The sequence below is a fragment of the Galleria mellonella genome, unplaced genomic scaffold (assembly GCF_026898425.1).
Source record: "Galleria mellonella isolate WM207_F2 unplaced genomic scaffold, CSIRO_AGI_GalMel_v1 utg139, whole genome shotgun sequence".
Lineage (NCBI taxonomy): Eukaryota > Metazoa > Arthropoda > Insecta > Lepidoptera > Pyralidae > Galleria > Galleria mellonella.
The window spans coordinates 7,328,127-7,581,089 of record NW_026441995.1 but is presented as its reverse complement, the minus strand read 5'-3'; the positions used below and the strand labels follow the sequence as shown (position 1 = coordinate 7,581,089).

General features: G+C 30.7%; 6 protein-coding genes and 1 pseudogene across 9 annotated transcripts; 3 read left to right on the top strand and 4 right to left on the bottom strand.

Moving 5' to 3' along the window:
- Positions 1-120,336: 120,336 nt before the first annotated feature.
- On the bottom strand, positions 120,337-135,045 carry LOC113511349 (aldo-keto reductase AKR2E4-like). Its single transcript, XM_052903519.1, has 7 exons — positions 134,825-135,045; positions 129,050-129,139; positions 127,391-127,573; positions 125,415-125,531; positions 124,372-124,539; positions 121,788-121,985; positions 120,337-120,626 (listed from the first exon to the last, which is right to left on the bottom strand). Exons 1-7 carry the CDS (start codon positions 134,888-134,890, stop codon positions 120,405-120,407), a joined length of 1,044 nt encoding a protein of 347 aa, XP_052759479.1. The 5' UTR covers positions 134,891-135,045; the 3' UTR covers positions 120,337-120,404.
- A 15,417-nt stretch (positions 135,046-150,462) lies between these two features.
- On the top strand, positions 150,463-211,010 carry LOC113512470 (NADH dehydrogenase [ubiquinone] 1 beta subcomplex subunit 10). Of its 2 annotated transcripts, XM_052903607.1 has the most exons (5): positions 150,463-150,472; positions 207,952-208,108; positions 208,183-208,318; positions 209,143-209,279; positions 210,833-211,010. In XM_052903607.1, the coding sequence occupies exons 2-5, from the start codon at positions 208,012-208,014 to the stop codon at positions 210,937-210,939; spliced, it is 477 nt and encodes a 158-aa protein (XP_052759567.1). In that variant the 5' UTR covers positions 150,463-150,472; positions 207,952-208,011; the 3' UTR covers positions 210,940-211,010. The 2 variants fall into 2 exon arrangements, with proteins under 2 accessions (XP_052759567.1, XP_026752172.1); XM_026896371.2 differs by lacking the exon at positions 150,463-150,472 and having other exon boundaries at positions 207,911-208,108.
- On the bottom strand, positions 153,217-155,537 carry LOC128202627 (putative nuclease HARBI1; annotated as a pseudogene).
- On the bottom strand, positions 155,663-202,140 carry LOC113513387 (uncharacterized). The gene is made up of 8 exons (XM_052903606.1): positions 201,782-202,140; positions 193,140-193,243; positions 168,436-168,589; positions 166,365-166,550; positions 164,925-165,148; positions 163,915-164,131; positions 162,931-163,134; positions 155,663-162,021 (listed from the first exon to the last, which is right to left on the bottom strand). The coding sequence occupies exons 1-8, from the start codon at positions 201,953-201,955 to the stop codon at positions 161,884-161,886; spliced, it is 1,401 nt and encodes a 466-aa protein (XP_052759566.1). The 5' UTR covers positions 201,956-202,140; the 3' UTR covers positions 155,663-161,883.
- A 54-nt stretch (positions 211,011-211,064) lies between the features above and the next one.
- LOC113512491 (meiosis regulator and mRNA stability factor 1) lies at positions 211,065-235,207 on the bottom strand. Its single transcript, XM_052903605.1, has 20 exons — positions 234,816-235,207; positions 234,503-234,660; positions 233,982-234,125; positions 233,416-233,576; positions 231,796-231,913; positions 230,241-230,431; positions 225,899-226,061; positions 225,061-225,214; positions 223,604-223,803; positions 222,547-223,130; positions 221,526-221,692; positions 220,764-220,896; positions 219,674-219,779; positions 219,173-219,487; positions 218,715-218,874; positions 217,833-217,978; positions 217,053-217,458; positions 216,435-216,607; positions 215,664-215,760; positions 211,065-214,170 (listed from the first exon to the last, which is right to left on the bottom strand). The coding sequence occupies exons 1-20, from the start codon at positions 234,949-234,951 to the stop codon at positions 214,133-214,135; spliced, it is 3,750 nt and encodes a 1,249-aa protein (XP_052759565.1). The 5' UTR covers positions 234,952-235,207; the 3' UTR covers positions 211,065-214,132.
- A 624-nt stretch (positions 235,208-235,831) lies between these two features.
- LOC113512068 (26S proteasome non-ATPase regulatory subunit 12) lies at positions 235,832-242,469 on the top strand. 3 transcript variants are annotated; one of them, XM_026895851.3, is made up of 9 exons: positions 235,832-235,971; positions 236,100-236,194; positions 236,333-236,449; positions 237,688-237,800; positions 237,934-238,312; positions 238,677-238,900; positions 241,040-241,196; positions 241,594-241,757; positions 242,277-242,469. In XM_026895851.3, exons 2-9 carry the CDS (start codon positions 236,135-236,137, stop codon positions 242,413-242,415), a joined length of 1,353 nt encoding a protein of 450 aa, XP_026751652.1. In that variant the 5' UTR covers positions 235,832-235,971; positions 236,100-236,134; the 3' UTR covers positions 242,416-242,469. The 3 variants fall into 3 exon arrangements, with proteins under 3 accessions (XP_026751652.1, XP_026751644.1, XP_031765215.1); XM_026895843.3 differs by having other exon boundaries at positions 235,859-235,980; XM_031909355.2 differs by lacking the exon at positions 235,832-235,971 and adding an exon at positions 235,980-235,998.
- A 1,669-nt stretch (positions 242,470-244,138) lies between these two features.
- On the top strand, positions 244,139-250,567 carry LOC113511642 (uncharacterized). Its single transcript, XM_026895321.3, has 9 exons — positions 244,139-244,773; positions 245,649-245,771; positions 246,641-246,748; positions 246,982-247,136; positions 247,599-247,760; positions 248,156-248,262; positions 249,038-249,149; positions 249,572-249,702; positions 249,940-250,567. Exons 1-9 carry the CDS (start codon positions 244,606-244,608, stop codon positions 250,125-250,127), a joined length of 1,254 nt encoding a protein of 417 aa, XP_026751122.2. The 5' UTR covers positions 244,139-244,605; the 3' UTR covers positions 250,128-250,567.
- Positions 250,568-252,963: the final 2,396 nt, after the last annotated feature.

The following is a 252,963-nucleotide window of genomic DNA, read 5'->3' as shown; positions in this document are numbered from 1 at the left end:
AATTTTATTATTTTGATTACCTACTTAGTATAATAGACCCTTATATATAATATACTAAATTTTCAAACCACAATCAACTATGTAAGCATGTTGTAGGTAACGACTTTTGAACAGCTTCTTTATGGTATATCGGTTATCATTTGTGTAAGAGATCGCTATTATTTAAAATTTAACTAATAGACATGAGTCTCTTTTCATATGAGAGATATCTAAGCTACCACATTTTTTTAATGGGTGACGATGGAATTTTATTTGTAACTGCGCTAACGATTGGTAGATCACCTGTGAGAGATGATAGATAAAGATGAAAGCAGGTCAATTAACTCATTGTAATGAATTTGAGAATTAGCTACAATAGTTTCTAGGGGGAACCGCATGGAGGTCGACTTGAAAAGTATATTACTAGCAATGGTGATGTTAGACCCCATTACAAATAATCCCTTTCCCCCCTACTATATCCATATTAGTTAAATAACCGGGTGGCCAGATATGATGTTTATTTCGGGTTTTTTCGCTCCTGTATTGTATTGTTTTTTGTACTCTGCTCTCATTAAACGTTTCACTGTTTGGCACGGGTTTCTTCTTACGAGAATGAACTAAGCTACATTTGATCACATTAACCAGGCAACCAGATGAATTCGAATGGTTTTTATTTAGTTTTTTTTTTTCTTGCAATATATATATATATATATATATATATATATATATATATATATATATATATATATATATATATATATATATATATATATATATATATATATATATATATATATATATATATATATTTACTTATATATATTTTTATTTATTTATTTATACCTATCGGTCTTTTCAATTGTAAAGACATTTTATTTATTTATTTTTAACTATAACATTTAAGTCGATTGGTACACATGTATGACTGTAACTACTAATAAACTGTCAGTTTTCCCATATTGGGTTTGCTGGAAGAAATCTCTATTGGAGATAAGCTCGCCATTGTGCACTATTATGTTTGTTTTTACATTTTAATAACCTTTTGTGTACAATAAAGAATATGTAGAATAATATATTATATTATTCTTTGCACCACTGGTCGCTACTAACGATATTTTGAGGATTAAAAGTGATAGAAATAGAGTGATATAGAGATAGTGAAAAGATTGATGAATGTGGAGGAAGCAAAAGAGGCTTGTTTGAATCGAATCATTTGGCGTTCTATTGTTTCTGCCTACTCTAATGGAAGACAGGCGTGACAGATATGTATGTATGTGTGTATGTAGAAGTGATAGCATAGAGTTTAAGTGTGATTTAACGTAGCGCCTTCTATATAAAATGCTGCGGACTAAAATTACGACATATCACTGCCTTCGTCTTATATATTTTTTTAATATTTGATTTGAAATTCATTTTCACATTTTTACTTGTAATTGGTTTCGCAATTAAAAATTTATTTTATTAATATTATAAATGCGAAAGTTTCTAAGAATGGACGGATGTTTTTTACTCTTTTACGCAATAATTACTAAACGGATTTGAATGGAATTTAGTACACGAATAGGTTATATTCTAATTTATCAAATTGGCTATATTATATATTTACTGATAAATATAAGCGGGCAAATCTGCTAGATACAATGAGTACATACAGAATTTTAGCATAGAATAATATGTTTAATTTTTGCTTTTAATTTTAACGTACAAATTATATTTTTATACGACATGGAGTGTGCAAATCCGATATGATGGAATGTAATATATAGAAGTAATCATTGCACATCGGCATGAATAATAGTATTAAATGGAAATTACAGAATGGTACCCATGGTTACCATTCCTGAAGTCTAATATGGCTAATTAAATTTCACCCTGTTATCAATAGTAAGTAATCCCTTTGACTCAATATACATCTATATGACTTATATGTATATTGCTAGCTGCATTTCGTGGCTTCGTTCGCGTGAATCACCTTGATGTATAAAATTTCTAAAGTCGCATATATAGTAAATATAGCTTAATTTGACTGCATTGAATCATATCAAAAATGTTAAATAAATATCAGTATATTTATTTAATTTTCAATTCAGAAAAAGTAATCAGAATTTGGAATTTAAATAGTACCTTGCACAATTCCTTTTGTTCTCTCCAGTACCGGTATAATTCCAATGCATCAACACCATAGCATATGTAAATACTATAAATTAACCACAATGTAAGAGTAGCCATTTCAAATACATGTCATATAGTGCGCAAATTTTTACAAGAAGATTCCTGTTATCATTAACTAATAAAGGCTGTTAGAATTACTTAGTCTAACAAATCTGTAAATCTAAGTTTTAAATACCGAAACAAACATTCCGAGAGTAATAAAGAGAAAAATTTAAATAATAATTTTTATTATCTTTTACATAGTTTAAAAACAGATCTGAGTCTTCATTTAAGTGTACTATTTAATTATTTAACCTGTGTTGGAGTCAACTTTTCTGGGGTTCCTTGGAAATACCTATGAACAAATAATAAATATAAATCAAAATAGTATCCTATAAATGTTATGATTGGATGTTAAGTTGTTGATTGTGAAAGATTAACAAATATCATTTATTTATTTATTTAACACTTTATTGCACCAATATTACAGGAATTGTTATAGAATTTTCAATAAGTATGGTGTAGTACAAAGAATCTTATTGCTAAGCAATTCCTTCCAGATAACCTTCATGCATCAGTATATCCTCACAAACATCTAGTAGGACTTTTTGATAATTTATTGAGATACATTACTTGTTGTTATTAAATATTATTTAAATCAGTAAATTTTATTTCGAAAATTAAAAAAAAAATCATGAGTATCCTGCCAAGAAACAAACTATATAAAAAAAAATATTGCCAGTATCACTCAGGATTCTAACGAGACCCCATAGTTCTGAACCTGTTTAGGTATTTAGAAATCATGGTAGAATATAGAACTCATACTTGTGAACCTTGAAAACATTGTACTCCTTTTTTGGGCAATCGTGTAAATAGAAAAACTCATAATTTCCAACATTTCAATTTGTAATAATCAAATGTGTTGCTGTCATTGTTAAACGTTCCAAATTGCTATTATTAACAGAACAATAAACATTAATAACTTGTATTGCCTATTGGGAGCTATGTCGATAATTATGATGATGAATTCTAACGTCGCTGCAATGCGTAGGCGTATCCTAAATGTAGTTGACACATGATATATCATACTGTGTCAGCCATATTTAGGGTTGTTGCAAAATGCTGGATGTATACGCAGAAATAATTTATTACATTGGATTTTTAATTTGTTATGTTAATATCTTGTGTCTGAAATAATATTCTCTATGTCCATATTATGTAAAATAACAAAAGTAATAAAGGCGCAATGAGGTTTTATATTAACGCTATCAGAATACAAAACCTTATTGACGATTTCAACTGGTAGAAATATATTCTTACCACACCTCATGATAGATCGCGGATATTCATATGCTAACGTGCGTTTATTATCTCAATACTTCATCAGCATTGTAATAATTTAATTTCAATTGTATATGTGACAACCCTATTTGTACGCAGTAAGTAGTGTATTGCCTTCGGTGTGTAACTCTGAATGCGTCTAGACGATATTGTTTTATATGGAAGGGACTCTCAATGAAAATGAAGTTGAGTACTAGGCGTAAGTTAACGAGGAGTTATGTCAGTTAAATTCTTATATTTATCTTTATGTAAACTCTATTAGTATGAAATAGTAAATAACAGTTACGTTTGCAAGATTGATATGAAGTTAAAAGTCTTTGAATTATGAGAAATCTTTTTTATTGCATCATTTGAACTTTTGTGTAGCATCATCTGGATTTTAAAATCTGACATTCAGTTGAATCTTCAGTGTCCAGTTTAATATTCGGCCGAGTAGTTGATCCGATGGATAATTTTACGGAGAGTCTAGTAGCGATGTTAGTATTAGATATGAATGTCTGATAACTTCCAAATTTGAAATCCAACTTTCTAGGTAGTTTTTTAATTCAACTCCTATCATTCTTATTTATCTATTTGATATTTATATGTGAAAATATATTAGTCATGTTTATTTTTTTTTTATACAACTTAGAATGGCAAACAAGTTGATGGCCCACCTGATGGAAAGTGGTAACCGTCGCCTATAGACATGAGCAGTACCATGGACATAACAGAGTATACTGTTTTGCCCATGATATCCCCCATGCGTTGCCATTTTTGAGGACTCAGGTGTTATTCCTCTGTACCCAGTAAATTCACGCCATATCCCACCCTTCAAACCGAAACACAGCCATGCAAACACAACTGCTTCACGGTTGAAACACGAGTGGGACAGAGGTACCCAAGCAATCGACTTTTGTACAAAGTCTCCCTCTAGATTATATGATATTCGTACGATTTTATTAGTGTAGGTTTTATAGAATTATATAATATACTAATATCAAATTAACAGAAATAAACATTTTATTTTATTCATATCGTTGCTACATTATATCGTACTCGAAAGTGTTCTATAATATATAATATAGTGCTACAACGTTTCATAAAGTTATATAATGTAACATTAAAGTAGCTACGAGATTTGCTGCAGTAAATAGTAGCAACAAAGAGAGCTCTCTATAAAAAGTAGTGTGGCAAGCGGTAAGACAGGGAACGCTCCAAATAAAGTGCACGTAATTGTCAAGGTGAGTGTAGTAGGCGGCCGCAATTATTTACCAGGGAGACATAAGGGAATGAAGAGTTCTTGAGTTCGCGCCAAGTGCGCGCCGCGCCACACTTGGGGCCGGGCACCGCGCACCACAATCGTGTTGAGAACTGAAACTACTTATATTCACAAGCCTTTACATTCAGTACTTACCTATACTATTCTTTTGTTTTGTAAAATTCAATGAAAAGAAAATCGAAGTTTATTTTTCTTTTATAATCTCTATGAAACTATAAAGAGGATTGGTTAACAATCGTTGTGTTTGGACTTAGGATAGTCAGGTCTTTTGTATTGCTTTTATTTTTCAAGAGCTCCACTATTAATGATCGTATTGTTTCTCCTTCTCTGAAATACAAGTGTTCAATTTTATTAATATTCTTACGGTATGTCATATTTTGTGTATATACACGGTAATAATTAGGGCTTATCCGTCTGGAGTGTGGTGGAGCAGTGGAGAGAGACTTGTGCTTAACACTGGGACTTTAATGAGTTACTACGTACTTGTACAAGTAAAAAAAGAATATTCAAGTTTTCATGTAATCTCAAACTTTCTCCTAAGTAATCTAAAAGTTGTACAATGTAATATGAAATTCATATTATTATACAAGTCTATTTTCTATGTCATCGTATAAAAGCTAAATTTCTACATTTCTTATACTCGTACAGGGAATGCAGAGATTAGCCTTAATATGTTAAAGAACATATTAACATAATATGTTAATGTACACATGAATATAATGTGAATGTATTACTTTTTTATTATTTTAGTACAAAAAATAATGTTTGAAAAAAGAACATTAATAACAAATATTACAGTATGAAAAAATTAAGAAAAATAATTTAATATTGGTAAAATAACGCTTAAATTTAAATAGAGTTTCAATACTAAATGTTTTGTAATAGTAATTCCTACTAAGTATACCTATATAAGTTTTAGATATTTTAAATTTAGCCTCCTTAGACAATTGCTAAACAAATTTGTCAATGGATACGGTATTGCTTTCACATCCATGAGACTAAGTTTTGTATAGTGTTCTTATACTTGTATGTGTGTTAACGAAAAGATATCTACAATTTCATTAGCCTGTCTGGGTGAACTGATTACGTTTCCCTCATTTTCATCAAAATATGTTATATGGAGCAAAACACAAGTTTGTAACCTGTGTTTTGACAGAAGGAATCCTCCTTATACTGACATAAGAAACGATCTTTAGCTATGTTACCCACTGACTCCCTGGAACGCATTTGAAGCCGTCGCTTGTTCTAATGGGAGGTCGTTCTACACTGCATTTGCCCGTAGAAGGCCGCTACTTAAGAAATTTTCTTCGCCATTGATTGTCAGTTTTTTGAGTTATGTGACTAGCCCATTGTTACTTCAGCTTATTTATCCTTCGGTCTATGTCGGTCGCATTGGTTTTTCTACTATCCGCATTTCGCATTCTATCACGCAAAGAAATTTCGAGTAGCCATATCTCGTTATGCAACTTAGAGTTTTTGCATACGGCCAACCGTATAGGACCATATTTTATTATAATATTTACCCGTACAAACATATTATATTAATGTATGTATATATCATAACATACACAAAACTTGGTTAATACCAATGCTTTACATGTATTAAATAGAGTTCGAACCCACAAGTTTGGGAACGTAATATAATATGTTAAATTACAACACTACTGAATTATCTGCATAATAATTTTGTATTTATGTATTTTTATGTATATTTATGTATTTATATATACATACAATAATGACATATATTAGATAAAATATCTATATATTAGAGTTACGTTACGTTACTACTTCACAACGTAGTTTCTACAAAGGACAAAAAATATTATATATTACGGCTCTTAAAGTTATGTTTTTGTTCCATTATGTAGAAACGATATCTTTTATATTGAAGACAAATCGTTTCAGATTGAAAGGGAAGTACGATTTCTGCCTTGAAATTTTATAAATGGACAAAATAAAACATGTGTTGATTTTTTTATATGTAACTGGGTATGGAAAACAAGCTTATGGCGAACCTGACAAAAAGAATTATTCGTCGCCTATATATATGGACAACGTCATGGGTATGCCAAAAACACTGACACGCTTGGTACCTCTCTTGCGTTGTAAATGTTAAAAATTAAGGTTTTATTCTTCTATACTCTGTAAATTCACTGCCAAATCTTTATTTTTACTGTCACCCTTGAAGCTGAAATAACAATGCAAGTAGGTACAGCTGTTAAGAGGGATACCAATAAAACGATAATAACTACAAAGTCTTTGATACTTTCTATGTTAATCAACATATCTCGGTCTCGCAGACAAAGTCGTATATAAAGATTACTTTATATATTATTAAGAAAAAAAAACTAATCATATTAATAAATAAGAGTTTATATTATTTTAGTTTTTGTCAAACATTAATTGATGCAAAAGGATGGTAAATAATCCGAGTTAATTCTGGCATGACCTGATTCTTTTTTTATACAACTTAGAATGGTAAACAAGCTGACGGCCCACCTGATGGAAAGTGTTAACTGTCGCCTATAGACATGAGCAATACCATGGACATAACAGAGTATACTGTTTCGCCCATGATACCCTCTATGCGTTGCCATTCCGGAGGACTCAGGTGTTATTACTCTGTACCCTGTAAATTCACGCCATATCCCACCCTTCAAACCGAAACACAGCCATGCAAACACAACTGCTTTACGGTTGAAATACGAATGGGACAGAAGTACCCAAGCAAACGACTTTTGTACAAAGTCTCCCTCTGATAAGTCTCCTTCTTCCTTTACTCTTTCGATATCCGATAACCAAACGGTGTGAGAGCCTCCACACTTACGACATATCACCTATACGCACAAAGCGCTTTGCGGTTTCCTTCACCATATGTACGGTCAAGCAATGGAACTCTCTCCCTGTTTGCGTTTTGCCATCCAAAATAAATTTCCACCAATTTAAAGCATTATTTATCTGAATAGGCTATTCATGAGTCCACGAGCCCCATCTTAGATGAAATCATTGTTTTCTATCAGGTGATATCGTGACAAATCGCGGGACTCTTCAATAGTAAAAAAAATCTATTTACGTTTTGAAGATTCGTTTATATACCTTTTAAAATCAAACGCTATTCAAGTTATTAATGTATTGTGTTTTAATAGAACTTAACAAAATGGTAACTACTTTTGGTTGAAATTGTGTTTAAAATACTTTCTAAACAAAACTGGTAATAAATACCTACTAATTAATCGATTTTAGATTTGTTCTAATATATAGACATTTGCAGACTATTTTATAAATCGGATTGATTATTCGTTTGCCTTTATTTTTATTAACTTCTATTATAACAATTTATACTAATATTAGAGGCAAATTTTAAATGGATATTTAAACGTTTATTGCTAAATCATACTTATACAAACATACAAATAGCGAAATGGATTTGAAAACTTTGTATGTATATGAATAGACTACATTCTGGATTAACACATAATATGCTTTATGTTATAATACAACATTTCCAGTTAATACAAAAAAAGTTTTAATAAAGAGTTTAATCATAATTTAATTATATTATAATTAAATAATAATTCTCTAAAATATTACTCATAAATCCAATTATTGTAAATCAAACGGTAAAAGCTATTCGAAAACAAATAAAATTATAATACGAGAAAATTTTACGATAAGTGCCTTGTAGTACTATGACTTTTTACATAAAAAATTGCAAACAGTACTTAGAGAGCTTTCATTACTTCAAGTTCATACTAGTAGCGGAAAATTTTAATTTCGCCTGGGGCGTAAAAGCTGTGCAGCGGAAAGATAATAGCGGTTCTTAAAATAAAGCCTTTGTGTCATTATTCTGTGACATAATGCCACCGTTGGCGGGCTTCGCAAAATGTTTGTTTACCAACCTGTGATCTGAACTGACCCATCCTGTTTTATTAACGTCGAAGGTAAATTCTGTGAGGGAAGAGAAAGTTTACTGTGAAATAAATTGTAATATCATTACAATGTAATTGAGCCAAATTTCTAATTGACATGAAAAAAGGAAAATAAAATGTAATGTTTTTCTTGTTTACAATGAAAAAAAAGTTACATGATATCTTTTATAATAAAGTTATTATTGACAGCGGAACTTGTCAACATTTTCGACAACGAAGAGTTCGAAATTGAAATGAGATAATGTGCCAGGAATTTAAATTCATTCATATTCTTTCTAGGTCTAGTTCAAACTTTGGGTTTAAAGTTCAGGGTAATTAATAGGACACGATATTTTCTTTGTTTTCGATAGATACTGTTTAGTCGTAATGCCGTGTTAATTAAATTTATCTCGCAATCTATTAGATTAGTGTTGTTTCATTTTCGGATTGTATATATTTCAATGTGGAGTTTCAAGTTCTAAATAGGGACTCAGTGGATGCAGGTGGCTCAGGACCATTCTTTATGGTAGTCTATGGGGGGCTTATGTCCAGCAGTGGACGGATAATGGCTGAAATGATAATGTACTTCAATTAACACAAAATAATACTTTAGTAATATTTCGCAACATAAATAACTGTCAGCTTGTTTGCCATTCCACATTTTATAATTAGAAATGAATATTATTTGTCGGTATTACATTAATATGAATAGGTAACTATTCGTTCATCATTCAAACATTGTTTCTTTATACTTCGTCAATATCTCAATTCCCAGCAACCCAAGTTTCACGAGCTTGGATATACCCTATTTTTACATGCTATTTTTATGACTCTCGCATCAAGAAAGTAGGTTATAAACATCGACGTGATATGACTACGTCGCTGGTAGCTTAGAAATAGGAAATAAAACATCCGTATTTCTTGAAATTCTATCAAATATCTAAATAGACAGCTACCACTTTTTGCTGTTCGCTACCAACAAAAACAACATTGTATTAAACAAATCGAAAAATAAAATACCAAATTGCTTTACTGCTTAATTTGTTGCTATGACCTTTGAATGAATTTTTATTATTGGGTTGTTATTATGTTAATGATGACGAATGTATTTTCATTGATAACGTACGTTTATTTATTCTTCAGTTCTCTGTATCGATAAACCATCATCATGTAGATCGTCAGCTTGATTACTTTTCCGAGTATCACAAAAGAAGTGAAAATGATTTTTCTGTTTATTTGTTTGTTACTCTTCGCGCCTTAATGGCTCAACTAATCGTCTTTAAGTTTGGATGTGCTTATGTATTTGGGATAGAGACGGACATAGGCTACTATTTATCCTAATCAATTAATATACCGTTATGTGGACGTAGTCGCCGGTAAACGGTTGCCTACAATACTTATCTTCTTTAAATTAATTACATGAAGTATTACAGTTTAAGTTCACTACCAAAGTACTTTCATGCTTTAAGTAAAAGGTACTTTACTAACATCGTGGAAGTGGTAGATATTTATTATTTCTGAAATAAAAATTAGGATATTCATAGTCTACAGATTCTAAATTGCAATATTATATTTTTATAATTTCCAAAAGAAATCTATTTTAAAACTGAAATTTTACACGGTTTTGTTTTAAGTCAAATAATTGCTTATAACACATTCAAAAATACAATAAAGCGTCATTTATAAAAATTTGTCAGAATATTGGTCGTTATGAGCATTTAAATAAACTCACATAGCTTTACATAATAATACGAGTACATGTATACGCTAAATGCTATATACTCTTTTTAGGCGGTTGTGTAATGCAAGATTGAGATAAAGGGACTAAAACCATATTGTTCTGTTTTCGCGCAGGCTGCGGACAGCGAGCGTGCCACGCACAAAAAGCACTTTTTTATGTATGTAAATTTACCTGTCGGGTTTTTATACGTAAAAATGTTTGCTCCCGTGAAAGCGACGATATTTGCAACGTAAGCGACATAGTTGTGGCTGAGGGCTCATGTCTACTTAGAACGTAGGATTGTAATGGATGTAACGTTACAATGTATTGTGGTCCCGGGTCGAGACAGATGTTTGTTTCGAGTTTTAGCTTATATTATCGATGTCTTTGTTCTTCAACGATGCTTCTGTCTACAGCGTTGGGAATATTAGTTCGAAACTGAAGGTTTTTACCGCAACTATGTTCTGTATGTAGGTACATGTCTACGTTACGCCTTGTTTCGAGAGCAACGAACTTTTTTATACCTAATTTGTTTTTGTGTATACTAGAAACAAATACCTAAAAATAATAAAAAATAAATATAAAAAAGTTTGTCACATAGAATAAGTAAACAGACCTTATATGCCTCACTAGTCTGAAAGGAAATACATGTAGATCAGAAAAATAAGCCGCAACTTTTCAATGTTAGTTTCATTTATTTAACTTTTTTTAAAGTTAGTTTATCTGTTATAATTTAACAATAACGTTACGCCAAGTCCTTTATACTGTATATTCCGTGTAGAAAAACAAGTACTGAAGGCTGAATAGTTTTATTCTATTTTTAAGTTTATATTCTGATTTCTACAGTCGAGTAAACATTTTATTTATTTTTTTATATAACTAAAAATATCAAACAAGCGAAAAGTGGTAACATTTATAGACATCAACAGCATAATAGATTGAATACAAAAGTACCTAATATAAAAATATATTTACAAATAGTATACAAAGTGGATCAACACTGCTCATAGATTTTTGTCAGTGACTCAACGGTTGACCGGTTGAGATCTTTTTAGGACTTGCCCCTATAATTTGATATTATAATTTTCTTCTTTAATCTATGCATATCATTTTTACTTATAAATAAATTAAAATGATACACAGAAAGAAACCTATAAATTATCTATATAATCCTAGTGACAAGTATCAAACGAAGATTTTCTTCGGCATTTTCGAATGAAAGGTAAAGAAGATAAAAATTAAAGGTGGAGATTATTTCGATTCCGTTTCGTATCACTTGCATCTGTTACCTTGCTTCTATAAAATTGCTCATTGCCACGTCTCAGGAATAAAAGTCAATATTCCTGTTATATTTTAGATGTTATGTTTATTTATTTTAAAGTATTGGATGCCATTTCTCGTTAGAGATTCTGAGAAAAGAATAACTTGAGAATTTACATCGATTTTTGCGTCCTGTTATTATACAGCAAGTTAATTGGTACCGTCAGCAATTTAAGGACAATGTCGACGGATTCTACGAATATTTTTAATTTTATTTAAATAACATTTTACTGAATTTTTTTCTCGGCTTCATATTTATTTTAAGCCGTCGTGACATAGTAACGTGACATTTACTTTCTTGACTTCAAAATACTTAATTAAGTTCAGCCGAGGCATATATTTTGTCTATCAACTCTAACAAGTTTTTCTATAATGGATAAGTATGAGTAATCTGTTGTAGGATTTGTAGTGACTACGAAATATGAACAAAGCTAATCAAGTATTACATACATTTATAACAAGGGTAATATCTTCCTTATCGACATATTCAGGGATGTCGTATATTTAAGAAAACTACATATATAGATTTTATATTTATGATTTAGACAAGTATAAAGGTATATTGTACCTAGTCTAAACTCGACTCAGCTCGACAGGGGTTAATAGTTGTTATGCATAACGTACCTACGTCCTGAATATTGTTACAATATAATATTCAGCTGGCCTTGATCCTATTGATAACTAGCTTAAATTTTGATTATAACTTTGTTCAGATTTCCATGAAATAAATTAGGATTTGGCTATAGTATTGATCGTGTATAGCTATCAGTGTGTATGACAAATTATATGAGTACGCGCTGCAAGTTAAATATCGTTTCAAGTTTACTGTAAACTTAAACAAGTACCTACACTATAGCTGCAAATTTGATCGCATATACTCGTATACACCATTGCATTGTAGGTGGTCAATAAGCTTACTGTCAGTCTGATAGCAAGCATTCACTAGTATTTTAAGGCTTGTATTATCCCCGACGTTAAACAAGCACACAGGAAGGAATTTACTGAAAAATATGCAACGTTGAAAAATACGTGCATTTATTGAATTTAGATAACATGAAATATATGACCTCACATTAAGTTGAATGTAAATTAACATTTTCATCTACGTTATTAATTAATCTAAATTGCTAATTGCTTGTAAAATATTCAGTTTTATTAATACACAAAAACACATCAAAGGTTTCAAGAGTAATGAGTTTTTCCCTACAAATTACTGACACAAGTATAATATTTTTGTGCAATAAATCAATAGTGGAATATAATAGTAATATATTAACACTTTTTTAATACTTAAAATAGTTTTTTAAAAAAATATTGTGTAATTATTTCTTACTAAATTGCCAGCAAATTTAACAATAGTATTCAATAATTTAATTAGAGTTATTTAATATTTTAATTTTTTTTTATTATTAAAATATAAATAGGTACTTTTTTTTAAATTGATTGAAAGATGTGAAATGATCCGGAATGTTTGGGATGATCCACTTGGTAGAAAGCGATAACTATCGCCTACATACATGAACTTCATCACGAATATTAACACATACGTTAATAATACCATGATCACGAGTAGGGATCGACCTACATAGTACAAACATTTATATGCATGAGTATATTTGTTTATATTGGTCGGAGTATTTTCGATGAATAATGTGTATGAAAATTTACAAAAATAATATTTAACTATGTTTATCATTTGTCTAGTACACTCTAGTAGTTCAGTTTAGTTTGGGACTAAATGGCGGTATAGTAGTAATTTCAGTGGTAACTATTATTTATTTCTGTCAAATTTAAAGAGATTTATTGTACGTATATTTTAATAATAAAAAAATTTCTGCTAAGAAATGGGAGAAACAATATTACACTGTTAATAAAAAAAGAAGTATAAAATTTTTCTAAATTGTATTTGAAACTGATATGGCGTGGCCTCAATATCTAGTCTGCTCATTGAATAGAATACAAATATATTCTTCCACTTTTTCACCTTTAAATATATCTTCCACTGGGCTTCCACTTTTTTGAGATAGTTATAGTTACGATTTTTGGTGTCTTTTGTATTTGAAAATAAATAAATAAACATTTACGGAGACATATTTTCTACAATCAATTTGATTGCATTTTTGTTATTCAATTGTGAACCAATTTTATTATTTCTTTTTTAACCGAATTTTATAAAAGAATTTTCATATTTATAAATATTATTAGTTGTACATCATAACTTTTCCAGTGTGATTTATAATAAAAATTGCATATAATCTGTGCACCTGTTAAATATAATTTAAATCAGTTTAACCATTAAAATGTGAGCGAGTAACGAACATCCAAATCTTTACAATATTTCGTATTTATAAAATTAGTAGGATGATATTAAACGACATACCTTTAATCATTGAATTATTGTTTGGAATTTCTTTTTACATCTAGTATATTTTCTAATATCGTGCTTCCTATGGTTACGTTAAATGTCTCGTTTCTTAATTTGTTACTTATAATAAACAAACTAATTTATATTATTAATAGCCAATATTTTTAAATACTTTGTATTTATTAAGTCACAGGATTTATTAAGTCGTAATGAAATAGCATAAAGCAATTTCAAACTTTAACTTCATGTAATTACCCATTTCGAACAGTGATTTGTAAGCTTTCCATTGACATCATTTGTAACTGTAGTAATTTGGTAGGTAGGTATTGAAAGGCTCGTCTTTAACAAGATCAATATCTGTCAATATTAATATTATTGCTTTACCAGTAAATGCAAAGTGTGCACGAAATATTGACATAGACAAAGCAATAAATTTTCAATATCTCGAAGTGCTATTTGGTATATAAAGGAAAATTGAGCAACAGTGTCTTAAAATAGATGTTCCGAGTTACCTACTGCATAGTTTTTCCTCAACAGTAGTAAAACTTAAGCTTCTAGTTGATTAACGGAATAAAAATGTACTTACATTGAAACAAAAGTAACAGTCTATTATATATCTTTTAATCTAGATCTTTATTTATGTCTAGCAATACATACTTTCACTTTTGACTACTCGTATGAGCTAGTATCTCGCAGCTAGCGGTTTTCTATAGCTATTATGACAAATTATAAAAAAATACTTTTGCATAAACTGTGAATAAAAATTCTAAGATGTAAATAATATTGACAATTATTATTTTGTGTTATAATATAATATTTGAACTAATGGTTTGTTTTTAATTTCTTTATCGTTATATGGCATTTTCACGTTTTTAAAATGATCTTTTTAAATTTATATATTCGGGTGTTATGGTTCGAGAATACTGAGGGAAAGAGAAAGCCAGATGATATACTTTATATTCAAATTCAAAATCTCTTAATTCATGTAGGTCTATTACAGACTCTTATGATATGTCAAATTTACCGTCAGTTCGGAATGACTTCGAGATAAGAAGAACTGACAAGAAAGTCAGCTCGTATTCTTCTAATATTCAGATATAACACAGATAAATATATATAATATAAGGATAATATATAAATGACTAATTTACAATCATTACAATAATGTATTTACAGCTATGAAATAAAATTATTTGCCAAATTTATTATAAATAAATATATTTTTTCTCATATATATATATATATATTAAACCAGTTCAATAATTCTTAGAAGTATCCAAAATTAAATGTCGAATGTAATAATATTTCTCAGTAATTCGAGGTAATTTCGAAAGTTATTTCTGGCAACACCATTGCGTTTACAAAAATTGATTTTGGTTTTGACAAGCGATGATAGCGTAGCTTTCGTACATATTTGTGCTTATTTATTCAATTGAGTATGATTTTGCGGTTTCACTAATTATTATATTTTAGTATATCCAAGGTAAAAAGATTTTTTTTAGAATTAAAAAAATTAAATTTTGTTTTTATATTGCGAAGGTAGCAAATAAGCATTTAGCCCGTCAGATAGTAAACAGTCACTGTAGTGTACATGTGAGCATTGTTGATCTTGAAAAAACCTTAATATAGTTATAGATAATATGTTAATGTAAAATGGTATGATTTATTTACAAATAACTGAATTCTATTGAACTGATGTCATAGGCACTTTTTAAATTATAATAAATTCTTTAAAGAAGTTTGAAATTATATTGTACGAATATATAGACATAAATATAATAGCTGTATCTAATTGTCCCATATCTTTTATTTAGTTATCAGCGAGTGGGATTGTAATATTTTTCTTTATAAATAAATGCCATTGAAAATATCATAATAATGAAGAACTATAACATTTTACAGGAAATCAGACGAACTCTTAGTAAAACCCTCTTTAAAAGGGTTCTTTTGAGAATGTGGAACCTTGGGGGTTTCTGTATGGTCGAGACCTAAGGTTGGAACGAGGTCAAGCGGCCTGGCTGCACCGAACTCGCTCGATGCCGGCAGAGCAGTCGTTGTTCTCAAAATAACAGGCAGCCGGTGTGCTATATTTGAAGTGTCTCACTACTTGAATAATTTATAAGCCGAGCTCGTCTCGGGTACACTACATTTTCTAGCTGCGATATCGGCGTGCTCCTTGAGATAACAGGTGAGTTACGAGTAGTTAGTAACTTACAAGTACAACAATAAAAAGGAATTACAATAAGTAATTGAGAGGTAGATTTGATGTTAAATTAGTATTTATAACTTAATAATCATTGGTTAAAAATAGTTAAACTCCTACTTATATGTATTATTACTTAAATTACCTTTATTTACTGACACTTACATCAAATATTCGTTAATCGTCATATTAGACTACAAGGTTTTGTGCCATGATACAAATACGAAAATGTTAACAGATCTGACCTAAGTGTACTGAATATATTGATTAAGAAACTATATCGGTTGAGTCATCCATATTTGACCCTTTATTTCTCGACATCTTGGAAATATTAAAATATTTGTAAAATATAACATACATTATGTATTAAACTGTTATATATTTTATGATAACACAATAAATATACTGAGTAATTTTCAAATTCCATAAATTCCAGTGGAAACCCAAATTATAAAAGGAGGAGGATAAAGGAGAATTGACCTATGAAAGTTGATAGGTCAGTCGGTCAGTGAGAACAAGTCTGTTTATACCTAGGCACTTACTAGGTACTTATAAATATTTAATAAAGATGTCGTTCTTGACCCAAAGTCGTGACATAGAATCCTCATTAGTTTTGCAAGTATAGACAGATAGAGAGTTTGTTTATTTGTTTCTCTTATTTATTTAAATATTTTTATGAATTCACTTTTAATGTAGATATGTTTGTTTATTATTTATTTATTCTTGTTACTTTACCAGTACAAAAATTGTCAAAAATTTATCTTACACGTATTATTTAGTATGGAGAAGAATATATAGGATACTTTTGTCTGGGTCAATCAATATACATATCTCTGTCACGTGGTCAAAGTCGCGGGCAAAGACTTAATAATAATACTTGTTACAAGTAGTATAAATTAAGTTTAAACTTGTTTCGTCAATTTGAATTCGATTTTCTATTAAATTTCATTTCCATAATAGATTAGATACATTATTACATTAGATACATTATTAGAATTATCTAACATAACATAAGCGAAAAATAAATTTCTACTAATTAATCTTTACTTCCTTACCAAAATTATAAATATCAAAGTGAGTTTGTTTCTTTTCTTTAACTCGATGCCTAAAGGACTCGATCAATCGTCTCGGTTATGACAAATCTCGATAAATTTGGCATACACGTAGTATTTTTTTTATGTAACCTAAAATAGCAAAAAGTTGAACCGTCGCTCATTTGATGGAAAGTGGTAACCGTCGCCTATAGACATGAGTAGTACTATGGACATAAAAGAGTATACTGTATCGCCCATGATACCTTTCATGTATTGCACTTCCTGAGGACTAAGGTCTTCTTCTTGCTTCTGTAAGTTAAATACTGTATCCCACTCTTCGAACCGAAATACATACAGGAAAGAGAAAGATATAGGATTAGACTTTTTAACTCTGCATATATTCCGGTCATGTGGTCGAAATTATCAGTATTTATTATCGATCACACTCAACAGACTATAATGATGTAGACATATAAACAAAATATACAATATATAATAGAATACTCTTCATCTTAATTAAGTGGCATTGTTTTTATGGTTGAATATTTTTTATTGACACATTAGCCGTTCCATAAAGTTCCTTTTTTTGTTTTTAGATTTCATTCCCATATTGGTACAGAGCAATTACGTAATAGAAAATAATAGAAAAAATGGTTATAATATTATGTTTCAAACTTTTTATTACTAATTATCAATAAAAATATTGATTGATCGCGAACATAAATGTATAGTTATTTTATTTGCATCAGTAAGAAAATTGAAACACTCTCGTTTCATAGCGTACAGCGCACCGAATGGACCTATTCAGTTAGAGACATGATTGATTCGAACCTCGTTCCAAAGAGTAAGTAGGCGAAAATGGTTATTATTCTTATTTTCAGCTGTAAAATTGCCCAGCAGTAGGGCTCCACCCTCCTTCTATTTCTTCCGTTTCCGCGGCATTATTATCCAATTCCTTTAGAAGTCATATAGCTCGTCTGCCTCTTTTACTTGAGCCGGCTGCGATGTCTCCTTACAGTTTGTTGGATCGTCTTGGCGTTTACTATATAACAAATATATATATATATATATATATATATATAAAGAAAAATTATAGCAGTGTGTGAAGGATAAGCAAGTTGAAGTGGCAATGGGTTGGTCACTTAGCTCCAAAAACCGAAAACTGATGGAGAAGAAAAGTTCTTGAGTAGCGACCCCAATGAGAAAACGCAGTGTAGGACGACCCCCCTCTCCTCGTCCCACTAGATGGAGTGACGATCTCAAATGCATGGAGCACAGGGAGTTAGTGGATGCAGATTGCTCAGGACCATTCCTTACGATAGTTTACAAGCCTATATTCAGCAGTTGACATTATCTGGCTGATATTATCATTATCTGGAGATGATAACCAGGGTATTAGTTACAAATGTCATTGTATGGTCTTTGCGTATCTCATGAAAAATAGCTAAAATAAAATAACATAGTAGTATAAAAATATCTTTCTACCTTATTATTGCCCTAAAAAGATATACTTAACTATTATTTGTGACATAGGAGCATACTACGAATTTATTATGTTTATTTAAGTTATAAAATACTATAATGGAAATGTTTATAAGATGTAAGTACTTGATAATTATCTAATTGTATAGAAAATTAACAACGGCCAAAGTTTATATTAAATGTCTCAGTGGGATCCATTCTTGGTGACAACTTTGTTTCTCTAAATTTCTTCTAATTGTGTACGCTATTTATTTTTTTATTATTAAAAACGTTATAATTTTATTTATTTGTATTTTTTTTTCAGTAAAATTGCAAAAATATTTTAACAAAATGAAGAATATAGATAGAATAGACATATACCTGGACTCTAATTAATAAATTAATTTCAGAGTCGGCGAAAAGCGAAATATTTGAGATGGCTCATTTCCAAAGCTTATTTCTCTGGTTGCCTTATAATATCCTAAATGAAAATAATTTCATTTTCTTGATTTGTTTTGCATCGTCGCTTTAATTTATCTTATTTTCACAATTTTTATACAATATTCCATTTAAAAATAACATTAATACTCTTTCATTTGTTTATGTATTTTCTTATTTTTAGATATAATTTGAAAACAAAAACAAATTTTATTAAAATCAAAATAATGAGAAAAATAGCTAATTTTACTGTAGTATGGACATCAATGGAAAAGGACACGTGTCCAGTAGTAGGGCCTTAATAGTTTGTAATTGTTATATTTCAAAAAGTATTTAGTTGTACCATGTAACTGATAATACTACTCTAAAACATAATTACTTATAAGAGGGTAACATGTTTTATATGCGTGCATGATATAGGTACGCATAATAATAATTAGTTGTTTGCGTGACGGATACAATTACAACTTTCTATATAAACGTTGTAGAAAGGCAATCCACTACGGGTTTACAGTAATTGTCGAAATGTGTCGCCTTCACAATGTACAATAGCAGCGAAACCCTTCTCTTGTACGAAACAATGTCTTAAATTAACTGATCGAAAAGCAAAAAGGTTTTAGCATTTTTAAGGTTTCATACTTCAGAAAATGTAGCAATTATAGAGCTCTTTGTTGCCTTGTCTTTTCATTATAGGTAGGTACCTGCTCTTTATTTCGGTATGGTAATTATTTTTAAATTTTATGATTTAGTCTTAGGAATCTCTTTATTAATTTAAGAGTTTCCTCTTGTCGGTGTTCAATCAGCCGTATACAGACCATATATTTCACCTCCTTACACGACATGATACCTAGTGTTTCAGTCTAGTCTAGTTTCAGGGATAGATGAGTAAAAATATGTCAATAGTAGAGAAGTACCTAAACTTATCTAGAGAAATTATCAAAGAAAATGCATTTAACAACGTATGTACAAGCAATTTCAGCGTCATTGACACTTTTTTTTATTGGGGTTTATATCCTTTCTTACTTATCAGTTAATTTATGTACAATAGTATAATTTTATTCAATCTATACTAAGTTATCATTGTTCTTTTTTGGTACTGCTTAGATGTGTGTTTATAGCATTACACCCTGTGTGCACCATTTGTATATCGAATATATTATCTTACAATTGTATAGTTATGTGAAATCTATACTCGTTTATCGTCATTCTCTATTGCTTCTACCACAAATAACATAATGATATTCCTATTGCATTTATTTATTTAATCGTATAGTATATACATACATCAGTCGTTCTGTTAATTATTATAAATGGAACAAAATTTTTATTTTCTGCATCCATAGGATTGAATTTTCTCCAAGATGAACAAGTTCGCTGGAAGGCTCTCGTAATTATATAATGAACAGTCTTGCACAATGTGCCCGATATCCTGTAATGGACCATTACAATCGTATGGCGTTGAGTTAGTCCAACCTATTGGGGGGAAAGAGATTGTTAGTAATGAGATCTAATTGACCTATTGCTATCAATACATCCTATCAGGTTGTCCACGCGGTTCGCCCTGGAAACCGTCGTGGTTAATTCTAATGGAATTCATCACGATGGACTAACTGACTTGCCTTTATATCCTCATCTGTCATCTCTCACTGGTGCTCTGCCAGCGTATCCTGATAGCGCAGGTAGGGTTACCATTCCATTATCACCCATTAAAAAAAGAAGTCCATCCTATTGCATTAATGCGAGTCTACGGCGTAGGCAAGTAGCATCTACAACGTAGCATTTTATGTTATCATCAAAGAAATTATATATAAAAAAATTATTTCTCAAAACTCTTTACTACACTGTAATTGATGATGTTTAATATACTATTTAAATTTATAACAAATATTTACGCGGCTTAGAAAAACACTGCATATATATTCAATTTATCCTTAACGATGTTACTTAAGATGCTGTATTTAGAGTTGTTATGCAAATAATAATTATCAAAAAGGCCCTCATTACGTATTCAAAGAGGCCAGTCGGCTTGAAGTATAGACTCCCACGCTTTATTTACGTAAAAGCAGGATTACGGTCCAACTCGCGACACCCGACTCACTATTTAATTCACTCGCTATTCAAACAGTTTATCTCCCCGAAAGTCTGCGACCGTTAGAGATATGACATGCTTGTAAATGAGTTACATGCACTAGACTAATTTATTGTTATGGCATATATTTATATTGATGAAAACTGTTAACCTGGTAACATATTAGGAGTCTATTTTTCTATGCTATTTATACTAAAATATAAGGAGGAGCAATATGATTTTTTGTATGTTTGTTTGGTAATGGATAAACTCAAAAACTACTCAACCAATTTTAAAAATTATTTTAGTTAAAAGTTATATCAGTAAGTACCACAGACTATATATTATTTTAAAAAAGAGATCCCTATGAAAATTAAAATAATGTAATAAAGCTAATTAATATAAAATACTAAGTTATTTTTCTATCTATCTAATATATAGCGATACTTTCGCTTATTTATTCGTTAACATGTGACGATAACAATTTAATTTCACTATTTATCAATATGCTTGGAAGCTGAATAGCTTTACGTGTATTCTGGATCGCCTGTCTATCCTTTATTATTTTTACATGCCAAAATAACATGTAATCGTTTATATTCGTCTAATAAAAGTTTTATATAGATAAAATTTTCATAACGTATTTTTTATTCAGCTCCGTTTGTAAAAAAGAGAAATAGAGTAATAAAAATAAAATAAGCTTTAGATAGAGGTGTAAATCTGAAATGAAATTCAGCTAGTCTACTCTGGATCTTAAGTAGGTGAATTTAAAATTTAAATATCGCTGAATTCGACTTGCATTACTATTCGAATATATTTCATTCCAAGTGTATATACCAATTGGTATTCCGAGTTGTGTAGAGATAATAATCAAGTTTTCAATTCGTACAGAGTGCTAATTTATTTGCATAGTTAATTATTTACGGTGTGAACTTCTACTTTAGTTGACAACAAACAGCACGTGATGTTTCAAGACTATTAAGGGAGGGTTGGGAGAGGAAGGATATTTATATATATGTTCATATTTGTTACGGCGCCGCGGTGACTGTAGCTCGGAGCCCGTAATACATCTTGCTTTTGAGACACCGCGCTCTCCGCCGTTACGCTATGAATATACATTAGTCATTATACAATTTACACTCATATTTCGTGAGGAACGCGATAACGTACAAGATATTACCTTCACGCGACCCGCTACTACATGCATTATAAAATGTTAAACTTTTACCTATTCATTCATTTAATTGATTTGCAAAGCAGAAAGATAAATAAATTTAGCTTGTCCGATTTGAAAAGTCCCAAGTTTCTTTTATGGCTTTTCCGTTCGCGTCAGAGGCTTTTTTTTCTTTTCCACCTTTTTACTTAAAAGTTATAAAAACTTTTAACTAATTAAATTAATATTCGTAGACCGTTGATTAAGTAGCTCTGGAATGCTTTTAACGTCAATGTTGCTAAAGAAAATTTTGAAAGGCGGACATAATTTGAATATTTTGAGAAAATATTACTTTCAGTTTTGATTATTGCGGATATTTGAATAAGTAACGAGAGTGACGCAGAAATTGTTAAAACAATCACAAAGGACCTCAGGAGATGACAAATTTATTAATTATTTTTGTTGTCTTAAATATTTATAGGGTTAAATTGTATTTAAGTAGTTATGAAAAAAATAATATTATTTCTATGAATGCTTGCCAATTTAATTTTTAATGCCAATGCCAATTTAATGATTAAGTTAGATAAATTTAATTTGCATAGAGTTAACAATATCATAATACTATTTAATGGTGTATACTAAATTGTTAAAACGGAGTTATCTAATTTTGTTACATTTCTTTGTTAGTCTATTTGTGTAGACATATAGACAGAACTCATAAACGTCTTTAAAAACTTTACACAAGTATTTTTGAACAAAAAAAAAATACAAAAAAGATAGAATTTAACACTTAATACTTCTATATGTGAATTTTATTAATTTTTCCATATTTGTCTATTTTTGGTATATATTTAACATTTAATTTATCAATTTTTTTTATTCTATTTACAGTTTATGAGATGAAATTTAAGGTTACATTATATCTAAGTCTAGAATCTAGTGCAATTTTTATGAGAGCATTTCTCATGTGAATTACTGCTACCTATTAGGTAAGTGTCTACCGTGCATGCAAGTTTAAAGTGAAATATTGCCATGCCATAAAAATATTATAATTGAAATAGTAATAGTGAAAAGATAATATATACTCGTAATATGATTATTATATTATTGCAATAAAACTTTTATAAAAGAAGTGAGCGATTTATATACCTGTCCTTTGTTTCAACAATAGCACCTACACATTAATACATTTCTATAGAATTCATAAATTATTAACGTCTATCTAAACAATAGTTATATTAGAAGTTTCCTTGCCAGGTTCACAAAAGGTTTATTATGTATTAAGCCCTTAATAGGCATTAATAGTCCCATTATCACTTTATTCCGCTATTATCACTAGGCACTAAGGAAGTGTCGTGAATAGGTAACTTTTATCTTGCGATCGGCTAAACTGACTCGAACGAAGGCGAATTGGCGACAGACACGAAACAGTGCTAGTTATTGCACATTAGGGGCGGGCGCCGGAGTTGCCAAGCTTTCTCGACATTAACGCCGCCGTTCTAACTTCCTCTGGGTCTCTGCGCCTCAACGGGCCGGGACTCCTGTACTTAAGAGTCTAATTAGCCGTAAATTGCATTCAAAATTGGGCTTTTGGTCGAGAATTGAGTTTTGAATGTCTAATTTTGTAGAATAAAGGCGAATTCTATGGCAATTTATGCGTCAATCTGTATTGTCGTGAAATAGCGAAACATTCGACGGTACAACCGTTTGGCGATATCATTACTCAGCTCGCCGTCCTGCCGTTAGACTGCTCAAAAGCGTTAATCATGATTTTAATTGAGCTATTGAATAACATGAATAAAGTAAATATTAAAATTTATTTCAAATTATGATAAACCGCAAATTCTGTTCGCCGAATATTTTGTTACGTTTCAGATGTAATGAAGCTTTTGAATATGCATTCGAAATAATTATGTAACTTTATATAGACAAAATATATTGGATTATCTTTAGAAATTTAATACTTCATATAAATACGTTTGGTATATAAAATAAATGATTACTTATATATTAAATTTAAGTAGGTTATTATGTATTTTCATCACATATGAGATATTAACTAGCTACTTCCCGTGATTTAAAACACGTAAATTTAATTGGTATAGAAGGTATCTCTACTCTGTATGTCAATCTGGGATATTGTTTGTTTATTAAAATTTCTTCAGGATGTTTAAGCGTGATTGAATAACTTTTGATGGTTCTTTTTAATAAAATATAGCCCATGTTGCTAGCTAATAATGTAGCTTTCTATAAATGATTTTTTTAAATCGATAAATATTTTTATTACTATAACATATCAACATCTTTCTTATTTATATTAGTTTAAATAATGACCGATAAGTGGTCGATTCAGCTGCTAGATTTTGTAATAAATGTTAGGTCTATAATATATAACGTGCATAGATGGCCTTGGAATGGAAAACTGTCCATAATGAAGTTCAATTACTAACAAGTAGTAACTGTAGTTATTTTGGAGTAATAAGTAGGTACCTAATGATAATACATTAAGACAAATCAAACAATAGTAAGTTCAATAACCGAATACAGATAACTATAGGCATATATAAATATATTTATAAATAGAAACAACAGGTCATATTAAACGTTAAATTGGCATAATCTTCCGCACGAGGAAACATAAAGATAACATTTTCTGTCTATTAAAGAAAGAATAGTATTTACCAACCACAAGAGCGTGCAAATAAGATTTAAGTAAACACTGGGACTATATAAATAAAGTCTTGTGCAAACAAGACCTATCGTTATTTATTTGCCTACCAACCTTTGCAGGTACTCGGTATCGGTAAAACAAAATAAACGAGTTATTTTCAGTCAAAGTAAAAATATTACTTCCAAGATTCATTTTTCTATTTAAAACTACATTAGCTTGTACTAAATAATCTCGTAAAAAGAAAATTTATAGCTTAAGTAGTAGGATTTAACCATGCTATTTGATAAACGATCTAATAAAGGTTGAACCATAGAGAGACTTTGCATAAAAGTCGTCTGTTTGGGTAATTCTGTCCTATTGGTATTTCTGTTGCCAAACAGCTGCGCGAAATTACAGGTATAATTATGGGTATGGAAACATAACTTCAGTGGAATGGCAATGCATGAGGAGCACCTGAACAATGTGTAGTGCTGTTCATGTTTATGTGATGGTTACCACCTTCTTTTAAATGATTTCTTATTCAACTAGATTGCTTAAGGAATTATTTTAATTTAAATATTATTATACAGTATTCTACAAATAACTTAATATGCGTTGATATTTACAAATGAAGATAAAATAAATTAAGATATGTAAATGATAATTTTCAATTAATTATATAGACACGGCTTCTTTCAAATATACTCAAGCGTTTATAGATGATTGATTCTGTCAAAATTTTTCATAAAAATCCTTTAATAAATTATTATGAAAGAGACTTCCGTATTGGTTGGAAGAATTCAGTGAAAAGTTGCATTTAACGTTTAAATACAAATTGTCCCTTAAAGATATACGTAATCATATAAGAAATATATGAGATAGTATTCTATCATGTCTTTTTCTATAATAGAGACGTAAACTGGTAGTTTTGTTAAGACATCACCAATTGGAATGATTACACGCGCAAGCGGTGGTTCCTGAATATTAAGGAAGTTATGATCTCCGTAATATCGTGATCATGGTTATTCTATTTATTTATTTAGGTTCACTAACAATTGTTTCCACAAAATAATGTAAATATATATAGGTACAATTATGGAGCTTAGAACTAAGTGTAACAATTTTTTATAGGCAGACACTATTCGAATAACATTTATTATATATCTCCACAAAAGAGGTGGAAAGATGACTTAGTGAAAACAATGGTACACAACTGTACTTTGATTAACAAAAACAGAACAAAATAAACGTTCTTTATTTTGATCTATTCAGAGAAGGTTTATACAAAAAAAAATTGAAAAAGGTTTTTTTTATACAACTTAGAATGGCAAACAAGCTGACAGTCCACCTGATGGAAAGTGGTAAGCGTCGCCTATAAACATGAGCAGTACCATGGACACAACAGGGTATACTGTTTCGCCCATGATACCCCCCATGCGTTGCCATTCCTGAGGACTCAGGTGTTATTCCTCTGTACCCTGTAAATTCACGCCATTCCTTCAAAACGAAACACAACCATGCAAACAACTGCTTCATGGTAGAAACACGAATGGGACAGAGGTACCCAAGCAATCGACTTTTGTACAAAGTCTCTCTCTGGTTTACAATTATGTCTTACTTCATAGTGCTAGAAAATTAGATCATTACAGAAAATTTAAGTTAATTTAAGTATTTGATATTGAAAGCTACCTTGAGCTTTTTTCCATTATATTTATATAAATTGATAAAGATAAATAAATAATCGTACAGTACTTTTGTTATTATGTTCTAAGTGTGTTTCGAACTTGTCAATATAGCAATCAGACTTATAGACATCTGTTTATTTTCTGATTTTCAGATGTTCATAAGTTATAACTTTTATAACTCTATTAATATTAATAGCATTAGTACGGTAGGCGGCACTTGTATAAATTGTGAACAGTTTATGGGATGGTACACGATGCTTATTTTACTTAGATGAGTTTACACAACCGACGCTAACGTGGGAGTCCCAACGGACATTTGTTAGTGCGTTTACTGTAGTATAAAGGATATTGCACAGAAACATTCAAGGTCCGGTAAGACATTCCACGTACATTAAATATGCTAATGACGTTTAAGAAGTTACTAAAAATTGTTTATTTTCGCAACGATTTCTACACCGAAGCGCGGTACAACGTAAACAAAACACAAAGGAAATTGTTTTTCGTCACACAAAAAGAAAGTAAAACGCTTGAAAGTTGAGAGTTAATTTATTTCGAAGTTGTTTCCCAGTAATTTGTTGTGGCTGCGTCCTCAGGGAAGACCGGCGGCGCACACTGTTGTTACGCAAACTTTTTCGTGCTCCGAAATTTGACTCGGCTACTTGTGAAGTCGTGTTAGGTGGTCGCGAGGAGTGTATTTGGCATTCTGTTAAACTACGTGTAAGTATTACCTACCGGGGCGCTCATTAGTGCGCCACTTCGTGAAAAAGCAACGTGGCGATATAAAATAATTTTATTATGTAGATAAGTATTGAGATAGATTGTATGCGTTTATCTTTCAACATGTTTATGAACTTGAAATAACAAACTGTCAAGTTGTCAAAAAAAAGTAGAAACTGTAGTCTATAGATTATGAACAGTATCACAGAAATGACAATAAATGCTATGATGCTATTAATATATTGTCATTTCCGAGGAAGGTGTTGTCTCCATTACCAATAACTTCTATGTTATATCCTACCATCTATATTGAAATACAGCCCTATAATCATAGTTACTAGAAATACGAGTGCGATAGAGGTATTCATGCAGACAACTTTATTATTGGTTAAAACTCTTTTTCTTGTTAGGTTATAATAATTAATGACAATGGTTTCAACCGACTTAAAAAGAAGGATTTGTCTCAGTTTGGTTGAATTTATTTTTAGGTTTGTTACCTCATAACTCCATCAATTATAAATCGACTTAGAAAATACTTTCTTTATCTGAAAGGATAGACTTACAAATTGATTTCGTACAATTTTTATAACAAAATGTCCAGTAATTTAGTTTTTAAATTAAAATAACTGGTTTTTCCACAACTGAAATAAGTTTTTTATGGAAACTATCTTAATTATATAAGGTCAAAATCTATATAAAACATTCGTGTCCACCTCAGTTAAACCAAAAGACAGAGAGGAAAAGCACTGCCTAATACGACCTATGGGATCGAAAATGATGAAATAACTCTGTGAATTAATTCACGAGAGTGCTTCTAGAAATACTTGAGATGGATTAATGTTCGCTTGTTTCCTCGGAAGTTATAATACTAAATATTACTTCTCCGAGCAGAAATTGGCGCTCATGTAGGTATAATTAGTAGCTTATTATGATAAAGGGGATCGCGTGTATCTGACACGATATTTGTAATTTTCCTCTTCAATGTTTCTCATCGTCGTCGAGTAAGAATTTATTTAAGAGAAATTTATATTCCTTATTTACGAGATGAGCAGCTCGCGAGGCCCTTTCGACTCGATTTAATTCATAATTTGATCGTTCTTGTATCCATAACGAGGAAGGAGGTAACTTATTAAATAAATAGTCTCTGAATTTTTAGGTATTCGCGTCTTATAATGAAATGATGGGACCTTATATTTAAGGGAAATCTAGTGATCTAGTTAATTATTTCTCATACAATCCCTGTTCTTCGTACCTAAAAAACTTAGCATGTAATGTTGTTGCATTATATAATATTTTTTTAATGTTTTCATATCGATTTTGATGCTTAATCTATATACAAATAAGTAATTTTATATTTTTTTTACACTTTTATTTCAAAATACAGTACCTGTTAGTAGAATTCATCATTTCAAATATCTTTATAGCATTTTTATAATTATCTATATATAATGACGTAAATATATAGTATAATAATTTACAAATTCAGGGGAGAAATGGGTATACCATTACTAGAGATATACCATGTCAGTTTGATCTAGTGAATTAATCACCATAGGCTAACTGATATGACTTCATCGTTAACTATCATCATTCACTAGTACCCTGACAGCATCATTGGAATAATCCTTCAAAATGTTTATATTTACGGTAATAATAAAAAGAACTTTTCTATTTTTTTTATGATACTTAGAATTACAAATTGGCTGACGGCCTGTCTGACTAAAAGTTGTAACCGTCATCTGTATACATGAACAGCATCATGGATATCACAGAATACATAGTAATGTTTTTGTTATCTAATATGTGTCGCTATTCCTGAGGATTATTGTGTATTTTTTTTTGGTGAAAATGGAATAGTATATACCTACGTATACGCTGGCGGGGCACTAATAAGAGATGATAGGTGAGGATGAAAGTATGTTAGTTAGCCCATCGTGACGAATTTCGTAAGTATTAACCACGATGGTTTCCAGGGGAATCACCTTTTTGAAAAATTTCATGCTATAGTCTAGAAAAAACCTCGGCAGGGACTTATTTCATAGCCTGTGTGTTCGCGATGGAAAACTTCTATGAAACTACACTGTAGGCGACCTTTTGATGACGAGTAGTGCGGTGATAAAAGGCCGCTGTAGACATCATTCAAATACAATCTGTTATGCAAACGGCAGAAAAAAACACAATCTGTTATATAATCTGCAGAACACACAAATAAAATAAAAATAATTGGGTATGCCATGATTAAAGACGATTTTTTTTGTGAAAGATAATCTTATATATATTTATTACAATTGAGTACAAAATATTAAATCTTCTATTTAAGTATGTTATTCTTTTGAGTTCTCTGTGATATTTAATTTGTATTATATGAGTACCTAAATAAAATCAAATTTTATACGCACATTATAAAATTCCCTTCTTAATTCAGGTGAAGATTTTCGGGATCACAGGAAAATAGAAATTTCTTGTACTTTCAGTACAAGAAATTTCTATCTTCCTGTGATCGTAACCTATTATATGACGTCATCAACGCCTTGAAGTCGCCATGTCGATGTAACGTCGGAGCCGGACTAGCCAATAGGGAACCACCCAATTCAGTTAAAACAATCCCGCGATTTATTTGCGCTGCAGGCGTTCGCTTTGATAAATATGACCAATAAAGGAAAACAAAATGTCCACTTGATAAATTATTAGGGTTTCCGTAAATTATCTTCTTCTTTGTTTTTAAATTTTTCCTTTAAAATAGCGTTTATATATGAATTATTATTCATAAAGTGCTTCAGTCACTGAATTTTATAAACTCATTACTGAACCTCTAGGTATGTTGTAAAAATCCCCGAAATGAGTATATTATATAAAATACATCCAATTGCAAAATATTGTAATATTAATGGAAAATATGTAGGAAAATAACTTTTATATTTGATATTATACTGTGTCATTAGATTCCTTTTAACGTGATGCGAGGATAATCAAAAGAAAATTGTATTTTGGTAATTTATTGCTGTTATATTAAACGTTCTATTATCCGGAGGCAAACAAATAAGAACCTGGGATTTTAACTTAACTGATCATATTTTTATAATTTGTGCATTATTTTTACATAGGTATTTCATGTTTACTATAAAACTTAATACTATTTCCTAAAAAGTGAATCCCACTAAATTAAATAATTTATTTGTTATAGCATATTGCCTTCATGTATCATTACCATGCCGGTACTTATTTATATATAATTCGTAAAAAAATATTATAAATGTCAGCTTTTACAAGCTCAAATAATCATCATGAAAATTGGCATACATGTAGCACATACGATAAAAGACAGATTTTATGTTTAAAACTTACGTTCATATCTTGTCTTCACATGCTGTCAGTATCGCAGGCTTGGGGAAGATGTTTCATGGATGTCGGAGATCGTTACACGAACTGAAGAAACACAGCGAGCTATGCGTGCCAGGTTGTGTTAGACGAGTTAGAAGACAACAGTAGCTCTTTACTTCGCTGCTGCTCTTTCTTCACAGTCAACTATAAAGACACTAGACATAGCCACTCAACTTAAATAGCACTCTTGTCTACTCTCGACACTATTTCAATCCCTACCCTTGTTGGCACTGATAGTTTCATAGGGTCTGCGAGTTACAGCTCACAGAGGTCATGAAGATATCGGAGGACGCGAGACGCTACGATATAAAGTACCGTATTCAACCTGAAGAAGACTTCTGAATGAAGTCGAAACAATTATTGGAAACGTTTATCGTTTAGTAAATTCATAAAATTTCTGTTATATATATACTTAGCACATATATTACTTTTTATCACGGTCAAATTATATGTCTCAATTATGTAGACGAATATGTGTTTATGTAAAATAAAATTAAACAATAACTTCAGCAAGAATATTGCACATTTTCATGTGCTTACCCAAGTGAACATGTTTTAATTTAATATTGTAAAATTAGTGTGCGAGGGCACCAAAGGTTTGGGTAAGTTAATATTCGTGAACTTTGTTTTCAGTTATACAAATAGGTAGAATGAACCTACACGAAAATTAAATTAAACATGAGTAGGGACGCATAGATTGCTCTGTATTCAATGTTTTAAAGCAAAATCTGTTGTCATTTAATACATTATGTTGCAAAGGTCGAAATCCGAATTATTTTACTTTTCATGGGTTAGTTAGTTTGGTAATCAATGATGATGATGACTTTCTTAAATATATTATCGAGGATGTTGAATTTGTCTATAAACCTTTAAACTCTGGCGATCTACAGCAACGACTTCTAAATTTTCCAACTAACTCCCTTAAATTTTTGTCTCTAGTTTATATTCAATCCTGCATCATTTTATTAAAAGGATCACATTTTGAGTTTGAAAATCGTAGCTCTCACTTCCAATTTTTTAACAACTAATTGGATTTGAAAGGAATTTGGATCAAGTCAACTTGGGTAATGTTGGCCTTATGCTAGATTAACTCCCATATTGGTTTCATATTAATTTTGTGACGATCGAAGATACCTTTTTTTCTTCACAGAGTTTGCAATATCTATTTTTAATATATATATATATATATAGTATATAAATTCTGAATTTTTTAATATAATCTGTCTACAAAACATCTCGTTATGATTTGCATTTTGTGGGAGTTTAAGTACGTATAAATTTTGCACAATTTATCAAAATCTATTATTATATTTTTGTAACATCATTTTCGTTTCATACTATTATAAATAGTATACTTATATGTAGTATAGCGTAGCTAATATATACTCTACGATCGAGTCGGTTACGTGCATTGTAAAATTTTATTCTTGAATAATGTGGCAGGCTTCCCGCAGTGGAGCGTCTGATCCTTGTCTTCCATCTCGTAAATATTCAAGGTCCTGGCTATGCAGTAACGTGTCTCTATACATCAAAGCCCTGTCGACTCTCATAAACCAAATGTAAGAATCTAGGTGAGGTCGATGTTGGATATTCATTTGCTCAGCGTGGTTACGTTCATCATAACAACCTACTAAAGTTCTTTTGTTAGCCTATGTTCTTTTCGAGTTCAAAATATAGTATATTTTTATTATTTTTCTATTTCGTTATTTTTTCTCATTTTTTCATGGCATAAAGAAGTAATTATAAATATTTTAAGTCTATAATTACGACATATTGTGTCAATGCAAGTATCTACGTGAATCATGTTAAAATTATATTAGAAATTAATAATCGTAGAAAGTTGAACAAAGCTTATTTATATTGTGCATAGGGTTGGGTCGAATATAATTAATCATTGTTAAAGGTAGATAATAAATTATTTTATGCATGAATTTGTTTAATACAAAAATAATAGCCAACTTATCAGTCCATATTATTTTAGGAAAGGACTATCAGATGTGTTGGTCGAGTCTCGGTATTCGCTATATTTGTACAAAGTTTTTATTATCTTTGAATTTAAATGTGAATAAAAGTCCAACCACATACCCTCCGTAAGTGAGCATTTAAATTCCACGCGTGTATGCCAAATCAGTTAACTGATTTTCGTTTCACTGTAAGACAATATATAAATTGTATAATTTGAACGCTAAAAATATTTAAGTTTTAAGTAATGTACTATTTAAACTACATTAATGAATAAATAAAAATACATGAAAACGTTATTTCAGCTCCGTTATTGTCTGTTATAGTGGCATAGTTTGGATAGAAAATAGCTTTGCTAATTCTTCATTGACTAGGACCCACGGACTCGTGATCTTAATTATATCTATATAAATAATGTATTGATAAACACCATCTACACATTAAATCTTATATTTTATAGGAATTTATTTATAATGACTAGAATGAGAAAGAATAGTTGTCGTGGATGAAAAGTGGTAAAAATAAGCTAATAATTAAGTTAAGGAAAGAGTTATAACTAACCAAAATAATTTAAAAGTAGTAATTGCATTACAGCAGCAAAGTTGGCATTACTGATGGAAGTTTATAGGCTGTCTTTTTTTATACATAGGCAGGTTTCTGATATATCTTTTCGTATAATGAATTCGTGTGTCTGTCTGTGAAACAAAAGAAGTAACAAAAGTACTACAAAACGTAATTAAAGGATTAAATTTTCTAGAATACATAATTGTCATGATTAGAAAGTACAGTGGAATTAGTTTGCAAGAAGTAAGTTGACACGAGTGTCTTATTCATTTTTCATTCGATAAACATTGGAGATTTTTCTTGAGCAACTCTTTCATAAACTTTCAAGTTTGTTAGTCTTGAAATAAGTTTGTGTACGTTTTCAAGTTTGGAAAATATTCTACAGCATAGAGATTTTCATAGTTCACGCAGGGGACTAGTGGTAGACTTTAATTTCAACAATCTATATTCATGTCGCTTTGCGTAAATAAAGTCTCGATTTCGATTCTCGATCAGGCCAATTTAGGAAATGAACTTTTCCGAGTTGACTCGGGCCTGGGTATGCTGGGTTGTGCCCTCAGATGTCCGTTACCTAATTCTTTATAACATAGGATAGTCTAACTTGAGATCAGGTAAACGGTAGGTTTGTGTGGCATTTATTAATTGCTTCGAAATATTATAATTACTATTATTAAATTTCATAGTATTTACAAATATATCTAAAAAATTGACACTATAAGATTAAAAAGAGAAAATATAAATTTTACGCACGGAACTGACCAACCACATGTGGCCCGCTCCCCAGGGCGATAACTTTCGGTGGATTCAATCAAATCAGTTAAATGTAGCTGTAAATTGGGCAGTTCCACTTGAGTGATATTGAGTAATGGTCGCCGCTTCGATATTGATGGGCAGTCCGGGGATGCGAGCCGTATCTCTCCACTGACGTGTTAATTTGTCAAAACCCGATGTCATAAAGAAAAAGTTAGGAAATTTACACGTACACTTTTGATGACTCCATTATGATAACGATCTATCGATTACGCGCGTATTGTTTCAAAGAATATTATTATTATTACGTTGACAATTGAAAGTCCCTTGTTACTTGTGTTTTAGTGGAAAATTGTTTTATATCACGCGGTCCCAAGGCGGTCTTAGCTTTTCCTAGTAAAACAAGCAGTTGCGTAAAAGCCAACGTGTGTTCGCCGCTGACGGTCATGGTTCTAGAGTAGTATGGGCGGAAAAATAACGTTTATACAGTAGTAAAATATATTTGGTTTAAGCTCACAACAGTAATACATCCTCGTAAGCAGCCGAAACAAGGATTTGTGTTTTCTTAAGTCGTCTAAAAGCTAAAGATAACAGGTCACGCGCGCACGTCTGTCGTTACCCTTGGCTCTTACATTTTATTACGTCCCATTACCTGAGATTAAGTCAGCATGCATCGCGCAGATTCTGTTTCATGTTGGTAACTCTGACGTTAATGTCACCCGCCACTTATAAACTGCCAGCATAATTTTAAAATACGGTACCCTGTATGTGACCTTGCAAAATCATAAAGCCAGGCGGAATCCATTAACATCTCATTAGGCATACAACATTAACAAATGTAATTCTACGTTTGTATCATGGAGCTTTATTGTAGAGTAAATGTAGGTCGGGAAGGTATCTCAACATGGAAAATATGAAATTAGAATTTAATAATAAACAACGCATCTCTTACTACACGGTAATTAATTAAGGAGTAAAAATATCGCATAATACTGTACCGTGGTAGTAGATATATTTCTCCTTTGTGTACCTAGTACAGATAACATTCATTCTAATTAAAGTTTAACACATCTTTAAAGCTTCCTACAATTGCTGTGAAATCTCTTCTGAAATCGTACCATGCGCTATTTTCCTTCAAATTATGGAAGTGATTCGCTTTTCTTTAACAGAAATGGGGACAGCAAGAACCCAGATTTTTAATACAGTAGGTAGGCAAAGAGCAGAGAATAGATATACCACCCTTGTTTTTTCTCTGATTTAGTCAAAAAATTGTATATTAATAATACTATTATTATTTAAAGTTTATATATTTAATATTCTGAGACTTTGATATTCTGATATGCGATCGATTTTATCTCATGTGTATTATTTTGGGACTTATATAGCTGACTCTTTTAAGACTGAATCCATGGCGTTACGTTGTACAATTACTAAGAATATCGTTAGTTACAAAAACGTTAGGAAGCACAAAAAGATGCAAATTGTTTTTTCAAAAGGTGAGATCGTCGACAATCCATAAAGTTCGTCTTTGAACTGAGTTAACATCCGTTGAGTTGGTCGGAAATGTTTATAATAATAGTGGAATAAGATATAAAGTGTTTTTGGTATCTGTCAGAATTAAATTTACGACTGTTAATTTTTTTTTTATTAGAGCACTAAATCACTAGGCTGCGATAATTACATGTATATTACAACATATATTGAAAATATATTGAAATTGATACAGCACCTAATTTATTTTCTCAGAGTATTTTAATAATACTAAGATATAAAATTTCTTTATTATCGATGTACATATCTAATATCCACACAATAGAATGCAGATAATTTAGTATCACTTTATATATCTACTAATGAGAAAAAAAATGTATTGAATTAAAAAAAAACAACAAAAAATAAACCGACAATATTAGTCTATAAAATACGAATACATGTAACAAAAGCATATTACTAGAAGATTTTAATACGTATGCTATCAATGCAGATAAAGTATTTTAAAACCTGACAGTAGTTTTTATATTGTAAAGTAAAACCAAAAACCTACCTAATAGCGATAAAACTTTATGGTTATGGGATTGAAATACGTATATTTGGAACTTTATGTCTGATTTAAAAATAGTATTCTATCTTAATAGATATGATTCGACTGATAGTATCTTTAGGTACGAGTAGATATCTATTTATACTCAAAGAATAATTTTATTTATTTATTTTATTTTATACTAGCTATTTACTGTGGCTTCGCCTGCGTAGTTGATATCTTTTAAATGCGGATATTTTAGTTATTAACAAATAATATTGAAAACAAGAAACCTTGTTCTAGGAAAAACTTTTAAGTACTATCCTCATATGTCGAAGAGAAGTTTAAAGACTGAATGCAGCATAGACTTCTAAATTTTCAAGTTCATATTTGGATAATCATTACATAATTTATTGGGAGGGTACATGACTCACCATTATCATATCAGCCGTTAACTGTTCACTGCTGAATATAAGCCTCCACCTTGGGGGTTACCTCAGACGATTGGGATTCTGAGGCGGCTTACTCCTAGAAAAGATACAGAAAGCGGTGCTCTTAGATACTGCCCGCATAGTACACCGGTTTCTTTACCTGGAGCCCTGAACCCTGGCCGACTGTGCTTCTACCGGGGGTGAGTGTGCAATATCCTCTCCTTAAAAGGGGAGATGTGAATGTTATTGAAAATATTTTTTTTATAACACTGAGTTGGCAAACAAGCATACGGCCCACCTGATGGTAAGCGGTTACCGTAGCCTATGAATGCCTGCAATACCAGAGGTATTATGTGTGCGTTGCCGACCCTAAAGAAACCCTATTTACAGTAAAAGATGGTAATACAAAATGAGTTAGTTTAATATTTGTAGTACCCAAATGTGTGTTCTCAGAGCTCTAGAGCAGTGAATTCAATGTCGCTTACAGATTTAAGGATTAGGTATATATAGAAATTAAGTACTTGAACTCGCAATATGGGTCCGCCCGGTGATTTCATAATCAACTGCCGACTGTAATATAATTTCCCGGTCTGCGCTAATGAACGTGTATTTTGTTTCATCCGTCTGTATAACGTAAAACGTGCGATGTTAAAATCAACATTTCATTTGGCCTGAGTACACCCGGCCGACTCGCTGGCTCCGGCTTTAAATTTATGTCAATTAATATTTTTCCTTTTCGTTCTTCAGTACAAAAATATGGCTCGCAGCCCGTTATACCTGAACTTAGTAGATATATTTTATGAAAGCCTGATGAATATTTTGGAACATTTAAAATTTTACGACCGTTATTGCTAGGGGTACTTTGTTTGCAGTATCTTATGAACTCCATAATCATTATAATAAATTGTGAGCCAGTTTTCGTTAAAACGATGGGTCTATCTTTTTCTATACTACCCGAAATGGTAACATTCGATGGGAAGAGATAATCGTCTTCTATAGATATGGGCAACACTATTTTTATAATATTTAATTATAAAAATTTAAATATAGGTAGATAATACTAAAAGCAAAACACTCTTTTAGTATTATTTCCTATGTTAAATTTTTTATAATTATTTATAATATCACGAGTGGTACTATAGCATTATTATTGTGTCTTAGTGTTATTTTAATTCAACTAGAAACTGAAAATGCACGCAAAGATCCTAACAGTTGAAATAGGTAAGACTGCGGCATAGTAGGTAAATCAAAACTAATGTGATATTATATATTTTTTTTATTTCAGCCATTAACTGTCTACTGCTGAACATAAGCCTACCTAATAAGGGGAGTTTGGGGGAAAGGAATTGTTAATAATGCGGAATCCCTGTCAGGTCGACCTCCACGCGGTTCCCCCTTGAAACCATCGCGATTAATACTTGTTTCATTCGTCACTATGGGCTAATTGACCTATTTTTATGCTCACCTATCATCCCCCACTGGTGCCCCGCTAATGTATACCAATAGCGCAGGCGGGGTTACCCTTCCATTATCATCCATTAAAAAATAATAATAAGGGGAGTTTTACCAGTAGTTGCCACGCTTGGCAGGTGGGTTGACAATCGCTAGGATTTTAGAGATGTTTTAAGAGGGATGCTACTGTCCTTTTTTCTACTACTAAGTTATAGGAAGGGGTGGCCTATTCTATGCCTGGACTACACAGCGACGGCATTATTTATGATAAACCAAGTTGTAGAAAAATATCATTGCAATTGGTAACAAGAGGCGTATTATAAATATCTTTAGAACATAAAAATCTTTTAACTTATATAAATATATATAACAAAGTATAACGAATTCGAAGGCTCAAATACTTAGCAAAAGGAATAAATTTTATTTTATTCAAAAATAATGTTTGTATTATTTACACTTGGATGGTTCTTTTATTTATGATTTACAAGTCAAAGTAATACTGGTCGCTTTCAATATATATCAGTCTTTTATTTATTTATTTATAGGATTACCAACATAAGATACAGCTAAACATTTTAGTACAATACCCTGGTAGATTAAATCTAACTGTTCTTACATTTATAGGCAACCACAGCATGCTTTGTGTTGTTTGTTTTGAAAATATTAGTCAGAAGTTTATGAATATATATGTATATAAATTTAATTCAAGTAATTTTTTCAACTCCATATATTAAATGGCGTGCAAACTAGCTGAAACTTAACGTAAGCACCTTGTGATTTTAGATTGCGTTTTATCTAATTTATAAAGAGTAAATTTATGGGGGCGTCGAGGAAGGAAAATAGCCTCACGCAACGTGTCTGCAGCGTTTCTATTGGATACGTGATACATCGAAATAGTTCCCGCAACACGTAGCCGCTCGATTTATCTCGGCGACTCTTTGACAAAACCCGCTCCAACCGCCCCGCTTGTTTACACCCAATAAAATAAATAAAACCTATCACCAATTCTTGATATAAGTCGTCAGTGATGGATAGGTTACTTACTATTTGGAAAATGTTTGTTTTGTCAGGTGGCAATTATAGTCTACAATTAATTACATATATTAGTATCTATTATTATAGGATGCAGTTTAGTCCAAACTAAAGAGAGTCTGTACTGTCGTTACAAGACAACTTTCTTTTTAAGTAAATACATGTAAATACTCTGAACTAGTATTACGCATAAAAAAATTTTGTACGAGTATTGTGCGGGAATGCAATTCGGAAACATTAAATAATGACGAGACACTGTTTTTTTTTAATAATAACCCTGCCTGTAGCTATCGGTATACAGCTGCAGAGCACCAGTGAGGGATAACTGGTAAAGATGAAAAGTTAAAGTTAAATATTTCTATAAATATTTATAACTAAAATTGGATACAAAAACATAGAATTATAAGGACAAGTAAGTACTACAATTATTTTAAAGCCCAACTGGTAACTCAAAGGACAAACAGAAAAGCGATATGAGTAGATACCTCTAAAGAAAATATAAAGCCTTTTTTATTTCAAAGCAAAGATAAAAAATATTCTTTGTTTCCTTGGATGAATAATAACGAACAGCTCGTTGGCATAAAAAACTTAAAGAACAGAGTTTCTTCAAGTGTTGTACTGAGGATAGATATAGATGACGAAAGATTTTTAGAAAATACTAAGATATTCAAGAGATGATTATCATTTCAAATTTTTTGTATAACTTGAAACGGCAACAAGCTGACGGTTCATATGATGAAAATAGTAACTATTAGCTACTGATTGAATAGCACTATAGACATCACAGAATATATTTTGAGTGTGATCTGCTTGTGAAAACACACATACACTCATTAATACAATGTGTGTGTGTGTGTTTTTTTTTATTTCTGAGGCGAAAGAAACCCCCATAATTTAATTAAAGAGTACAATTTTATAATTTTATAAATTGTTTTTGTACTGTACCATAATAGGGAAACATAATCTATAGAATCTATAAAAAAGAACTATTCGATATTTGTTAATTATCTTATAAATCTTTCGACTGTACTCTTGGTACTTTACGATATCTTTACCATATCTGAATTAATATTGATGATTCTTTTTGTCAATAAAAAAGGTTTTCTTCCTTTATTTTTTACTTCACAAATTGTCGTCGAATACACATCAACTTTTATGGAAGAATATCTAAAATACATTACGGTTGATTTTTCCATAAAAGTTTCTATGTCATGAAATCGTAAAATGACATCTCCTAGTTACGCAATAAAGAGAATAGGATGGGGGTTGGCATCGCCGCAGGGTTGTAAGGTACCTACTCACTATATGATAAGTTGAAACTACTTATATATTACACGATAACATGTTGTAACTTTCCTCATATTATGTTCTTGTATCATTTACTTTACTCAGAATTGGCTCACTACAGGTGATCTCTATTTATATCGAATATAACCCAATTGATAGTTATTACATAAATCGATGTTAAAGTATTTGCATTATTCCTCTATCTAATTTTAAATTAATCATTTATTATTCTAATAAGTTTGATGTTTTATAGTAGGTAAGTTTGTTGCCGACTCCAATCAAGTAAGTTACCGTGTCTCATTTTACACGAAGGTCGTAACGGGTCAGCGTTGACCTATCTCGAGGTTGGCGTAAGTAAATTACTCCATGTAAACCTGCGCTTAGGGGTTTATTTTTAGAACTAGCTTTTACCCGCTATTTCGTCCGTGTAACCGGGAGTTGTTCCCTGATCGGAATAAAAAGTAGCCTATATTTTTCTCCATCCAATAAAGTATGTGTATTAACATAGTTATTATAGTTCATAGTAATTGGTTAAACCGTTAACCGTTTATTGCACTAAGAGGGAACAATAAACAAACAAACTTTCAAATTTACAATATTAGTAAGGATTACCTGTTTTTGTTTATTTTCTTCGCTTCCATGTATAAAAACCACTGTAAGTCATAATATGTTTTTTTCCTTTAATCGCACAAATTTTAATACATACCTAATTACCAAAGAAACATAAGAAAATCAAAAAGAATTAATAAATATTTGTCAAGAATTGGAGTTGTATTTATATAACAAATACTTAAGGTACAAAAATAGTTTGATTGACAACATTATCTTGCTATATAATAAAATTGTAACCAGACGATATGTCCATGGGAGATATTTAAGAAAAATAATATGAATGAATGTATGAATTAAAAGTATTTATAAATTATCGGCACTTAAAAACAATAATAAAGGTCAAAACAATATTCTTTTTTTAAAAAAATTGTCTATCTGTCTGTTTTTTGTTCTGATATACTACAGAATTTGGTGTACATTTATATCGTGATATGCCATCTAGAAGTCATATACTTAAAGGTTTTTCTATTTCTGAAATCACGCGTACGAAATAGTGGGCAAATAGCTAGTTCTTTATATAGTAGGTAAGTTACAATTAACGACCTCAAGAAAAGTACCGAATAATTTTTCAAGCAAACTATCTACGATAACGTAGGACGCGCATCAATTTATCAGAAAGAATAGCAATTAATGAAGAAAGAACCCAAAAATCAATCAAACTCAACAACGTCCGATAAACTGTATCGTTTAATATAAATAGAGTAGTAATTCTATTTTACCCACTATTTTCCAGTAACCATATATATTTTGATTCTCATAAAATAGTTAGTTCTTTATTTCTATTCAAATTATAGTTTTTTTATGCAACTTAGAATGGTAAATAAGCTGACGACCTACCTGATGGAAAGTGGTAACTATCGCCTATAGACATGAACAGTTCCATGGGCATAACAAAGTATACTGTTTTGCCCACAATACCTCTCATGCATTACCATTCCTGAGGACTAAGGTGTTATACCTTTGAATCCTGTAAATTCATTGCTATATCCCACCTTACATACCGAAATACGGCTATGCAAATACAACTGCTTCACGGTAAAAATACAATTGCGACTGAGGTACACAAGCAGACGACTTTTGTACAGTCACCTTCTGCTGAAAAAAAAAATAGACAAACGAATATATGTACATATGGGCTGACACATGGGTAGAATATACAAATATATAAGAGTAGATCGTGAAAATAGACCGCTGGACAGGCACATAGTGGTAGTGTATAGAATCTTCATAGATGAACGTTATCTCGTGTTTTTTTATGATACCACAGTGTAAGTAATAGTACTAAAAGCATAATATGGACACTCCTTGTCGCCCTTTTCGATTTAACCTCACCCTTTCTCAAATATGCGACAGCGCCGACACTGTAATAGGTGTCTTTAGTCTGTGATTTAGCTGCCGCCGATATTAAAGAAGGATAGAATATATAATATTTACGATGTATGAAGAGAATAACAAGCTAGTCTCAGCTAGTCTTAATTTTTTACCAAAATCCAGAATATTTTTTTTTTTTTTTTAATAGGATTAGTTAGAAAACTAGCAAAATGTACATTAGCCCACTAGATTAAAAATAGTAACTATGTCTTTCAGACATGAAAAGTGTTTGTATTCTTCAGAATATATTGTGACACCCAAATATATAAAAATATTCATACTAGTGAATAGTAATAGTCATATATTAAATGAAAGTGGAATATTAATAAATATTTCACTTTATTCCAGTACTTTAGATCTATATTGGTAACTAAATATGTGTAAAATAAATTAATTTAAATATTGATATATTAATAAATTTGTAGTGTGGTAACTGAAGTTTTGAATTTTGATTAATTAATCTTACAATTAACTCTACACAGCTTTTTGTAGTTACAACTTTGATTCACATTCTATAATAGAATGACAGTATATAATATGAAGTGTGCGCTTTTTCCTGCACTAACTACATTTTTTATACAACTTAGAATGGCAAACAAGCTGACGGTCCACCTTATGGAAAGTGGTAACCGTCGTCTATAGACATTAGCAGTACCATGGACATAACAGAGTATACTGTTTCGCCCATGATACCCCTCATGCGTTGCCATTCCTGAGAACTCAGGTGTTACTCCTCTGTACCCAGTACATTCATGCTATATCCCACCCTTCAAACCGAAACACAGCCATGCAAACACAACTGCTTCACGGTTGAAACATGAATGGGACAGAGGTACCCAAGCAATCGACTTTTGTACAAAGTCTCCCTCTGGTATCTGGTAAGATGACGACAAGTAGATACCGTTAGCCCATCGTGATAAATTCATCTGGAATTAACCATGATGGTTTTCAGGGGGACCGCGTGGATGTCGAACTGAAAGGGTATATAATAATAATAGTAGTAATAGGGCCGTTAGTCCCTAACAATCCTTCCCCCCACCCACCGGACTAAAATGTTATACCTCGTATCTTGTAATTTCACGACTATATACCTTCCTTCAAACTGAAACAGTGTCGTGCAAACTATTTCACAGCAGATACACGAATAGGACAGAGGTACCCAATAAGATGGGTACCTCTGTCCTATAAGATGTACCAATAAGATGAGTATATCTGTATAGGTACCCAATAAGATGGGTATATCTGTATAGGTCTCCCTCTGGTATTTCTCTTTTAAAATGATTAGAGAAACAAAAACATTTCAAATATTCTTAATTTATCTTAAGCATAATTGTAATAAGAGTTATAATAATATTTTCACTTATTATACCTATATTATTACAGTAAATCACGACAGATCGTACAAAATGAACACAAGTAATTAAATTGTATATTATAACTGAAGCCAGAATTTACATTTATATTTAAATACTAATCTACAACAATGTACACAGAATAATTAGTTTTAATAATTACTTTCAAAACTTCATCAGGTTCAATTTTATCTTTATATCGAGGGAAACAATAATATACAAAGTTAAAATGAACGAGAGAACCTTTGTTTGAGAAAACTAGCGCTGCCCTGCGGCATTTACTCCATACCTAACGGTCTTCATATAACAATAGTGGAATAAATAATTATTTTCCTTCCACATAAACCTGAATATCCTATATTATCTCTCCGGGATATTATTTTGTATATTTGTTCAATAATTTATTCTAATATGATGTAAGCAAAGATCACTGAAGTAATGCATATTAATTTATATATTTTAAAAAGTTATTATAGTACGATATAATGGTTTCAACCTCACGGAAAATGTATGAATCTACCCGGTCTGGGTAGCGTACAAGATAACATCTACCAGTGCGTTTTCTCTCCACCAACCGCCCTCATTACATTTTGAATAAATTATCTCTATCTCTCTATTTTTTATCCGTCTATCTCCTTATAATAGGTTTTCATGGAATAGGGAGAGAGAACCCAGTGCGCAAAAGTGCGCATATTTTATATTTTGTGTAATAGGAAGTTTGTATGGAGGAAATATCTACGAAATAGTACTATTAAGAGTAACGTGAGAGCTACCAGTATGTAGACACATAGCGAACTTAATGAACTGAATGAATAACTGAACTTAAAAGAAGAAATGTTGCAATATAAAGTGTGAAGAATGAGTTAATTCAAAAATAATATATACTTAAAAGTTCATAATTTTATTTTTATTCCTTTTCTTGCGTTAAATAAAAAATCGTTCAAGAAATAACGAGTAGAAGATATTCCAAAGCATCAACGAAGCAGTGCTTCCAAAATTGTCTATATATGAGCAACATAAACTTAGTGGGTCAATAGGTAGCGTGCTCGAGCTTGTCAGATATTCACTAGTGGTAAGGACGGTATTCGGTTTCTATATTTGTAGCTACTAGCATCGCATAAAGCCATTTGTTTATTGATTTTAAATGTTTCATCTATAGATATACCTATATTCTTGCTATATTTGTAGTTTTCACAATTACACTTTGTTATAAAATAACATTTTGAAATAAACAAAAATGTACCATAATATATATTTCTAGGTATGCAGAACGAAACAGTGACTCAGATTGCACGTCTATGTTAATATAATAAAATCTAATTTAATCTCTAGGACTATCAGTCGAATTAGATTTTTTTTTTACATTTGATAACTAATTTCTCGAGGAAGATAGGTGTAGGCTATTCAAATTCATATACATATATCTGAAATCATATATAGCTGTAAATGCTGTCTGAATTTTAATTGGTATTGAATTTCATTTGCTAAACATAAACAAAAATAATAGACAAATACGAACGAATTAGATAGAATAATGTATGGGTTCGTAAAACAAGGGTATAAACCAGCATTATACATTTAAAAGCTACAAGATGAGATTTCTCGCCGAGATTATAAAGGGTTGACTACATGAATATATAACAGTAAATGCAAGTGCATTAAGAAGATAAATAACCTTTACGTGCTATAGAGTTAACGTATGTAAAAGACCATACTGAAGCTGGGTAATACAAGTTACATTAAATTAAAAACTTAAGATTCTAAAGTTTTTAGATATAGAAAAAATAATTTTTGTTATTATTATTGCTATCTATTCGTATGTATGCCAGACGATGAAGGTGTTACTAACTTTTTTTTTTGGAAATTATTTTTCTATGTGTAGAGCACACAGAAAAAAACCTTTGTTGGGTATTTGCTGATAGATATTATAAGAATTTTTGTACATCTATTTAATAATTTGTAATTTAATAATATATACATTCATATTATGTTAATTTACGGAATATTTTGTATTTATAACGATATTCTTAGATAAAAAAAACTCATAGATGTTAATATTTAAAGTAATTAAGATGTACGATATAGTTTTTTTTAATAAATACCACACAATTACACCAATCATAAACTGATTTACTTAATTTTCGAATTGTCTTTGTTTGTCAAATACTTTAACACAGTAAATTCATAAATTAATTGATTATTGTGAAATTTAATAAATGTTACGTACCTCCGAAATTGAATCGAATCGAATTGTAATTTGCTGATATATTTAAATATATAATAAAATAAAATAAAAATATAATAGTATTTTTTTATTTATTGATGTAACATGTATTTAGAATAACATCTTAATATCTATTAATACACCTGAATTGGCTTTGATAATTTACGAAACGAGGTTCAAAATAAACAAGGAAAATCGAAGAAAAAATAAACTTTCTCCAGATGTATCTTCACAGCACTGAAAATGTTGGATTTGTAACGTATTCTCAATTATGCATGATACATTAGAATTTCAGTATGGCGCAGTACTTTTTGACTAATACGAACAAACGGAACTTGTTAGCAACTCTCCGAATTGAGTCATCAATCGCTCATTGCCCCTGTTTTGTTATACCTACTCAGTTTGAGTGGCTATCCGAATTTTGGGAGTGAATTGCGTGAGTTTATTATTAATATTTTACTGTCTCATATACTTCTATTTTCTTAGTAGACTGCGCAAATAAAATATTTATCTATTAAGAGTAAAATTTCCTAGCGATAAATTGTCACATAGACCGCCTATAAGTTCTTTTGTTTTGTTATTTTGTTATTATCGTATATATAAATAAATGTAGTTCTATAAAAAAAGAATTAACTAAATAGAATAAATAAGTTACGAAATTACATGGTACGAAGGCATAACACCGTGGGCCTCAAAGGAATGGCTATGCATAAAAAATACCATGGCAGTCACAGTCGCGGTATATTCTGCGATATTCGTGGTGCTTTTCATATTTATAGGCGACGGTTATAATTTTTTATTAAGCCGTTTGTTTGCGGTTTGCAGTCTTATAACAATAGAGAGAACAAATCAAGTAATCTAATATGGACTTCTAAAAAATAACACCAAATTCAGCAAAGTAAATAATTTAACTAAACAATTTATACAAATCTGAATTGAAATTTACATACATTATTGTTTTGACTGCCATCAACATTTACTAAGACTTCGAAAATACCAGGTATATTCCTTTTTTTTATCTCAGAACTTCAATGGCTATTGTAATCCAAATTGTTTGGATCAACAAAGATAAGTTTCACTAAAACATTTTAGTAAGGTCCATATATCGCTAGTTAGCTATAATCCCACAATTAAGCAAAGGCTTAACTTGTAAGCCCTTGTTTGCCGTCCCTGTGTCTTACTGAACTTAGCGCCAAATTTCAGTATCTGTTATTTATTTTACGTTCATAACAGCTTCTTCAGAATTAATAAATTGAATTTTGTAACGCAAAATTTGAAATTTTGATCGGTAAATTGTAAAGAGAATGAATGAAATATCTAATATTAATTTACATTTACTTAAAAAACAACACAAAAACATATTATTGTAATCACTTTTAAAATTAGTAAACGGCAAATTAAAATGTTAAAACATATTCAATTTAAAATAAACATTTTAATAAATATTCATTTTAAATTAAATTTATATGGAAAAAATATTTTGTTCAATAACCAAATGTTTTTTCTGTAAAAATGAGGAGTAATCTCTACATAGTATAAAACAAAATTGTGTCCCGCTTTTTTTTTTGTATTTATTTGAATGCAGTTTTCATCAATGAACATAATGATTCAAGAGAAAGGTTTATACGTATAATTTAATATTGTTTTGTGTTAATTTGTTGAAATATTACAATAATTGTTCAAGATATCGGAAAAGATCAAGTCAACTGAGAGCTTTCATTGAAAACGCTGCCTACTCTGTTTGAAATATAACAAAATAATTGATGGAATTGTTATTCTCTTTTATAAGTCTACAAAAAAGTCCGCACTAGCTTATGTCTATCTTTTAAGGACAGCTTACTATATCTATGTATTAAAATTCATACTCGACGAAGCAAGCTGATACAAAAAATGTATATGCTTTATTACCCGTGCGAAGCCGAGGCGGATTGTTAGTTCAGATATAAATTCTTATTTATTTACTATCATGGTAGTATTTGGAAAAATTCAGTGCTAATCTTAAACACAAAGTATTTCATAATCGCGTCGTAATAATTCAAAAGAAAAAAGTTATTTATATATTAATAAAAAGGCATGAATTTATTTTATCGCTCAACAAATGACAATTTGCGGCATATAAAATTATAAAGTTTATGGTATAATGAAGTATAGAAGAAAATAAGAAGAGCATGCAATAATATTATCCCTAATTATTATTTATGTTGTTCTATATGTTCCATTATATTGTTTATATGTATATAATATATCTGTGTTACTTCAATGTACGCGTAATTAGGTAATAGCTAATTGGCACTGCATAACGGAAGTAGAAACAATTCATATGCTTACTATATTCTGCTTCAATAGAATTTAATGAAAAGGCAACCAAGTATTGTTAAAATTATGTATCATCGAAATAAACTCTAAGTGAAATTAGAAACAAATCGAAACGTTTATATTAATCATATAAACAAATCGATTAAAATAAATAGGTTAATCGAGTTTTTATTTGTACTACAAATGAACATCAGTAAGCTGTCTTGTATTTTATTTATATACTATTTATTTGTTTATTTTTATGATATTTATTTGTTTACGATTATGTGATAGTACATATATTGTTTCCTATTTCAATGCTTCTTATGTTTGAGTATCCTAATATATTCGCTCAAGAAATAAACGTTTTATCAAATTGGCTTTTTAGTTAACAAATTCATCATTTTACGTGCTGATGTGTATTTGTTTGTGTATTTTGCCACTGTGGGCAGTCAAATGTTAGCGGAACGTGACCTTAATATCGAAATGGCTATTGAATAGCGCGCCCCGCCGCGCCTGTCTCATTGTGTTTAATTATGATGTAAATAAGCCTCTATTTGAATAAATAAAAGGACTTTTTGGTATTTGTGTAGGTAATTTATTACCTATTATATTAGTTATAGTGGAAATATAGTCAGCGTATAGTTACCAAGTAAGAAAAAAGAGAGAAAAGAAAAACTAACACCCCATACCATGATAACTAGCCGACGTAGTAATGATAGGCTACATCGTTCTATCATGATTTTGATCTCCTTTGTAACAGAGTGGTAGGTACATTTCTTTACGTAAATGAGGTCCGAGTTCGATTTCCTGTCGGGCCAATTTAGGAATAGTAATCTGATTTTGTTCTCTTATTTTTAAAACAAATATAAAGTAATAAGTCCAAAATGTAGTTTAATTATACATAAAATTTATAATGAATTTAACAATAAATAGTAAATATTATCACATGTTTAATTTTAATTGTTGTTCTTACATTTACTACTGTGTATGTAACTTACTACTTATATATAGTTTCATTACCGTTTACAAAACACACATAATATTTTTAAGATGAAATGTGTGGCACATATTTTTAAACGAACGCAAATTGGACCTAATGTGACCACCCGTCTCGTAGGAGTAATAAATGTCACTCGCATATCCTTTAGTGCATTCGCTTGGCTGCTGAATTAGTCTTACCTAATTTTGTATTTTAAGTTTCTGCATAGGACCTATACAAGGATGCTAAGGACTATTTTAATTGCATGTTTGTAACGTTAATAAATATTAAGTAATTTTATATGTAGTTCTTGAACGAAATGCAGAATGACATTAAAATTTGGTACTAATTATTTTTAACTCCTAAAAGAATTTTATTATTTTTAAGTCGCCTCTTATGATATATTGGGGTTAGAGACAAGTAAACACAATACATACAGTATAAGGGACAAAGAATATTTAAAATAAATCTGTATGTACTCAAAATATACTACACCGCCTGTCCAATGTGGGTAGCTCGTAGCAATTATGGAGTTATTATATGCAGAAATCCATTGTTTAGTAGTGAAATCATAATGAGTTGCTATAATAGCTCATCATGGGAGATTTGTTTGTTAGAATGCGTTAATCTTTGAAACTATCAGCCGAATTCTGTTTTTTTTATACCACTGAGATGGCAAATAAGCATACGACCCACTTGATGGTAAGCGGTTCTATAGCCTATGAACGCCTGCAATACCAGGGTATTACGCGCAGTTTGTCAACCCTGATGAAACCTCTTTACCCCCCTTTGATATATAAGCCATATTTAGCGTAACATTTTATTTAAATACTACATTAAATACAAATACAATACATTCTTATTAAAATTTGGTTTCGGCCTATTCAACAAACACTCTTAGTAGCTCTCTTCCTACGGGTTGATTAACTCATACCTGGCTACGGCCTATTCAACAAACACTTTTAGTAGCTCTCTTCCTACAGGTTGATTTACTCATACCTGGCTACGGCCTATTCAACAAACAATCTTAGTAGCTCTCATTCTACGGGTTGATCTACTCATACTTGACTCCGGCCTACTCAACATTCACAAAGCCTATCTTAATCCTTGAGTATTCTTAATATTAAGTAAATTATACAAAACTAAATAAGCTATGTTTACATATAGCAGCTATCAACATTATATTGGCTTTGCCGATCTTACGGTGTGGAAGGTAAACCCTATCACACTATTCTACATATATATCGGGCTGTCTCCACGGGTTGATCTCTAATGTCACAATATAGAGCCGAAACGGAGCCTCTCCCATAAGTAAGTTTTGGTGTCTGAGTGATCTCGTGATTTCAGCCACGTCTCGGGCTTTCTCCACAGTTTGATCTCTATTGTCACATTTGAGCCGAAGGGAAACCCCCATAAGTAAGCTCGTGACTGAGTGATGCTGGGACTTCAGTTTCGACTACGTGCTGTATCTACGGGTTGATCTCTTAATGTTACCTTATAGGACCGAAAGGGGGTGGGCATCCAAAGTAAACTCTCGTGTCTGAGTGATCCCGGGACTTCAGATTCGATCCTTTACCATTGGCAAAACAACTACTTTTCTACTGGAAGCATTGTGGGGCTGGTGGAGCCATTGTAATGTTGATGTACTAATGTGCTTTTGATTTGGTTTGGAACTGAGAATACTCTGTACTTCCCTACCTACCCAGTGCATTATGCATCTTCAATACCCCTGTCTTTTCAGGAGAAAGACCTATAGATAGTTGGAAAGTCTTCTACTGGTCTGGGCGTGTGGGGGGCTCGATTACTCCCCTATTTATTATTTTTGCAATTATTTTAAAATTTAATATTAAATTAACATAACTATCTAGTTTCATGAAATACGAGTATAATTCATTAAGTATTCTTAATCCTTAAAGATTTATCAATCATCTTCATTATTTAACTCCTGTCATATACCAATTAAAGAACCTCTTGGTTATTACACACACAACAATTCCTATATTACTAGACGATCACACTTTTATTAATTTGGCCGAAACTGTGGACTACAGCTAATATTCGATTTATGTATCTAAAAATCATTTACTATGTACAAGAACTTTGCATAAGCTTACATTATACACCCTTAAATAACTGTATTTAGGTGAAGATTCCTGTCGTCATTCTAATAGCTTATACAAACGGCGAATAGCGTTCATGCACTGCATAGTTTCATGTTAGCTCAAATAGCAAAAGTATCCGTGTGACGCGTTTGATACACCGTAGTCATAGAATATTTTATGCGATGTATTTGTGCTAATATCTTTCATCTTACCCTATCTCCACTTACTATTTTAATAATGTTAAGCTATTGTATGATATAATGTAAATAATTTTTTTATCTAAATAAACTTTTTACTATTGGATTTAATACGTTACTTTTTATAAATCAATCGTTAGATTTAAAATGTTCGGATTTTGCGGAGAAAAGTCCCTATGAAATTCCGCAGTTACTCTTTTCAAATAATTTTATATTTGTTTAAATATAATATCTGTAATCGTTATTTTATAGTGAGAACATGTTTTAGTTAAAAACATATTGATTTTTAAGATAATGCATGACATGTGGCTATAACAATTTTGTACGTTTTAATTAGAGATATTAGAAATTTAGCTGTTACGGTTACCTCGGGACTTTACAGTTTACGATAGGTTGCAAAGCACTAAGTGTGAAGATAAATACATATAGCAGTACGTTTAAATAATATATTTGTCTCTTTTCAGGAGATTCTTTAAGATTGTAATTATCAGGAATATTCTCACCAGGTTTGCTCGATTTTTTCTTTCCACGCACCAAAACATTGTGACCTTTTTTAGATTTTCTGGCTCATGATAGTTCACGTGGCTAAATAAAGGTAATAAAAATACGAAGATTATTCAAATAAAAGATGCACGGAAAAACTTCTTCACATCATGAAAATCTACTTCGCTATGACAATGCTCTACAGACCGTTAGACTTTTTTAACATTATCTCTTTATAATATGATTTTAAGCTTTTATGCTCGTTCGTTTCATGACAGATTTAATAGTTGTCAGTCAGCCACGAGTTCAGATATTTAAATTCAAATTATCTTTATTCAAATAGACTTGTTTACTTTTAAATCGTCATTTTTTAAATCTACTGCAGGATTCGGCAAGTTGGTATCTGTTAAGAAGCGCCTGCAAGAAACTCAACAGTTACTCTTTCAAATCTCTGTTAACATTATGTGTATTTATTTAAATGCAGTACGAGGTTTGTCCGGAAAGTACGTATAAAAGTTTTTTAAAAATTTTATTTTACAATTATTCAGGTAAATCAATTTTATCCCCTTCAAAGTACTCCCCCTGTGACATAATGCACTTGTGCCAACGCCGTTTCCACTGTGAGAAGGCTCCTTGAAAGTCCTCTGGTTGTAGGTTTCTCAGCTGCCCCGTCGTAGCTTTTTTTATCTCATTTATGTCCCCCAAATGCCGCCCCCGAAGTACCAATTTGGTTTTTGGGAACAAGAAGAAGTCACACGGGGCCAAATCCGGCGAATAGGGGGGGTGTTCGGTCACCGTAATGGAATTTTTACTCAAAAACTCACGGACAACAAGAGAGGTGTGGGCAGGGGCATTGTCGTGGTGAAGAATCCAACGCCCCTCTCGCGCCAATTCTGGACGAACTCGTGCCACACGAGCTTTGAGGCGTCTGAGCACATCGACGTAGAATTTTCCATCAACTGTCTGGCCTGGAGGGACGAATTCTTGATGGACAATCCCCCGAACATCGAAAAAAACAATCAACATTGTCTTGACATTTGAGCGGGATTTTCTTGATTTTTTTGTTCGTGGTTCCCCGGATGTCTTCCACTCTTTGCTTTGGGATTTTACTGTTCTGAGATCGGCAAAAATTTCACGGCCATTCTTGCCGAGTTTCGAGAGAAACTTGATTACGACGCGCTGCTCTTCAACGGAAGCGGGCTCCATGCCGACGGGGTTTCGTTAAGAGGTAACTTCACAGATGGCGTGACAAGCCAGTTCGCACCGCACGGCGGTCAGACCAGAACTGAACCATTGTTAGGGACATAAGGAAGGGGTCCTGCGCTTACCTGGCCTCCCCACTCCTCTTTCTCGCATTCCAGAACACTTTTATACGAACTTTCCGGACAGACCTCGTATATTTAAAATTCTATGGTTGTTAAAAGCACCATGCACATTTGTCATTCAAGTAATTGTTTAGTGTAATAGGCTTTGCTTAATAAGTGTTTTTTTTTTTATAAAACTTAAACTTATTAAAAGGCAGATTTAAAATATCCTTCGGGATTTTATTATAATATTTGCATATAATTTTAATTGACCTGGCATACATTGTTTTGCATTCCCTATCATTACCTACTAGGTCCGTAGTTTCTTATTTGGACACAAAATATTTTATATTACAAGTTGCAGTAAAAGTAACACACATTTACAAAATTTGATCAAAGTTAGTTAAGCTCTTTCAGAGATTAGCGTGGACGAATACCCTGATACGAGGTTTTTATATTAAGATTACCAAACTGCGCTGTTGGCAAATAGCTTAAGTTGGCAAACCACGGCAGTAGGCGAAATCAAATTGGTGAATCGTACCGGTTGGCGAATATATTGGCGAACCGTACGTAGACTGTATAGAGAAATGTAGATTTCATAAGAAGGTTTCATATGTTAAATAAAGAGTATTGTACTGCTATTTTTAAATCGCTTGTCGGTAAGTATGTAACGCACATAGTGCGCGCGGTTGCGGCGGCGGCGCCGAGTCAAACACGCGGTTGCGGGGCTAATAGCACATTAGAGCAGCCATCTCGCTGTGCAGGTTTAAATATTAACGCCTCCGGCCCACCACTCTACACAGCCTCCCACTGAAAAAGGCTTTTTATTTGAGGATAACGAGATCGTGCACAGCTTCCACTGTATAATGAGGTTTCTTATTTCCTGGTAATGAGTTTCATATAGTTATTTATTAGAGTATTAAGATGCTATAAAATGGACGACGTTACGGCCAAAGTACGGTTTTATAAGGTGTATTTATGATTACGATGCAACATTAGAAGTATTTATGCTGTCCTCGTCTTGTTGTATATTAATAAAATATTAATAGATTAAAATGAGAATTGATTTAATAAAATTTCCTAATACAAGTTATTTGAGCGTAATTTTAGCATAAATATCGAATATAGCTAGAAACAAATACAACAATAAGCCACGAATAACATAGATGAACATTTTCATGCTGACTCATAATTTAGACACTAGTATAACACTAAAACGAGAAATAGACAATTGCTAGAATCAACTGTCATATCTGAAATTAATTACGAACAATGTTTTCCCAAGTAACTGCTAGCAATTAAGTCATCATTTACTCTACAGCTCTAAAAATTATATGAAAAATAGAATAAGCTTTACTAACGTAACAGCTTTCTTTTGCTTTACAGAAACTGAGTACGAGGCAATGAAATGTTAATGTGACGTGACTGAGGATTAGATTTTTAAAGAGTTTTGCTCAACAAAGTCAGTCAAACATCCAGTCACAGATAATAATATACTAGACTGAGTCAATGAATCAATAATATCAAATCAGCTTTTTTATTTATATCAAATATTTCATAAAATATTGTAGATTGGAAAAATAGAAGTAGTCACAATATAGTATAATGAATATACAAAAATAGCAAGCAAACTATTTCTGAAGTCTATTGTCGATAACATTGTATTGTGTTTGAAGGTACCTACGGTCTTGGCAGAACAAGTTGTTACGAATATAGCAATGTAAATGTTGAATGGTTTTAATTCTGTTTTAAAAGAACGCTATAATTGCATAAAGAAACCCACCTAATAGCTTCGGTCACTTATGTAAAAGCTTTCTTTTATAAATTATCGCTGATTTTGTATATCTTCGCTTCTCTATAGTAGGTATACATTAATCAAAATACAAAAGTATTTATAAATTAACGAAAAAATATGTAATCTAAAATCTTATATTAAATCTTATATCAGCCTTTTTTTCGAGCTTTTCTTGTCCATGACTGCATACATATACTGTCCATAGCAACATAGCACTGAAACTTCCCCAGTAAGGGGGGTAGGGGTCTCGCCAGTAGTTAGCTTAGCCGTAGTTAGGCTTTGGTGATCTTTTAGGAGGGTCGCTTCTGCCTATCTCTCGCACATTAAGTTTCTTTAGTCATCTCTTACGACATCCACAGGAAAGGAACGAGTGACCCATCTTATGCCGAGACCACACGGTTATCTAAAATGTTCGTGTTGAACTTTATCAAAAAGATAGACTTTTTTTATTTTATTAACAATTTTAAATGTCATTATGTCTCTGTAAATATAACATAGTCTGTTTGAAACATGTGTCTATGTCATTAATAAAGATAATGAATTCTGACCTTTCGGCCTTCCATAGGGAATGTTGTTCTGTTCCATGGATAATGTCATCCTGTTACACTCTGTGTAAACATACTTTGTATTAATTCATATAGCATATCATATAAAAATAAAAAAAAAAATGTTAATAAACAAAGAATTCAGGTCAAAGGTGGATTTATAATATAGTAATAAAGCTTAAACCCAGTTTTTACCCGCGACTTCATCTGCGTAATTGAAATATGTTTATTGACTGGGATAAAACTAGCCTATATCCTTTTCTATTCTATTTAGTACGTATATACCAAATTTCCTATTGTTTCGTTAAGCCATTAAAGCACTATGATGTAACAAACAAAGCCAATTTTTACATTCAAAACATTTGTAAGGATTATAACTACACGATATGTATGGAGTAAATTAAAAAAAATATTTAAGAAAAAAATATAGGAGAGATCTTCATAAGATCACTAGATATTACAACATTCAACAATTTTAAAAACTTTAATCTGTTTGCTTGTTTGTTTTTCTGTACGTTACAAATACAAATAAGTTTATTTTGTTTGAAAAGTAGTAAAAAGGACGGTACATAATATTTAAATATTGTTCGCACTTTTCATCAAAATATGGCATACAAAATTTTATTTATTGTGCTATGTTAGATATTATTTCGGTATTAGGAAAAACTACTGCATTAAAATGAGTGTTGTTTTTACAGTTGTATTTCTGAAGATCTAAATTAAAATCTGGTTTATTTTTTATCTTAATACGCCATCTAGATATGGTTACCTATAGAATCCATGTATACGAAGTTGTGGACAAAAGCTTTGATTTTTTTGTCATGGATATACTTGAAAATTTATCAACCGATTTTAAAAACTTTTCACGTATAGATAGCCACATCATTAGCGAGTAACATAGACTATATATTATTTGCAATAATTCTGTATATCTGTTTAAAACCGGGCCGGATCACTAGTATCATATAAAAAGAAAAATTGACAATAAAAAAAGAATTGAGCTCAAAAGCGGATTTATTATGTCTAATAGAATTGCCCTTTCCAGCCAACATTGAAAATACATATTTGAAAGACTTCTGTATTTGGATACGTAATAATTTAGAAATCATTAGTAAATAAGTTGTAATAAAGTATAATGAAATTCTTGAATTTAAATTGGTAGGTATCTTATTAATTTTAAATCATGCCTGATATTCAAAGAGTGTACATAAAATAGATAAATAAGTAGGTTCTCATTTAAACTGAATAATTTTAATTTTTATAATAATCTGTGTCTCTACGCATTCGTTACTAATGGTTTGAAATTGGGGGGAAGGGCTCGTTAGTAATGCAGAATACCAGTCGCATTGCTAGCAATATACTCAGTCAGGTCGATCACCATGTGGTCCCCATTAGAAACCAGACATATTCATCATGATGGGCTAACTAACCTGCCTTTCCATTCTCACCTACCATCTCTCACTGGTACCCCGCTAGCGTATACCGTTAGCGCAGGCAGGGGTACCATTCTACTATCATCCAATAAAGAAATATACTTTGAAACTGAATAAGGTGTCTGTAGTAGCTTATTCAGTTTCAAACCTGCATTACTGTGAAATGAACGGTCTAGATCTCTAACAATATCATTACTACAAATTCATTATCTAGTGAAAGCCTCTATCGAAATGTTTCACGTATTATCGACGTGTATGTAAGCAGTACATTATGTCCCTTGTAATACGTAATTAAACGACAAATAAATTCAAGTTGAGTTATTCCCCTGTGTTAGATGTCCCAGGGCGCTTTCTGAAGAGCACATGTGTGCGAACCTTTGTCATGAATATTTATGATTCTACTCGTATACGTGAATGTCACTCATCAAATTGTTAAAATTTGCCATATTGAAAACCATACTACTTACTAATAAAATTAAATACAATATGAAACAAACACATATTGTCGCATTCCATTCCGTCAATTTGTTTAACATACCACATTTAGTTTAATGCTATAAGCATGTTAAGTTTCATTAACAAAATTAAAATTACCATAAAATAAAGTTCATCAAATATATATATATAGTCCCTATGAAGATGCTGATCTGATATATTTGAATTTCTTTCATCTGTTTTCTGAACTAACTTGTGTTTGTAAATACTCTTTATGATTTAAATGAACTAAATCAAACATGCAAACATTTCTTTATAGGTATAATTAAAATGAAACAATATTACTATTTCAGGTTACGAATTTTACTAGCATTTATAATGTATTTTTATATGAAATATGAAAACATACTTATTTGTTTGTCACTATTTACTGTTATTATTCCCGAAGCATTGCGATCGTTATTAAAAACTTGTTCCCGATTCGTGATTTTAATTTTTCGCTAAACTTTCGCAATATTTCTCTCGTGGGTCGACGCAAAACGAAATTTGCATATTCAGCAGTAAAATTTACGTCACAAACAATGCCCTATTACGGTACAATGGAAATGTCGTTACATTGTTGCTCTGGCGGCGGAACGGTCGCGTCGCGTGGTGACTACGTGGCGGTTGGCGGCGGTGCGAGCAGTGCCATAGCGCCGCGTAACGCATACGTCACTGCAAGCTCAAAGGGCGACCGTCGGTGCTGATTTACTGCGAGGACCTGTGGCTGCTCGTGTTTAAATGAAAATTATACACGGGACCCGCGCTACGGGGGCGCGACCTTTCCCTCGTAAAGTAACTAATTTATGAACTCGTGATACTTCAGCGGAGGTGCCCGCGCTCCACTCTTGAAATTTTAAACAGCGCCGGCTACTGTGCAAGCGTTGAATTTTTGACATCGCGTTACATATCTTGACTTATATCAGAATCAATGCTTTTTTTTCGTTTTGAATTATGAACGTTGACATGTTAATTTTCACTAACCACTTTAACTTTAGTAGATATTAAAAAAAAATAATAATTGTTTTTAATATTATGGTTTACCTTACATCTGCTCAGAAAGTAGTTAGTTACTATGCCCTTGATAAAGGAGAATGCACGTTTTAAGTTTTTTTTTAATGAGATGAAAGTAGAATGTATATCCCGTCTGCGCCATCGATATATGCCGACAGAGTACCAGTAAGTGAGAATAGGTGACAATAAAGTCAGGCCAATTGACTTATCGTGAAAAATAAACTCACCAGGAATTATACGGTAGTTAATTTCCAGTTAAATTACCGATAAAGTCGCGAATAAAAGCTGGTGAAACTATATTTCGTGTTTGTGTGTTGATTGTTGATTTTTTTAATGATTGTTAATGCAATGGTAACCCCGCCTGCGCTATTGATACATATTGGCAGGGCACCAGTTTGGAATGATAGGTGAGGATAACAGCAGGACAGTTGCTCATTGTGACGAATTTAACAATAAATCAATCGCGATGGTTTCTAGAGGGAAGTGCAAGAAGGTTGACCTGATAGGGTGTATTGCTAGCAATGGAATTGCCGCAAATTTTTTATTTCATATTATTTTTGTACCTGCCCGTCAATGAGATAAGCTAAAAATGAACGTTATACATTTAAGAATTACAAATAAGTATAAATTTGTACAATTAGTATAAATTAATATGACATCAATTGGGTCACCGAATAATTAACATTATAACCTATTTGTTATTGTTGTTCATAGCTCAATAAGGTTATTTCGAATTTGTCGGGTTGATATCCAATTAATTAACAAAACACTTTAGTAATTCCAACCGCCTCACCTATTTCGTACTGTGACATTTATTGTGTTCCCACACGTAAACATCTATCTATTTGATATGAGATAATATAGATCAATCGTATTGAATTAGGTACAATTATCAAATACCTACATATCTGTATGTACCTACTTATGTTTGTATGCTTGAGATGTTAAACAATAATTTATGCGTAGGTGTATTATACGATATATAATATGCCTTTACAGTAGGTACCTACATGTTAACCCGTATCCATATTGGGCCTGACCCGGAATTTTGATTAAGCGTAAACTAGATTATGGTAAGGGTAAATTGAGACCGTTTCTTAAACTACTAAACAGTTAATAGTGTTTGCCTCAAACTTGGGAGTTACTTATTTGCTCGGCTGTTCAGCTACATCGGCTATGAGAGTTATAGCTGAAGTTTCACCATACTACCTCTATGTAATCTGAAACCCTTAAGCTATGCAAATCACGATACAAATCTGTTGTATTTTGTGCGTATATTTGGGTTCTAGATATTTATTCAAAACTGTCGCGACGGAATGTGTGTACTTCAGCAATTGTAGATGTTAGAAATATAGAAATGTAATATCGTATAATGAGTTTGCATGAACCCCAATGACAACTAAATTGTATGTTATGGAGCTTACTTAGTTTAATAATACCTTATTACATAGCAACATTCGAAGAATTTAATAAAAGCGTTTATTGCTTGAGCACAAAGCAATTTTATTTTTAGTTCTTTTAATATACACAACACATACCTGGAATAGAATGTAGAGAAACAATTTCACTAATTGCCTGCTCCAAACGTGGATTCAATGATTTTTAGTCTAAAATGTAATAAATATTTTATGGAAAATAGTTTTAACATGTAACCTGCATGATTGACAAACAAAATCAGTTTCATCACATGAAATCAATTATGAATAAAGAATGCACTATATCATTTATTTTTAATAAAATTTAAACTGCTACATAAGATGGAATATGTTTTATAATATTTCTTAACATATTTTCCTTTTAATCTTCTGGCTCTATAGATAAGCCGTTCCCAGTAAAATCATACGCATACTTGCCAAGGAATTATAGTTGCACATCAGATGTTTAATGGATTCCGATTTCTCACTGCACAATCTGCACTGTGTAGATGAGTTTATTCCATCCCTCAGCCTTGTGATTTAAGAACTTTTTAGAATGTCTGGGACTCTTCAATTTTCTCTATTCCTCCTACTATTTTATATATACCTAATAAGGTGATGTGTAATAAATACAGTCAATAGGTATTCATTTATCTATGCATCAAGAGGTAATCACTAATTTAGTTGTTTCTATCCAAACACTATATAATTGAAACCTTTTTGTTCCGCATCTTGGTAGTAAAGGTACAGAAGACTTAAAGCAGTAGATTAAAAGATTTCCGTGATACGTTGTTCGAACAAAATTTTCTCTCAATGCGTATAGTACGATCAAATATCCATCCACCTGTAGAATATAATTTAAGATTATATCCCTTAGAAAAACAGACTTCAAGTAACGAAACCAGTTATTTAGATTTAAAAACTAAACTACTGAACCGATTTTGATAAAATTTCTATCCACCCGATATGTAAGTATATTCTTTCCGATTAAAAAAATCCAAATCGGTTTAGTACTGACGGAGTTTTGAGAATAAACAAACGTAAAAAATACAATCTATTAAAAACCTCATTCTTTTTGAAGTTGCTTGATAAAACAACTAACTATCACCTCAATTTGGGAGAGATTGTCACTGTATTTTTTTTTACTTTGATTGCGACTGTATTTTTGTGTATATATGAAAGAATTATATTTTTTTGTAATGGATAAGATATATTTCCATGTCGACTTAATATTAATTGCGTTATTATTATTTATCTATTCATCAAAAGGAGACAACTAATTCGTTGTCGATATCCAAATACTATACAAATAAAACATTTTTGTTCCGAATCTCAGAAGTAAAGTTACAGTGGACTTAAAGCAGTTGATAAGACAAGTGGAACTAGATAGTTTTTTTTTTGTGGAACAAAAGTTTATTTTGCACGGAATCAAGTACATCGTAGGTGGGCGCTCGCATCAGGATAGAACAAATGAACGTCTAAGTATTCGTTCTCACATAAAATGAAGTCATAAAACTTGACTTACATCAGAGTGTAGGTATTCTCAACGGGTCTGGTCTTGTGTAAATCACCGCGTCCATAAGTCAGTTGAGTGTCCGTAAACTGAATATTTATGGAGCAGTACCGCGATGTAGCCGCCCTAAACGCGCCACCGAGACTTGCGTCAAAACGATTTTAGCATAATTTATGTACTAAAATATACTGCAATTTATGGAAATAAACCACTCAAGTGACACAAGGTGTCGTTAAAACACCCTTCTTTAACAGTAATGTTTAAAACATTTCCGCCATTGACGAAATCCCGACTAAATGTCGCGTATTAAAATTACTTGTGGGTATTCGATTTAAAACTCACTCGCCTGCTCTGATATATGAAAATTGTGAACACATTCTAGAATGTTCGTCTGTAATTCAATAAATAAATATTCGCAAGATACGATTGTAATTTGCGAGTTCATCAGATCGTAATAGTGGTTATCCTCAGCAAAATGCGAATATCTACTGTGGGCGGGCGTTCGGTATTAAATCCTAGCGCACAGAACCCCGCACCGTCGGTCAGTATGCACATATATAGCTACATGTATATATCGTGACTTGCCTGGCAAATGCAAATTATTCACAAAGCGCGCGTATAAATGGCTCGTTCACAACTAACGGACCATGTAGGTATTTGCATGTACTAAAATATAATCTTTTGAATAAAAACAGATATAGATTAACATATATTTGATATATATCAGATATAAAGATAAGTCTCTAAATATGTATTTTTTTGTAATACATATTATCATATTGCAACTCTATAATTTTTTTTTATTTTGATAAAAAAATATAAAGTAATATGTTAAGTAGTCTATTATAGTATTATCCTTAGTAATTGTTGAGAAATATTTATTCAACTCTGAATCAACAACAAAAGCAAAACAACCAATAATTTAATAGGTAAAAAAAAAAACTAAGAAATTAATGCATACCCAGATAAGACTAAGAAGTCATTTTAGAGTGGCATTTAATAGTTTGAAATTTATCATCACTGAATGTGATAAACTTGAATAGATGGAATGCGTAGACATTTCAGCGATTCACCATGAGTTTGAGAATAAACAAATCATGCCATTGGTATATCAAATCCTTAAATATAAGTGCAATAATATAAAAATTATTTCGTGAATTAACGAAACTTTATAAAGTAGAGGTGTATATTTATAGTAGTTGAAATACAAGTAAGAGACTTATTCTAGGAAATTTTTGAAAACAATTTAATTTTTGTTTATAACCAAAGTACCTTTTCATTATATATGAACACTTTACATAATTTACTGAAATTTATAAATTTTGTAGAAATAAACCATTGTAGATATACAATAGATTCGTTGTGTTTATATAAACAATTGAATTAATACCGTAATGCCTATTTCATTCCAGAGACAATACGGCCTGTCAATTAGGCTGAAACAAAATTCCATGCGCGTGGATCACTCATTACCAAGGTGTTGGCAGTATGAAATGAATGTGCAAATTACCGTCCATCACAATACGCTAAATTCACGAAGAATATTTTTATGAAAATTTTAATACTCGCGCATGTATGCGGCCGCACTCATAAATCAAGTACTTCCGAGCGCCCTTTGAATTTCCGCACGCCGATGATATACCGCGTCTGTGACAATGCCAGCCTTCGCTTTTATACACCAATATTCCTTTTGACGAAAAGGACACTAATTGAACAGGGAAAGTGAATTCTATTGAATTTTTTATTTGCTTATTATATTTGAGCCGTAGGTGTAGAAAGTAGAATTCCATTAATTTTATAAATGTGAAAGTTTGAAAATACATTCTGAATGTTTGGAAATTCGAATAGCAATATTAATAATAAATAACTCTAAACACGTTATTTAGTTACAGACAAAGCAGAATATAGTATTTATTATAAAATTATAAAGTTGATAAATATTCTTATTTATATTTTTGTAAACAGGCAATGTACTATATATGTATATGGCAATTTGACGTTATTGAGAAAACCCATAGACAAAATGGACTTGAATGTAAAATTCCAATTTTATTAAATAGTTGAATACGATTGGATAAAATTTAGTAGCACAATAAAATCCTAATTAATATCCTATATATGTAGAATTACCAAAGTGCGTACGAATTCATGAACATTTGTATTTTCTGTATTTATTCAATGTTTAAACCATTAAACTAATATTCGGAGAAACTATTAAATAAGAAATCGTTATTCAACGATTTTTCTAAATGTTATTTAGTTTTAATTTTCATTATATCAGCCATTAACTGTCCACTACTGAACATAGGCCTCCCCCATAAGGAAGCTTTTGCTAGTAGGTAGTTGCTACCCTTAGGGTTGGCAACCGCAGTTAAGATTTGGTGATGTTTTTAGAAGAATTAAAAAGAAGGGGTAGATCGTTGTATGCTGGGACCAAACGACTGATAATTAAATTTATATAACTTTAATAACTCCTTCAATCCTACGCATTGGTTGAAAATCAATAAGTAGGAGCTGTAAATTACATAGTTCCAATAATAAAGTATCTCTCCTTGAACAATGTTGTAATTCCTCTTTAACCCAAAACCAAAAGTTTTCTTTGAATAAACTTTATTGCAATATAATAAAAATTCACGAAGCTATTATAAAACAACAAATATTTCTGGCACAGACGGCAGTATTATTAGGATTATTTCATGAGCTAGAAATATCTAAGCCCACGTACCGTATTGTGCTAAGTCGAGCGTCGTTCGTTTATTCGTTGTACATTTTCCCGCCTTCGCTACAGACGGCGAGTCCAGATATATATTTCCTGGCAGGTCGCGGCCAACGCCAGCACGGCCGATATTTCGTGCTCCCAGGACGACAATAATTTGTTGGTCCATCGCGTCGAGTTGGTGTATTGCCTCGATATATCTCCTTCAGTCGTATACTCTAATCGCGCTCGATATGAACGATCATCGTCATTGCTCTTCTGGGAACGAATGGTTAAATTAAAATTCCTCTTTTACGAAGAACAATATTTGTACTTTTGTTACTGTTCTTGTGTTCTTGTTGTATTTTTTTTTGTTATCTGAGGGAATATGGTATCAATAAATATAGAGTTTTAAGTGACAGATAATCGATTTGATCAAAATTGGAAATGAAAACTGTATTAAAAAATTATCTTACTTTGCCTTAGCAATTATTAACGTCCCACTGATGGGCATGGGTTTCTTTCTATAAGCATATATATTACCACACTGGCCAGGCGAGTTGGTATAGGGTTTTTTTAATGCGTTTTCCTTTCAAAATATAAAACATTAATGTTTTATACTTTTTCTCGTCTGATACGATCCTGAAAATGAAAAGGAGCGGTGATTAAAATATTTAGTAATTGACAAAACATCCCATTATAACTAAATCGTTAAATAATAAGTAACTACAAAATCTGTAAAATAACAAATAAAAATTGTCATTTGTTATTTTTTTGTCGTGAAATTTACATTATTTTCCTTTTACATTACATTCTGTGTTTCATATTTACCAATTTTCATTTAAGTTAATTTTGTATTTATTTCTAATTAAGTTATAGAAATTCATTGGTGTTTAATATAAATGATCTATCGATATTGGTTAGTATTCATAAATTTTAGTTCATAGTTTATAGTCCATACTTGTAATGCAGTGCGGAGTAAATCTTGGTTTGCGTCTCAGCGACCACGTTCTACCAATATTTGAGTACGTTCATGTTCGTAAAGCTATTTGGTTTACGACTATTTCATATATCCGACGACTCAGTTTGTCAGGAATCGACCGTTATAGCTATACAAAATTTAATACTTGTTGTTTGTTGTCTTATGTTTGGGTTGGATTTATTAAGTTTAATGTACGAAGCCAAGAAACCTTCAAACTCCTAAGTATATAAGGTAATTTAGAATATTACCTTAAGTACTTTGCGAGTGTTCCACTTTTACTTATATTATGTCTAAAAGTGAGAGAGGCAAGGTAATATTCGCTTATTTGTTTAATCTATAGATATATTAAATTTGGAAAACAATCAATATCTTTAATGTAAAATAATTAATATTACTGGTTACAATATAATAAATTATACATTTTTTGATACAAATAAATTTATTGCTGATTTTTCTGTGTAGAAAAATATGCCACTAAAATGAAGGCAAATAGCTTGTAAAACGAAAGTGCAAACTTTATTGATGTTTACTTGTAGCACAGTTAATATTATAATAATATAATATAGTATAATATATATGCATAGGTTATCGCTTGTAGAAAGTCCAGCGGCAGCTATCCTAATAAAACAAATAAACATTACCCTCCATTAATTTACTTTTACTTTATTACTGTTACAGGTTAAATATTATTAAATACGCATACTTTGTACAAAAGTCGATTGCTTGGGTACCTCTGTCCCATTCGTATTTCTACCGTGACGCAGTTGTGTTTGCATGGCTGTGTTTCGGTTTGAAGGGTGAGATATGGCGTGAGTTTATAGGGTACAGGAGAATAACACCTGAGTCCTCAGGAATGGCAACGCATGGGGGGTATCATGGGCGAAACAGTATGTGTGTGCACTGTTATGTCCATGGTACTGCTCATGTCTATAGGCGACGGTTACCACTTTCCATCAGATGGACCGTCAGCTTGTTTGCCATTCTAAGTCGTATAAAAAAAAACTAATAAATATTTCCCCTGTTTAAAAATTATTGTGTAATGCTTATTATTGATTGGTCTAAAATATATCACGTTATTTTTATTGATTTCAAATCTAAAAATCAATTAAATAAATCAGAAGCCTAGAAAAATCTATGGTAGTTTTCCAATACTTTCATACAGCAATCAATATGTATACTCGTATAGTGACTTTGCGTAGCGTCCACTACTCTTGTTCCATTACCGTTTTCCCGATAAATAAATTGTTGTCATGTTAGATACACGATAAGCGAACACTTGTTCCGGTTTTTCCGAAACAAAAACAATGAAATTAATAGTGAGAGAGTCCATTATCCAGCATTAAGCACTCAGTAGAGCGAATGGGACATAATGGCTCGTCGCCGCTCGGCATACGCCCTTTTATGTGTCCTAATAAAAACGTCACCACTGCCCAATACATATTGTTCACCCAATAAAAAATAAGGTATGTTATTGTCTCTCTAATTACATTTATAGTGCATTGAAATAGTAGTTTTATACTCATACGCAGGCACAAAATTTGATTACTTTATTGAAGTGACGAGGTTAATGTTATATATGTTATTATAAATGTTTTAGTAAACTACAATTGGCCGATTGATACTGAGTTTGATGGAAAAAATTGTGTCTTAAAATAAATGATGGCCTAAACAATAATCCTACAGGGCCTAAAATAATTCATATAGTTATGACTGAACCGAAATGGAATAGACCGAAGCATACTTCTCTGTTGTCTTTATGGTAAATATAGCACTCAACTGTCCTTGAAAGAACATTTTGCACACTAATGTTAGCAAAACATGTTAGAACTATACAAATCCTACAATGAATTACAAGTATATCTTTACACTTACTATGTAAACATGTTTGCAAATAGGTAAATTTATCTTTATCAACTTGTTCAAATTGCACCATGTACATTTAAGACTAACATAGCAAAGGACAAACGATCCCAATTTAGTATGTAAATTAAAGTAAAATAATGTCTTCTGAAAAGGGGAACGAAGTCCCGTTAGTTATAACGACGACATCAAGTATGTTGTAGGTCAGTAAACGCAGGTGGCTTAGGACTATTGCTTATGGCAATCCACAGGGTACGCCTGTGATGAGTGTAAATGACCGGATAAAATTATGGTAATGAATTCTTATAAATATTATAAATGAGAAAACAAGTTCGTTTCTTTATTAAAAGTTTAGTTAATTTTGTTATGTCCAAATACCATAACAATAGTTAATTAATTGTATTTGGGATTTAGTATTTAGAATGGAAATATACTTTTCTAATGAACGCATATTTAAATCATCATCATCTTACATAATACAGCTTAGAATGGCATACAAACTGACGGCCCACCTGATGGAAAAGGGTAACCGTCGCCTATAGACGTGAGCAGTACCATGGACATAATAGTGATACTGTATTCATACATAATACTGTTTCGCCCATGATACCCCCTATGCGTTGTCATTCCTGAGGACTCAGGTGTTATTCCTCTGTACCCAGTAAATTCACGCCATATCCCACCCTTCAAACCTTCGAAACACAGCCATGCAAACACAACTGACAAGCAATCGAATTTTGTACAAAGTTTCCCTCTGGTACGTGTCACGTGGGTGAAGTTACGGGTAAAAACTAGTATATAATAACATCGAATAACAAACTTCTTTAACTAAATAGTTGGAATTTGGTCTTAACGTAAAACGAAACCGTGCAATGATTAGATCAGGAATGAAATCCAGAAACCGTCGTTTAGAAGAAGGTACTGGCAATGCCGACTGGCAGTTTCCAATTACAGGTGTAGCAAAGTGACAGCGACTCCAATTAGTACACAGAGACGTAAAAATAAGATAAATGGGTGTACTAGATTAGACTTTAGTTGAAAAATATCTTTGCTTCTATAAGATATTTTTAAGTGAACGAATTTTGTGGAAGTATGGTGAGTAATGTGTACCTATTACATAATATGAAATGCATGGGTTATTGTATCCGATTAAAGAGGTTGACATAAAGTGCAAAAAGTCTAATATATACTAATATATATAGGTATCATAATTAATGAGGAGCAGCATTTAAGAAAGTAAACTATAGTATCTATAATAAATTGAAAATATGAAAATTTGTAAAGATATTTGAAATTATAGACGATTGTATGTATATTGCTCACTTACGGGGATTTCAATGATATTTTGTATAGAAGTAAAATAAACTACAATTAACATACATAAGTCACACAAGAAAAGATACAGATACACAGGTAGCGTAAAATAGTTCCATCGACTAATAATATACAATATGTTTAACGAAAATCTTATCCAAACACAATCGCCAGCGAATTTCCGTAACCATTGTTTCTATAATTAAACAAACGGGTTATGTGAAAGTTGAAATAAACAATGCATAATCGATGGTGTTATACCTACTTATTAATCTAAATTATTACAACATGCGGGGAGCGAGCCGCGGCCGTCGGTCCCCTAAGATAATTTTCATAATAAAACATCCCTTTTCTCAGGCACTTTGTTGTAAATCAAGTTTTCCGGCCGTCCTTTCAATTTCCTGACCGCAACACTGCCGATGCCGACCAAACGAGATTTTCATTAGACATTCAAACATTCTACATTCGACCCGAGATAATATTGTGTCTATATTATATATTTAGCCATATGAATTTTTTATTGATTAAAAATTATATTGTCTATTTATATTTACATCTTCTTAAAGTTAAATAAATAGATAATTAATAAAGTCTTTAATATGATAACATATACCGTTTTTGTGATATTAAGTTTCAAGTAGCGTTTGATTATGTATCATTACATTATAATGAAATTCTTTTCTATATTATTAGACAGAGAATCTTATATAACACAATGATTTTCCTATTAGATTAAAGACAATTTAAATTTTTTTGGAAAAGTAACTTGACCAAGAATCAAATTAAATTAGCAGTAAAAACAACATTCACTTAAAATGGTCAAGGGGATGGAGACTTTGTATTGTTTTGTTAAAAATTTTATGACTTTTTGATTTTTCATACAAAATCAAAAACTCCACCACACAGCATAAAAACATAAAAGTTAATTAAATTTACAAAATAAATTTGTCATAGTGACTAAAGCAGACCAGTCCTTATAAGGGGCACCCCTTTCCGAGTATGACGGATGAGCCACGCATGCATTGCGTTCAACCATACTCGTATTTTACAGAGCTCAATAACCCGACCCACCATAATGTCCTTTGTCTGTATATTTTAATGAAAATAACTTACTCAAAACACCTGATCATGTTGCAATTACATTATTAAAATAATATTTTTTAATCAAATTATGATGTAGAAAAGTATTCTTTATGGTCATAAAACATTCACAAATATAAAAATAATGATGATGTATAATAAGTAAATTATATAAAATTGTCACTACTCCAATTATGTAATATATCTTTTATATTTATGGATTTAAAATGTTAACTACCAGCAAGTGTGTAACAATCTATGTAGATAAGCATTTGTTTTTAAACATAATAAGATTTTAAATTTGAAACGAAATACGATGTCCGTTTATGAACGTGAGTCCGTTTGTTATCAAAAGCATTGCAGGCCCGTTGGATCCAGGGGATTCCAATGGTTGGATTAAGAGTTGTTTCATTTATTTTTTAAGATAACGGCACAATTTATGCAAATTTTATAGTGTAATTTCCTTGCAAATACAAATGAATTACATTTTTGTTTCTTTTTCTTATTATGTTTGGATGTAAGACAAGACCGATATACCTACACCAATGAACATACAATCTGCTTAATTCTAAATCACTGTCTCATTTCTTTTCACTCAATTTGTAAAAGCGTCTTCAATTTGTTTCCAGGAATGGCAAGGACTAAAATAATCTTACATAGAGAATTTAGAACTCCGTAGACGCTTTTGTCTTTGAAGTTGTTATCACATTGCGAAGTGAAGGCTTACCTTTTATTACCTTTGAATTTTTAATAGGAAGGGGATCCTAAGCAATTGTAGTAAGTACGCAAGTTAAAGTGGGAACACTTTAAGTTGAGTAAACCACTAGTAGAGTGTTAAAATACAAACCTCCAAATTATGCCCTTTTCGAATCCATACTTTAACGCTTTCGGATTGTTAAGAATAAAATGGAACATTTTTTAAGGGCTAAAGAGGACTTTTTAAATAGAACTTAATCTTACTTCGGTATGCTGATGGAAGTGAAGCTGAATGGAAAATCGTAAGTCAAATACGAACGTTTCATTTTTAATGGAAAATAAATATGAAAAGAAAAGAAAATAAATTTTACTTTTCCTATTAATCTCGATTTAGTCCCTTCTTATTTGGGCTCTGAGTGGGATTTATATAATGCATAAACATATGTACGGATTTTATTCGTGTGCATGTAGTCCTAATGTCACTGCTCGGGAGTGTCTGTGGGAGTTACCACCCACCCTTTAATCACATTCGCACGCTCAAACATATTCACAATCCATACAATATGCGTAGCAACTAGATAATTCACATAATGTTCAATTTAATTTCGTTACTATAAATTCAATCTAGAGACTTGAATAAGTATTGATAAAAGGTTGCCTTACAAAGGTGCTTAATTTGCATTATTTTTGTTTGTTATCATTAGTTATATTAAGATGTTATTTTGAGACGTTAATAAAAAGTATTTATTATTTAAATAATTCTAATAAATAAATTTTCATTACATTGCAAAGTGGCAAATAAATAACTGTAGATGTATTAGATAGTGTCATTTCAGTCCCAAACTAAACATAATTTGTTCTCTATCTACAGGTACACAGTAGACTACTAATAAATATTTTAATACATACATTATTGATATATAGAAATTTCCCAGAATAAAACAAATTCACTACTTCAAATTTATATTGTGCGGACAGCGCATCTGCAATCAACGAAGATAATGCATATTATTATCTGTCAAGATGCAATATATTAAGCAACTACTTGGTATGTTTTTGATTTGTTTTCATTAATATGAGTAGAACATGGTATAGAAAAACATAGCACATGACTAAATAAACGGTAAGACGGAAGAAGTAAATTATAGTATAATATGGACGTATTCATCGTCTAGAACATAATAATCGTGCTTTGTTAATTGTCAGATAAACTAAAATAAAGCTGACCGTCTCCGCGCATAAATAAATAGTGACATACATGTAGGGTTGTCAGAATATACCACTCACTGACGACGTTCTCGCAGAGATTTTGTGCTCAACTTGTATTAAAAGGATTTAACGTATTCCTTTTCCATTTCATCCACATTTCAGTTAAATTAAAAGGGATCTAGGTATGTACATATATACAGTGTACTCAATTCGTTTTTATTATTCTTATACAGGGTGAAATTGAAAACATCAGCGTCATTTTATAGAAAATATTCTACCAGATAATCTGAACATTTTTTGTAAAGGAACATGGATCGAAAAACGACAAAACATTTTGAGTATTCCATACTAATGCGACGCGTGCAGCTGTCAAGTTAATATGGGAGAACAAATTTTTTATCATTTTCGACCCATGTTTATTCGAAAATACGAGGATGTTGGAGGTACGTTCACTAGAACGTCAACAATTGACAAATGTCTCTGACTATCTGAGATTATAGTCCTGAATTTAATATTTTCTATTACGAGGAATAACGACAAATAAAGAATTAAACTTGAGAAAAATTCCCAGAAACTTGTATTTTTACGCCAATTTATTTTTAACCTATGTAATCAGAATCTCGTCAATAGAGTGGAGTTTCGAAGAAAGTTACGCGACTATAAACACATTTTTTTTTCTTAAATAGTCCTTAATTCCTGAGATATAATACTGATTTTTTAATGACTAGTATTAAAAAATCTATATTAATCTTAGAAAATAAAGTAGAAAAGTTCTGTATAAAAAGTCATAAAGCTCATATATCTTAAAATAAATATAATTTAGGTATCCACTATTTCTCAGCACCGCACCCAGCATTTTCTAGTCAATATAGAATTTCTATTAATCGGAAATTAGATTTTGAATATTTAAAACTTAAGATTAGTAACCGTTTTTAATGAAATCTTTACCTAAATAGAAGGATACAGGTCTTATATATTAAGATTATAGTATTTTTATACGATAGAAGCTTAGATTATAATAGAAGCAACAGTTTATTAATTGAAGTCTTTTTATGACATCCCTAGTTACATGCAAGTACTTGTAGTTAATAAATGTATGTATGGGACATGAGTGCACACCTAGCACTGCAAGCAATGCTAGCACATGTAAATTAGTTGTTATTTGCGGACCGGTGCTTCGCGTGCTACGATACAAGGGTTGAATTAAATCGTAAGGCTTTTTATCCCTTATTCAGTGGGAAATACGAGGGGATGTACACTTAAGTATGTCTTTTTCTTGTACGATTCCGTTTGAAATCGTATAAACTGTGATGTTATCAGCAATAATGTATTTCGAAGTATTGGAATTTAATTAGCTAAGAGGCAATAACTTAGGCTAATTCGAGTACAAAATGTATATTTACTGTTTAGAAGTTCTTTTTTTTAACAATAAAGTAATAGTCAAGACGTTTGCCTATTTTTCTCGGCTGAATTTGTTTTCTGAATTATGTGGGAGAATTATAAAAACTCTAGTACCTATGTACTTATATAATTACTTTTTATAAACTGCGAGCTGAACTAAACTGTTACCTATGACTTCGTCCACATGACCGAGAAATGTTTACTGACTGGTATAAAAAGTAGGCTATATCCTCCTCCATCCTATATAGTGCGTGTATACTAAATTTCATAGCAATTGGTTAAGCTGTTAAGGCGCTATAAGGTAGCAAATAAACAGACAAACTTACTTTCACATTTATAATATTAGTAAGGATGATGTGGCAATCCATGTAGTAGATATTTTTGTGAATAAGTTGTTGTGTTCAATTTCTCTGTCAGATTAATTTAGGAAACAAACATGACTAAATTGGATATTTGCAATATCATATTCATCATTATATCAACCTGCCATCATTTTATTTTGCAATATAATATAATAACAGAACTATATATTTTTTTTTATAATAATTAGAATGGCATATACCATAAGCAGAGCAGTTCACCTGCTGATATTAAACCAAATTATTCAGTTGCTTGAATGAATAGTAATGCCTTGCAAGTATCGAGACCAGTGTTACACAAATATTTGTACACAAATAGAATTAGTCCAACAGTTGTTGAAAACAATCTCTTTATCCATAAGATTCTTACTTGTATTAAGCCACTTATTATATTGAAATTGTCTTATTATGTAAAATTTTCCAGAGAATTTTTGGACCATAATTGTAAACGAATGGGTCCCAGAAGGCAGGAGGGGTCATCACAGGTCATGACAGGTTGTCTTTTATGGATATAAATAAAATGATGTATACAACTGTATACGCTAATGGTATACAACGGACACCAGTGGATGATAAAATGATAAGGATGAAATCAGGTCAGTCAACTCAACATGACGTATTCCATATTCCCTAAGAATTTGTTCGATCGGAGTGTTCTCTTAGTATGTAACGAAAAAAAGAATTTGAGTATTTCTATAAGTTGTTTAGTATCCATAGCATACTATGTAATATATCCATATAAATACATATTATTAATTAAAAAAGGTGGTTTCTAAATACGTCGTGTAGATCAATGTGATAGACTACCTACGAGTATGTTGAAAAATATATAATTATGTGGTAGCAATGGAGATGAGAGTAATGTATATATTCTTGGAATTCAATACAAATTTAAATGAAATGTCAGACACTGCATCGGACATTAACTACCCACATTTTGTATCGGACGTTGGAATGATTGTAGAAGATAAGTAATTATAAATATATTATTTTTAGAACATTCAAAAACTATACCCAGACAGACCTAATAAGAATAATACTTTTCTATGTAAATAACTCTAAATGTTAGTATACTAAATATTATATACAACATAAATATACATTGTAGATAATTTAAAATTTTGCGCGAGCTATTTTAAGCTATTCTGTCTGTTTGCATAGAGATAACCGTTTAAAGTAAGTTTAGTAATAGATAAACATCTAGGTTTCAATGTATTATGTATGTAGTATGGCTTCGCTTGAGTAGTTAAGAACGAATAGAAGATTAATTAATTGTCAAAATATATGACAATTTATGTGAACGGTGATTTAATCCATAAAACAAATTCAGCATTTTTTTTTTAATTTTGAATTTTATAAAACTTATCCTACATACAATTTCGCCAAATTATGTAGATATTTTTATAGCAATAAGTAAAAGATAAATTGTTCAGATTGTATTTTCAAAAGTAAAGCAGTCTCCATAGAATATTTTATACTACTTTAAGTTCTAAATATAATAAAACATTTGCTGTTTATTATATATATAGTAGTTTCAGCTCACAGATGCTGAATCAGTTAGTCAACAGCATCAATTTATAAAAATTATACAAAATATATTATACATCTGGCTTGTTTGTCATTCCAAGGTTTGTAAAATATACCATATTTGTAGAAATGGACTGTGGTACAATTATGTAGCTCGTATCGTATTGCATACTTACGTTTCACATCTACAGAGGCCAATTAATCATTGTATGTATGACATAAATACCTATTACCCTCACGTATATTGGAACATAAAGTGTTTCAATGAAGAGGCTATAAAAACTGGCAGAAAACATTGCTATTATTCTTCGTTATTACAGTTCAGGTGTGTTCGTGTGATATATTGGGGAATCGTATCGTTTTTGTGGACGCCGCATAACTTCGACAGATGCTTAGATGATACGCCGCCGCGCTGTGAGATTCTCTGAACTACGAGTAACAAATAGAATTCTCTAGAAACGAGTCACCGACACTGAGAAGTAATTCAGAGTCGGAGCTATAAGATGAGCGCTTGCAACTTTTTAATTAAAATAACCTCACTAATATTCTGAAAGTCTGTTTGTTGTTGTTACTTGGCGTCTCAGTGGCTTAACCTATCGTTATAAATCTTGGAATATTCATATCACAGTATATGTTGTGGAGAAGAGAAAGATAAAATCTCAAGTACAACTTTTTTTATTATTTTAAGAGCAGTCATTTAATTTCAATTAAGTATCAATAACACACAATAACAGCATAAAGTATTCTGAATATAGTAATATTATAAATGATTGAAAATGATAGAGCAAGTTCCAATTTCACCGTGTGATCTTGGCATAGAATGGGCCACCCTTCCTTTACCTTAGATGTCATAAGAGGCGGTTAAAGGAATTTAATGGTCAAGGGATGGAAAGCTGCGTCCATCTTAAAAACTAACCAAAGCTTATCTACGATTGCCAAACCACTTGTCAAGCGTGACAATTACTGGCAAAACTCCTAAAGATGGAAATCTATGTTTAGTAGTAGACAGTATTATGTATTATATGTAGTATACATATATCAATATATGATGAAGATGACGTTGATGATGATGATGATAAAATTCCAATTAATAAATTGAAACAATTCCCTTATATTATATTCTATGAACAAAAACGTAGATAACATTATTTATTTGACACACTTTAAACAGAGAGATTTTAAATTTAACTAAATGTTTTGTACCTACTCGCGTGTATGACACAAATATTGGCAAGATTAAATCTGTTTTTCTAAAAAGTAATCTTAATTAATGTATAGAGGGTAATTAAAATAAGACTGTTTAAAACAGTGTTCCAGTAGTTAAAATGAAGTTTTCCCAAAAAGTATAACATATGTCAAAAATTTTTAAACTTTCTACAGTTGTAAATTAAATACAAGACCCTGTCCTGTTTGTATAGGAATCTCGAACTTTGTTGATTTTTAACCTTTGTTTAAAAAAAAGAAATGTTCAGTATCGCTGGTAAATGATTTCTATTCCATACTGTAGATACATTACAATTCTACACTCGTTACTTCAACACCAAAATTGCTTATAGGCCTTGATATTATTTATTCTGTGGTCCTTCACGTAGAAGTGCGTGCGTCGATTCGAGCGTTTCTTTAATTTATTTTACTGCTAGTTTCGTGCAGCATCAAAATGGACCTAAAACGACCTACACTTTTTTATATCAACTACAAAAGATTTTTTTTATAATATCCACTATATGTAAGTAGATATTTATTTTCCTGTTTAGCTACGACTGACATAAATATGGAAAACAAGATACTTATTTTAAGTAATCTGATTTGGCATTGGACAAAATATATAAATAGAAAAGTAATATTATTTTTATAAACTTCAAATAATGAATTATCACAAAAACACACGTTATTATTACGTTGTACTTTGATCAAGGATTGAATCGTGACCTTATTTATATAAAAGAAAAATATGCCAACGAATGTAGGTCGAATGAAAAATTATTATAACAACTGTAAAGTTATTATTTTCAATACCAATATATTTTAGAAAACATAACAAATAACTAGATTCTTGTACATTTACACAAGGCATAATGCAAGTACTTATTTTTAATTATGTCCCCATTTCTGACTCCATTCAGCTCTGAAGGAATCGTACATTTATCATGTGTAATATAATTACATCGCGTCCATTATACTGAATGCGTGTTTCATATGGGATATGATGTCCTTTTCCTTTTAAGTAGAAAAAATGTTACGGCTCGCAACACCGACACGGCGTGAGACATAGGTTTTTACGAGTTGCTCCTTATTGCCTTTCGAGTTACAAGAGAGACGTTTTTCACCTCGGGCCGCTGTTGATATATAAAGTTTGTTGTGGTCTCACGCACATTACGTGCACCCGGCGTTGGCCAATACAAGCAATTTATTGTATTGTTATAGATCCGTGGACCCGTCTTCCGGAACTTATTGAGCTGAAAATTGTTACCATTCAGGAGGAAAGTAATAATGCTTACGGGTAATCGTGTACGATTCATCAAAATTGATACGATATCATAAAATTATTGTACATCTTTAGACGGACTCAGGTGATATTATATTATATAGGATCGTTTATTTGAATTAATTTATTAATCTAAGTGATTCAAAGTCTAGGAATCAGTTAGTAAAACATTTTCAGAGTTAGTTGTTGTGTTTGTTTTTAACACTATTATATAGTAACATATAATATTATAATATAAAATATAGATCTGTTATTAGGACTCTAAAATATATATGTAATAATAATCATCTTATATCTTGTATCTCTTATATTAGAAATAGGTAGTTCTTAATTGCACTGATTTTTTCATGTGAAACATACAATGCGATATCTTCACCTGTTATGAATCGATGCTGATTAGTCATTTTGTGTGTTATTCTCATATATGTACGTCTCATCGTTGATTGGTTAAAATTAGGTTATATTTTTGCGTATTATTTCATAATTTACATTTTATTCGATAGCTTTCTATCTGTAATAGATCCTTAAGATATATATATATATATATATATATATATATATATATATATATATATATATATATATATATATATATATATATATATATATATATATATATATATATATATATAAGACAGTAATTGTATTGTATTAAGATTGATAAATAAAGTTATACTTATTATTGTAACAATTACATAAATGTAATTTTTTTAAAGTTAACCAATAACTATTCATTCATGAGTACGTTTATATGTTTTGCTTTAATTTTGCTATGAAATGTGAATATTTATTTAGTTCATTTCACATGCATCATCCGTCGAATCACTTTTTATGTTACTTTAATATCAATATTATGACAAGTGTTTAATTAAATATATAATATTAATTGAAAAGAACTCTATAGTAATAATAATTTTTCTACTACTTCAAATTTTTTATCGCAATTAGTATAGGTAGCTATTGACGACCGGCCAATGCAAACTCTTTAGATTTTATTACATATTTTTTTTAATATTTTAAATATATTCACTTTTAGAATGTTCTTATTTGTATTTTTTGACAATGTATGTTGCTTGTTTGGTCGCTGTTAATACATTTTTCTCTGCTAAAATCCATGTCCACATCATTTACCATCTCATCACAATCCACCGCGCCGTAATTGCTGTAGTTATTATATACTTAGTAAATGTTTATCATAGTAAGTAATATCGAAAATTTGTGAGGTAAATGGTATAAAGTTCCTTTGTGGTAGATAAATAAATAACAACCAAAAACTATATAACAATCCCTGCCTAGAACAAATTTTTATGAGAATGATATAAATGAATTACATGAATCTTTATAACAATAAAATAGATAGACCAAACAAACAAAAAAATATTTATTTTTATTAACAAATTTATTGTTTTTGTTCTATTAATAAAAAATATAGGAATTATATATCGCTATGTATATTGCAATATAATTTAAAAGCTATAAATACTCAATAGCATTTATTATATATTAAATTGAATTTTATATTATGTAGTATATTATAAAACAAAAAATGTATATAAGATTAATATTTCGCCATTTTAACAGACGTCAAGTCATAACAAATAAACACATTTTCACATTAGTAGTAAGGTTACAGTTCGGATTGTATAGAATTATTAGATAATAGTTGTACATAACAGATGGGGTGTGCAACAGATCCTTCCGACGGGCGGAAGAGCGTGATGTATGTCCCGAAATCCGATTAATTATATACCTGTTAGCGGGACAATAGCGTTTAAACACATTCTCATGTAGTCTTGATACAGCAGAATTTGCTAAGGGAAAATTATCGGTGATGACTAGGGAAAACTAAATTGCAATAGTAAGTAATTATATTAAATGTTTGTTCAAATAACACCAATTTATTAACAGGTGGGTTATCTGTTAATAAATTAGTGATTTTAATGTAGTTTTTTAATTCGTTCTAAATTTAATTTATTATTCCAATTTCGATTCTTGGATTTTAAATTCAAATGAAAGTCGTTTGGGTTAGTCCCGTCAAGTATCTAATCTGTTAAAAGCTTCTTAACTGTTGTTATTTGAGGTAACATTTTTAAGTATAAACATTTTAAATCTAAGGTATATACAAAATAATGAGTGGGTGTACATAATTTTTATTCTTGCATAGCCTAATGTACTTACTTTTTGATACTCGACGCTCACGTCTAGATACATGTGTATATGTTTTAAAGTTAGAGCTTGAAACCCAAACTCGACAAAGTGCAACACGGCCGTGATTACCGCATTGACGGTGGGTGCATACTGCGGTAATCACGCTCTGTCCGGAGTATGTTGCGGTTTCACGTCATTGCCACAGACTAGACAATAGCCGCTGAAACTGTAACACCTTAAACGAACCGTTAATAAATAATTATATTATCTGTAGAAACCAACCGCCACAATTCCTAACAATTGCTCTGGTGTACCTTCATTTATAAAAAGAAGTGGCCTCCATTTACGTGTGTGGGGGATATCTTAGACAATTCTATTTAGTTAAATATTTTTCAATTGATAACGTTTACTATCGTTGTTTCTGTATGTATTAATAAATCGTTTTATTTTTAAAGCGAATCTTATGTTCTTTAAAATTGAACATATTAATCCAAAATTTTTTATTATACTCCAAAATAAGTATTTTGTAATACCAAACTTATAAAACCATATTGATAGTGGTATAGGTGAAATAATATCCTTTTTTTCTATGATTAAGTTATATTAAGGAAAACAATTACAGCTCTTCGAAGCAAGAAGAGCTTAGGTTTCTTCATAAATCCAATACATGTACAAACTAGTTACGCACTTGTTACACTATAGCCAATATACATATTATAATAACTGCTTACGCTTATGAAAAATCGTGTATTCACACACGTAAAAAAGATTTGTTACTTTTGTGTGTATTTTCCTTTTTATGATTTTTTTTCTTCCTTTTTATGCATGCTTATCTGTATTTGTTGCTATTTATATACTGTAAGTGACACAAATAAATTTGCTATCTACGTTTTGTTAAAATAAAAGAAATCCAGATAAACAAGTATGGAAGATTATATTAATTAGAACAGATTTGTTTTTCTATATGAAAATCTCTCTTTATGAATAATCATCTATGTCAATATCAAATAATAATCGATAATCTGCTTATGAAATTCTACAGCCTTTAATAATACAAATAATATATATAACGTAATTATTTATTTCAACTAATAGGTACATAAATCTTCAACTAAACACAAATTTGGGCTAATGATAATAAATGAATGAAAACAAGAGACCTAATATTATAACTATCGTATTAATTAATAAGCATTAAAATTTATATGACGTCTTAAAGTGGTAATAATAATTACTAAGATAAAAGACACCGACAGACATTAAAATTAATGGTTTAAATTACTAACTGTTACCCGCAGCTTTACTTTGCTTTAGATATGTTTATTTGTTTACAAAATTTCATGCATATTCATTAGCCATTTAAGTGTAACTGAAAAACAATTACAAAATTCATATTTTAATTTTGTAAGTTTTAGAGAATATAAAAGTGATAACGTCTGATGAAAATCACTAGCGAAGTTTTTTTGTGAAGTAAAACAAAAGCGACAGACAAGCGTAAAACTTCAAATAGTAAACAGTTACTGAAGTCTATGGATGCCTGCAATACCAGAGTTATTACGTGCTTATTGCCGACTCTAAAAACCTTTATGCATACGGTTTTTTTTTAAGAACTTCATATTATTACGTGTCAGTTTTATTTTAATATAAGACATTCATCTGTAAATTGTTATACTTTCAGAGTGAAATTAAATAGATCGAGATAATACTGTCATTCTACATTCTTACCGGTAAAAGCGATGACATTCATATAACTCTCTGGAGAAACATAAGGCTGTCTCACAGAATTTAATCTGCAAGAAAACAAAATAGAAGCAGGCGAATCGGACCAGCTGACGCGAGATATTTTAAATAAACTTGCTTTACAGGTAAAGATTAATGAGGAAAGAAAAGTAAAAACAACATTTTTGCATAACGCGAAATCTCATTCGTCAATTGATGCTGCCCGACTGGGGAAAACTCGGCTTAATATAACCACAGATAATATACTTAGCTTATATAGGTGAAGCATCGAGATACAGAAAGTGGTCAACATTTAGTCAACTAAGTTTATATTTAATTTTGACATATTTTTTTAATTAAAAGATGTCTACACAATACTATCCACTAACATCAAACGAAGGGAAAGTTTGTTTATCAGAAATGTCATCTTCATATATTAAGTAAAAATAACAAATATAACTGGTCATATAGCACAACTCTATTTATTTTATCTAGAACTAAACCAAATAGAGCCTATTTTATTGGTACTCGATATCTCATAATATTATATTTTTTTAAATATATAAAAATACTGTAAATAGAAAACACCCAAATATACTGATACACTAATAATTGTTAGTATTGTACAGGAATCAAAACACGACCACGAAAAATAGAGGCAGTATGTATTTTTTGTTGATAATGTATTATGAAGGTAGTTAAATATAAGCAAAGATACTATAACATCAAATACAATTAGTACCTAGAAAGGTACCAGTACTAGGACCAAGAAAGCTAAAATTGTACAGTTCAATACAACTGAATCTACCAAGTGGAAATGGCAAACAGATTCCTTAATAAGATGTAGACAATAAAGAGTTCGTGGAAATTTTACAATAAACAATAACGCATCTCGTAGTGTACCATTAAATTATTTAAAATATTGTACCCCTTTTTAACATTCTACAAGCGTTTTATGCGTAACGAAAGTATCTCTCTCTACAATTTTATTTTTACTAACACAAAAGTTTATATAAAATTTTAACTGATAGTTACTTATATATACGTGTACTACAAACATATTTAAGACATCATAGAATAAGGTATTCTTGATAATAGATACATAGTAGATAAAAAATATTTCAGTAAATACTTTTTGATTTAAATATCTTAGTTCTAGAAGAAAGTGCTTTGATAATAAAAGCAACTATTTTTAAACTATTGAAGTAAAATTTTTATTTAATAACTGATAAGAACATTAAAAAGTAATCTATTAAAAATTGTACAACTGGACTAGATCAGAAGTCGCAAGGTTATTTAAAAATTAAACATAAAAGGTAAAGTAGGTTTTTAAATATTAGGAGAATATATAAAGATGATTGCTATTCGTGGACTTTTTGTTTTATATAAATATTATTATTCAACTTTAGACTGCAAGAAAATTTCAATAAATAAATGGTCATATCACACAATGCTGTATAGTCTCAAGCAATGTTTATAATCTTGTACTTTGTGTCTCAGAAATGACAGTATGAATATTAGATTAGTAATATACAAGACATTGAATATATATCGATAAATTAATGTTATATACCTATACTAATCTCCACTAGTCCCTATCACTAGCAATAATCTTCCCTCTCTCCCAGATTAAGGTGTTAAGCTTGTTTTGTCAAAGGTGGCACAGAATGTCTTACTCTTCAAACACATTGCATGGATTTGTTACTTCCCGGACTGTAATAGATAATATGGAACATCTAGTAGAATCTTGCAAGACTCTAGAACCGATTCATTTGTTTTTCTAAAAAAAATATATTTAAAAGATATATATATATAAATTAATATTTTGTTTCTATCAGTCTATTTCAGTAATATTACCATACTTATATTTTACTCCAAGAGCTTAATAATACGGCATGAAATAATCAAATAACCGGTACGTCTGAGATTATCAGGTTTAACGGAATGTAACTATTAATCATTCACTGAAGGTAGTTTAGCTAATTACCGGCGACGGGTGGTTAAAAGCGGCTGTGTTTATAACTAGCGGGTGGATGGGAGATGGATGGCCGGGCATCGATCAATGTTACATTAACCACGTAAATATTTGTTATTATTGTATCACAAACCGCGACATAGCTAAATGTGCAACGAAGCGTTTATAACACAGATCGCCGCGGCACCACAGTATTCTATGCAAAGACTCGGCGGTATACAATAAAATGTTTGTATTATTCAAACATGAAAAAATCTGTTCAATATTACCTACCCCGAACAATTTATATTTCTTTTTTTACGTCTTTTTAGCGTTATTATAAAAATTCATAACAATGCAGATTTGTTTGTTCAAAACAAAACATATCTACACTAATTTGAGGTATGATGTCGGCATGAACATGCCATATTGGTTTTAAAAACGTTTGTTGAATTTTTACTCGGCTACCCTTCTGAAACTCTTGTTAATCAGCATATTCCATTCATGTCATATTATAATATGTTGAATAAAATGCAAATAACGAGTATCTATACTTATAACAGCGCGCCTAATGGCTCAACAAATAACCATTGTCGGAGCACAGAAACAGGCTTTGCTGATTACAAATTGTGCTTACAGTTGAATACAAATTGAAAGCGTATTTATTCCTAAGTTAATTTGACGTAGAATTACTCTTAAGTAGACAGTTTCCAACCAACGTTCTAAGCTTGCCCTTATTAAAATACTAAAAATAAAATTGGGGTATTAGAGAGATGAAAAGATTAGGCAGACCGAGGACGTTCCTTTTGGGGTCACTTTGAATTAGCATCTGTAAGACCTAGGATCAGAACATACTCGTATTATATGAGTAAATTGGCATAAATAAGTACTGTTCTGTTTAATCTTAATACTATAAAAATTGAAGACTTTTAATACCATACCATTTCAGCTGTTCATTATTCACTGCTGAACATAAGCCTATGGCATAGGTTTGCTAGTAGTAGCTACATTTAGCAAGCGTGTTGGCAACCGCAGTAAGGTTTTGGAAATGTTTTAAGAAGGGCGCTACTGCCTATTTCTCGATCATTAATTTCCCTTAGTCGCTTCTTAAGGAAAAGAAGGAGTGTCCTATTCTATGCCAGGACCACACTGCTAAACTTTTAATAATATTATTGCAAAATACTGAAAATTGTAAAACTGAGGCATGATAAAAACTGTTTATGCGAGAGGAGAATAGCTTTGTAAAAACTTACATACAAATGAAGTGAAAATATGGTTTTTCATGTATTTTGTACGTAAATACGTAAGGACATAATTTATGCATATTGTGAATTTATTTTTATTATTAAAAAATTATGAACCTCAATTTTTTTCTCTATCACACCGAGGCAGGTTCCATATATATTATATTAACTCTTTCATTACATCAGTCATATTCTTTCAATATATTTACATCGACAAAATACCTATTTCTGTCTACAAAGCAAGATTCGTTTCTTTAGTATACATGAAATAAATAAATCAGGCATCTGTCTATACATTCGCATATAACATCCATTTTTTGTTCGATATAATAGTGTTATAAGACTTTTTACACTTTGATCTTTGAGGTAGGAAAGTAACGTATTCTCAGGAGAGATTTTTGATCATCGAAGTACATAGACCCTTTTCATGTAGAATGCAGGTAGTGGCAACAGTCAACAAAATTTAGACGTGACCCACATAGTTATTCGTGTGTTCCTGTTAATATTTTGATATTTGTTAGCTATGCTGTGGGTACTAAATCTGTAATCTACATACCTGAAACATGCCAACATTACCTACACTACAAACCACTGAGTGTAAAAACTTGAAATGCTAACAAAGGATTCAAGTTATGTAAACATCAACAAAGAAAGGGTTTAAAATTGGAATTTTTCACTGGAAAGGCAGATAAAAGGTTAAGGTTTATTTTCAATACTAAATTATTTCAGCTGGTACAAATAGCTAGTATTTTTAGGTTGTATCTACTACCTAAGCAATTCATACAAATTGTCACTAGTTTATCAAAGTATTTGACGGTGTACAGTATTTTTTAAACTGTAGATTATTTCTTTGTAATAAAGGAATATTCGATACTAAGAGACGTCTTTATACTATAAATAACGCAAACTCATATTTACTAAGAGCTTTATGCCTTTATTTTTACGTGAAATTGAAATTATATTTGCACGGCCCGGTCCTCATTTTTTTCAAGACTTCAAAAAGATGATCCTCAATTTAACTGTAGGTATGTACGAGTGTAATACGGGTAAATTTCATTTTTTTATATTATACGATAGCTTTTCCAAATTAGAACCGATTATAATGATTCTTTAAAGGGTTTACACCCATGTTAAATCCCATCTCGTATTAAATTTCTTTTGACAAAATTCTGAAAACGACCTCTTTTTAATGCATTTATGAATACTTTTATAACCCATTTACAAACCCCTGTTGAGTTCGGGTCTCTCCTTAAAAAGACATGATCAACTATAACTATATTATTTTTAATGAATGATAATGAAATGGTACCCCGCCTACGCTAATGGTATATGCTAACAGGGTACCAGAGAAGGATGATGGGTGAGAAAAAAAGGCGGGTCACGTAGCCCTAGTGATGAATTTATCTGGAATTCAGCACCATGGTTTCCAGAAAGGACCACGTGGAGGTCGACCTGATAGAGTATATTGCTAGCAATAGGACTGTTAGATCTCATTACTAATATTTTTTTCCCTCCCACTATTACTATATTAGCTAGGCAATTTGGTATAGAGTTTTATTTCCACTAGTTTAGACACCGGTCATTTGCCACTTATCTAGAATGGTTTAGGTGTAAATAAAAGTGCTCACACTTGTATCCTCAGTCCGTGTGGCAGTTAAAAAAATAATGTAATAAGTATAGTACAAATATCATTTGTTATATTATTCCTATAATAACCTCTCAATGCAACACGCTTCACTTCACTTGAGGAATTCGATAAATCATCCGGGCTTCATTGGAAGCATTTGTTGGTAGAAATAATTGAATTAACTTACACCTTTTCTCTTAGCCTAATAAATATTACAGATTATTTGCTCTATCCTTGGCACAATTTCTTCACTTATTATAAATGGCTTATGTATACTATGTCTATATTGGATTTTAGATGGCACTTAAAGAAATGTTTTAATCGCCATCCGAAATACATTTATATCAGAATTAAAAATATAAAAAAATATATAATATTAGAATATATTAGAACATCCCGTAGTCATGGGTACGCATAACTACGCTTAAACATAGAATTCAAGGATATTTGTTCATTACAGATTTGATATACTCGAGTAATTTTCACTGGAATTAAAAAAAAAGGAAATTTTTAATTTATCTGATTTTTTTTCGCACATGTCATAAATTCTCAACATTTGATTTAATTAATTTTATCATTGTTTCTTGCAGAACAAAATCTTAAATTGTTATGTGAATTGTTCGGGATGTAATTATGCGAAACTCTCCTACAAACGAGTTTGAAGGAAATATGATTACTGATCACTGAGGGCGAAAAAGCTTTACGACAAATTGTCAGTCTACCTATTTCGAACTCGACTTTCCTGTTCGTTCTTTAGAATATAATTACAACTCGATGAGATCTCTAGAGAGAAATCGACTGAAGCCTTCAATGTAACATTGATTTCACTGAGCCACGGCGAAAATAATAGTGTTAATGCAGTGAAGTCAGAATAGTACCAACGGAGACTACCAGTCTGCGATATTCAATATTCATGAACCAACTTTAAGGTACAGGCTCTGAAACGAGCGGTTGACGAGCGATCTCACTATACATAACACTGCATTCGGCACGGAAAGTGCAATGTTCATTTTTAAACACTGGGACAGAAAACATTGTACAGTTTTAAACTCGGCGTCGAATTTTGCAATCGAAACGTTTTAATTGTATTAAAATGTTTCTCTCTACTTGTTAAGCTATCTATTTTTATATTATATTAAATGGGTCAGCGGTTCGCAATAATAAAGTTAACGACTCGACGCTATGAATATTTATTATTTTAGAGTCATCAACGTCCGCTTCATTCAGAGCCACACCCTGACCGCTTACCGACCATAAGACCGGGCGTTGAAAACGACTATTATTATAATGTAAACTGTGTGTTTTGCATAACTACTATACAGCTACTAATTCGCAGTGTGACTGTTGCAGGAATTTAGAAGTTGAAATTTAATACAGACTTTATTTTATAATAAAAGATTTGGCATCCTTTTTTACTGTCTATATTACTATGTGTATGATACATAGTAATTTATTATTCTAAATATCAAAGGTTAACTATATATTTTTTTATTTAATTATCAGAAAAATATATAGAATTCAAATGTCTTTCATAGTCTTTTTATAAGTTATCACAGAATAAATCAAAACGTTCCTGTTCTTATATATCAATAATCTCGGATTAAAGTTTTAATACAATAATTTAACTGCCGTACAAAATACAGCCACGTAAGTACAACTATTTGACTTACTCGTGCCCGTCTATGTAAATTGCGTATTGATTGTTTTTTCAACCAATTTCTGAGAGTAAAACAAAACGATCATTATTTTGACAACTATTTAAATAACTATTTTCCACGCAAATAACATTATTAGGACAGTTTCATTTGCTTTCTAAAGCTATATAAGTTCCCAACGAATACCTAATAATTTCAAAATGTGTACCACTTGCAGAGAATCCAATTTGTGCGATCACATTTCCCTAATTTGATATCCAGCTACGCCTACCGTATTCATTTGCCTACGTTAAGGCCTGCCTTGAGTTACTTATATCGGTATAAGAAACCTAATATGTACTTTCCGTTAGCATTATATTGCTCTATAGTAATATTTCACTTACACATTCAGTGTTAAGGAAATAGTTTGCATAACATGTACATTTGTTATTCAAAAACCGACTTATGAATACACACATATATTCTGAATATCGTTTCAGTACGGTAATAAAAGAATTCAGCTGAATTGATAACTTTTGAAAGTCGCTTAAAATGCTTTTAAAACAAGCGAACCTCAGTGAAAGGGTTGTTCCGCATTATAATTACTGCCGCCGTCAATTATCTGAAACAACCACGCGATTTAACAATGAACCACGTGGGAAACTATATAACTGAATCTGAGCACTATAGTTCAGTTAAATAGGTTTGCATGTGATTAATTTAATTGGTGTCTAGTAAATTTATTGACTTCATATACTGTTCTATGTCCATATTACTTTTATAGAATTTATATTATACTTTCTTCTATTGTACTATATGCGTAGATTGAGTCATGGTTATTCAAAATTACGAAGAATCAAAAATTTTACTTCGATTTAATTTGATTTTAACAAGTTCCAAACCGCGAATGGCTTTCAGCTAGTTCATTAATTAGGCAGTTCATTATTGCAGCAATTTTATATGTATCATCATCATCATCATCATCATCCTCATTATATCAGCCTTTAACTGTCCACTGCTGAACATAAGCCTCCAATTTAGGGAGTTTTGCCAAAAGTTGCCACACTTTGCAGGCGAAATGTTAACCTCAGTTAGGCCTTAAAGATGTTTTAAGAAGGACGCTGCCATCCCATCCATCCCTTCCCTTTCCTTAATCGCCTCTTACTATACCCACGGGAAAGGAAGGGGTTGCTTATTCTATGCCCGTAACACACGATAAAGCTTTATATGTATATCAAGGGAAAAACTGACCAAGAAGAAAGTTTTTTTTTATACGACTTAGAATGGCAAACAAGCTAATGACCCACCTGATGGAAAGTGATAACTGTCGCCTATAGACATGAGCAATACCTTGGATATAACAGAGTATACTGTTTCGCCCATGTTACCCCCCATGCGTTGCCATTCCTGAGGACTCGAGTGTTATTCCTCTGTACCCTGTAAATTCACGCCATATCCCACCCTTCCAACCAAAACACAGACATGCAAATACAACTGCTTTACGGTTGAAAAAAAAGTGACTAATAAATTGCATTTTTTTTTGGACCCGATTTTGCTGTTGGCCGCAGATGGCCTTTACAGCTCCACCGAGCGCGTGTGCAGTCACAAAATTACTTTTTATATCCTTCTATTGGTATAAAGACAACTGTAAGGTCTAAAATGTTTCTGATTTATCAAACATAACAAAAGCGGTTTTAATATAATTTATGTGTTGTAGAATATAATAGTTACATTATCTTATCTAAGCGGTTCTCTGTGTATTTAAATCACTCCCCACGGTATTATCTGCGTATGTAATACAAATTGTGGTCTTTTATATCATAAATAACCGTAAGTACGTGTATATCAAATAAACCTGTTTTTAAATAAATTATACATTATTGTACGAGAATAAACATCTTAATTTTTTTTTACTTTATTTAGATGAATTTAATATTTTTCAAGCTTTCTTTTCAGATTGTACGTAATTATACTCGTATATGTTTCTTTGTTATAAGTTGTAACTATTAGTAACCCGTAATTATCAATGCTTAAATATTTCCTTTATTCTTTCCGTAATATTATTTATTTCCCGTATTAGGATCTAAACTTTTACATGCTACTAACATTATAATAAAATATTTGTAAAGTTGTAATGATGTTGAAAACCTTATTGAATAACAACCATGCAAATGACGATTGTTATTCAATTACGCTTGAATATTTAAAGAAATTTTAATAAAACTTGGTGCATAGGTTATAAATCTCATCATTTTCGCCGTTAACTGTCCACTGCTGTACATAAGCCCTCCCCATAAGGGAAGCTTTGCCAGTAGTTGCCACGCTTAACAGGCAGGTTGGCAACCGCAATAGGGTTTTATAGATGTTTTAAGAGACGCTGCTCTCTGTACCATTAAAATCCTTTAGTCGCCTCTTACGAAACCCACAGGAAAACAAGGGTTGATCTATTCTATACTGGGATCACACGGACCCAAATACACATTTACATTTATATTATAATATTAGTAAGCATAACTATGATTAACAATAAAACAATAAAAACTATATTTGCTTTCATTCCCATTTACGCAAAAGTGTCTGCTACATGTACGCAAAAATACTGCCAAATATTTTATTTTATATTTGTAAGATTTTTACGACAAAACTGTATCTATCATATATATCCAGCTGTCAATATTCTATTAACAACAAACTCCAAAGCCAAGTAGCGTATACTAGGATTTGAAACAAGGAATTGATAGTTCACTAGATATCCCTTTAATCAAGGACCATAGTTACAGGAGAGTTAGTCGCTGATTTATTGTTTGTTACCAAAGTTATCTGGATTAAAGAGATGTTTCGTTCAATATATTCCGAATAAACTTCTGAGCTATCTATCATTTTTAATTAGGTATTTAAGAGATCAATAATGATAAAGAATGTTATTTTTAAAAAGTAACACATAATTTTACTATCGTTTGCAAACTTATAAATATATATGTGAAGCGAATTCGTATTGTTATCTCTTATCACCTAAAACAACCAAGATAATATTCAGTATTATGTAATTCATCATAAAATGATGATGCTTATATAATAATCATATCTATCTATGTATCAAATTCGTTTAGCAGCTAATTGTGATTCAGCATTAAAATCAATTATATTTAGTTAATTTCAAAAGTATAGTCTATTTAGTTTTTTTTTAATTTTCTTCTCTACTAAGAATAAAATGTAATTTGATAACTTTCAGTGATAATATATATTCAATGACATTTTATTATCAAACTTCGAATGATAATTATCGATACTAACAAACGAATTTGTCGATACTTAAATACGTTTCGCTAACTTATTCATAAGATAGAATTAAATGTACATCATCTTTTTTTCTCTTGCGTGTGTTAATGAGAACAAGGCCAGTCTACGCTAAACTAATTAGTTGACTAAATATTTAGTTTTAACATTAAATATAACGACATACTGAGAAGAAAATTACATCCTAAAAACGGAACGGAGGAAACGCAAAGAAGACTTTTGTAGTTAGTTATCATTACAAAAAAGATCTTCATTTAAACATTTATATGTATCAGATAGTACTCGTATAATGATTCTATTAGTCTCTATTTCAATAATATTTTTAATATAATACCTATGCATACTTTAATTCTAATGATAACTTAATTCTCTTAAGTATACTTGAATGTTTACTGGTTTAGTAATTTGGTTTGAACGTTTAGAGTGTTGATAGATCATAAAAACATAGGGATAACTTTTATGCTATAGAAAAATTTACTAGTCAATTCAGTAAAAGTATCGAAGAAAACTCAGTAAGTAACAAATACATATAATATGAATGAGAAACATTATGCAGTCCACAATACAATATGCTAATGCCTGTACCACTAAAGCATTGAATCGGAAATGCGTTCCAGTTCAACAATACATTAAAGTTGAAAGCATACGATGTTTGTATCTTGCTCCCTTATTCGATTAGGAAATCGAATATAAGTTACGGTAACAATGTTGGGGTTCGGCTGCCTCTCTCGAGAGTTCGGTGCACGTTCGCCGAAATGTCGTTGCTTGCACATTCGCATTGCAATCTCGTCTTCTTGTCACAGGATTCGATTGTAATATACTATACCTATATATGCTAATGGTTATGCCGTGAACATTAGCATACTAATTATACATAATATAACGTAACATGTAGGTACTCGTACAGCCTGTTCTGTAAATGTATGTATGCGTTTGCTACAAACGCAAACAATATTTAACGTAAATATTCATGTATATTTAGGTATTTATTAAATCATTGTCAATGTATACTTATTAACGAAACGTTTAATTACAACCATTTGCAGTAGGTAGTCATTAATATAAAATTATATAAATACGTAGCAATAAATGGAGATTGAAATAATAAAAGGAAGTGTAACGGATAGCTTGTTAAATTCTGTTTAATTGCGACGTAATCGGAATACAATATTTTCGCGCGTGTGTATCGAACTGGACAATGGTATTACGGCTTTTATAATTAAAAACGCCTGTTAAATCGCCGAAAAGAAGATTAACTATATCCAGCTTTCGAGCGAGACCCTGCGACTGTTCAATATTCATGACGGGAAAACGAGGCAGTCGTTAAGCACTACCAAATTTGCTACCACGAATTCTCGATTATTATGAGCGATATCATAGACAAAATAGTATATATAGATGAACAGTTTGCAGTTTGAACAAAACCATAAACAAAGGGAACTATGAGACGCCAGTCCTGAACTTTTCTAAAATTAGAATTTTCATTTAGTAGTTTAATGACACGTTATACTTAGTGAAACATGTAATAAGTTTCACCAAGTATAAGGTATGCATCACCGAGTACTAAATCATTTATAATTTACTTTAAATTATAAAGAGGAATGAATACGAAAATAAATATACAGTTAGTATTAGTTTAGTTAGAGTAAAACTTACGTTTTTATTCTTACCGTAGCATTTAATTATACATATATTACATTTTATATATTACACATGATTTTTCTTGTTTCATTCCTTTTTTGTTTTAGTTATTTGTTTGACTTCTTTTAAGCATTTATAAATTTCTCTGGTACATAAACGCATACTATGCGTACATTTCAAAACCGTATTTTATTTCTTTTTTAATCTAGAGGCCCACGACAAACAAAAAGACATCGTTAGCACAACAATAAAGTTTCACGGAACCCTTAACTGACGAAAAAAAAAACATAAATAAATCAAATTTCTCTCCATTTCCGGCAATGTGTTATCTACGCATTTATATATCCATCTCTCTTTGCTAGCAATGGCTGAATATTTTATGATGTAAGAACAAAGAGCTCTATGTGCGTACACGTATACATATCATATTGTATTTCGCGGGAAACTGATTAATCCCATTCTTATTGAAGCTGAGATTTGTTTTGTTATTGGGTTATTGTTTGAAACAGTAGAACAAACAGTGACGTAAAATATTTTAAGTATCTATTTTTTAACACACATGACATTTTTGAGTACCAATTAATATACTACTCGGTGCTTAAAATAGAGTTTTAAAAAATTATTCCTGATATCTATGACAAGAAAGCTCTTATCATAGATATCAGGAATAATTTTTAAGTAGTAACAATGGTAACATATCAAAAAATACTTTTGAAAAAAAAATATAAACAGTAACATATATACAACAGTACAACAACATTCAGTGTACCGATATTTGGTATTGGTAGGTATCTAGTATTAAAGAAGGTGTTAAGTACAATTGATTTATTATGATGGAGTAATCAGATCTATTTGTAGATTATTATATTGATTGATTGTACAACAATACAATAATTTTCAGCAATTAAATGCTTTTGTCATTTTGTTAACGTGACCCCAATAGGTACGAGTACATTAATTTCGACCCGTACTAGTAATTCGGAATAGTAAGTGACACATATGGTTAAAAAGTAAAAATGCAAATAAAACATTTTATTTTAAAATTTTATTACAGCATTAAAGTTTTTTTTTTTTTATTCAGAATACTAAAATATGCGTTTTTTAATTGGGAGATTTTTTTATGCGTGCTGTCAGTACTACTACTGTAAAATTTATTTAATATTCATAACACACTTCTTTTTTAATTTTTTAACACGGTGATAATCAAGTTTTTATTTTAATTATTACTATATCTTCAATTAAAATTCATGGTAAAACTACTTTTAACAATGGAAATTATCCTATATTTTTTTTTAGGTATTGTTTTATTACACTAGATATTCAAGTATAGAACAATTGCTGTTAATTGCTCTAATATCTATAATGTTATACATAATAGGTATTAATTACACATATTAGTAGTATAATTGATAAGCCTGATAATATGTAGGGCGTAAAAATAATGGAGTAGGTATTCTATAAGTAAATAAATATCAGAAATTCCTTATGGCCTAAAACTTTATTAGTTACTAAATTATTTAGATATCTGACTAATATTAAGATCGTTAATGCCAAAGCTTATCGAAGTGTGGCAATTTTCAAAAACATTTGAACAATTTACAATATGGCAATTTTATTATTTAGAAAGTGCTCTGATAGCAAATTCGATTGTATTTTTATGTATATGTTACACTATATCTTCAGCGAATTATATATCAATTTAAACTATTATTTTACAATTAAACAAAATTGTTTTTGTTTTAAATAACCAGAAAGGAAAGTATTATGTTCATATATACACACACAGTGACACTCATGGATCACGTTTTGTGTGTTCTACTCATATCCAAGGTATGATATAACAAAGGAAGATAATGTAGCGTAATTTTCTAGATGAAGTTATCAAATATTCGCTGAAGCATTAAGCAGTTGTCTTCACAAAAACAAAAATGGATGTATAAAAGTTTGGGCTGAATTTCGATTTTGGATTCCTCAGAATTCTGTCAAGCGTTCACTAATTGAACCTGTCACCACTTTCATAAAATGTATGAATTGAGGGTTTGAATCGAACTGAACATAGAATGGAATTCAATATTTTCACATCATAATAATTAATAATTCTAAAAATAAATTTTACTAAACAATTCGATTTTCCAGTATCTTAAATTTAAAAACTGATCAAATCCAATTTTACTGATCACTTCTATTTTCCAAATTTATTTCTTTAAATTTAGTAACCGTTAATGTCCTATCGAATCGAAGTCCAGTAGTAGCGGTTTAGAGACCGCATGCAGCCACAATAACAGTTCTTACGTACTTAGCGCCTCTCCGTAACTGCGATTGCCTGATAATGGCCGTCGACACCCGTTACCATCGCCACAGGTGATTTAACTCTAGCTAATGTTGATTCAACTTGAAAATTAATTCTAGGCTACTGTAATCCTTCCCATTTAGTCCTATATGGAATAATAACAGGAGCTTTTTATCTACTGCCGACTACGTTTGGAGTTGCATAGTTAATTTTGGAAGTTGTATTTAGAATATATTTTTTTGATAAATAGCTCATAGCTATTTATCAAAAAAATATATTCTTTGGATGTGTTTGTTGTATTCTATAGAAGTAAAACTAGTTATTCACAGGTGTATATCTGTCAAAGATAGAAAAAGAAAAAGTGTGCCAACTCTGTAAAATAAAATATATTGTTGAAGGATCCCGCGATTGATCACGAACTCACTTGATGAAATGTGATGATGTGGTTTAAGCTGGAGCTCACGGGCTCACAGATAGTATCCACATTGTTATGTTATATTAGAAAGCATCGTAGCCTAGTAGTACATAAAATTTATAAACCTCAAAGGTTGTACGTATGATAAATAATAAATCCAAAGTGTCTCCACAACTCCCGGTATGCTTTGGCCAGTGCTATTCTCTATTAAGCTTCTGTTTCCCAAGACACCCTGATACAATTTGTCAATCAGAATTAAATTGCTTGACGTTACCCTGGAGACATGTTACGTCATCTATCGGCGACAAATTAAAATTATTGTACGAATTTCACCATCTTTACCTAAATGAGGTTATCTGTGAGAAAATTGCCTACAGAGTGCTTAATTCACAAAATACAAACTTTACAATCGCATCGAATTATAATTACTCGATTGCCTGTGAGTCAAAGTTTGGCTAATGTTTTAAATGTTCCAATCATGAGCGTTCACGTTTTAACCTTCGTCAAATTATCAAATCTTCGTGGCCGAGATCGAGTAAGTATATTTGAACTTCTAATAAATATTCAGATCAGATGTGATAAAGATCAGTCCAGCCGAAGTTTGTCCGTCATGTCGGATATAAGTACTTTGAATTTAACGTCCAAATAGGAAGAAATTTTTTCAAGTGCCGCGGATATCACAGGTGAGGATTTTTTAATGGCTGGTAATGGAACAGTAACTCCAGTTGCCCTGTTTGTATACGTTGGTGGAGCATATTGAGGATCGATAGGTGAGAATAAAAGCAGGCCAGTTCGCTCAATGTAACTTATTTACCTTCTTAGTAAATGAGTTAACCACGATGGTTACCAGGGAGGATCGTGTGGAGATCGACCTGAAACTCTATATTATTAACAATAAGAATTAATATTTTCAATATTAACAATTTTTATCTTCCAATGGTGGGGCTATAATTTATTTTCAATCTCTTAGTTGGTGCGATAATATGTTACAGAGAGTTTCATTGCATTCACCACTTTTAGTGAAAGGTTAGCGAAAATTGACAATAAATATCTGAAATAAATATTTCATTAATTGTATTACTATTTAAATTTATCATACATATTTATAATAGCGGGTATGAAATTTCGTTTGCGGATAGTAGGTACTCGGTGCGGTTCGGCGGACTGCGCGGATGCCCACAGCTCTTCGTGTAATTAATGTTTGCTCCAATTATAATGGGACGAGAACATATAAAATTTTTCTCATTTTTTCACTAACTTTGCTCGTAAAACTGTTGGGTGTAGTTAATCATGCCCGAAGATTTCTCAGGAGGCCGTGCTAGGCTAAGCCTACTCGCAGAACGATGTTTGTCAATGCTTAATTCACATTTTTGGGGCTTTTTCGACAACGCTGTTTTAATTTAAGTTATAATTATTATTAATAAAAAAGTAATTGTAGATAAATGGTTTCAGACAAAAAAATATTTTCTAACGATGAAAAGCTGTGATTGCGTATTGCTTGGCACATTATGGCAACGCATAATCTATAATAGAAGATTATTTCTTAACGTCACTTTTTTGAATTCCGAAATGCCGAATTGTATAGAAAACTTGCACATTGTTATTTATTGGTTTTTTTTTTCTGGGATAAAATATAAGCTGATGGTTCAGCAAGTGCTGTCAGACAGTCACCTATTGATATGAACTATATACCTCATGGGTTGTCTCTTGTAAATTCAAAGTTTTATCTTAGAAATTACATTTTATGAAATAGTCTTTCTAGACCGAAACAACATACATATTTTTACTACATCGATGCCAAAAATAAGAAATCCTGAGATAGGTACAGACAAAAACGAGTCACAGAACTTTCCTACTAGTAAAGATAAATGGCTACACCTTTGTAAATGTTACAGCTTTACTGTTATACGGATAATCTATTTGAAACAACGAAACTAACGCTGCCAAGAAGGTTTGTAGTTTCGTCATTCATTATTCTTGTGGGCTTTTTACTTTAAGTTCACGAGACACTGTCGAGTTTCGTAAAGTGGAAAGTTACGTTTTGTATAGTCCAGAATATAGTTTCATGCGAGGCGCGGCTCGCCAGTTCTCAACTAAAATTAGTGAACATAACCATTAAGCTTTCAAAACCGATATATTTTCAATTACTTAGCTGATGCGCTGCTATGCTCTTTACTAAAACATGTTGTAACATTTTGGCCTAGCTAAAATTTGCAGACTGGCTATTTTACTGAGTCTCAATTTATTGTCTTGTTTTTTCTTAATCTCTTCAAGATATAAAATTAGCAAATTAATACATTCAAAACTAAACAACCTTGTTTTTTCTTAATCTCTCCAAGATATAAAGTTAGCAAATTAATAGATTCAAAACCAAACGAGACACCGAAAGGTATTCGTAACATAGTATTGATTTTTTTCAAGCCTCAACTAAAATAGTGTGTACCAAAAATAAAACTACACGGAACATACGACTGAGAGATACTTGACATAATTAATTAATATGGCATTCGCGTTTTCCAGCGCTTTCACGAAATGTACAGATTTATTCAATTGAATAAATATTCTCTTAGAGACAGGGCTTACTGAACTTTTTAAGATATTGTAGAAGTACATAAATATAGTCACCAGACAATTTGTTTGCCAATGTTTTAATAAAAAAGAAATTGCTATTTTCCACCACGGACATCATAGAATACACTGTAACACCCATGGTACCCTTCACCTGTTACTATAGTCCTCAGTATGGTGTTATATTTGCTTACTTTGTAATTTCACTGTCATGCCCACCCTTCAGATCGGAACACAGCCTTTTAGCATATATTAGCCATTAACGAACCACTGTTGAACATAGCCCCCCTCAAAAAGAGAGTTTTACCAGTAGTTGCCACGCTTGGCAGGCGAGTTCGCAACCGCAGTTGGCTTTGGTAATGATTTAAGAGGGATGCTGCTGCCCATCCCTCACTCATTAAGTTTCCTTAGTCGCCTCTTACGACACATACAGGAAAGGAAGGGGTGGCCCATTCTATGCTGGGACCACACGGCAAGTACAGCTATTTCATTGCAAAAACAAGTACGACAGAGGTACCCATGTAGATTACTTTTGTAGAATGACTTCGGCTGATGGTATCATGAAATGAACCAATCTAATTTTTTGCACGAAAAGAAATTGTTTTTAATTTTTTAATATGTAGCTTAACATAATGTACTGTAATTTTCATGGTATCCGAACCTTCGTACCCTGTAATTTTACTAACATATTCTAGTCTTCATACCGAAATAGGTATTCAAACACAGAAACATAGCGACAAGTATACATGTTACGTAGTATCTTTGCCAATTCTGAACCGATTTTAATAATTATTTTTCAATCGGTAGGTTTTATTTCAGCTTTAGTTCTGTGTTATTTTTTATTATAATTGAAGGCGCTCTTTATCGTGAACTACCTTATTACAAACATGACAATTTAAAAAGTTTTTAAAAAATGTTTTGAAATAAATCTCTACAATTTGTCGGAACTAAGCATAGAACGGCACGATTTTATTGTTAGAGTGCTATATCGTGTCATATTACGATAAATTATAAAAACACCTAAATGCACGGTATGCGTTATTTAATAACGCCACAGTCCCACAAAACATATCCAGAAAATTAATGTGTCATTTGAGGAGGCAGAAAAGAACGAGAGATTAGTAAGTTAACAAACGGGGTCCGCTAAACGAGCTTCATGAGTATTTTCGTTCTGAGAAGCAATTAGCGGTGTACATATACTGTGCCGCCACAGTAATTACAGTTGTGGCGGCTCCGCGACGGCCCACAACCAACAATTACCTTCCTCTACCTCCCTTTGACAGGAAAGAAACGAACTAGCGAAATGACCAAACTTATTTAGTCTCTTGTTTTGTACATCATATGTACGTATGTATATGTGTATATTTACTGCAATTATATTACTATTATTTCATAATATGACCTGCTTAATGATATGTGGTTGCCGCAGCCTATGGATTCCTTTAATATTCGTGATGCCGACTCTTACGAATCCTTTTTTATGTCCAGAACATTGACATAATTCACTCCGTGTGTTACTCGATCATTATTTATGTTAACTTCAGACTTTTTTTTATTTATGTAACTGTTTGTGGTGAAAGGGACTCCATTTTCCGCACTTAGCCTCTCATTTGGGCCATTGTGCGTAACTGTTTGTGGTATAATAGAGCATTTATTTAAAAAATACTACCAATACTTTGAGCTTGATAAGTATTTAGTACGAAACCCATTCTTGATTTAAAAAAAAAGACCAATTATTTTTTCTGCTATGTATATCACAAAAAAAATATTATTACACTAATTAAAGGGAGATTAGTGGTAAATAAATCACTAACATTTTTAATGATATTCAAATTGCTAGTACATTTTTATTAAATTATACACAATAGAAACTTTAAAAAAAGAAGCTTTCTTTCTTTAAAATATTAGTGCAAGTTTGATTGATTACTTTTTGGCTCCTGATCAAAAATTGCCATGAAATTTAAGTATTTGGCAAAGATTATATAAAATATTTTTTTTATACAACTTAGAATGGCAAACAAGCTGACGGCCCACCTGATGGAAAGTGGTAACAGTCGCCTATAGACATGAGCAATACCATGGACATAACAGAATATACTGTTTCGCCCATGATGTGCGTTGCCCCCCATGCGTTGCCATTCCTAAGGACTCAGGTGTTAATCCTCCGTACCCAGTAAATTTACGCCATATCCCACCCTTCAAACCGAAACACAGCCATGCAAATAATTGTTACTCCGGTTAATCATTTGGCGAATATAGTAAGCTGGTAGGTAAATAATACTATGAAGTAAGTGAATAGTGTAATTACTCCTTTTTGCAGATACAATAATGCTACGCTTTAGTACCTTTACTAATTAGAACAAGATTTACCGAGATAACATGAACAATATTATGAGATATATAATGGTAATTCAGAGTGTGAAATAAAGATGGGTAGACAATGTAGGCTCTACAACACAGTCTTTACTTTCCTTGTATAATGAATAGGAATGTAAGTTCTTGTTTTTTTGGTATAGATTTTATTGATTTTATGATTTTTTTTATGAAGATAAATCAGAATTCGCCAATGATAAACAATGATGGGAAATTAGGTTAGTTGGCCTATCATGTTGAATTTACTAGAAATTAAGCATGACGGTTTTAAAGGAGATCGCATGGACTATCTCCTTTACCAACAATTTCTTTCCCCTTACCAGGTAGCGATAGGTGTAACTAGAGTGCGCCTCTCACCATCAGCCTCTAAGAAAATAGCTAAACTGTATTCATCCTACTTTTTTTGCCAATTGTTTGAAAATAAATATCGGTTCGCTTAAATAAAATAATCTTAAATAAATGGATATAAAAATTGTAATTAGACAATGTCTATACATAGAAAATATTTATTATTAAAAAAAATGTGACGGCTTTTAACAGGTATCAGTAGGAGCCAAAACAATGGTTTTTAGAATTTTTGTCTCTCTATAAGTCTGTATGTTTATTTAGGCATCACGCATAAACTACTGCACCAAATTTCTGAAAGTCTAACTTAAAAACTGGTGTATGCTTTATCTCGATACGTCATCCAAAACTTTTTTTTAGTTTTCTGACTGATATAAAAATCTATACCAAGGGGATATTAAAAAAATAATTATGCAAAGAGTCTTAATATTAGTATAGTAGTATAGAGGTGAACATTCATTTTTAAAATGTTTATTGATCGTTTGTACTATGTAAATCTAAAAATATAAATCTAAAAAAATATAAGAATATTATTTTGTACACATACAATATTTTAGGAGTATGTTTTAATATTAATACTCGAACATACACAAAGTAACTGAAAAGAATGCATGTTGTAAAACTTTTAAACTTATGATCACCTCTATAAATTTTGCTTTATACGTATATAAGTTAAATACCTATTTAAAACTACAAAAACAAACTTTATACGAGTAATAATAGTATTACGATTTTTCTATGTATATAAGTATAAAGAATATCTTAATATATTCACATCTCCAAGTTGGAACAAAAAATTATATTCTAAGATGTAAAACTTTGCTTATTAGATTTTGCTTCAAAGAATGAACAGGGAACTGCTTATGTGGAGATACAATATTTTAATGGTTTAATTAAGTTAAAAGTTTATGTTACTACATTGTACTTAATGTAAATTCTTTAGATATATATAAAAAAAGTATACATATTTAGTAAATATTTGTTTCCAATGATTCAGGAGGAGAAGTAAGAAGTTTTTAAGTAGAATTATAAAGTATTGATAAACAAAGTAACGGGTCACTAGATGAAAAGTAGTACCTACGTAGATACCATGGACAATATAGTATATTAATAGCATAACATATTATTATTATAAGGATGTGACTAAGATATCATCCATAGTCAAATAACTCTTATTCTAAAGATATCACAGGTATCTTATTTATTGAAAATACAAGCTTATAATAAAAAAATAAGTAAAAGAAATGCTTTATGAAAACTAGTAGCCATTATTTATATTAGTAGATTATGCAATTACTTTAGCAACAAAGTAAATATCATTATTATAATAATATTAGTAAATGCCACAATAAAAAATAACTTATGTCCTTCTCCATTCACATTTTAATGTGTATATGTATGTAAATTGATAAGTCGGGATTATACAAATAATATAGTCCACTTATTAAATGGTAAAATATTGATACACATTTCATTACAATCTAAAGCAATATTACACAAAGGAAAAATTTAGATTTTTTGTGTGTTTATTTGTAATGGATAAATTCAAAAACAAATTACTGACTTTTACCTTCAGTTAGCTACTATTAATAGCTATTATTAATAAATCGGCTAAATTTTATTTTAAAAAAAAAATTTGTTTCACGAAAAAATACGACTTAAATTCTAGTAAAAAGAGTTATATTGATTTAAAAATAAATTACTATACCGATTCTGATAAAATTTCTATAGGACATTTCTATAAGAATGTTCTTTCAAACAAAGAAATATTTTTTCAAATTAATTTATAAATGACAAAGTTATGAGGTACAAAACATAAACGTAAACATAAAAAAAAATATGACCCAATTGAGAACCTAACTGAAGTCGGTTAAAAACGAAATAGATACTCCCGCTAGTACTTTATATAACTTGAAAAGCTAAAGAGATCACATTTTGTTTCTACTCTATGTTTACGACTAAAACATATGTATAATGTCGTATATATTTGAGAAAGTAATATACCCCATCCCATAGACATAAACAACACATGCGACGTGCATGACACTCACGAATTACCGCCCTTGAGGACTAAGTTATTATATCTACTGTGACCGATTTTATACTCGCATTGTGACCCTTCTAACTGAAACACAACATACATTTTGCTGCTCAGATACTGAATTTTCACGTACACGTACGTAGTTCATAATTAAATTTAACAAACAGTTTAATTACTTTAGTTTTGAGGCACGCCATTACGACAAATAACTTTGATTAAAATTATACTACCTAATATGTAGATTACTGAACCTAATAATAGAACATGTATTTAATATTGTACCTACGTATTTTCATAGTAATAGGGCAGTTATATGAACCACATTTATATAATATGCAATCACTTATGATGACTCTACAGTAACTGTAAGGGAATCTGATATGATATCCTTATTAATTATGGATTTCCAAGAATGCTATATATGACTGTGTGCCGCATACATAATTCATGATATAATCCCTTGTAAAGGGAAAAGTTGATGTGTAAGGTAATAATCAACATGTGTAATCGTTTCGCAACATGTGTAACATAGCAAATATATAAAATTATTCTTTATATATATTTTTTTACGACGAGGAAAAAACTTATAATTCTTACTAGTAATTTTTTTTATGTACCGTACATTTATTACACAAATTTATAAAGATATCATCACTTTTCTGTTGCTTAAAAACTTCATTAGGACTTTTCCTAATCTTGTGATATTAATAAAAAAATATCTTGTTTTACATATAGATTAACTTTTATATTATATTAACTATTTATAATTATTCAAATTACTTTGCTTACATAAATTATCAATTAAATTCTTAACTCTGAGCTTCTAAATTTTTTAAACTTTACATGAAATGTGGCTATTAGTGTATTTACAAATATTGTGACGAAAAACAAATTAAAAAAAAACCGTTCGGTACTAAATGACTGTTGTTACATTAGAAACTCAGTTAATCTAATTTTGATATCTATAAAAGATTTATTATTTATATACGCCAGTATAAATAAATTGTATAATTTATTTATACTGGCGGTATTAATTAAATATACTCGTACAACCTGGCAATTGATCCCAATATTGTACTCATTTGGAATGAGTTTCTCGAATATACCAAACGATTTATACCACTCGCCTACTATACAAATTAAATACTTTGATATAAACGATAATGAGATGATTTGTTAATTTGAATTTACATTTATATATATTTTTTTTTATACCACTGAGGTGGCAAACAAGCATACGGCCCACCTGATGGTAAGTGGATACCGTAGCAACTATTCCAGAATATACTAATTATAACTTTACATTACGTAGTCCAGACATCTGTTGACACAAGAATGTTTCCTTTAGGCTGCGGTTGACGGTATCAATAAAGCTTCGTATATATCTGCAGACACTGGGTTTGTCAGAGACGAAGCACGTCAAGTACGGGCAGATATGTCTATTTACGTTTATAGATAGCAAACGTAACGTATACAGAACTGACCGGCAGTCACCAGCAAGCAGAACAGATTCTGTAGAACGTATGTGTGTGGAAAAAAATTGAATTAATATATTATTACGCAATGTGTTCAATAAAGGATAAATTAATATAAATTTATCAATCAAAAATCAATACATATAATAAAATCGTAACTGGTCGCTATCTATACAAGGAAGATATATAAAAAGAACTATCATAGGTGGTTTTATGAACGCAATAGAACCCAAAACAATGATTTTTAGAATTTTTGTCTGTTTGTATATTTGTGCACGCTTATCTCAGTAATGGATTAATCGATTTGAACGCGGTTTACACGATATTGCCTTCAAATATGAATAGTTTTCAATAATACGTCTTTTAATCGAGCTTTCGTGCTAGTCCCATAGTTCCCATACTGGTTTTTATTTTTAAGCAACTTTACCAAATTAAACTTACCTTACATTCAATTTTTGTGCATATATTACGCGATTACGTAGCCAATTTTATATGTATACTAAAGCTAAAAACTGTTTCATGCGAAACACAATCTAAGTCGACGCTTGATTATGGAACTAATTGCATATAATTGACTCTCTGCGTAAATTTTTAGATTGTCGCTCTTTTTACTGTGGAGGCTGAATCACGACTTTTGTCTATACGAGGTCACCATTCGAAAACATTTATACCTACTGGTAGTAAATTTTTCCAGCTACATATATGTTGGACTAATCGTCACTTCAGATTATTACTTATTGCTTGCAAAGCTAACGCCAAAACGAAAATTGTACGTATATACATACGATTTGTTTTATAAATTCTTAATGTAAATAATATCGTCCACATAATATTGTATTACGATATGTCAACAGTAATGTCACTGAAATCAAAGAAAAGATATAAATGCTACGAATAATAAAAATATCTGCATATACACAGAAAGGCGCAGGCAATAATTCTTTTTAATGCTATTAACGTGTTTCCCGTACCTATCGACAGGTGTTCCGTAATCATATACTTATTTATCATTTTGTATTATAGAAAAATATATATAAAGACATACTATAAATATCGTTTCCGTTATATTTATGTTTACAAATATGGATATTCGCGATTTCAGAGTTTAGGTTTTCTTCATAGCCTGCTTACATCTGAGACAAATAAAGATATTGCTAACTCCAGATAACTATCTCTAGATTCATTAGTTTGTAATTTTAACATTTATCAATTATTTCAAAAGTATATTTTGCTTTGATTAAAATAAAAAAAAAATCGTGTAACTACGATTACATTATAATTCACAACATAAAATTTTTTGCTCCTTAAAATAAAACAACAACTTTAATAGTCACAATATTAATAGCAGGTCTAAGTAAATAAAAAAGTAAAGCCTATCAATTTTAATGGTGTCAAAATACAGAAATAAAATACAGAATAATTGAGACTCTCTTCTTCTGTCTGAAAATAATCCAAAGATACTTTATTCACCTAATGGTTGTATTCTCATGATATTTGACTATATTGTAATATAAGATACAATAGTTCGGTTAAAGGAACCGCGTCCGAAGCTGCGGGGTGCCGTCATATCGTGTGTCCGCATTTTGACAGCAGTGGAAACCAACTGACAGTTCTGGTCATAGAAATTTTGATAGATATTGTAAGATGTCTCGGATGAGTTACACAAACTGCAAATACACTAACATCTATGTATTTATGTGATACTAATGGTTTTATAATTGTAATAGATTTGCTTAACTTAGAAACTATATCTAGTCTATATAATACTAAGTTATAAGTTCTGCTAAGTGATGATAATTTATATACACTTAATTTAAGGTCTAAAAACACAATAAATTTTAACATAATGCAATAGCGTTATAGTATTTATCAAAGAGACTGTACAAAGTTGTGTGCATCTGGTACATCTGTCCCACTCATATTTCTGCCGTGAAACGGCTGCGCTTTCATGGCTGTGTTTTAGTTTGAAGGGTGGGATATGGCAATGGTAAAATTACAGGGTTCGGAGGTGTAACATCTTAGTCCTCAGGAATAATAATGCGTTTGGGGTACCATGGGTTTTTTTGTAACATCCATGGTGTTACTATAGGTAATGGTTGTCACCTTTCACCAGGTCGGCAGTTTGTTATTCGAAGTATTACAAAAATAAATTAATAAATAATATATAAGGAATATTTTTCCAAATTATGTATGTACACTGTAGGTCAAGGGGCGTGACGGCTAAACATAAATATTTTTTATTATTTCAATTGAATATATAATATCCATGATACATAAGCTACTGTTAGTATGGTAAGTTTGGTAATTTTGGGGTCTATAGAACAACTTTATTTCATTCGTAATTTATTTCATTTTATAAGACTTCGTCCGCATGATCGGAATTTATTTGTATTAATTATATGCCTTTATACATTGATTTTAATATAGATATTAGGTAATACCAAAAGCATATACATGTAAACTTATCCCTTAAAGGGATTTCTTCCAGTCAACCTTGAGAACCAGAAAGGAAAAAGTATCTATAGGGTTTGTATATAAATCATAACATATATGGTGCAAAATAATATGATAAATAATAAATTATATTATTAGTAACAATTTATATATATATATATATATATATATATATATATATATATATATGTAAACATAGATTAACTATTACACATATAAGTCTGTCAATGGTATTATAAAATCTTTTTTTTTAAGCTTTAAAGGTATGAACTATTCTGGTATAATTTGAGTGGGAATTCCAAATTCTAGCAGTTTGTACTGTAAAGGATTTGGTGTAGAAGTAGGAGTTTTAGATAGAAAATTCCAATATATGATGTGTTAGACAAAACACACGAGGATCGGGGATTGTGAAGGAAAATCTCTCTTTTGAACATAATCCGGGGCGGAGAGGCAAACAAAATTTTGTAAAACAAGAATAGGATATGCATATTATGTCGGTACCTTATTAGGAATCAGTTGAGTACCTTGCAATAGTTAGAGACGATCGCAAACCAAAATATATCTAATACATTGATTTTGCAATCACTCTAATTTGTCAAACAATTCTTTTAAAGGGTCCAGATAAGCAATATCGCAGTTGTCTAAAAAGGGAAAGAGCGGATTTTGTTGATTGAATATTTTTACTGATCAGGACTAAAATTAGCCTGTGTCCTCCTTCATCCCATATAGTAACACGAATAACAAATATTAACTTCCTTATTATTAAAAAGCTATAATCTTTCATAAGCCTATTTTAGCTATTGAAGTAAATATAATTTTACTTTTACACAATTTTTTTTAAATGACAAAACACTTTAATAGCTAAAATATGTTTATAGGACGTATTTGTTTTTATTAATAAGGAAGTAATAGTATAAAATTTATTATAGCGTTGACAACTTAAATTAGTTTAGTCATTAATGCTAAAAAGTAACAAATAAACAAACTCATTTTTATCTCTATAATAGTAGTAAGGATAACATACTACGTAATATAATTTAGAAACAGCATAAAAGCCCCAATAAATATTAATATGAAATTTGGAAACCAACTCTACTATTAGCTTTGTGGTCAATGATCCTTCACATTAAAATCAACCGCCCTATTATTTAAGGGTCCCTTGGAAATATAACATCGATTTAATGATAATAATTCTTCTCTTACGCCTTCTGAACAAAATTATGTAGGCTATTGACTGTGAAATACTGTGAAAACACCGTTATGAATAAGTATACGAGATAAACTATATATGTACATAAATATATCAAGGCTTCATAAAAAGCCAATACGAAAGGCTTGATCATAATATATGTATGATGAAATTACTTATTTATATTTTACCCAACTTTTTTTCTATGTAAACTTGTGATTTCTTATATAAATTATGCAATTTATAGAAGGGTCTCTTAATGTGACAGTATTTTTATATTCGTTATAACTTTGTAACAATATTCGTCACTTCTATCCGTATCGTTTTTGATATATTTTTTTGCCACCAATAAGATTTACTTCCATTATAAGAACAAAGAATTATTGAATATTTACCATAGATTATTTTATCACTCGATTAATACAAAAATACAGTGATTTCATAATTTTTTTTCTTCTTGCAGAGCAAAATCTTAATTGTCGAAAATCCTTTCTTATTCCTAATCTTTTATAATACAAAGAATCGACTATGCAAATTTGCTTTTTATATTCAACAATTTCGACTCTATAATCATTTAGGTCTTCTTTGTAGTATACGAATAGACATTATAATAAAATAAAAAGAAAATAATGATATTGAAATGTTATATCCTTTTATTTGATATCATATTGTTGCTGTATACATATAGTACAAAAAATCTATTTACGTAATAATAATAATAGCATTGTAAATAATTTTTTTTTCTTAGTATGTAATTTAGGTATTTTGAAACTACCTAGGTACTTCTAAATTGCGATGACTTAACAAGAAATCAACCAGTCGACTAAAATGAAAACAAATATTGACTGCAGGTCTGGAACCGGAGTAGCTCAAGCGTATAGAATGCATGCACCTTTCTGTACTCAACAATGCAGAATTCTAACGGAACGTAGCCGTGTCCCAGCGAGAAAATGGTCGTCAATAAAACGGTAGGTACTGCCAGTGGCAATGCTTGTTCCTACTTGTAACTGTTTACATGCATTTTAAACACGAACAGAGTTTAACTCGTGTCTATTCCAAAGTGAACTCAAAATCTTAAGTAGAAGAGTATGTTCTTCGATGCATGCTCCTGTTTATGAATATACATCCAGGTTTATCAGCTGCGCAAACTGCAATGCTCGATTGCTCATTCGTTTTCCATTTTGTAGTTTTCATTTCATACTCTATCAATGAGTTTGCAATCACTTATCTATATATTTAAAATAGCACCAACATAGATTTTTACATTTCAGGAAAATGTAACGCTATTATTGTGAAAAGGTTTTTCAATACGAATATTGGAACAACAGATTTAATTGAAGCATTTTTGTTTACTAGATAAAAGTAAAATCAAATATTGTAAAAATGTATATACATTCCATACCTATATAAAAGAATTTAAGAATAACTAAATGAAAATATTATATTAAAGTTCAATTTATTTTGTATTGTTACTTGTACTTGTTGTTTCCAAATTGGATCGATTCCCATTGTCACATCTTTCAGATCAATGAAGCATATATAATTTACAAACGTAAGATTTCAAACCATATACGAGTATACCGGTACATTACTGATGCTAATTTATTTTGGTACTTATCTTGAATAGTTTAGAGTTGATTTGCGTATAATTTCGTTGTTGGAGACATTGATTTGTCAAGTTATGAAATAGTACTAGCCCCTAGAGTAACAGGGGAAGTAACATTTCCATTTCACTTGAAACGCTCAAAAGCTGAAAATCGTTGCAGCTAAAACCGATTGACTATGCCTCGTCTGTGAAAATGTATACGCCTCACCACGTCCAAACAGGATTTCTATTCGTATGAAATAAGATTTCGCTCAACAAAGCTGTTTTCACTCATATTGATTTTATTCTTTGGTTACCCTTTATGTCATTGGAAGTTCTTAAGTAGCGCTTCTGGTTTGTATTCATCAATTTCACTCATTATAAGTTATCTAATATCTTTTTGGATTGACTTGGTTTTGAATGTTGAGTTATATTGCCAGATATTTATTTTCTCGTTTCTCATAATATAACAGGGTATTCTAACTTAAAATATCTGATATGATTTTAACTTGCCTTTATATATTCGAATTAGAACTCAAAAAAAAAATATATATCTAAATAATGCATCGAAATAAAATACTTTATAAACTTTCAAATACTTATGTAGGTCATAAACTTTCGAGAATTCTAATGACCTAAATGATCCATCCAAGATACTACTACTATTCCAACTACAACACATTAATTAAAAAAATAAATTGCGTCTAATGTCTCAAACAATTTAGTCACTATTCAATCATAACAAAAGCATTCTTATGATTGAATTAAATCTAAAGCGGTTAAAAATTGGCGACGATATTGTGTAAACTTAACTTAAAAAATATAAGAGAATTGTGAACTTCCTTCTTTATGAAGTTACTTAGAAATAACAATATAGAGGTAAATGGCGATCAAGTATCGCTGTAATATTAATATTTTGGTTGCATTTTTGATGTAGTCTTGAAACATGTAAGAATACCTACATATTTCTATATATTTCGAAAAAACAAAATTATATTATTCTGATAATATATGTCAAAGGCTTCTAACTTCTAATTGAAATGAGTTAGGTACTTAATATTATCACATACGAGTAAATATGTAAATTCTTAACCCAAAGTCGACAATCGTATTTAAGGTTATTAAAAACTTTGAAGGGGATGCCTTTATTGTGTTCCTAGCTCATGTTAAAATAATAATATGATAATTCTTCCTTTGCCAGTAGAATGCAAATTAAATATTTAATTTCAAATTTTAATTATAAAGTTTTAATTAAGAAAGAAGGTTGGCTTAACAAATTGTACCTATTACATCGGAATATAACGGCATTGGAAACTATTATGTGCCAACCGTAATTGGACTGAAATAGTCCAATTACAGTTTTTATGAAAAATGTGCAATTATATACTTTTAGCGAAAGACAGAATTAGTTTTTAAATCAACATACACCGACAAAAAATGTAGTAAGGACAATACTTTTTTAATTTAAAGATTTTCATTTATCGAGGTTGTTTATTTGTGCATTCTTCTCCATTAGTTGCTATGTATTACTATACTTCCATACAGTATATAGTTTCTCAGCTTAAATTCTGCACCATAGTTCAGAAATAGACATGTCGTGCTCAGATCGTTGATTAGAAGCCCTTCCAGAAGTCTTTTGATCGACTTTCTACCATTATTGATACAACCGCCTTTTAAAAGTATTGTGTCCCGTATCAGAGGTAACTTTTAAATACTAATACAAAAATTAATGTTATCAGATTAAAATATAGGCATCTATGAAAAAAACTATTTATTCCATATGTATTATAATATTTTTTATTTATTTCTGATTTATTATGTGTTATGGAATATCTATAATTGGAAAAAGAAAATTGTTAGTAACAAAGACTAGCAGCTTCCTTGTTAGCAAAGAATGCTAAATAGTTCAACCTGCTCATAGTTCCCCCTGAAACGGTTAATTCCTGGTAAATTCGTCACGATCGGCCTACTGACCTTACTTTATCCTCACATGCCATCCTTCAGTTGTATCCCGTCATCCCAGCGTAAACCAATAACAAAGGGTGGTATTGCCATTCTATTTTTTCGTACACTTAAAATATATCTAATATTTGATACCGCCGTATTTTGTACCTACCATTATTTTGTGATTTTTAAGATTGGTTATTATATATTTTTCGTCTTACAACGACCGGCATATAATTTTAGTATATTATAGATATATAACCCTAAACCTTTCTGCAATTTATTATAATTAATGTAATACTTTATAACTAACTCTAACTCCGTATTATATTGGATTACAATGTCGTCCAACCATTTAAATATGATTTAATTATAATTATACGAACAGCAGTTATTATTATCTTCATTGACAATAAGTAAGATGAAGCGCCTTAAAGGCTTGGCCCTTTGGAATCGTAGCATAAAACTCAAATCTTGGAGATATTTTCTAAATACGGGAAATCGAAAAAAATACTAAAGTGAAATCCTTTTTATATGTAAATGTTGGAAATTAATGGGAAACTTAAAGTTTCAATACGTTTACATTTCTATTAAGTCGGTTGTCTCTGTATGTGTTCTACTGGCAAACATTTGTTGAACGTGATCCAACTTAAAAGGATGGATTTATGTTACTCTAGTAAATTTGGGGCCTAGTGAACCGGTTCGATTTACGAGTATGTGTCTTTTAGGATAAAGAAGATGAATGTTGTAATACTCTAACTTCGTAAATTGATAAAGTAGTCAATGTAAGTATTTTGGGTTACTCATGCATTCGTTGAATAAATAACAATATAAAATAAAAAGTGTCGGACCGATCCCTCGGTATTGGTTGCAGTCTGGTACGAAATTAGACTTTTGCTTCGAAAATGGAATGTAATCTAAAATATTTGTAGGTATGTACTAAATTTAATACAAATAAACTAACAGAAACTTTAAAATAATACAGAAAAAGTTTCGGTTTAGACTGTGAAACCAAGTTTCGGTCGAATACTAGAAATAAAGATAGTTTAAAATTTGGAGTGCATAAATAACTCTACGTCAACAGTGGTTTCACTATTGCATAATGAAATGAAAATAAGAACTAACTTAGGTACTAGATAATATTCTAGAATCTGTATATAGATAGATACTTTTTATTGTTTGTTCCATAAGATTACAATTGTAAACTTATTATAAATACAAACAATTACAAGAAAATACTACACTGAGAAAACAATGGGCGGCCTTATCACTAAGAGCGATCTCTTCCAAACAACCGTTGGATGGAGAAGAATAATTATATAAAGTATATAATATATTTATTAATCAATAACTTTTTTCCTAAGATTACATTATCATTTATTTGACTATTTTTATAACTTTATAAACTCAATTATTGATTATAAACTTAATCATTAAATACCACTTATTATTAATGTGATAAAAATTTACTTTTTAGAATAACCATACACACAGCCTTAAAAAATTCTATCAACAAAAGTTGTTATGTTGAAGTTTTTTATGAAGTTACCTATCAATCAATGTAATTATAGATTAACAAAATTGTAGGTATAAAATATTACTGACAGTTCCCCTTATTAAACACCCAATTATTTATCGATGAAATTAAATCATATATTATGCATGAAATATGTTGGAGATCCTTTGACAGCTTTCGAGGGTAGTTCCTTTCAAGAAGTTATCGTATTATATCTATTGAGACACCGCTAAAGCGTTGACGGCCAGTCGAAACCTTCATAGTACTCATTCACTTTACAGTGTTGCCATGTTTATCGAATCGGGTTGGGACATCGGACGCACTCCCTTGTTAATATTCCATCTGACGTCAAGGCATGTCTAGTGAATGTTGAATAGAAGTCTACGACAACAAAAGACTTCCTGAATTTTGAGTAGTTGACGTGAAGACAACGGTTGAGAAAACATGCTAGAATTGTAATAAAAGTAACTAGGTAGGTACTATCTCTTTTGTGATTAAATTAACAAGAGCCACTATGTCAACGCTAAAGTCGAAATTAACATTTTGTATACACAGTATTTAATTTATAGACACGTGACTTTTCTATACTATGCACCTTAATATTTGTATACTTAAACAGTTAGAAACTTTTACTTATTTATTCTTCACTAACCACATTACAAAAAAATTATTAGTACTAATGAGTAAGAATGCTATATATAGCATTCTCTCCCAGTCAACTTTATTTATATTCGTTGCATATGCATAACAATACTAATATACATTATTATTTATAAATCTTATTTGTATTACCGTAAATATTATCTTGCATATCCTACACAGTCCCGGCATAAAATAGGCCACCCATTCCTTTCTCGTAGATGTCGTAAAAGACGACTAAGGGAGGGCGAGGAATGGGCAGCAACGTCCCTCTTAAAACATTACCAAAGCCCTACTGCGGTTGTCAACATGCATACTACGTGTGGCTTCTACTGGCAAAAGCCCCATTATGGGGTAGGGCTATGTTCAGCAGTGAACAATTATTATAGGTTATAACAGTATCACACACCCTATAAAGTTATCTTCGGATTTTATCTTTCTTTTTATACAACTTAGAATGGCAAACAAGCAACGACCCACCTGATGGAAAGCGGTAACCGTCGCCTATAGACATGAACAATACCATTGACTACTACTGTATACTGTTTCGCCCATGATACCTCCATGCGTTGCCATTCTTAAGGATTCAGGTGTTATTCCTCTGTACCCTGTAAGTTCACCGCCATATCCCACCCTTCAAACTGAAACCCAGCTATGCAAATACAACTGTTTTACAGTAGAAACACAAATGGGACAGAGGTACACAAGCAAACGACTTTTGTACAAACTCTCTCTCTGGTAATAATAAAATCGTTATGAAAGTGAGATAAATAATTTTTAAAAAACTTAATATTAAATATATAATATGCGTATCTCTATAATATTAACTATATTTCTATTGAAATACTACAAGTAACAATGTCATAACTCATCGAGCAAAACCCCTGTCGTGTTTTGCTGTATGACTGTCTGATATCTATGAGTAATAGAGTATCATCTTGTTCTTATTATCATTTCGTGCACAAAATAATCTGTATATATCTATTTTCTACACATAAAAATGTATGTGAATATACATACATATATACAGCCGTATGGTCCCGGCATAGAGTAGGCCATCCCGTCTTTTCCTGTGGGTGTCGTAAAAGTCGACTAAGGAGGGTGAGGGATGGGCAGCGTTTTTCTTAAAACATCTCTAAAGGCCTAATTGTGGTTGCCAATCCGCCTGCTAAGCATGGCAACTACTGGCAAAGCCCCGAAGCGGGAAGCTTATTTCTAGCAGTGGACAGTTAAAGGCTGATATGATGATGATACATATAAATGAAGATAAGAAACAAAATTGCTTAACGCACAAATGTGGTGATCGTACTTTTTAAATGAAATAAATACTTAATAGTTATTATCATAGTCATTTGAATTCAAAAGCCCTTATTTTGCATCATAAATTATGATTTAAAACCGGATCATATAACTATTAATGAAAGTTATTTGATAACTTCTTTGTTTTAGTTAAAAACATTATTATATTTTTCCTATAATATTTACGTATAACATATTAAGGAAAAATGAAACGATTATATAGTATTACGATTTATATACCATCTGTTATTTTTTAATTTACTTATACGCGTAATAAGTGATTGTGTAATGTGTCACGTGTGTTAAGAAAATATATATGCTCTTATTTTGTATTAATACCATGTGAAAAGATTTCCCCCTATGTGCCCGCTGTATTTGTAAGCTTTTTCAGCGCGCCAGATTTGATTCAGTTGGTAATTTGTCAGCGTGGTCCACACCACATATATATTTAACGGGTACAGGGCGTATGCATTTGTATACACGAGCAACCATTAATTCGGCTCACGGTTGTTTACAATGACCACCAAGATTGTTACCAAATATTTAGATAAATCGCTGTTACAATAATCATTCCCTATAACGCTAATAATATTATGAATGAAGTTTCATTTCATAAATTTTAAATGTTTAAACGGCTGAACAAATTTAAATAAAATTTGGTTATAATCTAACTTAATATATATGAGTATATTTTATTTACCGATAACTGCGAATGAAGCTGCAGAAAATAGCTAGTGAACGATAATTATGATAATTGACGATGTCCTTGGTATAACGAAAGACATTGCATGAAGCAAATAAAGTCTAGAATACGAAACAGACAATTATTATTGTTGTTAAATCAGCTAATCTTATACACAAAGCAAGAAAACGATTCTATTAAATCAAAAATCAGGAAGTTAGATAATCCCTAAAGGGCACATAAATTGTTACTTTTGTTTAAAAAATTTCGAAGATTAGAGCACTCAAGAATTTATAAATAAATAATAGTAGAAATTTTTTTACTTATATTAACTGTATATGAAAGTATTATTCGTTATTATTAATATTATTTGCATTATTTGTAGAACGAACCAACGAAAATTTATAGAAGATGACTGCAAAAGTAGTAAATGACAAACAAGAAATAAAAGTCTATACTTACTCTGTAGTTACTTTTTTGTTATACGAAGTGGAGTTGGTACTCACAGCGACATGCCATTCGATGCGTCAATACAATTTTGTATCACGTTCCAAATTTAAACAATTCTAACTTTTTCCATAACATACCTATATTACTTATATTTTAAACATAAGAGAGAGAAGCGCACCATTAAAATTAAAGTCAGGTCGTATAAATATTAAATGTTAGTTATAGTGTATTTAGTTAAAACAACACTTGGTAGCATTGCGGCCATCCGCGCATAATGATATCAATTAGTTTATGTCGCCGGACTTAATTTATGTTGGGCCAAACAAACCTCCCTTTAACTTTTCTCATAAATAAACCGCTCACAAAAAATCCAAACAACAACAATGGTTTTCAATGATAAAGCCTCGAATTACTTAACTATATCCCATTCGATATGTCGGCGTTGCGTTATAGATACTCATCAAATTAGTTTCAAAACTAATTAGATAACAATAGATATTTGATCAATCTAGAAAACACTTTTCGATACTCATCTTGGCTGAAGATTAAGATTTTGTTCCAGAAAACTGACTAAAAATCAATATAAAATTAGTAACAAATAAAATAAATAAAAAAATAAATAATTAAAAAATAATTATAAATTAAAAAATTAAAGTAAGACTTATCGACTGAAAAATAATCATCAAAATCGATACAAAATAGTCTGAGCTAATACTATGCATTATCTTATTAATATCTCTAATTCGCATCAAATTTTTATGATTTATTTTTGTTTAATTATAAAAATTCAATCAATCATTGACTTCAATCTCTTTATTTTTACATATGTTATTCTAACGTATAGTAGTAGTAAGTCATATACTTATTTAGGTTTATACTGTAGTACAGTACAGACTAAATTCCCTTATATCTTAACAATGTCAAGTTAGTGTGAAAGCTGATCCTGATCTGGGATTTGGGTACCTTCACGAATTCTTCCGACGATTCGTCCGATTCAGCGCAGATTTGTGTGCGAGATTTTATAGGATTTCACACAACGAATTCTAAAATTACATATTTTCCTCTCTTTTAGTGCGTTCAACGAAGATACATGTGTAATCACAATTAATTACTCATATGATAACAATCCTAAAATCCTAAAAATAATATTAAAATTTGTTTTGTAAAATAGAGGAAAATCTGAAGGAAGACTTTGTACATAGTTTTTTGCAACAGTATTTACCATTTACTGAATTTTTAATTATTAAAATGAGACTAAATTAAAAAATTGAGGCAAAATATTTTAATTTTGCCTCAGTTTTTTTTAATTTCGTCTCTGGTTGCGCTATACATACCTTAATAGCTTATTTAAATTAGGTGGTTGCGTAAATTTCGTAACCCAATTCGAGCCGGATATTTTGATAAATTTAATACTGTTAAATTCTTCGGCTTTGCACGCATTGTACCCAATAACTTCACGTTCCTGTGAGTTTAGTATAATTTTACTTTACGGTAGCAGATACGAAGCTGAGATATAAGAGGCATAATATTCTACTTTGAACAATTTTGTACACAACGCAAATTTGTAAAAAATAGATAATTGGATGATAGTAATTCTTTCACGCTTAAACAGCTGAACGAATTTGTATGAAATTTGGTACTGAGTAGGTTATATTCTATCTTAACATATAGAACACTTTATATATCCACAAATTCAATCGAACAAATCCGCGGTATAAAGCTAGTAGTTTTATAAACACGAAAATTTATTTTTTATTCACGATGGTAGGTAATTTTGTATATTACAGAGATAAAACTCATACTGATTTCAGTAATGGAACGTATCAATAAATAATGCCAGACATATCTACCCGTTTCCAAAAGTAACAGTAACTAGCACTTATAGTTGTCGATTTAGCACGAGTGCGCTGTCCTTTTCAATATAACATTCTAGTTCAATTTAGTAAAATCCATTTTTAAGTGATTTACTTAGTTCTATTTCAATGAAATCCACCAGTATTACAAAAAGATAAAGTAACTCCACCTGTCTTTATCTCTTTAATACAGTACAAATAATATACTTATAAATTTTTAATTAATGGTAGGTATTAATGTTTTCCAAAATGAGACTAAAATTAAAATTCGCCATAAAAATTTTATACAAAACTCTTACCTCCATACCATTCTTGTTTCTAATTGGGATATGGCAGTGGAACGCATAATATTTAATATTTTGTATTAGCGTTAGCCGGCGACTTCGTACCTCCCATGCGTTGTCATTCCTGAGGACTCAGGTGTTATTTCTCTGTATTCTATAATTTCACTGACATATCCCACTCTTCAAACCGAAACAGTCATGCAAACATAACTGCTTCACGGTAGAAACATGAGTGGGACAGAGGCGCCCAAGCAAACGACTTTTGTACAAAGTCTCCCTCTGGTGAACTAAAAGTAAAATAACTGACCGCTTACCATCAGGTTGACCGTATGATTGTTTGCTACCTCAGTGGTATAAAAAAAAACTGAAATACTAAAAATACTAAAAGTGAAGTAACTAGTGTATCAAGATAAAATCCACACTGGATTTTAAATTCAATCTTAAGAAATCGCATCCAATTATATGTAATAATTTTTGTGTGATTCTAAAACAAACATCTACAGACAGACAGAAAATGTGGCTAGGCTTATAAGATCACTTTCAATCAGGTGAAACCTCCAGCTTGACTGCTATTCCATGAAACATAAAAGTATTGCGAAATATTTCTTGCTTCCATAGACAGGCTACAAAAAACCAGTCCACTAAAGAGCACAGAAAAGCTTTTCGGAATTTAAAAATGATGGCACACCAATTCGAAATAGAATAATATACTCGTACGTTTAAATTTTAAGGAAAATGTATTGTTATGATTTGGTGAATAAAGTTCAAAATTGTCCTAAAACCTTTGTGAGCAGCTGACCACGTCATATATAAATTGCTTGGCTTTCCGTTATAACATGAAGTAGCTACAAAGCTTGCGCTCAAATCAATTAGGTGATCCGAAAGCCTCAAGGCTCAGATAAAAGCGACGGTATTTTCCTTTATACTTGCGGTTAAAAGAATTCAATTACATAATACTAAGGAGATTAAAAAGGCTAACACGATTCCTTTGAGATGAAGAGATAGTAGCTATTTAATTATTGGAAACGTTCTTCGTTTTGCAATAGTCTTCACTAATTCAGTTTAGTCTATTCAATAACAAATTAAGTTGACTTTAATCCAAAATTGCATCACATTGGTTGCTAAATTTCATTAAAGAATTAATTGTGTAAAAAAGAAATAAGTAAAAAGTTGACTAAGAGTTCAAATTAAACTAAAGAAATTATTCATCTACACTTTTTGAAGTTCTAATGATTAAAAAATACTCACGATGTATCTAACAGCTTATTTGTTAACAGTTAAGACAATAATATTTTTAAAATATATCAATCTAGCTTTTAACCGTGACTTTGTCCACGTAAACGACATGTGCTGATTGATCAAAACAAAAAGAAGTCTGTCTATCTTCATCCTAAATAGTATTTGCATATCAAATATCATGACGATTGAACCGTTATGGTGCATGAGATAGTAACTAAACAAACTTACCTTTATATTTATAATGATGACAAAGTTTATTAAACTAATATTCAAAAGACTCATCTAGTCATTACTAATTTATAATTCTGTTACCGGTATGTATATAATAGGAAAAGGAAACAATAATTTTTATAATAGCAATACGGTTCTTTAGGAAAAATGTACCTATCCTACTTAACAAGTGACAGTTTCAAAGAAATTCTACTTGGCTTTGTATATTCGGGTAAGGTTATTATAAAATACTTTGGCTTTTATTTTTGAAGTGGGTTTTCTAAGACAACAAAAACAGTCCAAACTCCAATATCGTTGCGAATAATACGATTTAACGAAACTTTCTTTGTAGATCGTGTATTGATTGAAGACATTATAAAGAAATAAATTCTAAAAGAGCTAAGCTATGCCATTAAAACAAGAGACAGTATTAAAGAAAATATGTATTTTCTATTTTATTAATATTTTCATTTGTTTGATAAAAGCTAGGTATTTCTATGTTTCTGTTACTAAATATAATGGCAGAACACGAGGTATTATGATATAGCATTGAAATTGCATTATAGCCGTGTGGTCCCGGCATAGAATAGACCACTCCTTTCTATCCAGTGGGTATCGTAAAAGCCGACTAAGGGAGGATGAGGGATGGGCAGCAGCGTCCTCATTAAAACATCTCTAAAGTCTGATTGCGGCTGCCAATCAGCCTGCCAAGCGTGGCAACCACTAGCGAGGCTTATGTTCAGCAGTGGACAATGAAAGGCTAATATGATGATGATGATGATTTAAATTACGAAGTACGGAGGCAAACATCTTTATTATAGTTTATTTTGTGTTGTTCATGATGCTATGCGTGTTTTAGGCGACAGTTAACACTTTCCACATAACTAGCCGTCAGTTTGTTTGACATTCTATGATGCATACATATATTTTGTTTTCCATATAATAAATAAATATATTTGCGAATCAGCCCATCTAGAAAGGTGTATACGGTCCTATCCTATCGATAGATACGTTTTCGTTGACGCGCATACTACACTAGACGTAACAAATAACGTGTCTACCTATTGACAGATTCGTTTGCCATTAGTCCTCTTGATTCGCTTTATTTTATTTAATTAGGTGTTTATATATTGGATCGAATGTTATCTTTCAATTAAATGAAACAATTAAGTTCAAGTCTTTAAACAACATATTCCTCTATTGTTTGTCTCAATTATCTGCTAATAGCATCATTCTAAGCTCGATAAGGTGTTTCACCCGGAGCAAGGCTCTTCCTTTCAAACGGAAATTCTGGATGATCGTACCAGTTAACGAAATTCCTTAGTCGATAGTTCTTGTTGAATGCCGACAATTCTGCAACCTCTTCAGATGTGAGTTGAAAGTCGAAGATGTCAATGTTTTGTGCAATACGTTCTCGGTTTGTAGACCGTGGTATCGGCACTATATTTCGATCCAGCTGAAATAAAGTTTTGGAGATATTTGATTACGAATGCAATAAAAAAATATTTTAGTGTACATATTGTTTTGCTATTCCCGTGTGCTTCAGGAGATGTAATCTGGTGATTACATGGTCTTCAAACTAAATTAATCCTTATTCGTAAATTGTTTTAATATCTAATAAATGTTCAGTATTTAGTAATATATACCTAGTTGTATACTATATATATATATATAACTATATACGTAATGCTAATGGCTGTTTCCCAGATGAATGTTCGTGTTTGGTTTTTGTGTACCAACAAAAGCATCATATATCGTATACGCGTAGTATTATAGCCAACTTATTGTGTTTAAAATAATATATAATAAACATATAATTTAAAGTTTTAATACAAAAATCTGACTTTAATAATGAGCAAATTAGATAGCAACTTAGGAGTAAATTTTCAACTTAATATATCAGTTAATTATTGGCGAAGGTATGGCGTATTATGTTAGATGATGATAGGTACGATAATTTTGATAACTTTTCTCTTATTATGCTTTTTAATGATATTAATATCAAACAGGAAATTTATTATTTTCTATTCGCTTTTTTAGAAAGTTATTAACGTCTCTGGAAACTAATTTTTCAACCATATTGATTTTTATTGTATGATTATTTTTAAACACTTTGTAAAAATTTACTGTCACGTAACAATTCTTTTAAATCATCAAAACCATTAACAAGGCACTTTTCTATTAATGGTTTCTAATTCATGATAAAATGTGGTGGATTTGGTACAAAAAAAAATTACAAAAATAAGAATGGCCAGCATCTAAAATTTTGTTCTAGATTAATGGTACTTAAATTATAAGGAATTTTGATTAATTTCTATAAAACTTATACAAAAATTATTGTTTTCTTAACATATAGTTCTGTGTTATTGCATAGAGAAAAAAATAAACTACCTTTTTTTTTAAACGGCCATTTTTTTAGTTCAATAGCTATAAAAGCAGCCACATGTAAATATTGGCAACCCTAGACTATGGCTAACTAAGATCAGAGAACCCGGGTGCATTGTATTATATTTTCGTTCATATTTTATTTATTTCAAGGTTCATTAAAAAGTTTTATACCTACAAAAGTAACAACAGTAGGAGTTTTAATCTGTTGATAAGAGCATACTACACTTACCAGATATCTAAGCAATATCTGTGGCACTGTCTTATTATACTTTTCTGCTAAACGCAGTAGCAATGGATGATCGGCGCGAGGTGGTGGTGCATTTGATTTACGTCCAAGTATACCTCCGAACGGACTATACGCCATTACAACCACTTCATGCTCTTTACACCAATCTATCAATTCCATTTCAGTTATCGTTGGATTTATCTGATGAACATATAACAAGAAAAAAAGTAATAAAATAAAATACACATGTTTTTCAAAGAGAAACTTTGTTAAGATATTTGGATATTTGTGTTTGCTGGATTGAGCGTGATTACGTTTAAATGACTTGAAAAAAATTGATACACAGATGTACAACATTTTATATTAACATATACTACATAGAATAATTTGAATCCTAATTCAATAAAATATATGCTATGTTTTCAAGTAAGATTAATGTATATGATATAATCCACACGTACAAAGTTAAGCCAGAGTTAATAAAAATATTTCTTTTATATATTATTATTTAAATACACATAGTACTTAAATTTAGAATTCCAAGTTGAACGCTATCTATATTGAATGTAACATTAAACTAGCCGGTATTAAAAACGGAAATTTTATAGGTAAGGATTGAATCTAATCTAATATCTACCCGATTACGTCCGAGCGTACATAAAAATAAATTACACGGCGAAATTGAGATCCTGCTCGTTTTTATATTATTCTCCCACTAGGCATTGTGTTCTCCAATAACAATCTATAAATAATGTTATGAAACCAAACAAAAGTCTCTTATAAATAAACAAGCAGTCAACCAAAAATTGTTATTGTTCAACAATATATTGAAGGTATTTTCTGGTCGCCAATAAAAAGTTCTTTATTTTCGTCACCAACTTTTATATTTACTTGATATATTTATTACATTTATCAGTTAATAGTGAATTTCAATAAAATTTATAAATGTTTAATAGCTTTTATATTTTTGCGCATAGTTTAACTAACATGTATCTACATTTAGTTCTTTATTTATTTAGTTAATAATGATAAAACACACGAATAAAAGACATAATGTTTCGTAAGCATCGAATAAATGTATATGTAGTTGGAGTGTTTTCCTACAAATACTTCATCAAAAATAGATTAATTTTTTAACCATGTGCGTGTGAATAGTTACCGTAATGTATATTTGTTACTCAGTATATAAAAGCAATTACACTCTAAGGTTGAAGTAAAAAATCAAAGCGATACAATTTTTTTGAATAGATTTAAAAGAACAAGATAAACAGTGTATAATGATTCATAATTTCCATTTATAATTCATAAGTTCTTTGTATAGTAAGCGGCCGTGTGTGTGGGCCAGAATACCGTAACACAGAGTATCCTAGTATGGATTCTGTCCACTTCTAATGGCAGACTATATATATTCGATTTTGTAAAATGCATAAATGAAGTACCGTTGCGATAGAAATTAAATATTATTAATATTATGATGATTAATGATTCTTATTTTTACTGAATATTTTAATTTATATCTGAGTATAGACATAAAATGTCCACCATTTTCATTAATACATGTATATTAATTTGTAAGCAGTACATTCATGGAACATTGATAAAAGAGCGATTACTTTACGTTTTAAAAAAATATATACTAAATTTACTCAGCCAAAAACCAAATGAGCTGATTAAATTTTGATTCGTTTTTGACACTTGAAGCTCGATCTATATAATCTAAGTTCGTAATTTTCCTAAGTATATTGAAAATATTTGAATTTATAACGCGGAATCATATGTCGACATGGATTACGTTTTACAAAAGGCAAGATATGACAAAGAAATAGTGACAAAGAAAACCTACTGCTTTAGAATAAAACCCCACCTATTGAAAAATAATTCCATTCAGAATCGGTAACGTAATCGCATATAATATACAAACAAATTGTAAAACCTCTTTTTTTTCTTTTGTAATTTGCTTAAAAACAAACAATTTTTAGGTAAATTAAAATATAAATAGCAGTGAAGAAGGAACTTAATTTAAAACTGCCACTAGGTGATGAACGGAACGCCGCATAAGTGCACGAACATTCTTGACAGTGAGTGAGATAGGTTATGTGTCTTAGAAAGTTTTTCAATACATAATTTAAAAACAGTTCACGTAATTTAGTTATTACATGTATACCTATCATCAACATTGCAACTGTACATCGTCCAATGACTACTTCTTCTAAAGACTGGCATTAAATAAATAAACTATGGTGCATGAGTAAAATAAAAAATAATTGAGATGAATTCAATAATTTTATGTAAATTATATGAACTAATTAAAAATAATAAGAGTCAGAGACATTAATTGATTTACTTGTAATTTGACAAGCTTAGTGGAATTCAACGTTTTGAACAATAATACGTTTGGACTTGGTTTGTTAATGGTATTTAGTGTCATTGGAGACTTAGCCAAAAATACATTATTTAGTGTAGAGCAGATTTGGATTCAAAATGTTTAACTTCTTAATAATTGTAAGGTAATTTAAAAATATACTCTTATTATTGCTTTCATAATAAGTGAGTTTATAAGAATATAGTAGTCATTAACTTAACTCACCTCGGTTTGTAAAACAGCTGGTTTTATTCTAGCGTTGCTCCACAATCTTTGAATTTGGGTTAAATTAAAATTTGACACCCCTATTGACTTTGTCAGATTTAGCAATTTTGCATCTTCCATACCTTTCCAAGTTTCCAAGTAGTCGGTTGTACTAATAGAGCCATCTTTCTGCAATCGTATTTCAATAAATTACTATGGATAAATATATTTTAAAATACTATATAGCAAACATAAAAATTTCATATTGGATAAAAAAAATTGAGGAGGAAGCAATGTTTATTAAAATAAAATCATTAAAATCTGTTCCCAATTTTATTGATAGAGATGCTGTGATATACGTATATAGTTAATTGCAGTTGAACAAAAGATATAGCGGTTAGTTTAACAACTTGTTAGCAAGGGTAGGCTTATCTTTAAAAGAGATCTCTTCCAGCTAACCCAATGCAGTTAGAGAGAAAATAATTAGTACAGGTCTTTACCTGTACTAATTATTTTCTACAAGATATACAAGGCAAATAGAATACAAATACAATAAACATACAAATTATATATATATATATATATATGCACATAAACATAATAAATAATGATACACATATACAACACATATAATAATAAATATTATTATGTATTATTAGTTAAAAGGTGAGATTTCAATCTTTTCTTGAAGGAAGTAATGAAGGAACTATCCTGAATGATAGAAGATAGCCTGTTGCTTCTATTTAATTCTAAAGTATGTCTTTAGAATTAATTTATCTGTATGAGTGTATTTTATTTAATTATGAATACTTCAGCAATTTCAAATTAATGGCCTAAATTAAAACATCCTAGTTTTGTTCTAATAACATAAGTAGAATCTCTATCAGCAACTAATTATAGACAATGTTCTGTTATATTAAACTCAAAGCGAAGTTTATGACACTGATAGTTGTTTAGTTGCATGCATCCAGTCTAGAGCAACTCACTGCTATGAAATCTTGGGTTCAAGAGGTGAGCGTATCACAAAGCTTTGTGAGCCCCAATTACTTATACAAACATCGTACCTTGTACGCCATCGGATAATGCACTAAGTATAAATCCACGTAGTCCATTTGCAAGTCCTCAAGAGATTTCCTGAGTGCTGGTATTACTTCGGCTCTTTCGTGCGCATCGTTCCAAAGCTTAAATTTCGAGATACGTAAGATAAATATTACAAATTAGCGTGTTGATATGCAAGCTTTGTAAGTAACCATTTTCATTTTATAAGTTTATTATTCATTCAAAATAACCAACTTCATTGTTAGAAAATAGGGATAAGATATTAAACAGCAAAAGGAAAAACATGGAAATTAAATCATGGAGTAATTTGTGTCATACTCGTAGTTACATATACCATTTTACCAGAGAGAGGCTTTGTACAAAAGTCATTTGCTTGGGCACCTCTATCCCATACGTGTTTCTAAAGGTAAGGATGAATAACACCTGAATCCTCAGGAATGGCAACGCATAAGGCATATCTAGGCGAAACAGTATACACTGTTATGTCCATTTTACTGCTCATGTTTATAGACGATGGTTACCACTTCCCATCAAGTGGACCGTCAGCTTGTTTATCATTCTAAGTTATATAAAAAGAAACCTATTAACACCAGAAAAAAATATGCTTCCTTTTTTAAAGTTGCTTCAAAATAGGTTAAAACCATTGCTTTAAGATGATCACAGATCGGTATATTTTATACACGCAGACAATGTGGGTTTCACGAACGCTATTTTATGATATATTGGCGATGTAAGCGAAGCGTTCTGTGCCTCAAAACTCAATTATTAATAAAATAGTTTGTCTATGTCATTGTCTCTGCGTGCGGTCGTTTTTAAACTTATAATCGGCGCAACGGACGCCACGCCCTAGTCTGCACCTAGATGCGATGGACACCACATGTCTATTTATTATCTGTAATTAACGAAAATAAAATCTAAAATAAAATCCAATTGTAAGAGTCTTTGTTTTCTTGCCTTCACCGTGACCTATCATATTCTATACCATACAGGCGACTTAAAAATTAAATCTCTGCATTTCAGATCAATTAAAAAATTCAAAAGCTGTTATTGTGACTGAATACTGTTTTAAATGCTTTATCGTATGTTAATTGCACCTATATATAGCGTCTGCAAAGAGCTTTATACATTTTTATTTTCTTATAGCATGAAATAGTAAACAAGCTTACTACCCGCTAAATGATAAATATTTACCATAGTTTGCAAGACTAGACCACAATTAAACATTTTATAAATAACTCACAACCCGCCTCGACTTTGCATTTGTTTTAATAAAATAGAGTATTATTAGTCATCGATAATGTAGCTTCTACATTTGAAAAATTTTAAAACCGGTTAATTATTTTTTAATATATTATTGTAAACAAAAATATCTGACCTTTTTTCTTTATAATATTAGTGTAAACATTCTAATATCCACTAAAATATTTTTAACTAACCTATTTCTACGAAATTAAGTGGAAACAAGTTAGTTAACTATAACTATTAAGTACAATTGAGACTCAACTTAGTATAATTTTATATCTATAAATTCAAAACTATATTAATGGAATTAAACTCATTCAAACAACTAGACAACAACTATTTAATATTAAATTCGTTCCAACCTATTTTACTAATATAATGAAATTGTAAGTAGACGTTTTCTGTGCATGGAAAATATTTGAGTAAAAGTTAAATGAAGGATAAAGGCAAAACAATATATTTTTTATATCCATATGTCTGTATGTATATACGTGTGTATCACTCAAAAACTATTATACCCAATTGTATCCAATTGTATTTCTGAAAGTCTAACTTATAGAGAATAAAGGTAACCTAACTTTAAATATGGTATATGTTTTATTTTCATGCGCCATCTAGAGAGGTCATTATTATTTTGTATTTCTAAAAATAAATCATCCGAAGTAACGGACTAAAGGCAAGTTTATTTATAAAATTAAATACAGAATACATAGTATTAACAAAATCTAATACAACTCACCTTAGTAGTGATATAGACGTCCTTTCTATCGGCTCCGTTGTCCTTCACAAAGTTATGAACACCAAGACCTACGTCGTCTTCTACGAGATAAAGTGGCGCTGTATCGATATGTCGGTACCCGGCTTCCAGGGCCCATTGTACTGCCCGGGCTAGCGAGTGGTTCGTAGACAACACCCTTGTACCCTGTCGCAGACATGTTAACAACTTTGCTTTATATGAAGTCCAAAATAGATAGAGGTATTTGCCTAGCAACTAATAAAATAGGATGCGCAATCCACAGGCGAAATACAAGTATCAATTTTCAGACTTTCGCGCTGCATATTTTATAAGAGACTGGAATTAATTAGTTATCATAATTTACTTAAATGTTCACGTTAATTTCCGTCTCTTATAAAACGTAAAATATAAGTACTTTGGTAATATTATTAAATGATTTATTACACTTGCTTATTTATGGGATCCTATTACTCAGAAAGAAATCGAAATTATTAGCTTTTATGGAAGTTTTCTTGGTGTAAAATATAAATATTTTTCTCAATAAAGCATAGGTTGAAAAATGCAAAAATAAAGATTCTTGTAATAACTTGGCATTAATAGGACACTCAAAATATTAGGTTTTCGTTTAATAGTTAGCTACCTATTTATAAAGTAATGAATGTAATATTCGAATATAAACGTGACAAAATTATGAAATTCAACTGAAAAATAAGTGTTAGACAGTCAGTAACTGTGCTATATTAATTTTATAATATGATCATATAACATACCCGCACAATTAAGACTACATTAAAAGAAATTTCATTTTATTAATATCATTTAATCGTTTAAGCTACATCACAGATTCTGACATACATGCAAAAACATTATCTTATTTCTTTGTCAATCGGGTGAACGGTAAATTTTTCCGCTACTCGTATTTTTGCTTGAATAATAAAATATTGAACCTAGCGAAATGTCGATCAGTGCCATCGGGTGCCACATACCTATACCCAGTGAATCAGTGTGAAGTGGCATCAAATAATTTATGAAATTCTCTCTAGTACAGATACATGCTTAAAACTTGTATAAATTTTAGATATCTAAGCACAAATTATATTCTTAACACATGATGATGATGATTGCGACGCATGTAATTTAATTCTCTACCAATCTTTTATGTCGCGCAGATGTCGCGCCAACACTGTCAACAATTTTGATGAAAATGATAAAGATTTCAAGCGTCAAAATATTGAAGTAGATTTTCTATATGAACAAAATAAAATTCAAATCGATTTATATCTAAATATAAATCGATTTTGTAAATTTAAAATCACTAAGAAATTATTAATTATATTAGTACTATATCCATTATTATATGAGTATAGTTATATTATTGTAATTACTTTCCTCTTTTCTTTTTACAATAATCTTCCATTTTGTAACATGAACATGACATAATTATATCCTTTAAATAAAAAAAAAACATAATTGTTTCTGTTCAAATTAAGTAATTAATTAAGTAATCAATATATATATATATATATATATATATATATATATATATATATATATATATATATATATATATATATATATATATATATATATATATATATATAAAATAAACGGTAAACATTGTGACCTTTCCTTTTTTGAAATCAATAAAAACTAGTTACTCACGTCAGCTAAATGCCCCAAACTGGTACCGAGAGCCACAACTGGTATTTCATGGCCATCATTTAGTTTGTGTGTCAGCGTCGTCGCATGAACCTAAGCAAAAAAATCAGAAGGTAAAATGGTTAAATAGCATGTATACTATATTTGATAGAATAGTATATATTATACTATATATTATAAACTATTCTACTAATACTATAAATGCGAAAGTGAGTTTGTTTATTTGTTTATTATCTCTTAGCGCCTTAATCATAATCACCATGAAATTTGGTATACACATATTACATGGAATGGAGAAGGGCATGGGCTACTTTTTATTCTGGTCACCGAAAATTTCCTTGTCACGGGAATTAAGTCGTAAAAGCCAGTGTTATAAATGCGAAAGTTGGATAATTGTGTGTTTAGATGAATTAAATAAATAAAATTAAATGTTATTCAATTACTCTGAAAGAGCTAAACAGATTAGGATGAAGATAATATTCATCCTAATCACATCAGTCTTCGATTTAATCTTAAAATTAATGCCGGCGATACAAGATTTATAATGCGCTTTTTCATAAACTATAAGATACGTATAAGTATGATTTTAAATAACTGTAACTCTCCACTCCAAGTACTTTCAGAACACGTCAACTCCTTCCCCTTCAAGAAGCCAACATGTTTCATATGTTAAGTATCCTGTCACCTTTTACCAGAAACGTCACTGACACTGACAGCGGCAAATTGCGGAAGTGTCTTAAACTTGAAAGCGTAACAAATAGATTATTTTAAATATTTTAAAAAATATTTCATTTTTATTGTCGCATCTGAACGGAGGTAAATATTTAATCAAAATTTAAAATAGTATAATATTTTAATAAACTGCGTTCCAACGGTTGCGAATTCGATCCCCGCTGTATATAAACATTTGTGTTCATGAGTATTTTTGTATTTGTCTGGACGCTTTTTAGGTATTAAATAAACAATAATTAAATGGTTACCTTTCTACATAGATGTTTATCGAGAGTTTTTGTTTGAAAAAATTGCCAGAGACAATTTTGATAACTTTAATTAAAGTGTTAACACATGTATGTACAAATGTTCATAAACACCGTATGCTTACCAATTTAATACTTCTTCTGTAATTTAAACATAATGAAATGATAATTACATTATACCTTCATATTATACTAGCTTTTACCCGCGGTGTTGCCTACCTATATAAAGTATCCGATATGTTAGGTTAATGTGTGTATCATTTGAATTTATTATTATTTATTTTTAGCGTAACTGAGTAACAAACGTCCAAATATCTTTACCAACTTACTTAATATATGTAATACTAGAGCGCGATCATAAAGGACTATTATAATACTCATAGCAGAAGAACTATTGCGCAGTATCATGGTCGGGTCATGTCCATATTGTTTTGACCGAGTCATAGTTCAACTATTTAAACAATTATACAAATAATTTCTTTCATTTGAATCTTATTGTCAAGGTTAATTATTCTAGCCGTCCAGGAACGAAGTTGGTAAAAAAATCTCCCCTTTCCTCATGTCTAATTCATGATGATAAAAATACTACCATCTTACGTCCAGTAGTAGTATACAGACCCTTCTTTACCATTAATTTTAGAACATATAAAAGTATGTATATAAATATGTTTAACCACGTTTTATTTTTATTGATAAAAATGGAATGGTAACCCCGCCTGCGCTAACGGGATACGCTGGCGGAGCACCAGTGAAGGGTGATAGATGAGAATGAAAATAGGCCAGTTATCATCATCATGATGAATTCATCAGGAATTAACCATGATAGTTTCCAGGGGGAACCGCGAGGAGGTCGACCTAGTTAGGTATATTGCTAGCAATATGATTCTCAGTCTCCATCACTAACAATCCCTTTCCCCCCATGTTTAACCATGTTTCATACGTTCCATTACACGGTAAGGTATAGTATATCATGAAACGTCCTTTAATCTTTTTAAGCGCGCGTTAGTACGCGGGATAAATTCTATAGACTATAAGCACCCCGGTATTATTCTTTTATACAAAACTAGCTATTTCCCGCGGCTTAGCGGCTTTCAAAACCCGTTATCTCCGGTTCCCCTTGAAAATATAACCTATATTACTCAGGGATATTGTACCTTTATAAAGGTGAAAGAATTTTTAGAGTCGATTTAGTATTCTTTGTGATTTCCCTTATATATTTACTAGAAGCAAGTAATTAATTCAATGTTATTATTAATTATTAAGTATATTAAAGTATTATATTTAGTATATTAAACTACAATGTAATATATTATTTTATTTTTATTTATTATCAATCCTACAATAATTTTTACGTCGGTATTGAAATATATATACACATATATTTCAATATATGTATATATATTTTTTAATTAATACTAACTTCAATAAAGATAAAATCGGTATACAACCAAAACTAAAATAAATCTATTGATTGCAAAAATAATAAAATACGGAAATATAAATGTAAAAAACTCAGTTAAATTTAGAATCTCTTGTATTTTTTACGTGAATGTTGTTCATTTTTTTCTATAATCCGTTTGTCTATCATGTATTTTGAACAATAATCACGCAATAAATAAAGGTTTATTTATACATGAATAATGACTATGTCGAATGGATGAATTATAAAAGAATCTATACAAAAAAAAATAATTAAAAAACCATAAAACGCTTTATTGATATGATTATTATGAGATTTGTTTCTGTTACAGCATGAATTTTCTGCTTATTTATAGCCAATGAAACCGAGTATTGATTGGTCGGATATCCGCCCACGGCTCCATATCCGTATTCCGTCTAATAAAACTGGTTTTATTCGATACTTGGATTGTTATAGCTTTGATTTGTATTTAAAAAATCTCTCATATTATACTTATTACTTCTTCTTAATATTTAAGAGCGTTCATGCCGAAACCTACTGATATGTTTTACTATTATAATAAAATTGTAATTGGACGATGTCTGTACATGGGAGATATTTAAGAAAAATTACCATGAGGGGTCTTAATAAAACTAATAGAAGCCAAAACAATATTTTTTAAAAGTTTCGTCTATCCATCTAATTATATGTTTCGATATTACGAAAAAACTACAGCACCAAGCTGGATGCATTTTTGACAGTTGTGTTCCTGAAAGTCTAAATTAAAATCTGGTGTGTTATTTCATGTTGGTATGCCATCTAGAAGTAGGCTATTTAGAAGTAGTCTATTTCATTGGTATTCTTACTTCGGAATAAACATTTATAACTGTATCAAATACAAATAATTTTCAATATTTCTGATTATTAAAAAAGTGCTCTGATAGCGAACAAAAATGTCAACCATACAATCTATGATTCAAGACATCCCTAATTCTTAAATTATTTCTGCTGCTACTTTTTGCTGTCATCTTAATATATCGTTTACTTTTTAATTCGCTATGAGTGTAATTTTCAAACTATTGTCAATCATAACAATGAAAATTGGTTAATGTTTTATTATAAATTGACAGTTAATTCTGTCGTTACTTCAATTCGGTGTGAACACTTTTAAAAACATTTGTTGTCAGTTAGAGCTGTTTAGATCTCACTGTAAACTGTGATAACAACATGACCAAAGGGCTTTACTATCTGTATTTAATTGACCTTGTGTTAAAAGGTATATGGAAGAATCCCATCTCCTAGTAAGAGTCTGTATTTGAAATCTTTCCTCGTCAATAATTAATTCTTTATCACTAATAGGTAATTATAATTACCTATCAGTGACTAAATCATTTCCCTCAATTTAATCTTTACATATTTAATAGCTATTTTGTATAAAAAAAAAAACATAAAAAAATATGGCTGTGTTACAGTTTAAAAGATAGAATATTGCAGTGAAATTACTGAGTACGGAAAAATAAGATCATAATCTTCAAGTAATTTGTAGTGTTCTTGATGCTATTAGATTACTATAGAAACAATAATTACTTTCCTCCAGGTGAGCCCTTAACCCCTATACAGGTATCATAAAATTATATTTTTAAATAAGCTTCTTATTTCAGTTTACCTTTTATATATGTGTGTATATTTAGTTCTGTAATAATATTATTATGATTGAAGTCACAATTTTTTGTACAGCAAAACCTTAAATCTGCCTAAACACAATTTAACTGCTGATGCACTTAAATTATGCACTATATAACTGCGTTAGTGTAATTCTCTTATTATAAGTATTTTGATTGTCTAGATTGATTTAGTTTCTAGCATCAAGGTTTAAGACTGCCTTCGTCTCTATGATTTGACGAAAATGGCCTAATATAATATATATAATATAAATAATATAATATTTTCTAATTGCTGAATTATTTTATTATTCATATTTAGTTAAGCATAAAAATCTTCATGATTACCTGAGTAGTTTTTGCATGGAGTTTTAATAACATTAAATTATTTAAATTTTTGTTTATATTTCTATATCCGTAATTAGGTAACTCGTATACAATGTATTAAGGATACATTAGAAAAAAAAAGTATATATAATAACTATAAAACTGGGAATAAAGAATAATTTAACAATATTAATCATAATTTGTAATTATAATTTCCACAAATGAGAAATCCCCGGGCCTTTACGTCTTTTTCATAAGATTAAAAAAGAGACAAAATCTCTACAGGTAAGCAATCCTAATTATGAATAAAGCTGTTCCGACAAAAATGTTTTATCAAAAATTTACGACGCAACGAGTTATACAAATATTTTTTTATGTAACTTTTCTTATTACGATGTTTTTAAATTCGACGTTGCCAAACAAAATATAAAATTTCTTTTATACACAGCTAGTTATATCCCGAGATTTTTACATTCATTAGAGCAAAAAGTATCCCAGTGAATCTAGGATATGTTTTATTAGTGTACCCAATTCCATTCAAATCTATTCAGTTGTTGAAATATGATAGAGTAACAAACGCCCAATTACTTTTACAAACTATCATAAAACTCGATTGGTGTATTTTTTATACATATTTATCATTATCATCATATCAGTCGTTATTTATATACTGCTGAATATAGGTCTCCCGTACACTGTCATAAATAACAGTTCTAAGCCACCTGCATCCACTGACTCCCTACAATGTATTTGAGGTCGTCACTCCATCTAGTTGGGTCGTTCTAAAGTGCGTTTGTCCATACAGAATCGCCACCTAATAACCTATCTTCCCCATCGATTATCGGTTTTTTTGAGCTATATGACCAGCCAATTCACTTCAGCTTGTTAATCCCATTATACAATTATTTTTATATTAATTCATAATAAAAATTAAAAACATTAATACAAAATAATAATCCCATAAAATATGTGCATAAAATACCTATAGCTGCACAAGAAAATTATTTTGTAACGTTGGAACGGATATTGAGAAATATATTTTTAAAATATTTTATGTCATTTTATTATGGTACTCGTAAGAAGAATACGAGATAAATTAGTTAGTAGGCATTTCATATATTTTCTCATTACGCAATTTAATGTACACTTCGACGAGATTAATAAATGAATATTTAAATACCAATATTAAAAGAAAACGATGGAAATAAATAAAAAAATATTTCTACTCAAATTTAATACCTAAGTCTATTATATATATAATTTTAACTTTATTGCACTAAAACATACAGTAACAACAATGAGTGAGTGGGCAGTAGTAGTACAAAACAGAAATTAAAATAAATATTTACATAACAATATATTTAATAACAATAATAATTTGTTTCGAAACTTATTATCTTGATTAAATTCTTACCTGAACATGGTACAATGAAATAAATAATACAAGCTTCAGCGAATTGTAACTACGTCCACTACACATGATTCCACATAACTCTATGTTGTTACATCACACATAAATTACAATAAAAATCTCTGTTTATAACATGTGCTATTTGTAATGCAATACCAATGACTAAAATCACTGTTATGTGTCTGTATGGAAGCTAAAATATGAATGTAAGCAAAACATAAAAAATCATTATATATAAAGTGATATCATTATATGTAATGATGCTGATTGTTGGCACTTGGTGGAGTTTCATGTTTACATTTATTGTAGAAAAAAAAACGCGTATACCACAAATATATTTTTATAATACCTGACCAGTTTCGCCTTATGTTATTCTCTTTATATATACGTATTTTCCTTAACAGACAGCATGTATTCTAATATAGGAATTCTTTTATATTTTAATCAAAATTGGAGGAAGGGAACGACATTTTTAAATTGGCTCGGATCTGAGTGTTCTCACTTGTGTCCCACATATTCGTTGTCGATTTCTCGAGACCTTATCTTTACCAGTAGATAATTAATTGTATTTACATATCATGACAATTGTATCTACATATCAATTCGTCAAAATTATCTCAAAAATTGAAGCAAGTTTTTTATAGTTAATAATTTTGTGAAATAATTTTATTCGATAATATTTATTAATTGTAAATTAGAAATATTATTAATACAAAAAATTTAAAAAAGTCACAATTTTTCAAATTATTGTTTTTAATTAATATCATTTTCATATTTATTATTATTTCTATAATCAATTACAATTAATAAATTTCTAAGTCTAATTATAATTAAATACTTACAATTAAATTTAAATATTTTAAAGCGCAATTCATTAGTAATATTGGTTTATTTTTGTAATTATGAGTAGATATATTTTTTCATTGAATATATACAATATTAATTTTTATTGTCTTAAAGGATTAAATAAGTACATAAACGTACAGCATTCTACTGAACTTTAAGTTTTGGAAATTTACCTCTTTATTCCAAATAAACAAAATGTCTTCAATATTTGCAAAACCAGCGCACTACCAACAGCGTATTTTAGTGAGCACTTCAATATCATAGGATAAAAATGGAAATAAGTGCTTTATCATGTTGTTACGTCAGCCACACATCAATTAACGTGACATAATTATCAAAGAGCTATACTAAACATTAACTCACACGTGATATACTGTTAATAATTTTGGTAAAGTAAACCCTATAAATAAAACGTAATGACACCAGCGTACAGATATGTAACGGCCCCTTTAAAATGTCTCCCTTTGTGTCGGAAGATAAACTGCTGCGTCTCTCGGGATTTGTTCAGCACGTGAACTTAAAGACACGTTTAATAAAAAACCGGGTCATACGAATGTCGTTCATGATGCAGAGGGTGCCTCGTAAAAACCCTATTTCCCAATCTTCAGATTCCACATCAACACCCACGTATGTTTCTTTTTCGAGTATTCTTTTTAATCAAACTATAGGTACCTACTACAGAGTTAGCTTTTGCTTCGAATAATATTTTTTGTTTGTCAAAGTTGACATAGTGATTTCGAAGTTTTATTTGTTTACCGATACCTTTGAAGTTCTCGCTGTTTGGTGCTTTCGTTGCTACGTAAACATGTCGTACTACAGTTTAGTAATTGCAAGTAGTATGGATGAAAATTTATTTGGATAGGTAGACAGTTGTTTTCAAAATTATTTAGTTTCTAAATGGTATAAATAAGTATTTTTAATAAAAGAGTGCACAATTTATACAGCATTGTAAACGTTGTATCTAGTTACTGAGCTACATTTATTTGCAAAAGAAATATCAGAATCAAATTGTTTTATAGATTTACACTGCATTTATGTGGAAAATCTATTTGTGTATCCCATACTCTCTTCAATTTCACTAGACGCAGTATAAAAGACATATATGTCTTTTATATCTCCAAGCACCTTGTCTTATTTGAATTTCATGAATATCAGACAAGATATAGGTGTATGTGGTTTGTGAATAGAACCAAGTTTACCATTCATGGTACCTCGCTAGAGTATGCTATAAATACTGCGATTTTAACCCAGTATAGTACCCGTACGTAGCAGGCATATAATAAATTATTACACGTGGTACGTAGACCCTTCGCGTGGTTAAGCTCCAAGGTATTGGACGTTAATGTATCGACTGCGCAGGGGAGGGGCATTATTCTGTTTTACACAACTAAACTATCAAATCTTGACCTCTCATTCCCTCCGCTCAGCTTGTGTAAACTAAACTGATATGCCGGAATGTATTGTTCCCCTGGGATCTTGTTAAATTGGACATACTTCGTAGTAAATCTCTCGATACAAGTACATCTTTGCCTTTTGTTAATTCTCGGCCTAAAGTAACTGTGTTTTAAGTTAGTTAGACTCTATTATAATATATTGTTTTAAGGAGCAGATACAAATCGACCTTATTAATATAATGTAGTAATATTAATTACTCATGCAACAGAAAATATAGTTTTGTTTTTATGATTATTACAACTGACTATGATGAGCCAGTCAGTTAAGCACGCCAACCAAATAACTATAGAAAACATAACTGTTACTAAAAAAAATTCAAGTATAAATTCAAACAGCTTCTCTAAATTTTTTAATCTACTATACAAGTTTAGAGAGTTATTTACTATTAACATCTATACCAAATTTTAATCAGCTAATAACTCTTTTGATATTAATATTGTTGACACATACATAAACAGATGAAAATGCAAGTGTGATTATTTTGTAATGTTTAACTATAGCTTAGGTGACAAACCCATTATGATTTAAATTAATAAAGAGGTATTCTTAGAAGTAACCCAGGATATATTGTATATGTATAAAGGATATGACGTCATTATATCAAGCGGATATAGTCTTTATTCGTGGCATAATTTTTCATTAAATATTTTAATTACTATTTATTATAAATAACTAATAATCAAGCCACCATTGCATTTGTAAGATTTACTTACGTAAATATCTTATGTAAGTGTTATTAGTTACTTACTAATCTATCGATTATCAATAAATTACTAATTTAGAAGATTGTTTACATTTGCAAATTTATCATAAGTTAATTAACTATACATGTGAGTAAAATTAATAAATAACAATGTGACCTTAAACATAAAACTATTATTGATAAAACACGTTCAAGTGATATCTAATTACGAAAAGAAATATTTCCGTAAAGTATAATGATATGTATAATTAATCTAAAATATAACAAATAAAAGATAACAAAATATGTGTAACTCAATATAAAAATATATCTATAGCCATATTTAAATTTTGCTTAATTTGATAATAACTAAGACTCCTACCACACTTACTGTTAAATTGACTGCATTAGTGCAGTAGTTTTTACGTGATACAAATCAAATATTCAGTCATAGAAAAATCTAAATATTGTTTTGTCTTGTATTGCTATTATTATTTTTTCTTAAATATTTCTTATATAGTAACCTCATATAGTTACAATATTATTATATTAGTAGGATTTTAAAATATCGCTTGTACTAGATAGTTATACTAATATATATAGATTATGGCAGAGAACAAAATTGTTCATCATAACGTTATTCTAACCCAAATATGGTGAGCATTATTGCCGTTTCGGTGATCATAACACTTGAGTTACCTAGATTTCTTCGGGCACACTGAGAAGATAATCAAAGACGTTCGAAAATATTTCTCCTATACCTATAAGTATTGTTTAAAAATTGAAGAGTAATAAAAACTAATATAATAAAACCAATATATTTATTACATAGATTATAATAATAATATAATTACCTAAAAACATTATATAGGTTAGCTTAAAAGGTTATATACAGTAGATATTGGATTTCATAATATTGTAATTGACATTATCATTCGATTGAAGAAAGTTTCATTTCTTATATTATATGAAATTGGATGTCTGGTCATTATTGTATTTACTAAATATACTATTTCAATACACCGTATTCATGAGTGTATTTGTTTGTATTGGTCTGTGTATTTTCTAGTATAATATGTATATTTTTTTTTCACAACACCAACGGCATTGCAGGTGTGCTGCCGGTCTTTTAAAAAGGAGTATACTCTTTTCTTGAAGGTTATGTTGTCGTATCGGTTCGGAAATACTGCTGCTGGAAGTTGATTCCAAAGAATGGTTGTGCGTGGAAGAAAGTGCCTTGAAAAACGCACGGTGGAAGACCGCCGACAATTTGTATAATCCGGTATTCAATACAATACCTAGGCAATGTATAAACTATATGTACATAGTATAAGCACTGCTTAGTTTGAAATTAAATGGTGCTGAGTAATGTGTGGAATGATATTTATCAAGTTACATTATTAAATTATTAATAATTACTGTACGTGAAATGGAAAAGACTTCTATCTGTTCTTGATTACTTCGTAATTCATGTATAAGTTTTGATGTCTTCTCTGGATGTTGAGTAATTTATAATCCATTAGATACTAGGTACGATTATAATTTAACGTGATTGCGTGTAGTATGAGTAAATAAGTCATTAGTGGCTGAGCGAACGAGTCTCGTCGGCGAAATTGAATTTTCCCAGAAATAACACTTACCTAGACCGATTTATTATCCTCAAAAACCTCCCACAGGCTTTGAAATAGTGAAGGTAGGTGTATTAAAAAAAAACTAAAAAGACAGTATTTTATTGAAATATATATAAAGTATTCCTTCTTTAAAAATTATGACCTTGATTTTATAGGTACAGTAATTCAATGATTACTTAGATATTACTCAATATATACATATATTTATCATCTTTACAAACTTTAACATTTATGATTTTAGTTGAAGGTTGGATAAATCAATGTACTATTATTATATTTAATATAATATTCTGTAGGTTATGCTCGGTTTGCCATCTTTAAAATAAATATTGGCAATACGAATACTGTTTATATTTTTATTATATTTTCTTAAACAAATTAACCAAGTAACAAAGACCTCTACGTTCAACGCTACTTCATAATTTGGAGAGGTCTCATGATTTAATCTATTGATTGTAATAAAATGTATATAAATTTTTAATTTAGCCTAACACCTACTCAAATGTAAAATTTTATTACAATTAGGCTGACGAACATCAATTCTATAAATGCCTGATTTGTGTTTCATTGTGTATATCTCATCTCCCTAATTAATTGGTTGTCTGGAAGAGATTGATTTAGCGATCAGATCGCCGTTTGTACTTTATAAGCGTAATAAAATATATTTATTTATTAACAATGTATTGCACTATTTATGAAATATTTTTATATTATTCTTTAAGTAATGCAATAATCAGTTAATGAATAAATAATTTTAAGTTTTTTTATTTTTATATTTTATTATAGTTGTATATATAAAAGACAATTAATTATTTTAACATAAATGTCTTTAAAATAAATAAAGGTCTGCGTCTACATATGAAATAGGGTTCAGTACAGTTTTAATTTAAGAGAAGTCTAGTCTTTTTCGTTGTAAATTTTCTACTGGCTCCATTCATCAGGCGACTGTCACTGTACCCCGCCGAGCAATTACTGATGTCGCACTCGGCTGCACCGCTAGAGCAATTACTACCACCTACCGCTGCCATACCTCCAGGCAACGGGTAGTTAAACGAAAGCGAGCACCAGTTACAGAGGTGTAACAGTTCAACCAAAGAAGACATAATATCACCTCAATTCACATGCCTTTCCTAGCGTACTATGTATTTAAGTCACATTTTTATTTTCTAAAATTTGCTTATATTACGACAAATTTGTATAATGAACCACAGTTACAAGATAAATGTAAAAGGTAATACTACGAGTACTATTTCGTACTTCCATAATGATTTGAGGTAATAATGTTATTTTTACTGTATACTAGTATAAATAATAATAATTTATTTGCTCTAAAACATGCTATACAGATGCTAGTAATATGTTATGAATATGCATGTTATGCCAAAACAATGACGTGCAAAATTTAGGTATAACAATGTCAGTAAACATTTGGCATTACTTAGTTTATTATTTACATTTAGTTTATATTTTATTATAAACTTTTATGCATACACTTTGACCGTTTTTATATACTGCATCATTGTAGTAGGTGTTTATGGAAGCACTGAACTGTCGGGATTTCTAGTATTTCTATACATATCACAAGCTTTTTAAAATAAATATATATTTTGCTTTTGCAAAAGAAAAAAAAAGAACACTTATTTCATATATGTAAAGCGATAGAAATGTTAATATGCCAATTTCTTTGAAACGTATTCGGCACGATGCGGATGGTAAAACAGTATGCCCTAATGCACTTTTTTTGAGCGATAAATGCTTTATTGATACTGTTACCATTCCCCCATATTGATAATCCATATCACAGTACGGATTCTACATATGCATGATATGCTGTAAGCGCTATTTATTGGTTACTTTTTCAGTCGCTTCATTGCATATACAAACTTATTAATCCTACTACATACTTTTTCTATTTGTGTTTTCCAGTTAATTTTTTGATCTATTATTAATGCAAGATTTTTTTTTATTTACTAAGTCAATTTGCATATCTCTGCAGTAAACATTTTGAGTTTTAATATTAAAATAAATGTATTAAAATTAATTTTATTTTATTTAAATTAAATTATTCATATCCAGTCATTTATTTATTAAGTTTATTATTTTATTTCCGTCATTTTCGTAGGTTTTAAATGTTTTATTTTTACTTTCAAATGTCGCGATAACGAAAATATCATCAGCAAAAACTATACAATTATGAATGGTTATATCAATTATATTAGGTGGCTCAGGACTGTTCTTTATGGCAGTCTATGGGGGACGCTTATGTCCAGCGGTGAACGAATAATGGCTGAAAGGATGATGATAATGATGATATCAATTAAATCATGAATATACAACCGAAACAGAATTGATCCCAATACGCTTCCCTTTGGGACTCCATGTTCATTAAGCCTGTATTCTGAGAAATATGGTACGACAACCTTATTGTTATTCATTTTTGTAACCATTACACATTGTTTTCTATTGCCAAGATAAAAAGCTATCCAATCAAGAGCAAGGTCCCTTATTCTATAATGTTCTAATTTATTCTTTTGGTAAATCGAAAAACAATAGTTATATATTTTCATGTCATTTTTCGTTAAGATTGTCATTATAAGGAGAAATGTGACAAGTATTGTTGATTTTTTTTTATATCCGTACTGGTCCTGATAATAATTTCGTATAAATGGCTATTTAAAATATTTCTTTATTTCTTTATACATATATATAATTTTCAAACTTTTTGTAACTTCTAGCCTTTTTTTTTGTCAAAGATCTAGTAAATAGAATAAATTTTGTTTTTTTTTTTTAATGAACATAGTATTAATCCCGACAAAATGTAGAATTAGATTCTTATTTTAGCTATACGTAACAAAAGAAATTCTTATACAAAACATTTATAAAATTTAACAATAATAAAATATATATATATATATATATATATACCTTCCTTGATCTGCCTGATGTCACTATGTCTCGGTATCCCTCTTCCCCTCCTTATGTACATATGTATATACATACGTATATAAACTTATATATACTGTATTTATATTTATTATTTGCACAACTTACAATGTAATGAAAGATGGCCAAAAAAACTCTCCATTAAGTATTTTCTAGAGAATAAAAAAGGAGTAGGCCTGTGTTTATTAGAAAATACCTTTCCCTTTCACGTCTCACGTAAGGAATTTTTCTCGTTGGCGGAAATTTACCCTTACGCACCTGCTTCTTTTATACGCACCGACAAAGAGCGGCCCTTCTTCGCTTTCACGACGTGTAGTTTCTTCCTTCCCGTGAAACCCGCCCGTCAGGTCTGATCCTGATCAAATTAACGTTACTTAAATTAAACATGCGATGTAGGGGAACAATAAAAGCGTCGGAAGTCTGAATTCGCGAATATATATTCCGACGTGGCCACGGATTTAAAAATAAATAATTATTCACATATACGAAATTAAATTTTGACTTAAAAACTCAATTAAAGACACTAAAACTTATAAAAATACTTTTTTATAAGTATAAATGAAATATATTTATAAAATATGAAACTACATGATTTTAAAAAATTATCAGAGTTTCCGTATGTTGCATGAGAAACGTCACAAGCTAGTTAAAAATGAGTGAGAATAATTTCGCTCTATTTTCAGCGTCGCTTTTTCTGGTTTGCATCTCTTAAGTTTTTTGTAAATCTATGGCCGTGACTTCCCTTTGTCACTTATACAAAAACTCGACCTTCATTGAGCGTCCATAACAAGCCGCAGGATGACAAAATATTTTTTTCATAAAAGTTCACTTTGATAAATACGTCATTCAATTTCGGAGAAATAAAAATGAGTCAACGCGGAGAGTCAACAATGTGGAACAAGTGAAACGTTCCAATAATAAAAAAAAAAGGTAAAACGGATCGACTGGCCCGATTTTCAATATCGTTTTGCAGGTAAACGAGGGTGTTATTCATATGTGTAAAGAGTGCTTTCCTGTACGTGTCTACTATCTAGATATTTTGTTACAACTCGCGAGGGTTTCCTTTGAACTGTCGATCATTTGTGTTCATTTGCTTAATTTAGGGAAATGAGATTATATATTATATTGTATATTTTTTTTAACGATTTGATCAAAGTGTTATTACACTTTCACTATCAAATAAAATAGAAGTGTGTAGATGTATCGAGACTAGCTTTGTCTTCTGCTTGAACCCATATCATAGAACTATTTATGTAGAATGTAGGGCAATTGGCTGCAGACGCTGCAGTATATAGAAGTGGTTATTCTCAAAGCAGTGGCCGACCCCGACGAATTCAGCAGACTCAGATATACAAATTCCGACATCTGGCTGGTTCATTTCTGTACTGTGTAATAGTTTCTAATAACCATCGATAGCGGCGTGATAGAACTTGGATAAACGTTGATTTTGTTCCCATTCCTAGTTTGATATAGAAATGTGCTAACTTTAATTATTTGATATACCATTTAATTTTTTTGTATGTTCATATAATTTATTATCATATTAACATAACAAACAGTACATATTATTTTACGTTATAGATATAATGAAGTCGAGCGTTACCTATGTATATTAAACCGTAACAGTCACCAGAATATTTTAATTTCTAATTGAATTTTAACAAATACATCATATTTTTAGGTATAATTCAAATTATTATTAGGGTTTGTTTTCTGAGCTAATTCCGTATTAATTTAGAAATAATTGAAGTCGCCGAGTTTTTTTTTTTGTTTCTGGAGAGTACGAAATATTTTAGATGACTATTATTTTATTATAGATAATAATCAACTTTATCTATGTGAGTGAAATAAAAAATAATTTATATCCTTCTTCAACGCAAATATGATGTATTTAGTAAATTTCATGACGATCGATTGAGTTGTAGAAGCACCAAAAATAAACAAACAAAGAAAAACTCATTTTCATATTTATAATAACATTAAGGATATATTTAAATTTAATATTTGTACTAATTTTTCCTCGGGTGAGCAGAGTATATAAATTGATGGGGATCACTTAAGGGTTGGATTTATTTATTTATTTATACTTTATTCCACGCTGATAATACATAAAAATATAGGGGGAAAAGGGATTGTTAGTAATGGGGTCTAACTAACCTATTGCTAGCAATACACCCTGTCAGGTGGACCTCCACGCGGTTCTTCCTGGAAACCATCATAGTTAATTCTAGCGGAATTCGTCACGATGGGCGAACCGACATGCTTTTATCGTCATCTGTCATCGCTCCCTGGTGCCCCGCTAGTGTATACCGATAGCGCAGGCGGGGTTACCATTTCATTATCACCCATTAAAAAAAATATAAATATGATAAAGGTAAGTAAATATACAAAGGCGAGCTTTAATCTAAAAAAGTTCTCTTCCAGCAGACCCAAAGTGAAAAGGAGCATCAATGTCAACGGGTATCAGGTATGGATCAGCATAAATTAAATTTATATTTATATTGACTCAAATCTATTTGAAATTTAGTTCATATACCTCTTTAGAATAAAGATTTTGCTATGATATCAATATGTAATTTTAATTTTATAGATAGATTTAGAGAAATGGCATCTCAGAATCGGTCCCAATATTGGCAAGGATTATTCGTATATAGATTAACCATAAATATATTCCATCGTATTTTATTACATTGGAGGCACATTTGTAATTGTAATCGAGTCTTGGCGCCGACTGAACATGGCCTCTGACAGATATCTACCGCCTGAAGAGACCATTGGATCGGCAATAAAGCGGTTATTGCCAAATCCCAGTTATATGCATGCACTAGAGTTCGACATTCAAATAGATTCTGGATTTTTATTCATAGCTATCTAATAATATTTTCAGCTATATGTAATAGCTAAAAATAATATTATATGTGCCATACCATGGTATGGTATAAATTATTTATACCATACCATGGTATGGCACAACAACCCATTATTGTCCCACGACTGAGCACAGGACTCTTCGCATAAAAGAAAGTTATTAGTCCACTACTATCTGGATTTTATATCGAGTTTCACTCTCTTGCACTGTAATAACATTCCCTTAGACATTATGGGGATGAAACATATATAACAATAGTGCCACATTGTAGATTTACTTCATAAACTCGTTTTGTTCATATGCTCGAATAAAGTATGTCATAATAGATGTAAAAATAGTAGTACTTTTTGTGTTTACAAACAATTTAGACATATAAAATACTATTCAATTACAGTGTACAAACATATTAAAGTAAGTCGATAATTCACCCCTACATTAAAACGCTTCATATGTATGATAATTGCGGTTTCAATGTCGATCTAGCACTTTTAATTAATTTTATTACATAGTTAAAATTTAATTGTGGCCAGCTGCCGATGAAGACGAATGTTGTAAAAGTAAAAAATGCTACAAAGTATTAGAGTTGCTAACATCTACCACTTGATTAAACTTAAACCTAATATTACTTAGTATTTACAAATAGTAATAATAAAAAAATATATCCAGTTCAAAATAAATTTTAGATTAATAAATCGTTTCCAAAATTTGCCTGCATATAATTTAAACTAAGACACTATTTAGTTCAATGTTAGCATACCTCTGCGCTATTGAAAACCAGTCTCATAGTAAAATTGTTAGTCTAGAAAATTGTTGTTAGTTCTCAAAAACGTTCACCACTATAATTCTAATCGGAAAGTCAGAGTTTGTCGACTGTATTTGTTAAGTAGTTTGTGGCATTTTTGTTACTAATTAGAATATTACATATTGTTATGTTAATTATATAATGTTAGTTAGAAGTGAGCCTAATACTCGTATTGTCATATTATTATCAAGATTTGGTTGTAAGAATTTGACGTTCAATTATTCATCAATCAGTCAAAATTGGTCTCACAACACTTTGTATAGATTTTTTTGTTTACTTCCAATAAAGAGATACATAAACGATACACATTAGTAACACAAAAGTAAATACTTTACAGTAAGTCTGTAACCCTTTAACATATTAATAAAATTATAATTTAAAAATATAAGATTACTTATGCTATTTGTTCATTTAACGCTGTTACTTTATCATAAGTATTAACACTAATAATATAAACAATATTTTTTAAGTAAGTGTGCATAAAACATTAAACAATCTGCAATTAAAATAACAAATAATGTTACTTACAAAAAAAGCTATCGAAATCCTGCAATAATAAATAATCTCTCTGTCCATTTAATACCACAGGGGTCGTACCGAAAAATGTAATACGCGTAGACGTTGGGAATGTCAATATAGTGCGACTCTGATTCTTCCCCGAAGAAACATGCGATTGACAGACAAAATGAGGATGTATTCGACAGGCCCCCCCTCTAAATACACCCCTCTACCTGCCGACTGCCGTGAGATATTGAAAACCGAGCCCCAGGCTATTCGTTTGACCTTTTTTATTGGCAACATTTCACTCGTTCCGCATTGTGGAGGGCTTCACTGAAACGGGTTGCGTTGTCAAATTGCTCTGATATTTTAGCTGGTGCCTAGATAACCTTCATTTACATGCTCAAAGCTGATATCCAATGTAATTTGCGGATTTTTTTACCGCTGTTACATGAACTCGAGTGTGCTATTAGCCATGTTATTTATAATCGCTTTCACATCGTACACTTTAGTTTTATTGCGCATTTATGGATATTATATAAAACATATTTCGCAAAGAACATGTGAATGCTAGTAGGTTTGATATTATGTTTATAAAAACATGTTTTCTGTATTTAAATATGATTATATAGAGAATTGGCCGTGTGGTCCCAGCATAGAAAAGGCCATCCCTTGCTTTCCCGTGGGTTTTGTAAGGGCGACTAAGAGATGGGCAGCAGCGTAACTCTTAAAACATCTCCAAAGCCTATTTGTAATTGCCAATCCGCTTGCCAAGCGTAGCAACTACCGGCAAAACCCCCAAGGGGAGGCAGCAGTATGTTAAGCAGTATATTCAGCAGTGGACAGTTAAAGGCTGATATAATATGATAATGATATAGAGAAAAATATTATTACGAGTACTATATGCCTTTATTATGATAAATTTTTAACTAGACAATGTTTGCATATAGGAGATATTTGTTAGTCATTTTTAATAATACATGAAACTAAGTTGATTTTCAACTTGGTACTACACTCTTGACGCCTTAACAGCTTAACCAGTCACCATTAAAATCATAATTAAATAACTATATGGGATGGAGAAGGACATAGGCTGCTTTTTATCCCGATCAGTAAACATATCCCGATTATGCGGACAAAGTCGTGAGTAAAAACTCACTATATTTTAATAGGGAAATAATGGAAATAAAAGCTCCACTATTAGCAATATACCCTGTTAATTAACCTCCACGTGATCCTTCCTGGAAATCGTCGTGGTTAATTCCTAGATCAACTAACCCGTCTTCACAGTAATTTATCACATCTCACTAGTACTCGCCATCGCATACCCATAGTGTAGGCAAAGTTACCAGTTACGGTGAAAATAGAATCACTCCAATAAAAAAGTCCCTGTAAGATTTCTATTAACGTGCTGACAAAGCAGTTTGGTATAAGTTTTTATCTCAAGTCCTTCGCCCTAAATGACAACCAATGTTGGAAGGAGTTATTAGTAATGGGGATCAGTAGCCCAATTGCTAGCAATACAACCTATCAGGTCAACCTCCTCGCGGTTCTCCCTGGAAACCATCGTGTTCAATTTCAAGTAAATTCATCATGATGAGCTAACTGACCTGCTTTTTCATCCCCATCTACTTAATTCACTCACTGGTACCCTGCCAGCGTTACTGTTAGCACAGGTGGGGTTACAATAACATTATCATCCTTTAAAAATAAAAACCAATGCTGGGATCGCCTAATACTCAATATTATTTCAAAACTAGCTTTTATTCGCGATATTTTCCCCGTAATCGAGATAAATAATCGTTTATATCTTTCTCGTTCACACACAGTATACCTGTATACTAAATTTTATAGTAATTAGTTGACGCGTAACAAGCAAACAAACTCATATTTATAATATTAATTAGGATACATATAACATTCCATTACCGCTTAAAATGCTTCGTAAGTATAGCAACTTCAATTTTAAATTTACTATGCACGAATATGGTTAGAACAAGATAAGGTGGTTACTGGGAAAATTACAGTGGTAAAATATTTAAATGTAATTGATCCGAATCCTCGATAAGCAAGCAAGAGTGATCTTTTTCACATTACAACCCATCTAGTGATTGGTGTCGTATCTTACTAGAATAAAAAACTTAGCTGACCTACTTACTGTTAGATAATAAAAATAAATATAGACCCATAAGGCAAAACGAGGTGGAATTGTACAACCAAGTGTAGCAATAAGCGGCCGTTGTGGCTGTAGAGCTATGAAACTTCGACCATAACGGAGGCTTTCGCGATTAAAGTAATATCCTTGGCAGGACAAGTTCGTGAATGCACCAGTATCAGTTACGCTACTAATGTGAATGCGGTTCTTCTTTCCTTCGAACTTAAATAGATACTTTGAAAATAATTTGGTAACATGGAATACTAATATTAGCATTTTATTTCTATTGATATTGGAAAAATAATAACTTCGTAACAATGAGTTTACATTGTTACGAAGTTATTATTTTTCCAATATAATATAATATAATATAATAATATATATTTTATCGATCTGACCATAGAATGTATTATTTTTAATCTATGCATTGATTGAAAATATTAAGTGTTGTACACAAGTATTATTAATTTTTCTAAGCATAACTTTATACCTATCTATACTACAATTTTTATACAAAATAAGTAACATTGTTTTATTAAGTTTTTCGAAATTGTTTTTGCATGTTTTACAAAACTGAAGGTCTTCATTTATTCTGAAGTTACGTCGCAGACTGCATTTATTAAAGTATCTCCGACGAGTGCGGAAGTAAGCTCTTCAACAGACGAAGTAGTTTCAAACAGCATTTGCTGTAGTTTAAATTATTTACACCACTACTTAGACGCTATATCTGTGTATATTTGTAATTGTTTTTTTCATCATTTATATCCTAAATAATATACAGCAGAACAAAAATATTGATTTTCAGATCAGTGTATGCCACAAATACAGGCAGTGAAAATAAAAAGAAAGAAATAGCATTTCTAATCCTTATCACATAGTAATTATATAAATGTTACTGTGTGTTTACATATAATAATAAGTTTACATATGATAATAACACGCCAACAATGTTATAAAATTAAAAATTCTACATTTTCAAAAGTCAATATAATGTCGCGTGTTCCACTTTAGATAAAACGGTTTAAGTAGTTCGGTAAATATTTTAACAGTTCGGACCGCGATGGCTTCCATAAACTAGGGTAAAGAAAACATTCTCCTGGTACGGCGCGGCAAATATTTGTATATAATCCAAGTTGGTGAAAAAGTAAACAGGGATGGTCGTTGGAGGCGGCCCGACCTGATTCCTGGCAGTTAATTGGCCACATTAGTCATATGTTGGGTCGCTACAGCGTCCTACAGCGGCGTCGGTCCCTTATCTAATATGATTTGTGATACCACTGAAATATAAATTATAAATCCCGCCTAAATTCTTACTTGTAAATGTGTCTTAAAAATAATCAAAATTACTATAAAGACTTACCACGATTTTATTTATATAGGTAATAAATGATATTGCTATACCACTTTATATAATAGGTTTTACCCGCAAATTCGTCCGTATAATCAATATAATATGTGGATTATCTGAAACAAAAGCCTATGCTCTTCTCTATCTCAAATACTATTTGTGTACCAAATTTTATGATGATTGGTTTGAGTCATTAACTCACAAAGAGTAGACAAATTTATTTTCCTAACGCTTTCTCCGACGTAAATCAGTACATACAGTAACCCTACGTTGTAAGTTAGGATATAGCCCATCCATGTACCAAATTTCTTTCAAATCCGTTTAGTAGTTTTTGTGTCAAAGAATAATCATCCTTACAAATTTTTGCATTTATAATATACATGAAATAGTAGAATATACGAGTATATATGTAGTTTTCAGAAGTTAAACATTTGTCAACGGTCAGAAGTTTCTTAATTAGACTGTAGTTATTTATACTGAATTAACGTGAACTTATAACCAACTAAACTACTACGATTTCATTTTATAGAAAGAATTTAATGTAAATTTGAGGATAACAATAGATTATATTTGTGAAACTAAAATTATATGCCTATGTTACCCTACTCCCAGACCCATATCTTAATCAATGTAATATTATATCCATTTTGTTTCACTTGTGATTGGAATGCAAAATATTACGTAAGTACTATTTTGTTGTATATTATATTTTATAAGTAAATAATAAGGCCGTGTGGTCCTAGCATAGAATAGGCCATCCCTACCTTTCCCTTAGGTGTCGTGGGAGGGCGAGAGATGGGCAGGAATGTCCCCCTTAAAACATCTCTAAAGCCTAACTGCGGTTGCCAATCCGTTAGCCAAACGTGGCAAAACCCTTAGGGGAAGGCTTATGTTCAGCAGTGGACAGTTAAAGGCTGATATGATGATGATAATATAAGTAAAATTCCACAATACTCCAAAAAAAAACCGGATAAGTACTTGTTCGGATTATTTATAAAAAAAAGTGTCCTTACTCGTCATTCTAACGCCCTCTAACGTATGCATAAATGACTGAAAGGTAAAATCCAACCGAAGAACCTTCTTTCACATACTACTTACTTGCTTACAGTAAAATGAAGAGATGTCGCTATAATCGACTTAAATTTTGGTGTGATAGGTATTCAATATTATATTTTACATATACAATATTCAATTTTATAACACAGATATACGAGTATTGTGTTAGATTTATTCTACACTGAGATTCAATATTATCATAACCGCTGCCCTCAATCGCTTTTTGTTTTCACCTAATGGTTAACTGGTAGAAAATACCATACAGCATTAAGCTCGCCAATTGCACAAATTTTATTGTACAATAAAGAATAAATATTCCTTTTTTACGTTATGTAATATAATTAATAATAACTGTTAACTTTTTTTACTATTAACCTTTAACAAATCTTAACATAAGTTCAAATGGAAATTTAAAATGGAAAATAAAATGAGACTAATGTTTACTACTAATGTTTCATATTTCTGTTAAATTACAAACAATTATTGTATTGAAGTTAATATATTGCATAAATGTGTATGTATACTCGTATATAGAATTTTAAATACGTACGTGAAATAAAAATAATGTATATATATATATATATATATATATATTATTTAGTAGAAAATTTTCAACATCAAAAGGATTGACAATCCAGCAGTGCCATTCTGTAAAATGCAAACTCGATATCGAATCTCACTCAGGTGACCGTTCTCACTTCGATAGCGAAATCACTTGACCTTGGATTGGCATTCTGTTTACACTTGAAGTGCAGAGGTGATGTGAAGTGAGTTTCGAAATGAATTATCGAGAACTAGAGACGTGCTCGGTGCGCCATGTTTAATCTATATAATCGATTTAAAGTATTTCCTTTGTTTTTTTAGAAATTATATACTAATGAGTGTATTATTGGCTTTACTTATGTTTGAGATTATTTAGTCTATTTAATTATACAAATTAAGTGATAGCTATACCAATTTAAAACAATTTATAATTTCTTGTCAGTATAGCCAACATTCCTTTGCGTCCATGTAAAAAATTTATTTTGTTTGGTAAACTTTGTGTTGTGATTCCAAGAACAAGAACTTTAAGTGGAGAGGACTAAGTGGTTTTACGATCTTGCGATACACATGGGTACCTATTGAACACAAAAAATTAACATGTTGAGTATCAGTAAGTTTAGTGCATTCAACATTTGTGTTTCGAAAGAAGTGGAAGCAAAAATGAAGTGAGTATACACACAATTTAATGTATTTTTATATTTACAGAAAATGTTGTATATCTAAGTGAATGAGCCGATGATCTATCTTATTGATGTGAGTAGCAACCATCACACAATGTACTGTGATGTCCATGTTACTCCTCTTACATTGTTATTTCTAAGCCCATTATTGTTATGCTTTGTTTTACCCTATACCTTTAATTACACTGCAATCACAGTTATTTTGGCGGTAGGAAGACTTGTAAAACATAGATAGGTGTCCATGCAAATGACTTAGACGATATCTCCCTGTAGTAAAGTAATTATTTACTTTGCTGTCAATACTAATGTTAATTTTTAAATTTTCTGGTAATTATGTAATGTTTTTTTATAATGGACCGTATAACTAACCCGACTGTTGGACTATCAAAGTCATTACAGAATCATTGCGAGACTATTATTTAAATTTTTGAAACTAGTCTATAATGCTAAAAAATATCTTATATAGATTACAAATAGTCTTGTGAAATCATTCTTATATTTTTGTTCTATATTTATATTAAATGAAATGTGCATATATGATAATTTATATATTGTAGCATAAAAATTCCCTATGTTGTAAGTTCGGCAGTAAGAATTTCATAATTACTATTCTTTTACAGCTCCACGCCGTAGGCGGCGATTGATACCTGCGTCTCCACCTTCTCAAAGGCGGTCACAGCTTACCAGCCTCACTGATCGCTTCCTGAGAGTGGAGGAGCAGCGGTTAGAAATAGATAGCAGAAGTGTAGCTGTATCAGAAAATATGGCTAGACTAATGAGGGAATTCTTGCAGCGAGACCAAGATAGGAGTCATGAGGTTAGCCAGGGATTGCTGGCTGTAGGGGAGGGATTAAAATTGTTAGCCGAAGCATTAAAAAAATAAAATGTTGAGAAAAACAAGGTCTTTTATTTTTATTGTTTTGTGACAAAATGTTTGTTATAGTAAATATTTACTCCCTACGAGAACGCCATAACTGATTAACTAGCATATCTCTGCTTGATTGACCCATTGCCAACTCGCTCTGAGAGTGGGTCAATGGCAACTGATGACCCGCTGAGACGCGTGCAGTTGCACGAAAATTTGCTTCTTCCTCCTCATCATGACTATCTAGAGTCGGTGCAGGTAAACCAGCTCTATTGCAAATGTTGTGTAGGACACAACATGCTATCACTATTTTTCCGGCTGTATCAGGATGGTAATGTAGAACGCGGTGCACAAGTAAACATCTAAAACGTCCCTTAAGTCTACCAATAGTTCGTTCGACTGTGTTACGTGCTGTTGCGTGTAGTTTATTGTAATATTCTTCAGGTGTACCCTCAACAGCGTTAGGAATAGGAGTCATCAAATAAGACCGCTGAGCATATCCTGAATCTCCTACAACAAACATTAAAACCGGTTAGGTCAAATCTTTATAATATAGGCGGAAATTAGAATCAACTTTAATGAATTGACCTCACCAAGTAAATATACAGTTTCACCAGCACCTATCAATTCTTCTAAATGGTTTTTTTATATCACTATTATTGAAGATAAAACTGTCGTGTGTGGCGCCACCATAAGTAGCGTCTACATGTATTATATTGAGATCCGCATCTGTGTACTGAAAGATAAAAGTCTAGATATAATTATTATACTTACTAGCGACTAGCGACTACCGACGACTTCGTTGGCGTATATATCATTATAAATGACATTCTGATATCTAAGCTATCAATAATAGTATATAATTAATATCTGTTTTTAAGTCTCTTATTATTTCCCATGTTTCCCAGAATTATATAAATTCACTTAATTTAGAACAAATGTTACGATGTTTCTAAATTAGATTAACTTAGGAATAACTTAATATTTTTCATACCAATTGAACATTCCTAGCATGATTGCCTTTACGACAATAATAGCGCTCTTCATTTTCTGTGGGTCTAACTATTGTCACAAAAGTCCCATCCACACACCCGATTACTCCAGGAATCTTGAACTTTTCATAAAATCTGAAATTATACAAAATATTTTTTTTATGTAATAAAAAAATATTACCTACCTAACAAAACAGACAAAGAAATAAAATTATAAAAATTCGTCAAATTAACATATATTATAAATTTCGATATTATAAAAGACAGTCAATATTATTTATAGTTATAGATTATGAATTAAATATTATTTTATCAAAAGTATTTGTATATTACAAACCGTTCTTTTAATGCCAGCCTCTCCTCTGCATTCTGTGGGAATTTTATATATTTGCTTATAATAGTTGGATGATTTAATGTCTCCACTACCTCGCAGATGCAGCGAGATGCAGACGGTTGGGACAAAAAAGTATTTATATTTTGCCCTATTATCCTTTGATAACTGCCACTCGCCAAGAACGACAATGTGCACAATAACTGAAAAGAGATAAGTAAATAAGTCATATTATGTGCTTATCTACTATACTATTTATTATTACTTGATTGTACGGAAAATAAGTGGTAGCATAACATAATACCTAATTAAATGACTATTCAAGTTATTTAAATTAGGTACCTAATAGATAGATAGCTGGATCTTACCTTGATTCTAACGGATAACCCTCGGTGGCGACGTTGTGGTTTCCTAATGAAAAACTTAATATCTTTTTCTAATTGATTTATTAATTCCTCTGAAAGTCTGTACACATTCACATAATCCTTATTTCTATTAAACAATCGCATTGCACGAATTTGTTGAGCTTGACGTCGGCTGTTATATAAATCTAAAGAGTTCGCTTCTTCTAATAAACTCAATAACACAAATAATCTAGCCATTTTAATGTATTAGGCAACCAAAAAACTTATGTTTAAATACAATTTATAATATTTTTATAAAATCTCGATCACTCCGTAGGAACTTTATATTTGACAAATGGAATCGTGTGTCTTGGGTGAAGTGAGTATCGAAGTGAGTGGGAAATTCCCTTACAGAATGTCAATACACTGCACCAAACGTCAAAATATCACTTTTGAATGTTTAATCCCGCCACCGTACTCATCGTTGTGGCGCTGCAGTCGCAATCGAGTTTTACAGAATGCCATGATATAATTTCACTCCGGATTCAGCTATCGAGTTTCGAAGTGATGCTTACCGAATAACACTACAGGTCGATTTCGAACTGACGGAGTTATGAGGAAATAAACATAAAAAAAATACAACCGAATTAAAATAGAAAATATTAAAATAGAACCTTCTTCTTTATGAAGTAAGTAAAAAATCCATTCGCAGCTTTATAGAACTTTCTTATATTGCAACTGAATTAATATGCACATTGACAAATTATAAATTACATGTTAAGGAGGTATCAATAAAATAAATTTGAAGTCAATATTGTTTTATTTTAAAAAAGACCTTTTTACCATTCGACTAACAATTCACCTTCGCTTTTCAATCAATACAACCTTTCACTTCTAAAGTAGACATCACAGATAAAATATAGACACAAAATATTATTTTGCCACTAAACTTCTTACGGATTGCCTATTAAACGCTGTTTAGCTTTGCATGACAATATGACATTAAATAATATAAAACACAGTCTACAGCCTAGGCGAATACAACTTTGCAGTCTATAAGTTCAGACAAAAACAATGTGATATAATCACGAAGACATACATTTTTGCTCTTTTATAATCGTACATATATATATGATAATGGACAATAAATATCATAAAAATAATAAAATAGTGAACCCAGATATGTCACAGGTTAAAAAACATTTCTAATACTTAGATATATCAGAGTTACACACAGTAAACATTAGGATTTTGATGATTGCAAAGATAAAGAACATCATACCCGTATCATGGTGTAAGGAGCAACCAGTAGTACAATACCATTGGCATGTTCTTAACGATAACATGACCATTTGAAACACATTGTGGCCAATTTTAAGTTATCATATTGGTCCTTACAATACAAATTTAGCTGAGACATCAAATTTTAATTTAAAAGATAGATTTAGAGAAATGGCAGCTCAGAATCGATCCGTTTTTGGTCTAGGCGTGTCCGTTAAAATGAATTTTATAGACTATAAATTGTCAAGGTCATGCTATAAATTTTCGAGCAATTTTCTACTATCCAACATCATACATCAGTATATAATTAGATATACCTACTATATTTGAACAATAGTTAAGAAATGAAAATGTTGTTCCATAACATTATTTCCTTGTCCTGAATAAATTTAGGCATTATCTGTTCAATATTACTCCATACAAAACATCAGTAAGTATTTTATGTTTAAAAAATATTCTAAAAATAGAGAACAAAATCCATCAGTAGGCCTAAGCAATAAATCAATCCTGTAATATTTGTTTAATATTCTGTGATAGAAACCAATCACAATGTACAAGCAAGTAATCTGTTTACGTCCATTGTCACTAGCAATACATGCCGCTAATATCAATCGATAACAGTCCATATGGACTTATATCGAATTCATTTGGTGAGTTGTTGATATGTTGTACATTATCAAAATTCTGTGACTATTTACTTACTTTTAAGCACTTATGAAAACTATACTAATATACTTTCTATTAACATTTTATAGAAAAGTACTCTTACGTATTACAATATTGAATTGTCATAATTATAAATACATTTTATATTTATGAAGTAGTAGGTATAAACGTAGATACAACACAATGTTTATTATATTTGTCTAATATTATCCTAATTTAGAAATAATAATTAGGTACGTAATTTAATATTCCAAACCAATATTACCGCTAGCTATGTCTTTTCCCAAATAGTTATCAGAAAAGGACAAAGATAGTAATTATAATGTTCATAATATGAAATAAAAAGCGAGCCCAACAATTTCATTAATTTTAAGTATATTATACACTTAGTAGGCATCTAATAATAAATTCGCGATGCACGAACTGTTTGTTTAATTTAATATGGTGTAAATTCTTATATAAAAGAATTTACATTTCCAGAAGTGTTACATAACAGACGAGATAAACTTCTAGAACATTATAAGGTTAAGCCTATATATGTGTGTGTGTATATATATATATATATATATATATATATATATATATATATATATATATATATATATATATATATATATATATAATATATATGTAGGTATAAAGTGACCTCCTGTGGCATAGTTGTATTTCTTTATTTTAGTCGTATTATTCTTTTCATAATTTTAAATAAATATACATAGATTATTGTAATCTTGTCACCACCACCGATAGGGCAACATGTAATATCAAGAGAATCGTCTGTAAAAGAAAATCCATATTTCACCTATTAACATTTCAACCATATTTCATTATAAACTATTTTTACTGCAATATAAAAATACACCTAAATAATTTTAGTTGTAAATAAAAAGGACGAGAGCGAGAATTATGTCTCATGACGTTGTCTTCAAAATACTATTATTAACTTTTGAATATTATTTACCAAAAAATATATTTGTTATATCAGAACTGAAAACGCTATTTTATGTCTTGAGTTACAATTATAATATATTTATTATATATAGCTACCTATTATCTAGAAAATTAATAATTAACCGGTTACTAAATTACTTTTGAACGGTTTCTAAACCTTATTATATTTATATCGGTAAATCGTAAAATGCATACACATTATATGCGTATAAGTAGCTTATTTATTACAAAACGGAAATTAATCCTTTCGATTAAAAAAGAATAAATCATTTCAGAATTTATAAAGGCAATAGCGTATATAAAAAAAATACAGTGGTATTGAGAATCTTCTTTTTTAATTTGGTTTAAAATTGGAATTCGAAAATCAGATGTATTAAAGGTAAAATGCATATTGGTAAATGCACGCATGACGTCATCAACCAGTGCTACAGAATTGGTTTATAATATGGTAATTCGTAGCTTGTCCATTCCACTGAACAAGTAATCAGTTAATTTTATTCGTCCGCTTGAAGATATAATAATTAAAAAAAAAAAAACAGCCCTGGAGGTATCACGCAACGCCATCTAGTCTCAAACTAAACAAAACCTGTTGACAACTGATAGATATATCTAAATACATTTCTCTTTAATACTAGTACATATAAAAAGTTAGTTTAATGAAGCTGATATCAATATATAGTTGACAATTGCTTAGCACATTTCTTAAGATGGGCTATTACTTTATTCGCCGTTTTAAGTTTTATGAAACACTACTGTAAATAATATTATTAACGATTTGAACCTAGTGATAGGTAATCACTAGGTTCATAATCATCCATAAATGTCTCACTTGATCGTTTGATTTGGCCAAATATCACCGATCATATTTAAATCCTAAAAGACGCCACGCCCACGTTTCTAAGCCATCTCTATTATGTTGGTTTGTTAACCTTAATTATTTTGTTCTAATCGGTTTTGCGGAAAATTTGGCAAAACTACAATTAGTTATGAATATAAACTGGTTAGTAAGGGTCACAGTATATATAAGTAAACCCAGTGCAAGTTTACAAAATAACCAAGAACTACAATCACGAGCGTTCACACTTTAACATTTGATATCGTAGATTTCTATGGTCGATATTGAGTATAATTGAAAACTTACACTAAGCGCTTTGAATCCCTAGTCCTCCCATTCAATTTTACCACCAAATACATAATAAAATTAAATTGTACACAAAAAGCGGCCATTATTTAAATACAGTCTCTTATGGGTTCCTACAATGGTGTTCTTGTACGCAAGTCGATACTCATTATATAACAACTTCCAATTACGTATTATAGTCTCTGATTACAGTCGTAATATTGACAAGGTTTCAAACAAAAAAGACAAAAATATTTATAAATTATAAACCTTGTATTTAAATACGCCATGCTACATGTATAAATGTAGTATAGATTTATAAACATAACTATGACATCACAATTTAATAAAAAAAAAACTATTCGCATTAACCAACAATAGCTAAACAACATTTCATAGCACAAACCTAACTACCGTTATGACTTATGAAATTATGAATGTATATATGAATTTACATGTACAATATTTACAAGACGATTATAATTATTATGTATGTACATTTTATAATTTAACCTATGGGTTAACCGATGAGCTGATATCGAGTTAGGTAAGTAATTATGTTAAATTGTCATTTTTTAAATTTCACACCTGTATGATGTCCAATCGATGAATAATCAAAATGTACTCACTTGGCCTATGAATAATAATGTATATAAAGGGCATTATTTTAAACCTTAGATTATATAGATAGAGCATCGATCCTCAAAAATGAGTCAACTTTTGTCAGCTAATTGTCAAATTAGCTAACTTGTTTTTCTATCAGTATTCTATTTACGCATAAAATGTATTTTGACGTATTTAAAAAATAAATTGAGTATTTAAGCATTAAAAAGATGCAGAATTTATAAGACAAAATAAATATAGAAGTTATAAAGGAATCACTCATAACTGTTTATCACGCAAAATTGTAGGAAAAAGTTTACCCGTTTTTCCCGAAGCATTTGTATGGAGACACTCTATTTATATTATAATCTAAGTTTAAAACATTTGTGGAATATTTTCTAGTGACAGAAACATGAAAACCACATTCTAATGAATAGAAAGTGTGATTGAAAAAATTTCGAAAGGAGCGGAGTTTAAACCCACATTCTCTGATCCATTTCTTAGTAAATTCTATTTAATTTACCTTTTGTCTAAACAGAGTCAGAGTATAATAAAAACAAAGATATTTTTTTTTTATTAAAAATATAGTTCATGTTATCCTTGTTTATTTATTAAAATATTTTTCTCAGGTACCGTTTATCTATGATTGAACATCATTAATTTCGAATGTTAAAGTTAATACTGATAGTGTAATTGAGTTTATTGAGCAAAATACTGGTACATTATATTATAACACAACACTAAATGGCACAACATCTCAACTGTCTTCATATAAATAAGTCGATAGGTGAGAATAATTTAGTAATTGTACTTGTAATTATATGAAAATTAAATTAAATTACTTATTTAAATGAAAGGGCTGATATTTTTCCCAATTTTCAAATATTTATATTCTTATTAAATTGTATGACAATGACATAAGTATAAATAATTTAAAAAATAAGAATTATTAAAATTAAATATAAATACGTACTAGTACACACTGAGACTTGATATTTAAATAACTAGGTATCGTTTTAAATAAATATTATCTGCACTAAAATAAAATAATCAAAACGCTGGTGCAATGAAATTTGAGCCTTATTGTGTAGATCGCTGTTATGTACCCTACAAAGTTATTCATAATTTAAGATAAAAACATCAGCCCTAAATGGTCCTCTTTATTATGGTGTCAATATTATGCAGATTTGGGGCATTTTGTATAATATCATTTATTAAATTTAAAATCAAATATACATTATAACTATTAAATGAATTTAGTTACAATTTACTTTCATAAAATCAATGATTATTATACTGAGAAAACTAAAAATGCTAATAATATGAATTTACCGATATAATGATATATTTAACATTTACATAATAAACCTTTAATTACAAATAAATAAAGATCGAATATAAAAATATTTACATTTACATCTTTCGACATATTCAAACCAAAAAAAATTTATATACACTCAAAAATTTCTTCATTCAAGCAAATACAAATACACAATGAGTACTTCATATCGAGGTTAGATTTAAAACTAATAGAAATGTAAATTACTAGTAATGTAGCATCCCGCTGTTTTGCATATCCTGTCAGTGAAAATCTTTTAGATATATGACCTATTTATACATAGTCTATTAAAACAATAGACTGCACGAAACCAAATTTCAACCGCTACTTTCACCTATTCTTTCTTACTTTTCACACCCTTTTATTCATATTTATTTTATTTTGTAACATTTTAATTTTAGAGTCTAATGACAAGAAATCCACCAAAATATATAAAATACAACAAGGTACTAGACCATATCTACTGCTACTTCACCTGTAAATTTTTTTCATATAATAACCATCCTAGGAGATTTATATATGTTTACGTATCGCAAATAGGCTTAAGTGGAAAACTGTATATATTAATATCATATCCAGTTTTAGACGTAGACAGATTTATTATTAAAAACTCATAATAAATATCTAACTATGCAAGGTCTGATGCAAATGTGCACCACGTCAGAAAAAAAGTAATAATATCTAATCAATAAATAAAAATTATGAATGGGTATTTTAAAATTGGACCCTAATCTGTTTTTGTACAGTATCCCAAACTTTTCAGCAAAGAACATTGTATTATTGAGCAAATTAATCGAGAATTTTATTGATACTTTCTGAAAAATAACAACGACAAATTTATGAATAAAAATAAGTGAATGCACAAAAGCACATAAATAAATAAATTTATTACGTAAATAAATAGAAAAACCTGGTATAAATTGAGATATGTACACTGACAGAATGCACGGGACTTCTGTTAATTTATATCCACAATAAATTTAAGTCTTTAATGCCAAAAATTGTTTGACCTTTGACTAAACAATATATCTACTTATCAGAAATAATACGGAATTTAACTATTTACTTTGGGCACACTCTGGCGAGCACCTTCTTCTCCTCAGTGACTTTCTTAAGCAACTCCTCCGTCCATCTGTGAGCCATCCGATCCACTGTCGACGGGACGGTCAGGCAATTCATGCCCCCATACTCGCATGCGGCCTGAAAGTATGTTTTAACATATTACAAAAATTCATTACTTAGACACTAAAGCTAGTAGTCAACTTATCGTTCTACTAATACTATAATTGACCGTGACTATACTTATATATAATAATGATTTCAAAAACAAAAAAATTAAAGGATAGAATACGCATAAGGATGAGAACTGTAGAAGGACCCTTTTAAATTATGTTAATATGCAAATTTTAAAGTTCTCATTTGTAGGCGTTCCCTTTTCGCATTAAATTTTTGCTCCAGAAAAAAACAGTACAGTAAAATATTGAGTTCTGCTATCTAGGTATTTATCAGCGTCCTTCACTTTTAAATGTTGCTATATTGGGTATTATTATATTTACAATATATATATTTTTTGCGCGAGATGCTGTGACCCAAAACGCCATACATCCTCTGCACAAGACTTTCGGTTGTAACGTTAAAGCAATTATCGAAAACGACAAATACAGTAAGTTCATAAAATTTTCGTTGTGCATATATATACAAATTGAGTATTTTTCATAATTCTTAACAAAAAAAATATTTGTTTGGAAAGCATTTTTAAGAAATGAATTTTTTAAAGAAAAATATAACACCGAGTAATTTATATATATATATATATATATATATATATATATATATATATATATATATATATATATATATATATATATATATATATATATAAATTACTCTGTATATATATAATGTATATTGATATTGAGGGTACTAAGATGACATTTAGAAGGCGCAATTGGGTAGCGCTATTTTTTTCTGTAACTCGTGTACCATCTAGTAGTTACTCGGTAAAACGTTGTCAAAAATGGCACTAATACTACTTTGTGTCAGCCTATGTTTCAGTTTGAGGAATAACATTCGAAAACAATCTGTCAGCGCGGTGTCGGTGTTACGCACCCGGTAGTGGTGCAGGAGCGCGCGGTCGGTGGGCACGCCGGCGGAGCTGGCGCCGGGCGCGTGCTCCCACACGAAGTGGTTCCCCAGCTCGACGGTGTCGCGCGGCCGCAGCGCGTACTTGCTGCGGTTCTTGAGCGCGTGCGGCGTCGCCCACCGGCGGGTCTTGCGAGCCGTCACTAGCGGCGCCACCGCTTCCGCGTCGTCCTACACGTTGGTTATTTATTTCTTACATCATATAGATAGAGCATCGAGTTTGAATAACGGGTCAACTTTTTGTCAGCTATTTATCAAATTAGTTGACTCGTTTTTATCATTGTTCTATATACTTACACGCATAGTGTATCTTGACGTATCTATATTTAATTATTTAATAAATAAAATAAATTTTACGCATTAAAAAGATGAAAAAATTATGAAACGAAATAAATATAGAAGTTATAAAGGAATTACTCATAACTATTTATCATACAAAATTGTATGAAAAAGTTGACCCGCTTTTCTCAAAGTATTTTTATGGAAACACTCTAAGATTTATAGAACTTTTATGTAAATAACAATGGTACCACATGGTGCACATAACACCTAAAGACGTTCTCTACCAGGCAACCATGGAGCGAACCGAGATGTACCAAACATAATTTAAAATAAAAGCGAAACTATATAAAAACACATGCAGTAATATAAAACTAATGCGTGTATAAATAAATAAATAGACAAATTATTTTTGATTCTGATCGTTATATAATTATCTTAGTAATATAATAAAATTATAACGAAACAATGACTCTATATAGAAGATATATAAAGAAGCTTTATATGAAGGCTCTTATGGTTATGGGCCATCTGTTTACCAAATTTTATTCAAATATGTTCAGATGTTTGGTCGAGCAACAAACATCTTTATAAACATATTCATAATATTACTATGCCAGTATGTAAAAGTGAATTCAAATTAGAAATTCACAAAAAATAACTCAGTATTACCTCCCACCGAAGATAAAAGAAAGCATTTCTAAATAGAAACGCGGCAGGCGATTTCGATGGGGGGTTGTATGAGGCCCGCAGTGCTGTGAGTAGCGCGGGCAGCGTCCTCTCGCGGCGCGGAACGACCAACTCATCCACATCGATCACCAACAACCAGCCGGCCGTCGACATCGATCGGTAGAGGCAATCGTTAAATGCCGCGAATTGACCCTCAGTTCTGAAATATAGAAAGAAAAGTAATATAATAACAATTGATATGCAAAAACAGCACTTGAGGATTTATTTCGTTACAACACAAATACATATTCTGTTAATATTATAAATGCGAAAGTTTGTAACGGTAGTATTACTGAATGGATTTGAATGAAATTTGGTACACAGATAGATCCTAACATAATACCACATAGGATATTTTATATACTGATTGATACGGGTAAGGCTGCGAGATAGAGGTAATGGATAAACAATAAAAAAATACATAAACGACTGTTAAATGTATAACATGACTCGTTTTTCAGTGATACATGTCGACATATTTTACAGTCGATGCTACCAGCAGTAGACATCTTAGTACTGAGGATTGGAAGAATAACATGAATGAAATTACATAATGTATTCCACCTCCTTTGATGTCAATGATATTGTTCTTGACTACCACTTTTCAATGAGGTTGTCAGCTTTTCAATCCGTTTTCGCTTTTCTCTATTAAAAAAAAAGTAATCTAATTTCAAATTCAATTGTTTCCGTGCGGTGATGAAATAATAATTAATACTTTATGTCATCTATCCTTTTTATCCCCTGGAATTTGTAAAAGGTGACTAAGAGAATAAAGTGCAAAAATATATTGGTTATGTAATATGTATTTTAAAAACTATAGGATCTATTTCCATGTTAGTAAAATCTTAATCGTCATTAGACAAATTTGCTACAATAATTATCTATCTTTTTGCAATTGTGTGTTGTTTTGTATGTTGTCTTTTATCACCTGTAACAGGCGTAGAAAAACTTACCTTATCTCAACTTTAGATATAATAGGCAGTTTCCATGGCAACAGCGTGACTAGACCTTGCTTTTTATAGTGGTCAATAAGACAGCCTACAGGCGCGCTCAATGACTCGTTGTACATGTAGAAATGGCTCGCCCCTAGCAGCTTATTCAGTTCAAACCATTCGAGTAACCAGTCTTCACGGGAATATGAGTAATGGAATGGCTTCACACATATATGGAGATTTTCCTGGAAAGATGTATTCAATTTATACATATATGTTTATAATAATACTGTAAACGGACGATGTCACATATCACGCAAAATTATTTGTATTTGATGAAATTTGGTGTGGTAATAACTTAGTATCTGATTCAACATGGAATATTTTTTATTGCATATAAATATATCATTTCCGTCAAAAATATAAAATTTTGCCGCACGAATACAACATACGCACATTTAGTGTTTAATATTCATACTAGGCTAAGTCTGAAGCATTAACGTACATCTAGAACTAAAATAAATTAAATGTTCATTACATCGTACAATGAGTTTTCAAAGGAATTTACTTCCGCGAACACTTAAGCTGTAAAATGAGCTCCCTGCCGAAATTTTCCCTAGAAATTACATTATGGGGGTTTTCAAAAAGGGTATATTAAGTTTTCTTTAGAGTCGATAACGCACACGTGACGCCCCTAGTGTTGCGAGATTACAGTAACCGTTTACCATCAGATGGGCTGTATACTTATTTACCACCTTCGTGGTATAAAAAAATAACCGTTACATCTTTAAAATAATTAAAAACAAATACCGAGATTTCTTATTTAGAAAATTCGTGGTGCTATATCGTTAATAATACCCTTAATTACTACTGTACAAAGCGAAACACTGCCTCTATATCATACTTATATAGTTTACAAAATTATATATGCACATTTCTCTTATGAATATTAAACACACGAATTTCTATGAAAATCTGGTGGCTTATACTGCGAAATAGTTTGAGATAGTTCATATGGCTTTAGTTCATTGGCTTAAATTTCAGAAGGAGTTAAATACGAGTATAAAATTAGATCGACGACAAATATACGAAGATAATTGAAATATGGAAGGGCGGGGATATGTGGAGGCCAGCAAGCATTTTTTAACTGAATTCTGATAAATTATACAGGCTTGTTCGATAGACAAGTAATTTATACATTTTGTAACACTTATTATTATTTTTTATTATAACTATAATAATGAGCACTCCGATTACGCGTGAATACAGTTATCTATTTATATAGAAATTTAATTAGGATATATACTTTAATTAGGACATACTATACTAACTTTCCATAAGAACATTTAAATATAATTCCGTTGCATAATTTAAAAAAAATAAGCGTAGAAACAGAAAAAAAAAACTAAAATCTACTTTGTTCTATACTATTTAAGATAGAAGTTTTGCTCTTAATCTTACCTCAATACCACTCTTAGGTTCTGTATCGAGAACCGTCAGAAGATTTGTGGGTGCTCTACCAGGCCAGTTACTGGATATTACAGATATGGACGCACCCACTGTTTCCTGAGGTTTTACCCCCGAATCACGTAGCAAGCATAGTACGTACGTCGCACTGTACTTCATATTCCAGTTCTCTCGTATAGCCTGAAAAATAAAAATATGTCAAAATCAATACAACAATATTGGTATCATCTCTATTATATTAATGTTTGTATTAATCCAGGCATTTTAAGCCATATGATATATATAAAAAAATTAATTTCCATGTGTATCAGTTACTTAATACAAATTATTTTTAACTTGGATGAGGCTCTGTATTATGTGATATAATTAACTTAAGATATCTGAAAATTATTTATAAATATCTAAATCATGCATAGATTTAATATTCATGACTTTTTTTGTTATTGTTATTATGTTTCTGTTATAGTTAATATTTACTAATGCAGTAAACGCAGCTAGCCATTTATAGCTATCGGTACTCTCTACAGATTTCTCTACATTGCTGTATCGAATCGACTATTTCGATACGCTTAGAAACAGAATTAAAACAAAACAATTTAGACGCTATTCACTTCGACAATTTTCCTTTAAAATAGTGCCATTTTTTTTATCAACTTGTGTTTTCGTTTAAAATTTTATGGAAACAAAAGTATTGACACCTACGATTATTAAAAATTGTGTCCCACAAAAAAACCGACTCCAATTATGACAATACCTGTTATTTTGATTTAAAAACTAAACTAATTTTGATTAAATTTATATGGTGATCCTATAGAAATTTTATCTGTAAGTATATCCTTTTAGATAAAAAAAGAATTTTCCCAATCGGTTTCAAAATTACGAAGTTATGAGGCAAACATAAAAAAAAACAACAACAAAATTGAGAACCTCCTTCTTTTTGAAGTCGGTTGAAAATAAAACCAACAAGCCAGTCCAGTCGAAATATTCAAATATAAAGATGACTAAATGTCATAAAGAAAGATCTAATTAATACTCTGATTTAAATAGACACCCACTTAAAACAAGTAACGAAAATTATTTAAGGACTCTGGTATAGAAGTATAAATATCTATTCCTATAATTTAGACTCTAATTTTAATTCAATATACGGAGAGTAAACGTTTTATTTCATTATTGTGATAGAAATTGTTGGTATTTAATTGACTGTTATTGTTCGCAACTACATAATTCAAATTAATATATCTATTACAGAAATATTACACATACTATATATATAATACGGAATATAATTATGGCTACGATGTATTTAGTTCGCTTTTGTGAAACATGATTATATCGTTTGTAACATAGCTTTTGTATGTCAACTGTGAAAGAACATGAATACAAGCAGGGTCCGTCTACGGCTCCCTACATAACTGTCATGACCTTGATCTTGAAAATACGAGACAGTTTAATGTTTATATGGTTACATGGTCGAAAATGAAAACTTTTATAATTACATCATGACATTATATTACATATTTATACTTTACGAAGGATATAATCACAGAGAAATATCTTCATCACATCCGCCGTTAACTGTCCACTGCTGAACATAGGCCTCCCTCTTGTGGGGGGTTTGCCAGTATATGCCACGTTTGACAAGCAGGTTGGCAATCACAGTTAGACTTTTGGTGATGTTTTAAGAAAGACGTTGCTACCCATGCCTCGACCATTAATTTCCCTCAGTAGCCTTTTTCGATTCCCACGAAAAAGGAAAGAGTGACCCATATTATATAGAAATCTCATGGCAAAGTATATTATAATATACCAAAAAAAGTATGTGAATCATTTATATGACAAATATGTGAATCATTTATAATAATCAACTGTAAGTACTTCCGACTTCATCCACGTAATTAGGAAAAAGTAACCTGTCTTTCTCACAAGTACTATGTATATACTAAGAAATTCCATAAATTTCATTAGATATTTTTTGAGTAGTATAACAAAAAGTTTAATTACCAAACCAAACTCACTTTCATATTTATAATAATAGTAAGAATTTAATAAAGACAATACAAACCTTGACTCGAGCTTTGAGCGTGAGAGTACGGTTGTCTGGTAGCCACATTCTGCATATAACTGCATCTGCGCCGCGGGTTTTTGTCGCTGCGATTATCCGCACAGCTGCAACAGTTCGTCGCTCTACGAACGCAGAATACACATAAAATCTAAACCTGTAACAAGACACAAAAATATATTTTTTTTATTTCAATTATATTAATAATTTCTTTTGATATATTATATATATAATTACAGACAAATCTCAAAATATAAGAACAATAAATCACGAATTTTATCAGCATACGTAAAGTTCTGTGAGTATTGAAAATAATCTTTAGATAGGTTAATTTTTATATATTATTTACATGGTAACCAGAGAGAATCAAATGCGAGTATTCTCGTATACAATTAAAACCAAATTATTTTAAAAATCAACCCATAAAAAAAAATTGTTAATTTTTGGCATATTTTCAATTGATTTTGTTTACTAAGACGAAAAATTCAAGAATGAAAACCTCCCCAAGCTCTTTAACGAGTATTCAAATCATAAACGAAGCACTTGTTGATACAAACACAAGAGTATACACTGGCTGCTAGCATTAAATGATAACAAACACCCCTCCTCGTTTCAACGCAAAATAACAATATTTTTTATTGCGAAGTAACCGCTAAGCTGTCCCGTAATGTCGCAAAATAAACTAATAACACATCTGCTGGAACAAACAAACAGATGGTATGTAATGTACAAAGTACTATAGCCGTGTAATATAGCTATCTATAATTAAGTAGGTAGGAGCGGAAAGGACGGCTTTTGTTTGTAATTAACAATGAATGAGGTTGACATTGCATGATAGGCACTGAATATTCAAAATCGAATGTTTAGTAGATAAGTTTGTTTCACGATCAGTCTCACAATTCGTGAGAACCATACGTCGGATTGGCATACTGGAATTCTTGATATCTATTTCTGGATAGTAGGCATTTGAAACTATACATGAATCAATCATTTATTTAGATATAGATATAGTTACATGTATGATGTTGTATGGATTAAACATAGTGCTTTATACTTCCTTAGAAATATATAGAGCTAAGTTCTGTTGTTCACGTCATTAGGCATGCATATAATATTATGTAATATTTATTAATTACATGCATTGAATTAAATATAGGCCGTGTGGTCTCGGCTTAGAATAGGCCACCTCTTCCTCTCCCGTGGGTGTTGTAAAAGACGACTAACGGAGAGCGAAGGATGGGCAGCAGCGTCCCTCTTAAAACATATCCAAAGCCTAACTGCGGCTGCCATAACGCCTGCCAAGCGTGGCAGCTACTGGCAAAAACCCCCAAGGGAGAAACTAATGTTCACCAGTAGATAGCTAAAGGCTGATATCATTATTATCACATTTATGATGATGATATACATTGACGTCTAGTCCCGGCATAGAATGGGCCACTCCTTTCTTTCCTGTAGCAGTCGAAAATGGACTGAAGGAATTTAATGTAAATAATAAGTGGATGTGCATCCATCAACCATTAAGCAGCGTAACTCTTAAAATATCACCAAAATTTAACTACGATTGCTAATCTGCCTGTCAAGCTTGGTGACTACTGGCAAAACCTTCCTTACAGAGTTGACCAATGTTCAGCACTAGACAGCTAATATGATGATGGTGATATGCATTACAATTTCAATATATCGATATTGAAATTAATTTATTTTAATAGTTTTAAACAAATTTATTCCTACTTTCCAATACAGATCTTAATAAAGTTATTTAGAAACTTAAAACATTGCACATAAGCCTGACAAAACAATGTCTTGTCACTAAATAGCTGTACGAAATCTTAAATGCCGTCTCATTTTAAATTTAATATTGAAGGTCGTACCTAGTTGGAAACCAACGTGAATTTACAACATAAAGGCATGTAATATTCTGAAGGCAATAACCGAGTACATCCCGACCCGCATAGCTGAAAGCAAATGCAAATATTTGCCAACGACCTGGAGTGTCGTTGAATTTATAATAGCTTAAGGATTGTTGTAGAAAATTACTACAATAATCTAATGAAGCATTATTTTTATTAGGGATATCTGATACACTTATATTAGGGATATATCAGTCAAAACGTTTATCTTTATATTGTATAAGATATATTATTCTTTTATTATTTATTTGTTAAAGATTTTACTTCTTCTAATTATTATATGTAAATATAATATGTAAATGATTTAAAAAAAGAAATAACATGAAAGTACATACTACGAGTATTAACCGAAACAATAAAAGATTAATTAAAATTTTAAACTTTGTTCATTGAACGTTAAAAGTTAGTGAAATATGACTTAAAACCTACATAAGCGTTGGACATCTTGTTTACCGAGAGCAAAATTTTCCTGCGTATCAGCTGGATACGTGCAAAAACCAAGGACACGTGTGAATTGTAACGCGTAAATTTATCAAGTTATTTTATTATACTATTAAAAACATAATATGTAGATACTGAGTTTAATATACTATGATTATTTAAATTTGTATTCCTGACACTTTAGCGTTTTTGTGTAGAAATATAAATGTTGGTACCTAATTTGATATACTAGATAATATTATAAACATACTATTATCTAAAATGGATATGCTTTTATCAAATAAAATATTATACAAGGGAATAAGTATGTACTTAATAATACTCACTTAGCTTTCAGTTCTAGTAGAATTGATAAATCTCCCGTGTTAGTAGAATGTCATAATTTCTAACCACAGGGGCCTAACTCATTTTAATTCACAATTGTCCTAACAAAATGGGATTCTACGTATATTAATAAAAGCTAAATTAATTAGACCCGATGTCCCATCTGAAGAGCCTGTCGAGACAAAATTTGTTCTAATTTATAAAAGAACAATAGATTGTGTTTCTAAATGCATAAAATTTTATTTTTTCATAATAACTTTTATTATGTCGACTAAAAGACTAAAAAATTTATTTAGCACAAATTATTAAAATTATGATGATGATCATGACTTAAGTAATACGTATTTTGTCAACGTAAACTATAATTATTAATCATCAGCTAACTGATATAAAAGACGTCCCCTTCGAATATTAGTTCCTATTTACACGATTGGCAATTTCCTTCAAAGTAATTGAGAACCTTTTAGGGACCTAACAAACCCATCAGAATACACACACGAAACTGATTAGCATTCAGCAATAAGTAGATATTTTCAGTTCGAATATACATTCGGATATGAAAGCGCGGGTGGCACTTTGCTAGGAGTAAAGCAGGAAATGGAAAAACACTTCGTTTGCAACGAGTTAAAGGTACGTTTATATCTAGGAAATTGCTCAATATGTTACACGTATTATGTCGAGGAATAAATCATCAAGTCGTATCTTATAGACGAATTATAACGTGTTTTATACATGTGTCATGTGCAGATACATTATCTGGAATATCATATGTTCGTAGAGAAAAATGTTGTTTGAAAATCTGAAGCGTTGATAATATTATATGCATATTTACTTACAAAGATTCAGATATGTAGATCCCAAAATAACATCTATGTATGACAATAGAAGAAAAAATAGTATCGGGCGGACTATAATTCTGTAAATATATTTTTTAGGATTTCGATCTCTATTTTATTTATAACATTAACAAGTATTTAAAATAACAAAGTTTTTTTACCGTGATAAATGATAATTTGTAAATCAGATTCACTTCCTAGTTTATTTGCTATACCAAAACCTTTGTTAATACCTAATTAATAAATACCAAAATTTTTATTTGTCATACATACTGCATTTATAAATAACAATCCTTCTATATAGCATTACAAAAAATAAACTATTATTAATACGTTACTTTTAATAACTACAGTTATTAGTTTTACACGAGATATGAATCTCAAAAATGCGAAAATACCTTATCTATACTAACATTGAAAATAACGTATATAAAACATCGTAACCACTGGTGTCATTGACCTCGTAGCACGACTAAAATAGTATATTATGTAACCTACCATCCTTTAGCACCAATTAGCCGGTTCGTCACGAAGTTATAGATGGCATCTCATAATGAGTTTCAGTTGAGAACTTGGTAAGAACAAGTTCTGAATACAAAAATAAGCGTGCCTCATTATAACAAACCAATTATTAATCAAGGCGACGTGTAACTACTTAATTTATACACGTAATAGCTTCCATTTCCGTACTGTTTAGAGAATATATTTACGAGTACGTTCATACTCTTTAATAGTAGATTCGTGTACTCTAGCGATATTCTGAATAGTTAACATAGGAGATTAAAAAAAAGAAAACGAACCTACTTACCTACTTGAAATAAAATTAGTAAAGAATTATTTCTAAAACTTGTATATTTTGTTGTGTATTCTTAAGATTCTATGTGGGATTGTTGATATTTTAAATTCAGACTCATTGCAATTTTTATTGTCTTTATATGTAGTTAATAAAAATCTTTTGAGATGTTAAAATATTTTTCCGTTAAAAAAATCAATGACGATAAAATTGATTATTAATAATACAGAATAAAAGAAACTCTTTTCAAATTGATAAAGTTTTAACACTTATGTATTGTAATTATATAGAATTACAAACTAGTAATTCACATTTGCAAGTGAAAATTCAACTAATTATCAAATGTGATCTAATTGAGCGTAGTTCCGGTGAACCGTTCACCGTGAACGGAAACCACAAATTCTCCATATCATATAATAATTGTGATACGAATCTATTGTAGGTTACAATAGATCCAAATCACATTTATTAGAATAGAACATTAACAAACACTATCAATACGATCTGTAGGCAAATAGACAATATAACTTAATCGTCTCGGATCAAGTAATTAGTCCTACAGTATACCAGAGGGAGACTTTGTACAAAAGTCGATTGCTTGGGTACCTCTGTCCCATTCGTGTTTCAACCGTGAAGCAGTTGTGTTTGCATGACTGTGTTTCGGTTTGAAGGGTGGGATATGGCGTGAATTTACAGGGTACAGAGGAATAACACCTGAGTCCTCAGGAATGGCAACGCATGGGGGGTATCATGGGTGAAACAGTATAGTCTGCTATGTCCATGGTACTGCTCATGTCTATAGGCGACGGTTACCACTTTCCATCAGGTGGGCCGTCAGCTTGTTTGTCATTCTAAGTTGCATAAAAAATATATATATATATAAAATGGTAACCTAAAATATTCTTGTACCAATATATCATGTCCAATTATTAAATTAGTGGGAAAAGCTAAACATTTTTTGTCATTTTATGACCCATGTGTGTGACTAAAAAGAAACTTAATTGCACACGTCAAATCACTCCCTTAACTGAATTCTTATGATTTTATTTTGGCGCTATACCTATATCTACTTTACACAATTCGTTCATTTTTTTAGATCCTTACACATTTTTGACATTCAAATATTACGTAACTACAAATTTCTACCTTATATGTATCATTATATCCTCACAAATATTTAGCTTAGTCGAAAGAAAAGTATGTTTTAACTTTGTTGTTGTTAACCATAGAGTCTATAACAAAATATATAGGCAGATCGTTTGTCATTGTTGTCTATTGATCGATCGTCTCTATTGGGTACTCGTTGTTTCAAATATATATTTAAGTAGGTAGGTACATCTCAAATATACGTAGGTACCAGGTAGCCTACAAAATATAGCCAGTTGACCTAATTTCGGCACGCTCGAGTGATTGTCACGTGAAGTTTTAAGGCCCTTTGTATTGCTATGAAATATTTATTGAAGTAAAAAAAATAAAAGACATTGGGCCTCAATAAGAAAGTTCTAGTTTTAGAAGTTGCTGTCAATTTGATCTATAAGTACAATTCGCTCCAGAATAAAAACAGCTAAATATTGAATCTTTTTCAATCATAATAAAACACACCGAGGAATGACAAGATGTTACGTAAAGACATTAGATTTTTTTTATTTAAATCTTAAATGAATATGCCTAAAAATATTTTTTTCTTTACAGCAAATAATTTTTTTCTCCGATAATAAGAACAGAGGCTTAAATCTTTAAATCGTTACAAAATTAATACGCGATAAAAGTCTATTATTATATTATCTGTGACGAGAGCAATCCTATCTATTCCAAAAAGAATTAAAAATATAGTTCAGAATTGGTGATACAATCGCGTTACACAACCGCAAATTGATAGATAAATTGAAACCTCCTGTTTTTAAAATTCACTTATAAACTAGATGCATGGTCGTTCTTTGACCCTTTTTCCATTGTTTGTTGTCGACATTGCATATTTCTGGTCTTGACACTCCCCATACCTTCTTTCAGTCTATCCATCATTTTTGCTCCTTCTCTCCTGCAGTCATCCACTCTCAAAGTTATTATTCTCTAAACGTTATTAGTCATACTATGTATGTTTATGACCTTCCAAAATTAGAATACGTGTTAATAAAAGATAACCTAATTTTTTTAATTAGGTAATAAAGCTATACGATTCTATTTAGGTCATAACATAATACTATAATTCATAGCCATAGAGTTAATTTATTTTTAAGTGACTTGAAAAGGAGATTCATTTTAATTCTCTTTTAATTATATGCTATGCGTTGCAATGTTTTTTTTTTTAATCGTTATTATTAAAATTATAAAAACTGATTTTATTCTTTATTTTAATATAATTTACGGCGTAACAGATATGTATGTATGTATTTAATATAATTTAAGTTCAAGCTGTAAACATTAAAATCTAAATTAACTATGTTTAATAAATAATTCAAATAAAGGTAAATATTTGCAAATATAAAATGTGTACTGGTGTAATGCAACGTTATAAATTTATTACAGAACGTTTGCGTTCGTAAATAAAGAAATGACAGTTGACAGATGTGAAATGAAAGAAAATGAATTGAAAAAAATTCTACAAAAAGCGTTATAGAGTAATGATAAATAAAAGAAAACAAACTTGGTACAGAACAGAGATAGGTATAGAATTGGCGAAAATGTCGCTTTACATAGGTACAAAAATCATGAAATTGAATTAATAATCTTTCTTTTTTGAAGTTGGTTAAGATGTAGAAAAAAACTTTATATGAATCGATACGTAAATGGAATAGACAACTGTTTTTCTTATTTATATCGTATTTCATCATCAAGAGCATAATAACGAAATACCAGTTAAACAATAAAATGCTGATAATGTTTTATTACGTTACCTCATAATGGAAATATGTTAAGAAAAAAGATACATCAACGCTTCTGTTGATATCCATAAGAAATTAACAAGGAATAATATTATAGAAAATAATATTTGAGTGCCTTAACTAATATATAAAAGTTAATTCATTCCTTTATTTGTTATCTCTCATTAAACAACTAAGACGTTCACATATATTTGGTATGGAAAAGAACAGAAACTACTTTTTATCTACAGGTAAAAACTATATATATATATATATATAGATATATGTATATTTTAATATTTTAAGTGACCAACTCACCCCCTACAGACAAAGAGAACGTGGGTGCATATATGCAAACGTGAATTTTGTACATACACAAATTGTGTAGATTCACAAAATTTGTACAAAATCCACTTTATTTAGACTTATATGTTATTAACAACGAAAACTAATTAATGACAAGATGTCAAGATAATTTAATGTAAAATTATTGTATTAAGAAACTAAGAAAATATATCACATATAATAAATGTAAAATATGTATATAAATACATATACAATAAATAGTTTATTGTGCACTTATATGAAATTACAATATAAAATACAAACAAGATTTAAGAAATTTATAAACAATATTATTAAATCAGATTTAAAAAAACAAAAATTTTATTAACTACATGTACGAGTTTGCAATGCGATCACAAATTACTTTAGCACAATATAACTCGTTCTATATTTAAGCAAAATAAAAAGTTATTGAATATACAGAATAAAATTCATTTAATGTACTCGTATGTTTTTAGTAAATTTTAGATTTACTAAATAGGCATACGGTATAGCAAACAATGATCTACTAGTATCCTAAGTATTAAATGTCGACCATTTAATACCCTTCACATGACACTAGGAATTTCACACCCGAGTAAATGTTTACTGTTAATCCAATAAGGGCCTGTGATCGTACACGAATTCCCACACAGAAATGGGATTCACGAGTGAATTCACCCCTTAATCGATTTAATCGATGTGGTGAATTGTTTACATGTTATATTTTGAGAGAAACAAAACCTGTATCGAAATTATATCGACGGAATATTGTTTTTCCGCTTTATAAATTCTAGAGTAGATTGATGTCGGTCACGGTTACACCACGTGCATTTCTGACCATCAAGCGAATCACCTCAAAAAGTTTTTTCATTAATTGACGTTATATTTTACAACTAGAAATGTCTTACTACTGAAACCATCTTAAATAATGCTCTAACACTGTTCCTACTTCCACATATTTGTTAATTGTACCAAAAAATTCACACCGCAGCGAAAAAAATATATAAGTGATTCAAATATGGTTTGATTGACTTCATTAAAATAATAATTATTATTAATTATTATTCACGTCATACTCTCAACCACAGATAATGTAACCGTCCAAATATCCAGACTTTAAACTTTACCTAATTATACACAGCTCTTTTCTGGATTTGCTGTGAATTAGAAGGATTGGTGATATCGGTTTACACCAAACCTTCCTTGATATCTATTGTAAATGGTGTTGTCTCTTGCAAAGGTAAAGACAAATTGGTAACCTTTATTATTGATCAATTGATTTACTATTATATTCCATAAATTTTTGTTCAGATCATCAGTTGAAATAGAAGAAGCACTAGTATTACTGCATAAGTCATTGTCGTTCATATTTTATTATTCTTTATTTCAAGTTCAAAATAGAAATGGCAGCACAACAACAGACGTCCAATTCGATTCAGTTCAGAATGATGGGACCGAGGACAAATCGGAAACCGATCGACATCCGTCCAATATGTCCGGAATATTTTGCCACATTTTATCGGTGCTCGAAAAACATTTACAATTCTACAAAGATGTTGTATAATATTTGTTATAATATCTATTTTAATAAATATATATGTAGTATATTTGATATTTTTGTGTAATACAATGGTTTTGTATTTTATGCATATAAAAAAATTGTTAAATTACTATTGCTCCATCTACCCACTTCTCTATTAACCAAAGCAATAACATAATTGTTTTATGACAGTCTATAGGGGTGGTCTATGTCCAGCAGTGGACGGATAATGGCTGAAATTATGATGGTGAAAGGTATATTTTTGTCTGTAATTTGATCTCTACTGTATATTGATTAAATTTTCTAATTATTACACATAATATACAATATATTTTTATATATTACGTGTAATAAATCGTAACGCTAAATTATCATTTTATCACCATGTCGTAATTTGTTTTTAATTTTAAATGAAATAAAACATTACGTCCTATTAGGATAAGCTCTTATAAAGATTTGTAATGATATAACCAGCCACTCCTCCATAGCCCGCTAACATAACCCCAAGTCGACTAGCAGCATTGTCACTAAGTACAAAGGCGTGTTATCGCTAAAGGAAAATGCCTTAGGGCTCCTCTTGGGAAGTCTGTAGGCTTCAAACACGGATGATAAAATTTCGTTGCCATTATAACGTATAGGGTTACCAAAAACATTTTTGGTGAAAATATACTAGGAAAACTGTTAGATTATATTTAAATTTGTAACTATAATATCCCTTATGGTTACAAATTGAAACATTAAATTTTTGCGTTTAGTAGGCACACATGAATATACTCGTATTAATTATCATAATCATATAAATAATATATCTATATAATTTATCGAATTTTAATAATTAATTTTTATATAGATTTTATATAAGACTATCATGATAGATTGATAGATAAAAAGATAATTTATTTACATTACTTACAGCACACAAATTACAATAAAAACATACACATAATACACAGTAAAAGAGATAAAAGAATGAAAATAAAAATGCAACAAACCAAAAAAAAAAAAAACAAAAAGCAAAATATATAAACCAACAATTTCCTTTCTTTCCCTTTCTTCATGCGTGTGCCATAGCAACACAAAATGGTCACAACTCAGTTTATTGTTTTGCCCTTTAAAGAGCAAAACACTGATATTCTGCTGTGGCCAAGAGTATCAGTTGAGAACGGCTTCGTGTTTACCTCATAAAATGAAAATTTTTAAAACTGCTTTGTTAGCAGATGCTTACGTTATAAAATAAAATTATTACTCAAATTTAAGCTTCCTAGACTTATTAATTTTGGATGTGCGTTGTAAATCAGTCTGGAAAAACTTTTTTATAAGTATAGAAAAATAAATAGTAATACTTTCATCTAACTTTTATCTGTTCAATGTATATATTAAACAAAAAATATCCATATAATTTCATCATAATTATGGTGAGCTTAATATATTTTCATTACAACCTTTTTAAATAGGTACGTAATGAGAGTAGATAGAGAGATAAGAATTTTATATCCTCTGATTCATATTTTTGCTATGTACTACATTTCAAACTTTAATAAAATGGTAGTAAACAATAATAATATGTCCACGGAGATAGATTTATGAATGGTAAAACTGTATGAGAGAGTCAAGGAGAAAAAACATAATACCCAGTGCAAAAGAAGGAAAACTCGAAATAAAACCCTGTAGGAGCCGCCTGGCTGGCGTGATAATAGTAGTCTAATTATTATGACAAACCCATGTCCTACAGTGTGACATAAAGAGGGTGTTGTGATGATGATGCTAATATAAAACCACGCTTATTAATATCATGTTCCATTTACTGAATACTTACAAATTTTACCCAAAAAAATACTTCAATTAGTTTTCAACGAACAGTTTACATTTGATACTTTTTTAAAGATCTACTTCAATCGTTACTAAATTTAAATAGGTTCACAACAAATTTATAATAAAATAAATATCCAAATCAGACCTACGATTATTTTCTGAGATCTGTTTTAAAAAAAAAAATACAGGTGAATAAACCATAGACAATCTCTACTTTTTCAAGTCGCTTATTATTAAAAACAAATCATAATCTAAAGGCCTTATTCATTTCTAATTTCTAATGACTGTTAAAAATAATGGTCAAACCTAGCACGCATTTGTAAATGTAATTCGATCGATAATCAAATCCAGATGACGCTCCCTAATTAATGTTTAAGCCACTACGTTTGACGTTGACATTCCAATGTGATGGTGATTCCCTAATTTTAGAAATAAATTAAATAATTGTCATTTTAGAATATTCTCCAATGCCGGAAATTCCTAAACATTATTACGTTGATAATATAATGTCGATAATAATGTTCATAATAATATCATGAGAATTAAATTATCAACCCTAATGACGCACAACGTAGACGTTACTATAATCTAAACATCTCAATTTTATAAGATTATCATAATTATTTTTCTATGTACTATGTTATGTAATACCTAAATAAATATATCTAATGCCCAAATATTGATGCATATCGTAAGAGTATCAATATATGATGAGTATGCCACTTATTAGACTACAAAATAATTAAAATGGAACATATTTATATCTAAGAGTCATAAGTACAAAATTTAAATGAAAATAGTTCACATATTTATAACCTATTTAAGATATTATTGTTATTGATATTACAATCTAAAACTTACCTTATAATTTGCTAAATTAATTTATCATAATCTTATATGTATACATGTACGAACTATACCCCTACGAATCATATAACTTATGATGGTTTGATACAACCTGACTGATGAAACCATACTAACACGTAAAAATTACGCCCTCAAAAGAATGTAAAGTACCTTATTCTGAGGATGTAATATTAACTCGATTTGATACAATAACATATATATATTCACCATTTTAACTCCATCAAAATCTTTTCAGTTATTTTTACGTTGATTCGTATACGGTCAGGCAAGAATCTATAAACTAATTATTTACCTTACAATTCTTATATGATAACTAAATATTGATTTATATATGATTTATAAAATGATTTTTATTACTTAGTAGCTACGTATTCATAATATCGTATTAGTCGAAATCAACCGGCATTAAGTCCATCTACAAAGGATTTTTTTTTAACCATAACTATCTAATTAACCCGACCATCACTAAATATGGCACAACCTAAAACCATGATGATGGTAGTTTTCCTCCAGGAAAGGCGATATCTCCTTCAAGTTTATTTTTATTATACTTTAGCTAAAGTATTAGGACACCAACCTGTTTTATATACATAACAGCGTAATAATTTTTCATTACAGCGATTTTACGACTGTAAACAGTAAAAATATTCTATGGGACATCACACTGTACTTGAAAATTTTAGGATGAAAATTTTACAGCAAAATATTATAATAACCGACTTCAAAAAAGAAGGAGGTTCTTCAATCAGTTGTATTTTTTATGTTTGTTACCTCATGACTCCATTACTTGGAAACTATTTTTAAATTCCTTTGTTCTCTAAAAAATATTCGTTCAGATTGGTCCCACAGAAATTTTATAAAAATCGATCCAAAAATTCAGTTTTTACATCAAAATAACTAGTTTTGCCACGATTGGAGACAGTGTTTTTGTGGAACAATTTTATATTTAATTTCAGGAATATAATAACTCATAGTCTATGATCAAATGAACAAAAATCGTTTCTGAAAAGACTAGTTGTGCGTCACTTTTAAATTAAAGTTTTCATATACTTCGTGTTTTGGAGTGCACATAACAGCGTCATTGGATAAACTACGTCAGAAGCTTTTGTGAACAATCAAGGTGGCCCACCAATTTTTGACACGAGAGGCCATCCCTGAATTAACAGAAATCATTATTGTACTACTTTCTTTATAGCTCACAAGAAAAACTAACACACATATAACACTATACCAAGTCTATCGAGCATCATAAAAACAAGCTCCTAACTATAGGGAGAAACCTATACTCAGCAGGACGTTAATGGACTGTTATTATTATAGCTCGCATGACAACAGGCTCCTGCAAAACACCAACATACGGCACAGGTACTTATAGCGCAGTAGTAGGTATTACAAGAATTACTAAGTGATATTGATTTCAAACACTGACAGTCGTGTTTGCTTGCTAAAATCAATACCACTTTACTTACAAGCATAATATTTCCAATAAAACCGTATGACGTTATGATGGAACCATCAATCCGTGAACGTGACGTGATGAATTTACAAAATGTAATGGCACGGAGTGAGAAAGTTTGCACGCCCACATTAATTCAGTGGCGGGCAACGTGAACGCAATTTCTCGTCAACGTCTAACATAAGGCTACCTTCATCAAGGAGTTTAATTCGCATTCCTAGACACTAATTAAATTCGAGCAAAGTGCTCGCAAATCTTTTCAATCTCGGTCTTCTGAATGCGGTTGAAAGTTCATCCAATAAATGCACGTTTTAACTGAGTCACTGAGACATTACTTAGGTGGCATTGATGAAATTATAAGAGGTCTGTTCAAAGTGAATATACGAGTACCTTACATCTCAGAAGTATGAAAATGTGGTTGAACCCAATTATTACCTATAACCTCCATCTTATATTGTTCACTTTAGATGTAATAATTGCATGGCAACATTCTCGATAATTCATAAAAACATTTATTCTTGTATGTGGCAATTAATAATTTTGATTGGAGGTAGTAAGATAAAAAAAAGTTGTTGGTGTCTGCTCTTAAATACAGAAACAGAACAGTTTTGTCGTTGTCGCTCATAAAGTATTTAATAAGTATAACATTTAATTTCACAATCGTGAGACTTTAGTTTTTGAATTTAAAATTTTTGTTTTATAAAAAGAACTACGCAACAGATAATTTTTCGTGTCGTTCTTAAATATTTAAAAGGATTTAAGATTGAAATGTCTGTCGAAAGATTCAAGATCGAAACCCTTAGTTCTTATAACATTTACGAGGTAATCTCAGGTAACTTTAGCATGCTTTAGGGAACTGAGTGATCTGAGTATGTTGTAAAAGGAATTTTCGCTAATCAAAGGGTAAGTCATTTGAACTAATTTTGAATCTAGGTAATTTAGTAGTACTTTTAAAACAACTTGTCGGTTTTCGCATTCTCAAATATTTCAAAGAACTTATCGTACATACAGTCCACTTTATATTCTCGCACATATATAATAGACACATATGAAATCCATTTACCGATGTAGAGTTCTAACCATTTTAGGTTGCATATTTTTTTACCGATAATATTATTCGTAATTCTTCAAATATATATATATATATATATATATATATATATATATTATGATTTTAATATAAATATCAATTTTAAAATATTAATCTATTCTAAGAAACAAAGACAAATATGAAATACAATTAACAGTAGTAACATTTTATATATTCTTGTGGCCTTACCATATATTGAAATCACTTCTACTATTAAAAAAAATCTATTAATATAATAAATGCAAAAATTTGTAACAAGTGAAACATGGATAAATGAATGAATCTCTTTCATGCCAAAACTACTGAACAGCTTTGTATGATATTTGGTGCATGGATAGGAAATATTCTAACATAGCAAATAGAATATTTATGCACTGATTCACACAGATGGCTCTGCGAGATACAGCTAGATATTAATAAAAGACCGTATACTGATAATAGGATATATACAAAATTATCCAACCTATATGTAACCCACAGGACGGCAAACTTCTACCGATAATCTATTTACCATATATTCAATATACCTACTTACAGTTGGCCAACAAAATCACTTAAATAATATAAATGGGTAACTCGGTCCATAAATTAAATATTTATTGTTCGAGTCTCGGTCTTAAACAACTGTAACATATTTTGTACAACATTTTGTTCTCCAACTCTATATTAATTTTCAGTTTTATGTTTGTTTACAGTGCGTAACCTAAAATCTTAATTACTTAATAAATATTATTCCAAACAATAATGTAACGAAATAGGTACAAGTGCAAATTAGATTTAGTTGCGTAATGTATATCTATGTATTAATATAATAAAGTGTAATAAGAGAATTGGTAGGAACATGTAAATATCAAATTATATAATTTTTGTCAATCTGTATTTTTACACATCATGCAATTAATTAATACTGAATGAATATTAATTAAATTTGTTGTGATTATAATCACTTGGGACATTACCATAAAATGCCTACACATACATTTTTACTCTGAGAAAATGTTAAAATTTTCGTGAATAAATATAAAAAAGAAAAATTAGAAAAAAATAAATTAGAAATTCGCTATTATTATTGCGTATCAGTACGACCATTCAACATTTTTGTCCGATATAGTACGTGAAAATATTCATGTATAGCTAATCGAAGTTTACGTAATAATTAATGGTATAAGCATTAAAAAAAATTAAGCAAAAAAAACTTCTTGAAAACAAGCATAAATAACATTAAGTGCCAACCAATCCGCCTCAATTACTATAAAATCTACCTGAGTTCACTAACAAAACCGCCACAGACTGACATATAGAGCACAGAATTAGCACTGTATGAATAAATTGAGGTCAGATTTCGGAAAAAATATGTGACCCCAAAATTAAGAGTAAATTAATAGATAGAATCATTATCATTATATAAAACCTGTCTTTCTATAAAACTACACATCCTTACAACAATCGTTTAATTTTAAATAAAGAATTAATTATGTACAAGTATCTATATCTTACATACATTAAATTATTAAGTACTACATAAACATATTCACGAAACTCTAATATGAATGCTAAGATGAATACGCGATAATAAGAAATTACAGATTAAAAAACGTGAATATATTTTATAAGAGGTCCTAACGGATTATATTATATTACGCATGTCATAAAGACGAAGCTTCTGAAATGTTATGACAAGATTTTGCTACGCAAAAAAATCAACAACTGAAATCATAACAAAATTTATAAATGCCATTATAACACAGAGAATGTATGTTATTTTTCTCGTAATTTTCATTTTTGTTAAATTTTGTACTGTAAATATTTAGATGAAAAATAAAGAGTATCTATACGTGAGTCCAACGTAGTGGTGAATATATCTATTCCTTATCGATTAAAAAAAATATAAAAATCAGATCATAATTGGTGAAGATATTGCAAAACTGTATATAATTACGCTTATAATTACGCACGCACGCTTTGTCAACCCTTAAGAAACCTTAATAAACCCTTTTTAAAAAACCCTATGCTGTAACTATGGTATAGGGTTCTTCAAAAAGGGCGTAACTAGGTAAAACCTCAGCAGGAAGATCAATTCACAACCTGAGTGTTCGCGGGAGAAAGCTCCTCTGAAACCGCACTGTGCATGACCATTGTGATTCTAATTAAGAGCTTTCATGTAATACAATCATAAATTTGATTTATCATCATAATTGTGTTTATGTAAAAGAGAAAAACAATTCGTCGTCACATCGTCTCTCGTACAGAGATGTGTCGTCGCTAATTACTTGCTCGCGAATTTGCATACATCATGAATTATTCAGTTACTCGTACAACGACTTCAAAGTTTAAAATTTTATACAAATTGAATTCGTTTCAGCATCAGTATTCTATTAGGTTCATGAATCTGCTTAAATTTATATTTGATATAATAATTATGTATATACATTTTACTTATTTACAAATAGCTGACCCAAAAGACGTCTGTCAAAAAAATGTTAAAATTTATAGCTAAGAGTGCAGTTTGTATATGAAAAAAAAAATACATCAATTTGTACAATTTTTCAAATTTTTATCTTCATAAGAACTTACCTCACACAACAAATATTTAAAATAAATTTAACGGAATAGGTATAGCCATTCTTGAGTTTTGCACTTATTTAGCAACTTATTTTTATTTTTCATTTTATATGTTATTATATATACAGCTAGCGTGGCCACATCATAAATTTACTTCAAATACTATGACATACTTCGATTATCTTCTTTGGGAAAAGTTAATTTAATTAACACTGTCACTGTGTTTCAAGGTATCATGTTATAGAATTATCATACCTTTTACACAACAAATATCCTGTTGTGTTTTCTATAGCCTAATAAACAAATCAAACAGCAATCCATATTGATCTAGATTTAGATACCAAGTTGTAATTGTAGTTCCACTGTTTATATGTGTATAATATATCTTTAATTAAAGTTAGTAAATGGAAAAAGTTTTTATAGTCAGAGTAATTATGTGGTAGTTTTCTAACACATATTGTGTTTCAGGTGTCTATATTAAAATGTACGTTAAAACATACATATATGTTATCGATACGACTGATAAATATTGGATAGTTTAGTCAAATATTGATGATATTAATCAGTTCATAGAGCCTCTACTAGTTTACAATAAATAATATAAAATATATATAATATGAAAGAAAATACAAAATCTCTTTATGTTTTTAAAAATAAATCGCCAAAGATATCTCTTTTGATATGATCGGACAAAAAGACTTTATTGTGATAATTATAAACGTTTGATCTATACGAAGGTCCGTTAATTTTCTTGCGAGTTTCACCATTCTACATTTATTCCTGTAGATTTATAATGATCAAGTTAAATTAATCGTAACATATGGAAAGACTTCTGGACAGACTTGACAAGAAAAATGATATTAATCGAAGTAATATCCTAAGCTCAAGATTAAACCTAATAAGCAATTATTTTATAGTAAGTTGCAAATGTTACAGTAATCATAAATGAATTGAATAATAGAAAAAACCGTTGAAAGTTAACATTTTGTATTTTAGAAATGTATATTTAATTTATTCGTCGCATTATATATATATATAGACGAGAAAAAATGCACAATTACAAAAATGTTTTTTGCTCAGATCTTCTGACTAATATTACATGTTCACATCAATCTCAAGAGCAATTTTCTATATCGCAATTGAATGTTTTTATTTTGTTTGCTGACGCAAGCAAAGCATTTGTAAAGCTGCGTGATCAATGAAGCCGTATTAAAATGTGACAATAATGTATTCTATTGAACTGTTACTCTATATATCCAATTAGATGTTAATTGAAAATACTTTTATAGCAGTGAAGTCTAGTAGCTTCTACTATATCTAAGCGATAATAATTTTCTTATTTCATAATGTTGAACAAAGAATTATTAATCTATATTAATATAATACAAAAGAACTGTTTGTGTTTGTTTGAATACTCTAATCTTTGAAATTACAGGTTGGATTTAAAAAATTCTTTCTGCAATTGATAGTTCTTTTCTTGAGAAAGGTAATAGATTTTTTTTTTAATATAATGATTACCCTGTCTGCGCTATCGGTGTACGCTGGCGAAGCACCGGTGAGTGGTGATAGGAGAGGATGAAGCAGGTCAGTTAGCCAGCCATCGTAACGAAATCATTAAGAATTAATCACGGTGGTTTCAAGGAGGAATCGCGTGGAGGTGAACCTGGATGGGTTATTGCTAGCAATGGGGCACTAATTAAAAACCCTTCCGTTCGAAGGTTACATATCATAATACAACCACGGGCGAAGTCACAGGATACAGGTAGTGATAGAATAAACGATCATGACCTCGTAAAAATTTTTTTTTTTTTTTACAATCACTATCAATATCAAATATTAATTAATACTAGATATTCAACAGTTTAAAGAAGAAAACGTCGTTATAATAAAGTGAAACAGTTTCCACGTTCCTCAAATATGTTAAAATTCAAAGATAAGAGCCATGTGTTCCATGAAAAACTCTCAGCGAGGCAAGATGACACTTATCGTTGCCTCTCCACGTCTCAAGTGCAATCGCTTTCATCTAACCTAGTGAAAAAAAATATTGAATACTTAAATCCGACCTCATTCACCCTATATAATGAAAATTAAAAATAGGTTACGTATAACTATGTACTTTATTTTTAAATCACTTCAAAACAAGGCGGTTTTCATTTTAACGATAATTTTAATTCATGTGTATGTTATTGTAATTTCTTGTTGTTAGTATGTTATACGATATCTTCAAGAATTCTGAACGGAGTTGTATTTTTTTTTTCAAATTATTAATGTCAACAGTATGAGCAATATTTTGATATAAAAAAAAAATATAGCAAACAAACTTTTTAAATTCGAGAAATGGTTTAAAAATAATATTACTAATTACAAAAGCCAGAAAAAGAACAAATAATTTCCATTTACGACAAAAGAAGTGTACTCTTGGATTCAAAAGGAAATTGAGTCAACAAACAAACCAGGTTTTTGATTCAACCAGGGCAAAACGCCAAGCACCAACTATAAGAATAAAAAATTATCTTAAATATTTTAAAATTCGCAGCCTTTTACATCAACCTAGTAGGTTTGAATCAATTTGATCAGCTTCTTTAGTATTCCAAATTGCGTAAAAAAATACTTAATAAAAATGATACACAAAAGTTACATCATTTCACCATATCTGCTTCTGTTTAACGAAAAAAAAAACGATTTTAAACAAGATTTTACATATAATAAGTGTCCACGTGTTTTATGACTGTTCATAAACATTTTTAATTAATAGCAGTGTTTAGTATTCAGTTCATAAGCATACTCAAGAACATAATTAATGGCCGACATTGTAAAATGCGTTATCGCAATGAATACATTTTGAAAATTAAAATACGTAACGTTTACAAAGGTTTTCTTTTTTAATTTGGGACTTGCATTTTTTTTTTGTTTAAGTAAGTAAATCATTGAATATATTAAGTATAGAAGGATTATTATCTTAGTTATCATACATAAAGGGTACCATGGCCATAAGGCATATCAGGAGCACTACGGGCGACTCAGTATAACCACAATTTTTTTCCTACAACAATTTAGATTAAAACATCTTATTAAAATATATAAATCTAATCCAATATTTATGGTATTATATGTTAAAAACAAATTCCAGGCGGGCAGAATTTGAGTTCGAGCCTTCTATGCCTCGAACATAATCAGTCTATATTCTAAGAAAATTATTCTTATGATCTTGTCTAACAAAAATAATAAAATTGTAACTAGACAATATATATTTATGGGTAACATTTAAGAAAAAATAAAATAAGGGGTCTTAGTAAGATTAAAAGATGCAAAAACAATAATTTTTAGAAATGTTGTCTGCACCAAATTGGATTAAATTGAATTGAATTCACAAATGTATTCCTAACTTAAGTTAAGACTTTAAAGTCTGGTGTATATTTTATTTCTAATACGCCGCCTGGTAGCGGTCTATTTCATTGATTTCCCTTCTTCTGAATTCCAGGCGTACAAAATAGCGGGCAAAAAGCTAGTTTAATATATAATAATACAGTTGGCCGTGAATATCCCGGCATAGAATAGGCCGCTCCTTCCTTTCTCGTGAGTGTCGTAAGAGGCAACTAAGGGAGCTTATGATGGAGGGATTTGCAGCAGCGTTCCTTTTAAAACATTACCAAAAGCCAAACTGCGGTTACCAACTCGCCTGTCAAGCGCGGGAACTACTGGCAAAACCCCCTTATGAGGGAGGCTATGTTCAGCAACGGACAGTTAACAGCTGACACAACAATACACTTACAATAATAAAGTTTTTATTATTTTAAACAAAGTAGGACGAACCTGAACTAAACTAATTCTTCTTCTTGATATCCAACTCGCCCTTTGAATCAAATAATGATAATGAGTTATTGGAACAAGTGGATGAAATTGTATATCTTAGATGCAGATTTACTGAAGAATACACCGCTGATATAGCAAGAAAAGTGAATAACAGAAGTAGAATGAATGGAGATACGGGAAAGCTATTTGGAAGCCACAATTTCAGCCAAATGGCGTAATTGGCAATATACAGTTCAATAGTTGTCCCCACATTGCTGTATGGTACTGAGAGTTGGGTATGTAAGAAATAGATTAAAAGTAGGATAAATGCAATCGAAATGAAAGCGTTACACAGAATTTGCACAATAACAGTAATGCGTGTGTATAATACAGTCGTGCGTGAACGAGTTGGTCTGAAAGAAAATGTTAATATTAGAATAGGAAAGGGCATGGTGGTTTAGACATGTGGAAAGATTACAAGATGAAAGTTTGACAAAACAATATACAATATGAATATGTATGGACGAAACTTATTATGATCAGACAGATCGTGTTCTTTTTGAAAAGTCAAGTCTCCAAAATCAGTGTGTTTGCATGAGACGAGATATGAAAATGCAGGAAGCAAGAGATGTGCGTAAGTTCTTTTCTGTCTATCCCGCAAGAAACTTGGCGTGAAGACAAATAGATAAATATAATTACGACAGTAGTCTATGTATGTATTACATGTTGGTACCTACCTACTTGTAATAAAATCATAGAAAGAAAGTACAAGTCTGAAAGTATATTTAATATTTTATCAAAAGATTTCCTGCCTACTGCGTAGGTCTGTGTTATGCATGATATACGAAAACGAAGGCCAAATCAATTTCCTACAATCCTTGTATACTGTTTATGTGACCACTCATCAAATTAAAATTTGAGCCGCTTTTGATCCGATTTATGGTTTAATTTAAAATACCAAAATCAGGCTTCAAAGAGTTGAAACGGGGGATTATGTTAACATGAGGAAACTGTGTAATTAATACGATATATTAAATTAATAAATTCCTAATTGAAATAATTGGATTTGTAAATAAATAAATACGCGTATGGATATATACGAATATTCTCGTAAATTAAATAACTTCTCGCAGTGTGATTTCTGGAATCATAATATTAGTGTAACTTTTTTATAAAATTTTTAAATAGTAATCAAGTCAAAAACACCTGATGACAACTGGTAGTCGTCACCTATAGGCATGAACAACACCATGAGCCTTAAAGGATAAATCTAAGCGTCTGCTTAAAACCCTTTATACTACTCGATGGCAGTAACGCTAATGAGATAGTTGCCTGTGGCACTAGTGCTTGGTCAAAAGTTATTCAATGAAATTGGGGCGAAGTCGTGTTAATAGTGGGACTTTGATCAATTGATCACCAAGAAAAAAATGTATAGCACCAATATATTATAAACTAAAAGTTGTTATTATCTTATTTTTATTAATACCAAAAATACCAAAATTAAACTTTGAAGTAAATTGTTCTAAAAAGTTTATAATACGATGTGCCCACGACACCGTCTTCCGTTCAATACTCTTTGTCACGCAAAACGATACGACGATGAGTCAAAAACTCACATAGTAGCAGTAATGTGACAACACGCTGGTAAACATGGGTTGATTGTGCAAAATGACAGCACAGACAGTGTGTTAAAGTAGGTTGTTATAGGTTAATGAACAATGTTGTGTGCCGATGCACGACCCTCTAATTGAAAACTGACGAGTACACCAAGCTGTTGAATGTTGAATGACAGAAATGTCATGATACCTTAATGTGAGAATAAATTATGAACACACATTCATAGCTTTCTCTAAAATTACCTAATTTCATATAACCTAACAATATGTAGAAGAAATAAAATTTATATTTTGTAACCTATTTTCTAATCTATGTTCTTAAAATTCAGATAGACTAAGCCGGTAGGTACACATATAAATAGTTGTGAATAATTCCAATTCTATGTAGAAAAAGAAAATATATGCTCGTAAATATAATCCTTTTTTATACCAAAATGTATCTGCTATAAAGTTTTATAAATAAATATTTATACAAAGTACATATAACAACTGTAGTTTTTCTTTTAGAACTTTACCATCGCTTTCGTAACCTTCCTATATAACTCACGCTTCTTTATATTTTTGCTACCTAATAGGATTATAATGAACACAAAAGTATGATATATTTTTCTAATTTAACAATATTGTTCGCAATATTGTATATAATAGGTAAGAACTTAAACAAAGAAAAAGCTCTACTTATTTGATAAGATTCCATTATATTTTCATTGAAGGTTTATACTTTGAATAATCTACATTTTTAAAACAATAAATAAAATAAATTTATACGTGAACCTAAATTGCAGTGGAAAATATACTTTCTTACGCTGTAGACAAGACAGATGATTTTAATTTCACGACGAACAAATAGTTTTAAAAAGTTCTTTTTAACCAATAAATTACACAGGACCCATATCTAGCAGAGTTTCTTGGTTCAATAGATTCCGTTAAAAGGAAGAATGCATTAGATTGAATTTTTTCCGTTTTCAGTTGTATCGAATTTATCTTCCCCTGGATACTGTTCTATATTAATACTTTTTCAAACGCCTCGCAAGTTTGTTTCATACCGTATTTTTGATTAATGTAAACTGAACCAAATAAAATTACATTTCACATTAAAATTACAACTACCATATCCGATTATGTCAAATATCCTATATAAATAATAACAACAAAGTTACTCCAATTACCTTGTCACTGAACAAGGATACTCTGAAGAATACCAGAAACAACGAACACCTGGAAGACCATCCATAACACTCCAGGTGTCCACGACATCCGAGTCAGTTCTATAAAACTTTTTTATACAATCCTAAACAGACATCGAATACACAATTCATTTACGCAAACTTTGTTTACCACTGCGTCGTGGGAATCGATAATAATTCGAGTTATATAAAGAATAAAATAAATTAGAAGACTGCGTTTACTAGCAATAATCATAGCAGTCGCAATGCCAAACATCGAGAAATCGCTAAACCTTCATAGCGAGTTCTAAGATAAGTATATAACAAACATTTTCATATTATTATTTTATCATCAGCATAGTTGTATAAAAAAACTTAGTACAATAAGTAAAGCTACGATGAACAAGTATAACATTTTTTATTATATATATGAGTTTAACATGGTTTAAACCTTCAATGATTGCTGTACTTTGTCATTCATATTTTTGTTAAAAATTAAACGTGTAGATCATCATCATTATATCAGCCTTGAACTGTTCAATGCTGAACATAAGCTTACTGGTAAACATAAGTTTTACCAGTAGTTGCCATGCTTGGCAGGAGGGTTGGCAACTGCAATTAGACTTTAGAAATGTTTTAAGAAGGACGCTGCTGCCTATCCCTCGCCCTCCCTTAGTCGATTCGTACGACATCCACGGGACAGAAAGGGGTGGTCTATTCTATGCCGGGACCACACGGCAATGCCTGAACTACGGTAACGGTACGGGAAACGTGTAGATACCTAATAAAAATATGACTAAGTAAATATAAAATTTGCTTTTTGTTTATATTTTGTTTACTTGTTTTTATAGTTATATAAGGATTGAATAGGCACTTCTTTGACAATTTTATTGAATAAAGCTCAAGTTTTAAGAAATTAAAATATATAAGATGCATCTATATAAATATTACAAAAATGTGGAAGTAACTGCCCGTCTACCCGAGATTCACAGCTCGGAGATTAGGACCTTAATCTTTGAGGGAGACTGAAGGCTAAGGATAAGTTTACTTTTTCAAACCACTAAACGACTTTAATGTAATTAATTACACCTACTTATTGGTTTTTATATAATATCCTTAGACTATTATTTACATTTTACTTTTAACAATTTTATTTTGATTAAATTTAATTTTTTGAATAAAAATAAATTTACCATTTGAATAAAAAAAACAGTATATTTTTATAGTCATAATTACGATCTACTCATTCTATATGGACTCAGTTATTTTTTGTTGACAATTTCCATATAATTTATGTACACAAATTACTCCTACCTAGTACCGGCGACAGGTTGCCAAACAGCGTCAAGTGGCGCATGCGCAGGTGGTGGGGGCTCGCCGGCGTCTCCATTGCCTGTCTCTGTTCTGCCTTCCCAACCCTATGGTAAAAAGAAACAAATTTAACTAGGTATTACGTTACAAATAGTAAATGGATACAAATGTCTTGGGACTGCTGTTTTGGCGGTCTATAAGAAAGATCTATCTTCAACACTACTCATTGCATGGGTGAAATTATAGTGAAGATGAAATATAATTAACAATTCAATTCTTAGTCTATCATATTTTATGCGACCTTCTTGTCTAAAATACAATAGCCGTCCTCAACTAGCCTTCAGCTTGTTGACCATTCTAATTCATCAAACAACCTTATTATATCTACATAGTTACATGATCGTGTCAATTACATTTCTATGTCATTAAGGAACTTCACCGCAATGGCATAATAAAAATAATATCCGTATTCTACCATCGTTATCATCATTTAACTGTCCACTGCTGAACATAAGCCTCCCTTTGAGTAGTTTAGCCAGTAGTTGCCTTGCTTGATAGGCGGATTGGCAACCGTAGTCAAACTTTAGAGATGTTTTAAGAGGGACGTTGCTGCCCACCTCTCGCTCTTCCTTAGTTGGCTTTTACGACACCCACAGGAAAGAAAGGAGTAGCCTATTCAATTCCAAGACCACACGGCCATACTCTATAAAATTGATCAATTATTTACTTGATTATAGAAATTTAAAAAAAAAATATTATACCTATATTTTATTAGCATTTTAGTATATATTGTAACCTTATAGATAATATGAACGTTACAGCAATAGAAGTGGTAATATTATATATTCTCATATACATTCTCAAAATACCATAATATTCGCCATTTTACCTGATATTATAATTAAGGAAGCTGTAATCCATTCTGTGCCGGTATCACACGGTATAATTCCGAACAGGTCACAGTACACGTAAATACAAATTTATTTAAAAAATAACTCTATAAACAACAGCTTGCAATGCTATTTTCTTAACAACAGCCTTCAGTAAGCGATTTCCCAAAGTTATTGCAGGGACATGACTCGTTTTCATGCATAACGTTAATAGATTTAACAGAGAGTAGTTCATCCCTTTTGATAGAAAGGCAGAGCGGTTAGAATTTTTATTCGTTGGAGGGGCTTATTGAGCATGACTCCGGGATCCCGACGATTTTTCACACAGCTGTTAGAATGGCTGGGTTACTGTAACTGCGCCGGAATTTTATCTCGCTTTTACCAGCTTATACGAGCTTTCTGTTACAATATTTTTATCTAAGTCAAATATTTTGGTGGTGCGTATTGCTGATAATAGCTTTAACTTTTCATGTTATGGTAATCATATGTTTTTAGAATAAATTAGATAAAATACAGTACATTTTTCGCGCTGATAACGTAGCTTTATATAGGTAAAAAAAAATTAAATTAAGTATTGTTTGAATTTATTCAATATAAATAAAAAAATAAGCCTTTCCTCATTATAATACTAGTATAAATACAGGAGTTTATGAAATAAAGAAGGATAAGAATACTAAAAGGAAGTTGAAATAAAAACAAATATTAGATATACATATTATGTACACTAATTGGAGAGGTGGGAGAGAAAATTAAAAAATATTTTTATTATCATGATAATATTATTGAAATTGTAAAAAAAAATAAAACAAAGAATGCATATAAGAAGAATTAGACTGCCTTATAATGACCTAATAGCTAGGTTTTATACTCTCTTAGGTAGGTAGATAGATACATATTCTTTATTGTTTCCTCCAAAAGGTTACAGTAGTAAACTCATACAGATAAAAAAAAACAAGAAATATTCACACTGAAAAAACAGTGGGTGACCTTATCGCTAATAGCAATCTCTTCCAGACAACCTTTGAATAGAGAGGAGTCAACCTTTGGTAGACTTCAGGAGCCTGTACAACTGGAACTGGCACGTTATAATATGAGTTTATTACAAATGAAGCAATATAATGAAATAAAAATATATGATACTTATATACATCAACCCAAAATAGTGTGGAATTGGGAGTCCAATTTACATTACAGGTCAGATTTATATAAAAACAAAGCAATCGTTCATCATTGCTGGCTACGAATTTCTCCTCGTAAGGGTTCATATCTCTCATCATACTCACAAATAAACTCTACTACCAAGGGAATTAGTTCAAGTTTTTATTTCGAATTTTCCATCTCTTTGACATATTAGTTTTATTTCCGTAGTTGCCTCTTACGACATTCTATGAATGAAAAAAGTGTTGACACGTACCTATTTTTACTCTGTCTCCATTCAAAGAAGTAACCAACAATTGATTCCCTAAAATAATATTCATAATATATTTGAAAACTATATCGATATTTTTAATGCGTAACCCTAATTTGGGAATCTCAAATTATTATTAGACTAAAAAAATACCTTCCAAGAATTTCAGAAAGATCTTTTTTTAACTTCTTAATAATAATTTCATATTATTTTATAATAATAGAATATTGGCACTAAAATAGTAAAAACAGACAGCGAGTTCTTCATAGCAATTTATCTAAATAAGTTTATCTTAAAACCGTGTCATATAATACATAAATAATAATGATAAAGCAGATTATAAACCATTAAAAATATTTTAAATCCAATTGTGTCGTTAATTCATTATTATATGTACAAGTAATTAATTTAAAGAATAATAACCATCAGTTCTAAATTCGCATCTCAATTACAGACACTAGTTATCGATTTATTTTTATTTAAATTGTAATAATAATATATGTTATATACCAATATTTTATTTACACAATATTTTATGTAAATCCACTTCAATTTAAGATTCACTACCTACATAAACATTAAAAAATAAAATATAAAACACGAATTCGGAAAATTTATTAAATAGAATCAAATCAAAAACCATTAAAAGTCATTATATTAGCTCACTATTTTATTATATTAGTTTGCAATTGATATATTGCCAAATGTTTCACTGACCTTACTAAATTTATAAAATATAAGTTTGTTTTTTACCTATTAACGGCTGAACCAATCTTCATGAAATTTTATATATACCTATGTAATAATTGGTATGGAAAAGGGTATAGCCTACTTTTTACTGCGGTCAATCAATATGTCCCGATGACGCGACCAAAGCGCACGTAAAATCTAATTAAACTAATTAAAAGGCAAATGACTATTCATATTTCTCTAACTTATTTAACTACCCTAAAAGAAACATGTTTTTAGTATTAAAAAATAAGTACAATATAAAAAAAAGTTTAAGTATTTTTCAAATAATAATGCAGCAGTTTATAAAATAAGTTGGATAGAACCAAAATAGTTTTCCTTTTAACTTGTATTTTACGAGCGGTGGAGCGCTGTAAAGGCGCTCTCCGTAATAAAATTAATGGAAGACTGAAGACCGCTAACGGCAGATAGAAGCAAAATTTCTTGGAATATTCCACAACCTTTCTAAATGTGCCACTAATTATGTACTATTCATAACGCTCTTTTTCGTTGATGATATTAAGTTTGTTGTCTCTAAACATACTTACGTAATTTATATGGGATGACTAGAGAAGCCATACTGAGAACTCAGAGTATGTTTACATTGAAATAAAGAAAAAAATATTTAGTGACATTATTAACATTAATATATACCCATGCTTTTTTGCTCCCTGTGTTATAAAAAAATACTAAATAGCAAGAACAAAAATTATGATCAATAATGCTACTAAAATACCGCCTACTCGCAACATTATGTTAGGGAGTCCTTATGGTTTCAGACGCAAGTTTTCTGTAGAAGCCTATACAAACAATACACAACAATAAAATTAATAAAATGGGTCAGTTTCTAAAGCCAAACTCGCGACGAGATCCGCAGCAACTATCATGTAACTTGATTTCAAATTACTATACCACTGTCGTATCAGCACTGATTCGAAAATATCCGTTGAACTTTTTTGTCCGCCCGCTGACTTCATATAAACAGTACAAGTCAGGTTTTGGCCAAGATTCAATATTCGACTGCATTTTTTCTGTATATTATGCAATATGGTTAGACTTTACTATGGTATTGTTCCTATTTCATTATGATTTAAATCGGTTGATTTTTTATAGGAGGGAATATTAATTGATATTTCTGATACCTTTCAAACTGAAATAACGCCCGATATACTATTTAATAGGAATATTAGGTCAAAATATAAATTAGGTCAAAGTATAAGGTAGGATTTATTTATTAGGTTAATATTATTACCTAATAAATAAATCCTGAATAGGTAGACGATAGTGATGCCTTTTCGGACGAGTTATACAGAACTCTAATGATAAGCAATCTTAAGTGGCAATAGGCTAGTCACATAGCTCGAACAATCGATAAACGATGGGTAAGAAAGTTTCTTGAGTGACGACCTCCTACGGGCAAACACAGTGTAAGACGCAGCAGTTTAAATAATTGTTGTAACGAAGCCCAAACTGAACCTACATAAAGTACCTATCTTTAAAGTACGTATCGTATTTTTATATTTGCTTCTAGATTTTTCATTTAAGGCGACACTTAGAATTGAGTATTGCTGTCACTTATGGGCCGGAGCACCTAAATACCAGCTTGAACCTTTTGACTCGTTGCAACGACGAGCTATGAGAATTGTCGATGATCCCAGGCTCACAGGCGGTATCGAACCCTTAAATCTTAGGAGAGATTTTGCCTCACTCTGCGTGTTCTACCGTCTGTACAATGGATTGTGCTCAGAGGAATTGTTCAATATGATGCCCACAGCCACTTTCTACCATCGTACGGCTCGCCATCGACATGGAGTTCATCCTCATGTCCTACAGCCTCAATGGTCGCGTACTCAGGTTGTGGAATGAGCTCCCTGCCGAGATTTTCCCAAGAGACTACAGCATGGGGTCCTTTAAAAGAGGGGTAAAGAGGTTTCTTCAGGGTCGGCAACGCACGCGTAATACCTCTGGTATTGCAGGTGTTCATAGGTTACGGTAACCACTTACCATCAGGTGGGCCGTATGCTTGTTTGCCACCTCAGTGGTATAAAAAAAAACTTAGAATTGTACCGACTTTTTAGAAAATTGATCTTAAATGATATCAGTTTTGCTTTTATAATATATTTTATCCTAAATATAAAGTAGCAAATAAAATAATATTAAGTATATATGTAAAATATATTCATTTCAAAATCCACTAAAAATATCAACTACGGTTCTAAAACCCATGACGTCTCTCTCGATATATTTACATTAAATCAAATCTTCACCTTCGCTCATCAGTTTCAGCAGCTATTAATTTATAATTAATCTTTTGTTGTTACAGGCTCACACTATGCCTATTTCGGTCAGGCAAACAACACTGATCGTGACTTGTACCTATCCTAATATTTCCTTTGCTTGCTCAAAATTCATTGGGTATTTTTATAATTTATCGTAACACAGCACGATATTTACAATATCATGTCATAGTAAATTAATTATACATAGTTTCATCAAAATATTTATTTAATTAATTTTTTTTTAATCTATTGACCGCCATTTACTCTCTATTTAGCGTAACAGTTGACTGGTAGAGAATGCCATCAGGCATTAAGATCGCCCTGTAGACATATTTTAATCTGTGCAAAAGTATAAATAAATAAATAAATTATATATTATTTTTAAAAGTTATGTTTATTTTTATTCTAATGGCATTACGGGCTATGCGAGACTGCGGACTACGGTGCGAGGCGAAATGCTGTGACGCAAGGCGCTCAAGACGACTTCCGAAAGAAGTCGAGACAACTGTCAGAACAGACAAAAACAAAGCGAGTTTATTAATTTTCCGTATTTATATAGACATAATTTATATACCTACGAACTTGGGCAAAGCTGCGGAAAACAGCCAGTTATATTAGTAAAGAAAAAATAAGGAGGGATTTCACATACACACTTCTCTATGGTTGTGGATTAAATCTCTGCAGAATACAAGTAAAAGAAGAAAGAAATTTGTATGAAGAAAAAAATAGTGTATCTATAAAAACAAATTTAGATAGGTATTTAAGTACGTCTATCAATTGTCTACAGGGTCGTGAAGCAGTAAACAAATCAACTATATAAATAGGACGTTTCTATGTTATTATGTTGATTCTGTGAGTCATATTCAAACTCATTATTATTACATTACAGTACAAATCGTATTGATGTAGTTACCAAGTCTGTATAATGAAAATCATATAATTACGAAATTATAAAAATATTTTACTAACAATCCGAATACTTTTTTAATAATATTATTTTAGAACTGTATATGTATATCGTATCTCGTATACAATACTTATTTATCAGTTTACGTATCTGCTATTTGTTAAATAAATATAATTATATAGAATAAATATAAGAACTTATAAATCCCATAATTTTGTTTGTGTCATTACAATCTACCATAGAATTAATTCTGTATAAATAGATAATGTATTATGTTAAAACAAAAAAAAACTAAATTTAGTTATCTAGTGAAAAACTTATCTATAGTAAAATGTCGGCATTCGTTATAGATTCAGCTCCTTAGACTGGATAACTAAATGGAAAGAAAACGTATACATATATACTTCCTGTTTTCTTAAAGACAATGAGCCCAAGTTACAGCTTCGTGTAATTTCGTGTCAAATATTGTCTATATGCAAATTTGTTTAATTACTGTACAAATAAGTTGAGATAGTTTTATACAGTTAAATCAGGATAAATTATCATTGAAGAACTCAGAAAATTATAACTAGGCATATTTTGAGGTCCCATAATTTTTCTTCTAAAAATTAATAATAGAAATGAGACTCGATTTGACGAAAATATATTTATTATTATTAATATTGGAACTCTAAACTTTAGTGGCCGAGATATATTGATTGACAAACTACATTTACAACCGACTTTTAAAAAAGTAGGAAGTTCTCGATTTTGTTGTATTTTTTATGTTTGTTACCCCAGAACTCCGTCACTCATAATTTAGAAAAATATTTTTCTATCTTAAGGAACAAACATTCATATTGATCCTATAGATGTTCTATCAAAATTGGTTCAGTAGTTTTGCCAAGTTTGAAGTCGGTGTTTATTTTTCGTGAAACAATTTTTGTGTCACATTTATAATAAGTATTAATGTAGACTTTGTATTTTTTTTTATTGTATTTTTCATTATTATCTTTTAACTGACTCAAGTCAGACATTATCTTACTATGTACCTAATATCCAATCCAATCTATATTCTTAAAAAGTAGTATTATATGTATTTTTAATTATTTTAAATACGTACCTAAATACAAAACTGGTGAAGTGCTTCTCACATATACTGCTCTTGATGTATAGATACATAAATTATTGCAACATTTTAAAATAAAAGTAGTTCCGTTCCTGAGTACCTACATATTACATACTTACCTATTTAGGAATATTTCTAAAACCCTAAAATTAATGATCACTGAAAAGGTGAATTAATTAACAGCCCTTTTGCGTAATTATCTTTGTTTTAATTTCATTAAATCAAATAACGACTATTACAGAAATAGCATTTGTTACATTTATAAAAAAAATATTTGATAAAAATTAATTAAAACAGTAACGCACTGCCATTAATACGCGATAAATTAGATAACTTTATATAATTAATGTTAATAGTCTCTTGCAATTTGCAGTTACATTACAAATCATCACAAATGACCTTAATTAATTTGAGTCCTCTTCAAATACTTATTAAAAAGACGCATGCTGCAATGAAGACGACCTTAATAAAGAAAAATAATATACAAACAAAACTTAAAAAATGATGACACTTGATTTATGAATTCAACTGAAACTCTCTATCTGCCTCAATACTAAACTAAATTTATCCGTTTCCTGCAGTCAAACTACCGAAAAAATATTACTAGAAAGGAATTTTTTTACTATTGTGAGTAAATAAAACTATATTTATATATATGTATACCTATTCTTATTTCTCAACAAGGTACCAATATGTTGTGTTGTCAAGTCGACCTCAACGCTCCCCTAGGAAATCATTGTGGCTCAATTCCTGATGAAATCAAGGATAAATCCTCTTTGATAAAAATTTCGCAGATCTATTTATTGTAATTTCAAATTTATTGTAGATAAATAAGGTAATAAAATCTGTGTGTAAAGTAATCCTTCCAGGAGCATCACGTCGCATCCGTTTCATCGTAAATACGGCTTCATTCACTAAGAATCTCTGACCAATAACTACACATAGGTATGTGGTTGGCTATTGACCTCTTAAACTTGTGTTGATCTAAATGGTTAGTGATTTCATAATCAATATACACATATTGGTGAATATTATTTATCATATTCAAAAATTTTTCTAGATAGTAGGTTTATCTTGGATATACTTACTAAATACTAAAATTATACTTAATAATTTATAAAAAGCTTTTATAAAAATGCAGCAGCAATATAAAAGCAATGTTATACTGTGGCTATCAAATTTCATATAAATCAAGTGGTTTGTTTAAAAATAATTGTGAATAAACTGTTCCATTTCATTGATCTCTTTGCATAATAAATACAAACAAAGGAATCTTTGAGTTGCGAATGTGTAAACATTGTCGGCGAATAATTCCCTAACTCACCTGGAGGTCTTCATAGCGAGATCTCGAGGAGCCGGTGGTATTCGGCCGTTCTAACAACAGAAGCTGTGTGAGTATTATCACACCGAACACCGCAAAGAACATTATGAAGATGAAGAAACTGATGTTGGCGCGCTCTTTGGCACGGTAGGGGGCCGCGCGCCCGCGCCACCTCATCGTGCCGACGGTGCACTCGCATGAGCACGGGAAAACAACGGTCGCTAAAACGCGCGCCACAAAACTGACATTATCATCAGGGCCGCGGCGCCATACTACCTCGCGCGCCGCTCCGCAGACCGCAGCCCCACCGAATACACCTTCCCACACTAACGTGACGCAGAATGAACAATTGACAGAGACAGAACTGCACGCTGGGTTACAAGTTCTAGTCGAATCTTATCTACCCAATGTAAGAAAAATAACTTTTATGATAACGATTCAACTAGATTGCGTACGATGAAGCATCGTTAATATTTTTATTACAACTCCATACTGTCACAAACTTTTTAGGCTCTAAATATTAGTAGGAATAAAAATTACATCTTACTATAGAATATCATTCAGTTGTACTCTATTCTTTTTAAATAATAAATAATTTGTAAAAAATTACAATATTTTTTATCCTCTTTGAAGTAGGTAAATGTATGGACTAATGATTTTGTAAAAATAAATAAATTCTACCAATACAGAACCCATTCAATGACTAGCAACCCGAAATACAATGAACGCATGCGTGCCGCCCGCCCTCCGTTCAATGACTTGAATGGTCTAAGCTTGTATAAACGATACAACTCTGTAGGCATATTGAACGTTCATTATAGGCTTTATTCATTACAACCATTTAAGGTAGGAATTACAAAACAATGTAAATGTAAAATGTCTATTCTTATCGCCTAACTCACTGAGTTAGATATTTGCTTAAAGAATAATATGCGATTTTTTCTAATTTACTCGAATATTAGGTATCTGTGCTCCAAACTGAAAACTTCAAATTAAAACACTTATATTAAAACACCTGATGATTCTTTTGAGATATAGATACCTACTTCTTATACAAACGTCGCACAATATTTATATCTCTATCGGTTTTAATATAATATATACTTATACAGTATTTTATTTCTAAATGACATCTACTAATAAATTTGTATGTAGATACTACTATATCTGTGCTAGAAAATCCAACTGTTGCGTTTCCGCCTAACTTTCATTTGGCCTTCATTGATATTTTTCTATGGATAAAACTTGTAATTAGCTCTCATCATCAATCATTCAAGAACGAAAATATAATAAATATTATTTATTTTTATAATATTATAATACTAGCCTCTATCCTCGTGACCGGTCCGGTATATATTGATTGACTAGGATAAAAAATAGATTATGTGCTTGCTATTACACAAATACATGTATGTCAAAATTCCAAGAAATTAGTGGGGAAAAGACTGTTAGTAATTGCGCAACTTGCTATTTTCTACATGATGCATTTTGGAGTGTGTGATCAAGAATTGCATGACCTGGTTCCTCCTTTACCCTTTCGATATTGGACGACCAGACGGTGCGAGAGCCTTCACCCTTGTGTCGTAGACATACCACCTACACGCACGAGGCGCTTTGCACCTTCCTTCATTATACGTACGGCCAAGGAGTAGAACTCTCTTTCTGCTTATGTTTTTCTATCCAAATATAATCTGCACCAATTTTACCCTAACAGCCTGATTTTTTAAATCAAATTAAAAAATATATAAGTCAAAACGATATTTTTATATATTTATTTTGAAAAAAACATTTAATATTATTTTTGATATTTTAGGCATTACGGTAATCAAAATATTTAAATTTATTTAACAATGAAACAATGCAAACCCCGGTATCAAATTTGAAACTTCATGTATTTAAGGGTTAAGGCAATTTGAATAAGCTATTCGTGGGCCCGTGAGCCCCATCTTAGATCACATCACCGCTTTCCATCAGGTAAGATCGTGATTAATCGCGGGACCCTTCAATATTAAAAAAAATGGGTCTAGTAATCCGATTACCATCAATATACCTGATTAGGTCGACCTACACGTGATCCCTTCTGGAAACCATCGTAATTAATTCTTGTTTAATTACGATCATTACGATTGTCTGTCTCACATATCATCCCTCACTCAACGTATACCGATAGCGCAGACAAAGTTACCATTCCATTTTCTTCCATCAAAAAAATTAGCAAACACTTGTTTGTTTACTTAAACTCACTTTTACATTTATAATATTTGTAATGATTTATTAGTGCACATTTTTATTAGATAAAGCGCACGGGAATGGATGATAACCGTTTCAGCCGAGCGAAGTCGCGATAACGATACTCAGATAAAAATAACTCAACATGTATTACGTTCAAATTTAAAATAAACAAATAAATAAATTACATGCTCTCCACAATAATTCTCATTAAGAAGAGTAAAAACGTATAGAGGTATTTGTCAACTGTTGCCTTTATACTAATATTTACCGAATATGCCCAACTTATGTACTAAATACTATAGAATCCCGATATTACTTCTTTTTTTTAATGGGTAATAATGGAAAGGCCCCCCATCCGCGCTAACGGTCTACGCTAGCGAGGTACCAGTGAAAAATGATTAATGAGGATGTTAAGACAGGTCCGTTGGCCCATCGTTATAAATTCACCTGGAAGTAAATATGATGGTTTCCAAGGACGACCGCGAGGAGGGTGACCTGGCAATGTGTATTGCTAGCAATGGGGAGCTAGCCCCATTAGTAACAATCTCTTCCTCTCTTTCTGATATAATTCACATTCCTTTATGTCAAGTTTTTATCAGAGGGAGATTTTGTACAAAAGTCATTTGCTTATGTAACTCTATCCCATTCGAATATCGACCGTGAAATAGTTGTATGACTGTGTTTCTGTTTGAATTTACAAGGTACAAAGGCATAACATCTTAGTCCTTAGGATAGTCAAAGCATAGGGGTATCGTGGGTGAAACATTATACTCTGTTACGTCCATGGTAGGTACTGCTCATGTCTATAGGCGACTGTTACCACTTTCCATCGGATAGATCGTTAGCTTGTTTGCCATTCTAAGTTGCATAAAAAAACATATCTACGTAATTATAATAAAAAAAGTTACGGCGAGTCACTTTTGACCACTTTGGAGACTGTATTTGGTAGAAGATAAATAAATATTCAGTAATAAACCTGCAAAATAAAACATTATACGATTATTGAACACAAAATTTTCAGTTTTAGGCAAATATTATATTTTTACTATTTGTCTACGGAATCGTACATTTTATTTCTTAGTAGTTAAAAGAACAATTAATAAGCGGGTTTATAAATATTTTTATAAGATAATTTAGTACTAGATCGCATAATATAATTTACTTATTTTCATCGTAAAAGTGTGGGTATTGCGTAGGTTGTTGTTTTGATGCAGACGGTAAGATAAGAAAAACGAAAAAGGAATAACATCAATTCTACTCGTATTATATTACAATTAGTATAGGACCGTCCTGAAAATACGTATAGAATTTAATCAAAAAAAAAATCACAATGCACAAGTATAATAAACAGTTGAATTAAGAACCGTCTCTTTTATAAATCGGCTAAAGGCTGCAAATAAAAAACTCTTTCTAGAAATCTAATAAAAATAAGTAACCAAAAACTGTGATCTATGGTTACTTATTGTAACATATTCTTGAAAACTAGGCGGACGTGCATTAGTACCTACATCCAGATTAGACGCTAGATATAAGTGTCTAAAAATCTGCTGAAACTGCCTGCTCCGCAGAACCTACCTCCTTACTATATACTCATAATTCACGAGGAACGCTTAAGTAATACGTCATGCAGAATTTCTATCTACACCCATATCCATAAACATTCCTTACAACATGTTACACGATGTTTACGTTGCTCATCAATACTAGGACCGCATAATTGTATTATTGTTCATTTTTTTTAATGTAAAATGTAACGGTAATTCCGCTTGCGCTATCGGTATACGCTAACGAGTACCAATGAGTGAGGTGACAATGAAGACGGTTCATAGTGACTTCATTAGAGCTTAACCACGATTATTTCCAAGGGGAACCGTGTAAAATCCGACTTAAAATGGTATATTGCTATTAATAAGCCACTAAACGCTAATTATTTACTAATACTTCTCTCCTTCCCTGTATTATAGATGTAGAGTAGATGTAGATTGATTCCATTTTCAAACATGAAAAAAACATACTTTTTTTTTTAAATGGAATGGTAACCTCGCCTGCGCTATCGAGATACGCTGGCGGAGCACCAGTGAAGGATAATAAGTGAGGATTAAGCAGGTCAGTTAACACATCATGATGAATTCATTAATAATGGTATATACTCGTACCATACATATGATATGTACGAAATGATTGATCATGAAACGACGTAAACATTTAGTTCCGTATATTGCATTACAGTGCTCTAACAAATGCATTTGCGTATTTAACACGATTTTCAAATCATAAAAATATCAGAATTTTTGTAATTCAGATCCCCGTTGAACTTTTTAAAGAATTTAGAGCTTAAACCTACTACTACGTCCCATTGAATAAAATAGTTTACAAAACTATATTACTGTCTCCAGTCAATAATAAGAAACTGTATTCCATCATGGTGTATTCCATCTAAAAATATAACAAAATAACTAATTTGTGTTTTATAAATTACGTAATATTAAACAAAAATGTAAATAAAATTGTGTTAAATGCGACATTAATAGATAAAAGAAGCTATGTTTTATTACAAATTCTATAAATTTGATAATAAATACAGATGAGTAGACAATAAAGTTAGTATCGTTAAGTATATATAAAGTTTGCATGTTTACATTACCTAATAAATTAATTTACTTGTTCATGTAATAGTGGTGCCGAGTATCTATGCTATATTACCAATTTTAAAGAATATGCAGAATTAAGCAAAATAAATTAGTATTACTGCTATTATAGTTTCTACTACTTATTAGTCATGAATTAAAGTTTAATTATAAATAATGACACATTTTGAAGATAAATACTACTTTAAAATATCTATGAATAACTAGTTAATTACATTTGTAGTACGCGGTTTCTAGTAAAATTGTCACCATTTAAAATACAAATATTTTTTACAAAGTAGATTAGATTAGTAGAGAGATTATTTGCTCTGTGCACAGACTTTGTAGTTCTGTGGCGTATACGCCAAGCTACGTCATATCAGACAAAAAAGTTAGTGTTTAAACATATTGTGTTTTATAAATATGTTTGTATATTTGTTACTTTTAATTTACGTTAAACAAATGTTTTTGCTTTTTTTGCTGAACTGATTTGAATTAAATCATTATAGTTAAGTTATAAACTAATTAAACACGATTATATATTATTGAATCACACGGGTATAATCACAGAAATCAACTATTTGAATTTTGATTGAATGAATGTCTCTCAAATGACTTAAACACTATTCCAACGTTCTTAAAGTATAGACTGTAGTTATGCATTTATAATTTTGAATTGCAAGTATAATTCTTAATCTACGATAGGAATTATTCTTAGTCTATGCTCGACGGATAAATTATTACCATTAATAAAAAATAGAATCACAATCTAAAATTGTTATCTAAGGAACCGTAAAAGAACTTTTCCAAACCAATAAAATTCGGAAAAATATTGCAATACCCAAGATAATATAATACCTAAAAAACAAGGAATTACATAGAAGGAATGATAAAAACTGTAAATCATATGGTTGCCTCCCTTCTTCTTATGTAAATATAATTAGTAAAAAGAGGACGAAAGATACATCATCAGTTTCTATTTTTCTTAATTCATAGCAGACTAATGTATAGAAAATACACATACAACCTGCTTGCATATTTTCTAGGTGAAGTATATCGAACGTATAATCTAGTAATGTAAATTAATAAAAATTTTACACACACATTTTCTATACATATATGGCAACTGCTGATGTAATTTTCGTCCGCTTTTTACTAATTATATTTGCATAAGAAGAAAAGAAGCAACCATATGATTTACACTTTTTATTTTATCATTTCTTCTATGGAATTTCTAGTTCTTAGTACTTGGCAGTACTGTCAGCTGTCCGATGCAATTGTCAGTGTCATTTAGAAAAACTTCAGATTTCAGAGATCTTCAGTTTTCAATTATACTTTTAATATTAGAGAAATAAAATTAACTATTAAAGAATCATGGTACAGCAAAGTGGCCCACCAGATGATAATGTATTTAGGGCTTTTATAAATGCTGTTTACAATACCATTGATACTCCGGTGACCTGGTTCAGAGGTATGGTATATTTATTTTTTTCGATGGTTGTTGTTATGTAAGTGCAAGTCTTTAAGTTTCATTTATTATTTTAGAAAGAGTTGTGGAGCCAAATCAGAAAAAGTACCCGTGGTACCACCAGCAGTTCCGTCGTGTTCCTACTATCGATCAATGTTATTCTGATGATGCTCTCTGTGACTTTGAAGCCAATGTACAATTTAAACGTGATAGGTTAGTTCTATTTTTTGCTCCTATATATATATATATATATATATATACATATATTCATAATTTATTTTAATTTAAGTACACCTGTATTTTCCTGTTAAAGCTCTATTATTTAATTAGCAGTAACATAAATAATTGACTAATAAGGAAGTAATTTTTATATTATCTATAAAATTAAATCTCAATAAACTAAAAAATCATATATGTTTTATAGTTTACAAAATTAAATATAGATATACATGGACCTACTTGCTAATAAATAAATTTTTTGTGTAATAGGGGGGGGGGGGCTGATTCTGAGGCGCCAATACTCTAAACCTATCTCTAAAATTAAAATTCTTATCTCTTTTATTTGCTTTATCTCTTAAAATCTTTATTGTAAGGACCAATATGAACTTATTTTCTAGTAGATTGAAGTTAAAATTCTACATTATGATGGCCCATAAAATAGTAATTTCATAAAATTATTAAATAAAAAAAAATGCATTAAGAGATAGATTTAGAGAAATAGCACCTCAGAATAGGCTCCATTATCTTAATATCACACACACTCTTCAGAGAGTAGGCAAACAGAACCAAGTATCAATAGTATTCTCTCATTTAATTTATTTAAAGGTCTTGTTTACTTACTATAAGAACTGTGGTAAAGTTTATATTGAATGATCCATCATAGTTGATAAAAATCTTACAAAAAAATATACTTTCATTTTTGGCCTACTCAATTTAAAACAAATTGCATCAAATCATAAAATTTAAGTATTTTGGATAAAAATTTGATATTTCAATATTAATTACAAATTAATACATTCTTTAATTCAATATTTCAGAGCTGTTGATACTGAAATTCTTAGTATACTACGCCAACGTTATGAGGATTGCATGATGTATGAGTCACCTGATTATTTAACATGCAAACCTCTTTGGGACAGATATAAGGATGCTGAAGAAGCATGGTTTATTAAATGTAAGTATATTTTAACAATAAATCAAATTAATCAGAACAACTGAAGTAGGGACACCCTCTGCCACATTTATATATATATATATATATATAGTTAATACCAGAGGGAGACTTTGTACAAAAGTCGATTGTTTGGGTACCTCTGTTCCATTCGTGTTTCAACCATGAAGCAGTTGTGTTGGCATGGCTGTGTTTCGGTTTGAAGGGTGGGATATGGCGTGAATTTACTGGGTACAAAGGAATAACACCCGAGTCCTCAGGAATGGCAAGACATGGGAGGTATCATGGGCGAAACAGTATACTCTGTTATGTCCATGGCACTGCTCATGCCTATAGGCGACAGTTACCACTTTCCATCAGGTGGGCCGTCAGCTTGATTGCCATTCTAGGTTGTATAAAATATATATATATTATTTATTCACTAAAATATACAGTAATTATATATATATATATATATGTTAAATACAATGCATACATATCAAATATAAGTGAACACAATGATGACAATCTTGTAATCAATAATAGTAGTAAAATAAGTATTCAAGCGAAGTTGATGCAAAGCAAAAGAAGCAATAACACCTAGGTTTGGAAGGAGATAACAATTGGAATTGGGAATGAAGGAATGCATATCTTACTATAATATAAATTATTAATAAAATTGCAACTACATAATGTTTGTATATGGAAGATATTCAAGAAAAACTGAAACAAGAGGTTGTAAGTGCAATAGAAGCCAAAACAACAGTATTTTAGTAATTTTGTATCAGCATTATACAAGTTACTTGATCAAAATTGGATCCGGTTTTCACAGTTGTGTTCTTGGAGGTCTAACTTATTAATATATATGTTTTATATTGACATGTCATCTAGAAGTGCTCTATTTCAACAGTTTTCCTACTTCAGAAATCCTTGTGTATGAAGTAGCAGGCAAAAAGCTGGTATGAAAATATATGCATTCATTCTATTCTCAACAATATGTGGACATATTAAGTGTACATATAAATACAATATACATATATAACCAGACAAAAAATGACACTATGATGACTGTGACATGATATGTGAAATTTGGCATAGAAAAAGGTGTAGATTACTCATATTTTTTACACAAAAGAAATTATAGGAATAGCTAGTTTCAAATCAAAATTAATATTCCATGTGCAATGGTAATACCCAAAGAAAATTATTATGTGGTAAAATAAATAGTAATTATTTTTTTCTATACTGTGAAGGTGGCAAACAAACATACAGCCTGTCTGATGGTAGACAATCACTGTTGCCTTTGAAAACCTGCAATATTAGAAGTATCACATGTACATTGCTGACCCTGAAAAAACCTTAATACAACTGTTTTGAAGAACTCAACACTATAGTCTTTAGAGAAAATCTCAGCAGGAAGCACATTCTATAACCTCCCTGAATTCCCTGTTAATGACTTACCACACTTAGTTATATTATCATTACAAGCAGTGATACTCAGAGGATATAGAATAGACCAATAGTAAAGTGATTTATAGCAGTCTATAACAGGAGCTATTATGTATATATTTTTACAGATGGTGATCTTGGGGCTTATGCTGATGCTAGAAAAGCATATATGAAGCAAAAACATCGTATGATTTGGGAACGACGTCATGGCCACCTGTCTGACTTAACTAAGTAATAGTCAGCAGAAATATACTTTACAAATGTATTTAGATGTATTGTCGATGCAATAAATAATAAATTATAGAACCTACTTTCATTTAAATATAAACCATATTACAAATATATAATTAAAATACAAGCTTAAAAAAATAACATTTATTCCAACATTCATTTTTGTTCTTCATGCAATACTGACAAAACTACTCCAATACATATATTATTATCTAGTTGGAACTACAACAACAAGAAATTAAAGATCACAGAATTATGAAGATGTAGAATAAAATAATACTATCATCTTCTCTTACTGTACTTGAAATACTTATACCTAATGTTAAAAATTTAAAATCTTTGTTACTGGTCACATAAAAGTAAAAAGTGGATTAGATTCAAAAGTACTTATGTATCTGCTACAGTCTTAGGAATCCATTTGTAAGTTTAAGTACCTCATATATTATACTAATTTAAAAAATGGACACTATAGCAATTTGTAAAAAGACACACAAAACATTTATATCCGATTAGCACTGGTCATGTTAAATTAATATCAAGTTTTAATACCTTTTTTGTGCTTTGAACTTATAAACAGAAAATTATTATAATCCATCCATAAATATTATTATTGGCACTTGATACATGACATCATTATATCTTCAATAAATTATGAACAAAATTGACATTTCAACAGTATTATAATTATTGGTAATGCTAATAATAATATTAATCATTACAAACTTGTCTTTATTTAAAATGCGAACTGGCAGTATTAAGTAAAAAAATGTGTTTACAGAAAAAAATTGATTTGATAAAAATAATATATATTTATAGGTCCCCCTTTACGATTAACGACAGATAAAACCATTTAATGATAAAATATCGACGTTCCACATTATTAAAAATATATTTAAAAGATGTTTAACGAATTTGTGTTTTAATTTTGGTTAAAACTAATAGCGTTTTTGTACCAATATCTTAATCATAGACAATAATTATGTACACTATATACATAACTTAGATTTTCTTAGTATAATGAAATTGCTTATTTTAATATTACAAACTAAACATAAGATTTAAGTGGCATTCATTGGTACACAAGTATCACAGTAGCAATGCCTTGGTACACAAAATCCTTCACAAATTTATATTAGATAATTATACTATTATACAAATAAAATTAAAAAATACTCATCTACGACCTTATTTTACAAATAAAAAAATAATTAATTAAATATAAACTATATTTTATACAAAAATTAGCATTAACATTTTATAAGTTTGTATTAATTTTGTAACTTACGATTGTCAAAATATAAATACTCATTTAATTAAATATAACTAATTATTTAGAATAAATTAGCAGTCTTTTTTTAACAAATTTTAGACTGATAATTTCATTTTCATTATAATTTTGCAATCTGACGTAATAATCTATTAAGTAGGTATTATACATCATACAATCCAGTAAGGGCGAGTTTGAGCTTTGGCCCAAAACAGTACTTAATCACCATTTATTCTATTCATAGACTTCAAGCATGAAGTAACGAAATAATTCAATAAATTACGAGTGCGAATGCTTCCTTGCACATATTATAATACATACAGTATAAATAACAAGTAATTTTTATATAATAAAATAGAATAAATCGAGATTTCAATACAGATTTTTAAAAATTGATATGTCACCATATAATTTAGCTTTTTATCAATGTGGAACAGCGAAATTTTACGCCCATATGATGTGTATACTAAATGAGTCATTGCACAGGACATAAGCATATAATATTCTATTTAAATAATATATTCTACCTCTACATATATATTTATAAAAGATTTGAACGTCTATAATTGACTCGAATTTATGATTTATATAGTAGTCATCAAGGTCAGTTCAAGAAAGATTTGAAAAGAGAACATGGTACACCGTAGAGCCAATCAAATTTGAAAGAATGTAAATTATGTCCAAAAGTACATAAACCCGAATTTATTAAACGACGTTTGACTAATTATAATAATCCTGTGTAATCATAACAATCAATAATTACGATTTTTATAAACTGAAATATATAAGCCAAATTACATGCAATTATATTAATCAATCGAGATCATATTATCAAAGGATAAAATTCTTTTGATAAAAATCAACATTGTATGATTTATTGTACTTTCAGTATGCATTCGAAAAATGTTACTGACGTTTGTATTAATTACATTTTGTTACTTAGTAACCTAATGTACTATATCTATTCCTAACATAACTTGAGCCTCAAATCTTAAAATGATATGTACACTTAATGTTAAATCTCCAAAAATGAATATTACAAAATACAAAATCACAGTTATACAGTATCATTTTTGGAATACCAAACATTATCCATTTATGTTTTAGTCCGTCTGTATCTTAAGTAACCTAAGAAAATATAAATGTCAAGGGATAAAATTAATCAAAGGTTGATTAAATTTTATGAAAAAACTATTATTCTTAAATTCTAACCAACCAAACTAAAAATAAAAAAAAAAACATGGAAAGACCAAGACATAAAAAGAATAAGAAATAAGTAGAACAAAATTATCAAATCATATTGTTGTCAAGTTAAAACAATATAATATACGAGTGATTATAAATCAGGATAAGTGAACGTCCAACATTCTAAACATTAGACAGGCACGAACCTCGCGATAACATTTTCCGAATGCATTATAATTCTTAATCTAAATAAACACACGAAAATATATGCCATCTAAAACATTATTGTTATAGACATCACATTGTTTAGGACACTTTTATTAATCTAGTTGATAAAATTCGTTGCGACCCTGAGTACAAACCTTGACGGCTTTGGTTAACTATCGCCCAAGAAGAAAAATGCCCATAACCAAATGGAGATTGAGGCAATAAATTTAAACTTGTATGGGCCTTCCAAGTGTCTTCCATTTTGCTTACACTAAGATAGGATGTAGAATCTATTTCTTTTTTATCAATATTGTTTGTCAAGTTTTCTTAATTTCTCAAAAAGAGAAGGCTATTTTGTGACTTATTTCAAGCTTAAATTTATTGCCATAAATTCTGTGTCCTCGCTGTGTCAAATCTCGATTTGGTATTTAACTTCTTGCTATTGCCACAATTTAAAAACATGCAATCATTATCTTTACACACAAGAGATTTTGGAAAGGAAGGAATGCGATTTCAACATTAATGGAAATGGCAATTATTATGATGCGTCGAAGTGTGCAGCCAGACGCATACGACCTGCAAAATAACAAACAGTAAATGTACATTAAAATAAGATGAATCGTAATAATTTAAAATATTTTATCCAGTATTTCAAACTTGTTGGCAAAATAAAAAATATTGTTTAACACCAGGGGTGCTTAAACGTGATCTACCTCAATATTGTTACACTACAATCGACCGACTCCGAGAGGCTGCAAGTATGTGTGATGCAGGATTGTCGACTAGGTAGGATATACCGTGGCATAGATATTAGGTTTCCGCACAATATGCATTTTTTTAGTCATTCAACTAGAAGTTATTCGAATGAAAAATCATTAAAATACAAACAAGGACAATTGTTAATCTGTCATAGGAAAGAAAAAGCCAGCAAGCAGTATACAGACCTAATTCCTTAATTACTGATAAATTTCAACGAATAACAGGTCAAAAAGAATAAAAAACTATAATATATTGACTATACACTTGTTATCAATTTATCTAAAATCTATATGTAATAAGAAAATACAATAACTTAATACTGTTTGTGACTACTAAATGATAATTATCAATGGGGTTATTTGATTAAAATTATTTTGTTTAATTCTGCTACCATTGTGTGTGACTGCCACTGCCTAGTTCAATAAAAAAATAGGTTTAACGATTCACTAAATGCATTCCGCGGCGCCGTTCGTGGTTATATTATAATGTCGAATAACTTATTAATCTTCTTCAAGAAATAAATTAACAAAAAGGAGCTTTCGATTCTGACTGGTATTTATTGTTAGGTTTATAATTCTTCCATACGTGTGTTTGTTACCTATCTTGACCTAAACGGCTGGACCGATTTGGATTGCAATTGTGTGTTTTATATTTCAATGGGTTTTATATTGTATATTTCAATGAGCTCTTGGATGGTTTAAAAACACAATTGGGCCCGGTAGGTGGCGCTGCTATCGGTATGACACCAAATTAGATTTTCTGAACAATTGACAAGATTACTTAATTTTACTATATAGGCCTATATGGAAAGGTATCTAACTAGACACTGACATAATAATATGTAATATGACATCTATATAAGCTTTCCAATTACAATTTTTGTCTAAAACTATATCAAAATATCTACTATTTGTACTGATTACTTTTGTTAACTTTTATTTTACATTTTTAGAGTAATATGCACTAAACTGTATTATTTGTGTTCCATTTAAATTCATATGTAGATTATTTTTCCGTCAGCCATCTTATAACTTCTTGTAATGTATGATTTCAAGGTCATCTTTATTTTTTTTATTACTATAATAGCCTAAAGAATACATTTGTGATTTATTATATCAGGCAAGTGATATAAGTCACTAAAATAATACGGATCAAAAGCGGTTTCTTAAGGAATGCCTACTTTATTTTGAGCTAAATCTGTATATCTTTTTATGCGATCGATCATTTGAGCACCCCTGTTATGTACCAATAAAACAGTTATTTATATCTTAGCAAACGGCATAGAGAGAAAAGATTAAATATAAACTTACGTTTTTCCTGACTGAGTAAAGCAGTTGGTGTTGGCAATGCGCTAGCTGGTGGAGAGCACCAAATATTCACCTTCGGAGATTCGAATACACGTGATCCCTATAACAATTTAAGTGCTTAAATTAAATATAACAGAAGAAATTATAGAAGATATAACAGCTATGCTTGCATGACTGTTTCGGTTTGATGGGTCTTCGTATCCGTCGTTAATTATCCACTACTAAACATAGGTCCCCCCTATTTGGGGGGGGTTTGCCATTAGGCTGCTGCCCATACCTCGATCATTAAGTTTCCTTAGTCGCCACTTATGATAACCACAAGAAAGGAAAAAAGGTATGACAGTGAAATTACAGGGTATGAAAGCATATCACCGTCATGCTCAATAATAGCAAGATATGAGGAAGATTATGAGCACCATAGTGTATTTTTTTGCCACGGTACTGTTCATGTCTATAGGCGACAGTTATCAGTTTCCATCAACTAGTAAGAAATTCTAAGTGTCTTAAAAAATATCTTATTCTTCTGGGATTTGATTGCTCATTTCGAACTGACATAGAAAGAATCCAGAAGCAATGAAATTTTAACATGAGTATTTTCAGAAAAAAACGAGCACAAAGAATCTTTGAAATTCGTCGTCTAATTGCGATAAAAGTTCATAAGGCGACCTTTTTTTTTAATAAGTTCTTATTAAGAAAAAACAACCATTGATTTAACACTTCATTTGTAAAAATTTTAAAATTAGACAACAAAAAAAAGTTCGAATGAGCAAGTACCTTCTGTCCGGGCGGCGTGTCGTGCAACGCATAGTCCTCGTGTGACGGAGCAGGCGCCAGGTCCCGATAACGTGCCGCCGACACGCCTTCACATAGTGACCACTGCCTAACTCCACTCGATTCAGAGAATACTTCTTGATACCGGCGGAGGAACTCCTCTAAGCTGTTCACGCCTGTTTTACAGATTAGTAAAAAATATCACAATTTGTAAGGCTTTATTCTAATATTGTTTCTATCTACTGTCCTTACCAGCCCCTAGACAAGCGGCAAAACACTCGGATCAAGTTATAATTATAATTAATTTAATCTAATGCAAATGCATTATATATAACGACTAGACGCCAGATATGACTGTCAAGTTTCATCTTAAGTACGCGCTAGACGTTTATATTGTTAAATTCATTTAGGAGGTTTATTGCCTCATATTTTTGGCAGATAAAAATTAGTACTAGAAAAATTAGTGACAATTTGAACATGTTTATGTAATATAGCTGCATTAATTAAAAAAAATGGGGCCTCGTCAAGGTAAAAAGAACTGCAGTCATTGTTTATATGCCAAAACATTACTAGGAATTGTTAGGCACGTATGAGGAATTAGGAAAAACATACAATACTTACCTAAATCGACACAGGGAAAAACTGGTTCGTAACGCTTAGTGTATTGCGCTAACATGTCGTTGGCTGTCATAGGTCCGTAGGAATCAGCTAGCACTTGAGCGAGCCGCCACACAGTTCTCCAAGCTGAGGTCAGACGGATTCTGCGGTCCGAAGTTTCCACGACACCAGCCGCGGCTAAATGCCGGATATTCGGTTCTGGGAGGCGCATGCGCCGGAAAGCGGATGCGAAATACTCATCGGTGGAGCCCCGTGCGACGCTACGGTCGGCGCTGAGAACAGCACAGGCAGCTAAAGCGGTGGTCGCCCAAGAAGGCACCGCTCCTGGACCCATCACTACACCATTCTGTACGCATCCACCGGCGGCATAAACGAGCATTTCTAGTGACGGCACTTCCAGCATATCGGGCTGAAATAAAATATACAATAATGACAATAATCTGAGTGTTTTATGTATCACCACACCATGCCATTGTCAGGACATAAGAGACAACTAGGGTAACAGTACAAAAACCAATACAAAACTTTACTAAACTGAGTTAAGAAATGGATGTTAGCACATGCTATCAATTAGGTTCCTCTGATCATAATAGATTAACATTCACCTATAAAGAAAAATTTTGTGCTCATTGCTAAGTTAGTTAAACACCAGTGCTAAGTTATGGAAAAATTAAAGTTATGATGATAATAATAATAATAATATCTATTATTTAGGATTTTTTTATTTAAATAAATATATTATGGCATGGAGTTGTCGGAGATAATTTAAATTTTATTAATTACCAATGGCGGAGCTCCAAACTGAGCGGCATATTGTGTAGAAAATTCAGTGAGGGAAACTGGAGTGATAGCTCGCAGACGATGGGCCATCGCCGCTCGAGCCGCGCGACTCGACAGCTTCACAGTACGGTCTCCGTTAGGCTCGACGACTGCCATGAAAAAATTTAGATATACTGATGACTGACAAAAAAAATCTAACAGCAAAACAATTACTAAATATGAATTTTTTTAACATAGAAGTAATAATTACAAAGTAAAGGATAAAGCCGTGAAATGTCTAATAAACCTATAATAACAATTGAAGAGTTTTGTATCATTTGATAAACGATTTTCATAATCAAAATAAGTTTATAGAGATATAAATTTTAAATAATAAGGCAAGTGTATATGTATGTCCAGGGTGGAAGGAACAGGTTGGTTAAAATGAATACAGCAAATTCGGATGAATGGTCTGAATCAAATGGCAGATTATTTTCTTACCAGAAATGCACCACAACCATATAATTAATTGATTCTTAGTTTTGACGCTGTGCTATGTATTTGAAATTGTCCGATACCCATGACGTGTAATATCTACACCGCGCGTGCGCTAATCTACTACACGCTTGTGGCGTTTACTTTACGCAGCTGATTTCGCGCGTGGCGGTAAGATTTTAATACGTATGTTACGTTGCTATTTTTTTGTATTTATAGTATTTCATACACATACATACATAGTATTTCACTATGAAATATTATTATTTCTTTATATTATGATTTCATAGATTGCATGATTATAATTAAAAAAAAAAAAAACAACAAATAAATTTGCAATTTTCCCGAAAGAATTCTCACTGGAAAAATTATTAATATATTACAAAAATAATCTAAGTATGTTAATCTCACATATCGTCACCGCTTCAGGTATCAGTTCGAGGAGCTCCACTAGTTTCACGCAGCCGTAGTGAGCGACACGAAGTTGTCGCCCGAAATGCGCGTGGTAAGCGGGCACGAACCGAGAGAACTCCATGCGCAGATTCGACGTGTAACAAAGGAGTTCAACGGCCTGTATGCAAATATAGAATTTACAAATAAAAATTGAACTTCTTCAAAATCCATTAAAACTGTATGAAAATATTCTTTTGGAAATTGATATATAAGTATTTGAATACCATATCAATTAGTAAAACAACGCACAGACTGGTATTTCCTTGAAACATCTAAAAAGTTTAATATAATTTCAGAACCAAATCGTTATAACTGATTATATAATTTTACTCGATAGATTACTTATAGCTCTTTGTGAAGAAAAATATAAAAAAAAATGTAAAAGTATATTTATAGTACGATCAGATAAAACTCACTTCTATAGCAAACTGAACGGTTCGCATGCGTTCTTCAGGCGTAGGTGTTCGCCGCGGCAAAGAGAGCGTACCGTCTACGTCTACAATAACCGCTTGAGGAGTCACGCGTTGCATCAACTCAGCCAGCGTACAAACTCCATAATCGACAGTCGAGAATGGCCGCCCGAACGTTGACTGGTACAGTTCGGGTATCTCCAGCGGCAGGATTACGCGGCCTGGCTGAGCTTTCAATAATTTCACCAGATCGGACGTCCATCGACGGCTCTGAGCAGCTGCGGATATTGTTATAACACGAGACGATCCTGAACCGAGTACCTATAAACGAGAAATGTAATTTAAACCCTTTATTCACTATCTATAAATTCTAAAACAAAGTCTGTTTAAAAACTTCACTTGTTGAACTATATTTAAATATATAGTTATAGTATAGTTTAAAATATAATTCAAAAGTATAAAAAATAACAGATATTGTCCAAGTAGAAAATGCTCAAAAATACTTACAACAATTGCATTGCTTAGAGCCGCGAGCAAATCTGGAAGTTTAGTGAATCCATAATCTGCCACTCGGCATTGACGACCGAAATGGTGATGGAATGCAGGGATTAGCCTGTGAATAATTTGGCCATCTCAATATGGACTATAACTTTTTGAATTGTTAATAAAATTAAAATCTTGAGCCTATGATTTATTCATGGTAATTAGACTACTTCCAGTATTCTCTTATAGGGAGAGTCCAGTAGTAGAACATGCTTGACAAAAAAGGACAAATCAATAAATTTGTTGTTTATTTGCCAAACGATGATATTTCAAGCAGACGTCACCTTCAAGTAATACAAAAACACACAAAATTTCAAAATTATTTTACATGCATCGTATTGTTATATCTGTATTATCTTGTATGTCTAAGTTTTGAAAAAGAGTATGATAAATTTATTTTTGGAAACAGTTAAGCAGGATTCACACTAAAATGCTACTCTCGATTCATTCTCAATCTAGTATATGTATCTACGTATTCATACTACAGTCTAGTCAAGTCTGTTCCAGTCACAATCAATTACGAGTAGTGTTTCTACTCGTGTGGATATGTGATTATGTGGATCTGGCCTTAGAAGAAGGATAGAAACTGACCTTTTTAGAAAGAATCCTTTCGTTGTGAACTTGGCCAGGTCTGTACTAAGAAAATGTAGATTACGTCATAATCGTATCCTATCGTATCAGCTATAAACTGTCCACTGCTTAACATAGGCCTTCCCCTTATGGGGGGGATACATCATAGTATACTTATATAATATCTCTAGAACTACTAAACGGGGTAGGTATCTACACCAGCTAAACTTTGAATTACATTTTTAAGTTAGTTGAAATTGATGGTTTGACAATTTTCACAAATTGTCTATTTCAATAAAAAAAAAATCCTTGGTAAAATTGTGCTCACCATCATTTTGACATGAAAAAAAAAACCTAATGTACTTATGACTCAGATTACTGTCTTCAGGGATTTTATGAACAAGAAAGAAATAGGGGTAAATATTTACCCCGGTTTGTAGTTTACAGGTCAATAATGGGTTTATAGATCCAGGGTTAAACTTACTTGCTAAAGGCAATACTGCAACGGGGTGCGGTTCGAAGCAAATCAATTAGCTCGCGTTCGAACAGAGCAAGTATTGGTTCCAATGCCGGCGCAGTTCGGCCGCGGTCCCGCTCGCTAGATCGGGAACTGTCACCTGCAATATAAGATAAAAATAATATTAATTCATAAGAATATAAAAGAAAAAGGAATTGGAATAGGATATCACTGGAAGGAAAGATCCATTTTATATGTTATTGTTTCTAAGATAATCATATAAATTTATTTTTATTTACATCAGCTTACAGTGGGGGGGGGGGGGGGGAGATGAGAGCAGCTGCTCCCCTTTAATTTAAATTTGAAAAAAATACGCTATATGAAAATATACATTGTTGAATCATAACTATTGTGTGGAAGTTATATCTATATCAATTTGCAAGAAATATAGGAACTGATCATATGAGTAATGCTAATGAACAATTGTATATTATATATTTTTTTTATCTTTTTATAATCTGAATAGTCTTATTCAAGAAGTAATATTTACTATCTGAGTAGCTTTGTTTAAGATAAATAAAAGACAACAAAGTAAACATCATACATAATGTTATTCAACATAAAAATATAAGAAACTTAATTTTGAATATAAGGCGATGCTCACACAGGAATTAAACAATTTAAAAGAATACACAAATAGATATTTATGTACAATTTCAGACAGACAAATATATATACATTAATTCCTGCGTTTTTCAAAATGATACAAATTAAAACAATATATATTACTGTGTGTAGGTGGTGTATCGGTGCCATCTGTGCGCCAGGTGAGGTGGCGCGAAGGGCTGTCCTTGACTTCAAGGCCGGGCACGCTGCGCAGCAGCAGCTCCAGAGCCACTCCGTGCCGCACGTCCACCAGCAGCGGCGAGAACATCGCCTCGTAGCACTCCACGAAACTGTACAAAAACTTGCTTTATTATACAACTCCTTTGAAAACAAATTTTGCGTTTACAGATATACCTACCTACCAAGGGGAAAAGGGATTGTTAATAATGTAGAGTATCAGTTCCATTGCTAGCAATATACCCTGTCAGGTCGACATTCACGTGGTCCCCCTGAAATCAATCGTGTTGAATTCCAGATGACACGATGGGCTATCTGACCTGTTTTTTCATTCGCACCTATCATCCCTCACTGGTGCCCCGCTAGCATATACCGTTAGCGCAAGCGGGGTTATCATTCCAATATCATCCTTAAAAAACAACCTACCTACCATTTTATATTTTCCCAGAGCTTAACTGAATTATATAAATTTGTAATAGAACATACATAAAGACATAAAAGTTTGTTTCAAACTGTTCCAGACGAGAATTATTAACAATTACATTAATAGCTACACCTTGTAGTCATTTTGTACTTTTATATCTTGTTAATAAAATGTATAAAGTTGTAAACAAATATGTTGTCATAAATTTAAAACAGAAATTATTATTTTTTTTTTATTTTTCTACCATTTAATCCAAATCAATCAATCAAATAAATGATGCAATTATGAGATAACAGACAGAAAATAATATAACTAAATTGATAACCTCCTTTTTTAGAAGTCGGTAGATTATCGATGACTAGACAAATAAAAAAAAATTAAGTTAACATTTTTAAGTTCTTTCTTTTTTTTCATGATTTTAGCACCTATTTGGATTTTAGCATCAATTTCAGTCAAGAAGAATGGGCATGAAAATCAGCTATTGCTTTTTTCAAAAAATTTAAATAATGAATATTGAAAAAATTTAACATAAACTTAACTCACGTCAACAAAGGTAGAACACCTCCGTGATTCTCCAACAATAACTGCACGTTCTTCGCTAAGGCAGCTACCTCTATGTACACAGGCTGCAATATCCGACTCCCATCTTCATGACCCGTATTCATAGACGCATGAATGTGGCACTTCCATGGCGCCGCTTCCATCTCCGCACTAGACACTGGACTTAGATCTATTAACTGGACCATTCTTCCGAACCCTTCGTGTATTATGACAGTATCTTTAACCTTCGCGATATCAGAGGTAGTTAGGGCGCAGCAATGTCGACTTGCATATGCATCACGTAAGCGTAAAAGGGGTAGAGTATAATTCTTTTGATCTAATAAGATCGCGCGTAATCTAGCACGGAGCACATCTAGATTCGGTGCAGGAGACGGTCTTCCTAGGGACAGTTCGAGCCTGCGACCTGTCCAATTATTATCGAGACGTCGCTTGTGGATGCGAGCGATCGCCAACCGAGCGTCCCACTCGGAGCGAAGTACGACCGTCGCTAGAGGTCCTTCGCCGGCTGCCCAGATCATCACGCGAACAACTGGCACATATTGTTCAAAGAGAATTGTCAACATTTCCTGTAACAAAAGAAATCTTTGTGTCTAAGTTAGTCCATTGATATTACTTATGGATAGTTTGTGTATTGTATTCATTAAAAATAAAAAAATACTATTTGACTTATTATAAATCATATTTTGAAATTAAATTATGAAAATCAAATTTAGTATCATAAAATTAGGCTAAAAAAATTATTAGGCTATAGTGACCGTTTACCATCAGACGGGCTGTATACTTGTTTGCCTACTCGCGATAGAAAAAATAAAATAGAAAAAATAACACAATTTACGAATATACCAATGAAGATGCTAAGATACATTTTATTTAAAAGTATTTTAATTAATAATAATATCATTGAAACTCGATCTTAACACGTTCTATACTTAGCTATTGTATAGCAGAATATAAATAAGTACAGGCTAAAACTCGCCAAGAACAAACTCTTGTTCCGGTCTTAAAATTACTAATAATAATACAAAAAGTGTACAACAACCTGCAAAACGGGTGATTCAAACGGAGGCAGGTTGGAAACAGTAAGCTCAGCGTTATCACCGTCACCTTCACTCTGCTCGCTGAAGCTCGCCGAGGAATTCCAGGGCGACATCGCACGACTCTGGCTATGGTCGCGACGGCCCTCATCGCAACTATTACTAGACGAGCCACCTGATCGGTCCAAGTTCGCTGAAGCTGAACCTAAACATCAATACAAACATATTGTCACACTAGCGACCCCCACAAGGTTTTTTATTTGTTTAAATATAGCCCATGTTACTTGCTGACATTGTAGCTTTCTATAAATGAAAGACTTTTTAAAATCAGTTTAATATTTTACGAAATTATCCATTATAAACAAAAATCAAATCTTTTCTCTTTATAATATTAGTTTAGATTAACCAGAGGAAGGTTTGAAACTTGTCTGCTTGGGTTTGAATGTCTTAGTGTTTTGTTGAGCAGCTATGCTTTCATGGCTGTGTTTCGGTTTTCGGTCATGGCAGTGAAATTACAGGGTTTTTTATTTTATTTATTTATTTTTTATTACGGAAGGGTAACACTACTATCTTCAATAATGACGAAGCATGAAGGGTTGATACGCTATTCATGTCTATTGGTGATAGTTACCACTTTTCATGCAGTATTTCTCAATTCGGTTGCATTTTTTTTAATGTTTGTTACCTCATAACTCTATCAATTGTCAAACGATTTGATTTTTTTTTACCTGAAAGTATATACTTACAGATTGGTGTCATAAAAATTTCATCAAAATCGGTTCAGTAATTTAATTTTTAAATTAAAATAACTGGTTTTGCCATTATTGGACGACGGTTTGTTTTTTTTTTTAATGTGGAAATCAATTTAATTTTATAATACTTAGATTGGCAAATATCTAAGTATCATAAAAAATAGACATAACTGGACTTATATTGTGAAAGTCGTGATATCAAACTATACTACAATTTCATATAATTATGATAGCATAGTCTAAACGCACCTTAAATATTATGAAGTAAATAATAATATAATAATGTGTTACGAGGTTCCAAATACATACAGAAATGATAAGTGATGTCACTTATTTATTCCTTAACCATACAAGAAATTGCGTAACTAACATGAGTATCTTAGTGAACTGATTTAAATATGAAAGTAGAGCATGAATTGTTTAGGAGGAAATAAGAGGTTATTGCCATCTATATGAACACAGCTAAGTGGAGAAACAAAAAATGGGACTTATTCCCTTCCGAATTTTGTTTGTAATGTGAATAGATATCAGTGATACACTATAAACACTATTAGGAAATTTAATGAGATAATGTTGCCTTATACTGTCCCTTGTCATGTAATATTCTTGATTAATATTACATCACAAAGACATCAATTAACCAATAATTCTAACTAAACATCTCCCGATCATTATCTCATAGAAAAACTAGCCAATCAAAGATCACTAACCATGGGTGCCTCTAATTTTGCGCGGCTTAGGCGCTGGCGGCGGACAGAATTCGAGAGGCGGTGGTGTCGGTGCAGGCAACTGTTGCAGCGCCAACGCCCAATCATTTGCCACCGACTGCGTGTTTGACGGCAACTCACGTGGTGAATAACATTGCTAATATAAAAATAAAATTATTAACTCTCATCTATGTCTCATGACATGAGAGATTAAAGAGGTCGTCATAACAGAATTGAAGGTATCGGTACATTAGATAAAAAAAATCTATGAAGGTTAACCCTGAAATTCTACACTATTTGGCATTCTGGTTATTCCTACATTATGAGGCTGAGGCACTAAAATAACTATTATTTATTATAAAAAAAAAACCTTTTTTTATTATTATTACGACACTACAGATAGATTTATTTGATTTATTGTGAAGTACAAATGTTTGCCTTATAGTCTAATGCATACAAATTCATTGATGAGTAAGTACAAGTTATTGTACTTGACTATTTCAAAATTGTCAATTATTTACTACATTAACAATAAGAAAATCATAATAGTATGTTAAAAAATCAATTAATAAAAATAGTTTATAATTCAATGTATAAGTTACTTAATATTTTCGAGTTCTCCCAAAGAATAACAACATTTATCGGCCATATATATAAAAAAAATTGCAAGTCAGTCATTAATTCTAAATTTTAATGTTAGTGTCAAAGATTTATCCGACGCTCTAAATAAAAAAGTGTCTATTCTACACTCATGGGGTGTTACTTTGGCCTTTTGATTAATAAGTGTGTACACATAAGTGACTTAGCTGGTTTCTTTTATATAAGTAAACAAATCACAAACCTGATGCGGTGGTTGTACGAAAACAGCTCTAGGCGGCGGTTGACTAGGTGGAGCAGTAGCGTAGCCCTCGTCACTGGAATACGCAGATTGGAACACACCACGAGCATAACGTGTACTTATTTTGCGACCAAATACATCCTCGCCATCCATGCGTTTCAGTGCTCTATAAATGAAATTAATGTTTTCGTATCAGCAATAAACAAGTAGATTTTGTTCTACAAAAAAAAAAACATTAAATCGAGGCAAAATTAGTTATTTTGATTCAAAAACTACAGAAGTGATTTTGATAAAATTTCTATTCAATCTGAAAGTATATACTTTCAGAAAAAAAAATCTAAAATAGGTTTTTAAATGACAGAGTTTTGAGGTGACAAATATAAAAAAAATACAACCGAATTTGGAATATATTTTTTTTAAGTCGGATAAAAACTATGTATCGTAAAATAAATAATTCGTTTTCAGTATCCTAATTCTAAATTTAATCCAAATGCAATTAAACCAAAAGTAGTAAATTTTAAGAGAAATAAGGAGGTTTGGAGGTTTATGTTTAAAAATCGATAAATTAATTTCATTTAGGTAATTTACAAATGTTTATAGCTATAGGAGAATATACGTAATTACGTAGCTTTAACGATTTAACGGTCTAACGAATCAACATTAAATTTGGCGTACACGTAGTATCTGAGATGAATAATATTATGTAAATGCTTAGAAATAAATATAAAGATATCACAGGCAAGTTTAATGACCTCTCAAAAATATATAGTACCAGAACCTAGGCCGTCAACCTCTGTTATTCCAAGTTACATGTAACTTAGAATGGCAAACAAGCTAACGGTCCACCTGGTGGAAAGTGGTAACCGTCGCCTAAAGACATGAGCAGTACCATGGACATAACAGAGTATACTGTTTCGCCCATGATACCCCCCATGCGTTGCCATTACTGAGGACTCAGGTGTTATTCTTCTGTACCCAGTAAATTCACGCCATATCCCACTCTTCAAACCGAAACACAGCCATGCAAACACAACTGCTTCACGGTTGAAACACGAATGGGACAGAGGTACCCAAGCAATCGACTTTTGTACAAAAAAAAACTACAAAATATAGTTCTTATTTAATTCAATTCAAATCCAAGTAAAAATACGTAAACAAAACACTTTAATATTGACTAGATATTCCGTTAATACCTATTTTTATATGCACATAACAAATTAGTACCCACATATTTTAAAAACACAAGAACCGTTATCTGCGATGTAAATACGTTATTTTAGTTCTTCGAGAATATATAATTATTCTCTTATAATAACACAAGTATAAAATGAGTGTGTTGTCACGTAGTGTTTTTTATATTTGTTTCTAATTAAATTTCCTATTAAAATAAAAAGATAAAACATGACCACAATTTTTTTTTAAATTAACACACTTAATTATGTATATTTATTTAAAGAAAAAAAGATATATTATTGTGAGTTTAATAATCCGACCAGAAATAAACGTAAATTTGAATATGATTCATACCAAATTCATAGTGCCATAATTTTAATTTCCGACCAATACACCAGTGATAGTAAACACCTTTAACAAAGTTAATTAATTTTAAGACTGTTAATATATATATAATTGCCTTGACCCCTGCCACATTGTACTACAACATACTCGACGAAATAAATACGTATAAATCAATGTTACGTTCACCATAACGACAACAGCTGATCAAATCGATTTAAAAATACAGTCGTATATTGATAGAATTCCTTTTTTTTTTATTATACTTAGTAATATATGGTATATAGTGTGAATACCGATTACAACATGTAGATTTTTCTCTAATAACTCAGTTCGTGGTATAGAATAGTATTGATTAGATATACTCTAATTACCAGAAAAATATGCATTATATAAAAGTGAAATTAACGTGCTCGAATTTTTAAAAAAACCACTTGACCTACAAAGGTGAAATTTGACAGGTAAAATTCTATATGGGATGTAAAAGGAAATTTGGAAATTCTCGCATAAAAAAGTACAATAATTATAGAAATGAAAGGTTCAAAAGTTGTAATAAATTGTTAACTATGTAACAAATTTTATATCTAATAGTCGTATAGAAATTATATTATATGGAAATATAAAATTGTTTTACAATCGAGACCGTTATTTAAAAAAAAAAAAGATATATATTTTGCGATATATTAAATCAGATAATATTCAAAATCAACTGTGATTAATATAATAAATCACGCAATATAGTTCAATGATAACAAAAATAAATTACTTACCCAGAAAGTAACATTATAATATACCTAATATCACAGCAGTTACCATTAAATGGTTAAAATATTACGTGATGCAGTTTATATCGAAAATGAACTATACAACTTAAAAATCACTATACTTCTCGCTTGTCTGGTGATGCAATGAACATTCGAAATTTAACTGAATAGCCTTATGAAAAATCAATTTTGTATAGGGTAATTTAATAAAAGGAAATAACGGAATTGGGTGAATAATTGAAAAAAATGTGGGTACCGCCACTTTTACTTTGTTAAGTTCAGAAACGAACGAAAACTATGGAAATTATGAAATTATTTTGATAATAATATTATCTAATGACAATGTATTTTAAGTTTTAATTATTATATTAATCAACAATCTGAACAATTAAAACAATAATGAAAATTAAAAACTGCGTTTTTGCCATTAAGCTAAAATATCCCTGTCCATAGAGTAAGTAATCAGTATATCTATCACAAAAGACAAGATAGGGAATATCTGAGTTACCACACATAAAACGCAAAAAATAAAAAATAAAATACTACATAATGCGACCCGCTTTAGAAGATTGATGCTGAGGCTAACTCGGAATATAATCAACGTAAAAATAGTACACTTAATGTAAAGTTGTCTATTTCAAAATTTTTCTTACTTTTCACGTGTGGATACGCGTACAAAGTAACGGGCAAAACCTAGACGTCCGCATTTTTATGAATCGTAATTATTATAGGAATCGTACATTTTAATAGTTTCGTTATTTTAATAATTAATAGTGAAATTATTCATATTCTATAATGACAATCAATAGTATAAATGCTTTGCTATTATTGCTTTCTCTATTTTTTTTTATTAAAGAAAAACCAACACAAAATTTCATAATAAAAAAAGACAAAAAGCCAATTACATATTTTCACAAATAAAAACAAGATTTAATTAATGCACATGACATCGCTAATACTTACAATCAACTAAATTAAACTTTGAGTAACAACATTATAGTAGTACAAATAATATAGGTACGCAGTTATGCAAAATAAAAAGTTGAAATCACACGTTCAAAAATGAACTACTAAAGAACGACTGACTCAGCACACGTGTTGCGGATTATATCTTAGAAATAAATAAATCAGAAACGAGATCTCCAGATATTTTATTAAAATTATTGCTTGCACGCCAGATATGAATTTTTTCTATAGTTAGTGGAAACAAATGGAAGAAATAAGGTGGCATTTATTCTTAATGGTTCAGTTAGGACATGTAGAGAGAGTTGATATAGAAGATCGGGATAATCGATTGGATCATTGGTATCGATTAATCGAATAGATGTAGTTTCAAAGAAAAAAATTTACAATCTATTTCAGATTCTCAAGCATATATGTGACGTTATCTTCACTAATTTAGCACAGATTTTAACGATTCTTTCTTACCTAAATTTATTCCCGTATTAGCTCCACACGTGTCCCGTTTTTTGGAGAACAAAATTTTGAATTACATAATCACATAACATATAGCCTAATTTGCATCATTAGAGTGGAAAGGGAGTGTTAGTAATGAGATCTAACAACCCCAATGCTAGCAATATACCCTTACAGGTCGACCTCCACGCGGTTCCCCCTGGTAACAATTGTGGCTAATTATTGATGAATTCGTCACGACGGGCCAACGAACATATTTTCATTCTCACCTAACTATCATCTCTCATGGATGTCCCGCCAGCGTATACCGATAGCGCAGGCAGATGGCCACTTAATCTTCACCCATTAAAAAAACAAAAAATGTGTATCATTAAGATGATAAAACAAAATGTAAAGAAAGAATATCGTCATAATATACATTGTCAGTTTCGTTAAAATTTTACAATCAACACTTAATCTACTACAATAATTTTATTTGTTGTAAATATCAGTTCTTAGACATAAAAATCTTTCGATAACATGATAATAGTGAAAACATATGGCGTAAAGGCAGAATAAATAAAAAAAAATTACATGACTGCAAGAAAAATAATAAAAACTGCATATTGCAAAGTGACAACCACAAAAATAAAAAAAAAAGAACCATTTACCTTGAAGCGTGGTCAGGTGTTGGAAACCTTAGAACAGCTGTATTCGCTGTCACTCTCAAAACTTTCCCACCACAGTTGTCTGCTAATCTCCTTAGTCTACGAGACACTCTTTCGGGAGGTTGGTCTGAAGGCAGGTTAGCTACTTCCATCTCACAGGTGGGTTGCTCTTCATTTTCTTCTGTTTGGCTAATCTGATTCAAATTAATAAAGTATATATTAATAAACTACAAGATAAATAAACTCTATTTTACTAATATTATTAAAATGAAAATTTGTAAAAATGTTCTTTATTCAATCCTTCCAACTCTTAAATAGTGTACTAAATAGCACTATTTGTGGGAGACAACTAATATTTGTTATTTTAATACGTTAAAACAAATTATAGTTTTAGAATAAGCCCAAAAATAATTTTTCAATTCTATTTTCTATATGTTATATACTTAATTGAGATTTTAATAAATGGTATAAAAAAATTATATAAAAGTTACTACATTATATTACATAAACATGTTATAACAACAATTGTCAGTATATTTGTAATCAATGTAATGCATAGTTAATTAATTATCTTGAAATAACTTTACAATACTTCTTTATATCTTATCTTCTATGATACTATAGGTACTATAAATTGAAACTATTTCTCTTCCCATATTGGAACAAAAACGCTTACTCTAAACAAGTAGAATATGTGTCTTATTATAATATATTTATCAGTCTTTATTCAACTAGTAGATAAATATTAAAAATAGTATATTTAAGATACTGATTCCATACATTATTGTGTAGTAAAATATTAAATTGTTATAATATGTTAACAAATCAAACTAGTAAAAGTAAATTTAATAATACAAAATTAATATGATTAATTTTTTTTTATAAAGTATAAAATATTTATTTATTTATTACACCACTAAAAGAACAATAGAAATATATTTATATATTATGGTTTAAAAAAGGTGGTTTAATAAAACCACCTTTTTTAATAATTGTTTTAGCAATAGCTAAAACAATTTTTTCCAGACAATCTTTGTGTAAAAGAGAAAAGAAAAAGACGGCAGTCATTTGGCATTTTGACTAGTAAACATAAAAAGCATCCTATGTCATTTTCAATCGAAAATACTATATCTATACAAAATTACATAACAATTGGATAAGCCTTTAAAGTGACAAGATGTAGCAAACTTTCATATTTATAATATTACCAATCTTTATACACAACTTCATTGAAATGTCTCACATACAAGTTTATAATATTAATAAGGATAGTAGGAGGGAAAGGGATTGTTAGTAATGGAGACTGAGAATCCCATTGCTAGCAATATACCCAACCAGGTCGACCTCCTAGCGGTTCTCCCTGGAAACTATCATGGTTAATTCCTGATGAATTCCTCATGATGGTCTAACTGACCTGTTTCCATTCTCATCTATCACCATTCACTGGTGCTCCGCCAGCGTATCCCATTAGTGCAGGCGGGGTTACCATACCATTTTCACCAATTAAAAAAAAAAAATAAGGATAGTAAGAATTCACTGAATAATAATCACAAAATACCTTAGGGTTCCTTGGTAGGTGTGCTGTCAGTTCATTGAAATAATAATGAGAAGAGGCACACGCAATTAAGGCAGATGATGTGTTCTGTTTATGCACCAATATCACTTCCATGTTTTTCCTAATATACAAAATTATTTGTTAAGTACATTAAATCACTTAAAACCTATAAATCACGGAAAATAAGTATGCTGGCTTAATGAAATAAATTGTGTTTAGTAGACAATTGAATACTCCTTAAATTACGGTATTAAAACTTCTTAGTTACTACAAGGTTATGTCATAAAAAAATCAAATTTGAATAAGGGAAACTTTCGAAGATGGAAAAAATGCACCAGAATCCTTACAATCCTGGAAACTGGCCGGAACGATGCAGCTAGGACTGTTGGTGTGTCGCTGTCAATAGTACAAATAGTTCACCGACGTTACGAGGAAACTTGCTCTAACCTTGCTATAGACCAGGAATAGGCAGAACTAGGTGTACCACAGCACGAGAAGATCGATACTTGGTGAAGACCATGCTTTGTAATCACTTACTCACAGGAACTGTACTTACAAATCAGTTTTGATGCCTCGGAAGAAGTAACCCAAGCGCATGGACAGTAAGACAATGACTTGCTGAAGCTAACTTGAAATCACTTAGACCTGCAAATAGCCCTAAACTGGAGCGTAGTGTTTGTATTTCAAGACTAAGACATGACCAGAACTACTTAAATTGGACTATTGAAGATTGGTCAATAGTTATGTTCTCCAACGAATCAAAATTTATGCTCTACAAATACGATGAACGACACAGGGCGTATAGAAGACCAGGGGGAAGATTCAAGCAAGCACGCATAGAAGAAAAAGTAGCCTATGGTGATGTGTCTGAACATGTTGGGCCATTTATGGTCAATTTGGATGAGGGTGCTATTTTTAAGCATAATAATGCAGACCTCATATAGGTTTCATTGTCAATGACTACCTAGAAGAGATTAACATTACTTCTATGGAGTGGCCAACACACAGCCTGGATATCAACCCGAATGAGCATGCATGGCTTGAGCTAGGGAGATGCGTAAAACAATAGAACCCTCCCCCAATCACGCTTCGTGAGTTCAAGAAAATCATATTGTAATACAAAAATGTCATGTTTCCTTTTTTTTAATACCACTGAGGTGGCAAACAAGCATACGGCCCACCTGATGGTAAGCGGTTACCATAGCCTATGAATTCCTATTAATATTTTTTTTTTACGGCGAGATCAGCAGTTCTTTTTTTCTTTATGTAATTTTTAATAAAAAAAATATAGTGACTTATAAATTTTATTACTTTCATTTAAGGGGTATTATATTGTCTATTAAACACCATTTATTTTATTAAGCTAGCATTCTTAGTTTCCAAGATTTATAGGTTTCTTTAGGAGACCCTGCATTCATTTCTCTCCAGTGTACATTATGCATTTAATTGTGCAGAGATTTAAAAAATTTGATTGTATGAAATATGTAAATAAAAAATGAAAAAACTCTTAATCTTTACATAAAAATTGGGAGACAGGCTGAGAGACTGTGGGACTGTTATTTATTTAAGAATAAACAGCTGCCAATAAATAGTTTCAAAAAATAAAATAAATCATTAACATACCTATGTCTGAAATCACTCAAATCAGCTGCAAAGTTGATATCTCCAGAAATTAATAACAAAGCTGCTGGTGCTGAATGCAGCTCTCCAAACCTTCTCATACATTGTCTTAACTTCTCATCAGCTGCATTTTTTTGTGTCCCACAGACATGAATAAGGCTTACCTGTTAACAATTATTAACATAACTTACATTTTCTAAAAATACTGGAAAGTATAAAGTCATAATAATATATTTTAATAATTGTTCCCATTACATAAAACATGTATGTGTATTAGTTATGAAACTCATTACATATCATCATATAAACATTATTAAAATACATTGTTAATAAGTAATTTTAAATAATTTCTCCCTATGTTGCACATAACTGACCCATGAATTTAACTATGAAAATATTTTATAAAATTATTAGGTTTTATAAAACAGAATTTACAGGGCACATTTTGAAAAGTGATACCATTTAAGTATAAATTAACAATTACAATACTATATGAGAATCTTATAATTACATAATATTATCTATTATTTCATTCACATGACTCTTTATGTAATAATAAAGTTACTTACTTGGGCATCATTTAGTTCTTGTAACCTATTTGGTGCTTCCTTCCTCGCATCACATACAACCACAAAGTCAGCCTCTCGTCTACCAATCAAGAATTTATTTCTAATGGCTGCCACAACATCAATTGCTGAACATCCTCTTGGGACCTATAAAATATATTTAAAAAATATACCAAAAGATTTTAAACCTACATAAAAAAGGCTTTGTAACAAGCTTAAGAATAGTAAACTAATATGTGACTTGGTACTGTCTACTTCTTTTATAAGCAACACAAAATGAAGATAGGAAAATAATATAATAATTTGGTTAGATATTATCATGATATATATGATAGTTACCATCTTTTATACAACAATAAAAAACAATAAATTTCTAAGAGCTTCTACTGCATTAACTTGTTTTGTAATATTATAAAATCAAGCATTTCCCAGCAATTACTTGAGACCAAAAACATAAAATATAATAAAAAAAATTGAGTGTCTGCATTTTTGAACCATTATGAAAGAAGACAATAATGATTTACCTGGCAATTCTCAATGTCCCAAAATATGCCAATAGGCACACTAACTGATCTCTGTTTATGGTGACGATATCGAGACCTCACTCTTGATCGCTCTGCACTTAAAACTCCATCATCTCTTATACTCCCACTCATGTCATCTGTAGAATCATCTTCTACATCTAAAAACAAATTTTAAAGACAAAAAAGACTAATCTGCTATTCCAAAATGTGCAATGAAATAACCCTGTTATTTATTACTCATGTATATATTAACATAACAATTTTAGAAAAATATATTATATATAAAAATTGTAGTAAAGTAAAATAAACCAACCTGTAATCCATAAACGAGGAGGGAATGGTAAATTCATAACTGGACTACTGGTACTTGTAAGACCTTGAGCCGAATGACTTCTAGCTCCCTTGGTATTATTTGTACCAGAATTTTCAATATTTTTAGAAAGACTCATATTGCTTCTTATATAAAAACAAATGGGAATACACTATGTTTCAGCATATGTCGAAAAACAAAGAAAAATAATTTAAGAATAAGTAGCCACTGCAGTATCAACACGCACAAAAAAAAACAGTAGAACTTAAGCTATACATAAAATACTTCAATCTTTGCAGATTTGCATCAAAATAAAACTATATACAAAATGTAAAATTAAATCAATCAACACTTTCTACGCCATTTCCAACACACACACACTACAGAGAGAATATGGTATGGACACATATTATAAGATTGATCCTGTGTGACCATATTTGAAATAGAATTAACCCTGTTCAGCAATTTTTAAAATCACTAACATCACTAAAGTAGATATGTCCGTTGAAACTAACGTAGCATAGATTAATTATAATAGCTGACATTTTTCCCCTTATGAAAATAAATAATTTTTATTAATATTATTTAATATTTAATTATTAACTGTAATAGTAAATAAAATAAAAAAAATATTTTAATTGGTGCATTAGTAACTGGCAGTATTGTCAGATTGGATATTTTTTTCGCAATTTTGGATAAAAAGTTTTCAAATTGCGAAGTTTTGAAGAATTATTTGGAAAAAAGAATCTTGAAGAAATTTTTCGAGAAAAGAAACGAAAAGAGAAATTTCAGTACTTTTTTGACAGTTTTGGTATTTGTAATTTGGTATATAAATACAATAAAATATATAAATAAAGACGACAAAAATGGAATAAAAGAAGTAGAGAAGGTAAAAGGTAAACAGGTAAAATAAGTTAACAGTGGATCAAAAATTTTTTTGTTGTTCACTTTGTTGCAAATAAAAAACGTAGTGAAAGACAATGCAAGTTGGGTACAAGTCCTTTAAAATCATATCGTTAGAAGAAAAATTACTTGGTGTTTGGTTAACAATCAAAATTCATATCTGGCAACCTTTGTTACAAGTGTCACATCAAATGAGCTTGCATTTACTATTTGTAATAAACGAATTACAATTATCCATTGAAATTTATTAAATCAGGTGTTTAATGTAATTGTTTTTTTATATGTAAATTAATATTTTTTTATTTAATATTCATAATAGTGATGTGAATTTTGCATTTTTTTTATTTCGCTATTCATAATCAAAGTTTTTTAATCACTTTACAGATTAGCGACCCATTTACGAAATCATCCCTTCAAAAATGACTACAAATGGTGATATTGGCGGTCTCGATGCCAGTGGTAAAATTATAAAAATGGAAGTGAGTATCTACAAGTAGTATTAGAATGTGAAATATAAAAGTTATAGCGATTAGGTTAGAATAATATACGGTTCCTTGACAAATTATTTCAAACAATGCCTATGTACTTAATATTTTAAATTAATATATTTCTTTTAGGTGGACTACAGCGCAACATGTGATGAGAAAATACCACTTTGGAAATCATGGGCTTCCAAAGGAAAAGTTCAGGACGCTATAGATCAATTGTTGGCCCTCGAGAAACAAACAAGAACTGTAATTATTTTTTATTGGCTATCCATAATATACCTTACATTAAATTATAAAATCAATTAGTCATACTAGTTGAAGAAGGTTTCTACCTGGTTGTCTTGCATTAAAATATCTATGGCAATACTTGGGGGAAGTAACTTTTAAAATTGACAGCCTCTTTGTTTACCATATACAGTGAACACTCTATATAAGCATCTCATTTGAACCAATTTCAATAAAAAAGCTTCTTATTGGGAAAATTTGCTTATGGAAAAAAAGGAGTATAAAAATACTTAAACTAAAATAATAACTATGGTGTGTAGAATAAATAAATTCATTTTTATTTTGCAAAACAAACATTATTATTATCATATAAGCATTTTTATTAACGATATTTAAAAAAAATTAAACAATAAAATTTTTATAAATCTTTGGTTTAGTATTGCCAAAATAAACGAAAACAATTACATATATTTATTTATAATAGTTTTTCTCTTATTCTCTGTAACAAAAGAAGCTCGTTGCAGGGTAAGTCATTTTCTTTTGTCCATTCTATCACCAAATTGCCCATTCTTACAATTTTCAATGTCCTGTAGCATATTATTGGCCATCATAATACACCTTTTATATTACTGGCCATTTTATAATTTTATATTGATTTTCTATTGTCTTATGTTTTACAATTCTGTCATTGATAGTCCTATATGCTTTCCTACTGGTGAAGATGAGAAAACTACAATATCAAGCATTTTTATTATCAACCTGTTTATCTTAAGTCCTTTAAAATAGATAGTTTATCCTTTAATGAAATTTAACATCTTTTTTTCTTCTGATACATATTTTATGGTTGAATTTAAAGCACAAAAATATTAATTATTTAAATTAACAGAAACTAACAGAATTCAAGTAACTATTTTATTTAACAGGAATTTACTTCAATACTGGCAGCACAAAACACAAACATATTCCAATAACAGATTTTTTTTAAATTTGAAGTTATGTTGTTGTAAACAGCTGATTTTACTTATGAATTGGCCTTAAATATTTAGCTTTAAAAAAAAAAAAAACAAGTTGCTTATACAGAACAGTTGAACTAAAAAAAGTTCCTTGTATAGAGGTTGCTTAAAAAAAATGTTGCTTATAGAGAGGTTGCTTATATAAAGCATTCACTGTATAACATTCATCATTGTATGAAAAAAATCCTATAATTCTGTTACCATTTTGTATGCTAAAAAAAATATTTTTAATATTATTATCTTTAGGGTGCTGATATGGCTTCAACTGCAAGAATTCTAGTTACAATAGTACAGATTTGTTTTGAAGCCAAGAATTGGTCTGCTCTAAATGATCATATTGTTCTTCTTTCAAAAAGAAGGTGAGTAATTAAAGCAGTACAGTACTCTTTAATTTACATCTGATACACAGATAAAACAATGTCAAAACGTTTATGTTTTTTTTTTACTTTGCCACATTATTCCAATATTTTTATATATTATTGATTATTTTAGGTCACAACTAAAACAGGCAGTTGTTAAAATGGTACAAGAATGTTATAGTTACGTTGATAAAACTCCAGATAAAGAGACTAAAATAAAACTTATTGAAACATTAAGATCCATAACCGAAGGCAAGATTTATGTTGAGGTTGAACGTGCCAGACTAACACATATTTTAGCAAAGATACGTGAGGAAGAGGGAAATGTAACTGAGGCTGCAAAGATCATTCAAGAATTACAAGTAGAAACATATGGGTCAATGGACAAACGTGAAAAAGTTGAGCTTATCTTGGAACAAATGAGATTGTGTCTGGCCATCAAAGACTACATTCGTACACAGATAATATCTAAAAAGATTAACACAAAATTTTTTGAGGAAGAAAACACTCAAGTAATTATTTTACTTATAATCTATTAGTTTACTTAAAGAACTGAACTCCTTTCTTTTTTCTCCTTATCTTAGAACAATAATGTATATGTGTATTTGCCAAATCTTATTGAAGTATAAAAGAAACTTAAAAATTAAACTGATTGACAAGTTCATAATCCATAATATACAACAAGTGCAAATAATTTTTTGAAAGTTTTAAAGTTTCATTCATTGGGATGTCTGTAATCTCTGATGTAAGAGGTATTACATTAGCTCTAGGTTATAAGTGAGGTCCCATGGATAATATAAGCATAATCTTGTTAATTAACTATTTGACTTTGGAATATATTACTGATCTATATCAATAATCAATTATATGTTTCAGGAACTAAAAGAAAAATTTTATCGTCTAATGATAGCAGTTGATCAACATAATGGACAATACCTTGCTGTGTGCCGACACTTCCGGGCCTTAGGGCCTGCAGGTGGCGCTGATGCGCTTATTGGCAGCGTCGTATTCCTTATATTGGCTCCATACGACAATGAACAGGCAGACCTCACACACAGGCTTAATGAGGAAAAGGATTTAGACAAACTGCCAGAGTATAAGTAGGTTTTTTTTTATCAGCTGTTAACTGTCCACTGTTGAACATAGTCTCCCCCATAAAGGGGGTTTTGCTAATAGTTGCCACACTTGGCAGGTGGATTGGTAACTGCAGTTTAGATTTTTGGTGATGTTTTAAGAGGAATGCTGCTGCCCATTTCTCAACCATAAGCTACCTTAGTTACTTCTTGTGACACCCATGGGAAAGGGGTGGCCTATTCTATGCCGGGACCTACACGGCTCAAGTAGGTTACTACTTACTTACTGTAATAAAGTATACAATTTTTTTACAAAATCCATTTCCTAATTTCTATTACTAAAAGGAGTTTCCCTTTGGTATGGTTGGTGTAGAAAAGTCATTTACATGATTGTAACACTATCTCACTATGTCTCACTATTTTTTTGCCATGCAATAGCTGTGCTTGTGCAATTATATTTCAGCATGAAGAGTGAGGCATTATAGTGATAGTACAGTAAGTGTAACACCATCCTTAAGAATTACAATATATGAGAGGTTCATTGTATTTTGTAATATGCATTGTGCTGTTTATGTTTATAGACTACAGTTACTACTTTTCATCAGGATTGTCAACTTGTCAGTGAATCTGTATTTGCATGTTGGATAAAAAATATTCAAATTTATATAACTAGTCTAGCCATAAATACTGTTACATAAAAACTTTTCTTGTTTTCAACTTTTTAATTATTTTGAATTTGGAACATGTTTATTATTTTAAAAACTTCTTTCGATTTTGCGCCATTTCACATATTTTTTCGTGTTCATTATCAAATTACAATATGGAATGGGATGTTAAAAAAAATAGGATTGCAGTGATCACCTTGCACAAAATGGATACGGAGCCATCGGTCATATTTCAGGCACTTAAAAGCTTGGCATCAGCCGTATGTTCGTATATTGTATTATCAACAGATAACTTCTTCTGTCGAAGGCCAGAACAGATCGGGGCGGCCGCGTGCTGTTTTTTTTTTTTTAAAAGAAACTTTATTTTCTGTCGTTAATTTTTATACAACTTTTTTGCTATTTTAGTTTTGCTATTGAAGGTCTACTTAGAACTAGAACTACAAAGGCTGTTAAAGCTAGAATTCGTCGAAACTCCATTAGGAAGTAAAAAATCTTATCGCGAGAAATGAAGATTCCCGCTAGGACTCTGTCGCGTATTATAAAACAAGACTTGAAGTTCGGTGCTTATGGTCGATATACAGGACCTGCCCTAAATAATTTTTTACAATTAAAGATAGCGGATCGATCAAAACACTTTCAGTCGCGATATGCAGGTGAAAGGTACAGCAATATCCTCTTTACTGACGAAAAAGATTTCACAATTGAAGAACACTACAATAAATAAAATAATAAAGTGTACGCTTACAGTTCTAAAGAAGCTGCTCAAGTGGTCGGAAAGGTATAACGTGATCATCATCCTTCATCAATGATGGTTTGGTAAGGCGTGTTTTATCAAGGAGTCACAAAACTGCATTTTTGTGAAAAAGGAGTGAAAACTTCAGCCAAAGTGTGTCAAGATACAATCTTAGATCGTGTAGTGAAACTTCTCAGCAATACACTTTTTAAAAATATACAGTGAACTTTCTAGCAGGACTTTGCACCTGGTTACAAGGCACCAACTATCCAAGCCTGGCTTGAAACCAACGTTCCAAACTTTATAAGAGCTAAAGACTGGCCCTTATCTAGCCCAGATAGATTTAGAGGACATGGCCTGTTCTAAACGACACGACGACATTCTCTTAAAAAATCTTTGGAGCAAGCAGTGGCGAAATTTGTCTTGGAAACAGTGCGTTAATCCATAGATATAAAAGACAGAGGTGCCCATTTCGAATATTATATTTTTTTTATTTTTTGCTGAGACTAATAAATATGTAGGTATAAATTTTAGTAATATTACATTACTTCATAAAAAAAAAATCATTTTCATTTGTAACAGAATTTTGGCTGAACTAGGTATATGTTGTTCTTTTTTCTTTCATTCATTTGAATTGTTATATGTATGAGTCGTGGTTAGTACAGCCAGCCGAGCTCCGCCCAGAAGTTTCCTGGACTCTTCACAGGTGTTATGGAGCGAGTTCACTGTACCGAGGATTTCTATAATAATTTATATATATGTTTATAGACAACTCCTGGGCTTGTTCATCAATCCTGAAATCATAAGATGGAACACCTTATGTTCAACATATGAGAAGACGCTACGAGTTACTCCATACTTTGATTCTACTGATGAAAAAGGACAAGAGCGCTGGAATGATTTAAAGAATAGAGTTGTTGAACATGTAAGTTATATAAAATTGCTATATTTGTATGTATTTTTTTATAGAACTTTTTACTGTTGACAAAAATAATTTTAATGCATTAACAACTGAATCGTACTTGACCGTATCATTTTAACACAATAATATTTTATTGTAAACACAAATATAGGTATGAAGTAAATGTAGGTAATATTTGGAACATTTATTACTTTCTATGCCCATGACATCATCCGCATAACGTAATTATCAAGACAATTAATCAACAGTTTTTTTTTTATTATTTAACAGTTCAATCGAATTGTTAAAGCGCCAAGCAGTTATAAATTAACATAGTTTCTATGAAATCCCACTAATAATCCACGTCATATCCACTTTTTATTCTCGTTTTATTTTTTACATTATTATTTTATTTCCGTAGAACATCCGCATCATGTCAATGTACTACACCCGTATTACGCTAAAACGTATGAGCGAGTTGCTGGGACTTAGTGAAACAGAGACAGAAGAGGCTCTAAGTCAGCTCGTAGTTAGCGGAGTAGTACGCGCAAAAATCGACCGTCCTGCAGGAGTCGTCCACTTTAGGTAAGTTTTACAACTTGTATAATCATATCTACTTTGTATTTTGATACAGAGTTCAGGGTAATATTGTTACTGGGTGTATATATAATTCTAAGGAAAAAATAATAATTCAAAAAGAAAAAGAACTCCATCCTGTTTAAAATTACCACTTTCCATCAGGTGGGCCGTCAGCTTGTTTGCCATTCTAAGTTGATTAAAAAAAAATTTAAACAATAATAATTGTAAGGTGAAAGACATCAATGAAACAAAAATATTTATATACTATAAAAAATATTATTAAACAGTTCATTAATGTCCACTTGGACAGTAAATAGCTGACCCAAATTATTACTAAGATAATTTGTTTAATTGCCCTAAATCGAGAATCAAAATTGGTATCCCATTTACCATGTGACAGTCACTGTATCTTTAAAAAGGTGAAATTAAATTTTTGATAATTAAAAGGGTCCCAACCTGTTAGTGTTTTTTTTTTTTTTTTTTTTTAATTGAATTTGATTATATAAAATGTTAATTTTATTGCAGCCTGAATATGGATGCATCCGACCGTCTGAATGAGTGGTCAAATAATTTGAACACTTTGATGCAGCTTGTGAATAAAACCACGCATCTTATCAATAAAGAAGAGTGTGTACATAAACATCTTATGGCTACTGCGGAATGATTTAAAGAATAATGTCATATTATTTATAATACAGAAATATATTCATTTCTCAAATCTTGTGTTTAATTGGCGTACCTTTAGTATAATGTACTATTCAATTTTAATGAACAAATAATTTCTAATTGTGTATAAAATCACGTGTAGTTAAATGAAGACCGATAAGAATTATTATTCGACGTTTGTGTTTATTCTCGTAAAATGATTAATTATCATGTGATTGTGTTGCATTTGATATAATTTTTTATGCACATATCGCGTTCGTGATATTGGCGCATATTTCTTATCTAAGCGTTACTATCTATAATTTTAGTACAGTACATAGCAGTGTGTTACAAATATTTTTATCTCACGTACAAACGTGAAAGTATAAATTATTCCATGAATTGGTACTGGCATCCTAAACAACAATAAGGAACTCAAAAGAGCTAAGCATTTCAAATATTATTATATAGGACCTTTATAGATCTAATTAAGAGGCTAAATTATATAAATTTGTGACGTGGTCGTGTTCAGGCGAAGGAATTTCCTAAGAGAATACTGGGGGGAAATACATACTCATACAATTATTTTTGAAATGAAGTATTATAATATTTTGATACTTTAGTTACTTAGGTCTTAAATTTATTCATAATCCTGGTAAAATTCCTATTTATCACTATAATCTTTGAAGACTTATAGTAATATTATTATATAAGTAATAAAAAACAATAATTATCAATTTATGGCAGTATTACCTATCAAAGAACAAGAATTATTGCCTTTATATAACATAACATACTCGTAAAATAGATATGCAATGCGGAAGCCATGGATTCGGATACCAAGAACTTTATTGACCTGACATATAGACTTTTTTTTATATACAAGTTAGAATGGCAAACAAGCTGACAGCCCACCTGATGGAAAGTGGTAACCGTCGCCTATAGACATGAGCAGTACCATGGACATAACAGAGTATACTGTTTCGCCCATGATACCCCCCATGCGTTGCCACTCCTGAGGACTTAGATGTTATTCCTCTGTACCCAGTAAATTCACGCCATATCCTACCCTTCAAACCGAAACACAGCTATGCAAACACAACTGCTTCACGGTTGAAACACGAATGGGACAGAGGTACCCAAGCAATCGACTTTTGTACAAAGTCTCCATCTGGTGAGACATTACAGTTTTAATATTTTTAGGATTTAATGCTTCTATTTCAGATAAATACTTACTTGTAATAAAGATTGTATATTGTAGCAAAGATAGTATTCGTATCATATCGTATCAGCTATTAATTTTCGGCAGCATCTCACAATACTATTGTTGTTTTAAGAAGGACACTGCTGCCTATCCGTCCACCATTAAGTTCTCTTAGTAACTTTTTACGATACCCACGGGAAATTAAGGGTTAGCCCATTCTATGCCGGGACTGCACGGCATAAAGCTAAAGATACCAAGTACCTAATACATTACTTGGTATTTTTATTGCTGTTGTTTCGACTTGGATTGGTCCACGTTTTGCCACAGCTGAACTGTTGAGCCCTACTTTCTGCGATTGTGAATTTTTAGCTCCTGCCTTAACATTTAAAGACTGACGTTATTGTGTACAGAAAACTAAAATTGAATAAGATATCTGTATCAATATTTAATATTTTGGTTATGGTCATAGTTACTTGACGTATTTGTGGTATTGTGATAGATACATTGCTGAGTTTAATAGTGGTACTGAGTTGGTTTTTCTTACGGAAAATCTGAGAAATTAGGAAACGGATTTAATTTTTATTTTCATAATTTCACTTATTCCTGAAGATTCCGGATTAAACGTCTATTTTTCTCTTAACACAGGGTAATCAAGTATGAAGAGCAGATATTTGACGTCATTGTATGGCATTTGTTTAAATATAAGTTTATATATTTGTGTGTGTAATTAAAAATAATAATTCGTATCCAAAGCATGTAAACAGCATCATTTCAACACGCTCACGTTGTCGTCTGCAATATACTATTTCTGTGTAAGTAATACCTAATTATTTATGGTATCGATAAAGAATCGGTTACTACGAGTTCCCGATAAGATACTCATTATTACTCCATTAGTACCTAATTATAACCGGTCACTGAAAATATAACTCTAGATTTATATCCAAGTAAATTAGTGTTATCACTAACTCGCGAGTCCTGTGTTCGGTTAAATTGTTATTTAAAATGATAATATTAATTATATCGGCATTAATTCCAGCATTATTGTTGCTGGTTGTCTTTAGATTTGCGAATAAGAGACGGAAGCCGGCGATTTTTGGAGTGTATCAATTACAAAATAAAAATTACTACTTCAAATTTGTTTTAGTGTATATATTTTTAAGAATAAGGCAGGTATGTATACGCTAAAAGATAAGATATACCCGTATATCTGTGACCGGTTAAGGATATATAATGTCATGGTTATACCTAACTTACGCTTGATAAGGAGGGAAGGGATTGTTAGTAATGGAAGCCAATAGCTCATTTGCTAACAATATATCTTAACATCTCCACGCGAAACCATCATGGTTAATTCTTGATGAATTCGTCACGATGGGCCAACTGATTTGCTTACATCTGCACCTATAATCTCTCACTGGTGCCCCGCTACCGTATTCCGATAGGGCAGGCGAGGTTACCATTTCATTTTCACCCATTAAAATAAAACACGCTTGATTTCCTGATTTCCCAGTGGTAACTACCTTATTAATAATATTATTTTAATTATTTGTAACTACCCAAATTCTTGTGTGATATCTCAGCCTAGAAAATTGAACACCTTTTCGATCGACTTTAAAAGGAGATTCTCAATTCAGGAGTAAATTTGTTTTTGTTCGTTACTTCATAACTCCGTCAATCATAAACTGATTACTTAGAAAGGATACGAGTATAATTACAGACTGGTCCAATGGAAATATGGTCAAAATTTGGTCAGTAGTTTAGTTTTAAAATAAAAATAACTGGTTTTGCCACAACTGAAATAATTTATTTTTTGCTAAACACGACCATAAATTGTTATAATAACTAAGATATGAACACCTATTCATGTATGTATAGCACATAAATATTCGATATAATCTTAATTTTTCTAGAGGTACCTCTACTTACCAAGGTACCTCTAACCTCTTTGATTAGATCGTTTTCAAAATATCTAATTATATTAAAAAAAGCAGCGATTTTTAATTATAGAACCATATTATTTATTACTTTTTTTTACATTATTTTAGCTCGTTAGTCACTTAAAGCGATTATTGGAAATAGAATTGGGTCGCAGTGCGGACGGAATTGTGCACGTTCAACGACAAGATGCAGTTTTGGAACAAAAGTATTATCTTAATGATCATGCACTGGTAAGATCGTTGCGATAATTAGGTAGATTATTTTTGTAATTACCCCCCAAGGGTGATCCTCGACACTATTAACATATTATTTAATTAATCATATCCTTATGGCAATCTATGGGGGAGACCTGTGTTCAGCAGTGGACAGATAACGGCCGATATGATGATCCAATGGGTGGTAAATATGCTTGTATGTATAACATTTTGTTTAAATGAAATACATATCAATAACTTATTTATTTACGTAGAGTGTGATATCTACTCATTTAAAAAAGTAATACAAATTTACCACTAGCATTGAATTTTGAAAATTTAAACCTATTTAGGGTTAATGTTTAAATAAAATGAATATTTGTTTACGGTTTGTCCTTTATACATTAATTATAAGATTGTATTAAAAAACAGAGTACCTACTAATAGATGAGTCAATAGTATCAATCATCATTGGTGAAGATCAGAATCAGATCAATCAGAATTGGTGAAGATGTCGCGTAACGTACGCAAAAATGATGAATATAGACCTTAGTTACTTAAAATGGTTTCATAGTCGGTCGAATAACAACAGCTTGGATATTAGGCCTCGTTCATATTTTTTTCTAATGGAAATTAGAACCCGACTCGCTTCCATTATCTTCACACTGTATAATATTTTGTAACGTTTACAGTACCTCTCATACGTTGCCATTTCTGTGGATTAAGGTGTTACAGTTCCGTAATTTCACTGTCATATCTCATTCTTGAGGTGAACACATAGCTATACAAGAGCAGCTGGTTTAGCAACAGAAGCACGAGTGGGATAGATATACCCATACAGATGACTTACTTCTACAAAGACCCTCTGAATAAAAGTATGTTACCTAAATATTTCTTGTTCGTAGGCAGTGGACGCAATTTATTTCAATGGAATGTCAAAAGAAGGAGACGCAATTATATGTGGGGTAGCGCGAAGACCTGGAAATGTTTGTGATGCATTTTTATATCTGAAGGTAATGAGATTATCAATCATACATTTTCTAATAGTTAACCAGATGGAAAGTGATATGATACGATAACAAATTCAAAATATCAGTTAGCTAAAATATACGCCTGTTTTTGTGAAACATGTGTTGTGCGGTTTACTTATCTATTGTGTAAATTTTCACTGACTCATCAGCGCCGGCAGGTTGGCATTGTTAAAGAAATATTGACGTATTTAATGAGGTATTGATTTATAATACAGATAAAAGGAGAAGAACTATTATTGTCACCAAATCTACCAGATACATATCTGAAGCAAAAAACTATTGAGGAAGGGGAGTACAGTGTAGAGGGTATAGAACTGAAAAATTTTGTTCCTATGAGAACTTGGGAGCTGAAATTTAATGGAGAAATGAAGTAAGTATCTAGATAATATTGGAATGTTAGGTCAATGTTATACCTATTTTATTAATGTGAAAGCTTTAAAAAAGTTTACATGATTGTTACTCTGTCGTAGTTACATTTCATTTAATTAATTTAAAACAAAGTCAAAGGTAGGTCTTTGATTTCCTATATCTTTTTGAGTGACTTTTATATATATATATATATATATATATATATATATATATATATATATATATATATATATATATATATATATATATATATATATATATATATATATATATATATATATATATATATATATATATATATATATATATATATATATATATATATATATATATATATATATATATATACACATATATACATATATATATATATATATATATATATCCAACAAAAGCAAAATGGAAAGAAGCATCATACATAACTAATCTTGTTGACTTTAAAAAAAAATATTAATATTTTCAGACCTAGAAATGAAACAGAAAAAAGAGCAGACGTACAAATGACCCTTACATGGAGTGCACAATGGGCACCTTTTAACTATGATAAGCAAATATCACCACGGTGCTTAGCTAGCAGCATGGCTAGGGAGCCGTGGTCACGAGACTATTTTAATTTGCTAAAAAGGTATGTTTTCTTAAAATTTTATTTGCCTTATCTACATACTTCGACTAGGTATTTAATTTTTTTTAAATAGATAATATAATAATATATATACGATAAATAATAATAATAGTCTCTAGTGACTATTGCTAACCATCCTTATCTTTTACTTAATAAATTTATTGACAGAAAATGTAGATGTACATGGAGGATAAGTATATTAAATATTGATCGAGTCAATTGTGACCCTATTTATTAGTATAATAATATGAACAGCATTAAGTAAATTATTGTGATTGGTTCAATTCCTTTTATGAAAAATATTCCATCTAATAAAGAAATCTTTCCTTTGAATAAAATTTATTTACGTTCAGCATACAATAATATACTTTATGTGTATAAAATTGGAATCTTTTTAGGTTACATCAAACTCATTACGAGCAAATGGGTTCCATTAAAGGCACTGTATCAATAAATGGAAATGAACATATTTTGGACGTGCCTTGTGTTAGAGACCACACTTTCGGTAATTATTCCACTTTATGAGTTTGAATAAGTTTTTAGTCGACTTTAGGCAGGAATAAAGCTGTAATATATTGTTACCATCCTAGAATGACATATCACTTTATCTAATATGCTAGAATTAAAGCAAGCTAACAAATTCTGTTGTCCTGTCCTCTTCTGAAAATGAAGTTTTACACATTGCATTTTGTTACACCATTGTATCTTACTTCCTGCTGTCATTACAAAAGCGAAAATTCCAAATATTAAATAAATATCTATTATTATATTTGCACAAATATATATGTGTATACATATTTATAAATCCTGAAATCTATATAAACGTGAAAGAGTAACATCATCCATTCGGATATTAGTTACCCGCATACTACTGAAAGAATTTGAATGAATTTTAGCATACGGATAACGTTGTATCCTTAATTAACATATAAGATACTTCATATACTGATTTAAAAGGAAAGAAAGATTTTTATTCAAGTAAACTGTGATTTTAACATTTTTTAATAGTCATTTACTAGCTTTTACTTGCGAGTTCGTCCGTGATACCGGGTTATATTAACTGACCGGATTAAAAAGTAGTCTACGTCCTTCTCCATGTCATATAGGACGCGTACACCAAATTTCATAGTGATTAGTAAAGCCATTAAGGCGCTATAAGATAACAACCAAACTCACCTTCACATTTATAATATTAAGTATTCATGAAGTCGCGGGATATAGCAACATAGTAAATAATAATTTAATTTGTCAATCTTTAATAAGCACAATATTACTTACAGGTCGATTCCGAGATTGGCGTACATTCCACCGATATGTATATCATTTTATATTCCTTGAAAATGGTGATTGTGCTGCTGTCGGTAACGTGTGTCAACCAGCAGTTTTATCTAAGTAAGTTTATATTGTGATTAACACAATCTTTGACCCCGTAATTTGAAATTGCTCTTATCTTAATTATTGTATAAATTAAGTGAGAATAATCCATGTAACATATGGTGACGGAACGATTTATTTTTATGTTATGCAGCCAATTAGTGGGATGGCACTGGAGTGTGGTGATGAATATGAATATCCAATGAAATAACGAGTATTAATATTTATATATTATAATTCAAGTTTGCATATTCAAATACATAAATTTGCATTTGAATTATTTATGAGACAAAAAATCTGGAATCACAGGAGTTATATTTACTGAATATTCTACTAAAGATAGTCTATAAATTGTTTAAAAATAGACTTACCCCTCAGATTTTAAAATAAATTCTAAATTTCTTTTTTTTTTTTAATTTAGCATGTATTAATTATTTTAGCTTAACGATTGGTTACTACTGTCGTCAATCCGACCAGAAAGTATTTCCAATAGATTCGTGCGACTTTCAATTGTATCAACACGGAGAGGATCAGATCCTGCCAAAAGATTATGGATTTGTTTTCGAAGCTGGTATGCCCTATATTTATTTATGTTTAGAATAACATATACCTAGTAATAATTACGTGCGATGCTTAGTCCAGTGAAGGCAATATCACATGCGCTCTGGAATCTTTAAACAATGAGATATCAGAGATCAGACATGCTTTATCTTTTTCACTCCTGCGTGCAATGCCAAAAAAATATTTATAAATAGCATACTCTTTATCTAAGCTTCTAAATATTTTTTTTTTTAACTTTCTTCCAAAGGTTGGGAATTATTTGCCGTACGTGTGAAAGTCGATGACGAAGAAACCTTTTATATCGGCAAAGATAGGGAGGCAAAGTTCTACGAGCGCTGGTCTACTGTTGAAGTGAACGGTGTTAAGGGCTGGGCCTGTGTTGAATGGCAATACAACAACGTACAAGCAAAAAATGTAACTAAAAATGTAGAGTAAATGTTGGTGTTCGAAAAATGCACTGTAACTATTGAATACCCATTAAATATGTCAAGTATACATATTTAATTGTGTAAATTATGTTATTAGGCATAGTATTGCTCCTAATTGGCTAAAATATTGTATTTAGTTTTTATAGAAATCGATTTTCTTATAAAAATACTTTTCAAGAAACAGTTCATATAGTCATTTGGATTGCAAATATCACGCGATAAAAGGCAGTAAAGCTCGCCATTATTATCACTAATGTTCACGAAATTCAATTTCGTCTCCACAATACATGTTTAACAGGTAAATAATACACAAATATAGCGAGGAAAGTTAATAATATTTAGCGTAACAATTCATGTAACTTAACTATTAACTTATAAGTACTACACAGACTAGCAAATAAATTATACTTTTATATTTTTATAAAGAATACAATTTGCTTTAAACAATATGTCTTTTCTTTGGTATTTAATATAAATTAATTTTTATTTTAATAAGCTATATCTCATAGAATAGCCATTTTGTAAAAGAAAGAAAAAATAATGAAATTTCACATTTTCATTGTCCAAAGTTGATTCACTCTAGTTATTCCAAAAATATAGTAGTAACTAAGTTCTTATTCTAGAGTACCAACTATATTATAATGGAAAAAATTGAAATGAAAAATTATTCACAATCTACAATCCAGTTTCTAATGAACAAATCCCTGCCAAGCTGTGTTGGCAGGTATAACTATAAAACAATCAAGAATAAATTAAAAATCTAGTGAGTCTGGACTTTCGCATGTTGCCATAATTATTGAGAATTTAATTAATGAGTTCTGCTTACTACTAGATATTTAATCAACAATATCAACTAGATAAAGATAGTTAAAAATACCAAAAAAAAAAAACAGATAACATCTCATCTCAGAGTTCTTATTTTTAATAGTTAATCCCTTTTTTATTGGCATCTAAAATTCAAGTTTATTGTATTAAAACCACTAATTTATTAGACACTTTTGTATTTAATATTCGGTTAGTAATTTTGTGTGTGCGAAGAAGTGTTGGTTTCGAAATTGGATTTGTAGTGAGTGATACTTTATTCATCATTAACCCGCGTTAAGTGTCTGAAGAATTAAAATTGTACTACTTTGATATCGTTTTCCTTGTTTTATAACCAAATTCCAATATAGTTCAGCTTCGAAATTATATGAAGAATTTCATGATCAATTCAGTTCGTGAGGCTTCATCTAGTTGATATTATTGATCGATGTTTCTTACTTCCACCCCGTCCCGTTCTAACCCAGGTATCGCCAACCCGACAAATGTGCAAAGCGACAAAATTAGTTTACTGCGAATTAGCATTGTAATACATTATAAAGAGCGATTCCGATATAAGTAATAAATAAATAGGATTTCACAAAAAAAAATGGGACAAAACAAAGTTATTGTTTTCAAAACTAAACTACAAAAATTTTTATGGAATCAATCTGTAAGTAAATCCTTTCAGATAAAAAAAGAATGTTCCAAATCAACTGATTTGGACACCTAACGATGAAGGTAAGAAATATAAAAAAAAAAATACAACCGAATAAAAAAAAAATAAAAAAAGAAGAAAAATGCAACCTTTTCCTTTTTGAAGTCGGTTAAAAATTGATGTTGTACAGAAGTTGACAATAAAGTGCATAAACATAATAACACATTATTTTATTGTTGACTAGGTGACTCTCATAATTAACAATAAAGTGAATATCAAGGGAATTATTTATATTACAATTATAAGCCAATCGAATGTACATTCGAAACACATGAATAATGCCATATTATGAAACGAATACCATCAGAGACTATAAAAGTTGGTACTTTTATTTTCACGTTTAGGTACACAATTATTTAATAGTTACAATGTATGGAAGACAGATTTATTACTTCATAATCATGAAAAATATTCCGTTTCTGGTCTATTTATTTTTATATTAGGGCCAAGTAACTTATTAAGTATAAATAAATTTATTAAATCTTAAATATAGTTGCATATTTATGAGTTTATTTAAATGGCAATTGACAGTAGCTGCTTGGGCAGGTAAGTAATAGATATTTGATAGATCATGATCAAGTGACATCTGGCGGGGATTTCATTAGTGTTATTTAAAAAAATGTTACAAAGTATATAATCGCCGCTACTAATTTACTAATATAGTGGCATTTACAGATTTTGTCGGCCCGTAATTTAGGACATAACTACAATTATTTTTTAATTATAATTAAACATTAATCTACATGACTGGAACTGTTAATGGTGGTACACTATTAAAAGATGTATTTTTGTTTTATCAACAATATAATATTAAAGGAACTTTATTCCAATTTGGTGATATAAAAATATATGTAATGGTAACCCTGTCAGAAAGTCACTCGTCATAATTGCTATAAGTATTCTACAAATTGACTTCTACTCGAACATTTGCCAAATTATCTTTAAATTCACACATTTATTTTCATTACGTAAGATAAATAACATGACACCAATTTAAGATATATACGACTTTACATAAAACACACTATAAATTGGACTAGATACCGAATGATGAATAGATTATTATTCCAAATCCTTTGAATTTGACGCTCATCTGACAAAAATGTACGCTTCTGTAGTATTCATCATTTGATGTCTATCTCGACCCTAAATTATATTCTGAAAAAATAGATCGGATAGCTTTTTTATTTTTATATAATTTTAAATTTAGAATTTTGCTACATCTACGTATCTACCGTAGGTATTTAAGTTATTGATCTATACTAGTTCCATTTAGAAATATATCAACAAGTGTATTCTGATTGATCGATAAAATTAGTCGACAGTC

Excerpts from the sequence above, each read along its gene's own strand:
- LOC113513387 (XM_052903606.1), bottom strand. The coding sequence starts at position 201,955 with ATGAGGTGGCGCGGGCGCGCGGCCCCCTACCGTGCCAAAGAGCGCGCC. Across the intron at positions 165,149-166,364 it reads AACCTAAGAGTGGTATTGAG|GAAAATCTCCATATATGTGT; the intron begins GTAAGATTAAGA and ends ACATCTTTCCAG. Across the intron at positions 162,022-162,930 it reads CGCTCCTGCACCACTACCGG|GCCGCATGCGAGTATGGGGG; the intron begins GTGCGTAACACC and ends ACATACTTTCAG.
- LOC113511642 (XM_026895321.3), top strand. The coding sequence starts at position 244,606 with ATGATAATATTAATTATATCGGCATTAATTCCAGCATTATTGTTGCTG. Across the intron at positions 248,263-249,037 it reads TGTTAGAGACCACACTTTCG|GTCGATTCCGAGATTGGCGT; the intron begins GTAATTATTCCA and ends TATTACTTACAG. Across the intron at positions 249,703-249,939 it reads TGGATTTGTTTTCGAAGCTG|GTTGGGAATTATTTGCCGTA; the intron begins GTATGCCCTATA and ends TTTCTTCCAAAG.
- LOC113512491 (XM_052903605.1), bottom strand. The coding sequence starts at position 234,951 with ATGAGTCTTTCTAAAAATATTGAAAATTCTGGTACAAATAATACCAAG. Across the intron at positions 234,126-234,502 it reads GGGACATTGAGAATTGCCAG|GTCCCAAGAGGATGTTCAGC; the intron begins GTAAATCATTAT and ends TATATTTTATAG. Across the intron at positions 218,875-219,172 it reads CCGTTCAGTTTGCTATAGAA|GCCGTTGAACTCCTTTGTTA; the intron begins GTGAGTTTTATC and ends ATTTGCATACAG.
- LOC113511349 (XM_052903519.1), bottom strand. The coding sequence starts at position 134,890 with ATGTGTAGTGGACGTAGTTACAATTCGCTGAAGCTTGTATTATTTATT. Across the intron at positions 125,532-127,390 it reads ACGTCTATATCACTACTAAG|CTTTGGAACGATGCGCACGA; the intron begins GTGAGTTGTATT and ends TCGAAATTTAAG. Across the intron at positions 124,540-125,414 it reads ATTATCCGATGGCGTACAAG|AAAGATGGCTCTATTAGTAC; the intron begins GTACGATGTTTG and ends ATACGATTGCAG.
- LOC113512068 (XM_026895851.3), top strand. The coding sequence starts at position 236,135 with ATGACTACAAATGGTGATATTGGCGGTCTCGATGCCAGTGGTAAAATT. Across the intron at positions 237,801-237,933 it reads GTTCTTCTTTCAAAAAGAAG|GTCACAACTAAAACAGGCAG; the intron begins GTGAGTAATTAA and ends TGATTATTTTAG. Across the intron at positions 241,758-242,276 it reads GCAGGAGTCGTCCACTTTAG|CCTGAATATGGATGCATCCG; the intron begins GTAAGTTTTACA and ends ATTTTATTGCAG.
- LOC113512470 (XM_052903607.1), top strand. The coding sequence starts at position 208,012 with ATGGTACAGCAAAGTGGCCCACCAGATGATAATGTATTTAGGGCTTTT. Across the intron at positions 208,319-209,142 it reads GTACAATTTAAACGTGATAG|AGCTGTTGATACTGAAATTC; the intron begins GTTAGTTCTATT and ends TCAATATTTCAG. Across the intron at positions 209,280-210,832 it reads AGAAGCATGGTTTATTAAAT|ATGGTGATCTTGGGGCTTAT; the intron begins GTAAGTATATTT and ends ATATTTTTACAG.